Source organism: Cavia porcellus, unplaced genomic scaffold (genome assembly GCF_034190915.1).
Source record: "Cavia porcellus strain 051 isolate PalLab524CR breed Dunkin Hartley unplaced genomic scaffold, mCavPor4.1 scaffold_16, whole genome shotgun sequence".
Classification (NCBI taxonomy): Eukaryota; Metazoa; Chordata; class Mammalia; order Rodentia; family Caviidae; genus Cavia; species Cavia porcellus.
In genome coordinates, this window is record NW_026947499.1 from 62,837,957 (window position 1) to 63,126,314 (window position 288,358).

General features: G+C 34.8%; 2 protein-coding genes and 1 long non-coding RNA gene across 4 annotated transcripts; 1 reads left to right on the forward strand and 2 right to left on the reverse strand.

Annotated features, from left to right (window-relative positions):
* Positions 1–10,250: 10,250 nt before the first annotated feature.
* LOC134470761 (uncharacterized) lies at positions 10,251–42,395 on the reverse strand. Of its 2 annotated transcripts, XR_010039921.1 has the most exons (5): positions 42,221–42,395; positions 30,060–41,548; positions 28,567–28,628; positions 21,931–22,028; positions 10,251–18,562 (listed from the first exon to the last, which is right to left on the reverse strand). It is a non-coding gene; the product is annotated as an uncharacterized LOC134470761 (long non-coding RNA). The 2 variants fall into 2 exon arrangements; XR_010039920.1 differs by having other exon boundaries at positions 28,567–41,548.
* On the forward strand, positions 42,198–55,868 carry Irak1bp1 (interleukin 1 receptor associated kinase 1 binding protein 1). Its single transcript, XM_063226929.1, has 4 exons — positions 42,198–42,570; positions 47,859–47,924; positions 54,204–54,334; positions 54,440–55,868. The coding sequence occupies exons 1-4, from the start codon at positions 42,256–42,258 to the stop codon at positions 54,708–54,710; spliced, it is 783 nt and encodes a 260-aa protein (XP_063082999.1). The 5' UTR covers positions 42,198–42,255; the 3' UTR covers positions 54,711–55,868.
* Positions 55,869–110,129: 54,261 nt separating this feature from the next.
* Positions 110,130–217,901, reverse strand: Phip (pleckstrin homology domain interacting protein). Its single transcript, XM_063226930.1, has 40 exons — positions 217,447–217,901; positions 217,282–217,340; positions 217,139–217,168; positions 216,924–216,983; positions 201,390–201,540; positions 201,209–201,307; positions 183,117–183,277; positions 175,203–175,424; positions 174,851–174,951; positions 170,533–170,603; positions 169,075–169,175; positions 168,937–168,977; positions 168,383–168,481; positions 167,600–167,753; positions 167,199–167,333; positions 157,639–157,767; positions 156,563–156,788; positions 152,538–152,675; positions 152,065–152,248; positions 150,506–150,623; positions 147,678–147,818; positions 145,363–145,439; positions 140,727–140,958; positions 137,564–137,683; positions 136,853–136,960; positions 136,235–136,359; positions 136,022–136,104; positions 132,474–132,585; positions 132,224–132,285; positions 130,076–130,231; positions 128,515–128,635; positions 126,047–126,172; positions 123,228–123,297; positions 122,869–122,919; positions 122,242–122,391; positions 119,861–120,013; positions 118,897–119,060; positions 118,182–118,447; positions 117,271–117,471; positions 110,130–115,423 (listed from the first exon to the last, which is right to left on the reverse strand). The coding sequence occupies exons 1-40, from the start codon at positions 217,484–217,486 to the stop codon at positions 114,783–114,785; spliced, it is 5,478 nt and encodes a 1,825-aa protein (XP_063083000.1). The 5' UTR covers positions 217,487–217,901; the 3' UTR covers positions 110,130–114,782.
* Positions 217,902–288,358: the final 70,457 nt, after the last annotated feature.

Here is a 288,358-nt window from a genome sequence, read left to right on the forward strand (position 1 = left end):
GACTTCTCAGCAAAAAGAATAAAGTCAAGAAGAGCATGGAGTGAAGTATTCCAGATCCTAAAGGAAAATCATTTCCAACCTAGACAGATGTACCCTCCAAAACTCTCCTTCAAAATCGATGGAGAAATAAGATGCTTCCATGACAAAGAACAGCTGAAGAACTTCATGATCACCAAGCCAACTATGCAAATAATGAAAGACAGTTTAGATACACTTAGGAAAGAACTACTAAGCAAAGCAGACAATTAAACAGAACAGAAAGACAAACATGCAACAGCAGAAAGATAACATGTCAAAAATAAACCAACATATAACAGTTCTAACCATTAATGTAAATGGCCTCAATGCACCAATTAAAAGACACAGCATGGCAGAATGGATCAACAAACAAAATCCAACCATTTGCTGTCTACAAGAAACTCATCTAACCCAAAAGGATACTCAGAGACTGAAAGTCAAAGGATAGAAAAATTACTTCACGCAACAGGAAACCAAAAACAAAGTGGGAGTAGCCATTCAGTTTGCAGACAATGTGAACTTTAAACCAATAATGATCAGAAGAGATAAAGAAGGTCACTACATACTGGTTAGGGAAAACTTCAAGAGGAAGAGACAACTATCTTAAATACCAAATTCCAGAAAACCCAGTTATATAAAAGAAGTATTAACAGAAATGAAAAACCAAATTAGCAGTAACACAATTATAACAGGAGACCTTAACACACCATCGATACCAAGGGACAGATCAACCAGACAGAAAATCAGCAAAGAAATAACAGAACTGAATAACACCTGGGAACAAATGGGCTTGATAGACATATACAGAGTGTTCATCCAACAACATCAGAATAAACATTCTTCTCAGCAGCACATGGGTCATTCTCTAAAAGAGACTATATATTAGTTCATAGAACATATTTAAATAACTACAAAAGAGTTGCAATTATCCTTCGCCTGTTATCGGACCAAGCACTATGAAAGTAGAAATTGATGATAAAAAATACTGCAAAAATTCCATAAACACATGGAAAATGAACAACACACTGAAGTAGTCAGTGGGTCACAGGGGAAATTAAAGAAGAAATTAAAAAATACCTACAAGCAAACAAAAATACAACTACCAGAATATATGGGATGCAATGAAAGTCGTCCTCAGAGGAAAATTTATTGCACTGAGTTCCCACATCAGGAAAGCAGAACGAATACAAATAAATAACCTGATGCTACACCTCTAACAGATAGAAGAAGAAAAGCAAGTCAAGCCCAAAGCCAAAAGAAGAGAGGAAATTATAAAAATCAGAACAGAAATCAATGCAATAGAGATTAAGAAAACAATCCAAAGAATCAATGAATCAAAGTGTTGGTTCTTTGAAAGAATAAATAAAATTGATAAGCCCCTAGCCAACCTTATTTTTAAAAAAGGAATAAAAAGTTCAAATTCATGCAATAACAAATGAAAAAGGCAAAATCATACAGATCTATAAAAATACAGAAGATCATCAACACCTATTAGGAAAACCTTTACTCTCAAAGGTTTGATAACACAGAAGAAATAGACAGATTCCTAGAAACATATGAAGTACCAAATCTAGGTCAAGAAAATCTAAAACTACTGAATAACTAAATTTATATTAATGAAATTAAAAATGTAATTAACTCCTTACCTACAAAGAGTCCAGGCCCAGACAGATTCACTGCAGAATTCTACAAGAAGAACAAAGAAGACTTAATACCGGCACTCCTCAAACTCTTCAATGAAATTGAAAGGGAAGCAATCCTTCTTAAGTCATACCTGAAAGCAAAAATTATTCTAGTACAAAAACCTGAGAAAGACCCAACTGAAAAAGAGAACTATAGAACAATCTCCCTAAAGAACACAGATGCAAAAACCCTCAATAAAATATGGGGAAATAGGATGCAGCAAATCATCAAAAAAATTAAAACACCATGACCAAGTGGGATTCCTCCCAGGCATGCAGGGACGGTTCAACATAAGCAAATCAATAAATGTAATCCACCATGTCAATAAATCCAAAAGTAAGAATCACCCGAACATTTCTATAGATGCAGAAAAAGCTATTGATAAAGTCCAAAATTGATTGATAAGAACTTTACAGAAAATTGGAATAGGTGGTCTTTATCTCAATACAGTAAAGGCCATCTATGACAAACTAACAGCCAGTGTCATATTAAATGGCCAAAAAATTGAAGGCCTTTACTTTAAATTCAGGCGCACAACCAGAAAGTCCCTTATCACCACTCCTATTTAACATAGTACTGGAAGTACTAGCCAGAACAATTAGACAAGAGAGAGAAATAAAAGAGGTAAAGATAGGAAAAGAAGAAGTTAAATTATCATTGTTTGCAGATGACATGATACTATATATAGAAGACCCGGTAAACTCCATCGAAAGACTCTTAGATATAATAAATTAATTCAGTAATGTAGCTGAATACAAAATCAATACTCAAAAATCAACAGCATTCCTATACACTAACAACAAAATCACTGACAGAGAATCAAGAAAAGCCACACCCTTCACACTAGCAACCAAAAAAATGAAATATTTAGGAATTAATCTCACAAAAGAAGTGTAAGATCTATACAGGGAAAATTGTAATACACTGAAAAAAGAAATTGAAGATGATCTGAGAAAATGGAAAGACATTCCTTGCTCATGGTTAGGAAGGCCAAATATTGTGAAAATGGCCATTCTCCCAAAACTGTTATAGAGATTCAATGCATCCCAATAAAAATGCCATCAGCATACCTCATAGATCTAGAGAAATTACTCCTAAAATTCATCTGGAGTGAAAAGAGGCCTAGAATAGCGAAGACAGTTCTAAGCAGCAGAAACAAGGCAGGAGGCATCACAATCCCTGTCTTGAAGTTATATAAAGCAACTGTAGTAAAATCAACATGGTACTGGAATCAAAACAGAGCCAAAGATCAATGGAATAGATTAGAAGATGCAACCACAACTACAGATACACTCAATCACCTTATCTTTGATAAAGGAGTCAAACATGTCCACTGGAAGCATGACAGTCTTTTTAAAATGGTGTTGGAAGAACTGGCTCTCCATAGGCTGAAAACTAAAATTAGACCCATGCCTATCACCATGTACTAAATTAAAATCTAAATGGATCAAAAATCTGAATATTAAAACAGGAACACTAAATCTAATGGAAGACAAATTGGGTAGAAACATTGAAGACATGGGGGTAGGTAGAGAATTCATGAACAGAACTCAAAACATACGGGAAGTACCTCCCCGAATCAATAACTGGGATCACCTCTTATTACAAGTTTCTGAATGTCAAAAGAAATCTCCAGCATACTGAAAAGAATACCCACAAACTGGAAAAAAATCTTAGTGAACTCTCCCTCAGACAAAGGACTTCTGTCTAAATCACATAAAGAATTAAAAAATCAGGCCCCCAAAATTCAAAGATCCAATCCAAAAATGGGCATCTGAGATGAATACACAATTCTCAGATGAAGAAATACAATTGCAAATAGATACATGAAAAAATGTTCATCATCATTACTCATTAGAGAAATGCAAATTAAAGCCACATTGAGATTCCATCTCACTCCTGAAAGAATGGCCAGGATCAAGAAAACCAACAACAAATGCTAGAGAGGCTGTGGGGAAAAAGGAACTCTCCTGCACTGTTGGTGGGAGTGTAGACTGGTGCAACCATTGTGGAGGTCAGTCGAGATTTCTCAAAAAGCTGGGATTGGAAGTCCCATTTGTTCCAGCTATTCCACTTCTAAACATATTCCCAGAAGAACTGAAAATATCATACCACAGTGATGTATGTGTACTCATGTTTATAGCAGCACAATCTGTAATAGCCAGAACTTGGAAACAACCTAAATGTCCATCAACTGAAGAATGGATAAAAAAGTTGTGGTATTTTTACACAATGCAGTACTACTCAGCTTATAAAGAGGGATCACGTTGATACATTTATAAATAAATGGGTACAGCTCGAGACCATTCTCATAAGTGAAATAAATTAAACTCACATGTATAAATACTGAATAGTTCCCCTAGTATAAGAAATGTTAAGAATACATAAAAGTATGTGGTAATCATGGTTTCCCATTATATGGCTTTGTAGCCTTATAAAGTTTTCACTCATTAATTGAAATGGTTTTATTATGGGCTGTTTGATATTATTGTCTGTGATGATATGAACAGCTATTTTGAAGAAAATAAGACAATGTAATAGCTAGTGCTGATTTAAAATCATCTTGTTTTGAAGTCTCATCAAACTGTTGTTCTTCTGTCTCCATTGCTTTTATCATATATTTTTTATAATAAAATCTTAGTGGATTTTATTATATGTGATATTAAAAACAAAAATTTTTATAGGAAAAGAGATAATATAGAAACCATTGTTAATTTTCTGTTTGCTGGTTCTAAAGAACCTGTAATACTTTCATCCTCTTGATGGTTTCACACTGTCTTGATATGTTTGATGCTATAGTATACGAATTTATACTCAAATATTTCAAGGAAAGAGACACTGTGCTAACTATTATTAAGTCAGGTTATCTTGTGGTGAAACACTATGTTGTTAAATTGTTCTGTTTTGACATGTATTGTTATGTTGTTATGTACTCTTTTATCTCAATCTCTCCCCTTTTTTAAAATTTATTTATTTTTTATTATTTTTAATTCAGGGAAAAAATTTTTTAAAATTAGCAGGATATATTATACTAACTTTTTGGTTTCCTATTAACTTTATTTGAAGCCCTGTATTGCTCTCATCATCTTTTTTTGACTGATTTTACTCTATTCTGTTCTGTTTGATAGTATCAAGTATGAGGATATAGGCAACTAATTTGAAGGCAATAAGATTCACTACAATGCCCATTCTGGTTTGACAATTATCTTCTTTTGAAGTCCTGTAAGATCTCCAATGTTTAGGTTTTATTGGTTTTGTTCTGTACTATTTTGTTCAATTTCATTATACCTGATGATAAAGGCAATTTTTTAAGGTAGCAAGAGACATTATGGTAATCATTGTTGATTACCTTGTATTCTGTTTTTATATCATGTATTATGTTCATCCTTTGTTTTGACTGACTGCTTCATTTTGTCACATTTGGTTTTATTCTCTTCCAAAAAAAGTAATAAGAACTGTAGGAGTAATAAAACCCAAAATGTGTAAATATTATTGTAAAAAAGAGAGGAAAAGAGGAAAAGAAAGTGCTCTAAAGACACAACTGCAAGTGTGTTTAGGTGTGTAAGATAGATGACCATACTACTAAGTTTTTGTTGGATCATTCAACAGAACTGTTTGCAGTCTCACTGTTTGAATGTCCACTTTGTATGCTTAATTTTGTAACTTGAACAACTATTTCTAAGATGACAATATGTAATCTATTAACTAGTGATTTCTTACTGTTTATTTTTTTTTAAGTTCTGTATTACTTGTACCTTTTTACTGTTTGGTTTTGTTTTCTTTTTTTTTTTTTTTTTTTTTTTTGTGTGTGTGTGTGTGTGTGTGTGTGTGGTTTTCATTTTTATCGGTACCAGGGATCGAAGGTTTTGTTTTCTTTAAATAATTTTTTTTAATTTTAAAGAGAAATAATTAATGAAAACTTCCCAAGCATAGGAAAAGGAAGTGATATTCTGATATATAAGGCATACAGAACTCCAGCCACCTACAACAAAAACAGAGCTACACCCAGGCATATAATAATAAAGATCCCAGAAATTCAATATAAGAACAGAATATTAAAAGCTGTTAGAGACAAGGATCAGATAACCTGTAAAGGAAGGCCTATCAGAATAATGGCAGACCTCTGGACACAAACCATCAAGTCAAGAAGAGCTTGGAGCAAAATATTCCAATCCCTGAAAGAAAATAACCTCCAACCCAGATTGATATAGCCTGCTAAGCTGTCTGTACAAATTAATACAGAAACAAGATGCTTCCAAGACAAAGAGGAATTTGGGAAATTCGCAATCACCAATCCAACTCTACAGAGAATGCTTCAGGGCAGTTTACAGAGAGAAAAAAGTACTAGTATTCCAGGAACAGTGGCAGAGAAGCCTCAATGAATGGAGCAGAAAACCGAATGAAGAAGATAAGCAGACAACTGATGGCAAAAAAGAGAGCATAACAGAAATGACTCTACAATGCTTTCATCCACTTGAATGGTGTTACACAGTCTTGATATGTTTGATGCTATAGCATATGAAGTTATATTCAAATATTTCAAAGAAAAAGACACTACGGTAACTACTATTAAGTTGGGTTATTTGGTGGTGAAGCACTAGGTTGCTGAAAGTGTCATGCTTTAACCTATATTGTTATGTTGTTATGCCCCCTTTTATCTCATCCTCTCCCTTAATCATTAAAAAATTATTTAATTTTTTTAAAAAATAATATCAACCAATAAAAAATGCTGCTGGGTCTGTACGGAAAAAGAAACCTTTTACAACTGTTGGTTAGAGAGTAGACTAGTACAAACCCTGTGGAAATCAGTGTGGAAATTCCTCAAAAAATTAGGAGTAAGAGGTCCCATTCAACCCAGGTATTCCCCTTCTGTGTATCTTCCCAGAAGGACTGAAAAACATCACACCACAGTGACATATGTGCAACCATAGGTTCAAAATATACAATAGTCACTGTGAAATGGGAGGAAACTGTTCAATAAAAAGAAGAAACTAAGATAGGGGAAAAGAGAAAGGATAGAAGGAAAAGAAAAAAATGCAAGTTAGTTATACCATTAGTGTCACTTAGTTCACTGAATAGGAAAGGTTGTGCTAATATTGATTGAAGAAATTTTTATGCCCATATTTTGTACTTGAGTGATTAAAGATAATGATGTGTAATTTACCAACAATTGTTACTTTTTTATTATTTTGTTGTGAAAATGTGTTTTACCTTTTCTTCTTACTATTAACAAAGTAAAAAAAAAGAAATGAGGCAGCGAAAGTTGCTTATAATCTGTAATATAGATGGCCTTAAAACACTAGATTTAAAAAAAAAAGAACCACATGTGGAGTAGATCATGAGGCAGGGTCCACTGAGATGCTATTTATAGGAAATAAAATTAACATAAAAAGAGCACATGGACTGAAAATCAAATATGAGAAAACAATGCTCTATGTGACAGAAAACCAGAGAATAATAGGGGCAGCTAAACCAGTATTTGTGGATAGGCTGGAAAGACAGGTTTTATAGGTAAAGAAATACAATTAGAGATCAAGTCCAGGAGAGAGAAGGTTTGGAACCACTAAGGTAAATAGCAGGTTGCCCCCTCCCAATTTAAAACCAAGGGTCTTGGTCAGACCCAAAATTGCAGTGTACCCTGGGGAAGTGAAAGGGGAGGGAGAGACTTAAAAAAGATGGCAGAAGATATTGTTAATAGTGTATCAGGATTTAAAACCCACATTACTCCCACCACTCTGCTTAGGTAGATTTTATTCTTTTTTGATAGATTTTATTCTGTCCCTATTGTCTACTTGCATTAAATTTGAGGGCACAGACAGCCATCCCAAAAACATCAGGATATAGCACAATAATCATCTTTAATTTCCTATTATCTTAATCTAGAGCCCTGTATGACTTATACTGTTTTATCATGACTGATCTTAGTTAAATTTGGTTTGTTTGATTGCTGTTTGGTATCGACAGATTTTATTCAAAACTGATATGATTGATAGTATCATCATAGTATCAAGTCTGAGAGTATAGGCAACTACACTGAAGATGATAAGACTCACTAGATACACATTTTGGTTTGATTACTGCCTGCTTTTGAAATTTTATACTATATACAAAGTTGTGTAATACTGTTATGTACTGATATATTCAATTATACTATGTCTAATGACTTAGCCAACTGTATTGAAGATAACAAGAGACAACACAGGAACTATGGTAGAACTTCTTGTACAATGGTCTTATATGTCTTTTTCATTTCATGTGTTTATAGATATATGTTTTGTTTTGTCTTGCTTTGTTTTATTTCTCCCTCTAATATAAAAGGATAGAAATCCATGTTAAGACTCATGAATGTGTAGAATATATAAACAGTTTTTGAGAACTGATCTTATGACACATGATGAAATGAACAGATACTTTGAAAAAAGAGAGACACTAAAGTACCCAGTGCTGATCATGGAGGGTCATAATGTGAAACCCAGAAATAGTATTATTCTTTGTTCAGAATGATATTAGACTGCTTGAGTTTGTTCAATCTCAACATAATTGAAGATATGGATAACTGAATGTATATTTAAGTGTATAGGATTGATAACTATATTTGTAAGTTTTTGTTGGATAGTTAAACAGAATTGGTTGCAGTCTCAGTGTTTGAATTGCCACTTTATATGCTCCACTGTAGTATCTTGAATATCTATTTGTCAGAGGACAATCTGTAATCAACTAGTGATTTCTTACTGTTTATTTTTTTCTTTGAAAGTATATATTATTTCTACCCATTTTCTGTTTTGTTTAGTCCTTCTTTAAAGAAAATTAAAGAAAAAAAAGAAAGAACTTTGTCTCCAGTATAGTGAAAAGAAAACCCACAACCTGGGAAAAATCATAGTGAACTGTCCCCCAGACAAAGGACTTCTATCTAAAACATATAAAGAATTTTCTTAAAAAATCAAACCCCAGAAATTCAAAGACCCAATCCAAAAATGGGCATGTGAAATGAAATCACAGTTCTCAGATGAAGAAATACAAATGGCAAATAAATACATGAAAAAAATGTTCAGAATCATTGGTTATTAGAGAAATGCAAATTAAAACCACAATGAGAGTCCATCACATTCCAGAAAGAATGGTCTAGATCAACAAAACTGCCAACAACAAATGCTGGAAAGGCTGTGGGGAAAAAGGAACGCTCCTACACTGTTGGTGGGCATGTAACTGGTGCAACCATTGTGCAAGTCAGTCGGGAGATTCCTCAAAAAGTTGGGATTGGAGGTCCCATTTTACCCAGCTATTCTACTTCTAGGTGTATTCCCAGAATAACTGAAACATCATACCACAGTGATACGTGTGCACCCATGTTTATAGTAGCACAATCTGTAATAGCCAGATCTTGGAAACAACCTAAAAGTCCATCAACTGAGGAATGGATAAAAAACGATGTGGTATTTTTATACAGTGGAGTACTACTCTTCTATAAAGAATGATCACATTGAGATATTTATAAATAAATGGACACAACTTGAGATCATACTCATAAGTGAAATGAATCAAACTCACCTGTATAAATACTGCATAGTCTCCCTAGTATAAAAAATGGTAAAGGTACATAATATTTTATGGTAATCATGATTCCACATTACATTTCTTTAAGCTTTGTAATGTTTTCATTCATTAGTTGTAATGGTTTCATGCTGTTTTGTTTGATTTTATTATGTGTGATGATACGAATAGCTACTTTGAAGAAGATAAGACATTATGATAGCCATTGCTGATTTAATATCATCTTGCTTTGAAGTTCTACCATGCTTTTGTTCTTCTGTTTCCATTGGTTCCATCATGTTGTATCTTATTTGATTTTAATATGTGTGATGGTATAAATAAACTGTTTATGGAAAATGAGTTAGTATAGTAGCCATTGTTCATTTTTGGTTATTTAGTTCTGAATTCCCCGTAATACTTTCATTCTCTTCAATGGTTTTATACTACTTTATTATGTTTGATACTATTGTATTGGAAGGCTGTATATGCACACAGCAAAATACATATGAAGAACTTGGGATATAAATAGTCTGAGTGACTTGGCCAAGTTCATCGAGTTCATCAAGGGCAGAGCTAGGAAGAGAATGGACTCAGGAATTTCACTGTCCTCTCTCTCAACATCCTAGAATCATAATCATAAGCAACTTTTCAACTTAACTTCAGGAGTAATATGATTTGAAAAACAAATCTCCTAGTATCTTTTTGGACAGGCTCTCATTATATAGTTCAGACTCGCTTTGAGCTCACTATCTGGCCCATCGTGCTCCTGTTCCAGTCACTTTAGTACTGGGATTACAGGCATAGATCACCATTCCTGGATGAATCCTTTGCTGTTATTATATAAGATGAAATAAATATGTAAGTGGAAGAAAGAAATGTGAGGTAAGGTAATGGGGTGTGTGAGTATGATAAAATAGCTTTACATGTGTGTGTGAAAATGCCACATTAGAAACTAGTATGTCATAAATATGTGCTAATAAAAATACTATTTAAACTCCTGCTTGATATTGCCTAAAGTATTTTCAGTAAGAAAGGTCTTTATTAGAGCAGAGATGAAAAGCACAGCATACAAACAAATTATGAAATAGATGAAAACATGAACAAGAGATACATGAATAGAAACCAAAAAGAAGCACATTACAGGAATAAGACAGAGTTGTCTGAAGGAATAAAGACTGTTAAAATCTGACAATGTAGCTGGCTAATATCTGTATTATAGTTTATGTTTCGATGGCCACCCCAAGCCTCATGCAGTCATGGAGATGGCTGAATCTAGCATTTGTGATTGGTTTGTGGTATAGTGCTGGGATTGGCAGGGTGAGTAATGCATCTGCTGAGGAGTGGATAGCCAGCATACTACATAAGAGAAGGAAGCAGGCATGCTTTGCTCTTTTGCCTTTTGCGCTTGTCACTTGTAGCTACCATGATGTCTGCCCTTCAGCCACACCATTCCTGCCTTGGAGCTAGCTGAGTATAGACTGAAACCTCCAAAAACTCTAAGCTAAATAAACCTTTCCTTTCTTCATTTTGGGTATCAAGTACTTTGTCTCAGCAATGAGCGAAAAGTAATCAAGATAACCTGAAACTTCTCCATTTTGTCCAACATTTAAATCCATGTAGCAGGGGATTTGGGGGAAGATGGCAGATCAAAAGCAGCAAAGTAAAAAGCCTTTCTGAGAGAAACAGCACAGATGTTGGAATATAGCATCCTGGAGAAGACCAGACAGAAGGAGATAGATTCTCTCAACCAGGAAGAAACTAAGTAGAAAAAAGAAAGAAAAGAAAAGAAAAATGTGGACAGAAGGCTGTAACCAGATGCACTCTCACCAGAGCCAGTCTCACTATCTGTGAAACACCACTGGAATCTGAACACTCACAGTCATGGTGAAGTTGGGAGTTGGCAAACCCAAGGGCCTCAGTGTGAGGACGTGGTCACAGGGGATGTGGCAGACCAGAGAAGTGCACCAGTTTGCAGTGAGTGTGGAGAACTCAGTCCTCCCACAGGAGTGGGCAATTGGCCAGACAACATTTTGGAGTTGGGCAGAATAAGCCTGGAACCAGAACTGCAGCCAGCTTCAGTCAACCACTCTTAGCACAGAGCACATTGGTGAGAATTGCTTGGACTGAGTCCTACCCCTGTGCTCAATCCAGTAGCTAAGACCAAGATTTCCCTGATGCTATCCTCAACCAGTCCTGACTGCACAGCATACACTAATGTGGTGAAGACTCGCAGGGTTTGACCAGCTCAGAAGGGAGGAACCAGCCTACCCTACCCTGCTTGTGCTCCAGCAATCACCAGCAGACTGGGGAGGCAGCAATCCCTAGCCAGCATGCTACAGAGAAAATATAAGTGCCAGGGTCCCCCACTATACACTTGTCTGAAAGAAACCAGAAACATGACAAGAGGAAGAAACAAAAGGAAGTCTCTAGCCTCCAATCCAAACAGTATGTTCCAGGAGAGGTAAATACATAAGAGATTGGGGGTTTCACACCTGCAGTTTCTGAAGAAACATCATCTGACATAAAGAAATATCTTCATGAAATTATAAAAGAACTTACAACAGAAGTACTAATACAAGTAAAAGAAGATATAAGAAAAATAATAAAACAAATGATAAGCACCTCTCAAGAAGACACAGATGGAAGAATGGAGGAGCATAGAAAAAGGAGGGAAACCTTCAATGAAGAATATTTTACAAATCTAGAATACATGAAACAGATTAAAAGAGATTACCAGGAAATTAGAAACTTCATTGAAAGCTGGCAAAACTGCTTGAAAGAAACTAAAGAGAGACTATAAAACCTTGAATACAGGTTTGCAACTTGTGATCACAAAAGGAAAGATCTCCTTAAAAAGAACAAGGAACCAGGAAGTAACCATACAAAGGCTAGAACATGACAAGAAGGTCCATAACTTAAGAATAAAAGACTTCTGGGAGGACATGGTGGACAGATAACAGCAGCTATGGAGGCTCTCTGAGAAAGCCAGCTTAAAATACAGGAATGGTGTGGTGTGAGGAGTCCTAAGCAGGGGGACATATACCCTACCGACCTAGGAACAAACTAAGCTGAGAGAAACCAACTGGAAATGGAATCCTGATGCTATAACAGGAACAGATAAAATCTCAGTGCTGAAGCTGGAACCTGCACTTCTGGAAGCCATGATTTGAATTTCCTGCTGCCACTGCTGCATCCCAATTGGCACAGCAGGGAAAGAGGGCACACACAAAAGCTCTGAGAGCGGGAATCGGTGAACCAAACAGAGTTGAGAGTGGGACTGGCAGGGATCCCTGCATCAACCTGCAGTGAGTGAGAGGAACAGGGACCCTTTCATAGACTAGGGGACTCCAACAGAGGACATTCTGGGACTGGGAAGATTAGCCAGAACAGTATGCTGTAGTGACTTTAGTCGCATATTCCCCTCTCAAGTGAGATTGGTGAGGAGCGCTTGGCCTGGGTGATGCTGTGGACTAAGACCCAGTAGGCTAGCCCAAACCAGGTCCCAGCACCTGGTGGTGCATCCTAGCAGTGAAGCCTTCAGTAGGTAGACCTGGAAGGGTGGGCCCAGCAGAGACTGCCCAGGTCTGTGTCTCCCTAGTACACTGCAGTGGGCAGGAACACCTAGCCAGTGGATTCAAACAAACTGTAACTGACAAAGAAAAAAACTGGGCCTCCTATATATGCTTATATAGAAAGAACAAAAAGTATGGGAAGAGGGAGCAATAAGAAAGGTCCTCAGTCCCCAATCCTGAGAACACTGATCCAGGAAAGGTAAATACAAAGGAGAATGAAGACAGAAAACAAGCAATATCAGACACGGCACCAATAGACATAAAGCGATATCTCCAGAGCTTCATACACGAGTTCAAAAATGAAGTATTTAATGAAACAAAGCAAGAAATAAGTAGAATAGTTAGAGAAATACTAAACACCACCCAAGAAAAAAACAGATGGTGAAATGGAAGAACAGAAAAAAATGAGAGAATTGTTTGATGGAGAAAATAGAGAAAACAGAATACATGAAGCAGGTTCAAAGAGATTATCAGGAAACTAAAAACTCTATTGAAAGCTGGCATAACAGCTTGAAATAAACTAAGGATAGATTATCTGAACTGGAGGACAGATTTGTAAGGTGGGAGCATGAAATGAAAAATTTCTTAAAAATAACAAGGAAACAAACAGCAATAATACAAAGGCTAGAAGATGATAAGAGGATCCTATAACTTAAGAATTAAGAACATAAAAGAAGAAGTAGGGATACAAACAAATGAACTACAAAAGCTATTCACAGAAATAATCCAGGAGAATTTCCTTAATTTAGCAAAAGGTAAAGATACTCAGATGTATGAGGCATACAGGACCCCAGCCACCCAAACAGAGCTACACCCAGGCATATAATAATCAAAATTCCAGAAATTCAATATAAGAACAGAATATTAAAAGCTGTCAGAGACAAGAAACAGATCACTTACAAGGGAACACCCATCAGGAATTACAGCAGACTTCTCGGCACAAACCATCAAATCACAAAGAGTGTGGGGAGAAATAATTCAAGCTTTGAAAGATAATAACCTCCAGCCAAGGTTGATATATCCTGCACAACTGTCCCTAGAAATTGATGGAAAAACAAGGTGCTTCCAGGATAAAGAGGAACTAGGGGAATTTGCAACCACCAATTCAACTCTACAGAGAATACTGCAGGATATTCTAAAAAAGAAAAATACTAAGATTCCAGAAACAGTGGCAGAGAGGCCACAATGAATGGAACAGAAAGTGAAATGAAGAAGACAAACTGATAACTAATGACAGAAAAAGAGCACAACAGAAATGAGGCAGATGAGGTTAGATGGTAGGAACAGCTATTTTAGAGAAAACAAGACATCATAATAGCTAGTGCTGACTTAATATCATCTTGTTTTGAAGTCCCATCAAGATTTTGTTCTTCTGTCTCCATCGGTCTTAACATGTTGTATCTATTGGATTTTATTATATGTGACAATATAAACAAAAACTTTTATAGATAAGGAGATTATACAGAAAGCATTGTTCATTTTCTGTTAGTTGATTCTAAAATACCCTGTAGTACTGTCATTCTCTTGAATGTTTTGACATTGTCTTGATATGTTTGATGCTACAGTATATCAAGTTATACTCAAAGATTTTAAGGGAAGAGACACTATGGTAACTACTTTTATGTTGGGATTATCTTGTGGTGAAACACTATTTTGCTTAAATGGTTATGTTTTGACCTGTGCTGTTTTGTTGTTATGTCCTCTTTTATCTCAATCTCCTTTTTTTATTATTTACTTTTTCATTTTTATCCTTTTAATTAAGGAAAAAATAAATAAAAAATAACAGGATATATTATAGTAACCCACTTTGATTTCCTATTAACTTAATTTAAACCCTGTATTGCTCTCACCATCTTGTTTTGACTGATTTTCCTCTATTCTGTTTTGCTTGATAGTACCAAGTTTGAAAGTATAGGCAACAACTATGAAGACAATAAGATTCATTATGACACCCATTCTGGTTGACTACTATCTTCTTTTGAAGCCCTCTAATGTCTCCCATGTTTTGGTTTTATTGATTATGTTCTTTACTGTTTTGTTCAATTTTTTATAACTGATGATATAGGCAATTCTTTTTAAGATAGCAAGAGGCATTATGGTAACCATCATTGATCACCTTGTATTTTGTTTTTACATTATGTATTATGTCCATCCTTTTGATTTGACTGACTCTGTCCTATTATGTCAAATTTGGTTTTACTTTCTTCAAAAAAAAGTAATAAGAACAGTGAGAATAATAAAACCCAAAATGTGTAATTGTCATTGTAAAAAGAGAGGAAAAGAAAGTGCTGTAAAGGACATAAATGCATGTATATTTAAGTGTATAAGATAGGTAACCATATTGCTGAGTTTTATTGGATCACTGAACAGAACTGTTTGCAGTCTCACTGTTTGAATGTCCACTCTATATGCTTTAATTTTGTAACTTGAACAACTATTTCTAAGATGACAATATGTAATCTATTAACTAGTGATTTCCTACTGTTTATTTTTTCTGAAATTCTGTATAACTTGTACCCTTTTCTGTTTTTCTCTTTTTTCTCCTTAAATAAATTTTTTTAAAAATAAAATAAAATAAAAAATAAAGAATAAAAAATGTGAGTGAAGAAGCAGGGGTAAACACAAATGAAATACAAAGGTTATTCACAGAAATAATTAAAGAAAACTTTCCAAGCATAGGAAAAGTAAATGATATTCAGATATATGAGACATACAGAACTCTAGCCAGCTATATCCAAAATAGATCTATACCCAGACATATAATAATCAAGATCCCAGAAATTCAAACAAGAACAGAATATTAAAAGCTGTTAAAGAAACAGATACCCTATAAAGGAAAACCCATCAGAATCAGGACAGACTTCTCAACACAAACCATCAAATCAAGAAGAGCTTAGAGTGAAGTATTCCAAGCCCTGAAAGAAAATAACCTCTAACCCAGATTAATGTACCCTGAAAAACTCTCTCTCAAGATTAAAAGAGAAACGAGATGTTTCCATGACAAAGAGGAACTGGGGAGTTCATGACCACCAATTCAACCCTACAAAAAATATTGAAGGACATTCTGAAGAGAGAGAAAAAGGACCATGGCTTCAGGAATAGCGGCAGAGGGGGCTCACTGAATGGGGCAGACATTGGAATGAAGAGGGAAAAGCAGACAAAAATGGCAGAAAAATAACATGCCACAGATGAGGCAGAGAAGGTTGGCCATAATTGCTAACATGGATAGAGTCGATACACCAATAAAAACAAACACAAGCAGAGTGAATCAGGAGATGGGGTCCATCAAGATGCTCTATATAAGAAATATAATTAACCTGAAAGCAGGTTTATGGGCTGAAAGTCAAAGATGAGAAAATAATGCTCTATATGACAGGGAACAAGGAAAAAGTGGGCATACCTTGCCCTTCAGCTACGAATTGGTTCATAAGACATAATAATTTTATACAGTGGAGAACTACTCAGCTATAAGGAAAAAAATTTGAGGCTCTTGTAAGTAAATGGGTACAACTTAAGATCAAGCTCAGGGTAAAAAGGTTCAGAACCATGTAGGTAAATAGCAGGTTGCCTCTCTAATCTAAAAGCTAAAGGAGTTAGTGGGATACAAAATGTACAACGCACCCTGTGAAAGTGAAAGGGGAGGAACTGTCTAAAGAGGGAAAGCAGAAGACATTGTTAATCTTGTATCATGATTTGAAACCCATATTGTTTTCATCTCTCTCTTTAGTTTGGTTATATTCTGTTCCAGTTTGTCTACTTGTACTGGATTTGATGGCATGGGCAGTTATCCCAAAGATAGCAGAATATACTACGGTAACCATTTTTAATTTCCCATTAACTTAATCTGCATTGCTTTCACTTTCTTGTTTTGACTGATTTTATTTGAATCTGTTTTGTTTGATTACTCTTATCTTGACTGATTTTATTAGAATCTGTTATGTTTGAGAGTATCAAGTCTGAGAGTCTAGGCAATTACTCTAGAGACAATAAGATTCACTATAATCCCTATTCTGGTTTAACTAATATCTTTTTGAAGTCCTATAGTGTCTCCAATGTTTTGTTTTTATTGATTCTATTCTGATTGTGCCTGATAATATGGCCAATTCAATTGAAAATAATAAGATACATCATGGTAACCACTGTAGATCACCTTGCCCTTTGGGTTTAAGTCATGTACTATGTCCATTCTTTTGTTTTGACTAACCCCATTTTGTTTTTTCTCATTTGGTTTTATTCTCTTCAAAGTAAAAATTTAAAAAAGAAAAAATCCTTATGAAAAAAAAACCATGTACCACATCAATTAAAAACTAAAATTTGAGAGTGAAACTTTTACTCAACTGCTACTTATGCTTGTAAACATAGCATATCATTTAACCTTGCCAACCTTCACTCTTCTCATCTTTAAAAGAAGGATCTATCTCAGAAGATTATGTCAAGATTCAAAAATCTAATACTTTAATCTTAGCACTCTGGTCTGAGGCAAGAGGTTGACAAATTTGAAACTGGTCTTGGCAACTTAGCAAATTACTGAGATGTCTCAAAAATTTTTTAAAAAGGCTTGGGTTTGTAGCCAAGTAAAGGCCCTGAGTTCAATTCTCAGTACACACAAAAAAAACATAATATATGTAAATAATCTGACATAATATCTCTAAATTTCCTGTAGAATTCACCAGTGAATCTATCAGGATCTAGACTCTTCTTTGTTGGTAAGTTTTTAATTATACCTTCAATCTCATTAACTGATATTGTGTTATGCACAAGTTTTACATCTTCTTGATTCAACTTTGGCATTTAATGAGTATTTTGGAATCTGTCAATTTCTTCTATATTTTCCATTGGATGAGAGTAAAGCTTTTCAGAGTAGGTATTGATGATCTTCTGAAATTTTTTTGACAGAATTTGTAGTTATTTCACTCTTTTCAATCCTCAATGCATGAATTTGAATCATTTTTCCTTTTTTAAGAGGTTAGCTAAGGGTTTATCAATTTTATTTATTTTTCAAAAAAGCAATTCTTCAATTCATTAATTCTCTGTGTTGTTTTCTTAGGCTCCACTATGTTAATTTTTGCTTTGATCTTTATAACCTCTTCCCTTATGTGGGCTTTGGATTTGTCTTACTCTTCTTTTTGTAGAAGCTTGAGGTACAATATTAGGTCATTTATTTTTGCTTGCTCTGTTTTACTGATGTGAGAATTCACCCCTATTAATTTCTCTCTTAGAATTGCTTTCATTGTGTCCCTTAAGTTACAGTATGTTGTTTCTGCATTCTCATTTAGATGGAAGAAAAAGAGAATAAAAAAGAAGACAAGAAAAAAAAAGCCAGATTATATAAAGATAGAAAAAGACAACCAACTACAAAAATAACCACAAGTACAAAACAAAAAAAGATGACATCCAACCAGATAGGAATGGGATAGCAAATCAGACAGAAAAAAAGTACTAAAATACCTCTGTTGTTTAAAGTTTTGTGATAGTGTTCATGTTAGATCCCAGAAATGTGGTGGTTATGAAATGGATCTTGGCCTCTGGATGTGACTGGGGCTGGTCTTCTGTTGGCAGAGTTCTCCAGAGTTCAATTGCTGGCTTCTCACTGCTGCTTCAGAGGCATCCACATTGCTGGTCTCTCTGATTACTCTGCCTTCCAACGCTGTGTGTGCACACAGGCTCCTGGGGCCAATCATTGTCCTGGTCTTGCATTGCTAGTCAGTTTACTGAACAAAGGCATGTGTCCTTACACTCCCCTTGCAGACACCACCACCCTAGGAAAATGGAGGAAGCACAGAGCATGGACTTACACTCTTCTTACAGGCACCATCATCCAGCAGACAGTGGAGGAAGAGCAGAGTGCAAACTCACACCACAAATAACTTCTTAAAAGAACCATTATTTTTAAATAAATTGAAGAATTGGAGAAAACTATTTTTTCTGGTAGCATAATTTTTGTACTTAAATATATAATCTCTTCTGCTTTACTAAGGGGAAGTTGGAGAAACATGATTAAATTAGTTTTAAATATCAGTAACATCAATAGTGCTATAAAACTTTAGTAACAATAAGTCATAAGATGTTAGAATAGAACAGGGAGTCTGTCAACAATATTATGCAATGAAATCATTCTTTTTCAAATTGACAATAACACAATAGTCCAAAAATGTATAATTTTAGGTAACTGCAATTAGTAGCAAAAAGCATGATTATATACTTCAGGCTCCATGGAAAAAATTATTAATCTAGTGTACATTTTGAAGTTATGGCAAAAGATGAAAGTGAAGGAATCTAATTGGCCTCTACTCTGATGAGTCAATATGTCTCCAGTCAATGAAGAAAACAGAGTAGTCTTTTCAAAAATGGGATCTAATCCAGACTCTAAGGACTAAATAAAAACTGCCATACTTATGGAACTGATAGAATAGACTCATGGCAAGATATGGAACTCACCCTTCAGTTTTTCAATACTTTTAAAGGAGGGGGAAGTTTTCAGTAATGTTTCTAAGACAGATGAGCCCAGTAAAAAGAAGCAATCTACCAGTAATTTTAACATGCAGCTATGTTAAACATGACCCTGTTTCTTTCTGTTATCACTTAACAATCTGTATTTAGCCATAAGTTTTTATATTCTTTTTATGTGCTTCTTTTCCTATGAGTTTCCCCCAATTTGACAAATACATTCAGTTTCCTTTCTGTGATAGAAGAGAAAAATAGTAATTTTTTCCTAAAACTATATTTTCAAGCATCAAATATATCTCTAATTTCTCTAGTACAGTGTGCTACATTATCTTTTGGTGCTTTGAAAATCAAAAACACTATTTCCTTGTCATGATATGACACTTTGAATAACCCATTTTCTTTCAAATATGTAACATTCTATTTCCCACCTGGGAATGACTGCTTGTCATCTTTAAAGTAACCAGTCAAAGGTTGTTTACACTGGTAAATCCAGTTTCTTTAAACTCAACTGTTTCTCATTTTGTATAGTGGAAAGGGACTGATTTCAGTGATTTCACTGAAACAAGATAGACGTGTTATAATACACAATAATAGATTTCTGAAAGGGAGAGGAGAATGAGCCAATGTAAAACAATTAAGATGTATTACATAGATGTACCAACTATCCATGATGAGAATAATTATTATATTCTCAAAAGTGTACTAATAAAAGTAAAAATTTAAAAATAGATTTCTAAACTTTATATGATAAAGAAATTTTCTTTTGGAACTGCAAACAGTGCTAATTAGTTCTTCAAGCTAAATGTTTTACCAATTTCTTAGACTTTGAAGTCACTGAAATTCAGGCTTACAGGTATCCTTCAGGATATGCACTTAGGATGTCAGTTTTCCTGTAAGGGTTACAAATATTTTTACTACAAATGCATGAAAATTGGGCATATAACTGTAACATCAATCATCTCCACTAAATACTCAGTGAGAGCCTTCTACATGTAAAATACCACAGATGGTAGAGCTGCAAAGAAATTTCAGGATCTGTACCTTCAGAAAAATGACTTCATATGTACAGTACTCATCTCTTGGATGGAGAATTTGTCCTCCCATGCCTATTTCTCAGAATAATAATAAAAATAATGCTATTCCCCATTTTTTAAAATGTGACTAACCCAATATTAGTGTACATGATTTTGAAGGTTCTTTGTTTTTATCAAAGTACTTTTCTCTAAGCTATTTAATATGATAATCACTATATAAATGGTGCCACTGTTCAGTTGAAATTAGGTTAGTCCAATTGAGATGTGTGGTCAGGATGGAATCTACACTAATTTCAGAGATGAAGCAGACAGATCTACAAAAAAAAACCATAAATAATATCTTTATTACATTTTTAAGTGAAAATATTTTAAATATATTAAGCTAAAGGATATTAAAATTAATTTTACCTGGTTTATTTGGAGGGTTGGGGTTTTTTTGGTGGCATTGGGGGTTGAATTCATGACCTTATGCTTACCAGACAGGTGCTGACACCACTGAGCTAAATCCCCAGCCCTTTTTTTTTTATTTTTAAATATGACTACTGTTTTTATGCTAAAATTATTCATGTGGCTATTGACCAGCAGTAGACTAGTTTCTCACAAGATACAAAATGACACGCAATTATAGGTATAAGTTATAGAATTTAAGGGTATGATATGCTGGAATGATAAAGGACAAAATCAGAAATAATATCAAAGTCTTTCACTAAATGAACTATCAATACTACCAAGAAATCTGGGAAGGTAACAATGGATCTAATTATAATAGCAGCAAAAAGTCCACCCTGCTAGTTCAGGAAGTCTGGTCACTTTGAGAATCCCTAGCATCTATAATACCTGAATCCCTACAGGTTTATATGTGTAAAGAATCACCGTCATGGTAGCCACTTACTGAACAAACTATTCCTTTTGTTGTTGGGTCAAAATTATATGATTAGTAAAGGCACTAGTTACAGAATAACAAACTTATAGACATATTATAGCAAGTTAAAATCAAATAGTAACCTTTATCTATGTTCTTGGTGCTTATCATATAGCTAGCATGCTAACTTCTGTCAGCCCTGTCTGGGTCCAGCTACTTTTCTCCTGATAATGTACTGGGCCAATTTGACTATTCCCACTTATGTTTTCCTTAATTTAGAAAATACATTGCTTCTAACTGGCCTCAAGAACTTTGGTTAGGGTGAAGTAACACAGACAAAGATATTTTTAACTCTGCTTGCTCTGTTTGAACCCCCTACTCTTGTCTCCAGGATGTTCCTATGTCATTGTAAACAACTCCTTTTAAGCTGTGTATTTAAAGTTAGTTTACTTGACAATATATGACTAAATTCAATCCATATAACCAATCATGTAATGCCTTGTACTTCCTGCTTGTAAACTATACTTAAACTGAACCCAAAACAACCTCAGTCTTGATGATTTGGAACTGAGATTCCCATCATCCTGCTGGCATTACAATGAATAAACAGTTGCCTTCTAAATTCCTCACTGCAGAGTCTTCCATTTGATTTCCTATTTGTTTTTCTATAACTGTGTGGTATTCTTAATAATCTTTTGAGGTACATTAGTCAAATTTGGCTAAGTGCTGAACAGCATTTCCCCCAAGTTTCAGTGGCCCAATGAAATAAGTTTTACTTCTTTACCTTTATGCAGTCACAAGAACTGATGACAGGTTTTGATTCAGGTTTCTTTTGTCCATAGCTCTTATTTCTTAGAGATACCTGGAGTCTTTTCCCATCAGCTAGCAGGCAGAGAAGAGAGACAAAATGAGATATGGAAGATTGCCTGAACTGGTGAATCTAAGCCATTCCAAGATTCTGAAATTCTTTCTGAATTATCAAAGAGAGCTTTTCTGATAGTCTTATTATTAAGAGTTCTACATATGATAAAATAACCCATTTAAATTTTATATTGCAAATAGAGTATTTGTGTTAAATCAGTCACATTGTTAAAATATTTACCCTCATTTCATTCCCTGGTATTTCTGAACAAAAACTAATTGCACTTGGTAGAAGTACAATACATGGAGTCACTAATATAAAACTGCAGCATGTTCTTTATAGAAAAATGACTAGTGATCTGAGTGTGACATGTAGACAAAATTTCTAGGTGTGAGAATCACTAAGTGAGTCTGGCTATGAAATAGAAATCAAGGCCTACCCAAAGATTAAGTGAAAAGGCTGCAACAATGTATAAGATTTACAAATCTTAAATTTGACTTGATATCATGATCACTTTAAGCTTTAAATTTTTGGTGTCATTGGTCAAATTTATTTTAGTGGTCATTGAATGACACAACTAATTCCAGGGGGAAAGTCTAGAAACAAAGGAATAAAAAAATTTTGAAGCACCATAACTATGATGGTGACAAAGAGCAAATCCAAAGATGCCAGACATTCCCCATACTTTTTATTAATTTTATATTAATTATATCTCAGGAGTACTTTACTACCACCATGCCTTATTAGTCAGTAATCCTGATTCTACTGAGTTTATGAACATTTTTCTAAAAGAATACTTTTTCTTTTTATTTCTATTGTCATTCTCCAAATATTATTATCTAATCTTAATCCTCCTTGGGACAATCCTGAACTGGTCTCACAATATATGATACTTTTGGTCTGGGTGCAGTGGAACAGCTAGACGAATCTGGGGTTCCTGTATCCCCGTGTGTCTGGAGGACTGTAGAGTTCTAAGCAAGCAGGCGAGCACCACTGGTTCCAGAGGCCTGGCGTCCTGGGGTAAGTGCCCCGCACACTTTCCCCCAAGCCCAGCTTGTTTGGGACCCTCGAGCCTTCTGGGTGCAGTGGAACAGCTAGGCAGGTCTGAGGCACCTACATCTGCCTTCCCATTCCGGCTGTGCTTGGAGAACCGTGGAGTTCTAAGCAAGCAGGCAGGTGCCTACTTTCCGTGGAGCCCAGCTTGTTTGAGACTGTGGAGTTCTAAGCAAGCACAGGAGCACCAATAGTTCCAGAGGCCAGGCGGCCTGGGGGAACTGGGAATCCCAGGAGCTGTGGGCATAGAAGTGGATTTCCTACAGACCCTGAGGAAGCTTTCGAATACCACTTGAAACACAGAAATATAGGAAAATGACAAAAGGAAAGACTAAAATGCAATCTCAAACATCCAGCCCATACCAAGAAACCTTAGGAGTGATGTATATAGAAGAAAATATATGCCATACACCTCAAATATCGGACATAATAGCAACTGAAATAAACAAGCAACTCCCGGAAGCTTATAGGAATTCAAACTAGAAATTATCCCCAGGTAAAAGAAGAAATGATAAAAGAAATGAAAGAGATGCTAAACATATCTAAAGAAAACACAGTTTAAAAAATTGGAGGAACTAAACAAAAAGATAGAATCTCTAGATGAGCAACATAAAGAAACAGAATACATAAAGCAGATGCACAGAGATATACTGGAAATCAAAAATTCCACAGAAAGCTGTAAAAACCGCCTCAATGAAAGTGAAGAGAGAATTTCAGACCTTGAAGACAGGATTGCAGCTAGTGAACAGGAAAGCAAAAATCTTTTAAAAATAACAAAGAATCAGGTGATAAAAATTCAACAACTGTAAGATGATGCAAAGAAAAACAACATAAGATTGATAGGGATTAGTGAAAAAGAAGGGGATGACATAAAGGAGGTCAAGAGGATATTTAGAGAAGTAATAGCTGAAAATTTCCCAAGCATGAGATCGGAAACCAACATCAGGTTCAGTGAAGCATATAGAACTCCAAATAGTCATAACCAAAATAAAACTACACCCAGACATATAATAATCACCATTCCAGAAATCCAACACAAGAATAGATTATTAAAAGCTGTCAGAGAGAAAAGACAGATCACTTATAAAAGAAAACCTATCAGAATCACAGCAGACTTCTCAGCACAAACAATAAAGTCAAGAAGAGCATGGAGTGAAGTATTCCAGATCCTAAAGGAAAATAATTTCCAACCTAGGCTGATGTACCCTGCAAAACTATCATTCAAAATTGATGGTAAAATAAGATACTTCCATGACAAAGAACAGCTGAAGAACTTCATGATCACCAAGCCAACCCTACAAAAAATATTGAAACACAGTGTAGATACACAAAGGAAAAAAACACTAAGCAAAGCAGATAATTAAACAGAACAGAAAGATAAAAATGCAACAGCAGAAAGATAACATGTCAACAATAAATCAACATATAACAGTTATAACCATTAATGTAAATGGCCTCAATGCACCAATTAAAAGAAACAGACTGACAGAATGGATCAAGAAACAAAATCCAACCATATGCTGTTTACAGGAAACCCATCCTACCCAGAAGGATACTCACAGACTGACAATCAAAGGATGGAAAACAATACTTCATGCAACAGGAATCTAAAAAAAAAGCAGGAGTAGCCATTCTGTTTGCAGACAATGTGAACTTTAAACCAATAATGATCAGAAGAGACAAAAAAGGTCACTGTATACTCGTTAGGGGAAAAGTCCAAGAGGAAGAGATAATTATCTTAAATATATATGCACTAAATTCCAGAGCACCCAGATATATAAAACAAGTATTCACAGAAATGAAAAATCAAATTATCAGTAACACAATTGTAACAAGAGACCTTAACACACCATTGACACCAAGGGACAGATCAACCAGACAGAAAATCAGCAAAGAAATAACAGAACTGAATCACACCTGTGAACAAATGGACTTGATAGACGTATACAGAGTGTTCATCCAACAACATCAGAATACACATTCTTCTCAGCAATACATGGGTCATTTCTCTAAAATAGACCATATATTAGCTCACAGAATATATTTAAATAAATGCAAAAGAGTTGAATGTATCCCCTGCATGTTATCGGATCATAGCGCTTTGAAATTAGAAATTAATGATAAAAGATACTGCAAAAATCCCACAAACATATGCAAACTGAATAACACACTCTTGAGTATTATCAGTGGGTCACAGGGGAAATTAAAGAAGAAATTAAACAATACCTACAAGAAAATGAAAATACAGATACAACTTACCGGAATCTGTGGGGTACAATGAAAGCTGTCCTCAGAGGAAAATTTATTGCACTGAGTTCCCACATCAGGAAAACATATATGATTCTTTCTAAGCTTGATATAATCAATACAATTTCTACAGGTTTGAAAAACTTCCTCATGGTCATGAAGCTAGAGTTAAACCTTTCCGTCTAGTAGGTTCCCTCTCACTGGATATATGGCTTTTCACATCATTAGCTATCAGGCTTTGTTATACATCAGATAAGAATTTTCTTCCATCAGAACTTGCCTATTATCTCATTCTGAGACAATCCTCAAAGTCAAGGTTGTCTCAGTTCCACTGTGCTGCTGGGCTATGTCAAGCCATTCAGTGCTTACTAATGCTATACTATTACGTGTCAAGCACTGTCCTTCGTACCTTTGAAAGTCTGCACAACCACTCCACAAATCCAGTCATCTCATCTGTCACCTGGAGTTTCGTCCTTCTTTGAGATGGGCTTCTCTGAGAAATTCTATTGCTTTTATTCTTGTGAACTTTGTTGTCAATTGTGGCTCTTCTGCTAAACTCTTGATCTCATATATCTCACGTCTTGCAGCCTCTGCTTAACTTGTGTACAAAAGCATCTTTCCTTAGCGTCTCCTCAACAACACAGATTGTGCAATATAGTAGGTTATTGCACTGCCAAAATACCTGTCACTAAATATTATAACTTATATGTTTGTGGTATTTAAAATCCTTGGTTCTCTTGCCACTAGGCTATTTTCCTTTTTTGACTGGATCCAGTTTCCTATCTAGGTGGCCTGGTTTTATCTCTCCCTCATCCTGCCTTGTCTGATTTCCTGGCACTTGACTATCTCATGTGTATTATTGCAATGTACTGCTTAGTTCTTTAATTGCCTTGCAGTTGCCTTCTGGGCCTCACTCTCAAAGTTTCACTTGCTGAACTAAGAGTAACTTACAGAGGCATTTCCCTAAAGGAGGACACCCTTTAAGTAAAACTGTAGTACACTCATTTACAATATTTCATATTCCTTTAAAATATTTAGCAGAGAGATTCTTAATTTAAAAAATAAGACAACTGAGCCTCAATGGAGACACATTTCATAGTTCACATGCCTTAAAAATTCAGATCATTTTACTCTGCATAGCTTTGTCTTTTAAAGCACAATGCTGAAATTCTGAATATTTTAAATTAATAAATCTTATTTTAAGCAATTTTAAGTTTACAGCAAAACTGAAAAACTACTTTTGCAAGTACCTCCTGTAACTTCCCTACACAAGTAACCTTTGCCACTATTCATATCCTGCACTACAAGGCACATTTTAAAAACTTGGTGGATTTATATTGATACATTATCATTACCAAAAATCTACATATAGTGTTAGGGTTCATGTTTGGTACTCTACCAAGAAAGTCAGTGCTGGATCACATGCTAATAACTTTAGTTTCATGAGCAACTCCCAAACCGTCTTCAAATATAACTGTGCCATTTTGTGTTGTCAGCGGCAAACAAGCGTTCTTAATGTTCCTTGTCCTCACTGGTATTTGTCATTATCAGTGTTTTGAACTGTGGTCAATTTAGTTCCATCTCGTTGTTTCTATTTGCAATTCTTTAACAACATAAGATGTTAAACATCTTTTCAAATGCTTAGTTGTAATGTATATGTTATCCTTTACAAAGTCTGTTTGGACAATCCAGTTTTTTTAAACACAAACTTTTATAACATCCATGTTTTTGTATTGTCTTTGATTCCACCTTTAAAATTTAAATGAGACTATTCTATTTTACAAAGAAGGAAACTGATTCTATAGAGATGAAAACCAAACCCATGAGAGTAGCTAGAAATTTAGAAGCAGCAAACTTTAGTCCATGAGACATAGAAAGATGTGACTGTGGAAAGAAAGAAGTATCCAAGAGGAGAATATTTTAGGAGTCAAGGGAGGCCAGAGGTGAAGCAGATTTTTTTGGTTGTTCATTTGTTTTGAGAAAAAGCTTGATAACAACAATATGACTGTTATATAGCAAAATAATCATTGATCATTGGGCAGCAGCATGACAGACCAGAGACAGCATGACAAGCAATAGCCTGCCAGTACCACTAACCTGCGGTTCATCACTGAAACAACTCTCAGTTTTACTTTGTTCATCTGAAAAATGAAACTATGCTTCTTTGAAGTTCCCAACTTTGTGTTTTCTGCCTATGGTACATTATCTTTTACTTTATCAATGCTTTTATGTCATCTTTTATTATCTTGATGATTTTGTTAATTTATTTAGCATCTAACTTTTTTTTTTGCCTTGTTAGATCTTTAATGATTGACTATCTAACCAAGCTTTCATCAAACACATGCGAGCTTAGTTATATTTATAATAAAATTTTTAAAATAATCTAATATTTGCATGGAAACAAATTATATAAATGGTACTCTCTGCTACACTAGTTTCAAGAGTGGTATAGCATAAACTTGACCATTTATTTTGTATAGGTTACCTCTTTGTGTATTTTATGTATCTAAAATACTCTATTTAGCCTTGAAACTACTAGATTTTTAATTTAAGTTTTGGAGGTTGAAATAGCCATATGCAAATCTATCTCTAATCCACTGCCTTTAAAGAGAATTAATATCAAAAAGCAGTCTTTACCAAATGAGAGTTTCACAGCTTAAATTTGCAAACTGTCAACAGTTCTTACTTTCTTGGATAAAAAGACTGTAAACCAGTTAAACTGTAATTACAACTAATGATTGTTACTGTAGTGCCTTCATTTATAAAATACTCTGCTCCAATTAACAGGGCATTCAGTGTTTTGCATAAGCAATTAAAATGTAGCTAAGCACATCGAAAACAAAAAATAATGAGCCAAATAATATAAAAGAAATACAGGGATATGTATGAATTGAGGAGAAAATGAGCAAAGTAAGAAAATATTTAAATCCAAAGCTTATCTAAAAAATGGAAATGTTTAGGAGGCCAGTCAAACATACACACAAAATCAAGGAGTATTGAATCCAGCTGCAAAATATAGGGCTATATAAGTAGTCCTACCAAATATAGTAGGTACCAGACACATTTATTTTCCCTCAGAAAACAGAGTTATATTTGAGAGAACTTTTTCTGGATGAACTTTTTAACTTCACTTTTTTGTGAAGATATAAACATTAAATTCAGACTCTATGTATGGACATAGGAAACAAGTAAATAAACTTAAATAGCAGAAATCCCATGGTCTACACAGCCCACCCTATGTTCATGATGCTGTTTTACCTGTAGCATTTAAGGTTCTGGAGGATAAATATCTGCAGCCCAGAAGAAAGCAAGATCAAAACCTGGAAATAATGACAAAGGCAAGAACAAGAGCTATTTAGGGTGTCAAGAGAATTTGTGGGATAAGATTCAATGTTACTTCATTTATGGAAAATCTAGATCAAACTACTTTAAAAGAAAAAGCTCATTATAGACCATAGAATATAATACCAAATATCTCTTTCTCCTTTTTCCAGTCACTCACTCATCTCTTAACCCTTTATTTTCCAGTTCCCAGTGAAAAAATTTTCTTTGAAAAGTCACTAATGATCTTATCATCATGTTCACCAGGTCCATCCTCATTTTTTTATATCACTGTAATTTCACATTACAGATCAACATTTTCTGGAAATTTTACAAACTGTGTTTCTACAACATTGTGCTACTTTACTCTTCCTCTGACCTTTGGGAAACTTCTTTTCTGCTTCTTTTTAGTTTTTATTTACTAATATATTTTTCATAGTTAAGTACAAAGTATTATGACAAAGTTTAAGGTGACTCAGAACCTCTGGTATCTTTCTGAACAATTTAAGGATTTTCAAATGGTTTAACCAAATTCAATGAACATCATCCTCTTTTATTATAATTGTCTAAACTTAAATTTTACTTTTTATTTAATCACAAATACAAATGAGAAGTCATTTTTAGGGGCTGGGGATTTAGCTCAGCGGCATAAGCGCCTGCCTTGCAAGCAGGTAGTCATGAGTTTGATCCCCGGTACCGATAAAAAAAAAAAGACAAAAAGAAGTTATTTTTAGTAATTAATTCAACTAAATTGAATTTCTGAGTGAATTTTTGTCAATATCTAATAATACCATTGTTTATTCTATATCATGACTTCCTCTGGGGGTTACTAATACAAGAGAGGCATATACTGTAGTTATAATTTAGTGAAAATGTGTTGATGGGACACTCTCTTCACTCTTTATGTATCTTAAAACATATTTGGTTTGTCCTAATTCTTGAGGAATAACATAACTCATATACCCTTCTAGACTTTTTTTTTATCCCTCTCAGCATTTTGAATATTTAATTCCACTCCTTTCTGACATTTGGTTGGCTTGTTGTTTTCCGTTTTTTTTTTTTTTTTTTGAGATATTCAGAAATTCCATTCATAAGTTGGGTCCAATAAGACAATCCCAAATCACAGTCAAAATGCTCAGCAGAAATCTGCCCAAAGATAAAACAGTACATCTGGAATACTAAGGATGAGCAGAACTATAAGCATAAGCAAGCTATATGAGCAAGTATTCACACTTCCATGTCACCCACCACCCTAACAAATTTGTACCAAAATGCCTCTCTCAGCTCACAGCAATTGTTTTATTAGGGGTTGCCGTACAACCAACTGAGGGTTTGTTTTGTTTGGTTTTGTTTTGTTTCGTTTCATTTCATTTTTGAGAGTGTCAGTGAGTTTAGGTTGATCTTGAACTCATTATGTAGCCCAGGCTGACCTTGAGCTCATGGCAATCCTACTTCAGCCTCATGACAATCCTCCTTTAGGGATAGGTTATGGACAAGTTGGTTCAACACACAGATGCCAGTCAAAAGTGGAATGTAGCTGCATGATGACATTACTCAGCATGTCCCTGAAGAACAGTAGAGAGGAAAATATTCCCAAAGAACAATGTCTTGAGCTGTGCACAAGAGAGCTACTTCGTGTAGAGCACTACTACATTTCTTTAGGCCAAAAGATATGCAAGTCATAATGAAAAACCAAATATGTTTTTCATTACCCTTCTCCATTATCTGTTCTTATCTGTCAAACCTCTTGGTTTTAAGGTAACATAAAACTTAGTAAAGCTTCTTGTTCATGAAAGAGAGCATTTATGAAAAGCATACAGAAATATTTTTAAATCTCCAGGATAAGAATGAACCAGACCTAAGGAAAATTCTAAAAATAGAAATTAGAAATTCATCTGGATCCTTTCTCCACCTCATCTGTTCCTCTCTGAATGTTTGCATGTTTCTCTTTCTCCCCATCTTTCCTTTTTCCTCTCTTCCCCTTTTTATCTGTTTCCTATCTATGAAAGGAACTTGAATTTTTGAAACAGTGTAAATATAGAGAATTAATTTTTGAAATTTAGTATAAATATAGATTCTTATGTCAAAATATGCAGTGGTCCTGCTCCAATCAGGTACCTATTCTTGGTCCAATTATTACAGGCAACTGAGTTAGATAGAAATATTATAGGCAGTCAGACAGGGGTTGGTCCTCAAAGGAGCCAGTGCAGAAAGCCAGATACCTTGCAACTGTGAGAGAGACAGACACATCCACTGTGGGCCAGATCTCAAGACAAAAGGTAAAGCAAATGCACCCACATACTTCCTAAGGATAAGCATTAGGAATTTATATGATAAATAGGTCTTATCACCCTGAGGAAGCCCGGAGTCACCATCCCACCGCCCTACAGGAAGAGTCACTGCTCTTTATACATCCCCTCTTGCTACTTGACTCATTTCTCTGTTTGTTCCTGATTTAATCAATTTTACCTGAACAATTAATCTCATTGGTTGGCCATAGTTCTGTCCCACCTCATGCCCACTTTGTCAGTTCTCATGTTTCCCCTACCTTATACCTGCCTCATTTTGTGGTTTTGCTCTACAAAAGTCCCTAGAAAAGACAGAGTCTTTGGCAACCCACTCAGAATCTCCACCTGTCTCTTCCTAGGGCATATTTTCCACATCCTGAGATGTAGAACTACTAACACACTTGGTTATGCTTCTAAAACCTCTCAAGTTGACACAATGTATCAACCATTACAATCCACCCCTTGTCAACCAGACATGTTTCTTTAAACTGGTCTCCAGATAGAAAGACATGCTTCTTCTTATCATTTCATAAGTTGAACTTTGTAACACATGTTTAACAATCATTAAGAACAGATACTAACTCTATCAACATTATATTACATTAGAACTATAACATTCTGCCCCTGACCTCCCAAAGACTCATGCATATGTCTTTATATTAAAAAGTATTTAGGGCTGGGGATTTAGCTCAGTGGTATAAACACCTGGCTTGGCAAGCACAAGGTCATGAGTTCAATCCCTGGTACCCTCCAAAAAAATGTATTTAGCCTATCTCTAAGAGTTGCCAAAGTCCTAACAGTTTCAGTCCTGCTGAAAACTCCAAGACTGAAGTCTTCTCTGAGATGAAAGGCAAACTCTTAGCTGTGAGCCCCAATACAAATGAAAAGTTAAACACTTCTAACATTCAATTATACAAGAAAAACATTTTCATTCCAAAAGTTACAAGCAGGGGGAATACAAAGAATTGAGACCAAAGCAAGTCCAAAATCCAGCAGGGAAAACATTATGTCCTGTGGTTCCATATGCAGCATCTGAGGTAATCCGTAATGAGTAGTCAGCTCCAAAAGGCTTGGGTGACTCTACCCCTTTGGTACTTCCAGTGGTAGCAGCTCCCACGGCCCCTCACATAGATCCACTTTACTCCCTCCTTTTGTTAGATGAACCATGTTCTTGGATCCTCCAAAGTTCTGGGGACTACACTTTGCTTTTAGCTTTATACTCACAGCTTCACACATTGCCCTCCCAGCTACACACTACTTGGCCTCCCAGGTCTTCTGAAATCAGGACAGAAGCTTTCTTATCCCCACAACTCTTGCATTCTACATGTGCCTGAAATCAGCACCACATGGATACTGCTGCCAAGGTCTGCTGCCAACTGGAACAGTAGTGAGGCTTTTCTCTCGCTTGATAGAAGTTGAGTGCCTGGATTGCTGAGCACTAAGAATCCAATTCTGAAGAACAAATTCTCTATGCTGCTACCATTCTGGAATCTGGTGCTCTTCAGCTTTCTTCTTAAACCAGTCTTTCCTTTTGTTGTTTTAGAGCTGGAAAGAGTGGAAACTTGCTACTTCGTATGATGCCTTCAGGCCATCTTTTATATTCTCCTCCTCCTTCTCAGCAATCAAGATCACAGTTTCATCTTTGTAGTCCACAGTTGTACTAGAGTCTCTTTTCTGGCTAAACTCACAACATTTCAAATCATCTTGTTTGCACTTTGCTCTTTGCTCTTGATTCCAAACATAGATCTGACTGAAACATCTAAAAGAATCCATGCCACCACCTCAACATTTGACTACCTTGAAATTTCTTCTGCCAGATTTATTAGTCCACCACCCTTAGTCTCAGTCTCAGGCAAAGTCTCTAAACAGGAACAAAATGCAGACAAACTTTTTGCCAAGGCATAACACACATCATCTGGACTCCAACAACCATTGTAGTCCTTCCTCTCAGCAGAAACCTCCAAAGCCTAATCTTTACTGGCAGAATTTCTATCAACCTTCTAATCTTCTGAGTTCTACACAGTATCTCCAGTACAGAATGACCTAAAGCACTTCATCACTATGCTTTCAAACAACATCTACGAACTTTTCCAAACTCTTCCCACAAGCCATTCTTCAACCTCATTGTCAGGTGTAGTCCAACAACAACCCCACTCTCTGGTACCAAATTCTGTGTTGGTTACTTTTCTCTAGTTGCTGAGACAAAATACTCAATGCCCAAATTTAAGGAAAGAAATATTTATTTGACTCGCAGTTTGTGTAGGTTTTGTTGTTGGCATGAAAATCTCTTTAGTTAATTTCTGTTTTCCAGTGATGTGATTGAGCTTCGCTTTTGTTTTCAAAAGATATTGTCTACCACTTTGACATATTCAATTTAATTGAGTTGGACCAGTCACTGCCTTAGGAGGACAGAATTTATACTGGCAATAATAGCTAAATCAATAGATTCAAGCATATGTTGATCATAAACATTAAAACATAGTTTGATAATATAGCTCATTTATCAAGGAACCCTTACACATACTATAGGATCCTTTCTTAATAGCACTCAATAAAATGCAATACCTATGAATCAATCTAACAAAGGAAGTAAAAGATCTATACTGAAAACTGAACCACTCTGAAAAAGGAGTTTGAAGGGGATATCAGAAAATGAAAGACAGAACATGGATGGGCCACAGGGAGGACAACCAGATGCCAGCCCCTTCTTGTTAGTCAGTGCCATTCACAGGCACAGGGAGGAGAATAAGAAGCCAGCCACTTCCTGTGAGTCAGCCATGGGGAGCACAACCAGATGACAGTAGGCTGAGAGACAAGAAGAGCCATTTCCCCCCACCAATACACCATGAACAACCAGCTGATCTGGAGAAACAAAGGCTGATATAATAACTATTGAGGTTAAATACAACTTAATGGTTGTAGTGTTTAGTGTTTCATTGATTTGCAGGCCTAAAGTTGGAAATCTGATCATCTGTTTAAAGGATAACAATACACAGTATAGCATCTACTTGGGAGCACTTTCTGAAAGTGGTAACCATTATTAATTCCCTATTATCTTGTTTTAAAAGTCTTGTATCATCTTCATTGTTTTGTTTAGTTTGCACTTATTTTGTTTTGTCTTGTCTGATTTTTAACATATCTGATGACATGGGCAACAATTTCAAACATAGCAAGATATATGATGATAGTTATTTTGGATGTATTATTATCTTCTTTTCAAATCCTCATTGTGTTGTTTTTATTGGTTCTATTCTGTTCTGTTTAGTTTCATCTTTTAAATTTTATTTTAAGTGGGGTAAAATTAAACAGAGCAAAGCAGAGCAGAAGAAAACAATGTAACAGACACAGATTTCAAAGCAAGACAACAGGAGACCTTTACTGTCTATCGCATTGTTTCTTGTTTTCTTCTAAATAGTTGTCCATATCTTCACACACAATGAATTCATACAAAACAAAATAGTATTAAGCTGATCAGAACAAGATGATGAAAATATTTTAGGTTGTCAAAAACCAGACAATAGGGAAGTCAACATTGGCTGCCATAATGTCTCTCATTCCCTTCAAAATAGCTGTCCATACCTTCATTTATGTTGAAATTAAACAATACAAAACAGACTAAAATCACTCTGAACAAAGAATAATAGTATTGCTGGACTTCTCAGCATGACAATGTGGAATCAGCACTGGCTACTTTAGTGTCTCTTTTTTGTTCAAAGTAGCTGTTCATTTCATCATGCATTATATCATGAATTCTCATAAACAGTTTAGGAGAAGTTCGACACATGTATGAATCTCTACATGTATACTTATTCTTTCTGTATTACAGGGAAAGACAAAACAAAATGAATTCCTAGAAAAACACACAAAAAAATCACAAATAAATAACAATAGCAAAGAGCCCCAAACACTGACAAGGTAGGCCTTCAAAACAAGGTAGTATGAGCAAAATTAGGGTTATTATTTTACATAATGATGTTCAAGAGTTCCTCAGATCACCATACACTAATATGCACAATTGTTCTAATCTATGAATGTTAACTATTTTGTTCCAAGAACTTACAGAATTTGCAGCATAATCGTCTTAGCTATACTAAGTGTGTTTATATAATTTTAGATATTTTTCTTTACCCTTCCTTTTTCCTTTTCCTCATTTGCTCTGAGATATTATTTATTCCCCTTTTAGCAGATTCTTATCCTTTCACATTATTTATTAAGTTTTTTGTATTTTATGTATTCTTACCATTTCTTACACTAGGGAGACTATATGATACTTCACATGTGAGTTTGATTTATTTCACTTCTGAGTATGGTCTAGAGTTGCATCATTTACTTATAACCATCTCATGTGATCATTCCTCATAGCTGAGTAGTACTCCATTGTATAAAAATATCACATCTTTTTTATCCATTCCTCAGTTGATAGGCATTTAGGTTGTTTCCAAGATCTGGCTATTACAAATTGTGCTGCTATAAACATGGGTACACATACATCACTGTGGTATGATGTTTTCAGTTCTTCTGGGACTATGCCTAGAAGTGGGATAGCTGGGTCAAATGGGGCTTCCAATTCCAGATTGACCTCCACAGTGGTTGTACCAGTCTACACTCGCACCAACAGTGCAGGAGAGTTCCTTTTTCCTCCCAGCCTCTCTAGCATTTGTTGTTGGTAGTTTTCTTTATCCTTGCCATTGTTTCTGGAGTAAGATAAAATCTCCGTGTGGTTTTAATTTGCATTTCTCTAATGACCAATGATGCCGAAGTTTCTCATGTATCTATTTGCCATTTGTATTTCTTCATCTGGGAACTGTGTGTTCATCTTAGATGCCCATTTTTGGATTGGGTCTTTGAATTTTGGGAATCAGATTTTTTTAATTGTTTATATGTTCAGGACAGAAGTCCTTTGTCTGAAGGACTGTTAACTAAGACTTTTTCCCAATTTGTGTGTTTTCTTTTCACTATGCTGGAGATTTCTTTTGACATGCAAGAACTCTTTAATAGGAGGCTATGCCAGTTGTTGGTTCTGTGAAGTATTTTGAGTGCAGTTTGATTCTTGTTCATGAATTCTCTACCTATCTCTATGTCTTCAAGATTTCTACCTACTTGGTCTTCCAACAGATTTAGGTTAATGTTTTAATATTTAAATCTTTTATCCATTTAGACTTTAGTTTAATACATGGTGATAGACATGGGTCTAGTCTTAGTTTTTGGCATATGGAGAGCCAATTTTTCCAGCACCATTTATTGAAGAGACTATCTTTCTTCCAGTGGACATGTTTGGCCCCTTTATCAAAGATAAGGTGGCTGAGTGTGTTTGTAGTTGAAATTGTATCTTCTAATCTATTCCACTGATCTTCAGGTCTGTTTTTATTCCAGTACCTGCTGATTTTATTACAATACCTTTGTAATATAACTTCAAGTCAGGGATCATGATGCCTTCTGCCTTGCTTTTGTTGCTTAGAATTGCCTTTGCTATTCTAGGTGTCTTCTGGCTCCAGATGAATTTTAGGAGTGATTTCTCTGGATCTGTGAGGTATGCTAGTGGCATTTTGACTGGGATTGCATTAAATCTATATAAGAATTTTGGGAGAATGGCCATTTTCACAATGTTTGTTCTTCCTATCCATGAACAGGGATTTTTTCCATTTTCCAATGTCCTCTTCAATTCCTTTTTCAGGATATTATAATTTTCCCTGAATAGATCTTTTGCTTCTTTTGTTAGATTAATTCCTAAGTATTTCATTTTGTTGGATGCTATTGTGAAGGGTCTTCTCTTATTTCTCTCTCAGTGATTTTGTTGTTAGTATAGGAATACTATTGATTTTTGAGGGTTGACTTTGTATCCAGATACATTTCTGAATTTAGTTAATATACTTAGGAGTCTTTCAATGAAGTTTTGATGGTGTCCTATGTAGAGTGTCATGTCATCTGCAAATAATGATAATTTAACTTCCTCTTTTTCTATCCTTACTCCTTTTATTTCTCTCTCTTGTCTAATTTCTCTGGCTTGTATTTCCAGCACTTTATTGAATAGGAGTGGTGATAATGGACATCTTTGTCTTGTGCCTGATTTTAGGGTAAAAGCTTTCAGGTTTTGGTCATTTAATATGATTTCAGCTGTTGGTTTGTCATAGATGGACTTTCTCATATTGAGGTAAAGACCATCTATTCCAATTATCTGCAAGGTTCTTACCATGAATGAGTGTTTGACCTTATCAAAAGCTTTTTCTGTATCTATAGAAATGATCATGTGGTTCTTACTTTTGGCTCTACTGATATGGTGGATTACATTTATTGAGTTGTGTATGTTGAACCATCCCTGCATTCCTGGGATGAATTCCACTTAGTAATGGTGTATAATCTTCTTGATGATTTGTTGCATTCTATTTGCTAAAATTTTATGGAGAATTTTTGCATCTATGTTCATTAGGGATATTCCTCTGTAGTTCTCTTTTTGGTTGGTTCTTTCTCAGGCTTTTGTATTACAGTAATATTTGCTTCCAGGAATGAGTTTAGGAGTACTACTCAACCATAAAGAAGGATAAATTTGAGACAATTGTAGAAAAATGGATGCAACTTGGAATCATATTCATAAATGAAATAAATCATCACACGGTCTCCCTGGTGTGAGAAACTGGAAAAGTGAATATAGTCTAAAATGTACAATAGATATTTTGAGATGAGAAAAATTGTTCAAAGGGAAAAGGAAACTAGTATTGGAGATAGGGAAAAGGACTATTAGTGTTTCAATTCATTGAAAGGGAAGGTTTTTACTATTATTTATTGGAGAAATATATTTTAATATTCATATCTTGTACTCTGAATGTTTTTGTACTTTAAAAACAACAATATGCAATGTATTAACTATTATTCTTCTATTGTTTGGTTATGAAATTTGGTTTCACTTTTTTCCATCCAATGAAATTTTTAAAAATCCTATCACTGATTATTACTGTATGCATCTAGATGTTCCCTCTGAAAGCCTCATGTGGTCACAGATCTTTTTTTGGAGGTGGCCAGATCTGGATTGTATGATTCTAGGATCAAGTGTGCATGACTATACTAGTCTCCACTGCACCTTCAGCTTCACCCTTACATCTTCACAAATTGCCCTCTCAGGGGCACACTGCATGGCCAGCTGGGCCCTTTGCAATCGAGGTGGAAGCCTTCTTACCCTCAGAATTTGTGCATTTTCCCTTGCACCTAAAATCAGCACGTTGTGGATGCTGCCAAGGTTTGCTGCTAGCTGAAGCGGTAGCCAGGCTTTTCTCTCTCTTGGCTGTAGGGGTCAGTTGCCTGGATTGCAGGGCTCTGTTTACCTGATTGTGAGACAAAGCTTCTCTGTGTTGCCGCCATTCTGGAACCTCACTTGGCCTCTGTCGCCATTCTGGAGCATGGTACTCTGTAGTTTTTTCCTCTGAGCAAAATTTTTCATCTTTGTTGTGAGGCTGCACAGGGTGGGGACCTGCTTCCTGGGATGCCCTGGGGCCATCTATCTTATCTCTCTGTTTCTCCTCAGGAATCAAAATCTCAACTCTGTCTTTACAATTCACACCCTTCCTGGAATCTTCCTTCGGGCCAAACTCACAGGACTGTACATTATCCTGCTGGGCTCTTTGCTCCTGATTTGAAACATAAAGCTGGCTGAAAGGCCCCAACAATAGCCATGCCACAGCCTCAATGTTAAATTGCTTTTTAATTTCTTTTTCAAGATTAATCAGTCCATTGCCTTTTGTCTCAGTCTCAGGCAAAGTCTCTGGGCAGGAGCAAAATGCAGACAAACTTTCTGCCAAGCCATAACACACATCATGTGGAGTCCAACAACCAGTGCAGTCCTTCTTCCCAGCAGAAACCTCCCAAGCTTGGTCTTTACCATGAGGCTTTCTATCAGCCTTCTGGTCTCCATAGCTATGACCAGAATCTCTTCTACAGAACAGCCTAAGCTGCTCCAACTCTATGCATCCAGGGGACCTGTCCAAACCTTTCCAAACTCCGCCCACAAGCCACTTCCAAAGCCTCTAGAAAAACATGGTCAGGTATAGTCACAGCAAACAACCCCACTCTCAGTACCAAATTTCTGTCTTAGTTACTTTTTACTCGTCGCTGAGACAAAATACCTGAAGCCCAAAGTTGGGAAAGGAAAGGTTTATTTCTTACAATTTTTGGAGGTTTCAGTCCACACTCAGTTGGCTCCAAGACAGGCGGGCATGGCTGGACCACTGTTCATGGCGGCTGCAAACAGCAAGCTCAAACCAGCAAAGAGAAAGATATACCTTCTTCCTGCCATTACATCACATCCTGGCTCCACCCCTATGTGGGTGGAGCACTGACACCATCAATCCAAGCACTACACAATGAACCATCACAAATGAACAATGCAAACTCATAAGGCCTGGGGGACACATACTTAAACCATGACAATGCCCATTCTCCTGAAAAATATCAAACAAAAGTCAAGCATGGTTGCCTGTTATCAACACCAATAGATTCATCAGCCTGGGTTATGTAGCACAGTGACTCATTAACCCCCTCTAACAATTGTGCCACCATATCCTCTATTTCATCAAATCATCTAGTTATGGTACTGGGTAAAAGAGGAATCATCTGTTAAACTGCAGCCTCTCCTAAATGCACACAACAAATATCTTTAGCCGCAGGCAGGATCAACTTTTCACGAATAGTAAAGAGCTTCTTGGTTCCAAGATACAGTTGCCACCAAAAAACATGATCTCAGGGCACACACAGTTGATGATGGTGGCCTTCAATATTTCCTTCTGTTCTTCATGTTAGTTTTTTTAAATTTCACAGCCTTGTCTTTTAATGCCATGCACTTGGTCCCCATGTAGCAGTTTTAAAGGTTTCATGGCTTTGTTGGGTGCCTGATCCACACATATTTCATAATGAAGGCTTAGAGAATGTAAATCACCTGTTGCCATGAACCTATATTTTAAGTAAGACTTATGGTATTTCCTTTTAAATGTTAGCAGTCTTAGGGAGTCACTTCCTATCTCATTGCTCCCAGTGACATTTTCTCTATACTCATTCTGGCTACCGTTAGCTAGTGGGCTTACCAAAACTGTGACTGAGATAAGTATAAGTACATGGGTTAGAAAAGTAACTCAGACAGAAGTGATAAGTAGAATAACGAGTCGGTTACATACAGATTTAAACAGGTGTCATATTCTGACCTAAAGCCATTTTCCACTGATTTGCAATTTTTTATCCCAATTCTAGATACTACGAACTGAAATTCTCTAAGAAACTGCATATCTGTTAAAAATCCTCAGACTGAATAGACCCTGGATGGCTAGAATATGATGATAATTGAGAGAGACAATACTGTACTCTGAGAGCCAAAATTATTTTGGACCATCTTAGGCCCTTAAATAGCTAATTAGTTTTTTTGGCAACGGAACAACCATTCTAAGGGCTTTAAAACTTCTCAAAATATATCCATAAGCCTAGCAAATCTCTAGTGTTTACCAGTGCTAAAGTCAAGAATGCCATGAGATAACATTTAAACCTATAAAAGAGATTTCCACACTTCTGCAGCCCGTCTACCAAATGCTCCCAATTTCTTTTGTTCTGTGACTGTAAAAGTTCATGTAACTGCTTTTCATGGTGAAAGGTATCATTCAGGAAAGCCTAAATCCACGTTCCTAAGCCTTGGTCATTAACACCTGGCACATAAAAGTTATTTTTGTATGCCCTTTAAAGCACTGTTATTATTTTACATCAAAATACATCTAAAACTTCTGTTACTCTTTGCTTATAAAATTCACTAGCACACACTTGTAAACCAGCACTCTAGGAAGCTGAAGCAGGAGGATCACAGCCTAGGCAATTTAGTGAGAAACCCTCTCAAAATTAAAAAAAAAAAAAATTAAAAAGGGATTGGGTTTATAGCTCAGTGGGAAGGTCACAGATTAAATCCCCAGTACAGAAAAATAAAAAAGAGAAAAAAATACCTAATTCATTCAGGAACTCATTTTGGATACATTCTCCCACAATTATGATTGCAGAAAAAAAATAACAGTTTCAGAAACATTTTTAAATTGCTTTTTAAAATGAAAGAAAATTTTAAAATTACTTTCTAAATTAAAATACTATATACTTTTGCCTAACAATAAACATCAAATAAATATCCAGTATAAAAATTATGCTCACTTGGCAGTAATCTGCCTGAAAACGGAGTAGAGAGGAGGCACTGTCAATTATTTAATTATCAGACCAATAAAAAGGAAAACAATTGAGAAATTATAAAAACTATTAGTTGGCTTTTTCCAGTTCCTTTCAGGACAATGGTTCTTACATATTTTTTTTTAATGTTATTCAAGACTCTCCCCCCCTCCCCCATTACCACCAATTCTCTGATAAAATTCCAGTAGTCAGGAAAGCAGAGCCTAGAAAAAAGCTATTTTCATAAACATCATTGCCTAGTGGTAAAAAGAGGTCCACCCCCAGGTGGGCCGCGGATAAGAAGCTGAGGGATGTGTGGCAGAGGCTCTATCAAGAAAAGAATAGACAGTAAACAAGAACCAAGCTGTCTTAGGGACACTCTCCACGTTGAACTTGTTTTGCTTCTGCTGGGGTCTCTTCTGCCCAGATTCAAGACCACAGCCATCCCAAGGGTTCTGCAAAAAAAATTCGAAAGATTTGAAAATCATTCCAAAGTTTTAGCAGAGATTTACCAAAACTAGACATTATTTTTCTCTCCACTTTCCATATGCCAAACACTTCACATACAACGGGCAACTCATGATCTCATGGCGAATGTTAAAACTATTATCAGCATTGCTCTGCATAAACAGATTTGGGGAATCACAAACTGCCCAAGATCACACCTGTAAAATGTAGTTCATCTCCACAGAAACTTCTTGTGAACAAAATAAATAAATGAAAATTTAAAAATAAAAAAGTCGCTGACCTAAGCCCTAAGAGTGCCAGGATCGAGCTGACTTGAGAGAAGGGCAAGGCCGTGAGCTATTACAAACACTAGCCACCTAGTCATGCCGGCCTCTGTCCTGTCAGCTGTTTCCTGCAGGTGCAGCGGGTGAGGGGCACAAACCCTGGGCGTGTGTGGAAGGATGCAGCATACTGACACCGAGCCCAGAAACATAAGGCCATAAGGTAAAGGTGTTAAATATTAATCACACAAACACATTCAGTAGGCGCCTCATAAGAACGCGATAAGATGCTCCACAAGTCACAGCTGACGCCATTAAACAACACCAGCACCATCCCGACATCCTCTGCGCTCTCGCACAGGAAGTCGGAGCATAAACTGGACCCTCCGGCCACCGTACCCGGAGTTACTAATGGAAACCCAGCTACTGTAGTGATGTCGCTGCCGCAGGCCCCTCCATCACGGGTATTCGTGGAACTGGTTCCCTGGGCTGATCGTAGCCGGGAGAAGGATCTGGTCTCCAGCGGAGAAGCTCTGCCTGGTACCTGCCGGCCCTCCTCCTCCGCACAGGCGCAAATTGCGCCCCGCGAGGTGCACGTCAGCGGTACTGCAGCGGTGTCTGCGCGCCCCGACAGGGCGCAAGTGGTAGTGCGGGTGAGCAGCACAAAGGAGGCGGCAGCTGAGGCCAAGAAGAGCGTGAGCCGCCGCCTGGACTACGTTGCGCAGAGTCTGCGGCAGTGGGGTGTGCAGGTGGGCGCGGCGCAGGGGCCCGCTGAGGGCGCCTGTCGGGGTGCAAGCGTTCCGCTCCTTTCGCTGAGGGAGAGCAATTGTTGGCAGTAGGTCAGGATCTAAAGAATATGTATCGCGTAGGTTTTTAACTGGATATGGTTTTGCTTTTTAATGATGAAATGTTAAACTTATATCGTAAATTGTCAGGTAAAAACCTTGACCCGCCTCCTCCTGGCCAAGCCGGACTGGCGTGGAGTAATTGGAGGGAGACAGGTGGGATCCGTTTTCATTTTTAAAATACTCCATCCAAAAATCTTGAGCTTTTTTAGACTTAAAAAAAAAAAAAAAAAGGAGCCAGTGTATTGTAGCTGGCACATATATGAAAAACATGTAGTTATAAATGAGACAGATCACTAAATAAATCTCACTTCTAAGAAAATGAAAAAAAAAACACCTTTATTTACCCCACACAACAATGCAGGTAGACGTATTTTAATATACCCATTTTCCAAAATGAAGGAGGTTATATAATGTTCTAACTTCTAGCAAGACAGTATTTGAACTCACGTGTTTCCCATATCCAAAATCTGTGCTAGTATGTAGGTAATTAAGAATGATCCTAATAATGACCAGTTATTATTTATCTAGGAAAACATTAAGTTGGAAATGATGCGGAATTTTTGCTTTCACTCTATTCCTAGAAATACCATAACCCCTAAAGCAAGTCTTTATTTTAACAGAACATGTATTGCATTTACAAACATAAGCAGTTGTTAAAAAGTTATTTGGAAAAGTTTTCCCCATTTTAGAAAGATTCAAATGCTAATTTTAAGTAATGTGTATAAAATAGATTTAATCTATAGGAAAATGTTTAGTAAAAATCTTCCTGTTACAACTGAAGACCTATCTGAGAAATGTAACTAGCTCTTAAGTCATTTGCATAAATGTAAACTGAGCTCATGTAGCTCTAACCTCTATGTAAAACAAAATAAATTATTAACTCAATTTTATAGTAATTACATTGAAGATATTTAGGACGAGACAAAGAAAGAATTGTCATGTTCTAGTTATCTCTGTTAATGGAGAAAAGCAATCATCTAGGTAATTTATTTAGTTGAAGCAATCATCTAGGTAATTTATTCAGTTGATGTAAAATCATTTATGTTATTTTTCAGGATGAATTAATGGTCTTCACAAAATCCTTATTCATTTTAAACTTCAGAATTTGTTAGTAATGTTTGTAAACATCACTCCCCAGTTTAAAACATCATTCCCCAGTTTCCCTTATAATCTAAACTTTTATTCCCATTAGTCTCACTTTAAAAACCAGGCCAAGCTCACTTTCTTGGCATTCCTTTCTATCATAACACTAATCCCTGCCATATAACACTCCACTTTTCACTTGTAATAAAACTTTTCACCTTGTACTGTAATTCTTGATTTACTAGTTTCTACTCCATACTCTAAACCTCTCCAGAGAAGAAGCCATTTGTCTTATTTTTGCATTCAAGGGGTATGTTCATACTCATTACATAATTTATACCCCCCCAAAATATTTCTAATAATAAAATACATAAATAAGTTATAGTTCAACTGCATTATAGATCATAGATTTATGAGCTTCTGTAAAGATATAATCCTCATTTTTAGCCTTGCTTTACTGGAAAAATGTTTTATTCAACAATCTTTTTTGTATGAATCTAATATTTATATGTAACAAATGAATAACATACTTTAGACAGAAATTTGTTCAAAATGGAAAATAGATCTAAACATAAATGTTAAGCAAGGAGTATCTGTTACTTACTATCAGAATGAAAGACTGACCATTTTACCCATTGCTTCATGGTATCAGGATCACAAGAAAACTCAACTGGTCAAGACCTGGAGGGGGCAACCCATTAGTTACACAGAAAAGAAACCCAAAATCACCTGCAGTAATAGGTGTCAGTCTACCACAATCAGCTGATTTCTTGGCAGCCAATGCAGGGTAATTGGCCTACATACATCTCTTGTTCTGTTTCAAGGATGCTATCCCTTCCCCACAGGAACAACTATAGCAGTGGGGACTGGCCAGGTGTCATGTGATACACACCATTATGCAGAACAAAGGAATACACACTTGTGACTCAAGTGCCTAGGTAAGGATAATCTCATACAGGGCAGCAAAGCCAGTACAAACTGCAGGACACTTTATATGCTGGTAAGGAACTGTCCTATGGCCAAGGCCTGTTCTTAGGCACTGAATAGGTGTTGAAAACCTGTGTACAAGAACACCTTTTCTAACTAGATTTAGTAAAGCCTACAACTTCTAGAAGAAAGTAAATGAGAAAATCCATGTGACCTAGGATTTGAGGATGAGTTCTTAGACTCAAAGCACATCTATGAGCCAACTAGAAAGATAAATTACACTTTACCAAATTTTTAAAAATTTCTCTGTTTCTCTGTGATATACTAAGAAAATGAAAAAGATGTATAGACTAGGAGAAAATATGTATAAATTATGTAACTTGGATTTGTATGAAAAATAAATGAGGAATTTTCAACAATAAAAACAAGTTCTGCTCAGACACTTCATCCAGGAATATGTACAAATGGCAAATAAATATATGAAAAGATGTTTAATATCATTTATCATCAGGGAATTGGAAATTAAAACTATAATGAGATATTACTGTGTACCTATTAGACTGGCTAAACTCCAGTAGCATGGATGATGCCAAACAGTGACCAGGACACAGAACAACAGTAATTCTCACTCATGGTTGGTAAGGTTTCAAAATGACATCTACTTTGGAAAAAAGTCTTCTAGTTTCCTATAAACTTATATGTTAACTTGTCATAGAAATTAGCATTCCTGAGTAATTTACCCCAGTGAATTAAAAATGAAATTCATGTAAAATCTGAACTCAGACAATTTATGGCAGTTTTATTCATAATTGCTAAAACTGGAATGAACTAAGATATGTCTCAGCAGGGGAATGGATAAGCAGACTGTGCTACATGCATGGAAAAGATATTATTCAGCCATAAAGGGACAAAACTTGATTCACAGAAAAAGTTTGGTGAATCTTGAATGTGCCTTGATAAATAATGTTTTTACAGAAGGAAAAAGGCCAAAAAGGTTTATATTATATTCCTGTGACATGCCTGTGAAAAAGGCAAAACTATAGAGATAGAAACTAGATCAGTCAGCAGGGCTTGTTGAAGAAGAGAGCCGCTGAGTATAAAGGGAATGTCCAGACTCCTTACGGTCCAAGACCTGTTCTTCATGGTACTGACATGATGGATACATAACTCCATGCATTGTCAAAACCCATAGAGTTGGAAGTAACAAAGAGTTGTTAAAAATGCAAGCTAGCGGGAGGGGAGAGGCATTCAACAGGCCAGAGGATTCATCCCATGGTAAAATTCAGATTGTGACAGAGGAGCCCGACTCTACTACAAATGAATGGCATAACTGCACCGTAGGCAGTAGGGAAAGAGTGTCCCAAGTGATCTCACGAAGTGGTGTTTTGACTGGACACTGTAAAGATGAAGATGAAATGTACATAAACTCTATACTCTGGTTGTAAATTTATTTTCCAAGGGATACTAGTTAACTGTTCTGAAACTGTTTTATCCATAATGATATACTGGTATTGAACAAATAAGTAAATGGATAGTGGATAGGTGGTGGGAGCCAGGTTTCTTCCTGTTGGAGTAAGAAGTTATAGACAAGCAGGCAAAATTAGGGGCTGGGGATTTAGCTCAGTGGCATAAGCACCTGCCTGGCAAGTGCTAGGTCATGAGTTCAGTCCCCGATACACACACACATACCAAAAAAAGGCAAAATTAAAGTAGTCTGGGACTCTGAATTAGGATTGGAAGTATCAGCAGGAACTCATGTTTTCCATCCTGGTGAAAAGACACAAATAATCATAAATATGTGTGGATTATCTAATTTTTCTGAGAGGGCCTAGAAAGAATGGCAGTCAAGAAGCAATGAGCAGTCTGAGCATCCAATTTTTCTATAAATTCAATAGTATTCCAAAATAAAAACTCATTTAAAAAATTCAGAACCATATGTAGGATATAATCTATGAAAAAGTCTCTACATTGATCTAGATGTGTTTATATATATTGATATTTTTGTCTAAAAGGATTAGGTACCATTAATATTATTTTTCTAGAAACAAAGTGCAGTGTTTTAGAAAACTGCTTTCTAAAATATCAGCAACGATAAGTTTTGAGAATGTTATTTTTTTTCTTTACTCTAGTATTTGTATTTCTTTAATTAGTATGGATTGTTTATATATTTTTAAAATAACACTATTGAAAACAAATAAGGGATGCTTTTCCTTCTAATTCTCTTTTCTAAACTTATTTCTGTAATAATCTTCAGTCAGAAATTTCTATTTAAATTAAGTATAAAAAAAAGATGTCTAAATCTGAAACAAAAATATATTTACATATCATCAAAGAATATTAAATGACAAAAGTTACATGTTAAGAAAAAAGCTGGTTATGAGCTATATACTGTCTATAGTATTTTATATACTTACTGTACTCTTAACTTTTCTACAGTGAATAAGGTATAACCTTTCTAGCAAAAAATAATTGCAGTGAAATTTTCATAGAAGTGATAGATAACAGAGCTATAATTGGAACATGAGTTCACATACTCAAAACATTTTAGAATTTTTCTGGATAACATAAAATGCAGGTAATCAGTTTATGTCTTAGACCATAGGTGCAGCCATTTTCCTGACAAAATAGGGTACTAGATTATTAATTGGTAATATCGTTGTTGTTACTTAGCATTTATTTTGAAAGATACAAAAATATATAAATGTTTTGAATGTCCCCTAGGATAAAAGTAGCTAGAGTTTATTTCACCAAATGTGTTTTAAAAAGTAAATAAAAAGTTTAACTTTTCATCAGAATTATGTACCCCATTTACCCAGAGAGTCAAAAAACATTAATACTACTTTTCTAGAGACAAACTGATTGAAGTGGTGTTTCAGAAACATTTATCTCATAATAATAATAGCAGCAACTCTGAAACACTACACTATGTTAAGTACTTTATATATAGTTTCCCACTAAATCCTTAATTTCGTAATAATATACAATATATAAACCTGTTTTATAACTCAAAAAATTAAGTTACTCACCACAAATTATTTGGAAATTAGAAATTGTTTAAATTAACACTTCCTCTAACATTAAATATACTTTATATGTAATTTCTTATCTGTGTGCCATATCTAGGAACAACTGAAATTAGTAGCCAAACATGTAATAATCATAGTCTTGTTCTATTTCAGGCAGAAAATATAACTACAACAAAGGATTTTAGAAGAGTGGAAAATGCTTATCACATGGAAGCAGAGGTATGTACTTGTAAAATAATTGATAATAGCATAACTTTGTAGAAATAACTTGTCATTCAGTTTTATTCTTGAACTGTAATATATTAGAGAAGTTCTGATAGTATTGATAAAAGATTATTTTAAAATTATTTTTAATGTTATATTCTGATCATCTTTTAAAATAATTTTAATGAGATTTATTAAAGAGAAATTATTTTAAATGAATTAAAATTAACAATGATGAAATAGCACATAAGTATGGCCTGATTAAATTTTTAATAATAATATTGCCTATTAAGCAGGATATTATAGGACAGAAATTTCTGTTAGGTAAAAAATAAATTAATGGGACCAGGGGTTTAGCTCAACAGCGTTAAGTACCTGCTTGGCAAACACGAGGTTGTGAATTCGATTGGTACTAAAAAATAATGATAAATTAATGAAGTCATAACATAAAGGATTGAGACATTTTTAAACAGTTTTTTGTTTCATAGCGCATTTTTACTGTGTGGTGACAAGTATTATTTAAAAATAAAAATCTTTAACCTTTACACAAGTTAATCAACATGACTAATTGTCAGAGAAATACAAAACCACAATGAACTATGACTGCATGCCTGTTATAATGGCTATTACTGAAAAAACAAAGATAGTTATGGTGAGGATACAAAGACGAATATGTACTCTGTTGTTGGGAATGTGAAATGGTATAACCATGGCAGAAAACAACATGGAGTTTCAGTGAGACCATACTCATAAGTGAAATAAATCTAACTCACATTTGTAAATATCATATTGTTTCCCTAGTATAAGAAAAAAAAACTGAGTAATAAGATCCAAAATGTACAATAGATATTATAATAATGAAAGGGAAAGAAAGTGCTCAAAAGGAAAAACAGCTGGGGTAGGGAAAAGGAGAAAAGGAAGAAGGGAAAAGATTGTACGTATATAGGTATGCGTGTGTGTGTGTGTGTGTGTGTGTGTGTGTACAAAATAGATAACTATACTACTAATCTCTTTATAAAAAGAACAATTTGTGCTTTTATTGTTTGATTCAGCACCTTTTTTGTGCCTAAATCTTGTAACCTGACCAACTACTTCTAAAATAACAATATGCAATATATTAACTATTGTTAATTTCCTACTTTTTTTTCTTTTTTTGGAAATTCTGTATCATGTCCATCCTGTGTTTGTTTGGCTTTTTAAAATTAAAGAAAGAAAATAAAAATTTGAAACCTGAAAAAATGTAAATTAATGTGTTACCACCATATGATCCACAAATTCCACTTTTGGGTATATATCCAAAAGAATTGATATCAAGATCTCTGGAATGGATGCCTGTGGTCCCTCCTTGTCTGCACAGGGTTTAATCCAAGACTTACAGTGCATGCTGGAAACTGCACACAGTACCAAATCCTGTCTATACTATTTTTCCCCACATGCTCTATAGTGTTGCTACATAATACCAGAATTAATCCTCCCATGGTTTATGCCCTTGCACCCTCTTTACATCACTACTTTTTTTCCCTTTGTGGCCATAATTAAGTAAAATAATAATTACTTGAACCCAAGCACTCCTGTGCTATGCCAGCCAATTCGATAACCACAGAAGCCACCAAATGATTAGCAGTTGAATCATATATACATCATGGATACAGTGGATGAAGGGCTGCTTCCTGTCCTGAGTAAGATGGAGTCAAATGGTCTGATATTTCATCATACTACTCCTTGTGGCACACAGCTGAAAACTTTAGAACTGTATATTGTTTGTTTTACACTTTATATTTTTGAACCACAGTCGACTGCAGGTAACTGAAACCACAGAGAGCAGAATCACAAGCAAAGGAAATATTGTGCTCTCATATTCATTTCATGGTTATTTACAATAACATGATATGGAAACTAGATATGGGAACAACCCTAAGGTCCACAACAGAGACATAGATAAAAGAAACAGTATTACAAAAAGGCAAGGGACCATTTTTGAGCCTTGAAAAAGAAGACAGTCGTGTCATATGCTACAATATGGTTGTGCCTGGAAGACACTGTTCCAAATAAATCAATCAAAGAAGGATAAATACTGTGCTATGCCACTTAATGTATCTGAAATAAACTTATCAAAAAAGAAAACAGGCCAGTGGCTGCCAGGGAATATGGAAAGGATAGAGGGAGAGAAGAATGGGGAGTTCTTATTCAATGAGTGTAAAATTACCACCTTAATAAGTTATAGGCATCTTCTGTATAACATAGTACCTGAAGTTAGTATGGTGTTGTGCACTTAAAAATTTAAGAGGATACATCTTTTAAGTGTTCTAACCACAAACAGACAAAAATCAAGCAAATGGCACAAAGAAGCTTTTGGAAGTGATAAATAAATTTATTACTTTGATAATGGTATCATGAATATATATATATACATATGCCCAAACTTATAGAATTTTATACACATGCTCAATATGGCAGCTTTTTTGATTTATCACTTATACTTCATTAAAAAATTATTTTTAAAGATTAATAATAGAACATTACTTTTCAAATATCTGAAATTTTCCTTCTAAAAGGCAATGTAAATATTCTTTAATCCCTCACCCATCCTGTTACTTCCTCTTAAGATAAATACTGAAGGTTAGAAAGTGATTCTTTTAAAGGTAAATAAGTTTATGTGTGGGGAGAGAAGTTGAACTAAACCCTGGCTTTGTGATTCCTATATTGGTATCCTTGCTACTACTTGTGTTCTTTCTTATCATAATCTAGTATTAAGATTTGTAAAGCCTGGGATATAATAGGCATTCAATAATACGTATTAAATAGATCAAGTAGTATAGCATTCATGCAGTTTTTTTCCTTCTCTTTCTCGTTTCTTTTTCTTGCATGCCTGGCAAATGTTAGGTATTTATTTCTCTTTGGTACTTTTTTATTGTCTATTTTATTACACATAGATTAGCATACATAGATGTCCCCTCCCCTTTTCAGACATCTCATAGACACAATTTTCTAACACCAAAACTGAGTCACATTGATTATTAGTATATCTTTCCAAGTTGGAAAAAAAAAAAAAAAGATTAACACTGCTTCCTTGATGTATAGACATGAAGTTCATTGTCATTGATGCTACCATTTTTCTTCTCCAGGAATAAGAGCCCTCAGTTTCTTTGACTATTTCTTAAATGACAAACTCTTCCCTTAGTTAGCCAGTTTCCTCCTAATGGAACAATAGTCTTTATGATTTGACTAGTTCATCTTAGAGAAAAATGATTGTCAGACTTTACTCTGTAATATTTTTTCCTAATATAAGTCTGAATTACCTTTTTGACATTTTTATCACACTGTCCTTCTGTTCAGATTATAACTGTAGTCAGCAATTACAACCAAAAGAGGTATCTTTTCATATGCTGCTTTAAAATCACAATTCTAACATCTGATTCTTTGTTAATGCATTTTCAAAATTAACTGTGAGATTTTACATTTACCACCGTAAAATTTTATCGAACAGATTTGATTCATGTTTTGTTTTCAGCTTGCAAAATAGCACAATATGTCAAGTCATAATAGTAGAAAAATAAATTCACCCCCACTCCTGACCTGACACAAATGTTAGAGTTAAGAGACAAGATCTATAAAAGTTATTAAAACTGAATTTAGTATGCTCAGAATTAAATAGAGACAGGAAGCATTTAACTTCCAGAGATGAAAACTGCATTGTGTGAAATGAAAATTACACTTCATAGGATTAATAGCAAAGTAGGCATTACAAAGCTAATTAGGCATTACAAAACAAACGCAAAGAACTTGAAGACATAGCAATAATAGCTATTAGAAATAAGCACAATAAGAAAAGACGTGAAAAATAATAAATGACCTAATGTACAATCAATTGAAGTAATAGAAGGCAGAGTAGGGGACAAGGAAAATATTTGGAGGAAATAGAACCAAAAATTTTCCCAACTTGACGAGACTTATAAAACTACAGATTCAAAAGTTCAACCAATCCTATGCACAAGAAATACAAAAAGTAATGCAGGTATGATGATGTACACCTATATTCCCAGCACTTAGGAGGCTGAGGCAGGTGGATCCCAAGTTCAAGGCCAGTTTGGGCTACATAGTTCAGGTCAACTGAACTATATAAGATCAGGTACCAGAGAAAAATAGCTCCTCATATGACCTTTATTTACCATTGCACTTTAGATTCTAGCCAATATAGTTAGGCAAGGTTGTGAGGGCATCTAGACTGAGCAGAAAAGTAAAAACTATATTTATTCAGGGACACCATGACTATATAGCAAATCTAATAGAACCTACAAAGAAGCAATTAGAACTAGTAAGCCTCAAAAATTTTAAATATCTAGAGATAAGTTAGATATGAAAGCTTTGCATGCCGAAAAGTATAAAAACATTGCTGAAGAAATTTACAAAGACCTTAGTAGACACAAGATGATCTTATTATTTGGAGGATTCAAAATTATTAATCTTTAAAATGATTTTTATACAGAGGTTGATTAAGGTCCTAAACAAAATCCATGCTAGCTTTTTTTTTTAATTGAAATTTGACAAATTTGCTCTAAAATGCATTTGGAAATTCAGAGGAGCTAGAAATAAAAACCGGTATTCTTAATTACAATAGCCCCAAACTGGAAGTAACAATGTTTTTCAAACAAACTATGATTATATCAAAACCCTATTCATTCTGTTACATAACAAAATACTGCTTAATGTAAAATGAATAAACTGTAATATTAGAACCTGTATGAATCACACATGCATTATGACAAATTAAGGAAATGAGTCTCAAAAGACTACATATTGTACGTTTCTGAAAAAGGCAAGTCTATAACAAAGAACAACAGAAGAGTGGTTGCCAAGGCTTGAGAATTAGGGAAAGAACTGATAATAAAGGGCTTGAGAAAATTTGGGGAAGGTCCAAATACTTGTTACTGTAGTTATAAGACTATATATACATCTGTCACCAAGAATAGAACTTTACACCAAAACTTGTAGAACATATAGTATACTGTTCAGAAAGTGAAAAATTGTTTAAAAAAAATGTCATGAGATGGACGCTTGAGGCTTCTATATACTATTGACTTTATATGTATATGTTTGAAATTTTCTGTTATAAATTTTAAAAGGAAAAGTAAAGATGTCATGATTCATACAAATCTGAATACTGCTTGCTCAACAATAAAGGACAGGAGGATGAAGTAGAAACAGAAAATCAAGAGAAGCCTAGTCAAATGAATACCCTGAAAGTAAACTCTTGGAGTCAGGGAGCCAGGAATGTGAGATAGGGGACAGGTGGGAATGAACTGTTGGCAGTGAAAAAGAGCATATGTGAGATAGGATAAGATCATCGCTAACTTTGTAAACATTCTTGGAATAATAAATATAAAAGCAGGTAAGAGGTTAAGAGAGAAACAGTGATATTGAACAGAGACAGAATAGGCTGCTCATTTAGAAACCAATCAATCATTGAAGGAGGTCTGATAGATAAATAGAAGGTAGAAACTAGTTCACTGAAAAGAGAAAATCACATGCTTTGGAGTGTTCAAATCTTTTGCAGTTTAAATTCAGTTGGCTCTGTTTCCTGTGCATGTTGCTATGACCAGTACTTAATTTTGAAACTAAGGGAAGATGAGTCTTTAGTGGACAACGTTTACAATTAAAGTGCTGTTTTCCATTGTACAAGATGAAGTCATCCTACCTCTTTACTGCTACTATTATCCCTGTACGATTTTTCCTACATTATTGAGCTTTTTTAAGCACTCTTTAGAAGAAAAAGTTTAGACATCTTCCATAAAAAGTTTTAGAAGCTACAGTATGAAAGTATTGTTCCCATATATTTAAAGTCAGAGAACATAGTAAAATAGACAAGCTTCTATGTGTAGAGCTAAAATAACTATTGGAAGAAATATAGTGATAACATTAAGGTATGACATTATCACTGCCAATCAAAAATCTGATGGCAAAGATGAGACTGAGGAAGTCATGGAAAAGTTACTTTAAAATCTAGCCCAACAATAACACTGAAGGGGTACTCTGCAAATTTCATGAAAATTAAAAATGAATAAACTTTAAGGGGTTTTAAATTAATTTTAAAATACCCAAGTCAATACTCTCAAAATTTATAAACAAACACTAATTTCAATACGAAAATAATTTAGTTATAAGTATCAAATCAACTTATCAGTTGCTTATAAAAGGATCTTATAACTTGGCTTTACTTTTTTACTCACATTTAGAGAAAATTTTAAAACAATGCATCAGATATGAAAATAATAGCAAGCGTCATTTCATTTCTAGGTCAACATTACATTTACTGAATTTGGGAAAATGCAAGATATTTGTAACTTTCTTGTTGAAAAATTAGATAGCTCTGTTGTCATCAGCCCACCCGAGTTCTATCATACTCCAGGTTCCATTGAAAATCTTCGGTAAGTTAAGCACATCTTTAACTAAATTATTAATTTCTTAAACAAAACTATTCCATGCTGCTGTTCATTGGATGTCATTAATTATCTCTACCTTTAATTCCTTAGAAAGCAGGCCTGCCTTGTGGCTGTTGAGAATGCATGGCGCAAAGCTCAAGAAGTCTGTAACCTTGTTGGCCAAACCCTCGGAAAGCCTTTATTAATCAAAGAAGAAGAAACAAAAGACTGGGAAGGCCAAACAGATGATCACCAGTCATACAAACTCTTGGATTCACGAACTATACCAGAAAAAATCAAAAGTACAACAATACATGCTGCTTCAAAAGTATTTATAACTTTTGAGGTAAAGGGGAAAGAAAAGAAAAAAAAGTATCTCTGAAATTCCAGCCAAAATATGTTGTATTTGTGCCTTTGTATCTACTTTTATACTTTACATAATGCTTCCTTCTGTCCTGAAGGAACAGAGAATAATCCCTGAAAAATCTGTCGTCTCTTAAATATAGTCGTATAGAATTCTATGTTCACTTCATTTCTATATTCAGAATCTTACTCTTAAAAACCCTTTTAGGAAATAAATACATTATGTACACACTTTGCCTACTAGCATTTCATACAAGTGTGTTATATTTTCACTATGAAATATGAACCTTTTTGTACTAAATAAGAGGAATTCTTATATACCATCAAACCTAGTAATTTTCTGTAATTCATTTAAGTGAATGATTTTACGTATATCCTGTCAGGTCTAAGATTGTATTTTACCCTACTTACAAACTAATAAATTAATCTTTCATGGAGGCTAGCAAAACTCAGAAACTCTGAGACAGACACAAAGCACTGTTATTCATAGCATAGCAAAGAGTATGGGTGTCAGCCAATTGTCCTTGGTTTCCCTTGTCTCGAGTTCCAAGATGGCAATACAATATGGCCATGCACAGTGTGGCTATACATACAGGGAGTTTTCATTGTAACTAATGACTACTGAGCTGTAAACATTCATTGAGTTTTCCTTTTTCCAGTACTGAGTCTTGAACCTAGGACTTTCGTACTAAGCCACATCCCCAGCCGTTTTATTTTTTGAGACAGGGTCTTACTAAATCCCTCAGTTACCAGGCTGGGCTCATACTTGTGAATCTCTTGTCTCAACCTGTCAAAGTAAGAATGATTACTTTTTATTATAAACAGAAGCTGTTATGGTTTGCATCCAGATGTCACCCCAGAGGCTCTGGCAGTCAGGAGGTGGTTGAATCTAGAATGTGTGGTTGATTCCTAAGGCAATGCTTAGATTAAGGATGCTTGGGTTAAGGGTGGGGGATTGCTAGATCAGCCCACTGATTGAATTGGTACATCCTAACCCTGATAGACTGGACAGCATATGAGGGACAGAAAGAGGCTCCTTTCTCTCCTTTTTGTTGCTTTTGCTGTCTTCTGTTGCCATGAACTCTTTCCTCTCTGCCATACCACCCTGCCTTGGAACCAGCTGATTATGGACTGAAAGTTCTACAAACTGAGCTAAATACACTTTTTCCCCCTCTGACTTTGAGTGTTGGGTATTTTGTCTCAGCAATGAGCGAAATGTAAGGCAAAATTAAACCCTCTCTTTGTCCTGAAAGAGTACTGCCTCATCCTTCAAAGATGTTCACTACAAACTCATTCTTGCAAAGTGGCCCAGTTAAAGAGTAGTCATTTTTGCATATTTCCACACCTATCAAGAAGGGTTGGAAGATGAAAGGCATAGAGGACTATCTCTCCCAACAGATCCAGAAGTTTCCTGTGTCCAGGACCATTCTTTTTTAAGACGCAGACTAACAACTCTAGCTGTTAACAACTTTACAACATAAATAAAAAGAATGATAAACAATGCATAGCTTTGAATAAAAGGGCAATGAGATATACTAGGAAAACATTTTGATGCTGAAAATAAAGACATAATATAGGGACCAAACTGTCTTCTACAGGACTTGTCAAACTGAACAAGCACTACGCAGTATAAATACAATTCAAGTCACTTACATAATGTGAAATTTCCTAATACGTTTGCGAAAGTAAAGCAAAAAACAGTAGAAACTAATTTTAATAACATGTAACTGATTATATTCAAAATATTCCAGGATATAATATTTTTAAATCATTAATGACATATTCTTTTTTGTGTTTAGTCTTTTAAAATCCAGTATATATTTTACATTATAGGGCATCTCTCTTCAAATTTGAAATTTTCATCAGAAGCTCCTGATCAGTAGCTCATGAAGCTAATTCTTTCCAAAATTCTGGTTGCAAACCAAATTGGATAAGAACCAAATCAAATTCAATGGTTAGGTTCAGTGTTGAACTCACGGAGAAATTTGATTGGGTAGTTGTTCATTTTGGTTTGCTGAGAAAGAATTAAGTTCATGAATCAAGGAACCACTGTATTTAAATCCCTGGAAGGAACAGTCATATACCCAAAACATCCATATACCCAAATTGTTCTAAAAATGCTCAAAAGACCCAGAAAATGCATCATGTATCAGTTTTAAATTAATTTAAGATAGCTTTTTACTGATAATTACAGTACACACTGCCATATTTCAAGCTCTTGAAAGCCATGATTACCTTTTGTTCAGTGCATGATCACACACTGAGATAACGATCCTTAAGAATGGTTGAAATTGAACAAGTATGTGTCATTGCTATTATATTATGTATTACACACAAATGATCATAAGCCAAGTCTGCTATGCAACACAGGCTTTGCATTCTCCATACATATAGGACAAGGTTTTTCCTTTGGTAAATCTTGACAGTCATATTCTACCCTTTCTTTGCAATGTGTGATTTTTATTCCTGTCAATTTTTTAAGGTAACCCCAAAACGTATTTTGCTCCCCTCTCTTGGAGTGTCTTTGGAGAAGGACGTGTGGAAGCCGAGAAGGAAAGTTTGATTCTAGCATCACTGTGTTCAAGTCCCAACCTCACTGTTGGAATGGAAGCTGCCTGAGAGACCCCTCCCCCAACCCATCCCCAATGTCAGGGCTGACACCAAGTGTCCCATGTTCTGCAAAAATTTAATCATGTAGATAGATTTTTCTTAGCCTTGACTTCATAATGTATTTGGTTCCATCATACTTGACAGAAGGCTTTCAATCTAATATGAAATACTTAGAGACAAAAAAAAGTTAACAAGCACTTTTTAAATTTTGTGAAAATTTTTAAGCATGTTTCTTTACTTTAAAATCCTGAAACATGTACAGTCCTATACTTGTATAGACTAGCAAAGGGAAGAAATTCTTCAGAAATTGAGCTGATTTATCTGTGATATCCTATATCTCTAAGATCAAAGTTACCAAGTTTAGTTGTCAGTTGATGGCAGTTTAATTTTTGACACATAGCATCCATTGCAATCTTACAATTCGTTAGGGAGCATTCCTCAAAAGACTGCTATAATAAGCCTTTTCTAAACTTAATCCCGACAGAATTTCTTATGAGCCTCCTTTTAAAAAAAATTCCCCAAAATAAAATTATAATTGCTATTTTCGGACATCTTTTTCCATAAAAAACTTGTTTATACTATCACTCATATTAAAGTCCAATAAGATACAACAGGATAGAACCAATGGAAACAGAAGAACAAAAGCATGGTAGAACTTCAAAGCAAGATGATATTAAATCAGCAATGACTATCATAATGTCTTGTTTTCTTCAAAATTGCAAAATAATAAAACCATTCCAACCAGTGAATGCAATCATTATAAGGCTTCAAAGCAATGTAATGGGAGATCATCATTACCATAAAATCTTATGTACTCTTACCATTTCTTACACTAGGGAGACTATACAGTATTTATACATGTGAGTTTGATTTATTTCACTTATGCATATGGTCTCAAGTTGTGCCCATTTATTCATAAATATCTCAATGTGATCATTCTTTATAGCTGAGTAGTACTGCATTGTATAAAAATACCACATCTTTTTTATCCATTCCTCAGTTGATGGACATTTGGGTTGTTTCCAAGATCTATTACAAATAGTGCTGCTATAAACATGGCTGCACATATATCACTGTAGTACGATGTTTTCAGTTCTTCTGGGAATATGCCAAGAAGTGGGACAGCTGGGTCAAATAGGACTTCCAATCCTAGATTTTTGAGGAATCTCCACACTGACCTCCAAATTGGTTGCACCAGTCTACACTCCCACCAACAGTGTAGGAGAGTTCCTTTTCCCCCAAGCCTCCCCCCACATTTGTTGTTGGTAGTTTTCTTGACCCTGGCCATTCTTTCTGGAGGGAGATGGAATCTCAGTGTGTTTTTAATTTGCATTTCTCTAATGAGTAATGATGATGAACATCTTTTCATGTGTTCATTTGCCATTTGTATTTCTTCATCTGAGAACTGTGTATGCATCTCAGATGCCCGTTTTTGGATTGGGTCTTTGAATTTTGGAGGTCTGATTTTTTTTTTAATTCTTTACATGTTTTAGACAGAGGTCCTTTGTCTGAGGGACAGTTCACTAAGATTTTTTTCCCAGTTTGTGAGTTTTCTTTTCACTATACTGGAGATTTCTTTTGACATGAAGAAACTTTTTAATAACATGTGATCCTAGCTATTGATTCTGGGAAGTAGTTCCCATGCAGTTTGATTCCTGTTCATGAATTCCCTACCTACCCCATGTCTTCAAAATTTTAACCTAATTTGTCTTCCAACAGATTTAATGTTTCTGTTTTAATATTCAGATCTTTGATCCATTTAGATTTTAGTTTAGTACATGGTGATAGGCATGGGTCTAGTTTTAGTGTTTGGCATATGGAGAGCCAGTTTTTCCAGCACCATTTATTAAAGAGACTGTCATTCTTCCAGTAAACATGTTTGGCCCCTTTATCCAAGTTAAGGTGGTTGAGTGTGTTTGTAGTTGTGGTTATATCTTCTAATCTTTTCCATTGATCTTCAGATCTGTTTTTGTTCCAGTACCATGTTGATTTTATTAAAGTAGCTTTGTAGTATAACTTCAAGTCAGAGATTGTAATACCTTCTGCCTTGACTTTGCTGCTTAGAATTGCCTTTGCTATTTTGTCTCTTCTGATTCCAGATGAATTTTATGAGTGATTTCTCTAGATCTAGGAGTTATGTTGATGGTATTTTCATTGGGATTGCATTGAATCTGTATAAGAGTTTTGGGAGAATGGTCATTTTCACAATATTTATTCTTCTTATCCATGAACAACTGATGTCTTTCCATTTTCTGAGATCTCTTTGATTTCCTTTTTCAGGGTATTATAATTTTCCCTGATAAGATCTTTTACTTCTTTCGTGAGATTAATTCCTAAGTATTTCATTTTTTTGGATGCTATTGTGAAGGGTGTATCTTCTCTTGTTTCTCTGTCAGTGACTTTGTTGTAGGTGTATAGGAATGCTATTGATTTTTCAGTATTGACTTTGTATCCAGCTACATTGCTGAAATTGTTTATTATATCTAGGAGTCTTTCAATGGAGTTTTGGTGGTCTTCTATTTAGAGTATCATGTCATCTGCAAATAATAATAATTTAACTTCCTCTTTTAATATCTTTATCCCTTTTATTTCTCTCTGTTGCCTAAATCCTCTGGATAGTATTTCAGTACTGTGTTGAATAGGAGCAGTGATAAGGGACATCCTTGTCTTGTGCCTGATTTTAAGGCACAAGAGTGCCTTTCAGTTTTTGGCCATTTAATATGATGCTGGCTGTTGGTTTGTCATAAATGGGCTTTATCATATTGAGGTAAAGACCATCTATTCCAATGTTCTTTAAATTTCTTATCATGAATGAATGTTGGACCTTATCAAAAGTTTTTTCTGCATCTATAGAAATAATCATGTGATTATTATTTTTTGCTTTATTGATACGGTGGATTACATTTATTGATTTACATATGTTGAACCATCCCTGCATGCCTGGTATGAACCCCACTTGGTCGTGGTGTATAATCTTCTTGATGAGTTGCTGCATCCTATTTGCCAATATTTTATTGAGAATTTTGCATCTGTGTTCATTAGGGAGATTGGTCTGTAGTTCTCCTTTTTAGGTGGGTTTTTCTCAGGTTTTGTTACTAGAGTAATATTTGCTTCCAGGAATCACTTAGGAAGAATTGCTTCTCTTTTGATTTCATTGAAGAGTTTGAGGAGTGTCGGCATTAAGTCTTCTTTGTATTTCTTACAGAATCCCACAGTGAATCTGTCTGGGCTTGGGCTCTTCTTTGTAAGTTAAGGACTTAATTACGTTTTCAATTTCATTAATAGAAATTGGGTTATTCAGCAGTGTTGCATCTCCTTGACCCAGCTTTGGTACTTCATATGTTTTTAGGAATCTGTCCATTTCTTCTGTGTTATCGAACCTATGAGAGTAGAGGTTTTTGAAATAGGTGCTGATGATCTTCTGTATTTCCACAGAATCTGTAGTGATTTTTTTTCATTCCTTATTGCATGAATTTGAACTTTTTCTTTCTTTTTTGTTATAAGGTAGGCTAGGGGCTTATCAATTTTATTTATTCTTTCAAAGAACCAACTCTTTTTTTATTTAAAGAGAAAAAAGTTAGGAAATAAAAAAACAAAGCAGTAAAAGGGTACAAATAATACAGGAAGAAATCACTAGTTAATAGGCCACACACCATCATCCTAGAAACAGTTGTCAAAATTACAAAATTAAAGCATATAAAGTGGACATTCATACAGTGAGATTGCAGAGAGTTCTGTTCAATGATCCAACAAAAGCTCAGTAGTATAGTTTTCCATCCGACACACTCAAATATACATGCAATTATATCCCTTAGACCACCTTCCTTTCCTCTCTTTTTTACAATAACAGCTACACTTTTTGGGTTTTTTTTTTTTACTCCCATAGTTCTGATTACTTTTTTTTTCTTTTGAAGAAAATAAAACCTAATGAAACAAAACAGAGTAGGTTAGAACAGAAGGACGGGCATAGTACATGATGCAAAAATAGAATATCAGGTGATCAAAAATGGTTACCATTATGCCTCTTGCTATTTTTTTTTAAAACTTGCCTATATCATCAGGTATAATAGAATTGATCAAAACAGTACAGAACAGAACCAATAAACCTACACTGGAGACTTTACAGGACTTCAAAAGAAGATAATACTCAAACCATAATGGGCTTCATAGTAAATCTGATTGCCTTCAAAGTGGTTGCCTATACCCTCAAGCTTGATACTATCAAATAAATAAAATATTGTATAACCAGACAGAACGAGATGGGGAGAGCAATACTGGAGTTCAAATCAGGTTAATAGGAAAACAAAAAAGTTACTATAGTATATCCCGCTATTTTTTAATTTAGTTTTCCCTTAATTAGAAAAAATAGATTAATTAAAAAGGGGGGGAGATTGAGATAAAAGAGGACATTGTAACAGAACAATGCAGGTCAGAACTGAACAATTTAAGCATCATTGTGTTTCACCACCAGATAATCTAACATAATAGTAGTTACCATAGTGTCTCTTTTCTTGAAATATTTGAGTATAACTTCAGATACTATAGCATCAAGCATATCAAAACAGTGTGAAGCCATTCAAGAGAATGACAGAATTACAGGGTATTTAGAACCAGTTAACAGAAAATGAACAACGGTTTCTGTATTATCTCTTTGCCTATAAAAAATTTTGTTTATACTACCACATATAATAAAGTATAGTAAGATGCAACATGTTAAAATCATTGGAAATCGATGTACTACAGCTTGATGGGACTTCAAAACAGGATGATATAAAATCAGCACTAGCTTTTATGACATGCTGTTTTCTTCAGAATAGCTATTTGTACCATCACAGATACTAAAATCGAACAACCCAGGTTAAAACCATTGCAGTTAATGAGTGAAAACATTATATGGCTTCAAATCAATATGATTGGGAATCATGATTACCACATACTTTTATGTATTCTTATCATTTCTTACACTAGGGAAACTATTCGGTATTTATACATGTGAGTTTGGTTTATTTCACTTATGAGTATGGTCACTTATGAGTATGGTCTCAAGCTGCATCCATTTATTTATAAATGTCTCAATGTGATCATTCTTTATAGTTGAGTAGTACTCCATTGCATAAAAATACCACAACTTTTTTATCCATTCTTCAGTTGATGGACACTTAGGTTATTTCCAAGATCTGGCTATTACAAATTGTACTGCTATAAACATGGGTGCACATATATCACTGTGGTATGATGCTTTCAGTTCTTCTGGGAATATGCCTAGAAGTGGAATAGCTGAGTCAAATGGGGCTTCCAGTCCCAGCTTCCTGAGACATCTCCAGACTGACCTCCACAATGGTCTACTCTCCCACCAACAGTGCAGGAGAGTTCCTTTTCCCCCACAGTCTCTCCAGCATTTGTTGTTGGTGGCTTTCTTGATCTTGGCCGTTCTTTCAGGAGTTAGATGAAATCTCAGTGTGGTTTTAATTTGCATTTCTCTAATGACTAATGATGCTGAACATTTTTTCATATATTTATTTGCTGTTTGTATTTCTTCATCTGAAAATTGTTTATTCATCTCAGATGCCCATTTTTGCTTTGGGTCTTTGATTTTTGGGGGGTCTGATTTTTTTTTAATTCTTTATATGTTTTAGACAGAAGTCCTTTGTCTGAGGGGTAGTTAACTAAGATTTTTTTCCCAGTTTATGGGTTTTCTTTTCACTATGCTGGAGATTTCTTTTGATGTGCAGAAACTTTTTAATAAGAGGCGATCTCAGTTATTGACTCTGGGAAGTACTTCCCATGTGGTTTGAGTCCTGTTCATGAATTCTCTACCTATGTCTTCAAGGTTTTTACCCAATTTGTCTTCCCATAGATTTAGTGTTTCCATTTTAATATTTAGATCTTTGGTCCATTTAGATTTTATTTTAGTACATGGTGATAGGCATGGGTCTAGTTTTAGTTTTTGGCATATGGAGAGCCACTTTTTCCAACACCATTTATTAAAGAGACTGTCGTTCTTCCAGTGAACCTGGTTGGCTCCTTTATCAAAGATAAGGTGGTTGAGTGTGTTTGTAGTTGTGGTTGTATCTTCTAATCTATTCCATTGATCTTTGGCTTCATTTTGGTTGCAGTGCCATGTTGATTTTATTAAAGTAGCTTTGTAGTATAACTTCAAGTCAGGGATTGTGATACCTCCTGCCTTGCCTTTGCTGCTTAGAACTTCTTGCTATTCTAGTTCTCTTCTTGCTCCAGATGAATGGTAGGAGTCATTTCTCGAGTTATATGAGGTATGTTGATAGTATTTTTATCAGGATTGCATTGAATCTGTATAAAAGTTTTGGGAGAATGGCCATTTTCACAATATTTATTCTTCCTATCCATGAGCAAGGGATGTCTTTCCATTTTCTGAGATCATCTTCAATTTCATTTTTCATTATATTATAATTTTCCCTGTATACGTCTTTCACTTCTTCATGAGAGTAATTCCTAAATATTTCATTTTGTTGATTGCTAGTGTGAAGGGTGTGGCTTTTCTTATTTCTCTCTCTGACTTTGTTGTTAGTGTATAGGAATGCTATTGATTTTTGAGTATTGATTCTGTATCCAGCTACATTACTCAATTTATTTATTATATGTAGGAGTCTTTCAATGGAGTTTTGGGATCTTCTTTATAGAGTATCATGTCATCTGCAAATAATGATAATTTAACTTCTTCTTTTCCTATCTTTATGCCTTTTATTTCTCTCTCTTGTCTAATTGCTCTGGCCAATATTTCTAGTACTGTATTAAATAGGAGCAGTGATAAAGGACATTCTTGTCTTGTGCCTGATTTTAAAGTAAAAATCTTCAATTTTTGGTCATTTAGTATGATATTGGCTGTTGGTTTGTCATTAGACAGCCTTGATTATATTGAGTAAAGACCATCTATTCCAATTTTCTGCAGGGTTCTTATCAGAAATGAATGTTGGACCTTATCAAAAGCTTTTTCTGCATCTATAGAAATGATCATATGGTTCTTACTTTTGGTTCTATTGATATGGTGTATTACATTTATTGATTTATGTTTATTGAACCATCCCTGCATGCCTGGAATGAATCCCACTTGGTCATGGTGTATGATCTTCTTGATGATTTGTTGCATCAAATTTGCCAATATTTTATTGAGGATTTTTGCATCTGTGTTCATTAGGGAGATTAGTCTGTAGTTCTGTTTCAGTTGGGTCCTTCTCTGGTTTTGGTGTTAGAGTACTATTTGTTTCTAGGAAGGATTTAGGAATAATTGCTTCCCTTTCAATTTCATTGAAGATTTTGAGGAGTGTTGACATTAGGTCTTCTTTGTATTTCTTGTAGAATTCTCCAGTGAATCCACCTGGGCCTGGGCTTCTCTTTGTAGGTAAAGATTTAATTACATTTTCAATTTCATTAATAGACAATTGGGTTATTCAGTACTTTTACATCTTCATGACTTAGCTTTTGTACTTTGTATGCTTCTAGGAATCTATTTCCTCTGTGTTATCAAACCTTTGAGAGTAGAGGTTTTTGAAATAGGTGTTGATGATCTTCTGTATTTCTGTAGGGTCTGTAGTAATTTCACCTCTTTCATTTCTTATTGCATGAATTTGAGCTTTTTCTTCCCTTTTTTAAATAAGGTTGGCTAGGGGCTTGTCGATTTTATTTATTCTCTCAAAGAACCAACTCTTTGATTCGTTGATTTTTTGGATTTCTTTTTAGTCTCTATTGCATTGATTTCTGCTCTGATTTTTATAATTTCTTCTCTTCTTTTGGCTTTGGGCTTGACTTGCTCTTCTTTTTCTAGCTGTTTGAGCTGTAGCATCAGGTTATTTATTTATATTCGTTCTGTTTTCCTAATGTGAGAACTCAGTGCAATAAATTTTCCTCTGGGGACAGCTTTCATTGCATCCCAGATTCCAGTAAGGTGTATTTGTGTTTTCATTTGTTTGTAGGTATTGTTTAATTTCTTCTTTAATTTCCTCTATGACCCACTGATTACTCAAGAGTGTGTTATTCAGTTTCCATGTGTTTGTGGGATTTTTGCAGTGTCTTTTATCATTAATTACTAATTTCATAGCGCTATGGTCCAATATCATGCAAGGGATGATTTCAACCCCTTTGCATTTATTTAAATATGTTCTGTGAATTAATATATGGTCTATTTTAGAGAATGACCCATGTACTACTGAGAAGAATGTGTATTCTGTTATTGTTGGCTGGAATACTCTGTATATGTCTATTAAGTCCATTTGTTCACAGGTGCGATTCAGTTCTTTTATTTCTTTGCTGATTTTTTGTCTGGTTGTTTTGTCCGTTAGTATCAATGGTGTGTTAAGATCTCTGGTTAGAATTGTGTTATTGTTAATTGGCTTTTCATTTCTGTTAGTACTTGTTTTATATAAGTGGGTGCTCTGGAGTTTGGTGCATATATATTTAAGATAGTTATCTCTTCCTCTTGGAGTTTTCCCCTAACCAGTATATAGTGACCTTCTTTATCCCTTCTGATCATTATTGGCTTGAAGTTCACTTTGTCTTCAAATAGAATAGCCACCCCCGCTTTTTTTTGGGGGGGAGGTTCCTGTTGCATAAAGTATTGTTTTCCATCCTTTGACTTTCAGTCTGTGGGTATCCTTTTGGTTTAGATGGGTTTCTTGTAGACAACATATGGTTGGATTTTGTTTCTTGATCCATTCTGCCAGTCTGTTTCTTTTAATTTGTGCATTGAGACCAATTACATTAATGGTTAGAACTGTTATATATTGATTTATTGTTGACATGTTATCTTTCTGCTATTGCATCTTTATCTTTCTGCTCTGTTTAATTGTCTGCTTTGTTTAGTGGTTTTTTCCTAAATGTATCTAGGCTGTCTTTCAGTATTCTTTGCAGGGTTGGCTTGGTGATCATGTAGTTTTTCAGCTGATCTTTGTCATGCAAGTATCTTTTTTCTCTATCATTTTAGAAGGACAGTTTTGCAGGGTACATCAGTCTAGGTTGGAAATCATTTTCCTTTAGGATCTGAAATACTTCACTCCATGCTCTTCTTGATTTTGTTTGTGCTGAGAAGTCTGCTGTGATTCTGATAGATTTTCCTTTATAGATGATCTGTCTTTTCTCTCTGATAGCTTTTAAGATTCTATTCTTTTGTTCGATTTCTGGGATGGTCATTATTATATGTCTGAGTGTAGATTTATTTTGGTTATGCCTATTTGGAGTTCTATATGCTTCATTGATCTTGATATCAGTTTCCAATCTTGTGTTTGGGAAATTTTCAGCTATTACTTCTCTAAATATCCTCTTGACATCCTTTATGTTGTCTCCTTTTTCATTTATCCCTATCAGCATTATGTTGTTCCTCTTTGTGTCATCTTGCAGGTGTTGAATTGTTATTTCCTGATTTCTTGTTATTTTTAAAAGATCTTTCCTTTCCTGCTCACTGGCTGCAATCTTGTCTTGAGGTCTGAGATTCTATATCTTCACATTCATTGAGGCAGTTTTTACAACTTTCAATGGAGTTTTTGATTTCCTGTATATCTCTTTGTATCTGCTTTATGTATTCTCTTTGTTTCTTATATTGTTCATCCAGGGATTCTATCTTTTTATTTAGTCCTCCAATTTTTTAACTGTGTCTCCTTTAGATATGTTCAGCATCTCCTTCATTTCTCTTATCATTTCTTCTTTTACCTGAGAGATTATTTCTAGTTTGAATTCCGTTAGGGCTTCCTAGAGTTTCCTCTTTATTTCAGTTACTATTATTTCAGGTATTTCAGTTATATGGCATGTGTTTTCTTCTATGAACATGGTTCCTAGGCTTTCTTGGGATGGGCTGGATGTTTGAGATTGCATTTTGGTCTTTTGTTTTGTCATTTTCCTATATTTTCGAGCTTCAAGTGTTGTTCCAAGTGTGGGGGAGAGTTCTGTCAGCCTGGGATGGTGTTCCCTGTGGCGGCCCCACTCACTGGACCTGGCAGTGAACTGTGGCCTGGCCCCCAGGTGAGGAAGAGAGTTCCCCCAGACTGGGATGGGATTCTGCACTTCAGCCCCACTCACTGAGCGGGTCCTGGAAAGGAACTGGAAAGGAACTGCGCCTGGTCCCCAGGCGAGGATGGGAGTTTCCCCAGGCTGAGACAGGATTCTGTCAGAACCAACTCTTTGATTCTTTGGATTTTTTTAAGCCTCTATTACATTAATTTCTGCTCTGACTTTTATAATTTCCTCCCTTCTTTTAGCTTTGGGTTTGACTTGCTGTTTTTCTAAATGTTTGAGATGTAACATCAGGTTGTTTATTTGTGTTTGTTCTGTTTTCCTGATGTGGGAACTCAGTGTAATAAATTTTCCTATGAGGACCACTTTCATTGCATCCCACAGATTCTGGTAAGTTGTATTTGTAGTTTGTTTGTAGGTATTGTTTAATTTCTTCTTTAATTTCCCCTGTGACCTACTGATCGCTCGAGTATATTATTCAATTTCCATGTGTTTATGGGGTTTTTGCAGTTTCTTTTGTCATTATTTTCTAGTTTCATGACACTGTGATCTAATAACATGCATCGGATAATTTCAGTTCTTTTGCATTTAGTTAAATATGTTCTCTGGGGTAGTATATGGTCTATTTTAGAGAATGTCCCATGTACTGCTGAGAAAAATGTATATTCTGATGTTGTTGGATGGAACACTGTATACGTCTATCAAGTCCATTTGTTCACAGGTGTGACTCAATTCTGTTATTTCTTTATTGATTTTCCATCATTTGATCTGTCACTTGGGTCAATGGTGTGTTAAGGCCTCCTGTTATATTTGTGTTATTGCTTAATTGATTTTTCATTTCTGTTAATACTTACTTTGTAGAGCTGGGTGCTCTAGAATTTGGTGCATATGTATTTAAAATTATTATCTCTTCCTCTTGAAGTTTTCCCCTAACTAGTATGTAGGGACCTTCTTTATCTCTTTGAATCATTCCTAGTTTGAAGTTCACATTGTCTGCAAACAGAATACATACCCCCACTTTTTGGGGGGTTTCTGTTGCATGAAGTATTGTTTTCCATCCTTTGACTTTCAGTCTATGAGTTTCCTTTTGGATTAGATGGGTTTCTTGTAGATAGTATATGGTTGGATGTTGTTTCTTGATCCATTTTATCAGTTTGTTTCTTTTAATTAGTGAATTGAGACCATTTACATTAATGCTTTTAAATTTTATATATTCATTTATTGTTGACATGTTATCTCTTTGCTGTTGAATCTTTATCTTTCCATTCTGTTTAATTGTCTGCCTTGCTTAGTGGTTTTTTTTTTTTCTATGTGTATCTTGACTGTCTTTCAGTATTCTTTGAAGGGCTAGTTTGGTGATCATAAAGTTCTTCAGCTGTTCTTCATCATAGAAACATCTTATATCTCCATCCTTTTTGAAGGACAGTTTTGCAGGATGCATCAGTCTAGGTTGGAAGTCATTTTCCTTTAGGATCTGAAATGCTTGGTTAAATGCTCTTCTTTGACTTCACTGTTTGTATTGAGAAGTCTGCTCTGATTCTTATAGGTTTTGCTTTACAGGTGGTCTGTCTTTTCTCTCTAACAGCTTTCAATATTCTGTTCTTATGTTGGATTTCTGGGATGGTGATTATTATTTGTCTGGGTATAGTTTTATTTTTGTTATGGCTATTTGGAGTTCTATATGCTTCACTAATGTGAATGTCAGTCTCCATTTTCATGTTTGGGAAATTTTCAGCTTTTACTTCTGTAAATAGCCTCTTGATATCATTTGTATTATCCTTCTATTCATTTATCCCAACAATCTTATGTTGTTTTTCTTTGAATCATCTTGCAGCTATTGAATTATTTCCTGATTTCTTCATATTTTCAAAAGATCGTTCCTTTCCTGTTCACTAGCTACAATCGTGTCTTTGAAATCTGAAATTTATCTTCACTTTTGTTGAGGCAGTTTTGACAATTTTCAATGAAATTTTTGATTTCCTGTTTGATTCCTCTTTGAATCTGCTTCATGTATTCTGTTTGTTTCTTATATTGTTCATCAATGGATTCTATCTTTTTGCTTTGTTCCTCTAACTTTCTAACTGTCTTCTTTAGATGTGTTCAGCATCTCTTTCATTACTTTTATCATTTCTTTTACCTAGGAGATTATTTCTAATTTGAATTCCTTTAAAGCTTCCCAGATTTGCTTCTTTATTTCAGTTGCTATGATTTCAGGTATTTCAGGTGTATGGCATATATTTTCTTCTGTCTACATGTCTCATAGGCATTCTTGGGATAAGTTGGATGTTTGAGATTGCATTTTGGTCTTTCATCTTGTCATTTTCCTGTGTTTCTGTGTTTCAAGTGATGTTCCAAAGCTTCCCCTGGGCGTGTTGGAAATCGTCTCCTATGTCCTCAGCTCCTGGGACTGAATGGAGGTTACTGAGTGTGGTCCAGTCAGGCCCACAGGACCTCCCATGCCACCTCTGGTGTTTCAGGAAGTTGGGTGGGCTCCTAACCACTGTGGGTGATGGTCCAAACCTCTCCCCGGGCAAGCACTGATGCACTGGACTCACTTCACATGCCCGCAGCTCCCCTGATTGAAGAAGGTCCCTGGGTGTGGTCTAGTCAGCCTGCAAAACCTCCCAAACCTAGTCCTTTTGGCTAGAAGGTGGGCAGGTACTTAACTGCTGGGAGGGATGATCTTAAACTCTCCTGGGGCCATGCTGGTGTGCTGGGAGTCTAGTTCCCCAGATTAAAAAAGGGTCACTTGGTGTGGCCCAGATATTCCCACAAAACCTGCAGACCCCAGTCTAGTGTGGCTGGAAGCTGGATGGGTCCTTAACCACTGGGAGGGATGATCTTAAACTCTCCCCCAGTGGGCACTGGTGTGTTAGAACTCACCTCTGGCAGCCCAGTTCCCCAGATTGGAATTAGCTCTGACATTTTTTTCTAATTAGGATATTTGAAACAGACGCACTATATTCTAAACTTTTTTAAAATGAAATGCTATTAAAATAAAGTTTTCAATGTTACTATTAAAATTTAGGATTCCATTCAGTTCCAACTAAAAACTACTCTCTTTTTAGTAGCAATTATCTTATTTTTATCAGTATTCTTATTTGACTATTTGAGTTCAATGTAAATAAATAGCAGTTGAAAAGTTCATTTGCAACTCAATACTCAACAATTATTGCTGTGTCTTCAGGAATATCACATTTCTGTCAAGTTTTGATGAGGATTTGTTAATAAGGAGTCCTTCCAATAGCCTATAAAAATAAAAATAAATTGTGAAGTAAAAATAATATATGGACATATTTACATTACAAGTTATAGTGGATGCTTTATATAGAAAATGCTCTATTATTTGTTCCAGAAAAATAAGATTACATAAGTTATTTTGATGCAAAAATAACATGGACACTTACTGTTATGCATTTTGCAACCAATAACTTTTACCAAGGTAGCCAAAATGTCTTCAGAACATTTAGTATCTTAAAAAACTGGGATTGATAGTGGTTAACCCTTATCCCAGGGACCACTCTCGGGGAGAACAAATAGAAGTCTTTAAGAAGAATTATGCTTACCATTTTATTAGAAAAGGGGACACACATTATTAAACCTGTTCATTCAAAGGGATTTCCTGTTTTAGGCTCACTTCTTAAGCTCTCCCTTGAGTACCACCCAGCAGTGACTTCAATAGCTGCTCACAGCCTTTATACACAGTCCCAGTTTCACAGCAAAACAAGCAAAGGCTGGTACTGCACTCTCAAATGCAAGTTGATTCTATAGTAGCAGTTGGAGGTGAGGGTAGAAGTAAGCAAAAACATATTATTAGCCTTACAAGTTTAAAATTTATTAGTGTTTCCAGACATGGTGACACACACCTGCAATCCCTGCACTCAGGAGGCTGAGGCAGGAGGGTCACTTCAAGTTTGAGGCCAGCATGAGATATAAATGAGTTCAAGGTCAGGCTGAACTGCACAGCATGACCCTGTCTCAAAACAACCAAGAAAAAAGTATCATTAAGTTTTCATTTGATCAGTGTAAATGACAAAAGCCAGTATTAGTGAACTGTAAGCTGAAAAATAAATTTCAAGTGGAAAGCCCAGATGGCAAGAGAAATTGCTAATCTAGAATGCCCTTGAAAAAGATTACTGATCCCTGAGTAAAAGAAACCTTCCTCATGTTATGTTACCTACCATCTGGTTTGAGGGACAGGGTGTGGTATATGTCTCTTTCAAAAATAAATTCTATTACCTATTCCTATTCTATCTCCTCACTGAAAAAAATCTTAGAATCAAAAATAAGTACATAATTCCAGCAATCCACATGTACCTCAATTTTATACTGACTATATTAAGTATACCTGAATTATTTTTTATCTCTTCCTTCGCTTGAGTATGCATTCCTGAAGAAAAGGGATGTGTTGGAAATGCTTACCCTCCCAGTGTCTGGCTAGTAAAAGTAAAGGAAACGCTGGCTGTCAGACATTCTACCATATTCCCAAATAGAAGAGAGCCTGGCTGCCATGCACATGGAAATGGGCAGGAATGCAGGACGCAGATTCCAGATATGCATTTAAGCTGATTGTTCATTTTCTTCAGTAGACATGCTTTACCTCTCCAATGCTTAGCTGTGCCAAAAAGGAGTTTGGGCACCGGGATGTAGCTCAGTGGTAGAGCACTTTGCTAGTATGCATGAGGTTTTGATGCATGAAGGTTTGATCCTCACCACTATAAAATAAAGGTCTGTAGCTATGTGACAACATGCATTTTTGTTGCATTGAGTAGTTGGTTAAACTTGCTCTAGAACCTGTATTCTTTTCCAGATTCTGCGTTGGCTATGCATTTCTTTGCCCTTTACCTCCTGTTGCCTCTGAGGGTAATTAGCACCAAGTCATTGTTATTAGGATTATGTTGTGAGGTATGCCACATGGGCCATAACCAGCATCCACAGAAATGTGCTTTTGAAGTTTTGACTGATGCTACTATAAAGTTACATCTAATAAATTCAGTCAACTTTTAATAAACAGATGTTTAAATTGAATTTGTTTCCATTGGTGTTAATTTTACTTCCAACACTTATTTTAAAAAAATTGTATTTGTATGGGATAGCAATAGTGAATGTGTCACAATATAAAAGTAATATTTTCCTTCTAACTAATCAGTCACACACATTATAATTCCATTTTTAAAAATTAGTATAATCATTCAGATAAATCAGCTCTAGCCCAAGGAGGTAAATAGCATCAAAACAATTTTAAATAAATAGCATCAAAACAATTTATATTTTTAGTTAATGCTAGATTGATCATGAAAATTTAAAGTATTACATTCTGTATGGAATATGGAGTTAAGTGTCATTCATACTTGAATATCAACCAAGTAAAACTCAAAACTTTGTATAAGATATCAAATATCACATTAGCTCAATACCTACAAAATAGGTAGATTTCTTCTTCATCTTTATTGTGCCAATTCCTAAAAAAAAATTTAGTGATACAGATTTGAGGCCAGCCTGAGCAATTTAGCAAAAACCCCATCTCAAACTTTTTAAAAGGCATGAAAATGTAGCTCAGTGGTAAAGTTTGACATGAGCAAGGTCCTGTATTCAGTCCCCACTAACACACAGATATACACCACACACACATGCATGCACATCATTTTATCCATCCTTGATGATAATCATGGAAAATAAAGTATATTTTGTTGCTCATGTCATGTAGTTCATGTTTGTTTTTTGTTTTATTTTGTTTTTGAGACAAAATCTCATTATATAGACTGACCTGGAAGTCACAGGCTGACTTTGAGTTTGCAAGAATCCTTTTTCCTCAGCCTCCCAAGTGCTAGGATTACAGGCATAGGTCACCCCACCCAGCACAGTTTATGTTTTGTTTTGTTTTGTTTTGTTTTGTTTTGTTTTGTTTTCAACAGTGAGGATTAAACCCAGGATCTTCCATTTCCCATCAATGGGCCTTTTTTATTCTTTGAGGCAGGGTCTTACAAACAGCAAGTTATATGCATGTATTTCAACATATCAACAGGTGACTTTTACCCACCTTACATTGTGTTACATTTTTTGTGCATTTATAATTTATTTTATTAAATGTTTTCTTTTGATTTTTCTTATGGAATTAACCCAGTTCAGTACAATGCCACATGAAAATCTGCACTAACAACTTTGAGAGAGGGTGAAAAATGAGTCATTCAGTGATTCAGCTACCAATAATGACTTGGATCATGTAAGTCAAAGAAGTTGCAATAATGAAACAGAGCAAGAAATGACAGAGAATTAGGAAATGAAGAGTTTGATTCAGATGAGAAAGAAAACAGTAATGTTAATAAATATTTGACTAGTCAAAACGCTACAAAACGGTCATGTATACCTGAACAAGCAATTGAGTGTTAGAGTTAGGTTAGAAAATCCTTCTGGGTTTTTTCAGGGATGAAGATTACTGGACCCAATGAATATGCTGTGATTCAGTGTTGGAAGTTGTGTTCTATAAGACGTGAAATATACTAATAATGAAATGCAAGTAAAACATTCTATGTGCATCAATAGTAATACTAAAAAATGTAGTTATAATACCTCACTATCTGAAATAAAAACCTTCATTTCGGGACTTTATCATCAGAATCTAAAGCATCAGAATCTAAAGAATTTAAGGGGGAGAGGTAGGTGTAGAGATTTTTAAAACAACAATGGCACTTCAGAGGTGCAGTTTCCTTCAAAACTGCCCACATTTTGATGACAAAAAGACCCATCAAGAAAGAAAAAATCTGACAATTTGCTGCTATTTACTCATTTGCTTTGGAAAGCTTTGTTTCAAACTGTCAAGCAACTTATACACCATCCAAACACATGACAAGCAATGAACAACTTGCATCATTTTATGGCCATTGTAGCTTTCAGTAATATATGATAAATAAACCTTCCAAATATATTACAAAATATATGCTGTGGTAGATGCAAAGACATTTTACACCCTGAATTTAGAAATTTATCATGGAACTCAGCCACCACATCTTTATTCATGCAGTAATTAACTAAATGATATGAACAAACTTGTTAAACCTATTTCAAAAAGTAGCTGAAATGTCACTGTTATGGGTTTGTTTCTGGGCTGCCCCCCACGCTTCATGCAGTCATGAAAGCAACTGAATCTAGCATTTGTAATTGGCTTGTCTTCTAGCGCTGGAATTTATAGTGTAGTGCTGCACCCGCCCAAGGACAAGGAGCAGACATCAGTATAAGGGATGAAAGGAGGAGTGCCTTTTGTCTCTTTTCCCTTTCACTCATGTCCTTTGTGGCCACCGTGAAGGCTTTCCCATTAACCATGCCACCCTGCCTTGGAGCCAGCGGAGTATGGACTGAAACCTCCAAAACTGTAAGCTAAATAAACCTTTCCTTGCTTCACTTTGGGCATCAGGTATTTTATCTCAACTACAAGAGAAGAGTAACCAAGACAATTGCATTTAACAGTTGGTTCACTACTTAACAAATGATGTTACATTTGCTAAAAGAACAAATGATGAGCACAGAAACTATTTACAACAACAAACTGAAAATTCCTGAAAAAAATTTGCAAGTTCACCATAGAGAAATGTATAGTACATTTCAGAAAGACATAACATTAGCCTTATACATGGTGAAGAAAAACAAAGTAGTATTGATACTGTCAATATTACACTGTGATGGTAATATTGATAGTAAATGCTCAACACAAATGAAGCCAGAAATTGTCACATTTTGCAACAAAACGAAAGGTGAGTATTTGTTCCAGATGAATTAAGCAGCAACTATGTTATCTTTCAAAACAGGAAGCATTGGTCAAGAGTTGTGGGGGTTTTTTTATTCTAAAAATATCAGAAATAAATAGTATCATAACTTACAAAGAAAATAACAGATATTTTGGAGAGATTTTCTGAGATAATTTGGACTGGAATGGGTATCACGGAATCTAGAAGAGCAATATGTATCTGCCCAAAGAACTCTACAAAAGAATTCTGGAGCAAACCAGTGAACAGAGAGGTGAAAGATCACAAGAACTTCCTAACAAAGCAGCAAGGTCAGTGAGATATCAAGTGTGTAACAACAACAACAAAAAGACAGGAAAGCAAAACACATGTGCTACCACTGTAAACAATGCTTGTGTATGGGACATGCTGTTCTCACATGTGAAGACTACCTTGGGTGTCATAATTGAAGTAAAGATTATTTGTGTTGTATAGTTTTATTATTTTCATTCTAGCTCATATAGGAATTTACTTGTTATTTTTTAATTTTAAAAACAAAAATATAGTTGATGTTGAAAATGTTTTATTATAAACAGTAAATATTGAAATGTCTACATTTTATTAATATTTTATTTTCTTAAGTACACATTATATAATCCAATTCATAAAATTCATAAAATTAAAATAAATGATTAATTAATATAAATAATCTTAAAATATAAATATGGGTGTTGGACTCCCACCTTATGCTCCTTTCCAATTATCTCTGGAAATGAAATATCATTTGTGTAACCATGTGGAGTTTATGTAAATAGAAGAGAAAATAGATTTCATGAAACAATAGTATTAAAATAAAGAGATATGCACTTCATTTCTATCCCAGTAAAATTCCAATTGTCCTTGGAATAAGATATCACAATTTTGGTTTTCTTCATTACAAGAATAAGATCTTTTATCCTGTCTACATAATATTTTCTTTTTAATAATATTATTGTCCTTATGAAAAATTTCTTTGTCCCAGAAATAACTCTTCTAATTTTTCTCATTTAAAAGAAATATAAATTGAAAAAACTGATGACTGGGTAAATTATGGTAACACTGTCTTTACGTAGTTAAATATACTTTACAAGTTAATCATCCACCTTTGGAACAGTTTGGAATTTTCTTCCTATCTAGTTAAAATTGGTCTTTTCTGATAGTTCAAAGAATTCTAAAGCTTTATATCATTATTCAGCATTTAAATGGGATTTAATACTTTAATAGTTTTCTGATGGCTCATGAGATAATAAGTTTCAAATGAAATTATAAAGTAGGGAAGGGCTGCATTCCATGTTTCCCAAGTATGTACATTTTTTTGGTTCAGAGTCCTAGTATACTGCATATTCTTATTTTTATTCTTATCAATGTGGCTGATCACTCAATTCCATATATATCAGACTCTCCCTAGCTAGCTGCTGATTCATAAGCTAACTAAATGTTTTATGTAATGTACTAATTTATCTAATAACATTCCCTCCCCCAAGATGATTCATTACAGAGCATCCTCCACGAAATGAGAAGGCATACTAGTCTCTGACTAGTTTTTTTTGCTTGTAAATATTTTGTAAGTGATGATTTTATCACTGTTTTAAGTGATTCCTATTCCAAGACTCCACTTTTCAGGGCTGGAGATTTAGCTCAGTGACACAAGCACTTGCCTAGAAAGTTGGGAGGTTATGAGTTTGATCCCCGGTACTACAAAAAAAAAAATTTAGAAACACTTCACATTTCAACACAAATGGTAAAGTGTGCACTTGTCATGTTATGTTTTGTCAAAACCCACTATACTGACCAGCCATAATACTTTCAGACTTCCTGAAATCTTAAAATATCATAAATAATGAGTAAAGATCACCTCTGAAAGATGGCAGCTATTTTTGTAAAGATGAAAGAAATAAAATAAGAAAAAATTATAATATAATAAAATCTTTTTATTCTTTGAAGAGTCTAACAAGAATCAATGTCATACCACTAATAGAGGAAACGTTGTGTGATAGAGCTGCTCGCAGAATATGGAGTGAAAATCTCCCAGCATGCACTCTGCAAAGCTCACCATGGCAGAAGACCTCCAAGGTGTACCTCTGGGTAGTGTGTCAGAAAACAAGAACAAGTTTGCTGACCCTGATGTGAAAATTCCTTTAGAAAAATTTACCCATACTCCCCTCCCTTCCCCAAAATACTTTTGTTCTTTCCACATACCCTTGCTATGTGACTAGTTTCCCTAATAGGTCAATATTAGCTAAGTGACTATACTTGTAATCCTGTAGGTTCATCAGCCCAGTGATGGCAAACATTTTAGAGACCAAGTGCCCAAACTGTCTTGTTTTATAATATGGCATCTTCCATTTTTTCCTTTCTCCGCCTTCTGTTTTTATAATTTCCTTATTGTTAATACTTTACCCTTTCCTTTAGTTTTTCTGTATTTTATTGCCACACTCTTTTCTATTATTATTATTGGTGGCACAGTTCCTTCTAATTGCCTTTTACTCCATTTCAATATCTGATTTATCTTTGTCACTTTTACTGTGAACTGTTTTCACCTCTGGGTGGTACTGGGGATCAAGTCCTCAAAGGAATGTTGCTTAATAAGAAGACCCTCTCATAACAGCAGAAGAGATGATCATCCCAACAGATGAGTAAATCTCAACAGAAATACGAGAAATGTGAAAAAGAGACAGCATGATGTCAGGTGATTAACTCTTCAGTGTCTAAGTACAAAGGCATTGAAATGCTAAAGAACTTAAAAATTTGATTTTTTTAAATGATCAGTGACTCCAAGAAGATAAATTAAGGAAGATAATGTAGGATATAAAAGAGCAATTCAACAAAGCAATTCTGATGAAGAACCAAATACAAGGCACTAGGGATTTAGCTCAACAGCATAAGTGCCTGCCTTGCAAGCATGCTGAGTTCAAACCCCGGTACCGATAAAAAAAAAAAGAACCAACAACAAAAAAGCTCAGTGAGTAAATCACATAGCCAATGGAAGGTCTCACCAATATCCTGGATCAAGAACTTCCACTCTAGGAGTTTAAGGCAGAAGGACTGCAAATTTCAACCAAGTCTGTACAATTTAACAAGATCCTTTCTCAAAATTAAAAATCCTTTCTCAACTTCAAAAGAAAGTTTTTAAAGTTGAGAATATATGTAGTGTAAAGGGCCTAGGTTCAATCTCCTGCAAAAGAACAGAATTTTAGGGCTTGAAAACAGTTGATTAATTATCACAGTAATAAGGATAAGTAATTTAAAAATCCAAGAAGTCTGGGTCATGATTAAAGGGAAAAAGTTAATAAATTTTTAGTATAGAACAATATAAATCAAGAATACAAACCAAAAGATAAGTTGATTCAGTAAAATGACAGCAGAAATTTCCAAAATCGTGGGAAAGACAACAACATCCACAGAGGCATTTAGAATCTCAGATAGGCATGACTGAAAAAGAACATACTGATACCATATTATAGTTAAAATGCCAACAAAAAATATTGAAAGCTATAATAAGGAAACATCACATCATTGAGAAAGGCATCTCCATAAAAGTAACAGCAAATTTCTCTACAGTAAATTGAGTTGATAGAAGGACATGGAATGATTATTTTAAGCCTTGAAAAAAAATTCCACTAGTTTATTATGCCAACAAAGTTGTCCTTTACAATTGAAGTAATAAAGAACTTCCAAGATAAGCAGAAACTAAAGAAGCTCAAGCCAACACTGCAGAAGGTACTTAAACCCTACAGAGAGAAGAAAAAAGTATAGAAGAAAATGAGAGTGAGTAAAGAAAACATTAAGAAACGATGTTTTCTAATGAATGATACTAATGAATTAGTCAATAAGAACCATGAATCTTAGTTCTCTAAATCAGTGGACACAGCCTGGCAGGTTGGATTGAATACCAAAACCCACTTTTTGGCTGTCTGCAAGAAGTGCACATAAGCAGCAAAGACAAAGACAGTGAAAGTGACAAGATGAAAAATGACATTGCATCAAAATAGAATCCAAAATAAAGCAAGACTAGCAATACTTATATCTGACAAAACATATTTCAAACCAAAAGTAAAAAAGACAGAGAAGTCACTACATATTGATAAGTAAACAATCCACCAAGTTGTAATAATTATAAATATATATGACTGAACATTGGTGCACCTAATTTTATAAGACAAACACTACTCAATATAAAAGATCAGGTAGGTCCCAATACAATATTAAGTGACTTCAAAATCCAACAGATAGGTCATAAAGACAAAAATTCAATATACATAAATTGAGTTATATACATATACTATATTCATATAGTTATAAACTAAAACATAGGTCAAGAAGACTTGACAGTCATTTATAGAATATTTGATCCAATGACTGCAGAAAATACAACTTTTTTTAGCATCTCATGGAACCTTCTTTAAAATAAATTCTATTTTAGGCCACAAAAAACAGACACCAAAAAGTTGAAGCAGTTTCTTGCATCTTATCAGATAATGAAATGAAACTAAAAATCAACAGCAAGAGAAACTCCACAAACTACATAAACACATGAATTGAAAAATTTACTTTTCAATGATCAGTAGGTAATTAAAGAAATCAAAGTGAAAATTTTAAAATTCCTAGAATCAATTTAAAATGGAAGCACAACATACTAGAATCTCTGGGGTATTGAAAAAATAGTTCTAAGAAGAAAGTTTACAATGATGAGTTCCTACATAAAAGTACCAGAGAGCTGTCAAATTAATACCTAATGATACATCTCAAGGTTTTAGAAAACAAGAACAAATCAAAACCAAACCCAACAGAAGGAGAGAAATAATAAAGATCAGTTGAAACCAATGAAAAAGAGACTAAGAGAATATAGAAGTTAAATAAAACAAAATATTTCTCAAAATGACAAGATTGTGAAACTTTTAGCTAAACTAAGCAAAATGTAGATGCAATTCAGTGAAATTAGAGGTTAAAAGAGAGATGTTGCTACAGACACCACTGCAATCTCAAGGCCCAGTAAGTATTATTTTGAAACCTATTTTTCAATAAGATGGAGAATTTAGGAAAAATGGAAATATTTCTAGACATATATGATCTAACAAAATTGAACCAAAAAGGCATAAAAACAAATATCAACATCAAGCAATGAGACTGAAATAATAAAAAAACATCTCTCAACAAAGAAAATTCTAGGAACAGAATGATTCACTGCTGCCTTTGGTTTTGGTTTGGTTTGGTTTGGTTTTTGCTTTTTTATTTTGTTTTTGTTTTTGTTTTTGTTTTTGTTTTTGTTTTGTACCGGGGATCAAACTCATGACCTAGCACCTGCTAGGCAAGCACTTATGCCACTGAGCTAAATCCCTGGCCCTAGACCTTTAAGTAACTAATACAAATAGTCCTCAAACTGCTCCATCATTAATAGGGAAGGAATGTTTCCAACCGAAGTGGTGCACATAGCCAATATCACCCTATATCAACATGAGATAAAGACATAATAATAAAACTACACCAATATCTTTGATGAACATAGCCACCAAAAATTTTTTTGAGACAGGGTCTCACTATGTAGTACAGGCTGGTCTTGAACTCACTATGTAGCCCAAGCTGGCCTCAAATTAGCATTTCTCCTGAGTATGAGGGTTTCAGGTGAGTACCCCCACGCCTAGCTGCAAAATTCTTCATAAAAATACTTGCAAACAAAGCTTAACTACACATCAAACAAATCATACACCAATTAGTTCAGGAGTGTAAGGAAAAAATGAAATTATCATTACTTTCAGATAATGTGATCCTATACTTAAATGAACATACCTTGTTCAGCTTTTACATTAAAAAAAAAACCTTGGTTCTGATAAATAAATTCAGTGAAGTGGCAATGTGCAAAATAAACACATAAAAACCAATAACTTTTCTATATGCCAATAATTGATCTAACAAGAAATAAATTTACAATATTTCCATTTACAGTATCTTTAAAGGAAAAGAATTATACATGTGCCTAATCAATGAGATGAGTGACTTCTTCAAGAAAAATTAGAGAACATGAAGAAAAATTGAAAAGCACATTAGAAGATGAAAGGTATCTCGGGGCTGGGGGTTTAGCTCAGCGGCATAAGCACCTGCCTTGCAAGCAAGCGGTCGTGAGTTCGATCCCCAGTACTGATAAAAATGAAAAAGACCAAAAAAAAGAAGAAGAAGAAGAAAAAAAAAAGAAGATGAGAAGATATCTCATGTTCATGGATTATCAGAATCAATAGTATTAAAAATGCCATATTACCAAAAGCAATCTAAAAATTCAGGCTCCATCAAAACAAAAATGACATTTACTGTCATGTTGCTCTCTTGAAATAAAGGCAAGAATCAGTTCATGGAGGGATGGAGATTTAGCTCAGTGACACAAGTGCCTGCCTGGTCAACATGAGGTCATAAGTTCAATTCCCAGTACAAAAAAAAATCAATTAATGGATAAGCATCTGCTTTAAAATATTCTGCACAGCAAAGGAAACAACAGAGAGAAGAGGTAGCCTACAGAATGGGAAAAAAATTCTTTACAGCTGCTCTTTCAACAGAGAATTTAATATCCAGGACATATAAGGAAATCAACAAATGAAATGTTAAACTAAAAAGTTTTGTACATCAAAAGAATTGATAGAGTGAAGAGACAACTTACAGAATGGGAAATTTTTTTCCAGCAATTTCTCAGACAAAGGACTAATATGTAAGGTATATAAATAATGCAATAAACTAGACCACCTAAAATTAAAGACCCAGCCAGATGTGGGAGCACTTAGGAGGCTGAGGAAGGAGGATTGTCATGAATTTGAGACCAGGCTGGGCTACATAGTCAGTCACGACAAACCTGAATTACAGAATGAGATCCTGCCTCAAAAAAAATCACAAAACAAAATGAATATTTTAAATAATAAAGACCCAGTTAAGAGATGGGCAAATGAAATGAACAGATGCTTCACAAAAGAAGAAGTACAAATGGCCAAAAATATATGAAAAAATGTTCAACACCTCTGGCCATTACAGATGCCAATTAAAACAATTCTAAGATTCCATCTTACTGCAGATATGCAAACCTGAATACCATACGTAGCTCTCATCAGAGTAAGGCAAAGTACAAACAAGAGAAAAGTAAAGGAAGAATAGAATGAGACAAGGGAATGGATATCTTACATATAAGAAAGAGTCCAGGGGACCAAGGGTAAGGGTTGAATGGGAGAGGATAGGGAAACAGATACACTGAGGATATGCCAGTAACCTCAATTAATGTGGACATTATATGCCATAAAACATGAACTAAGATTAACAATGTCAATAAGAATTTTTAATAAGAGGAAAACAGAGGAGGGGGGAGGAAATCAATTTCTTAAAAAGAAATAAGCTACATTATGTACTTGAATGAATTCCCTGAGATCACTATAAAATGCATGCACTGCAAATATCTACTGAGATAAAATAAAATAATAAAATAAAGAACTCGAAAACCTTACCTGCACAAAAACAAATTACCCAATCAAAAATAGGCAAATTGTCAAATACTTCTCTATAGAAGAAATAGAAATCGTCAATAATTATATGAAAAATATTAAACATCATTAATAATTAGTGAAATGCAAATCAATACTGTATTGAGATTTCATTTCACCCCAGTCAAAATAGCTATCATCAAAAGAACAGAAAACAATAAATGCTGGTGAAGATGTGGGGAGAAAGAAACTCTTTTACATTGCTGTTAAGAATGTCAATAAGAGTAGTCACTATAGAACTTAGTACAAAGGATCCTCAAAAAACTAAAAAATAGCACAGCAACTCCAAGCAGCTGTCAGGGGACTGAATTGAGTCCCCAGCCCAGAGCATGCACAGGTTGAAACCCAGCACACAGGGAAGCCTGGGAACATTGCTCCCAGGTGGTAAGACCACACTTCACATCTGAAATTACAGGAGGTCAAACAGGAGTCGCTGTAGGTGTAACTGGCCCATGTCCAATGAACTCCATGAAGCTAATTGTTGCCTGCTGTCTGCCCCGGGAGCCAAAAGAGGGCCACATAATTCTTAGTACATAGAGAAACCGTGAAACATCACTAGAAACCTGGAAATATAGGAAAATGACAAAATGAAAGAGAAAAATGCAATTTCAAACTTCCAGCCAAACCTAAGCAAGCCTAGGAGACATGGACACAAAAGAAAATATAAGCATTACACCTGAAATTCCTGAAATGATATCAACTGAAGTAAAGAAATCACTCCAGGAAGCTATAAAAGAACTCAAATCAGAAATAATCTCCCAAGTAAAAGAAGAAATGATAAATGTAATGAAAGAAATGCTGAACACATCTAAAGAAGACATAGTTCAAAAATTAGAGGAACAATGCAAAAAGGTGGAAACTCTGAATGAAGAATATAAGAAATGAACAGAATACATAAAGAAGATTCAGAGAGATAGACAGGAAATCAAAAATTCCATTGAAAGTTGGCAAAACTGCCTCAATGAAAGTGAAGACAGAATTTCAGATCTCGAAGACATGATTGCAGCTAATGAACAGGAAAGGAAAGATCTTTTAAAAATAACAAGGAACCAGTAAATAACAATTCAACAACTGCAAGATGATGCAAAGAAAAACAGCATCAGATTGATAGGGATGAATGAAAAGAAAGGTGACAATATAAATGATATCAGAGATTATTTACAGAAGTAATGGCTGAAAATTTGCCAAACATGAGAATGGAGACTGACACACAGATCAGTGAAGCATATAGAACTCCAAATAACCATAAATAAAACTACACCCAGACATATAATAATCAACATCCCATAAATCCAACATAAGAGCAGAATATTAAAAGATGCTAGAGAGGAGCACACCGCAGCTGCCCGCCAGAAGGAGAGAGCATAGCCAAGGAGCGGGAACCTGCTCCAGCCTTGCCTGTGACCTTCTTTTGACCTGGAGAGCACCAGCACTACTGCCACTGCCTGGAGGAGGGAGCAGCCCTGCTGAGGAGGTTTGAGGCTTACCCAGGCCATAGGGGACCCTCTATCAGCCTGGGGAGCTTTGCCATCCAAGGAGCTGGATGACTACACAACATCCAATCCCTGGGAGACTATGAGATCCTTACTTTAGAGGATTGGGGGTCCGCTGGGCTTGCAGCCACACTAGATTGGGCTTAGCAGGATTTGGGATTGCCTGGACCACACCAGGTGGCCTTCTTTCCCTCAGGAGAGCTTTGTTACCAGAGGGGGAAACTATGCAGCTTTAGGAGGCTTTAGGTCTACCTTAGAGGAGCTTGGCAACCCTCTTTTAATCCAGAGGCTCCACTACCCAAGGAGGGAGCTATACTACCAGAGGAGTCCCAGGAGCCCATGACATAAGAGACAATTTCCAACACACCCAGGGGAAACTCTGGAACAATATTTGAAACACATAAATATAGGAAAGTGACAAAACGAAAAACCAAAATGCAAACTCAAACATCCAGCCCATCCCAAGAAAGCCTAGGAGTCATGTACATAGAAGAAAATACATGCCATATACCTGAAATACCTGAAACAATAGTAATTGAAATAAAGAAGCAACTCCGGGAAGCTTTAAAGCAGTTCAAACTAGAAATAATCTCTCACGTAAAAAAAGAAATGATAAAAGAAATGAAGGAGATGCTGAACATATCTAAAGAAGACACAGTTAAAAAACTGGAGGAACTAAACAAAAAGGTAGAATGACAGATGCAAAAAGATATACAGGAAATCAAAAATTCCACTAAAAGTTGTAAAAACCGCCTCAATGAATGTGAAGATAGAATTTTGGACCTTGAAGACAAGATTGCAGCCAGTGAACAGGAAAGGAAAGATCTTTTAAAAATAACAAGAAATCAGGAAATAACAATTCAACACCTGCAAGATGATGCAAAGAAACACAACATAAGGTTGATAGGGATAAATGAAAAACAAGGAGACAACATAAAGGATGTCAAGAGGATATTTAGAGAAGTAATAGCTGAAAATTTCCCAAGCATGAGATCGGAAACCAACATCAGGTTCAGTGAAGCATATAGAACTCCAAATAGCCATAAGCAAAATAAAACTACACCCAGACATATAATAATCACCATCCCAGAAATCCAACACAAGTATAGATTATTAAAAGCTGTCAGAGAGAAAAGACAGATCACTTATAAAGGAAAACGTATCAGAATCACAGCAGCCTCCTCAGCACAAACAATAAAGTCAAGAAGAGCATGGAGTGAAGTATTTCAGATACTAAAGGAAAATGATTTCCAACCTAGACTGATGTACCCTGAAAAACTTTCCTTCAAAATCAATGAAGAAATAAAATACTCCTACAACAAAGAACAGCTGACACACTTCATGACCACCAAACCAACCCTGCAAAGGATACTGAAAGACATTCTAGACAGACATAGGAAAAAACCACTAAGCAAGGCAAACAATTAAGCAGAGTGGAAAGTTAAAAACTCAACAGCATAAAGATAACATGTCAAAAGTAAACCAATATATATCAGTTATAACCATTAATGTAAATGGTCTAAATTCACCAATTAAAAGAAACAGACTGGCAGAATGGATTAAGAAACAACATCCAGAGAGGAGGAGCTGGGCGGATCCGGAGTCCCTGCAGAAGCCCGTTACTTTGTCTGAAGGACTGAATACTTCTGCAAGCAGAGAGGCATCGCAGCTTCCTGAGGCACCTCAGCCTGTGGTGAGTGCCCAGCACAGTCTGCCCAAATCTCAGACTGTTCCGGACCCCCCAGGCTTCTGGGTGCAGAGAAGTGGAACAGTGGGTTAGAGGCCACTACAGCTGCCTCCCCATCCCCCCCCCCCGCTACACTTGGAAGTCTGCTGAGCTCCTGACGGATGGGCGGGCCTACACTAACCCCCGAGCCCAGCCGCGCCTAGCCATCTGCCTGCAGAGGAGGAGCTGGGCGGATCTGGAGTGCCTGCAGAAGTCCCTTCCTTTGCCTAGAGGACTGTGGATATCTCTGCAAGCAGGGAGGGATCACAGGCTCCTGAGGCACTGTGGCCTGTGGAGAGCACCCTAACCCGGCTGCAATTGAAGAGCTGTGGATCTTCCAAGGGGCAGGTGGGCGCACAGTGTCCCTGAGGCCCAGCTTGTCTGGAACTGCGGAGTTCTGAGCAGGCAGAGGAGGGACACTGGTTCTGCAGGCCCAATGGCTTGGGGTAGTGCGGTGTCAGAGGCTCAGTAGCTCCAAGCATAGAAGGGGATTTTCAACAGATCCTGAGGAAGCTTTCAAATAACACTTGAAACACAGAAATATACAAAATGACAAAACGAAAGACCAAATTACAACCTCAAACCTCCAGCCCATCTCAGGAAACCCTAGGAGCAATGTATATAGAAGAAAATATATCCCATCCACCTCATATATCGGACATAATAGCTACTGAAGTTGACAAACAACTCCAGGAAGCTTTAAAGAAATTCAAACTCGAAATAATCTCCCAGATAAAAGAAGAAATGATAAAAGAAATGAAAGAGATTCTAAATATATCTAAAGAAAACACAGATAAAAAATTGGAGGAACTAAACAAAAAGATAGAATCCCTAGACGAGCAATATAAGAAACAAACAGAATACATAATGCAGATGCACAGAGATATACAGGAAATAAAAAACTCCACTGAAAGTTGTAAAAACCGCCTTAATGAAAGTGAAGATAGAATTTCAGACCTTGAAGACATGATTGCAGCTAGTGAACAGGAAAGGAAAGATCTTTTGAAAATAACAAGGAATCAGGAAACAACAATTCAACAACTGCAAGACGATGCAAAGAAGAATAACATAAGAATGATAGGGATTAATGAAAGAGAGGGAGACAACATAAAGGATGTCAAGCGGATATTTAGAGAAGTAATAGCTGAAAATTTCCCAAGCATGAGATCAGAAACTGACATCAAGATCAGTGAAGCATATAGAACTCCAAACACTCATAACCAAAATAAAACTACACCCAGACATATAATAATCACCATCCCAGAAATCCAACACAAGAATAGATTACTAAAAGCTGTCAGAGAGAAAAGACAGATCACTTATAAAGGAAAACCTATCAGAATCACAGCAGACTTCTCAGCACAAACGATAAAGTCAAGAAGAGCATGGAGTGAAATATTCCAGATCCTAAAGCAAAATGATTTCCAACCAAGACTGATATATCCTGCAAAACTATCATTCAAAATAGATAGTGCAATACGATACTTCCATGACAAAGAACAGCTGAAGAACTTCATGAACACCAAACCGACCCTGCAAAAAATATTGAAAGACAGTTTAGATACACAAAGGAAAAAACCACTAAGCAAAGCAAATAATTAAACAGAACCGAAAGATAAAGATGCAACAGCAGAGAGATAACATTCCTACAATTAACCAGCATTTAACAGTAATAACCATTAATGTAAATGGTCTCAATGCACCAATCAAAAGAAACAGACTAGCAGAATGGATCAAGAAACAAAATCCAACCATATGCTGTTTACAGGAAACCCATCTAACCCAGAAGGATACTCACAGACTGAAAGTCAAAGGATGGAAAACAATTCTTCATGCAGCAGGAATCCAGAAAAAGGCAGGAGTAGCCATTCTGTTTGCAGACAACGTGAACTTTAAACCAACAATGACCATAAAGGACAAAGAAGGTCACTACCTACTTGTAAGGGGAAAACTCCAAGAGGAAGAGATAACTATCTTAAATATATACGCACCAAACTCCAGAGCACCAAGTTATATAAAACAATTATTAACAGAAATGAAAACTCAAATTATCAGTAACACAATTGTAACAGGAGACCTTAATACGCCATTGACACCAAGGGACAGATCAACCAGACAGAAAATGAGCAAAGAAATAACAGAACTGAATCATACCTGTGAACAAATGGGTTTGATAGACATATACAGGATGTTCCACCCAACAACATCAGAATACACATTCTTCTCAGCAGTACATGGATCATTTTCTAAAATAGACCATATATTAGCTCACAGAACATATTTAAACAAGTGCAAAAGAGCTGAAATCATCCCTTGCATGTTATCGGATCATAGCGCTCTGAAATTAGAAATTAATGATAAAAGATACTGCAAAAATCCCACAAACACATGGAAACTGAATAACACACTCTTGAGTAATCAGTGGGTCACAGAGGAAATTAAGGAAGAAATCAAACAATACCTAAAAGAAAATGAAAATACAGATACAACTTACCGGAACCTGTGGGATGCAATGAAAGCCGTCCTGAGAGGAAAATTTATTGCACTGAGTTCCCACATCAGGAAAACAGAACGAATACAAATAAATAACTTGATGCTACACCTCAAACAGCTAGAAAAAGAAGAGCAAGTCAAGCCCAAAGCCAAAAGAAGAGAGGAAATTATAAAAATCAGAGCAGAAATCAATGCAATAGAGACTAAGAAAACAATCCAAAGAATCAACAAATCAAAGAGTTGGTTCTTTGAAAGAATAAATAAAATCGATAAGCCCCTAGCCAACCTTATTTAAAAAAGGGAAGAAAAAGCTCAAATTCATGCAATAAGAAATGAAAAAGGAGAAATCACTACAGACCCAATAGAAATACAGAAGATCATCAACACCTACTTCGAAAACCTCTACTCTCAAAAGTTTGATAACACAGAAGAAATAGACAGATTCTTAGAAGCATATGAATTGCCAAAGCTAGATCAAGAGGATGTAAAACTGTTGAATAACCCAATCTCTGTTACTGAAATTGAAAATGTAATTAAGTCCTTACCCACCAAGAAGAGCCCAGGCCCAGATGGATTCACTGCAGAATTCTACAAGAAATACAAAGAAGACCTAATGCCGACACTCTTCAAACTGTTCAATGAAATTGAAAGGGAAGCAATCCTTCCTAAGTCGTTCCTGGAAGCAAATATTACTCTAGTACCAAAACCTGAGAAAGACCCAACTAAAAAAGAGAACTATAGACCGATCTCCCTAATGAACACAGATGCAAAAATCCTCAATAAAATATTGGCAAATAGGATCCAGCAAATCATCAAGAAGATTATACACCATGACCAAGTGGGATTCATCCCAGGAATGCAAGGATGGTTCAACATATGCAAATCAATAAATGTAATCCACCATATCAATAAAGCCAAAAATAAGAATCACATGATCATTTCTATAGATGCAGAAAAAGCCTTCGATAAGGTCCAACATTTATTCATGATAAAAACTCTACAGAAAATTGGAATAGATGGTCTTTACCTCAATATAATAAAGGCCATTTATGACAAACCAACAGCCAGCATCATTCTAAATGGCCAAAAATTGAAAGCCTTTACTTTAAAATCAGGCACAAGACAAGGATGTCCTTTATCACCACTCCTATTTAATATAGTACTGGAAGTACTAGCCAGAGCAATTAGGCAAGAAAGAGAAATAAAAGGGGTAAAGATAGGAAAAGAAGAAGTTAAGTTATCATTGTTTGCAGATGACATGATACTCTACATAGAAGACCCCCTAAACTCCATTGAAATACTCTTAGATACAATAAATAAATTCAGTAATGTGGCTGGATACAAAATCAATACTCAGAAATCAATAGCATTCCTATACACGAACAACAAAATTACAGAGAGGGAAATAAGAGAAACTGGACTATTCACATTAGCAAGCAAAAAAATGAAATATTTAGGAATTACTCTTACGAAAGAAGTGAAAGACTTATACAGTGAAAACTATAATACACTGAAAAAGGAAATTGAAGATGATCTCAGAAAATGGAAAGACATCCCTTGCTCATGGATAGGAAGAACAAACATTGTGAAGATGGCCATTCTCCCAAAACTCTTATACAGATTCAATGCAATCCCAATAGAAATACCATCAACATACCTTATAGATCTAGAGAAATCACTCCTAAATTTCATCTGGAACCAGAAGAGACCTAGAATCGCAAAGGCAATTCTAAGCAGCAAAGGCAAAGCAGGAGGCATCACAATCCCTGACTTGAAATTATACTACAAAGCAACAGTAGTAAAATCAACATGGTATTGGAATCAAAATAGAGGCGAAGATCAATGGAATAGATTAGAAGATACAACCACAACTACAAACACACTCAACCACCTTATCTTTGATAAAGGAGCCAAGCAGGTTCACTGGAAGAACGATAGTCTCTTTAATAAATGGTGCTGGAAAAACTGGCTCTCCATTTGCCGAAAACTAAAGCTAGACCCATGTCTATCACCATGTACTAAATTAAAATCTAAATGGGTCAAAGATCTGAATATTAAAACAGAAACACTAAATCTATTGGAAGACAAAGTGGGTAGAAACCTTGGAGACATAGGAGTAGGTAGAGAATTCATGAACAGGACTCAAACCGCACGGGAAACACTTCCCAGAATCAATAACTGGGACCACATCTTATTAAAAAGTTTCTGCATGTCAAAAGAAATCTCCAGCATAGTGAAAAGAAAACCCACAAACTGGGAAAAGATTTTAGTGAACTCTCTCTCAGACAAGGGACTCTTGTCTAAAACATATAAAGAATTAAAAAAACTCAGACCTCCAAAATTCAAAGATCCAATCCAAAAATGGGCATCTGAGATGAATACGCAATTCTCAGATGAAGAAATGCAAATGGCAAATAAATATATGAAAACATGCTCATCATCATTGGTCATCAGAGAAATGCAAATTAAAACCACACTGAGATTCCATCTCACTCCTGAAAGAATGGCCAGGATCAAGAAAACCAACAACAACAAATGCTGGAGAGGATGTGGGGAAAAAGGAACTCTCCTGCACTGTTGGTGGGAGTGTAGACTGGTACAGCCTTTGTGGAGGTCTGTCTGGAGGTTTCTCAAAAAGTTGGGATTGGAAATCCCATTTATTCCAGCTATTCCACTTCTAGGCATATTCCCAGAAGAACTGAAAGCATCATACCACAGTGATTTATGTGCACCTATGTTTATAGCAGCACAATTTGTAATCGCCAGATCTTGGAAACAACCCAAGTGTCCATCAACTGAGGAATGGATAAAAAAGTTGTGGTATTTCTATACAATGGAATATTATTCAGCTATAAAGAAGGATCGCATTGAGATATTTATCAATAAATGGGCGCAGCTTGAGACCATACTCATAAGTGAAATAAATCAATCTCGCATGTATGAATACCGAATAGTTTCCCTAATGTAAGTAATGATTCAAATATATGAAAATATGTGGCAATCATGATTCCCCATTATGTGGCCTTGAAGCCTTATAAAATTTTCACTTATTAATTAGAAAGGCTTTATTCCGGGCTTCTTGATATGGAAATATTTGAAGCTATAGTATATGAAGTTTTATCCAAATATCTCAAGGAAAAAGACAGACACTATGGTAACTATTATTCTTTAAAAAAATTATTTAGTTATTTCTTATGTTTATTTTAATTAAGGGAAAAATTTAAAAAATTAGGATATATAATAGTAACTCTTTTCGATTTCCTATTAACTTGTTTTGAAGTCCTGTAATGCTCCCACGATCTTGTTTTGACTGATTAGACTCTGTTCCATTCTGTGGGATAGTATCAGGTCCGAGGGTATAGGCAACTACTTTGAAGGCAGTAAGATTCACTAAGATGCCCATTCTGGTTTGACTATTGTCTCCTTTGGAAGTCCTGTAATGTTTACAATGTCTAAGTTTTATTGGTCTTGTTCTCTACTGTTTTGTCCAACTTTATAATATCTAATGAGATAGACAAATCTTTTTAAGGAAACAAGAGACAACGTTGATAACTATTGTTAATAACCGTATACTCTGTTCTACATCATGTGCTAAGTCTATCCTTGGTTTTCACTGACAGCTTTGTTCTGCCATATTTGACTTTATTCTCCCCGCCCAAAAAAGTAATAAGAACTAAGGAGTAATAAAATCTAAAATGTGTAAATTTTGTTGTAAAAAGAGAGGAAGGGGAAAAAAGAGCTCTAACGGATATAACAGCAAGTGTGTATAGGGATGTTGAATAGCTGACTATATTAATGTTTTTGGATCATTGAACACAGCTGTTTGTAGTCTCTCTGTTTGAATGTCTACTTTGTATTCTTTGATACTGTGATTTGAGCAACTATTTCCAAGATGATAATATGTAATCTATTAACAGGTGATTTCTTACTGTTATGCTTTTTTTTGTAGTTCTGTATTATATGTAACCTTACACTGCTTTGTTTTGTTTTGTGTTTTTCTCTTTTTCCTCTTAAATAAAAAAAAAAAAAAAAAAAAAAAAGAAACAACATCCAACCATATGCTGCATACAGAAAACTGATCTAACCCAAAAGAAATCCCATAAACTAAAAGTCAAAAGATGGAAAACAATACTCCATGCAACAGAATCCCCAAAAAAAGCAGGGGTAATGGTTTGCAGACAATGTGAACTTCAAACCAAGAATGATCCAAAGAGATAAAGAAGACCACTACATACTAGTTAGGGGAAAATTTCAAGAGGAAGAGATAACAATCTTAAATACATATGCACAAAATTCGGGAGCACTCAACTACACAAAACAAATATTAACAGAAATGAAAAATCAAATGAACAATAACACAATTATAACAGGAGACCTTAACATACTAGTGATCCAAATGGATTTAGCAGATGCATAAAGAGTGTTCCACCCAAAACATCAGAACACACATTCTTCTCAGCAGCAAATGGAACATTCTGTAAAACAGACTATATACTAGCCCACAGAACATGCTTAAGTAAATGCAAAAGAGTTGAAATTATCCCATGTATGTTATCAGATCATAGCTCCATGAAACTAATTAATGACAAAAGAAACCACAAAACCCCACAAACACATGGAAAATGAATAATACACTCCTGAGCAATTAGTGGGTCACAGAGGAAATTAAAGAAGAAATTAATATTTACAGACAAAAATACAAATACATCTTACTGGAACCTGTGGGACACAATGAAATCAGTCCTCAGAGGAAAATTTATTGCGGTGAATTCCTACATCAGGAAAACAGAATAAACACAAATAAACAACCTGATGCTATACCTCAAACATCTAGAAAAAGAAGAGAAAGCCAGACCCAAAGCCAAAAGAAGGGAAGAAATTATAAAGATCAGAGTAGAAATCAATGCAATAGAGACTCAGAAAACAATACAAAGAATCAATGAATCAAAGAGTTGGTTCTTTGAAAGAATAAATAAAATTGGCAAGCCTCTATCCAACCTTATTTTAAAAAGGAAAAAAAACTCCAATTCATGCAATAAGTAATAAAAATACTGAAATCACTATAGATCCTGTAGATCCTGTTGAAATACAGAAGATCATCAATACCTATTTCAAAAACCTCTACTCTCATAGCCTTGATAACAAAGAAGAAATGGACAGATTCTTAGAAACATGAATCAACAAAGCTGGGTCAAGATGATGTAAAACTGCCTAGTAACCCAATTTCAAATAATGGAATTAAAAATGTAATTAAATCCCTATCAACAAAGAAAAGCCCAGGTCCCAATGAATTCACTGTAGAATTCTACCAGAAATACAAAGAAGATTTAATGTTGACACTCCTCAAACTCCGCAATGAAATTGAAAGGGAAAAATTCTCCCTAATTCATTCCAGGAAGCAAGTATTACTCTAGTACCAAAACCTGAGAAAGACTCAACCAAAAAGGAGAACTACAGGCCAATCTCCCTAATGAACACAGATGCAAAAATTCTCAATATAATTTTGGCAAACAAGATGCAGTAAATCATCAAAAAGATTATATTCCATGACCGAGTGGAATTCATCCCAGGCATGCAGGGATGGTTCAACATACGCATATCAATTAATGTAATCCACCATATCAACAGAGCCAAAAATAAAAAAAAACACATGATCGTTTCTATACATGCAGAAAAAGCTTTTGATAAGGTCCAACACATGTTCATGATAAAAACCTTACAGAAAATTGGAATAGATAGTCTTTACCTCAATATGATAAAAGCCAGCGTCATATTAAATGGCAAAAAATGGAAAGCCTTTACCCTGAAATGAGGAACAACACAAGAATGTCCATTGTCACCTCTCCTATTCAATACAGTGCTGGAAATACTAACCAGATCAATTAGACAAGAGAGAGAATTAAACCGAGTAAGGATAGGAAAAAGAAGAAGTTAAATTATCATTATTTGCAGGTGACATGGTAGTCTACATAGAAGACCCCAAAACTCCATTGAAAGACTCCTAGGAGTGATAAATAAATTCAGTAATGAAGCTGGGCACAAAGTCAACACTCAAAAATCAATAACATTCCTATACACTAACAACAAAATCACTGCGAGAGAAACAAGAGAAGACACACCCTTCACAATAGCATCCAACAAAATGAAATACTTAGGAATTAATCTAACAAAAGAAGCAAAAGATCTATTCTGGGAAAATTATAATATCCTGAAAAAAAGAAATCAAAGCAGATCTCAGAAAATGGAAAGACATCCCTTGTTCCTGGATAGGAAGCACAAGCGTTGTGAAAATGGCCATTTTCCCAAAATTGTTATACAGATTTAACACAACACAAAATCAAAATACTACTAGCATACCTCACAGATCTAGAGAAGTCACTCCTAATATTCATCTGGAACCAAAAGAGACCCAGAATAGAAAAGGCAATTCTAAGCAACAAAAGCAAGGCAGGAGGCATCACAATCCCTAACCTAAAGTTATACTACAAAGCTATTGTAATAAAATCAGCATGGTACTGGAATAAAAACAAACCTGAAGATCAATGGAATAGATTAGAAGATACAACTTCAACTACAAACCCACTCAGCCACCTTATCTTTGATAAAGGGGCCAAAAATGTCCACTGGAAGACAGATAGTCACTTCAATAAATGGTGCTGGAAAAACTGGCTTTACATATGCCGAAAACTAACACTAGACCCATGTTTGAAGATCTCAATATTAAAACATTAACCTAAATCTCTTGGAAGACAAAGTAGATAGAAATCTTGAAGACATGAGGGTAGGTAAAGGATTCATGAACAGGGGCTGGGGATTTAGCTCAGCGGCATAAGCACCTGCCTTGCAAGCAGGCAGTTGTGAGTTCGATCCCCAGTACCGATAAAAAGGAAAAAGGCAAAAAAGAAAAAAAAAAGAATTCATGAACAAGAAACAAACCGCATTTGAAATACTTCACAGAGTCAATAACTGGGATAGCACCCTATTAAAGAGTTTTTGCATATTGAAAGAAATCCAGCATAGCCAAAAGAAAATTCACAAATTGGGAAAAATCTTAGTGAACAGTCCCTCAGACAAAGGACTTCTGTCTAGAATATATAAATATTTTTTAAAAATCAGATTCCCAAAATTCAAAAATCCATTCCAAAAATGAGCATCTGAGATAAATACACAGTTTTCAAATACGAAATACAAATGGCAAATAAATACATGAAAATGAAAATGGAAAATAAATACATGAAAATGTTCAACATTATTGGTATTAGAGAAATGCAAATTAAAACAACACTGAGGTTCCATGTCACTCAAGGAAGAATGGCCAGGATAAACAAAACCACCCACAACAAATGGTAGAGAGGCTTTGGAGAAAAAGGAACTCTTCTGCACTTGGTGGGAGTGTAGACTGGTGCAACCCCTGTGGAGATCAGTCTGGAGACTTCTCAAAAAGCTGGGATTGGAAGTCCCATTTGATCCAGCTATTCCACTCCTAGGCATATTCCCAGAAGAACTGAAAGCATCATACCACAGTGATATATGTGCACCCATGTTTTAGCAGCACAATTTGTAATCTCCAGATCTTGGAAACAACCTAAGTGTCCATCAACTAAGGAATAATAAAAAAGATGGGGTATTTTTATACATTGGAGTATTACTCTGTCATAAAGAATGATCACATTGAGATGTTTATAAGTAAATGCATGCAACTTGAGACCATACTGATAAGTGAAATAAATTAAACTCACAAGTGTAAATACCATATAGTCTTCCTAGTGTAAGAAATGGTAATAGTATATGAGATACAAAAAGCTCAATAATTACAGTGAAATGACAAAAATCTGCTTAAAGGGGAATAAATAATATCTCAAGAAAAACGAGGAAAAAGAAAAAATGTCAAAAATTATATAAACACACTTAGGATAGCTAAGATGATTGCTCTACAAACTATAAGTTCTTGGAAGAAAATAGTTAACATTCATAGGATTGGAACAATTTTGCATACTATTGTATAGTGATCTGAGAAACTCTTGAAGATCATTATGTAAAATAACAACCCTAGTTATTCTCGTACCATCTTGTTTGAAGGCCTGTACTGTCAGTGTTCTGGGGTCTTTGCTATTGCTGTTTATATGTCTTTCTCCTTTTGTGTTTTTCTAGGAATTTGTTTTATTTTGTCTTGGTTTGTTTTGTTTTTCTGCCAATACAGAGAGGATAGGAATACATGTAGAGATTCATGCATGTGTAAAACTTCTAAAAAGTTTATGAGAATTGATAATACAATGCACAATGAAATAAACAGCCACTCTGAAGAAAAAGAGACACTTAGGTACCCAGTGCTGATTCCGCAGTGTCATTATGTGAAATCTAGCAATTCTTTGTTCAGAGTGATTTTAGTCTGTTTTGTGTTGTTTAATTTCAACATACCTGAAGGTATAGATAGCTATTTTGAAAAGAATGAGAAACATTATGGCACTCATTGTTGACTTCCATAAAGTCTGGTCTTGAAGACCTAAAATGCCTTCATCATCCTGTTCTGATCAGTTCTATACTATTTTGTTTGTATGAATTCATTGTATGTGAAGACATGGACAACTATTTGGAAGAAAACAAGAGATAATATGATAGGCAGTGAAGATCTCTGGTTGTCTTGCTTTGAAATCTGTGTCTCTTACATTGTTATCTTATGATCCGTTATGTTTAATTTTACCCTCTTTGAAAATAAAATAAATTTTAAAACTAAAAAATAGAGCTACTCTACAATGTAGCTATATCATTCCTTGGTTTATACTAAAGGAATTAAAGCCTTTAATATATAGAAATATTTTTAATAATGTATAGAAATAAGTATAGGAATAGACCCATATTTATTGTAGTACAATTCACAACCACCAAGATATGAAATCAGCCTAGGTACCAATCAGTGGATGAAGTGATAAAGAAAATGTGACATATATTTTATATATATTATATATATAACATACATATAGTATATATTTTACTGTGCCATAAATAAGAACAAAATAATGTCATATGCAAAAAAAATGAATAGAACTGGAGATCATCATGTAAGTGAAATAAGCCAGATTCAGGAAGATAAATGTCTCATGTTTTCCATAATATGTAGAATGTAGGGAATGAAAAAAAAAGAAGATGACACAAAAGTAGAAGGGAAACTCTTAGGAAAGAGGGAGGAGATGTGGGAGGAGCGTAAGTTGGGTAATAGGAAGAAAATATGGCCAAAGGGGAAGCTGAGGGAGTATTAAGAGACAGGAATCAGTTACCATGTGTGCAGATTCAACAGCACCAAAGCATCAAAAATGTTTGTAACCAGAGACGTTTGGAAAGTTGAACAGCAATAAATGTTGGATGGCGTGTCTGTGTGTTGCTACTTTTTAAAGGCATAGATCTCTAAACAGTATATTTTCATTAGAATATGCTGTTTCTGAAAAGAGCATAGGAAAAGGTAAAAGAATGAAAACACTCAGGTAGATCACAAAAAACAAGAGTCTGCCCAGGCTTTAGAATTTAGAATTTTACCAGGGACATTGGAGCTAGTTGCTAGTTAGAATAACACTGCAAATGGGTGTGGTGGGACACATCTGTAATCCTATTTGTCAAGGAGGCTGAGGCAGGAGAATTTTGAGTTTGAACTCAGCCCAGGCAATTAGTGACTTTAGCAAGACCCCCCCCCATAAAAATGAGAATAAAATTTAACAAGGGACTGAGATGAAGCTCAGTGTGAAGGCCCTGGGTTCAGTTCCCAGTTAGGTTACCAGCGCACTGTCCACTGAATGGACAGAAGCATGATTGCCATCTACTACATGTTCAGGACAGACCAGAAGAGAGGTATATTCCAGAGCACAAAAACTTCACAAATCAGCTTCAGAACACAATCACCTAGTACACTGTCTGTAGAAAGTAATAGCTTGGGAGTAGCATTTGACAGACATGTTCACTGGCTATAGAGCAGAGGTTCCTGTTTGAAGAACTATACACACAGGTCACAGTCAACCTAACTATTCTCCTTCTAGGTATCTTCCCAGAAAAATTAAAAACATAATACCACAGCAATATATGTGCACTCTTGTTTATAGCAGCACAATTTGCAATAGCTAAATCTTGGAAACAGCAAAAATGCCCATCAACAGAGGAATGGATGAAAAAAAAGATGTCTTTTTGTACAATGGAGTACTACTCAGCTACAAAGAATGATAAACTCGAGACTTTTATAGGGTAAGGATTCAACTAGAGACCATACTCACAAAAATAAATCAGAGTCACATGTGCAAACACTGTACTGTCTTGCTAGTGTGAGGAACTGAAAGAGTGAATAAGGTTTAAAATGCACAATAGATATTGCAAAAGCAGAAGAAATTGTTCAAAGAAAAAGGAACTAGGATGGGGGAATGGGAAAGGAAAAGGAAAAAAGCAAAACACAGGTTATACTACTAATTTCTCTTAGTTCATTGAAAAGAAAGATTTGTGCTAATATTGTTTGGAGATATTTTAATGGCCATATCATGTATTCTGATCACCTTTAATATAACAATACTTATTGTATTAACTGTATAATGCATTAATACTTAATGTATTAATTTTAAGATAACAATACTTTATGTATTAATGTTATTCTATTATTTTGTTGTGTAATTTTTAGTTATATCCATAAAATAAATTTTTTAAAAACTGTACACAAATGTAGAGCAAGGCTTACAATAGCTAAGAGATACCTAAGGAACTAGACTGGCCGCCACCAGGGGCAGCTGTGGATGTCAACGTTCTGTCACTGCCTGCTGGGTGTTCCCTCCCCCCCTGAGGGCCCGGCCTTGGACTGCCTGAGGGCGGTGGGTCAGCTCAGGCTGGAGTCTCAGCTTGCCTGCGCGCCCTCCTGTGGCGGAGCTGCAGACCTGCGCTGTCCCGCCCCACAGACTCCGCCACCTTTTGCAGACTTGCAAGACCAGACACTAGGAGGCCACCACAGTTGCTAAGAGGCCCAAGGCCAGGGATCACCGACTCCTCGCGTGCTCCTTTCGCCATTGCAGTTTTTTCTGCGACAACCTCCCACAGGAGGATTTCCCTTTGTTTCTTTGCCTGGAAACGCTCTAGTGGTAAGAGATTAGCGTTTAGATCTAACCTGCCAGAATTGAGAGCGCGGCAGGACAGGGGCAGGCTGTGACGACAGGACACAGCTGCAAACCGTCTTCTTTCACAGTATTCTGTACTTATAATGATGCATACTCTCAAAAGGAACTTTGTCAGTTACTGAAGCAATTGCAACAGGTCTGAAGTAATATCTCTGAAAGTCATTCCAGACCACGTAGAGTCCTAGTCCAGGAAGTTATTCTAAGGCAGCAGGTGGGAGGATTTTAGTAAAACATGATCAGCCTGGACCTACGGGACGCGTAGGGACAGATGCACACAAGCCCATCACCACCAGCACTGGCATCATCTCAGAGGGCGCAAGCCAGGCTCCAGCGGAACTGAAGCGAAGCCCGAAAGATCGTGCACCGCCAGGCTGTGCAGCACAGCAAACGTGGAATCAACCGCCAGGCCTTCCGGCCTTAGAGCAGGCCACGGTGTGTCCTCCCCATAAATACGGCTGTGAAGGCCAGTGACTCATACCTTGCGTAAAAGAACATTGAAAAGTCTTAAAAATATTACAAAGGTATTGTATGACAACACAAAGAACATGCCACCAAAAATGTGGAAAAAAGACTAGCAAACATTCGGGCTCCTGATTTGTTTGAGAAATGCCCTTTTCACTTGAAAACTACATTTGCAATTTATGACGTAAATATTTGAATATTTGTAATTCATAAGGCACCTGTAATCACATTCATACATCTACAAGCATTGTCTAAAATGGGTTTTGAAAGTATGAGTGATTGTATAAAAGTCATTAAGATGACTCTAGACCAGAAAATGATGAGAATGAATGGAAAAAATACATCTATAAGTGAACTCTATTTTCTTTGGCAATACTTCAACTGTTTTTGTCGAAGAAATATAAAATGGGTATTTGTTATATTTCTTGGAAAAATATTTATACTGGGTAAAGTAAAACAGGAAATGAGCAGATAGTCCTTTGTAACCACAAGAATTAAGTCTATATTTGTGATCAACACAATATTTTACTTAGCCAAAATGTTTCAGTCATACACATTCCAAAGTAAAATGTCATGTATAAGCTTAAGTAGTCCTCTAAATTAAAAGAATTTATTTAAAAATAGAAATTAAAAATTAATATGTTTATTAATTTACTCCCAGCTAATTATAATAACTTAAAAAGACACTGAAAACTTTTCTCAAAACCCAAGGAAAAATATTTATACTGGGTAAAGTAAAACAGGAAATGAGCAGATAGTCCTTTGTAACCACAAGAATTAAGTCTATATTTGTGATCAACACAATATTTTACTTAGCCAAAATGTTTCAGTCATACACATTCCAAAGTAAAATGTCATGTATAAGCTTAAGTAGTCCTCTAAATTAAAAGAATTTATTTAAAAATAGAAATTAAAAATTAATATGTTTATTAATTTACTCCCAGCTAATTATAATAACTTAAAAAGACACTGAAAACTTTTCTCAAAACCCAAGGAAATTTTTTAATTTGCCTTTCAATTGACAAGAATTATGCAGAGGTGAACCCAAAGCATAAAGTCTATTAAAATTTTGTCTGAAAATGAATCTTAATTTTGAAGAATAACTATCATCTCTATTTTAATAATATCCAGTGCATTAAAATTATTTATATATTACTTTCAAATTTTAAAAATAAAATGCTTTGCTTTTATTGGTAGGCAAACATTCAGAAAACCGTATAAGAAAAAACCAGGCTAAAACGGTGTTTTAGCCAGGCTAAAACCAGGCTACCAGTGTTGCATAGAATCCAACATTTCTTCAGTATGTGCAGGGGAGCTAGTTGGCCTAGATCCCATTTCTACCATGTTAGTTGATAACCTCTTTTATACAAAAAAAGCAATTCAAAGCAATATTCTTAAACAATGTTGAAGCTTTCTGTTGAATATGGAGTACAAATATAGAATTGCTTGCAAAAATTCAATGAATTGTCCATTCGCTCAATGTAACGATGGAACAATTCCCTTCTTTGATGATTTTGACATTTGACTTAATAAGATGATACATTGTATAGGAAGCAATTAACGCTAACAATTATAGTTTTTGATAACCTATGCATGATAAGCACTATTTCCATCATGCCTCAAATACGAACTTTTATCTACATTATGGGAATCACTGAATATACTAGGTTGCATATTATGCATTAAGGTATGCATTAAAAATTGGTGGGAAAAATAATTCAAAACCATGAGTCAATATTTCTAACATATAATTCATCAAAGGTTGGAAATAATGGTAATAATGTAAGCAAAAATATGATTCATGATTAAAATAAAGCCAAAAACTTTTAAAATGCTAAAGCATGTTGTGTTGACCATGAAAATGTGCCTTGCAGAACTCTGTTGGCACGGAGCTTAACAGACAGAGGGCCCAGGAAGCAGTATTCTGATTCCCACTGGCCAAGACTGCTCCCAGCCAACACTGAACATAATTAATGTGATACCTCGAAGACAGAGAATGCCTGTGATGGTCAATTTTGTCCCAACAACCTTGCAAACATTCTTCAGGTTATGTAATAGTTGAAGATAATCCATCCAGCTTTCCTTCCCTCTATCCTTTGCTTACAGATCAGACTTTATAGTATAAACCAGGTGATCTAGCCTTTCCTGGCTCTCTCCCTATTTTCTCTCCCAGGGATTTCCTTTATTAAAATGCTTATACGTTTAATCTTGTCTTGACACATGCTTTTCAAAAGTCATGGATCATTGTTTTAATTACTTTTCTCTTTGCTGAGACAAAATATCCAGTACCCAAAGTTAAAAGAGGAAATGTTTATTTCAGCCCACAGTTAGTAGAGGTTTTGGTCCATAGTCAGCGGGCATGGCAAAAAGGAATCGCAGAAGAGAAGCAGTTCATGATATGGCAAGCAGCAGCAGCAGCAGCAGCCTCCCTTTCCCTTTTGTTCCTTGCAGGCTACCTCTGTTTTAGGTGGCTTTCTCATTATCCACATCCAGAATTATGCTAAATCAGTCAGTGGACTAATTTAGTAATCATGCACCCTTGATTCCAGCATCACACACCTTAGGTCCACCCATTTCTGAAAAGCTCCACCTATGACAACTTGAGGCTTTGCAGGATGTCTAGATATAAGCCATCACGTGGATACAAACCATGAACCTACATATAGTTTTAGGATTAAACTAAAAGTAATCTGATCCATGCCAGATTGATGAAATTTTATTAAATCCTAGATACCAGAAAATAACAATGGATAGTTGGTACAAGAAAATCGTCTTGGAAATCTATTGGCCTTGTACAGTAAGATCCAATAGTAGGATTGCCTTTAGACTATTATAATCCATAAGTAGAAATTACTCCTTGATCTAGCAATACATTTGGCAGTGGAAAATGTTGATCATTTCTGTTTAAGTTTTCATAATGTAATATGGGAATAATAATTGTACCAACCCTCACCAAGTTGTGAAAACTAAATGAACTACTCTATTTGAAGACTGTAGAACAGGGACTGAGGATTTAGCTCGGCGGCATAAGCGCCTGCCTTGCAAAGCACGCAGTCGTGAGTTGATCCCTGGTACCAATAAAAAAAAATACTGTAGAGCAGTGGCTGACACATAGTGTTTAATTAGTACTATACTTTATTATCAATATGAGTTTGGCATTTGCAAAGATGTAGCTTGTAAAGACAACTGAAATAGAAAATCTAAGTGAAAAAAAAGCCAGAGAAGAAATGGAATAATTAGTGAAAAGTCCAAATTTGTTTCCTATCTTACAAGGAAAAAAAGCTACCATCATTCGCTCCAATTTTAGCACTGTTTTGGTATTGGAAACTTGCTTATTAATTATAGTTTGTCACCTAGTGATGTAATAATCACTATTTTTTAAAATATGACTGCCCTCCCCACTATGAAAACTTAATTAATATGCAGTTGGCTTCCTAATGATAATGATGAGGAAATGCATTCCAAACAATCTTTCAAATGACTTTATTAAGGGAGCATGACTGGCTAAGGCTAGTAAGGAAATGGATTGCCAAGGGATTAGCAAATTTATGGCTCATGTAAGAAACAAAATTGAGATCTTCAGAGTCTTTAGGACACATCCTAGATCCATTATTTTTTCTGGAATAAATGTGGCCTGCATAGTGATTTTTTTTTTATCAGTACCAGAGATCCAACTCATGACCACCTGCTTGCAAGGCAGTTGCTTATGCCACTGAGCTAAATCCCCAGCCCCTGATTAGTGATTTAATAGATTGTAAGAACAGCAATAAGCATAATGAAATTCTCTGTTTAATGCATTTTGAGATGCTAAATAATTGAACCCATTTTCCATCACTTATTAAAATTTAGGTTAGAGGTCCCAGATTAAGGAAAGATACACAGTGATTTATAAGTTTTTTGTCCAGTAGTTAAAAATCTTAGAAATGACAATCCCAAAGTTACAGAATTTTTTTTTTTGTCTTTTCCTTTTTATCGGTACTGGGGATCAAACTCACAACTGCCTGCTTGCAAGGCAGGTGCTTATGCCGCTGAGCTAAATTCCCAGCCCCCAGTTACAGATTATTTTATATAACATTAACCAGTTTTATATCTGTTCTAGAAATCTTATCTCTCTATGAATGGGCCAACATTGTTTGCATGGCTCATAACTTATTGCTGAAAATTAGACACTTTGGATATGGTATTTTATAAGTGGAAATCAAATTTTTCTCCCTTACACTATGTTGTTGCTGCTTGTTGCATGTTATTGTTTAGTGCATTTTCTAAATTATTTTGTAATGATTCCTTGTCTTGTTTGGCCATTGAATTCGCACTGCAAGTAGCTGAGAGGCCAGCTAGTAATTTGACAAACATTTTCTTAAATGGTCAGAACCAAAATAAATACATATAAACAAAACTGCAGAAGACCAGATCTACACTATATGCAGGTTGGCTGTGTGTGGGAGCCCCATACTTCAGTGCTCCCAAAGGTTGCTTAGATCTTTGCCTACATTTTACTTCCTGTCTGCATGGGCCTAAAGGTCAGACAGAGGTGAAAGCTTGGGGTCTTCTCAAGACTCTTCTTCTTAGCAATTTTCCAGCTTTGTGTGTTTACGTGGCTTTTTGGGCTTCACAACACGCATGGTTTTTCACAGCCTTCATTCCCCCATGTCCATCTGTCCCAGGCTTTTCCTTCTGAGCTTTTCAGTCTGTGTGCCGCTTACACTCACTTTTTGTTCCTTACCACAGAGCAATGCTTTTGATAAGTATTGTCTGAGGTTCATTTTAGCCATGAGAAAATCCCGAAGGGGTGAAACCTAGGCAAGCCCCTGAGCCTCGCTAAGCCTCTGAGCCAGACAAATCAAAACACAAAGGACACCTCTTTGAGAGGTTTGAGAGGTGTCTGTCTCTGGTGTGGGCAAGCTGACCACGAATGCAAGCTGCCTTGGCCACGGCCACAGTGGAGGGCCAAGAGAGTAGGGTTAATTTAAAGTACCCTAACATTCTCTCAAAACTTGGCAGTTTTTTTACTTCAGTAGGTCCCCAGTTGTTTTTCACTGAATTTCAAGTTGTAAAAAAGTTGATTCTGGCAAAATTTTTTCCAGCTTAATCGTTGCTTTTGTAGAGTTCTGATGTTCTCTACTATTTTTTGAGATACAGTATCTCCAGCAATCTTAGTACTATCTATAAACATCTACTCCCAGCAAATGCTTTTTGAACTGGACTTATTTTAATAGTGCTCTCATTAACTAATGAGTTGAATAAAATCTGTGATGTGAGTTCCTTTAATATTTGCTGTCCTGTTTTGTTTTTGCCTTTGGTTTTGCATAATTGTTAAGCTATTCTTCATTAGTGATAGTAATGATTTGGAATTTTGTTTATGCTCTAAAATCTAATCAAGAGCTTATCTCTGTTGGGGGAAGATGGTTTAAAAAGCCTAGTCACATTTTTTTTTCTGTTTTTCTCATTGTAAGCTCAAATTGATTAAGAAAGGAGAAAGACTTTAAAATCTAAACTGGCCAGGTTGTACTTGTGTTTACTTGTGGCTAAAACTTTAGAAATGAAGCTCTAAGCATGTTTTATTTTTGTCTGTGAGAAATCTTGTAAATACCAATATGAGATGATTTAAGGTTCATAATTTGTGTTTAATACCTCTTAAAAGACATTAAAGAAATTTTTGATTGAAAAAAATGTTTCCTTATATGCTTTAACAAATCTAAATTTCTCAAAGTTACAGAAAATAAGGACACTAATTTATAATACTTCTAAGTGAGAGACATTAAAAATAATCTTTATTTGTAGTGGGGGGATGTAGCTTAGTGGAAAGAGTGTTCTTAACATGTGTAATGTCCTGAGGCCTGGAATCTCAGCACTTTGAGATGCTGAGATAGGAGAATTACAACCCTGAGCCCAACCCTGAGTATCTTTGCTTAGAACTTACCAAGGCTCTGTCTCAAAACCAAAAACCAAACCAAACGAAACAAACAAACAAGGAAAAACCAAGAGGCTAGGGATACAGATTAATGTGAAGGCCCTGGGTCTAATCCCTAGTACTATTCCCCACCCCAACATACGTGTACACACACGCACACACACACAAACAAAAAACACCAAAAAAATAAGCAGAGAGGAAATACAAGACATTGCATAGGCAATAATTCTTTCATAGGAGACAAGATTGTGAGACAACCTACAGAATGGGAGACAATATTTGCAAATAGTACATTCAGCAAGGAATTGACACTCACTCAGAATGTATAAGGAACGAAAAAGTCCTGAACAGCAAAAATCAACCTACTTGAAAAGTGGGATAAAAATAACTACAGAGACACTTACATTGATCAGCTTTCTGCCACTGTAACCAAACATGTAAGAAAAACAATTTGAAAGGAGGAAATACTTATTTTGGCTGATGGTATCAGAAATTTCCTCCCATGGTTGGCTGGTTCCAAGGGCAGAAGCATGGTAGAAAGGCACGTGGAGGAAAGCTGCTTGACTCCTGTCTACCCTTCAAAGCCACCGACCCCGTGACCTACTTCTTGCAGCTGGGTCCCACAGCACACTGATGCATTGATGAATTAAGCACTCTTATTACCCAATTGCCTTCTGAAAGACCCATCTCTGATCAGAGACTTTGGGAGACATTTTATATCTAAACCATAATATGTCTCAGAAAGACAAAAAAATGGCCAACAGGTATGTGGAAAAATGTTAAATTTCACTAATCAGAGAAATGCAAATCAAAATTTCAGTGAGCTTTCATCTCACCCCACTTAGAATAGTTACTCTAAAAGAGATAAGAAATAGCCAGGTACAACTGTAGACACCTGTAATTCCAGCTACTCAGGAAACTGAGGGAGGATTGTAGATTTGAGAAGAAACTGGGTAATTTAGTGAGACTCTATCTCAAAGAATTTTTTTAAAAAGGACTCGAGGTGTAGCTAAGTGGTAGAGGACACCTGGGTTCAATTCCCAGCACCAATAAAACTAACTAACTAAACAAATGCTGGCCAGGACATGGATAAAAGGGGACTCAAACACTTTTAATGGGAATGAAAATTAATATGGTTGTTATGGAAATAGTACGGAAATTCCTCAAAAATTAAAACTAGAACTATCATATGACCCAGAAATTGTACTACTGGGAGCATAATAAGATCATTATACCTAAAATGTACCTGAGCTCCAATGCTTACCGCAACACTGTTCACAACAGACACATTATAAAATCAATCCAGATGCACATCAGTGAATGAAAAAATGTACATTTACACAATGGAATACTACCTAAGAACGAAATTCTGTAATTTGCAGAAAAATGGACAGACTTGGAGATCTTTACATTGAGTGAAATAAACCAGACAGAGAAAATTACTACATTCTTACTTTTGGAAAGCAGTATGATAACCTTATAGAAGTACAGATGGAATAGTATCCACTAGAAATGGGGAAGGGTCTGGGGTGCAAAGAAATTAAAAGTTTCAGGGACTGGGCATGGTGTTGGGGGATAGAGGGGGAAAGATGAAAGAAGAGTGAGAGATATGATGAACATGATATAAATATGGGAATATCACAGTGAAATCCATTCATTTCTACAATAATTATAAAAATGATGGCTATATATCTTTTTTCTGTATTAACAATAGAGTAAAAAACCGAAGTATTTAAACGTTTTTAAAATGAAGTTTGCAATTGATTTCTCAATAAAAGATTATTTGGAAACTCCTAAACTTCTTACACTGGTGCCCTCGGTAGATAAGTTAACATTACTCTCACAACTCTTACATTACATGAGGGATAGGTGGAAACATAAATTGTGTTCAAATAAATAATTTTGACAAATATTTTACAACAGTGATTATGCTTTGTATGTCAGTATGAATGTAACTGCCTAGTAACTTAAAACTTTGGATTCAAATTTAGTTAATTAATGGATAATCATTGAACATCTGCTGTTTGTTTTCTCCGTGAAACAAGCTGGTTACTCTGGATTAAAATGTGTAATTAACATAGGTAGCTGAGATACACCAACAATAGCTGACAAGAGAAAAACACTATTCAGGGTAATATATAAATAATACTGGGTGGGTGGGCAATACATGCCTGTACTCCCAGCTCTTTGAAGGCTGAGGCAGGAGAAACAGAGTTAATTAATTTTCATTCCCAGGCGTCTTGGCTTCCTAGTGTATATACACAAGGCCACCTAGAGCGACATGTTAAAAAAAAATTCAGGAGCAGTTTCATCTTTATGTGTGAATGTTAGAAAGCACGCACACACACACACACATACACACATTTAATATCTTTAAGTAGAATTAGAATTGAAAAGAAACGTTATAGTGAGAGAAAAATTTGGCAGAGCATCTGTGCTTTGATGATGCTCTTATTCACAAGAACTGTGTGAAAGGGGCAGGCACAGAAGACTGGTGAAACCCTTACTGGCAAGAACTATACCAGCACAAATCTAGAATTTAGATGTTAAAAGAATAAATTGCAGGCTAGGAATGTAGCCTAAGGAGAGAAAAGAAGGGAGACTGACTTGCTTTTTGACTTCTATATACTTTACTCAGGTGGACTCTATCGCATTAATTTTCTTTTCTTTTTACTTAGGTCTTTGACTATTCAAACAAACCCAAGACAAGAAAAAAGTGCAGCATATTTTACACTACAGTTGAATTTGTGATTTCCCAGAGTGTCCCTGGAAAATAACGACTTTGACTACTGTTCTACTGAATATTTCACATCTACTCACAGAGCAATATACACCTTACAATCAAATCATAGCCATAAGTCACAGCTTGCCTAGAAGCTCCACAGTAAATGGCACATTGTATTTCTGGACTAAATAGTAAATCCAAGGTTGACCTCTGACTACTGGGACAATACACAAATGAGAAAAAATTACAGGCTATCTGAATCAAGTTCTATCTTAATGATAATCTAGTCAACCATTTTTAAAAGTTCTTTCCACCATTCTTTCCTAACAAATAGTAATCATTATATGATCAATGTGTCAAATGCAGAGTTACAAAGTAATATACTGAAAGTTCTTTAATTTTACTGTTCTTAAATACTGGGGAAAAATCATAAAAGTTGTAACAAAAACTAGTAAAAAGTTGGTTGTCAAAACAGGGCATTCGGAATCTTTCTTGGTTGGTTGTTCAAAGTATATGCTAGTATTATTAAGAGTGCATTTCACAAAGATACTCGAGAACTCTCATCTGCTTTCAACTTAAAAATGTTTTATACAAAACCACTTAAAAGTTTTCAGGGAGGAATGAGTATTAATAGCACGAAATTACTATTCCCTATGTGCTTATTTTGAATGTTAGTTTTACATTTTTATGTAGTATGAACTCAACTAAAATGGGATATTCCTTAGTAAAAATAATGTTGATTTGAGCAAATATCTAGGAAAATACGGTTTTATAGAGCTTGGTATCTGTGCATCTACTCAACAAGTAGAAATTTTTCATCTGCCATTTAACTTTTCCCAGAAATTTCACTAACTTTTGAAGTGTTATCTTTCACAAAAGTATCTGAACGATGAAGTATTTATCACCTAGCTACCTATGTTAAGTTACACATATGAAGAAGTCAATAGAATTGTTCTAAGCAGACACCTTTTTTAGAAAATATGAGTTATTTTTAACCTTCAATTTTATAATTGACATTAGGGCATTAGAAAATCTCTTTTATAGTTAACGTCTTGTCACTATCATTGCTGGAACTTACTGATACCAACAAATAAGGGGCTTGACTCAATTTTAGAAGTTTCAGACTATTTTTGGAAGGCTTAAACATACATACTACAGGGGCTGGGGATTTAGTTCAGCGGCATAAGCGCCTGCCTTGCAAGCAGGCAGTCGTGAGTTCGATCCCTGGTACTGATAAAAATGAAATAGACAAAAAAAAAACAAAAAAAAAAAAACATACTACATGAAAAAGATGCTGATATGGCAGCCAAACAGGAAAGGTGAAAGAAACAAGGTAGGGAGCTATACATACCCTTCTAGGCCACCACCAGTAATCTGACTAGGTTTCACCTAACGCAACTCTCCAATAACAGCTCAGAATCCAATCACCTTTCAAAAAGTCATCCCCACCCTGCGAGCTCATGAGGAGGTGTGTGTGAGTGTCCATAAAAAGACAGGCAATGAAAACTTGATGAATTTGTATTTACCTGACTTGTGCCACACAACTACTTTGGTGAACTGTCCGTTGAAATTATACATCAAGTGTTTGTGTTTTTTAAAAAGTGAATAAAGAAATGAGCCTTTACAAAACAACGTAGAAAAACAAGTTTTCTATTTATTTAAAAATAAGTTTATAGTTACTACATTGCAGGGACAGAAATTCTTACACATACATTCTAGTTTGTATAAAAGGATCCAAAGAATTATGCATCAAAACTAACATAGAAAGTGTCCACGTAACAGTAAAGAAAGGTCCAATCAGTATGTACAAAAAGAAAGGGCACTGCTATTGTGGTGTGAGACCGCTGTTCATAACTTGATACTCCAGGTCTGGAAGGAGAAATCAAAAACTTTTAAAGCTAAGTCATTAATTTGCTTTTAACTCTTGTGTTATCACATACAACAGATTTGCTTGTGTTTAACATTTTCTGTACAAAATAAACAATTTTAATTTGAAAATGTGTCAGTTTCAACTTCAACCCTCTAGGTCAGTTACTTAAAAATTGAGCTACATTCTACACGTCTAAATATCCTGTGACAGGATTTAAGTTTTCTAAAAGATCTCTTAGAAGACCTGTCTTCTTGCAGTTTTAATATGGTCCAAAAATGTAACTTTTGTTTTGTCTCATTTTATAATAGTGTATCATTGTGAAAATTCAACACACTCAAAAGTAACCAGTATGTGTACCATATACCATCTTCAAGCTATTTTGTTAGCTCCTTCAATGTAGAAACTCAGCCACACACTGTTGTTTTTGGTTTGTGCCATATACGGTTAATTTCCTGATTATCTTATCTGCATTAGGAAAGTTTTAAAAACAGCTATCATAACTAAAAATATATATTGCTATATATAGCTCAGATTTCTTTTCTAGTCACTTTTACTGCCGTGTGTACATGATTTATCATTGGAGCACTCTAAAGTAGTACTTCAGCACTGACTCAGCCACCTCCTCATGGGTGCTGCACAGTTCAAAATGACTTCATTTGGAGTGCTTTGCTAATTACAATTAACCAAGTTTCTTAGTAAGTGTATATTAATTTTAGATCAAATCATTCAGAAATTGAGGTGCTAAGGGGAAGTGTAACAATGTAAATAAACATACTTTCCCAATATTAATAGTTAGGCAAAATCTTACCTACATATAATCAAAAAAACCACTGCTCAACTTGTTTAGAAATATTGTCTAGAGAAGTTAGAGAGTAAACCACAGAAAATAAAAGTTAATTCCCCTATTATGACTTTTAAACATGTACCTCCTCCATACAAGGTATACACAGATAGCCCTTTTAATCACTCATCTATCTTGGTCCTGTCAACTTACTCAAACAAATTTCAGGTGAACCAAAACATTCAGAATAAAGTTGTTTTCTTTATATAGAAAACAGAAAATCAAAACTGCTTCCAATTACATCTGAAAAATATACAGGCAGCTATGTGTGCATAAAATGGAATGTCAAAATTAAACACTGCTAAGTACAGGGACTGATTTGTAACAATCATTTTATGACATGTAAATGCTGATAACATCACCCAAAATGGTCTCTCAATAGATCTGTTCAAATATTTGATTAATCTAGTATACTCCAGTCAAGGGACAGTTCTAGATGGTACATGAAGATTTTTTCTCTACTGTCTTATTTAATTCACTTCCAAATGATAGTCAATCCCATGTAATCTGAAATCTAATAAAGCTCACAAACTTAATTTGTAATGCCCCCCATCTTTTTGTAGTGAAGCTGTGCATTAGAAACAAAACAATAAACCTTAAAATCATAAATATATACAGAACACAGTCCAACACTGTAAGAGCAGACTGTAAAGGGTAAAATTTTAAGAACCTAGGTATCTATTGCCAAAGGCTGTAAGACTGTTAAAACAGACTGTGTATTTAAACTACCCAGTGGCAAAGTTTAAATCTTGTAAGATTCATCTGGGGCTTGTTGGGGTAAGATAGAACATTAGGGTTGAGGACTTCAGAAACATGTAAAGTGTTTCTACATTCCATGCAAGTAACAAGTATTTCTGAAACTCTGAATAAACTTGAGTTTTTTTTTATTGCTCACCTAAGACAAGTGCCAATATTTCCCCTGCCCTTACATACATGATGTTATTGTTTCAAAGAAGATAGTTTGCAAAACGGTAAAACAAAACAAAAACATGGTGATGAATTAAATTTCTTGATTCAACTTTTGTAATATATAGAAGCTAAATTATAAAAATATAAAATCTAAATATATCTGGTATTACTACATTTTTAAGTGTTTCAGATACAAATAATCTGATCAAAGTCACTTTGCTTTACTAAGAAACCAGTGTCAGAAAATGTCCAAATATGGTCATAAATATACAGTGTCTTCAGAACAGAAATAACACATTTATGTGTGATAGGAAAGCTGGCAAATCCTCATTTTCCGTGCTCCAGAGTTGGAAGGAACTAATCCACACACCACACTAGAGGCTCTCTGCCTTAAGACTGTATGTACTTCCTTCTGTACACACCTTAAAAACTATACATTTTTTTTTACAAAAATGGGTTTTAGTCTATTATTTTCCTAACACAATGCAGATAACATCAGGAAATTACACATTTCGAATAGATTGCCTTCAAAAGCAACTAATTATTTTGATTTAAATTTCAAACATACACACTATTATTTTCAATAATGGTGTAACTGAGACTCATTTTTCTATACAACCAAGCCATCCATTTCTGCATTATGAAGTTTAACTACTGAATTTTAATTATATAGTTAAATATATTTGTTAGAAAAAAATAAATATACAAAAAACCTGAAAAATTTGAAATTATTTTTTTCAACTGCAAAATCACAGCAATTCAGTCAAGATCTGGAAAAATGGTTTACTTAATTTCACAGGAGGATTTCTGTACAAATTTAGTTACAAATGATCTAAAAAGCCCAAATGCATCACTTTTCATTCTTCTTCAAGACAGTTAAATGACCATTAACATTTATCCTATCTGAAATAAGAAAAGAATTATGTAATATATTTTGTCATGGTTCAATTAAAGACTTTATTTTTCTACATTAGTCATGCTGATACATATTTTCTCCATTCTTGCTTTTTAAAAATGTAGTATCTGAAAATTTTGGTTACATTTTTGTACCATATCAGTCCTCAGAAAATACTACATTGTTTAAACTTCTTAAAAAAAATTGGACAATAATTTTTAAACAATAGAAATGGTATTCATGTTGGGTTTTAAGGTATAACTAACTGTACCATAAACAAATAAATAACTGCTTTCCTTTTCCATAGCAGTACATATAGCAATACATTCTCCTAAGTCATATAGTTATCATTTACAATAGACAACTTAAATTTTACTAATGATGCAAAAAATAATAGAATACAAGGCACAATCATTAAATGGAGTTTTCTTTAGGGTGTATACTGACATACCAGCGTGATAAAAGATACGGTAAAAAGTGCAGAAAAACACAATGTGCAATGAGACCACTGTATAAAACATGATTGCATAAAAAGTGATTTGGCCTATTTTAACCTTTAATAATTGAAAATAACCAATCTTTCCCTTAAAATTAAAACTATAAAGTATGACATTTTAAAATTATTTTTATTCTACCACTATCTAAAAAATCCTGAAAAAAGAATTTATACCTGGGTATATATAAGTATGTGTTTGTATATATATTTAATTATACCCATTTATCAATATATACACACACACACAGACACATTTCTTTGTAAGCCATTTAAGCCTATCAGATATGTCTAAAGTTTAGAAATGACATCAATCCAGATCAAGTAAACATCAAATCTCATACTTTTTTTCCTGTATTTTCCTTGAATCCTTTAACCACTTAAACATTTTTTCTAAGACATCTCTGTCAAAGGACCCACCAGTGCATTATTTTCTACTCAGTACCCCCAAAAAAAGATATATCTCAGCATAACTCTTTAATAACTTGCTCTTTAGAATAAATAGCCTTTCTAATATTGAAAAGTGTATGCTGTCCTGACAGTTAAAAACAGGCTTTCCACTGCACTGATTTTCAGTCTTTGGCACAATAAACAGAGATTGAGTGATTGATATAAGAATCAAGGTCTGAAAAATTAGACAGTCAAATGTTTTCCAATGTGGATATGTTTGCTTTTCATCAGTATATTTTCTCGTTTGGCAGAAATGGAATAAAGCAAAATTATTTTCTAGGTAACTTCATAGATGAGCGTTCTATAACTAAAAATTTTTAGGATAATAAATGGTGAGAATTTTCTATTTACCTTTAGAGGAAACACATTTCTTAATTTACTGCTACTCTGTGTAACATGTCTTCCTAAGGGCATGACTTCTGTATTAATAAAATTGTACCTTGCTTGGTCAAAAATAATTCTTTGTAACGTGAAATGCTCTATTACTAGGAATACTATGCTCCTTAACAGTGTAGCAGAACTGTCTCTTCCATCAATAAATCAGGAATTCAATAGGTCCTCAATTTCTTTTCTTTCAAACACTGAATGAAATGTGGAAATGCATAACCTATCTAAGGGCAATAAATAGCAAACATTTAAAATATATATGTATATATTTATATATATTCATTTAAAGAAGTGAAGTGTCTTCTAAGTTTTTTTCTTTTTGCAAGTCAAATCATAACATTCCCTAATCCATCATAGCAGCAAGGAAGTAGAAGCCTTAGTTCTACTTATTCCTTAACTGTACCTGCTTTATAGATTTTTGAAGTAAATATTTTGGTTCAAGTTACCAACCAATTAAATTAGCTTTTGCTTTTTCAGTCAACTTTCGGACTCGTCCTCTACTAGAGGTTCCAAAAGTTAAAGAAGTGTCTTCAAACAACAACTGCCTTTGCTCCTCTTCAGAGTCATCCTCATTATAGAAAGCTGTCCTTCGGCCTTGGTTTCGAGTTCTCATGTGAGTTTCAGAGCCTTTGAGTGCTTCAAACTCTTCTTCCTCATCTATAATAGGATCATCTGTCTTTTTACGGTTACTTCTCCTTAGTACTTTAACATTGGCAGGAACTAAGAGATCTGAATCCAGTTTTTGTGTTTTTATCTTCCTTTTGGGTTTTCTTCCTCCCCGATTCTTTTTCTGTAGCAAATCCTCCTTAACAATATTTGTTTCAGGCAGAAAATTGCATGTTGAAGAAGGAACCACTTCATCTCTGCTGGGATGCAAGTTATTCTGCTCTGTGTTTTCTGACTTTGCATACTGTAGTTTTTTAGGCTTTCTTCCCCTTTTCTTGTGTGTCACTTCACTGCTATGGGTATTCATATCTCCCTTGGGTTTCCTTCCAGGCCCCCTCTTTACAAGTTTTGATGGCTGTCCTCCATGGCCATTTACTTGAATGGTTCCAGGTATAAGAGCATTGTTCTTATAATCTCCTAAAATAGAAAAAATAACATTTACTATGCAGAATTTTTTTGTTTCACCCTTAATCTAATCAGTACAGGGCTACTAGTATATGTAATGACATAATTCAAATTTTTTACTGAAGTAAGAAAAAGAACTGACCAAAGGTCAACAGAGAAAGATAGCTGAGATTAACAAAGTTATCTTTCTCCTATATACCAATGCATGTTTTGTTTGAACTACACAAAACAATGTTTGTTTGCATTGCTAAATCAAACAAAATGTTCATTTGCATTGTATTTTGTTTAACTCATTAAAAATTTTTCTGTAGTCGTTCATTTATGGAAAATAATCTTAATGTCAAATTTATTTGATTCATAAATTTGTATAAATAAGCACATTACCTTTTGCTTTCTTCTAATAATCTGATCAATGTAAGAAAGAATAAGATAATGAAGACAAAGTAATTCTAACTCTTACTTGATATTCTTTTGAATGTGGTAACTTCTACAATATGAGACAAGAGTAAACAGTATCAAATAATTTATATCAAAAGATGGTATTTCAAAAGTTGAAAGGTAACAAGATAGTATTAAACTAGGAAGAAAAAGACATTCCAAAGAAAGAAGGGCAGGACAAGACATCTAGGGATTTCAGATGGAATAAAAAAGGAAGAGAGAAGATAAGGAAATCTGGGATTCTAGAAAAGAATGAAGTAAGGAAGAATCTTGTTTAATAAGCAAACTAAAACTTAAAACTAAAAATTAAAATCAGATTCCGTAAAGGATTCTCTTGAGGAAAGAAGGATTTTAATTTTGTAAGTATGTCTGTGCACAGATATACAAATACACTACAGAGAAATGATCAGAAATACCAATTGGGCTTCAATGGATAACGTGAACTAGAGCTGAGATGTTAAACAAACAAACAAAAAAAAATCAGTCAAGGAACTAAGAAAATAGTCCAAGCAAGAAATGATGTCATCGGAGTTAAGGCCATGAAAGTAAAATTAGACTTAAGGACTGGGGGTATAGCTCAAGGTCCTGAGTTCGAGTCCCAATTACTCCCCCATCCCCAGATTTAACAGGTATTACAGGAGTGAGACTACTGAACAGATCTGGGCACTAAACAGAAGGGTAGGACTCTTCAATTTTAAGCTCATGTAGCTGGATACATGTCAATGACAATAGCTGAAACAACATTTCAGCAAATACATTAGATTAATGCTATTAATGTTAGGAAATGCTTCAGACATATTTTGGAAGTCATGATACAAAAATGTTTATTATTGGACTGTCTCTGGCCCTGAAGCCACACAACATTCTGTCTGATAGATTTTACTGGTGATTCTCCTCATGTTTCATATGTAACAGACTTTCTAAAAAACTCTGCATTTGAAAGAACTCTTGGGAGGTAATTGTAAGGAACCAGAAGTTGCAGACTAAAACTGAATCCTAACTACAGATAACTCTGATGTATTATCATTTAATGCATTATATTTTCTGGCCTAACAACAATTTGAAAGAAACAATTTGAAAATGCTACTCTAGGCTAACTGAATCAAATTTTATTTAAACTTTAAAGATGTGTTTATTAAGGTGTTGTAACAACTCAAAAACTAAACTATAACATTAAAAGCCTCTATCTGTAAAAACATTCTATTTCTATATAGCAAGCTCTCCTTGTTTCTTTAAATTTAGTAACAATAGTCTACTATTGCTACAAAACTGCAAACTAAAAGGATTTCATTACATTTGTCAATTAATACAGACTGTGTGACTTTTAAATATACAACCAAAAAGGGGAGACAAATGCTAACTCCAACAAAAGTAACATTTATAATAAAAATGCTGCATCATGAATACCAATAGCATTTTACCTTGTTGTTCAATGACAGCTGATGACTTTGACAAAGTGGATGCCTTTGAGAGTACAGGTGACTTCATTTTACGTTTAACTGGCTTCTCCTTTTCCATATTTTCTTTTGCAGAATTATTTTTAGCGCCATGAGTAAAAGTGGACTGACCAGGACTTGAAAGAGTATTCAAAGCTTTGGAATGTTTCACAGAATTCTCTAGTACTAAAACACATACACAAAAGATTAAAAGCTGAGACCTGCTGAATCTAAACAGAAGTAGTATAATATTGCTTCTAACCTGAACTGCTTGAAGTAGCCAAGAAGACAAAACCTATGGGATGCTTAAAGCTTTCTCTAGAAATGTACTTTCCTTTTTTAAAGTGTTGGTGAATGAACTTCATGCACATGAAGCACTGGTAAATACTCTTACCAGTGCGCTGTACCTGCAGCTCAGAATACACTTTTTAGTAAGAAAAAAATGACAAACCCAACTAGAGACTCTAACAACTGCAGCACTTTCACAAGCTACTGAATTAGTTCAAGATTATGAAAGTTAAGCCTTGGCAAACTACTAGCAAGTTGAGAAACTACGATAAATTCAGTTTGATATTTTTAAAGTATCATTCCGTTCCTACATTTGAATTTTCTAATCTAAAACAGGAAGGAAGGAAAAGAAGAAAGGAAGGAAGGAGAGAAGGAAAGAAAAAAAAGAAAGAAAGGAAGGAAGGAAGGAAGGAAGGAAGGAAGGAACGAAGGAAGAAAGAAAGAGAAAGGAAGGAAGGAAGGAAGGAAGGAAGGAAGACAGACAGACAGACAGACAGACAGACAGGGCAGAAAACGACTGAAACTTACGGCAAAGTGAAAACCTAAAAAGCAGCAGCAACAACTACCACCCACCAAACATACTTCAATTGAGAAACTGTAAGTCTTACTTGTTTTCCCTGGCATTGCAGATATATTAGCTTTTGAAATAAAAGTCTTTGCTGCGGCTGATGAAGTAGATGGTTGCTCAGTAGTGACAACGGGATCTACAATCACCCGGTTGCTTCTGGTTCGAACCACAGAACTAGATTCTGTTTTACCATTTATCTGAGCAGCATTATGCCTTGGTGGTACTGATCGTGTAGGTGTGGAGAGTGAAGAGGTAGAGATTTCTGACTTCAGCTGGGGTTTTATGATCCTTTTTTTCCTTTCAGGGCTGTAAGTAAGATCACAGTGTTGGTCATTCTTACACGTCTTAAGTAATTACAACAATTTAATAATACTGCCGTATTCAATATTTCTATTATGAAGTATGTTAAAATATGAGATTTTTGGTGGATTTTCATATGGTTGTGAGCCTTTGAAAAGTGAATTATTTAGTGAAGGATTGCCATAAATGCTATAGTTATATGACAGAAAGCATGATGCCATCACTACCCTAAAAATGTTTTTATTTTGTAGATTTAGCAGTTTGAATTTAAGCACTTACACTAGTAAAGCTTTAGTTTAAAAGATTAAAAATCCTCCACATCATAGGAACTTGCAAGTCAAATATATCATTCTGCAATATAGGGAATAGTAAAGGAAGTATTAAAAAACACCAAATTCTATCACTTAGATGGATAAAGTTATATAGCTGTTATATAAATAAAAAGAATTACATACCTAGATGTAGCACTACTGGACATAGAGCTGCTTCTGTTTCTTTTCTTCCTCCTTTTGGTTAAGGTATTTCTCTTATGAAAACGAAGAGCAGACTTATAATCTGATAAAACTGAACTAATGTGTTCCTCAAAGAAAGCAGACAGGCGCAAACTCATGCTGTAAATCTATGGAAGGAAAACACACCAAACTGTGATATAGTCTTCAATGAAATGCCTACTCAGCGAATATTGAAATTTATTTTTCTAAAAAAAATGTTTGGAGAATTTAAACATGGCTTTTGATATTCTTTCTTCGCAATCTCTTCTGACAAGAACTAAAACATTTTTTACAATTTGAGTTTAGATTAGATATCCTTCAAATTTTCAAATTTTTAAAAGAATGAAGTTTTACTTTGAATTCAGATGGCTCAGGTAGACCAAACTCCTTGCTATAATTCTATTTTATGGAAACTATCTCTGAAGGTTTGCCTCCAGAGATTACTACCTATTTTTTCACTGGCATACATCACACCCTTGTAATACTGTGTTTAACCAAAGAGAAGTAACTACTTATTTATATTTTTACGTATTTCTGAACATCACAAATTTCCCCCATTTATTAATGTACAAAATGGCTAAAACTTTAGGCACACATGTGTACAAAGACAGTTTGTACATAGTATCTGTTGAATCACAGTACTTCAAGAAAAGTAAATACTCCTAAACATCAAAGAATGACAGCAGTTGGGGCTGGGGATTTAGCTCAGCGGCATAAGCACCTGCCTTACAAGCAGGCGGTCGTGAGTTCGATCCCTGGTACCGATAAAAATGAAAAAAGACAAAAAAAAAAAAAAAAAGACAGCAGTAATATTTCATAGATGAAACTGAGAAGGGGTAGCAGGACATTAATTAGAAAGTTAACTTTACTCTAGATTTTCAATAAACAACATGTGGCAATTTAGCATGAAAGAAAGCTAATTATATACCCTTGATCTTTTGCTTGGTGTATATGCTTTGGAATTACTAAAAATAAGTCTGACATCTTTACATAACTCCATCGGTGATTCATAATTTCCAGCCTCTAAAGTTTCTCTAACAGTAGCAAAATCCATTGGTGTGTCAATAATGTCTCTGTAGTCCTAGAGGGGAGGAAAACAAGTGGCATTATTATTACTAATTCTCAGCACCAGATTCACAAAGGGCAAGTTCTAGGACTATTAATAAACTCTTGTAAAACACAAAAAGCCCAAAACTTTATACTATGTATAAATTCGAAAGGCTACTGACTCATTGAAACACAGTTCTATAATATGAGGAAATAAAGGCAAGCAAGTATGGTAACATCCTATTTATGTGGGGGCTTAAGTTTTATTAATTTCAATTTGCAGTGATCAAGGATCACATATAGCTGTCACAAGTTCGTCAAACTTCACTTAAGCTGGACAGTAAATTGCTTAAGGTCTCTCTCGTCACCTTGTTTGCAGGAAGGGTAGGTTCTTACTATTTGCTAAACACTGTCCACATTATCTGAATATAGAAGAGGTGATTGCATCCTTAAACGTATTTTTGTAAGTTAGAAAAATTAAGTTATTTTCTTTACAGAAATTTATTTCCCAAGAATATTATGTTTAACTATAGTACTCTGGAAAGGGATGTAGATTTTTGTCTTGGTCTTGTCAGTAAATAGCTGTACATCTTCAAGAACTGAAACCAAATTCAACATTAGTAAAATGAATGCGTTGGACCACAATTCTAAGTCGCTTCCATTTTTTTCTATTTCACTATCATTTGTCTTTGAAATTTTAAACTTCTACTATTCTAGGGAAAGATTCCCCATTACACTGCTTATAATGTTTGCATTCATTAGTTGGAATGGTTTTATCTTGGTTTGTTTGCTTTTATGATCTGTGCTGGTATGAACAGCTATTTTGAAGAAAACAAGACATTACAATAGCTAGTGCAGATTTAATATCATCTTACTCTGAAGTCCTACCATGCTTTTGTTCTTCTGTTTCCACTGGTTCTATCATATTGTATCTTAGTGGATTTTATTATGTGTGACAGTATAAACAAATTTTCTATGGAAAATGAGATAATATAGTAGCCATTGTGCATTCTCTGTTTTGGTTCTGCATGCCCTGTAATACTTTCATTCTCTTGAATGGTTTTATACTTTTTGTTATGTTTGATACTATTGTGTATGAAGTTATACTCAACTATTTCAAAGAAAGAGATATTATGGTAGTTACTGTTAATTACGGGTTGTCTTGTGAAGTACTGTGTTGCTTACATTGTTCTGATCTGCTTTGCTATGTCCTGTTTTGTCTTAATCTCTTTAAAATAAAAAAATTTTTAAAAAAAATCAAGAAAACTGTCAGTCATCAGTACACAGAACTCTGTACATAGAACAGCTCTGTTCTATGTATTCTCCCACTGAAATTTGTTACATATAATTTTAATAGGCTCATTCTACCCACCATTATCAATCTTTTAGACTTTTCATTTCTTTATTTCTTTGTGTAACCAAACTCTATGCAATTTCTTCAGATCTAGCATTAAATATTTCTTTTACACATTTAATTCTACATTTCCATTTTTTAAATGACATTTTATAATACTTACCAACTCCTGATACTTCTGTATTTTCATCAAGTTAGAAAAACAGATATTGAAGTCAGAGGGTATCACGTCTAGGTTATATCCTTTTTAAATTTTCATTTGAAACCAAGAATGTTATTTGGATGTCTATTAAACTTTTTACAATGCATTCCATAAATACACGTAATGCCACCTTACATTTGTATACAGTAGACCATCATTTAAAACTATTATTATTATTATTATTTTTAATCGGTACTGGGGATCGAACTCATGACTGCCTGCTTGAAAGGCAGGTGCTTATGCCGCTGAGCTAAATCTCCAGCCCCCAAAACTATTATTTATATATGCACATCTCCACAATTCTGTAAAGCAGTAGGTATTACTGTTTTCTAGATAACTGTGTGTGCGTCTGTGTGTGTAGAAAACTATATCAACATGGGAAAACAAAGTGAGCAGCTCAAAATCACAAAACTGTTAAAGAGTAGAGCTATAATACTTAATTCTTTGAATACTTAATTCAGGTTTTTTGGCATTTTAATATACTATTCAGCTTAGATTAACTACATAACCAAACAGATAGTGAGAACATGTATAAAACAATGAAAATGAAATATAGTGTGGGGGGGGCAGCAGGTCTAGGGATATAGTTCTGTGGCACAGTGCCTACTTGGCAAGAGTTGAGTGCCAAGTTTGATTCTATATCTACCATCACCACCCGCAAAGTAGTAAACTAACAGGTAAGGAAATTATTTTGAAAAACACCTACTGGATATTCAAGGAGATCTACCGGCTGGCGGAAAGGCTCTGAATCTTCACACTGAAATATGAGATTTAACAATTCTTGACATTGTTTCTTCCATGCTTGAATATCATAAGACTGAGCTCTGTTACGTAATCTCCTTCTAGGTTGATGATCCTGAAATAAAATGTTTAAATATAGTAATAAAACAGCACATACATAATACAAATTATAATTTTACTGCAGTCTTGGTACAAGTTCAATACTCCTTAAATACTTATGACCAGAAGTATTTTGAAGTGTGTGCCTCCCCGTCCCCCCAACTCAATTTTCAGTATTTGCCTACACTTTACTGGCTAAATATTACTTAATTCGAAAATCTGCAAATAGACACTCTAAAATCCAAAGATTTTTGAAAGTCAGTGCTTAAAAAATTTTTAGTATATATTTTCAGATTAGGGATATTCAAGCAGTAACACAGTCATTTGAATAAAAGAAATATTCATGTGCTTCTGAAAAACATGCATTTTATGATTCAAACCCATTTGAAAGTAACAGTCTGCCTTTAAAATCACTGAGTGGTTTTTTAAAACAAGCTCTTAATATATCTTGATTCATACAAAATACCTCTGGCACATGCAAAATCCGTATTACCTTCCTTTTTCGGGTAGAAGTTCCTGGTACATCAGCATCCTTCTCTTCTTCCTTTGAGGAAAGAATATATCCAACTTACAAGACATTCTATATCTCATTACACTCAACATTATATTTAAACCCATAATATACACAATACACATATATACTGAAGTTCTTCACCTGCTAGTTAAAAAGTCTCCCCTTGTTTGAAAGAATTTTTTGTGTTTATTAAGAAAATTCTGAACACTGTTTTATAAAAAAAGTAAGGTATTTTACTGAGTGAAAAATTATGTTAAGAGCTTTTATCTAAAAACTAGTATGTAAATTTTACACACAACATAATGCCAATATAGTAATCATAGTGAAACATTACATACCTCGGAGTCAGACAATACTTTCTTCTTCATTGAATTGTAAAGTGGAATTATGTTATAACAAGTCTGATCTCTAAATAAAAATTAAATGGTAAAACATAGTAAGACCAAAGCCATGTGATTTGTTGCCTTTAAAATCTACTCCTAAAACTAAATTTTAAGATAAAAGTGAAAGATTTTCTCAATTTGTTGTTTAGGTATACATCTTTACCTTGTTCTGCTCCTCCCTTCAGGCATACTGTAGAATAAAGAGACCCGTCACTCCGGTCTATTTTGTTACACTGAACTCAAGCTTAACCTCCCCAAGCATTGCTCAGTCAATGCTATTATACCTGGGATGTCTTCTTTTTACTCCTTCATCCTTAAGGTAAAGCTATTATACCTACACTGCAAGTCTTTCTTTTCATTCTTAAATGCAATTCCATAATATTTTGTCCTTAGTCATTTTCTCTCAAAATCGTCACCTAAAATTGTAGCTCTAACTTTTACTGTCTCTCCTTACTCTCTCACTTTTTTCTTTAAATAGTACATAGTCTTCATAGTACTTGGTAAATTTTCAGTATTTTATCTCTTGATTTCTTCTTAAAACCCAGTTAGTGGTCACTCTTTGAGTTCTATCCTCTAAAATCTCTTGACATCTATGTTTCCCATTTCCATAAATTATGCCTCATCACTTTTTTACCTTGTCAGCTATAAACAGCCAATCTACCATTTATGCCTTTTGTCTCCGCTCTATACTCATATTAGATATTTCAGTCAAAATTGGTTTGTTTGTTTGTTTGTTTTGTACCAGGGATTGAATTTGACCTCGTGCTTGCCAGGCAGGAGCTTATGCCACTGAGCTAAATCCCCAACCCAAATTAGTATTTTTAAGACATAGTGCACAACATATTACTTTCAGGCTATAACACTTTTAATATCCCTTCATTCCTAGAGATCGTATTTTAAAAGTCGAGTGTCTTACTCAAAACCCTCCATTACCAGATCTCAAATTTAGAGTACTATATTCCTAGGATTTATACTCACACATTTTCTAATTCACCAATTTAAACTGCAAGGTACTAAATAACTATTTTTCTACTTCACATGACTCCTTATGACTAGAATGGCTTTCTTTTCACCTAATTTCTCCTGAATCCATCAGTATCCATCTTAACATACTTCTTTCTTGCAACCAAATCTCCATTGTGACATGTGACTATCCCCACCTAAACCTTCAATTCTCTAGTTATCAGTTTTCTTTACATTGTAGTAGCTTCATGTTTACCCATCCCATGAAATTGTACTAAAAAGGTTAAAAACAGTTCTCTATTTGCAAATATTTATCATTTTGTATCTACTGTCTGAAATTTTGCCAAGTAACTACAAAAAGTACAATGATATAAATTTCAAACTATGTACATCTCACCTTGAAAAACATGCATTTAAGTAGTCCTGGAGATTTATTTTTAGAAATATGTAATATAAACTCTTTAAGAATCTGCACTTCATAAGTACTTCAAAATACTTATTTGAAAGAAATGGACTTATGTATACTACTCCAAATATAAAAAATTTTCATCTGTTTTACTGAAATGAGTATTTTATAGTGTGATTCGACAGATTCAAATATCTAAAAAACAGATGTACACACACACACATTTCTCACACTTAAAAATTAAGGGCAGAAGAGGTTTATGAGGATAATTCATGTGTAACTCTTAACCTCCATGAGGAAAGACAAAGGGCAGTACACTGTTAACCCATTTAACTATTTGGAAACTAAGATTTCATAGAGAATAAACTAGAAGATTGAGTAAGCTGTTATTCTTTTGATTTCCTAAAAACTATGTTTTTAATGTATTTTTTAAAATTTAAGTTTACTGGTACAATTTAAATACATATAATAATCATACTCATCTGTATACACATCCAAGTTCACATGAGCAGTTTATCCACCAACCAATGACTGGATGAAAAAGACGTGGATTTTATACAATGGAGTACTACTCAGCCATAAAAAGATAAACAAGACTTTTCTAGGTAAATGGTTGTACCTTGAGACCATACTATTGAGTGAAATAAACTGGATACACGTGTTTAAATTTCACATTGTCAACTCTGGTGTGAGAAAGTGAAAGTGTATATAAGGCCCAAAATGTGTAATAGGTATTGTGCAATAGGAGGAAATTATTGAAAAAGAAAGGGGAACAAGGGTAGCAGAGGCAAGGAAAGGAACAGAAAGGAACAGAAAAGGGAAAGGAAAGGAAAAAGGAAAAGGAAAGGAAATATTCAAATAATTCTATGGCTACATAAAATCTACAAGATAAAGGAAAGGTGCTTTGGTCTTAAACTTTAGTAATCATTCCTGACATGGGATCAGAGAATGAGGAAATGAACTTGACTCTGGGGAAGAATTTTCAAAGTTAAAATTCAGAATTTTGCTGGATTACTTAAATATGCATAAACTTGACAGGAACAATATATAGCTAAAATAAAAAAAACTCTCAAATTAAATGGCAGACATTTATTACACAATCTCAGACAAGTTAACTTCTAAGTATTTCATTTCTAAGTAAATATGCAGATAGTACATATGTAATGAACTTTCTTACCCATAAGATTATTTGGCTTAGAACTAATAAAGGTAAAATGTCACATGTTCAATAAATCTGTAGCTGGTTTAGTGTTTTTTCTTTAGACTAGGGCTTTCTATTTTGAAGCAAGCTATGTTATTGCAAATGTAAAAAAATTCTTTTATATTTTAGCATTCTAAATTATTTTACATTGAAAATAGTGTCAATAACTGTTACAACTATTTTAAGTAAGCGTAAGTAACTCACTTTATGAAATGTAGAAGAAGATCAGTCACAAATTTAGCAGATTTCACAATTGGGCTTCCCGGCTCATTAAATGTTCGTGTATTATGCTCTATATATCGAATTTCCCACATTAGTGATGAAACTCGCCTTTAAAAAACAAAGTGTTAATAAAGTTTTATCATCATCACATATGTGTACTTAACTTGAACTTGAGACATTGACTTTTCAACTTCAGTCCTAAACCAATCATATTACTCATATTACTCTTAAATCACATTACTCTAAAAAGTCATTTTCAAAAAAAAAAAGCTTAACCCAATTAGGGGAAAAATGAAGAGCATCACTGTTTACTTGTACATAAAGTATTTGGAAGAAGACATACTATACTACTAGCAGTGCTGCTTTCTCGGGAGGCGGAAGAAGGTCTAAAGGGATGTGGCAGAAGAAAACAAGAGATGTATGTTTGTCATGTATGGTATCATTTTTGATAATAAGCACCTTTGGTTTCTATACATAAAACAATTTGAACGTAACTGTAGTGCTACTAATCAAATGGCATTTAGAAGTGAAAAGGTAATTGCCAGCCTGATTATGAGATATAAAAATATGTTTATAAGAAAACTAAACAATGTTCAAAAAATGTTTTATAATTCCTTAAAGAAAAAAATTCCAAAGTGACACCTAAGAATATCATCCAGTTGTAGCCAAACTTAGAAAAAGAAAACACTTAAAAAATCTTAAGAGGATTTGTGGACAGAAATAACTTTATACAGATATACAAGAATACAAAACTGTTCTATTTGAAATAGATTCACAAGGCTCTATTCCAATAAAAGTCATACACATCTTTAGTGCATCACATAGAAAACTGTCTACAGTAAGGTTTCAAGAGTAATACACACTAGCAAAGCACAATGAAGATAGCAGTTTAAGAAGCAACTGAACTAAAAAAAAACCACAACTGTAAAGAGAGGGTACAAAACAAGCTTTAAAATGGTGAAATACTACATGAAAGCATCACTGTATTAAGGACCTAACTCAGGCTTGTAACTAAATTATGTTAGAAAACGATGATACACATGTCTATATGTATTGAACTTCTCCCTTAAATTGGTTATAAAGGCTAATGCCAAAAAAGCATACGTTAAAATGAAGTACATTTTAGCAATTATCATGTTCAGCAGAATGCCTCTGAAACACTACACTTGAAACAATAGCACGAAGGGGCTGGGGATTTAGCTCAGCAGCATAAGCGCCTGCCTTGCAAGCAGGCAGTCGTGAGTTTGATCCCTGTTCCGATAAAAAGGAAAAAGACAAAAAAAAAACCAGTAGCACGAGATACTAGCAATTTATCTCTCTAGTGGTTTTCCAACAACTAGCATACAGGAAATAAATCACTGACTGTCTCATCGTCTCATGTCTTGTCCACCTTGTAAGCCCTAGATGAAAATCGTAAGCTTTAAATTTAGGATCTAGAAATTTAAGAATTTCTGCTCCAGTTTTTCCTTTCAACTTCCAACATGTGATACTGGAAAACATTTAAAAGCAGTACCCTTGAGGGTAGGATGGTTAGCAGAAACACATATAGGCTCTATAACATACAGCAGCAGTGATTTGCGAATCTATGGCATGTGTGCTGCAGAAGGTTGTCTGTATTGCTGAAAGCTTTAGAAAGTTAACCATCACTGACATAGGGAATTTTCCTCATCTCAATGCTTTGATATATTAACACTGATGCAATGGCAAGCTCACTTAAGACGAAAAATCTTTAAAACCTGATGTATAATAGCTTAGATTCTTTCTTACAGTGGTTCTCAATCTTTCAAAGCCTGTACCAGTGTTTGCTGAAATAATAAAAATAATAATTATTATCTCGAATTCACAATGGTCTTTCTGCCTCGGCTTCCTCAGTGCTGGGATTACAGGCGTGAGCCACCATGCCCAGCTGCTGAAATTATTAACTAGGACACATAAAGCAACTGAAACTAAATCTAGGTTTTAAGCTCTTAAATTCTATATCATGCTAGACTCAATCATGAAAAACTGAATCTTTCCTAATGCTGTTTTTCATGAGTACATGTGAAATAGCAAATTCACACTCAATTTCTGCTATTTTAAGAAAAAAAAAAAAAAGTATGAACTAAGAGTCTAACAAGTTATCTAGGAGAAAATATTTTGGCTGGCTATAATATATTGTATGAAGAAAGTTGAACATCAACATTATTTCACACCTAGAAAAACTTAAACCCAGAAAAGGTTTCCAAAATCTATTCTACAGACATTATCAGGAACTTATCTGAAATGTAAAATGTCAGATTGTTCTCTAACCCACCGAACCAGATTCTACTTGTAATATGATCCCCAGGTGATTCATGTGTGCAGTATTTATATACATATAAAGCTGAGAAACTTTGTTTGCAAGATCAATAAGCAGATGAAAGATTCATTTAAGGCTTTCTCTTTGGTAGTAGCAAAATAATGGTTCTAACCTGTAAAATCGGTTTTCCAGTCTTTGTTTAATTGTACTTAGATCTGTTGGATATGCCACTACAGTGCAGTACATGGGATAAGCTTGCAGATCCACAGGAGCTACAAATGCTGAAGCAATATCTAAAATAAATAAGTAACAATTTTATGTTTAAAGTAATTGAAGAATGCTACTTGAATTAAACTTGGTAAATACTAATCTATAAACAGTCTGCTACTTTTATTAAAAAATTCATAGAACTTAATGAAGGATCTCACTTTTTATGTACACATTTGTAATGCAAAATTTTGATTTTTTTCAGAGCCTTAAAGAAATGACATAACATATAAAAGCAACCTATTAACATACACATATATTTCCATAATATATTGAACATGCCTGCATGCACATATTTTTAAAAAGCTATTTATCATTAATGCTGTACGTATTTCAGTAAAATATAACCTTTGACATTTAGCAAAACCTACCACTTTACCACATCATTATTCTGTGAAATATCAAACAATCCAGACGTTTTTAACTCAACTATCAATAAATGGCACAACAGACCAACGAAGCCAAAACAAGATCACAACTAATTAAAATCGCACCCCAATTTTTTGCTCATTCACATGTACAACTACTTAGTGTTTATAAAGTGATTAAATTATTTAAGATTTTATTTACAATTTTTTATAAAGTAGTACCATTTCATAACACATCAAGGGCTGGACTTAGCTCAGTGATACAATGCTTACCTAACCTGAACAAAGCCCTGAGTTTAACCCCCAGCATGGCACAGAGTTGAAGGGTGGTGTGTGTCCTTCACGTGTGAATACACTACACAGTCTTATAACTTCAGTCAGTGTCATCATTTCTTACTTATATTAATTTATTTCTCCCAGATTTTTTGACGCTGATTCCCTATCACCCACTACACTAAGTCTGCAGTTACTTTTAAAAAGTCCAGAATTCAGAACAATCAATGTTCATGGTCACTGCTTTCATTCTTTCCTTCTACTAAGCAGTACCTCCTCTTCTCTACCCTTAACTAGTTCACCTATCCAGGTAACTTAAAATTAACTTTCAACAGACCTTCAGTTCACAACATGTCACCTTGACAATGTCAAAGCTTTTCAAACTGAGTTGTAAAGAATCCAGATTTTTCAGATACTTAGCACATTTATGAGAGGCAGTTAACTCTGATATTCAGCTATAAGAATTCTATTTGTTACCATTTTAGATACGTAAGTCTTGTTTAAAGACTTCATTCAGAAGATGCCAAATAAAAATTTTTGAACTTGTGCATGCCTATAATGCCAGAATTCTGGGAGGCTCTGGCCGAAGGAGTACAAATTTGAGACTTGCATAGGCCACTTAGCAAGATCCTGTATAAAAATGAAAAAAATAAAACAGCGTTGGGGGCGTGGTCTACTTCAAAGGCTTCAGATCAACACCCATTACTAGGAAGAATAGTTTGAAGACTGCTGACATGGTATTGTGGAAAGAACTGTTAAAATAGTAGCAGTTTTCCTGCAGTTAGCTTTTTGCCTGTTCTGTCCTCATGTGTTGTTCTCATTTACCTAGTGTCATCAACTGATTTATTCCTGCAACAATTCTTTCACATTCGTCGTCTCTGGGATTGGTACCCCATTCTCCATCAAGTGGTTTATAGATCAATGATCTGCATTCAACATCAGTTAGGGGAACACTGGTACCTAGTTCTTCAGGAAATACAGCTGAAATATAGACAAGAAAGCAGATTAGTGAGAATATTTGGTGACAGTATTTAGGTTATCTACAAAAAGTAGAACTGATCAGACAAGACTGGATGTGTTCAGGGTGCTACAGCCACAGACCAAAGTAAAACTGATGTCACAAAATTAAAGTATAATTTTTAAAAAGATTTGTAAATATATCATTTTCTTAAAGGAAAATATTTTTAAGAGAAGAAATATTTATTGACAGATAACTTCTGAGAAAAATAATTGTTTTAAGGGTCAATAAACTTTAAATTTTTAAATTTTTTAGGGGTATAAGTCTTGCTTTACATGCATAAGACCCTAGTTTTGATCCCCGGAACGAACGGAAGGAAGGAAGGAAGGAAGGAAGGAAGGAAGGAAGGAAGGAAGGAAGGAAGGAAAGAAGGAAGAAAGAAAGCAAGAAAGCAAGCAAGCAAGCAAGCAAGCAAGCAAGCAAGAAAGAAAGACAGACAGAAAGAGACAGACAGAGACAGACAGAGACAGACAAAGACAGAGAGACAAAGCAAGCAAACAAACAATTTAAGTTCCGAGTTTTCTAAGTTTCCTTATAATAGCCATATTTTCTGTGAACTAAAAAAACTTTTTTCAAGAATCAAAGTCTCATTTTCTAATATATGAACAGAATGATCCAATTCTTATACTTTTTGTTCTAAAGTGATAAAAGGTATGCTTTATGCCTGTCTAAATTTTAAATTCTAGCTAAGAGAAACATAGAGGATAATGATAGCACAAACTCTGCAAATAGCAGGTAACAGTTCCTATGGTGGGAGTTCATCACAGAAATACCAGGAAATATGCCATCATTTGAGTACAACCAAAATTATTCTACTTCACATTGTAATTAAGATTCTACATGTGCACACAGATTATATCTAAGTAGAAAAAAACTCCACAATATGCACAGTTTTATGAGCCCAATCAATGAACTCACAAACTCACAATATTTCAATAATTTTAATTTCAGCCTTCAGAGACAAAACTAGTGGTTATAAACTGATTTAAGATATTTTATAGTTTTCATCATCTCTACTTTAGCTGTGAGATGACATATACATAGTGATGAATTTTCAGAGTTATAATTTTTGCAAAGAAATAACCTTAAAAGAATATCAACATAATCCTTTCTCATTTCAAAGGTTTCCCAGGCTGGGTTTATTTGACCCAACAATTTTCTCTTCTCTGAAATTTTAAAGAACATAAACTGCTTAAGCAATTTCATTTATAAACGATGACTTCTATGATACAAATCAGAACTTTATTTTTAAAAGATCTTAAGTTTTACCTAATAACAAAAGTATTACACTGCTTTTTAAAAGTCCAACAATAAGGCATGAAGCCCTCCCTCATTATTCCAATCCCATACAAATTAATTTGAATTTTATTTTCAATTCCATACAAATGAAAGCATTTTTTGAAAACTGAAACAAATTACTATCAAGTTAGGGGGAAAAAAAAGCTGTCTCCATGCTTAGATACATGTATCTTTTCTCTCAATAAGGATGCCATGCTTACTACCTAGGGCTAATGCACACATCCTGAGTGTGTCTGGCATTGTACAATGATGATGTTACTGTTTACTACCACAAGCAGCTATGTAAGAAAAGCATCTGTTTAGGTAATCAAAGGCCAAGTACTAAGAAGCTGAGGATCTAATAATAGGAACTTGCCAAGATCATATAGAAAATGGCAGAGCAAGAATAATAATCTATGTTTGAAGCCACAATTGATTCCTATTATCTTATACTTTACATATTCTGCTGTAGTTACAAGTCCATCTTGTTCATTGTTGAGCTGCACCTATCTCTAGCGTCAGTAACAGCTGCACACTAAACACTTTCTTAGCAAATATCTTGTATTTCTATTTGATCTTCGCAATAACCTTTGGGATACTGTAATAAGTTAGCCAGTTTTCTCGTTTAAGAAATTAACTCCATATAAAGTTCTGCAAAAAATGTAACACATACTTACCATTATTAGGTATAAGCTCCATATCCCAAGGGCTCATCTTTTCTGTGTCGCCATTGTCCCAGCTAATTTAGGAAAGGAAAAATTCTTATATTTAAAAAATCTGGAGATTGTGTTGCCATTTTTATAAAATTCACTAAATATAAATGTTTCACTGTTTAAAAAGAAGCAACCTTCACCCCTTTATTAATGTGAGAATAATAAATTGAAAGCAAGCCTAGCCTAACTAAAATCATAGCATACATCTCCTTACCAGACATTGTAGCACTGAAACAAACTATCAGGGTATTCGGGCTGAAGAGGTTCTTGACTTTCAATAGTTCCAAACCACCAAGCATCATCTATGACTGATCTGAAACGGTCACCTGGACAAGAACAAAAGCCATCTCATTACTTTGAAATTTATTTTTACTGTTAATTACTTCTTTCTAAAATATAACTCTAGAGGTTCTTAAATTGCTTATTATGAATTCACGAAACATAGTGACCTACATATTCCAGGGTTAGTAGGTAAAATCATCTGGGGAAAAGGTATTATGAACCAATATTAAGTCAATTTTGGGTGACTCACCCATTTCAAATCCTGTTTATTGGATTTCATTAGTTATGGAGAAATTCAGATTTGTCTTCAGTATTTTTACCAATCCAGTATTTTAAATTCACAATTAGGACTATGTCTAAATTTTTCTCAAGACTTAAAACCCAATCTGCCCTTCTTTACCACAACCACTTGTAAGTAATAACAACATGTATACATACCCTCTTCATATTAAATCAAACAATAATAAAAACTAACCCTTGTAAAACAGAGAACATACCTTCTATTTTCTTTTCCTATTACATTTAGGCGTTATCATTATTAAACTGCTTTTCACAAAGACCTACTAAGATCAGCCTGTTCTTTAAATCTCAGCTCCCTCTCTGTCATCCTGAAACCAAGGCACTCTCTTCCTCCACAGTTTTCTTTTCTTGATTTTATATTATGACTTCCTGAATTTTCTCCTGGCTAGTATAGACAAGAGTCTACTTGGGTTTGAATAAAGGGTCTGTGTGACTTTAAATACATTAGTTATTTTCAAGTTTCATTTTACTTATCTAAGAAATGTGATGTCTAACACAGGGTAGGTTTTGAGTAATGCCTTTTATTAAAGTATTTTTTCATTTTAACACACAGTTAAAGAAAAATGAATCAATAACCTGAAACAGCTGCATTTTAAAACCCATGAGAAGTATATGCTTCATTTTTTAATTAAAAATGATTTTAAAAATAAAAGCATGTAGCATTAATTAAAATATTAAAAGCAGCAGAATAAATACGTTGATAAAAAGGAAAAGTGGACCCAGGAATAAGTTAACAGACTACTTTTACACATTCTGAGTAGATAAACATTTGGATCTCACAAGCATGTTAAAAAAAAAAATGACCTATTACTAAAGGCTCAAATTGTTCTTTAGATAAATATTGGTAGCTGCACATGGTGGCACACGTCTGTAATCCCAGGACTCAGGATACTGATGCAAGAGGACCACTATGAGTTCGAGGCCAGCCTGAGCTACAAAGTGAGTTCAAGGCCAGCCTACCTAGATAGTGAAAATGTCTCAAAAGCAGGAAAAATTGGTGAACTTTGAACTTAAAGATTATTATTTAATAAACATTATCTTAACAGACAATGATATTTGAATCCAGGTCCTAATACATGCTGTAAGATAAGTGTGTCACTTCTGAGTTACATTCCCAGCCCTTTATTTGTTTCATTTTGACACACGGTGTCACTGAGTTGCTCGGGTTGGCCTTGGTTTTGCAATTCTCCTGCCTCTCAACTCCAGACTAGCTGGGAATACAAGCACGCCCTAAAGAACATCCTTGACATGCCATGTCAAGGCTGGGGATTTACTGTAAATATGGAGTATTTCTTATGATCCTTCACATAGACTGATAGCATTATGCTAAAGAAGATGAATTTGATAATGAATGCTTAACAATGATCAACAATATTTACACTAATAATGAAGACAAGCAAAGAAAAGTGCAAGCTCTAAATCACTTTTGAAAAGTCTAAATTACTAACTAGTACAATTCTAAAAGGTAATGTGTAGATGGCTGCATCTCTTCAGATATAAAATTCATCATATTAACTTTAAAGGAAATACTGATCTATACATACAGAAAAAGTTCGTAAGATCTAAATGAAAAAATTGATATTTATTCATTTGAAATACCTTGATTCAATCTATTAAAAAGGAATGTGTTATATTTAACATATTTAGTATTATGACAATGTAAATACAGTTTCTTACAAAGTAAAGTAGCATATAATTCCTTTTTTATATATAATTTTGGTTCTCTCAATAATTTCTTACAGTTTTGGTTTTCTATGAATTTACAATTATACCTCCCCACATTTTCTTAACAGTTTAAGCTATAAAAGATTATTCAATACAATTTCCAAATAACTCAAACTTGTTTGATATGTTAGGAACCTGTTTTATTTTTCCTCTGAAGACTTCTTAGAATACAAGGTCCTCTGGAACTGATTATTTCCTAGACTTGATAAGACAACTGGTATCCTGAGACTTCTCTTGACTATTACCTTAAAATTCCTTTTGGTTTTTCCTACTTTGTATTTTCTATTTCCTAAGTAATAGGTTTCAACAGTTTTTCTTCCTGGTTTACTCTCTGCCCCTCCCCAACCATGCTAGCATCATCCAATGGCACTGAAGAGACAGGAATGATACATCAATTACTGTATTTTGCCATACTGTGTGCTATACTTACATTAATACATACATACACACACACACAGTGTATGTGTGTTTTATATATATGTATCACAATGTACTGCAAGATGACAGTGGTCTTGTTTGAAATTTAACAGAACTATTTAAAAAACAGCACATCCATTTGTATATAAGTTCATGCATCATTTAAATACCTGGAATATTTTGTAATTTTAAAGTTTACAGTATTAATTTTAAGAGTTCAACGTCACCAACAGATTAGTTTTAGTCCCAGTCCAAATTAACATACATTTTGTTAAGGGTTCTTTAGGTTCTGAATATAAATTGTTATTCTTAAATTAATCCAGCATATAAAAAGATCTAAAAGAAAACAGTTTCATAGGGGCTGGGGATTTAGCTCAGCGACATAAGCACCACCTGCCTTGCAAGCAGGCAGTCGTGAGTTCGATCACCGGTACCGATTAAAAAAAAAAAAGTTTCATAATAATTTTGTAGCCTTTAAGGAAGCAAGAGGCATTATGGTAACCATTGTTGATAACCTTGTACTCTGTTTTTACATCACGTGCTATGTCTATCCTTGGTTCTGACTGACAGCTTTGTTTTATCATGATTGATTTTATTCTCTTACAAAAAAAAAGTAGTAAGATCTAAGGGAGCAATAAAACCCAAAATGTGTAATTTTGTTGTAATAAAGAGAGGGGAAATAAAAGTGCCCTGAAGGATACAACAGCAAGGGTGTTTAGGTGTGTTAAATAGAAGACCATATTAGTATTTTTGATTGGATTACTGAACACAACTGTTTGCAGTCTCACTGTTGAATGTTCGCTTTATGTGCTTTGATCCTGTGACCTGAAACACCATTTCTAAGATGATAGCGAGTAATCTATTAACTGGTGATAGCTTACTGTTTGTTTTTTTTTGTAGTTCTGAATTACTTGTACCCTTACACTGTTTTGTTTTGCTTTTTTTCTTTTTCCGTTAAAAAAAATAATAATAATTTTGTGGCTTTATAACAAATAGTTATCAACTGTGAGAGAAATAGTTTAAAGTATTTTCACTCACCTATATTCCACCGCCTGTATTTTGCATCATCAAATTGTTGTCTCAGGACTAGGAAATCTATAACATCAGGCATATCATGGTACCTAGTTACAAACAGAAACTAATTAGGGCACACACTTAAAAAGTACCTAAAATGCAAACAAATTTCTCTGAATCTTAAACCAATCTTCAATATAAAGAAATATGTCTATTTCAATGTTCAATGGTCCTTACTTCATAGTAAATGATCCACCAGTCAGTTTACCAGTATCAGGATCTAAAAAAGCAAGTTTAAGGCAACAAAGGGTAGGTAATCCCACTTCATATTTTATGCCAACTATTTTCATCAGTTCTTGTTCCTAAAATAGAGAAATTGAGAAATCAGCTTACAAAATAACCAAAACATAACCCAGAAAACATTTCTTGGTTTTAATTTTGAACTGAGTGATTATTCTGTATGTACATATAAAAATTACTAGACTGTGTCTTAAGATCTGTGTACTTTATAATCTGAAACTGTTAAAAGTTTTCTACTGTTCCAAAGAGCACTAGATGATTCTGAACTACTGCTGTTTAGTCTAAAGATAATCAGATTTATAAATATCCAATTTATTTAAGTGTTGTCTAATTTTCACTATAACTAAATTTTGTAACCCAAAAGCCCCCACTAATGGGGAATATAAATTGTCACTTTTATGTAAATTTGGTTAAGAAACATCTATGCTCCAGGACTACCTCCAGCAGAAGTACTTTCCTTAAGAGTTTCTTACGGTGAATACAGTAACACTTGATAGAATTTGCTTGATAATCTGTAAGTTTCTCTTTTGTTTTAGTAATAAAGCAATACTATACCCGTAATTCCATTTTATGCCATGGTTGTTTTTTAGGATTAATACTATAAATTTTATTTTTCCGGGCCATTTCAACATATGCTTCATGTCCTTGTCGGAAATAATAAACCTAAAAAATAAGCAGAAGTCACAATTTAAAATGTGGATGTATCTGTAAGACACAGGTTATCAGCTAAACTTTGAGAGAAAAGCTGATTAACCCTTCAAGCAACAGAAATTCTAACATTAACTTTTATTCTTACTCTTTTTAAGCAAGTGGTTTATACATACAGGAAAACTGTTTTAAAAATCAAACGCTGTATGTGCCGTGACTATAGTTCAATCATAAAAGTGCTTGGTTAGCATATGTGAAGTTTAGGGTTTGTTTCCTGGTTCCTTATCCCATCCCCACCCATAATTCCTATTCCAACATTACAGACCTTAAGGAGAAAGTAATTATAACTATATAAATAATTTAACATTTTCTTGAAATACAGTTAAATGAAAATATTTATTCTTTGAGATTTTTAATCCAATACAAAAATATAAAAGTTAGAAAAAGCAGTAAAATCTTATTAAATACCAGTTTCAACAGAATTTCTTTTCGTTTATGAAATTTTTACTACTACAATTATCACTGAGAATAAGATACTTTTGTGAACTTGCTTTAATCTTCTAGAGTTGAGTTTCAAAGCTATTAATTGAAAAACTAAAAAGTGGAAAGTATAAGTACCTCATCCCCCATCTGGGGCACAAATGGACATCTTCGGGGAAGAGTGTCTGTGATCCATGTTGAAGGTAGCCATTCTTCTAATGTTAGACCATTTCCAGTGAGTTCTCCAACAGCCAATCTCTAAGAAAGTTTGGAATATTATAAAGCAATATTACCATAAAAGCACAAAACAGAAAAAAGATTTGCAAACAGGATCTCTGAGAAAATTTTATTCTTTAGCATCAAATCTTTTATTGGGGAGGGGGGAAGCAGTGGCAACAGCAGAGACATTACAATTTCTTCAAATCAATGATAAAAAGAGAACTAGAAAGACCAAAATCAACAAAACATTCACAAAAGTCTGTAAGACACTGTCACAAAACCCAAAGTGCTAAAGAGTTGTGTAATATCCTCTACTTTCAAAATACTGATCTAATAAAAAGATTCCATATAACAAATCAAGACATACCTGAATTTTTAATCACATTCTTAATGGGTTGGTAAGAATGAAGATGTTCTCATACAGGTTAGTTAAGTAGTACTACAGGAAACAATACTAATGCTTCTGAACAGTCTGACTATGCTCCTCGGTCCTAAGGCCCATTTCACTACTCCTGGCTTACTTTACTCTTTCAAAAAAACCAATTTCACGTTTTTGTTTGAAACAAAATTTTGTAAATCCAGGTCCCTTGTTAACTCTCATATGCAAAAACAAAGCTCAAAAAAACTTTGCTATTCACTCACTGATACTACCTCAAAATCAGAAATAAACTAAGAGATTTTTTAATGTCTAATATTAACTTGTAATAGGTGAAATTTTATACTATTGATTAAAAATGTAGTTTAATGTTTGTATACGTTACTTCTAAATTTTATTCTGTTGCATTTTTAAAAATAACAATGTTTATTAAAAAATAATGGCATAATATGATTATTAGCGAACACTCCTTACAGCCAGACTTTTCTGTTTTGTTAAACGAGGTCTTACTGTATTGCCCAGTCTAATCTTGAACCTGCAATACTCACTCCAGGCCTCAGCATTACAAGTAGCTGGGCTAGGTGCATAGCATTGCAGCAGTAACTTCTATAGTTTCATCCCAATATACACACTCCTCTTATTCTTATTAATCCACACTAGGAGCATTAGGACCATTGCCTCCTTGGAGAACAAGGGAAAAAGTAAAAATTTTAGTGCCCCCTATATGAGAGATGGGTTTACTGGACAATTTTCTGAAAAGAGTAATACGATCTTTTGTGTTAGGAGGATTACTCTGAACGTACCAGAATAGAAATTGGCAAACATGGTCCAAAAGTTCAGCTTGCTGACTGGTATTTATAAATCATTTTTATCAAAACATAACCATACCCATCCATTTTTATATGGTCTATGGCTGCTTTATCTTTCAACAGTAGGGTAGCTGGCACCGTACATAAAAGGGTCATGAACTTTAGTTTTAAGGACCAGATACTAGAAATGAATGGGAAGCAGAACAAATTAGAAGTGACAACAGTATTACAAGTGAGACCTTCACGGTGTCCACATCATGAGTCAGCAGCAGAAGCAAAGAGACAACTATCAAATGTACTTAAAATATGGGGCCACATAATATTTTAATCGATTTAATGTTGAATATAACAGAAAACAAGAAACTAATAATAACTTCAGGTAGTTTGGTATAAACAAAGGATAGAGCTACCAGGCAATGAGAAGAGATAGGATGCTGTATTTGAGGCACAGAAGCATCATCTTATACTTTTTTTACTGTATTACCTCATAAATTGTAAGCACCTTATATTTATTGACTTCACTTCCAGAGCTCCTCTGACATGGTATACACAAAGATCACCTGAGATTTCCCTGAGTATCTGAAGAATTCTGTTTTTAATTAGTCTTTAGAAAAGAGTCATATGGAAAAGATACTCATTTTTTCCCATGTTATTAACCATTAATGATCTTTCAGCTGCTTTCCAACTCAGGAAGGCAATACTATGTTATTTGATACACCTTGAAGATTAAACAATAAGAACAGTACTACCTGTTATATCTACATATTGGCATGTAAACATAATTTAAATGAAAGAGTACAGCTGATAGTACCTAAACCTTATAAAGTCAGTTGCACAGTGAAATAAATTTAAGTATGCTGAACTCTTAATAACAGCCTGAAACATAACACTGCATGAAGGAACCCATGGTACAGTATTAGTTTCTGATACCATCAAACAGGGACCAGGTAAAGCAACCTACACGCTTAGGATCAAAGAATTATATTCTCAAAATGACTTACTGGCAAATCTCAAAAATTTATCAGCACTTCCTTGAGATAAAAAAGATTATTCTGGCTTAATCAGTTTTAATTTGTTCACTACATAAAAACGGCTGACTACCTTTATCATCACTAACAAAACAGAAGACAAAAACCAAACTGTGGACAAATGTGACATTCTAAAATAAATTTTTTAAACCTTTAAAAAAAAAAAAAAAAACAGAGTTTCCATTAGTGTTTCAGAGAGAGAAAAAAAAAATGTATTATTCATACTGCATGTGCTTCACAGTAAAAATTAAACATCTTGTATTTTAATACCTGCTTAAAGAATTTCAGCTCCGTAATGCTGGTAAGATCTTTCTGCAATTTGCTTTACTTCTCTGCTCTCAAATTATCCAGAAACTTAACATGGTGTAATCAATACTATTATGAACCAAAAAACTGAAATATTTTGTTCACAAGCTATACAAATTTATGAAGACTTGTTATAACAAACTTATGTTACCCAATTTAGACTCATACTTGCTTTGTTATGAATATGACAAGTTTTATCGTTTATATTATTTCTGATAGACTTAACATTTTCTCTTTATATTTAGCAATAGCAATTAGGAGAGTTAAATATAAAATAACAACTAGCAAACAATCTATGTCCTTGCAAAAATAAATAAATCTCATTAAGGAAAATCTGATCATGTTTTAAGATGAAATGTTCAGTACTTAGATTTGGTTATATTGTAAGAAAATACCCTTAACATATTAAAAAATTTGTATAAATTATACCACTACTATTTTCTGAGATTTTTGTACTTCTACTTAATACAACTCAACGATGTTTACGTTTAACCACAGTTTTTAAATACATGCTTTAATTCATTTTTATAAAAGAAAACAACTTGTAATTTTTAAAAACCAACCTTTTGTTTTCTTTCTTTGGGCTTCTTTTTCTTTGGTGATACTGGTCCGTCTTTTTCTTCATTAACTTTTTTCCTTTCCTTTTTAATATGTTTTTGCTTCTGTTTCTCAGATTCTTCTTCTTCATCTGAACTACTTTCTGCTTTCTTGGTTTTATGCTTAGGAACTTTCTTTGGTGGCTGCAAATTAATTCCTGCATCTGCTGTCCAGTCAGAGTAATCACTGGAGTAGTCACTAGAAAGAGATGGGATTTAAAAACAGGATTGTACACATAGGATATAGTTTAAGACTTAGTTTTATTAAAAAGGAAAGATTATAGGCAATAAAGGGGAATAACAATACATAAATTAAAAAATATTTTCCACTCACTTTGAAAAGTTTCTTAAAATCCTGTAAATTTTCAGGATCTCAAAACAAAAATTGTAAGTAAGGTCATAGAGCTTTGAGTGAAAAAACTTTCAGTGATTTGTAAGAAAAAAATACTGACTTCTAAGTTTTGTTTCAAAAATATTTTTGGACATAAGGAACAGTGGTGTCACGTCCTTCATATCTGACAATAGAAAAATATCTTGAACAAGGTAGGTATCAAATTGAGGAGACACAGATTTCTTTTTTTGCGGGAAGCTAAGAGTTCTTAGCCAATGATACATCACTGGTACTCTTAGAAGCCACATTCTGAACTGATTCGGTCAGAAGTCTGTCTCCTTATTGGAAAAGTTGGTGCTTATAAACTTTACTTAGCATGTAAAGAGAAATCTTGGGTAACATTATCCCACTTATCTGTATCTTAGATACATGATTTAAAACATGTCATGATTCAGAAAACGTCCTTAACTATCTTACGTGCCTACCTTTGCCACTTCTTTTCAGTTCACCTTCACAGATACGTGTACCTCACTTAGCTGATGTGCTAATAAAAAAACCAGTTGTATTATTTACTTTGCACAGTTTCATAAATATAAATGCCTTAAAGGAATCTAAGTTATACTACGTTAAAAATCAATAGTTTATCAAGATTTAGTGATATATAACCTCTAAAATAGTGTTAACAATAACAACGAAAAAACCAGAGCTTTTGTTTCTAGAGTTTTATTACATCACTACTACTCCTCCACCAATCCAACTGTTCCTTACAGGCATTTTCCTAACTCTATCCAAGAATAATCACTATAGATCAGAACCAATTAAGTAAAATGGTTTCTAGGACTGAAAATAATCTTTAAAATAATTTTTTAAATCCTTCTAGGTGTTCTAACTACAACGGTTCTCTTCAACTTTTGAGAAAATTTTATTTACACTAACCCCAGTCCGTATCACTGTAAATGGCACCTGCCAAACCATTGCTACTTCTCTCAGGAGTATTTAGTTCTTTTAAAAAAATCTGCTACAGTAGAGTAATAAGCTCCAGGACTCAATTTCTTTATAACAAATATTTTCAACTGCTAAGGCTAACACTGGTCTCTCAATTTAGGGACAGCTGCACTGTCTTCCGCTCTATTTCCACTGCTGAGCCAGAAGCAAGTGATGTTTTTCATTTTCATTGCCATGCCTGCCTTAAACATAGAAAGCACTACTAGGTATAACCACAGACTCTTGCATACTACTACCAAGAATTACTACCATGGGAGAAAAGATCTTGATTCTAGAAAATAAGGAATTCTGATGGCCTGCAATGCACACTTAAATCTTTTTTTTGATAGTACCTCTGCCATAAAAGCCACAGAAGCACAGAATAATTAAGTGTAAAAAAAAAAACACCTAACAATAATTACTATCCTCATAGTATAGCCGGCCACAACTCCCAACACGCCTGCCACTTGGGGACCGACCTACCAGTAGCCAACATGGGCTGGGAAAAGCAGCAGCTTGGACTGCACACACCCAGGGCCATCAGTGAAACCTTGGTATAGCCATGAGAGTCTGGAGAAGCCAGTCCTACAACCCAACACCTGGGAAATTAGGTTCAGAAAAACCCAGAGGCTTGACCCATTCCCCTACAACTTGGATAGGCAGCCACGGTGGGAGGTGCTTGGAATTCCACAATTGGTTCGTTTGGAGGAATCCAGGAAACTTCAAGACGAAGGAGCAAAACGCAATCTCAGACCTCTAGCCCACACAAAACAAGTCCAGGAGACAGAGAAATAAAACAAACTGCAAGTTGTATACCTGAATTTCTAAAACAATAGCAACTGAAGTCAAGAAACAACTTCAAAAGGCTGTAAAAGAAATGAGATCAGAAATACTATCTCAGGTAAAAGAAATGACAAGCATAATGAAAAAATTGCTGAGTATATATAGATTCAAACAGATATCCAAGAAATTAAAAATTCCACTGAGAGCTGGTAAAACCACTTGAATGCAATCAAAGATATATTTTTAGACCTTGAAGACAGAATAGCACTAGCCACCATGAAAGGAAAGATTACTTAAAAATAACAAGGAACCAGGAAATAACAATTCAACGGCTGCAAGGCGATGCAAAGAAAAAACAATTTAAGAATGATGGGTGTCAGTGAAAAAGCAGGAGTCAACACAAATGACATAACAGCAGGAAACTTCCCAAGCATGGGAAAAGGACTTTACAGATAGATGCCTCAATCAGGCATACTGAGTTCCAATCAATCATAACCAAAATACATCTACACCCAGACATGTAATAATCAAGATTTCAGAAATTCAGCATAAGAACAGAATATTAAAAGCTGTTAGAGAAAAATAGAGCACCTATAAAGTAAAACCCATCAGAATGACAGCAGACTTCTTATCACAAACCATCAACTCAAGAAGAGCTTGGAGTGAAATATTTCAAGTCCTGGAAGAAAGTAACTTCCAACCCAGACTTTTGAGGTTTACTGCAAAACTATCTTTCAAAATAAATGGACAAAAAACTTCCACAACAAAGAACAACTGAAAAAAATAATTCATGACCACCAAACCAACCCTACAAACAGTACCAAAAGACACTCTCTAGAAGTGGTAAAAATGACCACCGTTCCAAAAACAACAACAGAAAGAAATCGCCAAGCAGGGCAAGCAATTAAACAGAAGGGAAAAGGAGGGAACCAATAGCAGAAAAATAACAAAGACAAGCCAATATTATCAGTCATTAATGTAAATTGCCTCAATTCACCAACAGAAAGGGCAGAGTGGATCAAGAAACAAGATTCATTAATGTGCTATGTACAAAAAACACATTAAAACAAAAAGCAAAAAGAAATTCACAGACTGAAAATTCAAAGGAGAGGAAACAATGTTTCATGCGACACAGAACCAGAGAACAGTAGGGGTATATTGCCTACTGACTGTGGAATGGATAAGAAAGATATGGTATTTTTATACAATGTAAAGTTACTCTACTATAAAGAAGGATAATCTCGAGGCTCTGGTAGGCACCTGGATGCAACTTGAGATCATACTCATGGGTGAAATGGTTCAGATTCACAAGGGTAAACATAGGAGATAGTGGGATCCAAAATGTATGTGAAAGTTAAAGGGGAGGAAATGGCTAAAAAGGGAAGGAACAACACGGATGAGGGAAAGGGAAAAAAGGAGAAAGATTGTGGATAAACACACACACAAATATACACACACTAATTAAACTGCTAGTCTCTGTTAACAGTTTGTGTTTTCATTGTTTGATCATTTTTTCACACATGTAATTCTATCTACATTGAAAACAATAGAGAACACATGAATCATAGTTAATTCCCTAATATTCCGTTTTGAAATTCTCCTTGTTTTTACTTTATCTTTTTCATTTAGAAAAAAAAAAGGTCAAACCAAACTTAGGTAATATAAGAAGACTCCATCTCCAAATAAAATTTAAAAAGTCCCAGGGAAGTAGCTCAGGACAAAAGCCCTGGGTTCGATTTGTCCCCAACTTTAAAAAAATCAGTAGGCTTCTTTCTTTTAAATCACTTCCCCCCATCCCACTCCATAAAATGGGTAGAGTGTAAACTAAAGTTTGGTCTGTTGATAATATGATTTTCTACTCTAGCCTGGATCATTCTTCAATGTTATGCACTGGCATAATCTTGGGACACTAAGATTTAATCAAAATCTGTATTAAAGATCAGACCCCATGTGAACAACAAAATCATCCCCTAAGTGCTATATTCCTTTTGACTACAAAGACCATGGAAGGCCAGCAAAGGTCCATCATCCCTGTAACAATGTGAATCATTTAATATAAGGAGTTAAGAAATCTTCATTTGCAATGGTTAAATAGATGGAAAAAATAGAGAAAAATAAAAGCTTATTCCCATTGTTGGAAAAGAACCTTTTCAATAATACTCTATAAATTGCATTTTATAGGAGTTAATTCTACAAGATTTCATTAATCTCATTATTTAATACTTAAACATTTCTCAAACAGTAATGAAACTGGTTTATAGTATAGTATTAAGTAACAGCATTTAGAAGATACAATTCCAAGTAGGTAAAGCCAAAATTATTTTCCTATGGAGACAGTGGGATAGAAAATGCTCTAAATTATGGACAACTAAATCTTTGAAGAGCTTTAAACGCAGATACTCTGAAATGTGCTGCCAGTAAAAATCAAGAAACCAAAAAGTACAATGTTCAGTTTTCTAAAGAATAAAGATAGCACCCAAAAAAAAGAAAAACTCATCCATTTACCTGGAGCTGCCATCACTGTGCCATGCTCTCTCCTCCTCTTCAGATGTCCCACCACTGACAGCAACTGCTTCGCCTTCCTAAAGGACAGGACATATTTTGTGAGATCTTACAACTGTAGGACATATTAATGACATCAGTCATGTAGGGATACTTAAAATATAATTTAAATTAATTGTAAAGTATGGCTTTAAGTTCTTAATTAAAAAGTGAGAAACGTATGCATATAAAAGCATAAATACTAATAGTACACTAATACTTCACAATCTCTCTCAGATTTTTTTTTGCCCTTATATTCAGGGGCTTTGCACTTTATATACATTACTATCCCATTTGGTTTCTATAAAACTTGATAAGGAAAAGTTTTTACCACAACAACAACAACAAAAACCTAAAATGGTTATGAAAGTTGTCTGAGGTATCCCAGCAACAGGGTTTAACATGAATCCAGGTCAATTCCGTGCAAAGCCTTGATAACTTTCCACTATGGTTCATTCAGATGCTTCTTTAACAGAAAAAGGAAATAAATTCCTTTTAAAACTTATAATACAGTTTGGGAGAAAAGTCTTCTCATTTTGATGTCTTAAAGAAGGATGTGAATTGTTTAACTATTCCAAAGAATTCTGAAAACTAAGCAAATATGAGAAGATCAGAATTCAATATACACAACACGTTAGCAAATTTAATCTTTACTCAAAACAACTGAAACCATAACGAATTATGACTGACTTCCTATTTTATGTTACCTTTTTAAAGGGAAGTAAACAGTCACTCCAATGTTCTAAATACAAAATACTAAAGTAAAAGATAACTGAATCAAAAAAGCCAACATATTTTCTAGTTAGTATGCTGTACTTAACATATTCTAATTTTATTCTCAATGTATTTCTATAGAAATGTATTAAACTACTCTAAAAACATATTAAAGCACAAGCTAAAAAATTTGTAGACAAAGAATTTCGTGAACTTTTCTTTAATAATGCTATCTTGGAAATATGTGTAAGTTCCTAATAAACAACATAATTAAATACTAAGTTTTCAGTAAGTATTGTACTTTAAACCTTTCAAAAATAAAGATTTTAGGGGCTAGGGATTTAGCTCAGCAGCATAAGCACCTGCCCTGCAAGCAGGCAGTTGTGAGTTTGATCTCTGGTACCGATAAAAATGAAAAAGACAAAAAAAAAAAAAAAAGATTTTGTAAGGAAAAAAGTAATTCCATGTATCTGTTCTGTATGCCAAGCCATTACTGGCAGAAAATGGAGTCGTGTACCTTAAAGTCCTATTTATTTCGGAGGCTGAAGCAGGATTTTGAAACCCTGTCTCAAAAAACATAAACACTGAACTGTCACCTGTGAGTCTCACTGTAATTAGTGTATTTGATCTTTTTCTCTCCCAAGCCCTGCAGATTAATCTCACAGCCTTCATGCTAAGTTATATTCCAAGCCTATTTTTTGAAAAAATATTCTGAGACAAGAGTTTCACTCAACTGATAAGACTAGGCTCAATACTTGTAATCCTCTTGCATCAGCTCCTAAAACACTGGGAGTATAGCTATGTGCCACTGTTAACAGCTTTAGTTTCTCTTTCACCAGAATGAACATATCATTCTAGGAGAGACTACATTTTATTTTTCTAGTTTAAAAAAAAAAAGATTTTTTTTGAGATAGTCCCTGTTACTTTGCAGAAGCTGATCTTGAATTCCTAAGCACAAATGGTATTTCCACCACAGCATCCTGATTGGTGAACTATGGAGAAGTGATAAGAAAAGAAAAAGAGAGGAAAGCAGATGATTTTAATGGCTGAATAGGAGTGATCTGTGACTGTAAACTGATTATCTTTAGTATTTTACTAGGGATTAGGGAAGTACAGAAATAATTATGTGTGAAGAATATTAAAGCATTACACTGAAAAATGCTACAAATTGTTAATAAGATAAAAATATAACCAAAATTTCAAATGCCTATTGACTCTAATAGGTATAGTATGCCAGGGAATCATGGAACCATTTTAAAAGCTTGACTTTAAAAAATAAAAAGAATCTGCACTTAATCTTTGCTCCTTCATTTAATAGTTAGATGGATATGTATTATTCTAAACATATTTGAACCCCAGAACCCTTATGTGTAAAATGAAAGCAATTAATTCATGTATGTTTTTATAGATTGATAATGAACGTATTTTGTCATGCCTAGAAAGATTCTTAATAAATGTAAACTATCAACATCATTGTAAGATAAAAATATCATGAGTCACATTTAGATCAAGAATGGAAGTTGTATTTTAAAAAATAAGACAAATGTAATGGGCTCAAATCTTACATCTGAAGAACTAGTGCCATTTTCTATCTCCTCCAAGGGTCTAGGAGTCTCTTCCAGTGCAGATCTTGTACGATAGCTGTGTTGATTTGCTTGTTGCTTTTTAGATTCCCCAAGATCCAGTAAATGTTCATGAGCATGATTCTGGAAAATATTAAATTTAAGCATAGCTAGCTTTTACTCTTTTATGCGAACAAGAAATCTATGATACAAGAAGAAGCTTTTACTCTTCTATATGAACAAGAAATCTGTGATACAAGAATGAGCTATAATTGGTAGAGGCAAAGTGGCAACTATTCTGCCACACCAAGTAGCTATCTTTCTTCTGTTGGAGATAAATCTGAGACATCTTCTGCAGCAGATAGGAACATAACCAATAATCATCAAAACAGTAATAAAAATCCAACAAGAGTCACAGGTAAATTTAACAACACAAGAATACACATCTGAAAAATTAAAACAACGGCAAAAGCAGGAAAGAGAGAATATATTCATAAAGTTTGGGGTCCTTTCATAGAAAAACCATGTAGTTTTAAAAAAAATAATTAGAGATGCTTAAATAAAAAATGACTATTAAATTTGGAGAAAAGACAGCAGGTTGGCCATATAAACTGAAATGTTTATTACTGAGCTAAAAGATGAAATGACCAACTTTATGATATAGGCAATTCTTTTTAAAGAAGCAAGAGGCATTATGGTAACCATTGTTGATAACCTTGTACTCTGTTTTTACATTGTATGCTATGTCTATCCTTGGTTTTGACTGACAGTTTTGCTTTGTCATATTGTATGCTATGTCTATCTTTGGTTTTGACTGACAGTTTTGCTTTGTCATATTTGGTTTTATTCTCTTCCAAAATAAAGTGTTAAGAACTATGGGAGTAATAAAACCCAAAATGTGTAAATATTATTGTAAAAAAGAGGAAAAGAAAGTGCTCTAAAGGATACAACTGCAAGTGTGTTTAGATGTGTTAAGATAGATGACCATATTAATGTTTTTGATTAGATCATTGAACACAATTGTTTGCAGTCTCACTGTTTGAATGTCCACTTTGTATGCTTTGATCCTGTGACTTGAGCAACTATCTCTAAGATGATAATGTGTAATCTATTAACTGGTGATTTCTTACTGTTTTTTTTTTTTTTTTTTTGTAGTTCTGTATTACTTGTACCGTTACACTGTTTTGTTTTGTTTTTAAAATTAAAAAAAAAAAAGATGAAATGACCCCAAATATTAAACAAAAACAAAAGTGAAAAAGAAACTAAGAGCTAAAAAGAAACCTACATTTGGAAAAATCATAGTTACAGTCACGAATACAAGCAAAAAAATAGGGCTAATGATTAGGATCAAAGAAACGGTAACGCTGTTTCTTTGCTTTCCACAGATTCATTTATCACACAATAAGAAAAATGAACACTACTTTTTAGGTTGATAGAAAACAACTTGAAGCCTGTAATTACATCCACAGTGCTAAAAGTGAAAGAAATGTTTACAAATAAGAACATGACTTGCTCCATAGATACTTTCTAAAAGAATTACCAAAGAGTTTCATAATTTGTATAATAATTAGTAAATGTGTAAAGTATAAAAACAGGAAACAATGTTCAACTATGTCATGAACTTTGGAAAAATAGGTATCTTGCAAAACACGCTGGAAAAATATTTATCTTCTCTCTTGCACTTAACATTCAACATTTCTACCAATTCAAATCGGTAGCATTAAAAATTACTATTTGCTGCACTTTATAAACCATTGACAATACTTTCATTAGATAAATTCCAAAACTAAGGAATATAAACATTTAAAGTGTTTATTCATGAAGAACAAAATCAGTTGTCAGCCAACATCTGTTCTCCCTTTCTACAAAAAAATAAAAATTGTGTTGAGTTTCATAGGACCACATTTTGGTCAATGGAAAATCTGGGACAATGTTTCTGAGCCACATCCAAGAGTCTTCTTCAGGAAAGTGTGTGTGTCCTTTGCACCTTCCTCTTTGATTCGCTATTCTTACATGAGAATGCTGCTCTTAAATAGATATGAGGCTGAGTTCAGTAGAATGGGAAAAGTGAGAAAGTTTTAGTTTTTAGGACTGAAGATATACTAGCCCTAAACTACCTACCAAAGTCTTTACATGGGAAACAAATCTATTTGTTTAAGCCAAGTGAGATCTGAAATCCTATCATTTTGTTGTTGTTGTTTCAATCATTGAATAGGAACTTAGAAGAATAATATGGTTTCCCTCAACTTCAGTCTCTTCAGACTCTGAAGTATCAAGGGGAAAAGAAAAACATGGATGGACAGGTATTTGTGGCTCCCTGACAATTGGAAAAGTCAATACATCTCTCTCTGACTAGGGTATTTAGTTCTGTCAGATTAAGATGGCATAAAAACCAATAGGGTAAAACTAATAGGGTATTCTACATTATTAATCGAGAAAACAAGAACCATTATGTACAGGTGCGCTCTGACTTGATTAGCTATAACAGTGCAAAACAGCAAAAAAAAAAAAAAAAAGAAAAAAACATTAAAGTGTAAAACAAAGCACAAAACTAAAGAACGCTCATTTAAATGAATTATACTTTACTGTGTTTAATGAATATATAAGAATTAGCATTTGGGGAAGATATGCTATATGATGGAAGCCAGGAAATGAACTAAAATTTTTAAATTATAACAAAACCTAAGGGAATAATCAAGAGTTACACTGAACTTTATTTCATTAATTATCCCATTTAAAGTAAAAACATTTTCAATTCAAAAGCAAGGGTCTTAAAAGGGCCATTATGCTTTAACATGACAATATTAAATATCACAGTAATTAACATTTACCTTTGAGACATTAAGTACTTTATTCTCTTTTGCAACCGTTAAATGTTTTCTTTTCTCTTCCGACCTGTAAGTCTTTACTTCTTCTTCTCCTTTTGCAGTTCTCCATTCTTCTTGCCTACTAAAAGATTAAAAGCCATACATTTTAATCTAATTTTTGTAGCTGATCTCTGCTCTACCCAACAGAAACATCAAGTTTCAAAGAAAGAATGTTTTTCCTTGTGGTTTCTTTCCAGATGTAAGCATGTCATTCAGGTATCTGTGTTTAAATTCTTAGATCTTGAACTCAGACTATCAAGCATTAATTGACCACAGCACTGACAAGATAAAATTTTTGAACTCCTCCTCCTAAAAATATTCTGTGAAAAACTTTTATACGCGAGGCATGGTGGCACACGCTTATAACCCCAACATGCAGGAGGCTGAAGCAAAGGGATTGTTCTAAGTTTGAGCACAATCTGGGCAACACAGTTAATTCAAAGCAAGCCTGAACTACATAGTGAGATCCCACCTCAAAAAACAAATGAATAAACAAGATATGCTTATCATGAAATAAAAGTCATTGCACAAATTTATACCTTAGGTTTGTATTCAAAGTTAAATCAAAACATATATTCTAAATATTGCCTAATTAAACAGCATAATCTACTCAAACATCTGATTTTAAAATGTTTAAAAGAGCCAGGCGTGGTGGTACTTGCTTATAATTCTAGCACGCAGGAGGATTGTTGTGAGTTTGAGACCAGCCTGGGTTACAAACTTAGCTCAAGGCCAGCCTGCTAAGACTCTGTCTCAAAAATACCAAACAGAAGTTTAAAAGCCAAATGTGGCAGGTTATGCCTGTAATCTCAAAACTCAGTGGACTGAGGGAAGACAATTACCAGCCCTCTACGAGTAACTTAGTAAGACCCCATCTCAAAATAAAAAAGGGCTGGGAGTGTAATTCAGTGAAGAGCGCCCTTGGTTTCAATCCCCAGTACAACCAAAAAAAGGTTAACTACAAAATTACTACTAATAATTGGGATCATATGGACCTCACTGTTGAGTATTTCATGATTATACAATGAAAAGAAACTAAAGATAATGTTCGCTTCATAGTGTGGACTACAGAAATTGACTTCCAACAAATCACTTAATTCATGTATGTATATTTTTAAATATTAAAGGTAATATCTATATATGTCAGTAATTCACTTATTCTCAGTAATATAGTGGGAATGCTTAGTAAAACTTATTAAAAGACCTAAATAATGACAACTTTATGAAATGTCTTTTAAGAAACATATAGGACAAACTAAGATTTAATTTTCTACTTAATATCATCTCTTATTTGGTTGATTCAAATTTATGATTTTTCCCCATTCATCTTAATATATCCTATCTCATCACATGAATCATTCCAGAAAAAGATGTATTTACAAACTTAATTTGTCAGCAGAGCCATGAACAATTTAAAGTATTAATTTTTCAAATAAAAATCAAATATGGACCAGAAAATGGGTTTTGAAGACTCATTCAAAACAGACCTAAGCAACTATAGCATATATAGGTAATTCTTTTACCTGGCCACACCAGCTGACAGTTCAGGTACTACCACCCTTCGACTCCAAGCTACAAGATCACGCTCTGTGGCGATTTCACTTCTTGGTGCATTACTATGCATTTGCCGTACACCTTCTATTTGTCCACTACGCCTTAGTCCTACATTTGGTGGTGAATGAACCTCTGAGGTAGAACTTACAGAACCTAAGGGGAAAAAAATTAGTATGACAAATTTTATTTAGACACTTTTTATTAGTTGTTAATAGGAAAAAGAATCACTACAAGGAAGGGTAAGAGGAAGAAAAGCAAAGGAAGTATTTTTTAATTTCTAATGTTTACTAATGAGAATATGGAAGAATATTACATATTTTAAAATTTAGGTCACTATTCAGAACACAATCATTTTGGCATACTAACATTTCATCACTCCTCTACTGTTGGAAGGTTATTCAAACTTTTAAATATTTCACTTAAAAAACCAATTTCTACTTACCTCTACTTAAATGACTGGTATTACCAAGTGTAACTTCACCAGACCGTCTCAGGTCTTGCTCTTGCTGTAGTCTCTGAATCATGCTGTCCAGTGGACTAATTTCCTGGTTTGCTTGTTGACTTAAAACTTGGTTCAACCCTGTGTAATACCATACAAAATGTTAAAATTATTTAACATTTTGTTCATAAAGTTATTTAACATTTTGTTCATCAGGAGTCTTACTCATGAAGCCATAATTAAATATAAAATTTGCTTGGATAAAAATGAATACATACATACATACTATAAATAATGGAAGAAAACCCTATCAATCACCATTAGTTCATTAAAAATAATAAGCATGATTAAAGTATTATGACTGAGATATTCATAAATCCTTATGGTTAGTTGGTTAGGTATGCGTATATTATTTCTACTTAACAAATGAAAACCAAAATAACTGTACAAAAGGATACATTTGGAAATGTCAAAGTTACAATTTTTCACCTAGATCACTATTTCTTTAAAAAGAGAAATGTTACTATTTTCTAAGAAAAAAATCTTTACTAGTTCACTTATGTCAACAAATTCTTGACTACTATGTGCTAAGAACTATGCCAAGTACTAGGAATGCAATGGCAAATAAAAAGGTATCAAGATCATTGCCCCAGAGGGAGCACACATCCTGACAGGGCAAGTAAACAATAAACATGTCAATAAAAGCAGATTATGAAAGATGTTAAAACAAGGGCAGTGGTGAGAAAGGGAGAAAGAAGAAAAATGGGAAATACTGATGGTGCTTCTGAAGTCTGAGAAACCCACCTTGGAAAGGGTCTGATTTGAAACTTGATTAGCTATGTGAAACGCCAGAAAAAGGACACTCCAGAGAAATGGCAAGATGTTAAAAGGCTGACACACGGGAAGAACTTGGTATATTTTAATACACCCACCTTTTACTACATCATCTCACCCATCAAAATCATAGAGGCCCACTTGACTATTGTGCCCTCTTAACAGGAAGATACAGTACTTTTATGTTTTCAAACATCTAACCCAGTATTTCCACTGTAAGCATAACCATGAGAAATTCTGATTTTTGAGGTAACAACTAAAATGACACCTCTCTATTTCCTATGAAATCTTACCAAACAAGAACTACCTGCTATCCTCTTACAGTTCCTCACCAATCTATACATTTATCAGTATCCAGCCCAACATATAAAACAAAGCCCAAAAGTTATCCAAGAGCATGGATTACCTCATTTATCTTAGTAGTATCTAAACCTGGTACAATCCAAAAAATTAAGAAATATAAACTATATAAAGATCATGAACAGCATTGTCAAGAGACTAGAAAAAGGAGTAAATACTGGGTGTGCAGGTATGTAAAAGAAGACCTGAAGGCCAGGGATATATAGCTCAGGGGCACAGCACCTGCCTGGCAAGCATGAGGCCCTCAGTTCAATTCCCATTTATACTCCCCTACCCCAAGACCTAATTAGGTCAAAATTTCAAAGGGGCTTAGTCTAGGACAAGAAGACACAAAGAATATTCTAGAAAGAAGCAGTGGTAGGGAAAGTATAAGAGAAAGAAAATTACATTTATTAAGTATATAATGGCATCTCATTTTTTGAAACAAAACCTTGAAGAGAGAAAATAACCTCTCCCACATCAGAGAAGTTACAAAGTCATGTAAACAGACTGCAGTAAAGTCTTGCTTTTACATGCTTCCCTAATCTGCTACTGGGAAAACATTGTTTCACTACCGATGTTTAATCTGATATAACCCAAGTTTACAATTGAAGAAGTAAATTTAAAGTGTATTGTCCAGTTTCAATGTAATGAAAATGCATTCAAATCATTTACTGTAATATACAAAATCTAGGGGCTGGGGATTTAGCTCAGCGGTATAAGCACCTGCCTTGCAAGTAGGCAGTCATGAGTTTGATCCCTGGTACCGGTAAAAACGAAAAGACCAAAAAAAAAAAAATCAAAAAAAATATATACAGTATCTACTTTTAGTTAAGTTTATGGGATTTCTCAATAAGAATTTATTATAAATCTATAAATGCAAACAAATGTAGCTTGTAATGATTTTTTCAAAAACCATTTTCCCTTGTTTCTGTTTATGTATTAATTTCTTTTGTGCTTGACATGTCTAAAATGACAGAAAAGGTTTTTACTCTGAATTCTGTTCATTAGACCAATAAAAAAAACTTTGTGATTCACTATGAAGGCATAAGTTCTTCTGCAGTCCAACACTAGTAAATGACATCTGTGTCATTTTTGAGATCATGACCACTTTATACTCTTAATAAGAAGTGTGTTGTATGGAAGAACAATAAATTTAAAGCCATAGATAGGGTTAGACTGTGACACAACTCTGATTAAATTTTTTTCAACTTTTAGGATTAAATAGGATAGATACAAAGATTGGATATCACTATGAAATCTCCTTATAAACTGTTAAACAATAAGCAGTGGTAATGATAATAATTACATAATAACCCTTTCCTTATTTCACTGTGCCTGAAATCCCAGCTTGGACACCTATTTTACGATCTGAGTATAATCTGATTTGTTCCAATTATGCTTCAAGGAATAAAGGAATTACTCCTAATCTCAGTCTTCTCTATCTCCTCTGACATCTCCAATACTGGTTGTTCATAAGTTAAGTTCATGCAATGTTCATGTGCTAAGACACATTAATTTCACATACTCTGAATATTTAAGTCTGCACTATTCTCTACAAGTGGCAGCAGGGGCAGGTCCTTTAATGGTTTCCCTTTCTCTCCATTCTAAGCGGACATATATAATTTCATATTCAATCTTTTTAAGCAAAGATGGGTCTACTATACTGCAGTAAGAGTGATTTTATTGTGTTGCTTATGAATGCTTAATTCATAGTTTGCTCATGCAAAATCTGGAAATTCTGTTAATAACATTAGAACCTAAAGCCTAAAATACTTCAGTAAACATTTTTCTAGATAAAATGTACAATTCAGAAAGACAAAACTGGTTTGATCTTTTGGGGAGAGGAAGGGCAGGCACTTGAGACAGGGTCTTGCTATGTGGTTCAGACTGGCCTTTAAACTTACTGTGCAACCCAGGCTGGCCTCAAACTGGCAGAAATCCTCCTACCTCTACAGCATCCTAAGTGCTGGGATTACAGGCATGTTCCATCACCTCTGACTGGTTTAATCTTTATAAAGCTTATCTATTATTTTTATTAAACAAATCAAGACTGTATTTGACAAATAAGGCAAAGAAGAGACTACAGGCCTCATCTTCACTTTGATTCTCATTCAATTTCTCAACTAATTTTTGACTTTCATACATTACCAAACAGTGTAACACTTTTTAGCTGTGTTCACATAAAATGTTAATAAAAGTTGATCATTCCTTAAAATAGTCCTTAATGTAAGTAATTTCTTTCATATATTTTCCTTTTAATAACATCACAATTTTAACTAAGTATTTTGCCATAACCCCTTATTAATCTATGTAACACAATCCATAAGAAAGTACAGACCAAGCCGGGCGTGGGGGCTCAAGCCTGTAACCCCAGCACTCACGAGGCTGAGGCAGGAGGATTGTTGCAAGTTCAAGACCAGCCTGGGCTACAAAGTGAGCTCAAGGCCAGCCTGAATTCCATAGAAAGACCCTGTCTCAAAAAGACAAAAAGAAAGAAAGAAAGAAAGTAAGTAAGTAAGTTAAGTACAGACCATGTCTGTTTAATTTTCTACCCATAGTTTATAGCAGATCAGGTACAGATACTATTCTCAATAAATGTTGTTCACTAATAGATAAACTGACATACCACATGAGGCTGGCTCTTTTAGTGTGGTCGAAGGCTATAAACAAACATAAACAAGAATTACTGCTTTAAATCTCTAACCTTATTAATTCTTAAGCACTATTCTAGGGGTAAGTCTAAAGAAATACTTTTTCTCGAACAACCGAAAACAAACCTTTACAAAATTAGAGATTTTTAAGGATTCCAGTAAGAAAGTAAACTCTGGTTGTCTATGAAAATGAGTACCTACCTGAGGAAGTTACTCCCATCTGAGGGATGAGTTGCTCTTCCCTACAGTTTTCACGCCCAGGAACTAATCTCTGGTATCTGGATGGATGAGGGTTACCATCAACATCAACCAAAAAGGGGGGAGGCATAAGATGAGGTGCCTGCTGGGTCTGTTCATCTAATACAAAATTGTTGGCATCACGGATAAGGGGCCGATAATCACTATGAAAGAACATCTGATCTGCTATCTGTAAGAAAGATTAATAGAAGAAAAAATAAAACTTTATCATAAAAATCTACATTTCTAATCAAAACATTTTAATGGAATTATGATATTAAGCAACAACTTTAAAAAAAAGTATTCTGGGGCTTCTCAGTGGTGATGTAGCTCAGTGGTACAATACTCGCTTGATCAGTATCCATGAAGACCTAGATTCAACCCCTAGGACTACAAAACAAAAACAAAAAATTCTCTATTTTCTACATTGAATTTTTAGATCAAACAAGCTACTGCTTTCAATTTTCTCGGGCATACAGAACATATATACATATATGTATATATATGCAACCATTAAAAATAAGCTATTCCATTTTAGATGAAAGGGTAAAAACAAATCTAGGCACAAATCAAAGGAATTTTTACTTTCACTAAGCTACACACATCTTTAAGCCTTAGGCATATACTAAGTATACTCTGTAATCTAAGTATACTCTGTAATTTTTATTGGCAATTAAACTCAGGGTCTTGTGCAAGTTAAAACACTTACTCTACCACTGAACTATAACGCTAGTGCCATAGCTGATGTAGCTGATGTAACAAAAAACATGAGAAATGTTCAAGAACTCAAATTTAGGCTGTTTTAAAGGGTTAAGTTATTCCTTCTGATTTCTAATAATTGTTATCTAGTTACAGAAAAGTTAATCTGCTATATTTACCCTCCTTTTCTAAGCTATGCCTCCAGATCATTTAAAATATCATTCTTGAAACTTTGATTTAAAAAATGTTGATTCTCACCCACTCCTTGGAAATCTAACACTGAAATATGCATCAACTTACAATTAGTAACAATGACATGATGTGAATTTATCATACTCTACCTTGTCGTATTTGCTACTGGACCCAAAGCCAAAAATTAAAAGATGTCCATGAGAGTCTGTGCATGCAAAATGCTGGCCATCAGGAGAGCATTTGCAGTCAAATACTGCACCATGTCCTTGGCCTTCAATCTGAAATATATTTAACCAATAATGAGAATATTGCCATTAAAATATTAAGAACTGGTTACTACTGTTACTAAAATTTTATAATAAAAGATGTATAACCCAATGAAGTGAAAGATTAGGTATAACAAGTACAGTACAATAATAAAATCTGCAGATATTCAAGGAAAGTGCCAGATTAACAGCTTTGAAAAACAAAGAACTCTATCCACAGACCAGACACAATTCAGGAAATAAAAACAACAACAATCCCCCCCACCCATAGAATTCAGCTTCACATTTTTAACCCAGATTTAAAATGTAATTGAGCCATACAGTCCATCTATTTTCATTCATTCCTGTCCTTTTGGCAAAGGCTGATAACAAGAAACAACTGTAGCAATTTTTTGATAACTCTTTGAAGTAGTAGCCAGAAATCACTGCTTATAAGACACTAAACTTTTTTTTTTTTTTTTTTTGGTAATAAATTCCCTAGTGGTCTGACTCATCTTTTAAATGGTGAATTTCAAAGGTTAAAGAAAAGGGTTTTTTTACCTGATAATTGCTTTCTGTTTTCCAGTTCCATTAATCCAGAACGAATGGGTTTCTCCCTGCAACCTGTCAATCAAACAGAGGTGGCCAATCACCACTCTGAATTTTTTGCTCTCAGTGCTTCTTCACACTATGTTCCAGTAGAAAACTTCTTTAGCAGTGTTCTGAAAGAGGTAAAAATTCTACCCTATCTAAAGCACATCTAGGGACTGAATTTCAGAAACAACTAAAATAGGGAGTTGACTCCCTAAACAAATAACAACTAAGGATGATTTTCAACAAATGCGATTGGATTTCTGGATTAGCAGAATCGGAACACACACACATTATCAGGTAAGAAATACTTCCTTTCTGTTCCGGTATCCACTGATCTAGAACAAACTGAGTTCTCTAGTAATAGTCCAGGAATGTTTGGAAAGAGATACGATAGTTTTCCTTCTACAGAATTAATCTGGCATAAGGATGGATGTACAGTTCACTGAATACAAAAAGTTGAGTTATTTAAAATTTAGAAGAACAGTTGGTTTTTCAAGTAAGATTGATTAAAAGAGAAAATACCACAGTTAGAGGAAAGATGCACCTAAGAGGAAGTTAACATTGCCAACAAGATTGTCTCAAAAGGTAACTTTTCCCCTTCTGCTCATTGGAGAAGAAATGCACATAAGTACTATTATGTGCATTGATACTGTTTTGGATAAAGATGACAGATAATCATTTTCCTCAAAATGTAAGCATTTTGAAAATAAGTAAACTTGTTTAGTGTCGAATGAACACAAAAATGTATCCCACAGACAAGAAAATGGATAAGTAAAACAATTATTTTGTGGGTGTGAGAAAAAGTTAAGACAACAAAAGAACAGAACCAGGTGGGTAACTGATTCTTAATCTACATTACAACTTCAAAAATAAGAAAGAACTATTGTGTCAGATTACCGTAAGGGCATTAGGAACCACACAGCTTGGCCTTGGCCAAAAATGAGAGAAAAACTACAAGCAGAAATGTCAGGATTCAAGTTTTTAATTTTCAGTGGTTTATAGACAAACATTTACAAGAACTATTATAAATAATCATAAGAACAAAGCTTACCTTTACAGTTTTAAGTAAAAAATCAAATGTAAAAAATCTGGAATTGTCACAGCTATGTGTTGCTGAATGATTATCTGTTTACTCAAGCTTTCAATGAGAAAAAGTGACAACTTTGAAAATCCATTTCCAAGGCTAATAAATGTTTTCAAAATTGTATTACAAAACCTAGGTTTGTAATTTTAAGTTTATAGAATATAAGAGAAAGAGATATGAAAGCTGTACAACTCAGCACTGCCAAGAAAATCTAATAGATGTTCCCAAGCAGAGTATCCTTCCTGTGACATTTGAATCACCTTGCTATATATTTTTCTTAGGGTGTGTGCGTGTGGGGAACACTATACTGAGTGCTATCTATCAATGTTGGCACATTTACAGTATTAGGATCTCTAAAGGAATATTGTGGGAAAGCTGGAATGTATAAAGTTTGCCCAAAAAACCAAAACTAGCAACTATACTGAAAGTTCTATGTTCTGTAAAACACATTCCGTTGTGAATAGTATGTGAGAATAATATTAATTTTCTTAGTGTAAGGAATCTGTTAACTTCAGTGATTAATGAAAATACAGCTAGGCATGCTAACACATGCACATAATGTCAGCACTTGGGAGGCTGAGGTAGGAGGATTGCTGCGCGTTCAAGGCCTGCCAGGGCTACAAAGTGAGTTTAAGGTCAGCCTGCATTTACAGAGTGAGACCCTGACTCAAAAAAAAAAAAAAAAAAAAAAAATCAATCATATCAGAAAACAGAGAAAAGTACCTAACGAATTATTTGTTGTTCATTAATGAAGGCATCACAGATACCATTTACTCATCAAATAATCAGAAAAAGTACCGTTAGCCTTATTAAAAACTCATTTACCTGGCTCCTCAGTAATAAATGACTATATTTATAAAATATAAAATAGGCTTTCCAAATAGTTGATGATACAAAGTAGAAAATTTTAATTTTCCCTCCATGTAACTACAAGTATCCTACAATATTTTTTATGATATATGCTGAGCAAAAACCAATGAGAAAATAAAAGTTAAATATTTTCCTCTGCAAAGTATTCCATCTTTTAAAAATCAGAGTTGAAGTATTAAGAATTCTCAAAGTAAAAATTTAGTAATAAAGACACTTTTTAAAAATGCTATGTGTATAACTAAAGACAGTAAGGTTGAGCTTTCCTATCCATGTGAAAAATATATGGGCCTGTCATTAAAATTTAAATGTACTGCCTAACAGGAGAGTAAGTATTTAATTCTGTATATAGCATACACTAGCTTAACTTAACAAGGCTATCTTGAAATAATTACAAAACAAATTAATAAAAATGAATTTTGAAAACAGCAAACTCTTCCATTAATAAAAAAATCAGTTTGTTTATTATATATTGCTTGGGACATATGTAAGTAAAGACCAGATAATAAACGTCATATACATGACATTAAGGAACAGCTACTTCAACTCATAAGACAGTATCAAGTACATTTTGTTTTTGTTTTAAATCAGGAAATGAGAGGATCACATGTTAAATAATAATGATTGCCTTACTGGAAAATTCTTGTATTGACTAATGAATTCTAGAAATATTAACAAGAAATAGGAGTTTAATTTGTGAGAATTTGGAGATTTACACTGAATTTTAAAAAATTAAATATAAAGCTTGAGTTAAGAGATTTGGTGATGATATTATATTTGGTGATATTATATTTAAGGAAAAATATATAGCAATATTTGTGAAGCAGAAAGATGAAAAAGGAGACATAAGAATGAGGTTTAAGAACAAAGAAATCTTCAACAGTAATAGGAAATTATCTAATCACTCTGTGGAAAGACAGAACAATGAGATGACCATTACAGTCCGATTCAATTCTAAAATTCTTCTACAGTATGTGATGGTCAGGAAAGCTTGTTGGAAGAAGTGGACAAATGTGGAAATGAAACATTAAAAGTAATAAAATGCAGGTTAAGATTACAGGCTTTAATTTGTTTCAATTGTGAGAAACATACACGGGTATGCATGTATGTATATGTCTATATATGAAGCAGAATATGAAAACATATTATACTTCTGGAGGATCTTAGAAGAAAATTAAAAACTTTGCTATGCTAGGCAGAATCACCTTACAAATTTGTAATTTTCATTTTTTTTTTAAATCGGTACTGGGGACCAAACTCACGATTGCACACTTGCAAGGCAGGCGCTTATGCTTCTGAGCTAAATCCCCAGCGCTTCTTTTATCAATTAAAGTTTTCCTACACTACTCAATTTCATAGATGAAACACTAATAACAGAAATCAAAGTAGTGCTTTTAGCTTCTTGTTTATCCTATAATTTATAACATCACAAAGTTTATTATGATTACAAGAAGATTTGAAGCCACTGATAATCTCAATTTACATTTTTCATCTTATTGCTATTTCCAAAATAATATTTGAAGTGAATTTCCTAAATTATGAACATGTTCTATAAAACTTTTGTTTATAATGTTCCTCTTAAAAAATTTATTCTCTACTAACTCACTACCTATTTACATTTTGATATGTAATTCTTGTTCTTCAATAAAGCTTTGATTCTTCACCATAAACTGAACTTTACATCTTTAAGGAAATGGCAATTGAGTGTTCTCATCTGGCATAGTGCCATTCCACTCTATCAAGATCAATCTTTCTAGGTATTTTCTCAATTTAACCATAAACAGCTTAAAACCAGCCATTTTTCTCTTTGTGATCCTAATTTTTGTGCTTTGCACAAGTGCTGTAACAACTGCTAATCAAAATGTCTTCACCTGCATGTTCTATACAATTTTACACTTTCTCTTCTATCAAACTTAAAATACTCTTGCATAGCAGGTGATTTAGTATATAAAGAATTTCTACATAAAAGTATTGCACCAAATAAGATACAGTATGAAAAGTTGCAGGGACAGATTTATGGCAAAAAGTCTTAACATGTTTTTGAGTACCAAGCTATAGACTAAAAGCAGAGAATCTAAAATTCTCCAGAAACTAGAAACAAAGAGTAATTAAGCTTCATGATCGGAAGATTAAAGAAAAGTTCTTATCCAGAGAAAATGAAAAAAGGAAAAAAAGCATTCAGAATTTTTTTTAATACAGAATATGTAGACATAAGACATTTTTATCTTATTAGCATCTCTAATGGATGGATGGAAGGAAAGGAAAGTAGCTTGGTTCACAAGAGATAACACAGTACAAGGTACTATCTATTTTGAACTTCGTTTTCTTTGATACACGCAGCTACAGCTGTCTAAAAACTAAAGTACACGTCACACTGAGAACATGTTGATGTCAGAAGAAATATATGCATGTGCAAAAATTCTGAGTGGTAGATTGGCAGCCTCTGCTCACTTGGAACGTTGCAAGGAGAAATATATTATTCTGGATTAGTGGACACTGGAACATTTTTTTTAAAAATCTCAAGTAAAAGAAACATTAAGAGAACAATTATAAAAATGAGAAAAACTTTAAATAAAAACTGTTATTCAGAATTTACCCATGAAACAACAAAAGTAAAGCAAAAATTGAATTTAGTAAAACCACTTTCTAACAAGACATTGCAGTCCTCAATTAAAATCATAACCATCATAACCAGATAGCCAACAAACTACAGCACTGAATAACATGACAGAAACAGAAAGACATGAAGAGAGCCATATACAACTAGGACTACAGAGAAAAGAGAGCAAGAGCTCCAGAGATATCTGTGAGAACAGCTACTAACATGAGGTCTAAAATCCCCACTCCAAACATCTTTTACTTACTATCTAATATTCAAATAGTCTCAGAAATGTGGAAATCTCTTATCTCTTCGAATTAAAATTCATTTAAATTTTAAATCTCAGATATACAATACTGTGTAATAATGGAGAAAAAAGGCCAAGAAAACAACTTTATTTTGGGGACATTTAAGGTTTTTAGGAAACTTCTAAACCTGCTTACCTCTTTCAGAAAGTAAGAATAATACAAGGCCACTGACTTTGGTACAGAGTTTATGCACAATTTCAAGTTATTTAAGGGAATGATTTATCTGCATTTTAGTATTTAATTGGAGCTTAGAGCCAGTTTTTAAACAATTCTCATTAAAATGAATGTATGTAATTGCTACTGTCACCGTAATTCCACCTTAGCACCAACTATCTGGAAGGCTAATGCAAGAGAATCACAAGTTTCAGGCCACCTTGGGCAACTCTGTGAAAGTGTCTTAAAAGAAAAAAAAAAGTAAAGAAAACGAGGGCTGGGATGTAGCTCAGTGGTAGAGCTTCAGCCTAACATTTGGCAATGCCTAATACTAAAAAACAAAAAGAAAGCTATATGAAGGCTTATCCATTACCAATGCCACACAAAAACATGGACTTGCTAAACTATTTACAACTTGTTTGGAAATATTCTTAATATACACTGTGTCCTCCAACTACTTATGTAATAATGACTATTCAGCTGAAACATCAATAGATAATTGATAACTGTTTTTAAAAGAACGTAGATAAGGAAAAAATCTTAGAATTTAGGATCCCCCCCAAAAATGAATAGCCTTACTAATCATAACTTTCTCTACAACACTTTCATCTTCTTTCCTTTAGTCCATTAAAAAAAATGGAGACAGTAGAAAGGATTTTCAACAAATGTCTTTTAAAGTTTTTGATTATTTTTTACTTTTAGTTAAAGATGATACAACAGAGGGAAGAAATATAAGCAACATGTACTATTTATTAAATTTCAGGTTTTGTGTTAGCAAACTTTCAAATATCAGTTTTCATATACTTATGTCATATAAATAAAAATACCAGAGCCTGTATCCCACTGCTTTTATCATTTAGACATTCTTAGCAAGAAAAGCTAGCTGTAAAAACATTTACCCAAATGATAACTGTCAGTGCAATTTAATGTCTTAAACCATCTATTTAAAACAATTATCTCATAGGCATTTAAAATTCAACTTTTCATTTGAAAGTCTTTTTAATGATGCAAGATTTACAATTTCTTTTTTTTGTCTGTTTCGTTTTTTTATCGGTACCAGGGATCGAACTCACGACTGCACACTTCCAAGGCTTATGCCGCTGAGCTAAATCCCCAGCCCCAAGATTTACAATTTCTAAATTTCAAGTTTTATTTTTCCAAAAAGATAAAATGTGTAAAATGTAGATTAATCTAGCACATTTATCTGTTATACAAATCCCATACTTCTTGCAAAGATAGTATAAATTTCAAACTGCAAATTCAATTATTTAAAAAACAAGAAACATCAAAACAGTATTCTCAAAATGTATTCAATTAAAATGTTTATTTTTAAAAACTCATACATAATGTTTTTATTCTTTTAAGTTATAGTATGTTTGATTACATTCTTTAGCTGTAAGCCTCATGGTAAATTACTTAATTTAAAAGCTTCACTTTTAAATATTTCAAGAAATAGTTAATTTAGTTTCAACTCATCTAAACTTTCACCATTTATAGAATGACTAGGACCATCATGTAATAATCAAAACCTACTGAGTTTGTTACTACAGTACATCTTAAGATCAGATATTTAATTTGGATTCAGTCAAGTTCTATACTATTCCAGTATCGAAGACAATAGTAACACAAATTTCTAGTCCTCCCTCAAATTGTATTTATTATTAGTAAGACTACATGATTTATATTACATCTTTTCACAGATAAACCAAGCAATAAAACGGACTAAAGAGTAAAGAACAAAAAGAAGTAGGCCATTTAGATAACATAAATTTAGAAAAAGAAAAAAATCACTAAGCAAAAGATTAAGACCTCAGTAGATTCACTCAGAGTTAATATTATAAAATCTTTCTCTCTTGGACTAGGCATTAAGCAGAGGTTACCTATGCAATGACACTATAAAAAGATTTAAGAAGTGAAATGGCTAGATTTACAGCTAAGAATACATTAGTCACAGACAGAAAAAAAGGATTAAGCTTCAAGCTTTGATCTAGGTAAACCCGGGCAAAGCAATTCATCTCTATAATGTACACATTCTCTATATATAAAACTAGGTTTAATAAAATCCACCCTACTTATGTAACACTTTCATGAGACTCAAATTAGTAAAATATATAAAAGCAGTTTGATAATCATTAAAAATCATTCAAAAACCTGTGGTTTCATTTTAATAAAACAAAATGTAGCTCATTTTCTGCTTTTCAAATGTAAGATAGTCTTTACGCTCTTTTATGTTTTGCTTCTCATACAATTTGAAAAGACAATGAATAATATCCAGTTCCACTTATTACATAAATTTATTTCTAATGTTTTCTTTCTCTTACCCATGGAAAGAACAGGAAAATTTCACCATCTAGAACACTTATTAAAGGCAGTAAAGTAGCTAATCTCTTTATCTATTTCAAAGAATACACTATATGACTGATTTATGGTTACATCACAAATGTGTAATGGTCTAAGAGCAAATCACTGAAATCTCAAAGAACTCCAATTTTTATATCCTGAAAAGGGACACTGTTAGTGTGACCAATTTACCCGATGATGAAAAATTCACCTTTAAGGTGAAAGTAGTAAGTTACAACAAAACTTGCCCTTAATACTACCAGTACAGTAATACCTCTGAAAACATAAAAATTACCAAATGAGGCCACTAATACATGGATAGCCTACATCTTTTTTCCCTTTACCCTCTAAAGACAAATTGAAAAATAATTAATTTCTCTGTTTAACAGATGTATCAGAAAGGAACAAAGCAAAAACAAAGGAGAAAAAATTCTTTATATAAAGAATATAAATATTCTTTATATTTATAGGTTTGCTTAAAAACAAAACAAAAAAAAAAAACTGAACCAAAATCAAAAACCCTTTTGTGCAACTTACAAAGGAAATCCATCCATCACTGACAATGGCACACCAAATTATCAACGATGTTTACTTTTAGAAAACTGAGCATTATAATCTGTGTTACCTACCATATGTAAACGAAGGCACAGCAATAATGGTAGCCAAAGTTAGTTCCTTCACTTATCTTCTGCCTACTTATTATGCAGAAGTTCATCAATCAAACGTAGCATTATTTTTAAGGACCCTGTTAACAATCTGTTATATTTCACAAAGAATTGCTTTCTGTGAATTAGTGTGTATTGCAAAATAACACTGACCACAAATTATTAGCTGTACTTTTAGGAATTTTTAAAATAAAATAAAATTAAAATTGTTTTAAAAATAAGTATCAAAATAGTGGAAAACACATTTCCTTTCTTTACTGAAATGTGCCTTAACACACAGGGAAAAAATTTTAAATATAAAATAAATTATAGTATTTAAGAAATGTGACAACTGCTTTATAAGCTCTAAAATTAAATTGCTACTATTCAAATAGCAATGCTGAAAGCTATGTAAGAAATGATCAGTTGCGTAGGGTGTGAAACCCATGTAACTAATATTCTACACTTGTTCAAAGGAAAAAATTGCCTGATTTTTTTATTTTAATTTTAAAATCAATATATTTGAACCAAATTCTATTGCTCTAAGTAACTATTAAAGAAATACAATATATGTTATTTTTAAAAATAATTTCCAAATACTTTTCTTCCTATACTACATACTTGTGAATTTCTAACCAAGGTTTCACTGCTAAAATGAATAAAACTAAGACAGTTATTACAATTCAGACACTATACAATTTATATTTTAGTTTAGCGTCTCAAAGTGTGGAAAAACAATTCTTTATTGGTGGAAAATTTATGGTCAACAATGTCTGAACCAATTTTTAAGTGGATTTCCTTTGTTACATACAGAGCATCCTCTCAGAAAGTCCCCAAACTCTTTAACAGGTATAAAACAAGAGACTGATAATTACCATATTGAAATATGATCGAATTTTGACTCCTCTTGCTAGATCCCACACTATCACATTTCCATCATGACCGGCGGAGAAGAGAACTCTAGGATCGAATGGATGTGGCTCAAGAACAAATACCTCATCTTCATGACCCTAAAATATATTAGAAATGTCAAGAATCTTAAAATATTTTAAAAATAAAAGAAGCGTCATAAAACATGGACATAGCCACATTTCTAGAAATCGAATTTTATGTATTAAACTCAATTCAGTAAAACCAAAAAATTGTTTCATACTAGCAAGCAAAAGTTCTCAGGTAATATAAAAGACTATTCTTCAAAAAACATTTACGTAGCATAGTCAACTCAACTTTGGTCACACCAAAAAACACAGTAACAACATGAAGTCTTTTTACTTACCATCAAGACATGAATAAGCTGACCTGTGTAGGAATTCCAAACTTTCAGAGTCATGTTATTAACTGCAGTTATAACATTATTGTCATGTCGATCCCAAGCTACCATTGTTACTTTCATTTTCGTGATTTTATCTTCTATTCCTTGAAGAGTTTGGCTGAAAGGAAGGTATGTTGGTTTACAATGACTTAATTAAAACTCATTTATTAATCTGGGCCAACACAGAACAGTGGCAAAAGTAACAATCAGGAAATCTAGGAATTCCAAGATTCTCACATTTACAAGGCAGTAGGAACACACAGCCCTACTATAAATCTTATCTAGATCCAGAACCTCCGTGTCATGCTACTGACTCAACATTTATTACTGCTCTCACACCCTCCATTCAACACAACTAAATACAAATACAAGTAGAGAAAAACAGTAATATATTAAAACCAAACTAACAGTTACAACATGTAATTTATCTTGGCTGGAGAAAACCACTGTCCCTGCAGGACAGATATATTTATTTCTGAATAAAATGTCTAAAAAAATCGTAACTATTTCTATAGTACTATTATCATTTCCCTAACATTACTAAATTAAAAAAAGATTTTAACTCCGCAGGTCTTTTCATATATGGCAATGAAATATAAACACCTACAATGTTCATCTCTAACACAGGCTCTAGTTATTGCAGAAAATCAATCACCTTAACATGATTTAAGCTATTACAGGAAGAGCCACTCCACCTTGCAATATAATTTAAATAATGTATATAGAAATCGACATTTGGTCTCTTACCCGGCTGGACGAGTAGCCATATCCAACAAAATGCTCTTCCACTCTCTTCGTTTAAATTGCCAAATGCGTGCTGTCCCATCTCGACTGCCGCTTACGAACCTGTATTAAAATATTCAAAAGTGATTCCAGGCTATCCTAGAAATACAATTGATTATATTTTTGAAGAATCTGTTAGTTCTATAGTTCTACTCAATGTAACAAGAAGCAGCTTTATTTCCTTTTAAAAAACCTAATGTGGAAAAATTTACACATCATCTTCTGTCATCAAAAAAAAATAGTCTTTTCAATCTCTACCAAAAGCTTCTCTATACTTGGTATATAGAGGAAACATAGGAAATTTAAACATGCAGGAAATGAGCTCCTACTATTAAAAAGCATGTGAATAAACCAAAATTATAAATAAGACATACACACCTGCTTACGTGCATATGAAAGCCTTTTAGTTTACTGTTCAAGATGTTTTAGGAAATTCATTCCTATACAACTAAAATCTGACTACTAAAATTATTTTCATTTCGTTAAAATTGGAATTAAATTAGTCAAAAGTATTTTACCTGTTACTAGTGTTAGAAAACTGGATACTGTCAACTTTATCCTATAAAGACAAAAAAAGAAAAGCTGAATATAAGCTGTTAAATTTAAATTAAATTAGTCATTAAAAATTATTCTTATCTAATTTCATCTATACTTACAGTATGAAATTCCAATTCAGATATTTTTTCTGGCTGACCTGATCCAAAAAAATAAACTCTAATAATATGATCTGTGCTACCTGTGGCCAGAAACATTCCACCTATGAAGAACAACAAACTTCCGTAAGTAAAACGTAAGTTTGAAATTTCTAAACATTAAGTAAAATGGAAGCAATATTGTAATATATACCAAGTAATTAAATTTTACTCTAAAACCACTCATTTATCCTGAATATATAATGAATCTTACAAAATTTTTTTAAAAAGTCTATTAATACATCTTTGACTATGATGGACTTCTTGATATTTACTAAAGATTTGTTCTAAAATTAATTTCAACGAAGTGATTATATAATTTCATCATGTTAAAATTAGGTCAGTCATCTTCACTAGAAAATCAGACAGGTATAACTGCTGATATATCCTTCTCTTGACTCACTTACCATTTGTCAAATGTTATCAAATTTTTGGGTCCAACTCCCTCTGTAACTTATCTTTACAAACTCTGCAATCAAGTAAGTTCTCCAAATTCTAAGACTGTCTTGTAGAGCATAAATCCTACACAGTGTTACTTATTGGATATGGAAACTATCCCCTTCTTAAAATAATATTTTCTCATAGCATCAAGTTCATGTATATAACAAAACAAGTATTTTTGCTAACATACCCCCTTCTTTAAAGAAAATAAAGTTATCTTTGAAAAGCATTAATTCAGAGTACTATGAATATAAATATAGTGTCTGTATTTATCGTTATTACCAGAAGGAAAACTGTTTATGTCAACAGCACTGGAAATCTAAGAATTTAGAAACTGATGATATCTCTACAGTAAAGGCAAAACCAGATTCACTTCAGTGTTCTATCCCTTATCTCAGGTAATAACTACTATCCATAATTATAACATAAATCAAGTAAAATAGAGGTGGAAGGAACAGTTACCAGAAATATTATGTACAACGTTTATTCATGTTTCATTTTCTTGTCAATTCGTTTAAATATTCAGGCAATTTTTAAAAAAAGCTTTCATTCAAAATACAGCTACAGAAATCAAATACTATTATTGCTCTACAGTTACTTTTTAAAGAGTAAATATGAAGGGCTGAGGAGATAGCTCAATGTGTAAAGTACTAGAAGCCCTAGCCTTGTATACAGAGACCCTAAATTCAATCCCCAATACCAGTCTCCCCACACAAAAAAAGCAAATATAAATAATCTGGAGCAAAAGAGGAATATATATTTGAAAAATATTCACATTATATTCATATGATTTATTATTATATAAACTTAATTCTATCAAAATTGAAATATTTCTAAGTCAACTTATCATTCTTCCTTATCAGCTCTGGCATGTGTATGAAGCATGATGAGGTATTTACAGTAAATATTTTTCAAAATTTAATGTATTCTACAAGTCTTGTAATGTGCAATGTTAAGTGAGAAATTACAGGGGAAACATACCAGCACTAAAGGAAGAACAGATCATTTGTACACCAGGTCGAGGGCGCTCTGTAAATTTTGCAGGTCTTGGGCTGCAAATAAACAATTAAAAAATATCCTGAATTGACTAGAAACACCAGAAACAAGTTGTTTGAAACAATAACCAAATAAAGACAAAATTAAACAAGCAACAAACAGAAGGCCCCATTCCTACAAGGAACTTCAAAAATCATTGTCATAGTCAGATCTTGCAGAAACTTACATTTCATACACAATAGTCTGCACAGGGAAAAATCCAAGGCACTGTCAGACCACACATGTGATATTAATCACATATTAATTACATTCATTTTTAATCAGATTTTAACAAGCCCAGTTTTTCATAAAGTATAGTAATATACCAGTGTGTAAGCATATAACTTATTTTTTAAACATGAACACATTAGCTAAGTAGGTGCTACCTCTGTGGCTTATGCATATAATCAAGAAATAAATTTTCAGTATTAGATATTAAGATTTTTCACCCTTCTCTATATTGCAATGTGATAAAATGTTCTTCTGAAATGTTCTTCTCATTTTCACAATGAAAATCCTGAAGGTAGGGTGTCATGGCTGCCCTGACCACAACGTAGTGCTGAGAATTTCTGTCCCGGCTAGACTGCTTACTGAGACTTCTACGGCCTACAGGCCTCATGGAAGGACTCTTACAGATCGGAAAGACACACAGTGATCTTTTAATATATTATGGAGGATGTCAAAGATGTAAGATCTAGCCAATTGCTCAGTACACACAATTAAGTTGCCATTTGACTCTTCCGGGAGAACATGGCGGACAGATAACAGCAACTACCGGCGGCTCTCTGAAAGACTCGGCTCAGAAGCCAGGAATGGTGCGGACTAAGGAGACATAAGCAGGTGGAGATATGCTCTGCTGACTCAGGAACGAACTGGGCTGAGAGAAGCCAACTTGGAATGCAGTCCTGGTGCTAAAACAGGAACAGAAAAGACTCGGTGTGGAGGCTGGAACCGCGCCATTGTAAGCCGCGATTTGGGTTTCCCGCCGCGCAGCGGCTGGCTGCCTCTACAGCGGCTCGGCAAGGGGAGAGACGTGCAGAAGCTCTGAGAACGGCAATCTGCGAACGGCAGGGAGGCGTGCACTGACTTATGGTGAGGTGAGTGAGAGAAACTGACACTCTACCACCGTTTGACTCCAGCAGAGGACTTTCTGGGCCCGAGCAGTCCTGCGGGAGCAGGGCGCGGTGGCGACTCCAGCCACACATCCCCCTCTCGGGCGGGATTGGTGAAAAGTGCCTGGCCTGCGTGACGCTGCCGGCGGACCTGGTAGACTGTCCCAACCCAGATCCCAGAGCCTGACGGTGGCCGGGAGGGGAGACGCGTAGGCTGCCTGGTCCATAACTCCCTGGTGCGCAGCGGTGAGCAGGAACACCTAACTGGCGCAATTCGATCAGGCTGTGGCTGACTGGGAGAGAAGCTGGGCCTCTTATATAAGCTTGCATATATAAGGAACAGAGAAGAAGAGGCAGCAACAAGAAAGTCTCCTCGGCCCCCAATTCTGAGAAACAGGCAATAGCAGACACCGCACCAATACACATAAGGCACCATATAGAGAGCCTCATAGACCAATTCAGGAATGAAGTTATCAACGACCTGAAGCTAGAAGTATGCAGAATAGTTAGAGAAATGCTAAGCACCACCCAAGAAAAAACAGGTGATGGAATGGAAGAACAGAAAAAAAGGGGAGAATTGTTTGATGGAGAAAACAGAGAAAGCATAGAATACGTGAAGCAGGTTCAAAGGGACTACCAAGATACTAAGAAGTCTATCGAAGACTGGCATAACAGCTTGAAAGAAACTAAGGACAGACTATCTGAACTGGAGGGCAGACTTGTAATATGGGAGAATGAAATGAAAAACTTCTTAAAAATAACAAAGAAACAAACAGCAATAATACAAAGACAAGAAGATGATAAGAGGATCCATAACTTAAGGATTAAGAACATAAAAGAAGAAGTAGGGATGCAAACAAGTGAACTACAAAAGCTACTCACAGAAATAATCCAGGAGAATTTTCCTAATTTAGCAAAAGGTAAAGATACTCAGATGTGTGAGGCATACAGGACCCCAGCTACCTACAACCCAAACAGAGCAACACCCAGGCATATAATAATAAAAATTCCAGAAATTCAATACAAGAACAGAATATTAAAAGCTAAGAAACAGACCACTTACAAGGGAACACCCATCAGAATTACAGCAGATTTCTCTGCACAAACCATCAAATCACGAAGAGCGTGGGGGGAAATAATTCAAGCATTGAAAGATAATAATCTCCAGCCAAGATTGAGATATCCTGCACAACTGTCCCTGGAAATTGATGGAAAAACGAGGTGCTTCTAAAAAGTATTAGTTTTAATATTACTTTGATCTATACATTCTATCAATGAGTTCTATACATTCTATCAATGAATAATCACTAATATGGTACAACAGTTAAGAGGGAGTTCAGATGGTATTTACAGCCTGGCTCTAGCACTCCTGTCTAACGGGGTGAACTGATGATATACCACTTTTTCTCTTATTTACACAAAAGAAAGAACTATATTTTAACCCAAAGGTTAAGATATAGGGCCCATACAATAACAAAATGCAAAATACTATTAGCTCAATAGTCTAAATGCTTTAAAAAGATTTATAAATCATTACTTATATATTTTAGGATTTCTATTCTCTTTACACCCACAATAAATATCCTCAGACAGTTTCCTATTATCCAAAAATCTACTGGACTAGTTTGTGAATCAAACTATTCAGATTACCCATCTTAGAAGCCCTACCTTTACTGAGAAGATATATGCATATATTATATAAAACTGAATTTATGATAGATTTGAGTTTCAAAGTTAAATTCTTTCCATTAATGCAGGTAGTTGGGCTTCTTAAGCCATGTTCCCAGCAGATTATATAAAATTCCTATAGTACAATCTAATTTTTGCCTTTTGACAACTGAAACATATTTAACATAAATATAGTAACAAGTTATATACTACCAATGTTTTTGGACAGTTATTATGATATGTAAACACACAAAAAAGGTATTCTAATGCCTGTATCTAAGGATCTGATTCTAGCTTAAAAATTTCAATAAGTAATTATAATAGCAAAGAGGAAAGTATACTATCTACAAGTAACTAGAAAAAAACTAACAAGAACAAAAAAAAACCTCTATAGCAAAGTACAGAACTAAATATAATGCAGCAATTAAAAATAGAAATGCCTGATAAAAACATAAAAGAAAGAAAATTATATACATTTCTCTTCATATTTGTATACACAAACACTAAGAATGTAAGGTGAAATCAACTTGCTTTTTGTCCAAAGAACAGTGTTGATCACAGTTATTTCCTTCAAATGAAATATACTCATGACTTGCCATAAATGACTTACGGGTGATTTATGGGGAATTTTTACATGCATTAAGGTTAAGACATACATCTTGCAATGGCAACAGTTATCTAAACACTACTGTTTATTAAATAGATGATTTATAAACAGATAATTACTAACATATAACTTATATCTGTATGTATGATAAGTGTCAGAAATGGCCATTTAAAATTCTGTGGAGTCACTAGATGCAGTCATTAGGTCCAAAGACCTACCTATGGGGCATACTGCCGCATAGGTAAATTACAGCACATCATCTTCCCCCTCCCCATTTCTTCCACTTAAGCATTATGGTATGGTATATAAAGCACAGGACCAAAGAGCAAAAAATTGTTACAATCAGGGCCTTGCCAGTTTTAACTTCCTAGGCAACTTACTGAGATACAGAAAGATTTTAATGCAAGTGAAAACACAGTTGCAAAAAATACTATTATGGGGTACATATATGCATCTATCAATCTTGGTATAGTTCAATGAAATTCTTTTCCTAAATTTCCTCAGATATACAATACAATCTAATGTCTAACGATTCATTAAACACAAATAAAATTATTCTGAAGAGTAACATCCATAACTCTGGAATTACACTGTCAACACAAAAAGGAGTTACAGGAGATAAAACTAGTATATAGATAAGAATAGTACTATGAGGGGGTACGTCCTAAAGGAAAGAACTATAGGGCTAGGACAAAGATTACAGAAATAAACACAGCATTAAGAACCTTCTCTTTGAAGCATAAGAAAGGAGTATAAAAATGACAGTGAAATATCAAAAGAATTACTGCATTACTTGAGAAAGTAAATGTATTCTTGTTAATTCTGTAATTTCAACAAATTAAACACACTTATTTTATGAAATAAAATAGCAACTGACTTTATTTTAAGGGTTCCAGCATCCCACAGCCAAAAACAAATAGTGCCATCTGCCCCAGTAGAAGATAGATATCTCTTTGAGCCACTGCACAATGGTGAGAACTGAAAAACAATGACAGGAAAAAAATATTTACGGAAAAAGTGATACAATACAAAAACCCCACTTTTTACTATCCTAATAACTAACAACAGTAAACACCCAGAACAGATCACACTACCATGATATTCAAAGTTTGTGTAATGTTTTAAAAAAACAGAAATGTTTCTTTCCTTGCTTTAGTGAACGTGATACAATTATTAACGTCACTTAAATTATTAACCAGAAAGTTCTTAGTAAGGATTAAAGTAATTACCTGTAGAGATGTAATAGATGCACTGTGGCCCTGAAGAACAGCCAAAGGTGCACAAGTTCGAAGACACCAGACTCGAATCATTTTATCACAACTTCCAGCTGCAATCATGGTATTCTCAAAGTTTACAGCCATATCTGATATTTCAGCAGCATGTCCTCTTAAAGTTGCTAACAATCTCCCATCATCTGTTGCCCAGATCTTTACAAGGCAGTCATCAGAACCCTTGAGGAAAGAATGAATATAAATAGAATTAACCCTATGACTTATAATTCAAATTTTAATAGTAATTTTAAAGAAATCATAGTATGTCCACTTCTTGACATTATATTGTTAAACAATGAAAAGTGGTATCTTTATAGAATTTTCTTCTTCATAAAGTTCTTGATTTTATATATTAAATTAAATCATTCACTTATAAAGAAGACCTGGATAACCACCAGCAAACATGGGAATGATGGTGCTGGCAATAATTAACATTTAACAGTGGTCTCCTACCTACCATTCAAGGTAATCTCTACCAGGAATATTTTAGAGTTTAAACCTCTGTAAATAACATAAAATATAATTGCAGAACAAATGTAACATACTCTGATAACTAAATATATGTTACTTTATTATACAAAACTAAAAATGCATTTAATTTGGTGCAACTTTTCCTAAAAAACTAAACACATGTCACAGGGTTAAGTTTCCAATCACTGCTCTCTGGCATAAAATATTAATAAAATCTATCTATTAACTATCTACTACAATCAATGTCAGCAGTACTATCTACTACTATCAATGTTAGCAGTACTATCAATATTAGTTCTATCAATGGTGGTAGTTATAGGATCAATGAAGGACACCCACTACACAAGTATTAGGATAGACCTGTTTGCCAAAGGGCATCCTGTTACCAGTGTAAATTAGGCTAGAAGAGGACATTATTTTAAAGTTGTTAAAACTGTGTAGGCAGCAGACAATGAGTGATAAAATTTAACTTACTATAGCCAAAGAAAAATCAAAAGGGATGGTTAGAAAGGATAAAATAAATAAAGACTGCAACACTGATAATCCGTAAGAAGTGAAGAAGAACTGCAGCAGACTACTACTTCCATCCAAAAAGATGGCCTACAGCACCATTTGGCATGTGGGAAAAACACTAGATATTTGTTAAAGAACAGAACAGCTGCATGAGCACTTGGTTCAACAACCAAGTTCTTTCTTCTTACCATTATTTCCAGAGCAGTAAGTATACTACTTACACTCCATTAGATATAATAATGTACATATGACTTAAAGTATATGGAAGACACATATAAATCATGAGAAAATGATATATTTTAAATAAGAAACACACACAAACATCTAAGTATCCTGATATCTACAGAGGCAAGACAACTGTATCTGATTCTGATTTGTATTCAGGACAAAGAGGAGATTTTCAGTACACTAACATTACCTAACTATATATCAAAAGTAAAATCATGACATCTGATTATGCATTGTAACACTGATGCAACTAATTTTGTTCTTATGAAACTGGATAAGGGTTTGCTTTACACCCCTGCTAGAGTGTTTTCACATATTATCCACATTAAACAAACAAACAAAAAAAAAACCATCCGAACTTTTACCAAAATATAAGCTTAATGTAAGGATCAGTGGCAACTTGTGATACCTCAGCAACTTTTCACCTATTAAAATCCATTAGTCATTATATTTTCTTAATTTTAGAATGAAACCAGAATAAAAATACAGAATCTCAAAACAAAATAATTAACAATGGTAATACATTTCATATTGTTATCTTCAAAGTAATTGCTCAGATTACAATACATAAGTATGAACAAATGATCAAACAATGGAAGCACAAACTGCTCTTTTTCATGAAGAGATTAGTATAATTATCTATCTCATGTATATATTTTATGTGTGTTATCTATCTGGCTATTTAATATAAAATCCCTTTTTTCCTTTCTCCTTTTTTCATCCTACTTGTTGGTAAATGGATCCAACTTGAGACCATACTCTTAAGTAAAATACATTATACTCAAATGTGTAAACATCAGTTTCTCTAGTATAAAAAACTGAAAGAGTAAATAATATCCAAAATGTACAATAGATATTGTGAAAGGGGACGAAACTGCTCACTATATTTCTACTGCATTTATTACTTAGTAGTCTTACAAATTTAATATATTGTAATTCTGCTGTAAAAAAAGCAATAAAAACAAAAAAGCAACATGTTCTCCACTGAGTTTGTATTATCACAACTAACCTTTTATCCATCAAATTGTAGCAAATTTTTCATTGTTTAAAGGAAGTATCTTTCTACTAATCTTTTTCATAATTCACAGAAGAGTGTGTTGTCCCATCCTCATCTTGAATCTTAAGGACTTCTGGTAGAATTCCAAACAGAATTCTTCAGCATCACTTAGCAATTTCTGTCTAATGCATTTGTGATTACTTACTTATTTTTAAGGAAATTTTAGTCTACTGTATAATGATCTGATCACAAATTCACCTAAATTCTTTCAAAATGAGCATAAAAATACAAATGCAAAAAATAAAAAGGACTATAAAAGGAAAAAAAACATTGGAAAAACTTTTTAAAGTGTTATATAATGAGTTTAAGTGAATAAAGATGAATTAAAAATTGGCTTAAAAATATTTTTTAAAAAGACTGAAATGCGGAGAGTATTTCAGTGAACTTTTTGTCAACTTAATTCTAGCTCCAAAAATTACTCAAGTCAATAGTTAGATAAAAAACAGAACACTAGAATTTTTTAGTCAAGAGAAATCAAAATGGTAAAGCAGTTGTAGTAGGGAGATAAAATCAGTGTTTAAGGTATTACAACAACACAGGCTAAAGCAAATCAGAAACAACTGTGACCTTAGCAAAAACAAACTAAAGTATCTGATTATTTCCTGAAAGAAGACTGGGGTCTGGGAAGGAATCAAAGTATAAATCCAGTAAGTGAAGAACATTTAGAAACACTGGAATAAAAACAGTACGAAAGGAGGAAAAATTCTGAAACCACAGTGGAAAACCTGCTACATATGGCTGAGACAGCATGATTTTAGACACACCTCAAATGGCATTTTTCTTCAGCAAAGCCACAATGCCCCAGTTTTTTTTTTTTTAAATTCCTTTTCTAGAATCTCTAATAAGGAGACAAAAATTTGGAGTATAAAGTACAAGTGAAAGCAACAACAAATTAAGTTGAAAAGGTTTTATCTGAGGAAGACAACAGAAGGTTTTAAATGCCTGCTGAACATGGATTTAACCTAGGTACCTACTACAGGACTGTAACTAGGCAAGACAAGACCACAGTAATATTTAGCTAAACCCTTCCAGTTGAGTACAGAATAGATCTCAAGCTACAAGAAAAGGTATGGGGGTGGCGGGGAGAAAGAAGATATAGCAGAGTCAGCTGAGTGTAGTTAAAATGGTAGTAGATGAGAGTGCGAAGAGACAGCATTAAGAATATATTCTGATCTGGAAAACCATGAATGGGTTTTTAAAAAATCCAGCTGAGTATAAAATTGGGGAAAAAAATCATGGAAAATTTGTTTTTAAATAAAAATGTAGTATTAAGCTAGTGTTTAATTCCAACTAAACACAAGAAAACAGCGCATCAATAGTTTCATCTTTCAATAATGTAAAATTGTTATAATTACTATGAAAGAGTATGCAACAAATAAGTTTATCAAAGCTAGCATAGGTTAAAAAAAAATCACAATAAAAAGTTTATGTAGTTTTTAATACTTTTTTATTACTTAACCTACCCCAAAAGAAGTATTTTATCAAGTAACGACAAAGACAAAGAAGTTGAAAGAATACATCTTTGTCCTGAAAACACAGCAGTGTAGATGTAACAAGGAAAGATGATAAAAAGTGGTACTTAAAATAGACTTACTCAAACCCCAAATTTTGAAGTATCCTATATATTTACTAATGTCACTGCTATGCCTGAAGAAGCCACACACATTATGATAAGAAAAACGTGCCTTTAACAAAATCAATAGTCTACAGTTTACAACAGCAGTTTCAACCCATGGTTACTTGGCCTCATTACTTACAGGCCTGTGTAAGATGGAACATCATGATGCGAAGAGCACAGTGAAGCAAAGTTGTTCAACCCATTTGAGACTAGGAGTAGGGAAAAAAAGAGAGGAGGGGGCCCAAGACAAGATACATATATATTCAAGGACCCACCCTCAGTGACTTACTCCCTCCAACTAGGCCCCACCTATTCAATTTTCCATCATTTCCCAATACTCCATTAAGTTCTATTAAAGGCTTAAACCACTGAGAAGACCAGAGCCTGTATGATCCACTCACTTCTCAAAGGTGCATCTCTGTTATGTTGCTGCATTGGGAATAGAGCCTTCAACATGAGAATCTTTGCAGGACATTCAGAACCAAATTATAACATGCCTTTCCCAATATTCAGCTCAAATCAGCTAACATGTCACCTCTCTAGGCAATTAACCCTTACTATCTCATCCCATCACATTTTTCCTATACCTCAATACTTTGGGTACCCTGTTATCAAGGTTGTTGTGATATAGTATCAATGTTGTCTTTACCACTTGTAATCTCAATTTTGTCTTTCAATTCTATACCCAATGATTAAGTCCTGGCTCATAAAAGCCTTTGAAGTTCATCAAGTGAATACATAAATCTCTACTCCCTACTATAACTTACACTGATAAAAATAATTTATATTGTCACCCTACTCTAAATAGAAAGAGTTCTAGAATAGTTCTAAACAAGAGAAGTGGAAATTGCAGCCTTTTGTATGGCATTCAACAGATTTTTATATTATTATTTAGTCCTGAGAATTTGGTAAACATAACTTGGTAGCTTTCTTTGCTAAACATAACTTCAGGTAACAATTCTAAAGTAAAAACTTTAAAAGGCTCAGACAGAAATGAATAAAATCTGAGTTGGTAATTATGCTATCTCCTTACATTATTCTCTTTATTCAATGGGAAGATGTTTATTACTGAAATATACTAAGACAAGAAAAATTTTTCTAACACAGAATTTTACTTATCAATTGCAATGATTTCATTTTACTTTTGTATTTCTAAGTGTATAGTTCAGTAAAAACATGAAACATGTAAGATTTAACCTATCTATAAAGTTTACAGTAGCATTAGGTAAAACTTAGTGGCTGCTTTCTGTATACCTTGAATTAGTACTAATTCTATGTGTTGATTTCATGTATTTCCACAAACATTCTATTAGGCTGACACTATACAATCTACTTCCCTGCTAAGACAGAAAAATTAAGAGATTAAAGGTGTAATCTACCAAAAAGAGATAAAGTTGTGACTAATAGCCCACTCATGTTTTTAATGACTATCTGTACTATTCTGCCCCTAACTGTACTTATTCAAAAACTGTGCTTATTCAAGAGAAATAATTCTTTGTAAAGATTTTAAATATATCTGTAGGTATCTCAGAAACAAGTTTCAAAATACCACTATTTTTTAAAAAAGATATATTGTATATTGGTTAACCTATATCAAATATTCCAATAAATAATAATTCAGTCCTCTCATATGAAATTGTTACTAGTTAAACAGAATCTATTATCCTAAAGCTTTATCCTATCGACCTTCAAGCTTAATTTTCAAAGCAGTACTCAGTATCTAGTGTTTCTACTTGAATGAGAAACACCCAGCGTCCATTCTACTTTACAAGGTAATACAAATATTGAGCACAAGTATCCCACCACTTTAAGTGATAATCATAAAAAGAGAAGTTTTGTTTTTTTTTTTTAAATGCTATCTTCACATTTTCTCTTACTATAAGGTAGCATTTTAAAATATGCAACTTTAAATTACTGGCAGGAAATTAAAATTCAGTCCAATTAGCAAAATTCTATCACATACTTAAAAGCAACTTTTAGACTACTGCTAAGATCATACACAGTTTTTGTACTTCTTTCTTATATATTTATATGCCTCCAACTGAAGAAAATACCTAGAGAGCAGTTTCTTCTTTATGTATCATTCCTGTTTCCCAAATCAAACTCCCTTAAGGAGCAGGCATTAAATATTTAGAAAAGGATGGCAAATGTTCTTTGTACAGGTCCAGCAGGCCATAAGGTCTCATCTCCACTGTATCTACTCAACTCTGGCACCATAGTGCAAAAGCAACCATACATAATAAACCATGACCTGAGTACGTCCATGTTTCAATAAAATTTTATAAATAAGAACAGGTAATGGATTGGACTGACCCACAGGCAGCAGTATGCTAATCTCTGGTTCAAAGTACTCATTCCTCTCTGTACCTACCATCCAATTAAACTCATGAGGTAACGCAAACACATCTCTTCCTCATGTTTTGCTTCAGAGAATTCTAGATTATGAATTCAAATCATACCAAAATGTACACAATGCAATACAAAGTATGATCTTACAATCCTTATCATTTTAGAGAAACAATTCCTATACGAAACTTTTATTAACATAAAAAATGATATATGTTTTGTGATTTGAGTGGCAACAGCTACAGTCAGCTACATAATGTACGAATAAAACAGATGCTCCTTTCTCACTTGAATTTATTACTGCTTTTAAGAGAATTCTTCCAAATAATAAATGTGCCAAATTTGCTTTAGGTTTTAAGAGTTGAATTTGAACATAATTACAGCAAACTAAAATGGCTAAGTTAATGCTATTTTAGAATAATTACTACTATGTATCTTTTAAGCACTTTAACAGAAACAGATTTGCCTGTTTCCCACAATGGAAATAAGAATCTGTCAGAAAGTTTAAGAAATTTTACTTGTGTTTCATAGAGAACGTAAGAAAAAAAAAAGAGAAGGCAAAAAAAAAAAAAGAAGGCAACCAACTGACTGAAGAAATCATCTGTGAATGCCTGATGGGTTAAGGGCAATATAAAAATTCTCTCTCACATTCTGCTTCTTAGCTAATTTAACAGATGGTCAGGTACATAAGAAGAGGAGAATAAGGTATAAGTAGGTCTCCGTTTATAAGTATATTTACTAAAAGCAAGAATTCTCTTCAAAAACAAAAAATGAGAATTTCCATTTTAACTTCTACTTATTTTTATTTATTTATTTTAATTCTAAGACAAGAAACTTGTGAAAAATTTATACCTTCAGCCCCACAGGACAGTGTTTAATAAGAAACATAACCACAGTAGTATATTAAGTTATTACCTTTAATGGATGTGATTAGTTGTGGCACCTAAAAATAAAATGAATTGTTTCATTCTAAAAGTAATTTTCTGAAAGCTGAAAATGTTACGTTTCTCCATTTGACAAATTAAAAGAAAGAGGGGGGTGTTAGCTCAGAAGTAGAACCCTAGTATGTATGAGGTTCGTGGCTTATTTCCCAGTACCAAGAAACCAAAACCAAACCAAACAAGTGAAAAACAACAATAGCAACCAAACTCAAATATTTTCTTTAAATCATTACCAGGTATTTCAAATAATGAAATCATGAGCAAAAAGTGACAGATACCCTCACACTTTGTATCTTTTGTCTATTACTATTCAAAGAGAATTTTCCCACATTAACAAGTGGTGTTTTCTTTTGTTTTTTTCACATGTAACAGAAACTAGTACATTTAATAATTTTCTATAATCTGCTTAACTCACTTGAAAAATGCCCTTGGTTTACTTAAAACTATTGTGTGACATTTTATAAAATGTCAAACTGCACACTTGGTACAATATTATGAACTAAATTTATTCATGTTGTAGATCCATTATGTAGTGTGACTGTGCTAAACTTTGCAAACTTGGATAAAGTACGAACTTAAGTAAAATCTTCCATTTAAAGTGTTAAATTAACTTAATTTCCATTAACCAAAAAACACTTTTTTGTTTACCTATAAACAATGTTCATTCAATTTCATATAACACTTTAAAAATTACTTACAGTAAATATCCGTCTGCCAGTTCGATCAAAAGTTACACAATACACAGATGACAAGTGTCCAAGAATTCGTTTATGCATCTTCATGTGCTGATACACTGCAGTTGGAACAAGCCGCTCAAGTCTGTACTTCCCATTCAGCTTCCTTGAAAACAGAGTATCCGCTACCAAGAAAATAGAAAATAACCCTGAAATAAACTTAATTATTAGATTTTAAGAATTCACACATTTCAGTTTGTCTTAAAATAGCAAAAATAAAATGGCTCCAGTTAAAATCCATCGAAGTAGTAAATAGAAACTTACTACTTCACCAGAAAAAAAACTAAGGTCAGGCAGTATTCTCAATAAGCAAATACAGTTAATTGACCTGTCCAAAGTCAAAATAAGGCACAAAGCTAGGAAGAAACACAACACACACTTCTCTAATTTTTGCTGGAACCATTTTTAAAAGAGGGGGGGGCAGTCTGGGCTCTTTAATTTTTGGTCTTTTTTTTTTTTTTAATATTTTCTTTTTTGGCACAGGGAACCAAACTCAGGGTCTCACACTTGCCAGGCAGGCACTGAGACACTGAGCTACATACCCGGCCCTATACATTATTTCTTCAGGAACCTATAAGAGGTTTTCTTACAAACAGTGAAAACTAGAATCCACCAGTGATTTTGATTTTCCATCAACCAGTTAATACTTGAACACTCTAAATATAGCACACAGAATGATTAAGAACCTTTGCAACAAATGAATATGGGAAAGTCACTTGCATTATTAAAATAATTCAAGTGGGAGTCTATACCAAAACCTATTCCATGACCCCTTCTGCAGAACCCATTAAGCTTGCACTTTTCAACTCATTCAACCCACCCATTAATATATAATTGAAGCTTTTGTGACTCAAATCTTGATATACACTGACTCCAACCTAAACGCTCTCATCTCTATTACTACTGTTTCTTTTCTATACTGGTAACTTATGGACAAAGAAAGTGCTCAATAAAGATATACTGACTGATCTGCAGATACATTAACCTATATATTATCTTTAAAGTACTTCTCTTCAGAAGCATTGTGACCTGCATTGAACAGTTAGCACTAAAATTTCTTCTTTGGATTTTGTACCAAAGAAAATTAAATATATAGAGAGAAATTATTATTTAACTCAGGTTTAGTAATTATGCCCTAAAGTTGATAAAACTAAGAATCTCATTTGTATGGAGAAGAATCTCAGTATTTTTCTCCCACATCTAGTGTTTGCCTTACACTATGTGTGCAAAACGGGGGGGGGGGGGGGGGGAGGTCCCTCACAAGAAGGTGTGAAATTTCTGAAATGATAGCAACTGAAGAGATAATTTTGTATTCATATATCTCACCCAGAACAAGTCCAGGAGGCAGACATTGAGGAAATTAGAAGCCACACACCTGAAATTTCTGACATGATGGCAACTGAAGTAAAGAAACAATTTAGTGCTTGTGCTGTTTGACTGACTTTGCATGCCTGTATTTGGCGGTCTGAGCATCTATTTGGAGGATAACATGCATTATAGTAACTATGGTCGATATGCTACTGTCTTGTCTTTGAAATCTAGTGTCATTCCCCATTGTTCTGTTTTGTTTTTTTCTTCAAAATAAAAAGAAAAATCATCTTATTCGAATCTCAAGGACCACTGACACTTTAGACTCACATGTTTATTTGTTAAGAAAGTGAGGACATATGAGGTAATGATGACTATGTTACTAAGATGTATTTTAATTTTTTGATCAAAATTTTATAAAATTCTCAGAATGCTGAATTTTATGAAAATATTTAACATCAATCAGCTATAAAAATATGATTGCTGGGTTGGGGAAGTAGATCAGTGGCATAGCACCTGCCTGGCAACTACAAGATCCTGAGTTCAAGTCCCATTAAAAAAAAAAAAAAAAGACTGTTGGAGATAATAAAATATCAAATCTATTACTTCACAATGATGATCAACACTGAGAATTAGTTTATGTGTATGTATAAATCTCAAAACGATTTAGATGAATTTTACAAAAATCTTTAAAAACCAGAGACAATAAACACTGCCTCAGCAAAACCATACTGTCTTTTCACATAAGGAAATGTAACTGCTGTCTTAAGCATAATGGTTTTTTTTAACTCTTTAAGCTAAGCTACAATTATGTTTTGATTTTCATTTTGGGAATCAACAGGAAAAAAATTCTTTCAAAAATCACTTTAGTCAACTTTTCAAGTAAAACTTTCAGAAACACATTAAAAGTGAAATATTATAAAACTATAACACACATCACTTTTGACATGCTTAACTACCGATTAACAAACTACTACATACCTATATTATGACTGTATCCTAAAAGAGAAGGACCTTAGAAGAATCCTTGCCTTCAACCAATTTATAAACACATGCAACATCACTAAACGATATAATATACTGCAAGAGTGAGATCTAGAGTTCCTAGGTACTAGATTTGTGGATCCAACCTTATAACTTCAGTAGTTAAAGAAAAAAATGTTGTATACGTTTCAGCAGTTGAAGTACAAGTGAGGCTGAATTTTAGGACAGCAAGATCAGATCAAATAGATAAATAATTTTACAAAACTAGAAAGCAGAATAATTACTCTAGGTATCACATTCAGTGAACTTGTATTTCCTATTGTATCACTGCCTTAACATATATCTCCCCTATTGGATTTTTTTTTTGGTAGCGAGAATCAAACTCGCAACACTGAGCTTGCCAGGCAGACGTTTGTGCCCCTGAGCTAAATCCCTAACCCCCCCCCATTGGATTTTAACTAACATTAATAACAGAAATTCTCTTGTACAGTATTTCTTACAACTTAAGTGCAAAGCTTTTAAAACAAAACAGTGTATCAAACATCTTAATAAGATTTGTAATTTATAGTTCTGTGTCAAAAAACAAACGGCAATTATTCTTTGTATTAATAATAATTGTACTTCTGAGAAAAAAGAAAATGTGTCAAGTCATAGCAATTCTTAAATTTTATTAAGCGAAAATATTGATTTTTAAAATGAACATGCAAAAAGAAAGTTCATTGACATTATCTTAAATAAGCATACACAACAGATTTCAAAGTATATTACTCATTTTTCTAAGAATGACAGAAAATATCCTCAGAGTCTACTAAAGGCACTCAATCTTTTGTACTTAGCAATTTTTCTTATCCTGCAGATTTAGAAAGTTACCTGTTCTAAAAGACTGGTGAATTTCAAATACATTCTAACTTGTTGCCCTTTAACATGCTTCATCTGTTTAAGACTCCAATGTTCCTCATTTCATTCAAAATAAACCCCAACTTCCTCAGACATCAGGTCCTTCATAAAAATTTCCCATTCCCTCTCTGACACTGCTACTTCTCTTTGGTCCGTACCAGCTAGTCTTTAATTTCCTTCATGTTTTCAACTCAAGCTGTAACTTGATGTCTTTGCATTAATGCCTAGACTGCTGCTTTTTAGGGGTACCCTCCCAAAGAACCAATTCATTACTCCACCAAAATTTTAGTCCATTCCCTATTAGCACTTGCAACTCCTGATGTTCTTTATGTAACTATATGTGATCTTTTTTAAATTTTTGTTTTTATTAGCAGGTTTGTACTACATAATGATTAAATTCATTACAGAATGGGTACATGTACACAACACATCTTTATTCTTTTTATGTCCCTTTCCTCTCATTCCCTCAATTCCTTTCTTGGTCCCTTTCCCATGTGCCAAAGATCTATTTCCCCATTTCCGAATGCCAACATTTTATTTTGCTCTTTGTTTTTATGTTAGGCTTCCCATATAAGAAAAACCTTGTGTTTTATTTAAGCTTGTGTGTCTGATTTATTTCATTATGGTCTTAAGGTACACCCATTTTCCTAAAACTAATTCAAATTTATGCCACTTTACAATATAGTAGTACTACACTGTATATAAGTATTTTCTTTATCCATTCATGTGTTGATGCACATGTCCAGTATCACTTACACCTAATACTACATTTATTATGTACTCCTTGATTATTTACAGCCTCTTTTCACTATAATACACTTTGTATAGCAAAATCTTTCATCTGTTTTGTACTTAAATTAGCCTAACAGTGAAAACTATGACTAATGCCTAGCAGATAACCAATACGTATTTAAGGGTATTACTAATAAATTACAGTGTATGGTCTAGATCAAAACTCCCCCAATAAAGCTCACGTTCAGATGCTGGAGCTTTGGGAAAGGGATTAGACAAACAATGGGGGTGCTAACTCAACCCACTGATTAACCAAGGGTTGAGTTCACCGCTAAGTATGTTAGGGGGTGCAGTCGAGTTGGGAGAAGTAGGTTACTGGAGGGACATAGCCGTCCAGCCCCTTCTTCTTAGCTCTTCCCCCTTTCTGTGATTCCTGGCTGCCATAAGGTATATATATACCCTCATCATATTCTTCCTCCACCACATCCTTCAGAAATGAAGTTTCCACCTTGGAACCAGCTGATCATGGCCTGATACCTCTAAAACATGAGTCAAAATAAATTTTTTCTCCTTTAAAATGTTTCAGTATTTGCTTACAGTGACAGAAACTTGACTAATGCAGGATAAGGAAACAATTAGGTTTAGGAATAAAATGAAAATGAAGGATTTTTTAAAATCTAAATTTAACTTTCAGAGAACAGAAGTAAATATAGCTATCAATTTTCTGGAAATAGATCAGTAAATGAAACAGAGATTCCAGAAATCACTGTTTCCCATTTGAAGTATCAGTCCCTTAGCATCTGAAGTTGAAAGAAAGAAAATAATGAAAACTATTATTTGTAGCACACTATTCATAAACAAAACATTTTGAAACAAAATCTATATACATGAGTCTACAATTGTTAAAAAGACCCACACTTTCTCAAATCATCTCTTAAATGTTAGCTGTAACTACACACCTTACTAGTTTACATGAATCACTTTTCAAGAATTTATCTTTCTTATCAAATACTAGTACACTCAATTTAGAAAATAAGACCTCAACTGAAAGAACAATTCATAATTCTACCATTCAAAGCAACTACCTTATATATTTTGCAAGTTTTCCTCATAAACAACGTTTTAACAACTTTGTTTTTAAAAACAAGGCTTAAAGTTTGACAGACTTGTGTTCAAATATACAGCAGACTTTAAGTGCTGCATTTATTTTTTTAAAAAATGGAGGCTTTAAGTTTGACAATTTGTGTTCAAATATACTAGATTTTAAGCAAGCTATTCTACATAAACTTCAATTTCTCCAAATTATTATAGAATCTTTCCATCTTCCACAATTTACTTACTTCCATATTATGCCTCCAATTCAAAAATTTTACACACATGTTCGTCTGTATTTCTCTTCTTTCACTACTTCTGCTTCAATCTAAAGTTTTCTTCTACTCAAACAACAGCATAATAAATGTCCAGGTAGAATTTTCTTTACATTGGTATCTTTCTCTTTGAGACAGAACCTCACTATGCAGTTGTGCTGGCCTTGAACTCACTATAGCACACATTGGTCTCAAACTCTGTGATCCCTGTGTTACGACTTCCAAGTGCTGGGACTGTAAGAGTGTGCTACCACAACCAACTCAAGATTTTCTTTGTGGCCTATATTTCTCAATTAACTTTTTAATGTATCCATAATTTTAAAACACATCATTTAAGTCTCCAAAGATATTTTTTTCTTCTCCCAGATAATCATTTACTCCTGCCTTTCCATCTATTAATCTTTCTTATGTTAAACAATGATTACATTACTCTATATACATTCATGTACAAGGCCGATGACCTGTCCTCCAGTTTATTTATATGCCATTATCACGAACCATAATTTTGTAATGCTTTAATATTTATCTGAGTACTGTTCTTCATTATGAGAGATTCTGTAATGTCTTTATTCTTCATTATCCTTAAAGGTAAGCGAAAAGTTAAATGGTCAGAAATGGCAGTATCATTTGCTGACAAAGATTTATGCAGGAATATGGTTCTTTCTTCATGTAACTGGACCCATTTTTACTAGATTTCAGAAAAAAAAAAATGCACACACATCAGTAGTACAAACACCTGCCTGGAAAGCACAAGGTCGTAAGTTTGATCCCCGGGACAAAAAAGAAAAACATGAACATAATAAAAATTATCCCAGTTCCTCTCATTGTACAAAAACTATTCATATATCATGAAAACTAAGACCATAAAAACCCATGGCTACCCCCATAAACTGCAAGCTTCAATATACTTAGTAACTAATTTTTGAGGGTAGTAGAAAAATTCCAAATAAAGAATGAACAAGTTTAAGAGTAGATCTTTTCTCCTTTTGCAGAGTACTTCATATGGATAAATACACAGACAAAACGCAACAGATTATCCAAGATCAAAAATCAACTAGAATTTTAAAATTTTAAAATTCTATTTTTTTGTAAAAAAATAAAATTACTATGAATTTTTAAACTTTTAAAATGCAGAAGTTAGTGTTTCATTAGTGTTTTTTGACTGTCAAAAGCAATGTAACAGGCAATACACCTACTCCAATGAAGGAAAGTTATTACCCAATCAATCAGACCTGGAGGACTCCAGGACTAATGCCTACAACTTCTAACAACTCAGGAAACTAGAGTGCTACTGGCAACCTAACAAATGCAAGGAGAAGCATGTGTCCTAATTTCTAAATCTGGACAATTTTTGTGACGTGAGTAGAATAAGACAACAAGAATATGTAACTCACCAAGAAAGCATCTCAGTATAACTTTGGTCCTTTTCTGGGCAGAAATACTCAAATAAGAAACATTACAGTATTTTCTCAGGTTTAAAATAATTTCTATTAAACTCTTTGTGGGGGGTTGATGGGACACTGGAAACTGAATTCAGGGCCAAGTACTTATTGAGCAATATTCCTACCCCTTTACATTTAGGCAGGATCTGGCTGAGGTTGGTCTCAAGTTTGAGATCCCTCCTGCCTCAGCCTCCCCAAGAGCTGATATTACAAGCGTATACCACCAAATCCAGCTTAAATTCATTTTTTAACACTTTCTGACCAATTCTATAACCATGATTATCATTGAAGAAAATAACTGAAGGAGGGCATCCAAATTTCACGTGAGTAAAATGCAAAAGTGACTATAATTATTAGATATAGATAATAAACATAGAAAAGTTTCCTAAAATACAGAAGAATTCTGAGTAGGCAGTACCAATGCTTCATGTAATCTCCACAATTCATGTTAATGTTTGTAAATATAAAACTAATGTTACTGTAAAGTGAAAAGTAAAAAAATCTATGAGATCAGTAAACTACAAAAGTAGTGATAAAACCAAGTACAAGAGAAAACATAAACTCAATTTATTTCTCATACATGCCATAGCCAATTTTAGACAGCAAATAAGACTCCCTAATATAATGCTGTGTTTATTACCAGATACTCAACAGAACAATTTCTATAGAAATGTTACGAGTTCATTGCAAATAAAGCTGTTTATAAGATGCTGATAAAATCAGAATTTCTACCAAACAAATGTACTGTGTGACATATAGCATGTAAGGCATACATGTTTTTGTTTACTGAAAAAAGTTCTAATTAAAAACAGATGTGATTGTGTTGACAACACCACCACCCAGCCCAAGCCCTCAAAACTGCAACGGTACAACACACAATTACAATTCTGTAACACCTGTTATCCTAAAAGCCTGATATGAATAAAGAGGAAAGCTACTATGACTTGAGCTATAAGAGGGTTTTTTTGTTTTTTTTTTTAACCAAGGATCGAACTCACGACCTCACGCTTGCCAGTCAGGAGCTTATGCCACTGAGCTAAATCTCCAGCCCACATAGTTGATTTCTAAAGCACCATCTAGTTTCCAATAACTAGTAACTGACCAATGAAAGAGCAAGACAAATACAGCTCCAAAACAATAAGCTACGAAAACCATCCCCAACTTCAGTTAAAGAATAGGTTGCACATTAGAAAGATAATCCTGTGATCAGTTTCTTATCCATTTAAAAAAAAAAAAAAAAGGCAGTAAGTGATAGAGAACAGAGGAGTAAAAAAAAAAATCATCTGGGCATACATTACCCAAAACAGCTTCCCTATTTTACTACCATAACTCATTAGTATGCACAGTAGCTACTCTCCAAATCTGCCCAATTTGGGTGTTTAGTTGTACTTCTTGTTTGAAAACACTGTATTTTTAAGACTTAGCATGTACCATAACAGAAAAGTATGTCTGAATGGGAGATCCCAAACGCTAACTAAAACGAAACAAAGAAAGTAAATAGCTAATGATCAATCCCAAGAGCTAAGAAAAAAACTTCACGAACTGAGTGCAATATAGAACAAGACTAAAAACAAGAATACTGTAATTACTAGTAGTTATTATTCATCCCCCTCGTTTTATTTCCTGAAAACAAGTATGATGACAGTCAAATACAAAATAGTACAGTGGTATAGTATTTTCAATTTTGTAGCTCTTACATTTATCTTAATGAAAATTTGTTTTTAAAAAGATCTGGCAGGTAGCACTGTAGATATCAAAGCCAGTGGCCCATGTGCATGCTAAACATGTGTTCAACCTTCTTGGGCTCTACTTTTCTGTTTTATATCAAACATTTTAGTCATTCAATTTTGATACAATAAACACAGAGCACCTATGAGTTAAGTATGGAATAGGAGATGTAATGGAAAAAGAAAAGATACTGGTACTTACCCACTTGAAGATTGCAGTCTAGCAGGGAAGAAACAAATGAACAAGGACTTACAATAATAGTAACTGTTAACAAAAGGTCTAAGAAAGTCTTGAATTATAGCAAAGGGTTCTAAACATATATGGGGGAAGTTTATCAGGAAGTCTGGGCCTATTCTGAAAAACTGACATTTAAACTAAGACCTGAAAAATAAGCAACCAAACAATGTTGACAAGAGAGCGGTATATTCTAAGTTGAAGCAACAGCAGGTACAATGGCCTGAGATGGGGAAAGCGTGGCATTAGCATCAGAAAAATGCAAGGTAGTACTAATACATGAGTATAATACATGACAAATGTAAAGAAAAAAACACAGAGGAGAAAGGGACAAACTATTTTCTAAGCTACACTAGGCACCATGACTAAGTTCCAATAGTAATATCTGAAGGCTTTTAGACAGAACAGGATGGATTCATATGAGTTGATTTGAGACAATGTATTAGTTTTCTCCCTTAACCACAATGAGAAGGGAATAAAAAAAAAAGACCTACAGAAAAACAAAAGTCTGAAACCCAAAATTTAGAAAAAATGTAATCAATCTGACACCAAGATTCCTACCATTTTTTTCCAGGAATCAAGATCTACTCTCCAATTCAAGTATGTATCTGAGATACATTCAAAATATACATACTATTTCTTTCATGGGGGATTTCGGGTTCTTTGTTTTGTTTTTTGGGGGTAGGATCTCCCCATACGGTTTAGGCTGACCTTGAATTCAGTGATCTTCTTGCGTCAGCCTCCAAGTGCTTAATATACCATGTTTCATTGTTCCTAGAGTTCACATACAGTGGCATAATTCAAAAGGCTGTTATACACAAGTAATAAATGGATAGAGCTGGTAAAACATAAATGCATAAAGAATTTCACAGAAAAGGCAAAAAGGTGCTATTTAAATGTGACATAAAGTTAAACATGTAATATATGAGGCAAAATAACCCAAGTTCTAGCTACACTAAGTCATTATCTCTTTAAGATTTGGTTTCCACATTTAATAAAGTTGGGGTATTTTCCACAGCTGTGATACACAGCAAGTGAAACAAAACATTTTTGCAAGCTCAAAGGCATTTTACATAACATCTATATGGACTGTCCCTAAACAATAAAATCCTCATGTATTATAAAAGTTAATTTGATCAGTTTTGTTTTTACTTTCAAAGGGTTTTGGACCAATTTTTCCCTGCAGTCATAAGGGGCTAAACAAATTATACAAAAACCTACTTAGCCTGACTATAAACTTTCTAGTTTTAGAGATCTTTTAGTAAAATGTTCAAATCTCTAAATCCAAAAAAAGCCTGAAGAAATTCAAAATATAAAAGTCTCTACCTTGTGAGAAAATATGATAATCTGTGTCATTTATAAAGACAGGCATTAACGTTGGGAAAATGCATGATGTAAACTAAAAAAAGCAATGCTAAGTGCTTCCTAATCACTGCTTGTCAGCTACATTACACAAAGGGTGGGAGGGATATCCTTCATTGTGACTAACCTAAAAAATAAACCAATTCTATTATTCATGACAGACTTTAAAACAAGCTACGAGAGCACTAATTTAAACTTACCTAAGAAAACCTCTCATTCTTCAGTTTCACTTTTGGTCAATACGAATTGGAAAGAAAATTAAACAAAAAAAAAAATTAAATGTCTACCTCATGTATTTCAAACTATGGTATAAACAGTAATGATTTCCCTAAATTAAAAAAAAAAAAAAAAAAAAAAACCCTACAAGTGAAAATAAATCTTGGAAATCCCTGATAGCTAACTTGTTTCTAAGTGTCAAGAATGAAAGGCACAGGGGAGGGGGTGGGTGTCTAAGGCGGTAAGAACAAGAAAAGTAATGCAATTCAGGGAGGAGATTAAAAAACAAGCCAAAAAAGAAACAGCTAAGTCAGAAATGATTAAACATAAAACACAAATTTTGACTCTAACTCTAGGATTATTAACAGAAGAATGAGTTCTAAAAAAACGATTCTTGAGAAAACAATGAACTAATTAAGAGTATATCAAACTATGAATGAAGTATGAATTGAAAAGGAAAGAAAACAAGACTAAACCGAAAATATTTGAAAAGTTAAGAGGAAAAACTTACAATTATCAGTTTACTGAATAATATGGTAATCTAAATTATGTTAAAATTATATTAAATATTTTACAATAAAAGTAACATTTACCAGGAAGAAAACAAACATTTGAGACTAGGGGGGTAAATTCCTGATTGAATAAATCTTAATTATTAACTACCAATAATTTCAAGACAATACTGAAAATACTGGCAAACTGTAACACTGAAAAGTGAGATTTTCATCTAGTTTTAAGGGTCAACAACACTGATTTATTTCAAATCAGTTCTCTCAGAAAACCCTGAAATTACAAATAAACATAAAATCTCAGATTTAACATTAATTGGATGTTTGGGTAGTAAAATATTTTAAGCCTAAGGTACTTTACTTCCTTATAGTCAAACGTTTCTTGAGCAACAGTTCCTCCAAAATTCATTATCCTCACCCATCAAGATTATAGACCAGTAACCTTCCTTTAAAGCAGTAAGTGCAATTACTGATAGAAGTAGCTAAGTATCCAGGTAAAATACTAAAAAAAGATAAGAAATGGAAGAGGGATAAAAGTTTACTTTGCTAATATGTTAAATGTAAAGAAAAAGCAATGCACTCATGAAACTCCACTTTATTATAATCTTCTTCAAAGGATAAACATGCCTTTTAAATTTCTTTAGATATTCACACTTAATGAAGATTCTTAAAAAACCAAAAAACAGGAGATTCCTGACCTTACCCTATCTATGTCCATGTATTATTGAAGTAGGATTTTAAATTAGGCAAACATTGAGTAAACATTATCTTAAAATAAGCACAATGTGAGTAAGGAGGTAAGAGAAAGGACAGCATCAGAGATTCAGTATTATCTAATGAAAGTAAATGTTACTATGACAGGCCACACTTACTATCTTCATAGTAAATGAACAACAAAAGAACACACTGACGAGATCAACTGCTTTTGTTTTGGTATTACTGTTTAGTTTTGAAAAAAATATTGAATGAAAGAAGTTGCAAAATACTAGAAAATAGCTGACCACTGTGAGACTCCTACACTTAAGACTGACTTCCAGTGCTCACTTTGGCAGCACATATTCTAAGAGAGACTGAATTCCAGTCCAGTTTTCGTAACTTAAATCACAGACTAGAGGCATAAAACAAGTAAAGATTTACAAACAAATAAACAAGATTTAAAAAGATACTAAGACATGCTCAAGTGATTTTTTGGGGGGAGGAGGTACTGGAGATGGAACTCACAAGCTTGCGCTTGCCAGTCAAGTGATTCTTAAATTGTATAGGTATGGGTTTTAATAGTCTTACAAACTGATAAGCTTGTTCATTCGTAACCTTAATATCATAAAAGCCAAGGTTTTTTTTCTTACTGTAAAGTTATTCTTGGACTAAGTCTCTATTCCTCCAAATTTCATATTCAATTTCTTTACTCCACATTCATATTTAAACTTTGCTTGTACCACCTTAGAATATCAATTACATCAATTACTTACTGCTTTTAAATTTAGTATTTCTAATGCTAAGGAGTTGTGCCTGTAAGAGCAAGAAAACAGTTCCTGTTGTGTGGAACCTAATAGTACAACAGAAGAAAGAAATGTAATTAGCCTCTACCATGTGACAAAAGCAAAAGTAGAAAATTAACTTAATTCTGCCTAGTGACATCTAAGCTGACTTCCAATGTACAGGTGAAGAAATAGGATAGGATGAAAAGAAATAGCATGAAAAGTTTCATGTGCCACATTAAAACAGTGAAGACTATCCCAAGTCACTTGGAAAAAAAAGATATGATATGATCATATTTGTATTTCAAAAAATTTAGACTAGTAATAATGGGCCCTCGGATATTGGCAATGACTGGAACACTTTTTTGATTGCCAAAATGGGAATGTAGGTGCTACCAACATTTAGTGGGCAGAAGCCAGAGATACTGACTACTATCCTACAAAGCAGATATCTAACAATCTATAATAACAACCTATAATAAAGTCAATAGTGTGAAAGTTACAAAAAATTGGTTAGAGCTAAGTCTTAGAAGAATAAATTTAGGGACAGATTATCATCTAGTAGCATTTTAAGTTCTAGAACAGGAACTATGTTCTGTTGATTCAGAAACCCCAGGTTATACTCCAGTGCCAAATATGAACTCAGCAACTCAATAATTACTTAATGAGTAAGTGAATTAGGTAGAACTCCAGAGAAGTACCAAAATGATCTCGAAGTGGCTCTGGCAATGGTTCTAAAGAACAAAATTCTAAAGAATAGAAGAAAATAAACAGTTCTCATTTACTACATAGAGTTAAAAAATAAAACAAAATTACTTCAGATTTCAATCTTAAAATAACAAGTAGCCATTGTTGTTTTCCTGTTATCCTGCTTTGAAGTTCTGTACCAATTTCACCACTTTGTTTTGACTGGATTTATTTTGTTTTGTTACCATTAAAATGAAATCTTAAAAGAATGAAAAAATAATTTTCAGAGAGCTGATTTCTATTTTGAGGCTAATGTGAGATATTCAAAAAGGCAACCAGGGGCTGGGAATTTAGCTCAGTGGCATAAGTGCCTGCCTTGCAAGCAGGCAGTCGTGAGTTCGATCCCTGGTACCGATAAAAATGAAAAAGACCAAAAAAAAAAAAAAAAAAAAAAAAAAAAAAAAAAAAAAAGGCAACCCAATGGTTCGCATATCCAACAAATTCTAATCCAGCCCTTCATCAATCATTAAATAAATAAATAAGCAAGTAAGCAAATCTAAAGTGTAAAATGCACCAGCCTGGACCTTGGATCAAGAAAATATAGTTAGTGGAAAAACTTGATGATGTATGAATAAGGTTTGCTGTTTAGGCAATGGTAACAGTCCAATGCTGGTTTACTAGTTTTGAGAAATGTACCAGCATACATTAAAATTACATTAGGAGTGAGGTTTGGTGGTACATGCCTGTAATCCCAGCATCTGGGAGGCTGAAGCAAGGGATCATAGTGAGTTCAAGGCCAGCCTGGGCCACACAGTGAGCTCAAGGCCAGCCTGAACTACGTAGCGAGACCCTGTCTCAAAAAGACAAGAAAACAAAACAAAAAAAACAACAACAACAACAACAACAAAAAAAAACATTAGAAGAACCTTGAGAGGAAGATATAAGAGCTCTCTGAATTATTTGTGTAACTTTTCAATAAATTTCTTATTAAAAAATTGTAAATTTACTTAACAAAACTATCTCAAATGTGTCAAAACTTCAGGATCTGGGATCCATGACATAAACCTGTATTGTAAATTAAAATGTTAATTTTTTTCTTACATCTATTCCTACTTGATAATAGCACTTGATAGTAACTTGGTATGACCACAAAAAGAGCAAAGAAAACTTTTAAAGGTAGTTAGGTGAGAAACAGCAAAGAGAAATCAACAAAAGGAGCAAGTCAATACAACACACATTGATAATTCAAGGAAAGCCTTCTAACCTGTAACACCTTAAAATGACATACTGCATCAAAACCATATTTAAAAATCAATAGTCATCCTGTCTGTGTACTAGAAACAAACTTACGAAGAGAAATTACAAAAACAACACCTTCACAATAGCATCAAGAGAGGCCCAGGATTTAGCTCAGTGATGTAAGTGCCTGCCTTACAAGCGTGAAGTCATGAATTCAATCCCCAGCAAAAAAAAAAAAAAATTAAGTACTCTAGAATTACTAATAAGTAAAGAAATGAAAGACTGCTATACTGACAAACTACAGCAGTCTGAGAAAGAAGATGGAGGAGGATATCAGAAAATGGAGAGTTCTTAGGTAGAACTAATACAGTGAAAATGATACTTCCAAAACTGTTATTCAGATTTAATGCAATCCCTATCAAAATATACATAACATTCCTCACAGACCTAAAGAAAATAATCCTAAAAGTCTTATGGAACCAGAAAAAACCTAGAACAAAAGTAATTCGAAGTTACAAGAGCAAGCCAGGGGACATCACAATCCCCGATTTGAAATTACATGGGGGAGAGGGGATGACAGACCTGAGGATCAATGAAACACAACAGAAAATGCAGAAATAACTCCAAACATACTCAGTTATCTTATCTTTGAAAAAGGGACAAACAACTTCACTGAAAGATAGTATCTTTAATAAATGATGGTGGAAAAAAAAGATCAAACCTAAACTCTCATCTGTAACCACGCACTAAACTAAAATGGAAATGAATCTAAGATTGAAATATTACAACAGAAACAATCTGCTGGAAGATAGAAGAAGCAAAACTGTTAAAGACAATGGTGTAGGCAAAGACCTTATAAACAAAAACCTTGATGGAACAGAAAATACTACAAAGAATCAACAACTAAGATCACGTCAAATTAAAAAGCTCTAATGCACAGCAAAAGAAACTACCAGGTGAAGAGACAACCTTGAGATGGGAAAAATCAGACACCCACCAAGACCCAGTACAAATAATAGGCATCTGAAAAAGATACTTTTCAAATGAAAAGTACAAAAAGCAAATAAATACATGAAAAAGTATTCAACATCACTGACCATTGGAGAAATGTAAATTAAACAACACTGAGATTCTATCTGACTCCAGAAAGAAAAAAATGGAAACTGTGCTTTTGTAAGTCAGAAGGGGAAAAAGGCTAGAGGGAGGAAAGGGAAAGGGGGGGGGGAATGCATTACATACCATGATGAAAAACACATAAAAAAGGAGACCAATGAGCATCTTTTCCCTATCACGTACTGTATTCGTAACTTGACAGAGGAAACTGTACAATAACTATACCATGTGAATGCTGATGACATGACACTTAGAACAAATGTTATTTTGATCAGATCAACTCTTTCACAACTTCAGAAAATATTACGTAAATACAATTTTAAAAGAAACTGGCATTTTTAGTATAGGTTATTTCTCAATATAAAAATTTTCTTGAAACTCAATGAAAGGAGAAAAAAAATTAACTTCTAACAAGAAAGTCTTCTAGAAAGGTATAAACAATGACCAGCTTAGTAATTTTTATTACCTGAGTGATTCAGTCACATTTATATTGACACAAAAGCTTGTGTCCATATTGATAGATTCCTCTACATCCACATAAGCAGTATCTACTCATCTGATTACCAATGACCTTAGTTAACATACTTTATCTGATTTTATTGATACTTGGTTACCTTTTTTCAAACATAACTAATATAAATTCTGTGGTATATGTCACCTACTAGGAAGTTTAGTTGGGAATAAAACATAGCGCAAGTGGAGTCAAACAGTTCAAACTGAATCCTAGCTCCTTATTTCACTGACCAAACACTTCCATGCTTTAGTTTCCTTGCCTGAAAAGTAAGAGTAGCTTCTTCCGACAGACTATTTAAGGTTTTAAAAGAGAACATGGAAAATACCTTAATATAGTGCCTGGCACACAGTAATTACTTACACAGTCAATGTAAGAAACACATTATTTATCATCAATTACTTACACTTTCATTTTCTATCCCAAGGCTGCCTAATAATGTGAAGAACAAGCACAACATATTCACCTTATTACATGGATCTGCAGTTTTTCAAAGACGGGATAAACTTTCCCCTACAACATAAAGTGCCTATAAAATCCTGCCTTCCTTTTCTTTGAGGAAAACTACTGTAACTCTCCGTATAATTTGCAAAGTGCAAATATACCCTTGTGTCTCAATCCTTTGTTTAAAAGGGTGCTTACTATATTAAAAATTACATACTAAAATTACTAATTAGGACAACCTATATTTAAAAGTGTTCTTGACTACTTGAAAATGCAAATATCAATAGAATCTTCTGTGCAGTGGGTCAGAACAAGTGACACAGAACATATTTCAGAAAGTAAAAAGGATGTAAAACATCTGAGGGTAACTGAAGATAAAATGAGAAAGTCTTGCATTTGTTTAACTCAAGTTCTACAGAAGAGAATGGAGCAGGTAAGTGATTTTAAAAGATAATTACCAAGAATTGAAAGTTTCAATGAAAGATTTTAGTTAAGATTCAAAAAGCCTAATAAAGCTCAAACGAGAATAAGCTCACTGACACCATAGTCAAACTGCAGAATATCAAAGAGAATGAAAAATCTTAAAAGCAATCACAGAAAAGGGTAACTTCAAAGCAGTAACAGGTAGACAATAGAATAATATAAGTTCTTTCCTGAAATTCTTGGTCCTTGAATTTTTGTAAGTATCATATATGAATTTTATGCAAAAATTAAAAACTGTAACCTTTGGAACAAATGGGTTAAAATCGACTTCTCTATGCTATTTTTAACATATGCTAAATAAAAGTGTACAAAGAAGGTGAAAATAAAACCATACACTATTTTTAACATATGCTAAATAAAAGTGTACAAAGAAGGTGAAAATAAAACCATACACAAGTAAACAAAACAAAAGTTACACAAAATTATAATGACTATCCGTGCAATAAGTACCCAAAAAAGGAAAAAAGATTCAGAGTTAAGAATAAAGACAGAGTAACAGCCCTGGCTGGCCAGGATGGCAGAAGCAGGGCAGCAAAGAGACCACATTTAAAACACGAAGGTCTCCAAAATTCAGGAGCTGTCTTCATGGTAAATATAAGTTCAGCACCATTAAAATATTATGATCTTTTATGTTCCTTTGAGCAGAGGAGTAACACAACAATGACACAATTAAGTAAAACTAGAGCTACACAGTATATTAAAAAGGAGAAAGGTACGGAAAAACAAACCAAGAGATCTGGTTTAGAGGATGCCTTTAAGTCTAGTAATAGCAATGGATCTGCAAAGCATTTCAAGAGGAGTATTTATCTGGAACAGTTTTCTTCTTTCAAACTTTCTAAACATATGCACAGTGTCTCTTAAAAGATAACTGAACTACTTTTATTTTCTATCAGAACTATGATACTACCACCCACTAACTCAACCTAGTATTATACATTTTTATTAACAAATTTTTTTTTTTTTTTTTTGAGAGCGTCTCATGTAGTTCAGGCTGGCCTTGAATTCACTACATAGCCCAGGCTGACCTTGAATTTTTGGTGATCCTCTTGCTTCAACCTCCAGAGTGCTGGGATTACAAGTGTGCACATCACATGCAGCTTATAAACAAATCTTTATAAAAATAAATGCACTAATGAACTAGTTAGTCTACATAAGGAATAATGTACATAATACATAATTACACATTATGACTTGTTATTAAAGCTATTAAGAAAAAAACTGATAGTTCTTTTCCAATATTAATGTATGTATTATAAAGTTATCTGATCTCACAGTAACAAAAAATCCTTTTTTATTTCTCAAGTGCATCATGAACAACTCACCAATGCTGGGAGGACTACCATAGTTAACTGGTGACTCGGGTGGTCTTCCACAGTGCAATGCAGCCAGAGCAGATCCTTTCCACACAACATGCTTGCAGCCTATTAAACATACATAATTTTATGCATACAAACACAGAATGTTAAAAACAAAGTATGTATCTATCCTATTAGATTTCCTTACTTTTATTTGTGCGTAGCAAGGACTGTCTTCCAGCTCCTAATAAAGTCTGTACTCCAGGAACACTTTGAGGAATTTCTTGTTCAAGAAGAGGTCCTAGTCGATGACATATTTGCAGTAAGTGATCAGGTGCTAGATGTCTATAATACTTCACCTATTACATGAAAGACAGAAGTATTTCCCATGAAACATGACATAATTCTTTATGTTAAATAAAACATACTCTAAACATATAATGTTTTGCCTATGCAAATTTTTTACTTTACAGTATAGTTCACATTTTTTGAAATCACTTGACTCACTTGACTCAAGGATGAGGTAAGCTACCCTAACCATTATGTAGCCCACTGAGAAGAAAAAAAAATATTAAACATGAATATAACATAAGAAATTGTAAATTAAAAATGCTTGTCAATGTCAAGTAAACAATTAAAACTGTATAACATTATTTGGTATATACCAATTTATCATTTTCAAATTTTTAAGCAAAGATCCATCCAACTAAATTTTAATTCGTTGAGATTTTGACATTATCTTTTTTTTTAAAAAACCTCAGAATTAAGAATTAACACAAGTGTCAAAAATATATTCTCATTACAAAATTTAAGAAAATAAGGGGCTGAGGATTTAGCTCAGCAGCGTAAACATCTGCCTGTCAAGCAGGCAGTCATGAATTCTATCCCCGGGACCAAAAAAATTAAAAACACGTCTACACTAAATTTTCTAATTTACCAAAACCCTTCTAGAAAGCAAGACAAATTTCAACTGTTAATTTAAACAAGTTTTAACAAGAAAATAAACCTACATTTTAAGGACTCCAAAGTATCTAATTTATGCTAGCATTGGAAACCATGATGTGAAATATTTTTTATTATCATTTAGTAAATAGACAATATTCACAAGAAATATACTACTATCTCACTTTATATTGGCTGTCACATTCATTTCTCATCATAGTACTCTATTACTCTCATTTAACTGTTCTCACACTACACTCTAGGAATCCCTAGAGATTCTACAAGAATAACATTTGAAAAACACTGAAACATCATTTGCTTTTCACTATTTCCTCATGAGAATATGATGAAAGTTGTCAGAGGCCATGTAGATCTCAACAGACTGAACATATGGGATCCTCACAATCTTTATTAAGCAAACATTAAACATTTAAAAATGTAAGACAATGTTAATGTGTTTTGGAAAATAATTACATTACCTGTATTAACATGAAATAAATCTGTTAGTATTTGATAGGTTCCCAAATGTTATATTTCTAATATGTAATGCTAACATATACTCACATAAGCAAAATAATCCTCAGTATTTTTTATTAGCATAAAGAGGCTCTGAGAACAAGAAGTCTGCAAACTGCTCTCACATTCACCACATACTGGCAATTTTATCATGAATTCCTAGTATAAGAGCAGGTAAGGAGATGAATCAATTCATTCCATCTCACATTATCTGTCATACTGTAACTGCAGACTCATTATTTTTTTTAGTTGGTAAACACTAATTTCCAAGCTAGTACCTGTAAAAGAAATCCACCTCACTCTGTCATAATATACTCCTGTAACGAATACAACATGGAGCCATACTATAACTTGCTAAGGTAATTTGAAACAGTAGTCTGGTAATGCAACAGGTGGCCATTAAGTCATGGTAGAATAAATACCGCATCTTTAAAAAGTATGCATAACACAAATTATGCATATGACATCCCTGCTTAGAAGATTCACAACACACACTGACATTAAAATCTTTGAGATGACCTCAGATAAATCTACACACACTTTCCCATCCTTTTTAGGTACAACATCCCATTTCCATTAATAGTATCATACTCAGAATAGACTTTAGGAAATAAGGATGATTATATAAACTGATAGAAAAAATATTTAGAACAGAATATGGGTCTTAAAAATTGTACTTAAAACTTTTCTCTGATCTTCCCCAGTAAGTTCTACAATCCTACTGTACAAGGTTAACTAGTAAGCAAAGCATTTCAGAATAGCTAGATAATTCTGAATGTGCTCATCCTAAGGAAATGATCAATGTACCATAGGATGGTTATGCTTAATATCTTGATTTGATTATCACACAATGTAAAGTTACAAACAGCAAACATCTCATGAAATATGTATAATTTTTATGTATCAATTAAAAACAATTTTAAAAATTTTAAGTGATAATTTAAACAAGAATGTCTAGAATGTTCAGTGTTCATTTGTTTTAAATGTATATATTTTAATGTAATTTCTTAAAACTGCTCAAAACTTAACAAAATAAAGTACATTACTTGCTAACTTCAGTTTTGTGAAGATACTAGTTCAGCGTCCGCTGACAAAATACCATTTAAGGTGGTTCGCCTAAGAATTCTTTTGCTAAACGTTTTTAACAAAATATGAATTCACTTTTTCTGACTCATTTCCTTTGATGATATAAATACTTTAACCAACTTTCACTTTAAAATTAGAAGAAATCTTTCAATTTACAAGCTCATGTTTTCTCGACTTCTGAGACTATAAAAAAGCTGATCCCCCTCTGCTGGTAATTGCTTTACCCAACCATTTCCACTGTTCAGTCTCCTCTGCGTCTCAAGCTATGCCTCACTGCCTTCCATGATCCATTCGCATTACTCCTGCCCTTTCTTTCTGTACATTCTTTGTGTTCCCACACAACATTACACTTCATTTGAAATGTGCATTCATCCCCCAGCATTCTATAGTACTTACTCTACCCCACCGTTCTTAATATATTTTGTTACACTTGAGGGGAAGCTAGTAATTCTGATCTTTATCCCCAAAGAAACACTTATTAGGAACTACCCTTTTCTAAGGGTAAAGACCCTTACACAAAGGTCAAGTGCTGGCTAACCTGTCTTATGCAATAAGACAAAAGATTAGATCTTATTTTGGTAGACTGTTGTTACCTATAGTGTGGTACTTACAGTTTAAGTGCTTAATATAAATTATTAAATCAACACATAAGAATATGTAAAACTGACTTTTCCAGTCTTAAAACATTTTACTACCAATCAGTACAGAAAAGCAATGTAACAACTTTGTATTTACAGTCTGTATTTTATCCTCATGGTTTTAATCTTTTCACAGTCACAGAACTTACTCCAAACGAAACTGTAGACAAAAAACGTATTTGGAAGTATTTTCTTAAGCTGCATCAGGGAACATATCTCACACTACAGTACTTGACTGCGTGCTTCCTCTTAGCAGTTACTAAAATAATGGCAAAAAAAAGTCTTTGGCAGTAATGAGAATAAGCTAATTATTATTCTTTTTCCCAAGAGACCAACTTTTGAGTCTTCTTCCTCTCATTCTATTAGCGTATCTTACAGATTGGAAGAAAGCTGAAGCTTCTTTTCTCCCCTTCAAATGTACAAAAGTACACCAGTACCTGTCCTGTTTACCATAATTATACCTCTTAGTATAAAGATCTAATCCTTTAACCTATGTTTTGAATCTTCTTTTCTTTTTTTTTGGTCTTTTCGTTTTTATCAGTACCAGGGATCGAACTCACGAATGCCTGCTTGCAAGGCAGGCGCTTATGCCGCTGAGCTAAATCCCCAGCCCCTTGAATCCTAATTTCATAAAAATTTTAAAAGATTAGCCCACTACATTCCCTTATGTTCACTAACTCTTCTCAAGTAGCTCCTATCTATACCTATATTTAAACATGCTCAAATTGCTCCCATTTTATTAACAAGAAAAAAAATTCCGACTGGCTCCCTATTAGCTATCCCCATCCAATTTTAACACCCCAGCTGCCACCCTTTCCTTAGTTTCCTTCTTCACAAACATCCTTTTTAAAGAATGGTACACTGTCACTTTCATTTTGTCTGTCATCTGTTCACCTCAGTCTAGATTAGCATTTGCCCTCTTCATTTCACACACATAAAAGCTTGTATCAAAACTTCATCTTAACTGCTGCTACAACCAATAAACATTTTAAAATCTACACCTTAAGCGTCTCAATAATCCCTAACCCTGTCATTCAATTTCCTCCTTTATAAAGCCTTCCCTACTATATAGTCCTTTGTTCCTAGCTGTAACTTTTCCTCCTTTATTTTTTGATACTGGGAACTCAGGACCTTGAGCTTGCCAGGTAGGCTATAACACAGGCCTGATTCCTTCTTTTACAGGCTTATACTGTACTCTTCTATCTGGCCTAGAAGTTCCTTAAAATCCTGCATCCCAGACCCTGGGTTCCTCACACTATATATTCTCTCCATGGACAAGTCTTAGGCCAATAATTCCCAAGTTTACATCTACTATTAGGTTTGCCAAACATAAAAGACAGCTACAGTCTTACAGCCTCTTAAAGGCTCAACATATTTAAGAGTGAACTAATAGATTATGTTAACTCTACCCCCAAAATGCCTGCTATCCAGATGAACAGTAACACTACCTATCCAACCTTAAAAGCCAAAAATCAGTCACATTTTTTACACTTTCCTCTCCCATCTGTTTGCCTAATACCCAGTCACCAACTCCAACTGTTTTTTCCTCCTACCCTTAAATCCATCTAGCTTTACCTCCACAATTACAGCAGATCATGTTCAAATGGATTTCGAAGGGAACTATCTTCCCTATATTTGCTCTTTCCTTTCAACTCATCCAAACCTATTCTCAATTTAGCAGTTAGAATGCTCATTGCAAAACACATATGTAATCAGGTCACCCCTACTTAAGACACTTCAGAAGCTTTGCTTGGTTTTTGGATAAAGATCCAATTTCTTACAGCAGTCTACAAGTTTACTTCTAGTTTGATTTGATACATTTCCAGCCCCTACACCAGCTCTCTCGACACAACTGAGAAATAACTGGCCTTAAACTACTCTTATACACTCTTTCTTCTGTCAGGCTTTTCCTATTTTCCCCACATTCCTCTTACCCAAAGAACTCTTTTATGTTGTCTTAGTTACTTGTCTCTCATTGCTGAAACAAAATACTCAACACCCAAAGTTAAGAGAGGGTAGAGGGTAAGTTTATTTAGTTCACAATGTGTAGAGGTTTCAGTCCATAATTGGCGGGCTCCAAGCCAAGGGCACATGACAGAGGCAACAGTTCAAGGCACCGGAAAACAAGAGTAAAAGAGAAGACAGAGAGAGCAAGCCTCCTTTCCTCCCTTATATTGAATGCGGGTTACTCACCCCATAAAGGTGTGGCACTCACATCCATAAAACCAGCATTGGACCGTTAACAACTCTAGAAGCCTCCCTCCATGACTGCATGAGGCTTTGGGAGGCACGACATATATGCTTCAGAGTGTTAATCCAAAGTAAATTCTTTTGTTCTCATTTTTATACTCAATTTCTTTTGTTGCTTGTATACATTCTGGAACTTTTTTTAATGAGTAAGTTTGTGATTATACATTTAATAGTACAATGACTTAAAACCCTTTCTTCTCTATTTCAATATAAACTACTAAAGAACAAGGTCCATGAATCTTTCTGCTCTCCCCCTCTGTCTCACACACAAATAAAACAGCATTTTTGCCTTTTTCTAAACATTCTTTATAAACATATTATACATACTGACATCACTCATAAATATTACTCATTTGAAAAGTAAACATTTTAAAAATTGAAAGTTCATTTAATATTGTGCATGATTTTGATTTTCAAATTGGTAATAATCTCATATCCTTAATTTTAACTTACACTTTTTGTTTTGTTTTGTATTTTTGTATTTTTTACCAGTACCAGGGATTGAACTCACAACCACACGCTTGCAAGGCAGACGCTTATGCCGCTGAGCTAAATCCCCAGCCCCTAACTTACACTTTTTAACTTTACCAATATTAAAAAGACCGCTTTGATATTACAATAAAATCTCTTATGCATAACCATACATGGATTCTCAGTAATCTGTTGTACACTATTTTTCTGAGACAGGGTCTCACTGTGCAGTTCTTTATTTATTCATTTATTTTGGTTCCAGGGATTGAACTCTGCTGTACACTGTTAGTAGAAAAACTCAACATTCTCAATTTCTAATACTCATTACTTTCTGTGACCACAGATGCTTTCGAATTCTCAAGAATTTCAACACATAAAAGATAACCAACTCATAAAGTTAAGTGTGATAACATATTGATTATAAACTAAATGCCAGGCCCTATATTACATAAATATATAAAAATTCAGTTTAATTATTTTAACAATGCTAAGATGTATATACAACAGTATTTTTATTCTCATTCCATACAGCAACCTTTTGGCAAATAACACATAAAGAATCAAGGCATTCTAGAGCCTACATTTAGACTGCTTCACTAATTTAACTACTGCTTCAAATATATTCATATATAAATGTATAAGAGTACCGAATTACCAAAGGTAGACAGTTTGAATATTGTCAACATATTCAGGTAAACCTGAGAAAGAAACATTTTACCTTTCACTTTCACTACTAAGAAAATGCATAAAAGCACAAATTCAAATAGGCAAAAGGTAAAACTATGAAAAATCTAAGAATTAAAGTACATTTAACTATAATGATACAGTGACAATCCCAAACACTAACCCCACCAAATGGGTACAGGAAATCAATGTGATCAACTCTATACCTAAGATTATTAATTCTAAACTCTTAATGTTAATTTTGTGAGGTATAAACATTAGAATTAACAGGAGTTGCTATTATAAAGTTTTAAATCCCCATTTATCACTAGTACTTGACTTGTAAAAAGCACACTCCTTTTGATGAACACGTTTTTTTAAATCTCATTTTGCTTAGACTCCAGAACCTGCCACCCCACTGAGATTCACTACTCTGCTGGCTAGACCAGAAGGTTACAGAGATTCCCTCAAACTTCCTATATCCCCTTTACCACTCTTACCTAGAATCACTTGCTAAGGTGTCATAAAGTTAACATTCCATAATTAATGGTAAAATCTGAGCCAAATGAATATTGCTGTAAAACGTGTGCATTCAGAGTCAAATTGTGTTTTAGGCTTTGGGAGCTACCTACTAACTTTAAGTCACAAAAATTTAATAACCTTTGCATAGTTCAGAGGCCTTACAGAAACAGGTTTCTTAAATGATTTACTCACAAAAGTCACAGTTTACCAACCATTCCTCTAAAGAATAATCCATAGTTTTTAAGTGTTTCCAACAGCAAGTACTATAAGATTCTGTGAAACACAGGCCAACTCTGCTCATTCCTTGTCAACCTTGGCCCAAATCACTGACTTGTACTATTCCATTCTCAAGACTACATATAAAAATACTTCCAAAGTTTTCAATTGCAGTTTGGATAAGATCATCTGAGAATGTGAATTTGGGCAGAAAGAAATAGGAAGAACATGAGCTGAGTGGTTTACTCCACACCTTTCACTAACTCAACTTTTTCTGGTCAGTACACTACTTGGAAATAGCCATCCTTCCTACCTAACAAACTTTGCTGTCATCGAAGGTATTGTTCAAAGAGGCTATGAAGTATTACCATTAAGAGTCTCAAATTCAAATTTATGAAGAGGCCAGACACAGTGGCACATACCTGCAATCCTGGCACTCTAAAGCTGAAGGAGAATCTACAGTTTCAGGCCAGCCTGAATTATATAGCCTATCTTAAAAAGAACAAAAAATACCTTAAAAGCCAGGCATCAGTGTTCACATCCATATAACTGGAATTGTAAAACGTCCCAATCTCAGAAGGTAGCCATAACTTAATTTATTTAAATTATACAACACTGTACCTGGTCTGAGTTGGCTGTTACTTTATACTCCATATTAAATACTGTATGCTGGCATTTTTTAAAATCTTTACTCAACTATGGAAAAATGTTTTGGCTATCTTTTCAACAAACTTTAAAAAATAAGGTTAGGTACTTGGTTTGTCTGTACTGGCCGAGAAACTGCGATTCTTTCCTCTAGCATACAACTCAGTCTTTGTGAGTTATTTGTGAAAATAAAAGCTTCACCTAGAGTTTAGGACTAGACTAGTACAATCGGTCTTGTCAAGGCTATTTTCTTCATCCTTTTGTCTTCAAACACGACTGATGCTGTAAATGTCAGTTTTTCAGACTTCCTCACATCTAGAGTAGGTATATGAGAATGTTTTAAGTATGTGTATGTGGTGCTGGGTACCAAACCTATGCACGGGGTGAGCAAGTACTCTACCACTAAGCCATGTCCTAATCAGCTTCTCACATCTTACAATTCTGTCAGACCTATAAGGATAGCTATTTTGCTATTTTGAGTACTGAAGGATCACTTTAATGGAATATAGATCTCATTTTTATGATTATCCTAGTGTGTAAATGAGAAAATCTATTTGCTGTTTAATTACTTTATAAGGCCTATTTTTAAAATCCCAGCCTCTAAAATTCAAGCTTATAATTATAAATCTGTTACCATTAAAACAAAGTGTGGATAAATTTTGTTTATAAGCTTTATAGCCAGTATCATACTCTGATTTTATTGTAATAGCTTCTCTACAGAAAAAAATATCTTATGCTGTTTTCAAAATTTACATAATCTTTGTAAGCAAATTAAATCTAAGGACTCATAAGGTAAAAAAAAGTCACGACTTCCAAATTTTACTCATCACAATCTGATTATATTCTGGCTGAAAACAACTACTCCCTTTGAGAATTAAAGTTATCATAAACCAAAGTAGGTACGCCATATCAAAATTAAACCAATAAAACTGCAAAATTTAACTTAAGATAACGTTTTCTCTTTCAATCAAGTCATTTGTACATCAAATCTGTGCAATGAGAAATCCTCTAAAATATTATTTACTTGCATAATTAACACTCAAATCTACAAACATGGTGGATGCTACGATGTACTACTTTAAAACTAGAACATTAAACTGTATATTCTTAAAATGTCAGTGTAAATAACCTTGAGCACATTTCATTTTTTAGTACTGTTTATTTCAAATACAGTACTCAAAATACTCACATACAATGGAAGTTGTTCCAGACAATACATTTCATCAATGTCCATAGACTTTTTTTTTTTTTTTTAAATCGGTACTGGGGATCGAACTCATGACTGCCTGCTTTCAAGGAAGGCGCTTATGCCGCTGAGCTAAATCCCCAGCCCCTGTCTATAGACTTTAAACATACCTCAAACTAAACCAGAGAAAAGACACAGCAGGACAGTTATTCTTACACTTATGCTATAAACTCTACAAACTTATTACTTACTACATGTGACAGAGACCAAATAGCTCCTCTTCCAACACGACCACAGGCCAGACCATTTGGAATCCAAAATCATGAACTCCTCAGTGATCCCTTTGTGGCAGGCTACCATCATGTGTACTGCCATGGATAAACCTAACACTACATATCCCACTATAATTTAGCTGTGACGTAACCACAAGTTGAACCAGACTTTACAGCCACCTTAAAATTCCTAACGCCAAAAACATTTAATTCAATCATTTTTCTTCTTGTCTTTCATACTCAAGCACAAATAAGACATTCATGTGTTTATAGTGAAGTAATTCATGGTGGACTTGCTTCACAATTAATGGACTACCTGATTTCTAGTAATTAAAGGCCCTCAAACATGTACTGTTCCAGTATTAAAATTATGTTTGATTTTTCAGTAACCTGCATTCTCAAATTTTACACACAAAAAAATTCATTATCCCAATTTTACAGAATATTTACATTTCTTTTTTGTTTGTTTGTTTGTTTTGTTTTGTTCGTTTTTATCAGTACCGGGGATCCAACTCACGACTGCCTGCTTGCAAGGCAGGCGCTTATGCCACTGAGCTAAATCTCCAGCCCCCAATATTTACATTTCTTATATTTAACATGCTCAGTAATGAATTTCAAACTTAACATTCACAAATTACTCATAAGTTCATAAAAATAGTTTCTCACGAAATAACAGACTAAAACTTCAGCTATACAATATTCCTGAAATTATAAATCTATTTTTAAAATTATGTTTAGTTATTATAAAGAGCAACTCAGTAATTACTAGCTATTTACTTTTATTCTAATATACTCACATAATGCCTGATTTCCCTGAAGTCAATCAAAAGCACAAAAAATCATTTAACTAGACATTTCCAATACTCTGCTAACTAAAAAACAGCTGGCTTAATATTATACTTTTCTATGAATCCTGATATTTATATAAGGAAGCCACTAGCAACAGTGAAATTAACCTGTTCCCTATTACCCAGAATAAGATATGTTAAATACATTTTTATTTGCTGTAATTCCATAGTGACAATGTATATAACCACAAAATTTGGGAAAGGGATAAATGGCCAAAGTTAAGAAAAGAGTTTCCAGTTAAAAACGACAAAAACAAAAATTGTCTGCCTCACAAAGTAAAAAATTGCTATTGACATATTTTATTTAAGCTAAAACTAACTTAATACTTAGAATTCTAAGCATTAAATTACACACTACCTTTAAAGTGACTGACAAAATATCTTCTCTATAAATGATAATTTCCAAAAGAACACAAGCTATGTAATGGTTAAATTCCACTGACTTCTGTATATAGAGCCAGATATAATACCCAAACTCCTTCACACACTCCTAGTGCCACATGAGCATTACCAAAAGCAAGTAAGCTTCAGTCTCTAATCAATTCAGGATATTTCAACTATCAAAATATTGCTGAATGCTCATTGTTTCACAAAAGAGGGCAGTTAGAATTAACCCTAAAATTTGCAGGGGGTCTATCCATAATGCCTAAATGCAGTCTTTTGTATATTTACTACTTTATTATTTCTCAGGGTTACCTATTCTTGAGTCTATAAAATGTAGTAATAGTACTTTCTGAAGTCTTTAACAGTCTTTTTTATTTTACAGCTGTTGAGAAAGTTAATCATAGTTATTTCTAAAATAAAAACATTTCTGTAAATAAAACTAATACAACATTATCAAACTACAACTAAAAAAACCTTTACTGATACTATTAAAAGTTCTAATAATAAAACTATAACTAGAAAATCCTTTCCCAGCCTACTAAAGTTCTAATAATGGTAAAATCCAAATCCTTAAACAGCATGTAACTGTTTCAAGTTATTACTTATAGAATCTTACAAAAGTAGACTACTAACCATTACACAGATTTGGAAATGGATCCCTTCTACACTATTGTAGAAGGCCTCACAATCATCTAAAATACTACCATGTGGGTTGGGAAGGAATGATTCAACTAACCCTTTAAGTTCATGCAACTAAGCATTTTGAGTCAAATACTAAGAATTCATTTAGAAATTTTTGTGAATGTCTCAGCATTTCAAAGATTGTTTTAAGTACCAAAAAAAGTTTAAAACGGTTGTTTTGTCCCTTTAGCCCCTTAGCATATACTATTTGTTTCAAGTCTTTATTCATAATGACCATCATACTGAATAAACATAAAAACCCATACTTTATAGACAACTACAATAAACTGATACTCGTTTTAAAAAATGTTAACTCTACCACACATTTACTTCATCTTAACCCCCTTTATAACAGCCCCCACAAAAAGAGGTCAAAAAATTCTAACAATCAAGTCTTAAAGGTACCCTAAAATAGAATAGCAATTTCTGATTTAAAAAATTTAATATGCTTTCTCTTAAAACTTAGCTCCTGGGGCTGGGGATTTAGCTCAACGGCATAAGTGCCTGCCTTGCGAGGAGGCGGTCATGAGTTTGATCTCTGGTACCGATAAAAAGGAAAAAAAGACAAAAAAAGAAAACTTAGCTCCTAAGTTTTTTGGGTTTGATGTGTGTGTGTGTGTGTGTGTGTGTGTGTGTGTGTGTGTGTGTTTGAGACAGGGTCTCATTATGTAGTTCAGGCTGGCCTTGAGCTCACTTTGTAGCCCAGACTCACAACAATCCACCTGCCTCAGTCTTCTGAGTGCTGTGATTACAGACATGCACCCTTAGGTTTTATATTTTAACTTTCATGTTAATCAGCATATACTAAGTAATTGCTTACCCAATTATTTAAACCCTATTCATCTGAAACTATCAACAATCTATGAAAACTAGTGATAGAAAACATTGTGATTATACAGCAATGAGGAAATATTCAACAAGAAATTGTCTCAACAATCTTCACCTTTACAGGACAAAATGATAAAAACCAAAAAAATGACACTATGAAAAACATTGACTGAATTTTCTAACCAGTACAATTTCTCCAAATGCACTGTTCTGTTTTTGGGCAATTAAACTCTAAGAATGAAATAAAGTTGAATGCTTAAAAACAATGTACTGCTATTTACAAAGTCACAGAGATATCAATCCACTCTTAACAAATTAGATAACTAGGGCAAAGAGAAATTCCATGATTTTCCCAAAATACCCTGCAGGCTGTCACAACCTACATCTCTCAAAGTTCGATCTTTTGGGGGAGGGGGGGGCATTCTGACAAAGTAAAGTAATTTTTGGAAAAGCAAATACTACTTAAAAAAATTTACAACATTTCAACTAGCAAATAAATGAACACAGCTCTAAAAAAATGTACGCAAAAATGTAATAAAAGGTCTCTTATCTGCTCTCAGGCACATGCAGTCATCAATAAATAAGGTGCCAACTAGAAAGTACACTCACTAAACCAAGTAAGTTGTTCAACTACTCAAACCAAGAAATAACTGACAACTTGTTAAAATAAATAATTGGAGTTTTTATTTTATAAAATATGCCTATAAATGGTTCCATTTAAAAATAACTCATAAATACATACTTCAAACATGTCCTTGTATTTATAATATCCCGTTATTTTATAACATGAAATCAGTAAATTTGTATCATGATGCTAGAACAATTATCAAATTTCATACACTTTAAGTGTTTTAAACCTTCACAAATGTAAATAGTCAAGTCTTTTATTAACATGAAAAGCAAAAATAATGTTCCCATTTATGTTTCCTTTTTCAAAAACATGCACAGCATCTTATTTAACCTATAAACCGATCAAGCAGGAGTCCATATTTCTCTTAAATGTAGTCACCGAGTATCTGTAAGCTAATTGCAGACACTGATCAATGACCATTTTAAACTTTTAGAAGTACAAATATACATTATGCATCCTGAACAGACATAATTTGAGACTTTCTAGAAATTGCTGTTTGATGTATGAATTTTCCTGTTTAAGATATTTAGTTAATATGTAAACAAATCATTTTCAGATAGAAGTAGAAAACTACTGAAACTATGGCTGCACTCAACAAATAATCTTCAAACCAATGTTAAATAAAAACCAATATAGCACATTATAAAGCAACACTTTAAAGTCTTGGGACCAAATTAAGAAAACAGAAACACTGCACACGAGACTATCTGCTCACCTAAACATAAAATTTAAGATGATTCTCTTAAGCCAAATAATGCCAGAAACCCAGTGGTCCAAAATGCTTTTTCCAGCTAACTAAATCTCACTAAAAAAAGCCAATTAATATTAAACCACATAACAAGATGCAGTTTGATGAATCTGAAAGCTCCTCAAACAGTGCATTTGCATCCACGACATAGAGTGAGCAATATAATGACTGAATAAAAACTAAGTAACTTCCAAGTTTTTCTAAGAATTCTTAACTCTCATGAGTACGTCAATATGACTGTTCTGGCACTCTGAAAACTGCAAGGAAGAAAAACCACACCAACACAAGCAATGGGTCTTGACAATTAAATGATGAAAACAATTTTTACTGTCAAACCTAAGAAAGACTAGAGCTAAAAATTGGTTTCAATAATATTTAAGAGATAACAAATCCTTCTTATCCTCCCTCAAATTAAATCAAAATTGATACTACTGTTTGTACTGTAGAAAACTGTTTTTGCAAACATCCCTGCAATTTGGCCAAAAAACGTAAGCGTTTCATTCAAACAACGTTAACATTAACTAAGTCTCCAAGAAAAGACCAACATTCTCAGTGAGTTGGGGTTTGTGAATTTCTAGAAGGGATGTAAAAATGCATTTTGTATGAGATGTAAAGATGAATTTTGTGAAACTTGCCCATCTTTAGTTTATATAATCTTTGATCATTTTCTCATATTGTGAGAAAGGTATGACAATCTGTCAAACATTTATACACTAAAAATTGATTTCAAATATTAGTAAATCTTAAGACTTTACTTCAAACTCCATTTATTTTAATCAAGTATGGATGAAACTAGGTAGCCTCGATCAAAACCTAAAAATAAAAATACTTATGGAAATGAATATGCTGTTACGTTTCCAATAAATGTATGCGTAGGTATCCTTGCTTATTTCAACAGCAGGCAGCCAGCATTAACAACTTATACTAAATCATGAGGCTCACACACCAAAAAAAAAAAAAAAAAAGATGTACTATGCATATTGAAAATGTAACATAAGCTATCAAAACCAAGCCATTCCTTCACTCACAGAATACACTCATTCTAAAATAGGTCAAACATCCATCTTTTCAGAAACACCTGTGAAGTAACAATAGTAACCATCACCCAACAGATAAATCTCACGAAACACGCACTGCCCAAGTTTCAAAAACATGGTGTGCTTTGGTGTAACTGCTTTAATTGTCCGAACACAATTTCACACAAAATGAAACAGTTTAGGCAAAGATATGCTATGCTATGAAAACGCAGCTCCTTTAAAGTAAACTTGGCGGTAACGACACGTGTACTCACAATGCTAACAGCGATTAGATCCACTTTTCCAAAGCAATATTTAAGTAGTACTGAAATGTTCAGTTACATACACTCGAAATTAAGACACATTCCCAAGCTATTAAGTACATTCTAACAAACAGAAAAACTTTTATTGGCTAAGTTCCACTCCACAGTAAATATGATGAAGTCGAAACTCCCCAGTGCTCTCCAACAAGTTTTCAATTAAAAATGGAGCATTCCGTGAAAATTAACAAAATTAGAAATGGCCTGTTAAAACTTTTGGTTGCACACTTGTCCAGATAACGTTTGGCACACGCGGAAAGTGCCGCTATCGAACCCTAATCAGACATCTGATCTCCAACCGAAAAACGTAGGTCTGAACTAAATGCAACTGAAGCCAAATAAAAGGGAAAGCAAAAGAAAACTTTAAAAACAACACAAAGCAGAACAAAAAAACTGGACAAGAAAAAATTAACTTGCCAAGGTTTCCTGGAGGCTCGGGAGCCAGCCTGTGCAATGCTAATGCCCCAGCCATTGTGTGGGGCGGGACCAGCGGAGCCGGCCGCGCGTACATAGCGAACGAGCGCGTCCCCGCCTCCCCGCCGCGCCGCGCCCGCTGCCGCGCGCGCCGCCGCGATCGCACGGACGCGCGCGCCGGCCCCTCCTCCTCAGGCCTTGCACTGCACAACACTCATGACGTATCTTTATTTCTAGCACATTAACAAAATATCCTAAATAAACTACCCGCAGCCCCCGCAGACCCAGAGTGAGGGTCTCCCGGCTGCCGTCCCCCGAGACCCACGCCGCCCCCAAGCCATGCCGTGGCCCTGGCGAGGTTTGCGTGCTGGGGCCAAGTTTTTGTCTCGGTTAAAAATTGCGGGAAATTCAATTTTTATTCGACTCCGAGAAAAGTTTCTGAGCTGGGTGACGAGAACGGCTCACCAGGTTCTGGTAGGTCCTGGGGTGCTCCTTCCCGGTCCAGTCGGTGCGCCGCGGCAGCAGCTGCGGGAAGACACGCCGTGAGCGCGGCCGCCGCCCCTCCCCCGCCGCGCAGACCCGGGACCCGGGACCCCCGCCCGCCGCCGCCGCCCCCGCCCCAGCCCGAGCCCGGGCCCGCCACCGCCGAGCCACGCGCCAGGCGGGCCGCGCCAGCTCACCTCCTTCTCGGCCACCTCGCGGATCAGCACCTGCAACAACAAAGCGGGGCGCTGAGCCCCGTCCTCCCGCTCGGCCTCCCACCCGGCCCGCGCCCCCCGACGCCCCCCGCCCGCGCCTGCGGCCCCCAACGCCGCCTGTGTACCTGGGCCGCCTGCTGGCACGGGCCGTCCTCCAGGAAGCGGGCGATGAGGAAGTAGAGCTCTGCGGAGACAGGGACGGGGGGACAGGGCTGAGCGGCGGGCCAGGGCCGGGGCCGGGGCCGGGGGCCGGGCGCTCTCCGGGGCCAGCGGCCCGCATCCCGACTTACCCGACCGCAGCTCCGAAAGGCCCTTCCGCTCCCGAGACATGTTTGGGGGTCGTTCCGGGGCCGCCGGCGGGACACCCCGCCGCCGCGGGGAAGCGGGCACGGGGCCGCCGCCCGCCCGGGAGCTGTCAGCGAGCGCTCACGAGCCGAGCCTGAGTTCCACCATTCAAGCTCCGGCGGCGGAGGCGGAGGCGGAGGAGGAAACAACAACTCTCCGCCACCGCGCCGCGCCGCGCGGGCCGGCCGGCCCGACACCCGCGGATCCCTCCGCCGCGGAAAAGGAGTCCACCGCCGCGGCCCAGAGCCCTCACCCCCGCCCTCGGTCCCAACCCCAGATTCGCGCCCGACCCGCGCACCCCTGCCCCTCCTCTGGCCGGCCCGCACGCGCCTTATTTATTTATTTTTCGTCTGAAACGATGGCGGAGGCGAGCCACGGGATGACCAGCGGGCCCTTCTCTGAGGAGGCCGCGCGCAGCAGGGCGGGAGGGGCGGTGCGACGCGGAGGGATCTGACGCACGCCGCAGCGCCGGCGTTTGCCGCGGCGCAGGCTGCGCGGAGATGGAAGTTAGTTTCTGTGAGGCCGGAATGGGAGACAAATGAAGCGAGCTGCTGTGAGGGACAGGCCCTGCGCGGGGGCTCGGGCGCGCACGCTGACACGCGCAGGGAGGGGAGCGCTCGCGACTGGCGAGCTCCGGCTGCCGCTGGCCGAGTTGAACGCTAGTGTTTGCTTTCTGCCCCTCGCCATGTGCGTGTGTGGACGCGGCGGGCGGCGTCGCCGAGACCTGCCCTGCGTTGTTTCTGCAGCCGGTGCAACGCTGTGCGATTTATTGAAGTGCCGTGTATTGCATTTGAGGTTCGGGTGATCTCAGTTAAACACTTGCATTTTGCAAACCCGTTATTTGCGAAAACCACCTCGACATATTTCTTTTATTACTACAATTGCTTTTAGCGTACGGTTTTGAAAAAAATGTTGTTCATTGTTAAACGGGCAAAGCGAACTCCTGATTCGTACTTCGGATACTCTTTTTTTTTTCTTCTGATTACAGAAAGGCTAGTGATGGCTAATGAGGGATTTGAGATTAAAGAACCTTAAAGCTCTTTTTAAGTGTTTACAAGAAGGGATAATGTAAATCTGAAGAAAAGGAGAGGATGCTGATATGTATGTCTAACTGATCTAGAGGTGATTTAGTGACAGATCGATAACCAACCGAAGGATATCGAAAGAATATACTACAATTTAACCAAGGTGATTAGTGATTAAAATAATTTAGATTACTGGTGTATCCTGCAATTGACTTCGTCACGCTAATTAATGGCTTCTAAATTGAGGTATAAACCATCCCTGTTTACAGTTAATCACGGGAAGACATCGAAAACTGACGAAAAGAGAAAAAAATTAATCCTTCGTAAATCTGTGCAATTACCGGTTTTATATGCTAAATCATACATTCATACATCTGTGTTTTGCCGATGAGAACGGCCTTTTTTTTTAACGAATATGGATGAAATTAATGGAAACAATGGAAAAAGCCATTCGTTAGAAAACAAGGACACGAAGTGATATTTATCTCCAGATGATTTAAGCGCTTTCCAGAAAGGCTTGAGAGTTCGTTATTTTTTTTTTAAGGTTTGCATTTTAAAGGGCATTAGGATAGTCTTTCTTTTGTTAATATTTAACAAAAGAGACTCCTTAAAATTTTTAGGTAACAAACTGCACTTCATGGGTCTGGTTTTAAAAGGTTATCTGTGAGGACAGAACCTACAAGCTGTCCTATGGTTTTCTAGCTTGTTTCTTCAAGCCTTGTACCCTCCTGGCTCCTTCCATACCTAGTAGGAAATACTTGCTGCAAGTGCCTTGGGCCGCACTGCAAGACTTCACCGTGTGATGCTGTCTACTGAAACATGCAGAAAGCATCACACAAGGGAGGAAGAAGGGGGGAAAAAAGCTTCAGTCCTGCAGTCATCGGATGTGAAATCGCCTTTTGTAACTCAGTAAAATAAAAATGGACGTTACCATGATTTGTCCTGCTGTAACCTATTTATCAGAATAACTGATATTTACTGACGTAGCTGCTCTCAAATTGTGAAAATATTTGCATCTTTAAAAGCATTTACTTCTGACTTTTAGGTAAAGTAGCCTACTTCTAGGGGGTTAAACCTGAAAAGATAAGTATTTATATGCCTTTTTTTCAGTACTTCTGTGGTCGATGCTATTTTAACTTTTTAAAGTCTTTATGTTCTTCATATAATTGTGATAGCTTACATTATTGTAATGTTCTTCAAATAAGCAGATTTTGGAACTAAAAATTCTAGTTGGGATTCTCTGGTTTTGAAATACTTATATTAGTATGATTTCTATCTGATGTTTTATCTCTTAAAAATCAAACTGTAACATGGAATATAAAATTCCTCTGGGTAAAGTTTTCCTTATATGTCTTGTGGGTATTATGTAAACATGGAAAGGTAGTATTATCCTATAGATGCTTTTTAAGGAAAAAAAGATCTACCTTTTGAATATTCCTGTCATTTTAACTAGTCTGTGACAATATTTTTATTTTCTTTTTATAAAATATTTAACTTGAAAATAGTAGTAACCTTGCCTTTAATCACTATCATTTTGTTGTGAGAAAATACAGATTACCTGAAAAAAAATCAAAACTTTCCTTTAGCCAAACAAACTTTAGTTTTTAACAATGAAGGTTAAATTGAATCTTACTAAGTCCTTTAAATATAAAAAAGAAAAAACACTGTTAGTTCCCAAAGCAAGGACTCCTGGAATTCTTGTCAGCTAACTCTTTGGCACACAAAGGTAGTTCCAGGAATATCCCCTTCTGTTTGATTATTTTAACTTTTTTCACGCACATCAAAAATAAGACATCACTTTAATAGAATTCTGCCTTTTAAATGAGCATTACACAAAAATAGCAAAACTTTGGAAATCCAACAACTAATATTTTTATATGATATAGTCCCTATACTATAATATAGGGACTTTATAGTATAAACTTTTTGAAATGTTGAAGTGTCTGTGAAATTCACTTTAGAGTTGTATCACATGAAACAAGATAAAACAACAAAAAATGTTTTAATAAACTTTTAATCTAATAAAAACGTGATCAAACTCTACCATTTAAGTCCCTTCTTTTTAACCCCATAAAATACAGAAATGGAAAAGAAGGGACACCATTTTCCGAAATGGTGCCTTTTTAAAAGTCCTCATCTGCCCCTGGAATAGAATAGAACTGTTAGATGGGTCTTGAAGAATAAACCATACTCCTTGTGCTTTCTCCCTAACACTGTACATCTCTGCCAATACCTGTCTTTCAATATGTACATCCTTCATCCTTCATAAAACATGAATATTTATCAAATTTGAATCGTATAAATGGATATATTATTTGGTTCCTACAGAAAGAAAAGGAATAATCAACTTTAGTTGCTCAATTATTAAACAATTTTTGTATTATTTAGCACTATTCAACAATTCTTCCTCATACCTTACTGAGAATCCATTTTGTTTAAATTGGAGCACATTTTCTTTTCATCTGTAACAAAGATGAGCTGGTCCCCAACAGTTGTATAATCCTTCTGAGTTTAAATTTAAGTGTTGTTAGTAATTTACTCAATCTTTTTTTCCCTCTGTCTTAAATCACTTTACTTAGATTTTTTTATGTCTTTATTTGCTAAAGAACTACATATACATCTTCATGGATTAACTAGTATGCCTTTTTAAATCACTTCATGAGTTTAACAGTACAATTAGAAAGATTAAAGGAGAAAAACAATTTTAAATATATTCCCCCAAGATTTGGAGCAACACAGTGGATGAAATAGAAAGAGCTGTTACAGATGGCAGGAAATAAATATAAAGGAAAAGTCTGCAGCATGTTCTATGATAGGACGATGTTTACTGGACCTGGAGTGGGCTAGGCTTAACGGGACAGTAGAAGAAAAGGTAGACCTGGACAGAGGTGCTAGAAAACTGCTGGGATGGCATTTCAAACAAAATACTTTTGTCAGTGTGATCTTAAGATAGGTTTCCAGAAAGAAGCTATGTAGTAGCCTTTGTATGTCCTTGAATGCCTAAACTTCAGGAGCCCCAAAGAAGAAAAATCATCTTAGTTATGGAAAAGGAAGGAAGAGGTTTCTCTGACCAGTACTAAAGTATCTTTATGCAATAGAAATACTAGGAGCCAAGAACAGCAACATAGACACTTTTGATGAGAAAGGAAAATGGTTTGAAAAAATAAGATCTAAACTCTGAGAGTGTCTATAAGTTTGACTTTGAGACTCATATAAATAAGATCCAACTCAAAATTGAGAATGAAGTTAGATTTAAATGAACTTTAAATGAGTAAAGTTGGAGTTTAAACTACTTTGTAATCAAATATATTCTTTCCATTTTCAGAATTCCTGTAACAGGCCTGCCTAACTACACAACCTTATTTGCAAACTGCTTTTGTTTTTCTTCATATATATCTATATAGTTGGATAAGTTCCCTTATCTGTGATGCTTTATTCTCTTTGATGGATATAATGATTATCTAACTAGCACTAGGAATGCATTCTATCTTTGATAGCAAGGAGATCTTTCAATTGAGCTATGTGTGACAAAATTTAAGAAAGGCTTATAATTTGAGTTTGAGATTACACGTGTAAGTCCCACTGCATTCATAATTTTCACGCTTACATGTGAGTACACTAATACATGGGTGCAAATGAAATGATTACAAATCATTTTAAAACTTACAAAACTTAAAACTTACCGACTGATTTTAAACTTACAAAACTTACAAAACTTACCAGCTGATTTGTAAACAATCTAAGATTGTCTTTAAATGAGATATTGTGGTAGAGAAAGAATGTATGTGCTATTTCCTTTCAGCAGTCATCAGAAGTAATATCATTGGACCCCATATCTTTGTTAAGAATTTCAAGGATGAGGAAAAACTGTGTTATACTTTTGTTCTGTCATCCTCATTCTCTGATTTTCATGTTATACCTTATACTTTTTTTTTCATATAGTGTTTAGGGTTTTTTGGTAATGCACAGCTAAGATTTGCATCTGATTACCTATATTCTTGCATTTGCAGTTTTTTCAGAGTATCTGTGAAATTTAGTTCTATCACTGAAACTTTAGTTTTTAATGATAAATACGGGAAATATGTGTAATTAACTCAATAATTCCCATTTTGTACTGTCAGTTTAGATATATCAACTCTAAAAACAAAGATGAAAATATTCTTTCTTGTATTTTGGACAATCATATTAAAATCTTTCACATTGCTTATTTTCAGCTATTCTGCTTATAGAAAAGATGAGAAACAAGCTCTTTCAATTAAAGTCAAAAGGAGGGAGGAAACTCTGCCTTCCTTCCTTTGCTTTTCATAAGGGAAAGCAAATAAAGTACTAAGCTGCTAGCAATTTTTATAATTTTTATATAATATGTGTTTAGCATATTTGTAATATGCTAAGGTAAATTTGTAATACGCTAAGGTAAATTTGACTTTTCAGCTGTTATGTTTCACTGAAAGTAATAACTCAATTTTTAAAAACTATTTTTGTACTTCTTGGATTCTAATTTTTGAAGTTTCTGGAACTTCTGTTGACTCAAACTTCTGTATGATTTATATTACTTAACTTCACGTCTTTAAAATTTTTGGATTGGGAAACTCATCTTATTTCATGTCCAGATCCTATCATACCTTAAAAAAATATTTTTTAAGTAATTTGTGTTATATACTAGATAGCAAATTTCCATGGCTCAATAGCAAAGATATTTTCCCATGATATCTAGTTAACAAATGTTCTCTTATGAGAACAACAATTACATAGGTCACTTCCTCTTTGAATCTTCCAATTTATTTTTGTTTGTATTATTTTATCTTTTTTTCCTTTTCCCCACTTACACCATTGAGAATATTTTAACAGAAATTTATTTTTTTGATGCTAAAAAATAAATGAGAACATGTCCCAAGTTCTGGTGACCTGAACTACTTCTGTGAAGCTGTGTAAATTTGTTTGTGTTTAAACCCAGTTGACATAGAAACCCCAAGTCAATCTCTAACATCAACTCCCTACCCTCATACAAATCTTAATATTATGGTATCTATCTTTATTGTGACATTCTCTCTGGCAGTCAGTTGAACAACCATAACTTAAATGTGGGCAGTTTTTCTGTGGCTGTAGATATTATTCCCACTATGGACATGCACAGTTCAGCAGAGACTGTTCCAAGCTATGAGAGCTAATCTGAGCAAGCAGTGTTCCCCTTTAATGATAATGCCCAGAAAGCAAAGGTGTCAGGGGTAGTCTGGCCAGTCTCCAGAAATCAGTTTTTAAAACCTGACTATTTAGCAGCAGTAACTCATTGTACAAACTTTGCTGGGTAATCCAGAAGCAAATTCTTAACTAATTTAGTTCTTTTATTGCTTGATAGACTCATATAACTGAGACTCATATAATTAATTATTACCTCATAGTAAACATTTGGTGAGCAATACCATAATCTAAACACTGCATTAAGCATTGGAAGTTGATGAGGTTTAAACTCAGGGCCTTCACACTGACCTACATTCCCAGGCCTGCCCCTCTTTTATATTTAGAGACTGAGTCTCACTGAGTCACCTGGGCTATTTTCCTCCTACCACAGCCTCTCAGAGGGCAATCGAACACTTTTTTAAAAGTCTTCTCATGACAGGAAGTGTAAACTGCTAACAAGTGGAATCATATTACTCACCTGCTTAAACCCCATCTATGATGCTTCATGATTCTTGAACACCCTTCTTTATGACCTGCTTCATCAAAACTCTGCGCTCTTCAGTTCTTCACTGGATCACAATCACTTTACAACCCTCATATATGGAAATAGTTCATTTTCCAAATATGCCCACCTTTATTTTTTATGCATGTTGGTTTCTTTCTGAGTTCTTCACCTTCATCTAGCTTTCAAGACAAGTCTAACCATTGCCTCTCTGGGAAACATTACTTTATGCCTCTCCTCTAAACAACTAAGTGTTCATTCATATGCTCCCAGAGAACCATTTGTATGTCTATACAGTAGGATAGTCTTCAGGCATATTGTAATTTTATATTTTCTCACTAAGAATTTTTTTGAGATAGTTCCCGAGTTTTGGATTTCTGTATCCTTATTACACGCAACAATTTAGAATATACAGCAATCACTTAATAAATTCAGTGACATTTTTCTTGGAAAGTGTGTGACAAATAAACCATGGTTATTGCTAGAGGTATAATAGGATGGTCCTTGACAATGCCTCCAGTTTGCAATAATTTCACAAGACTAATGGCCACTCATGGAATCGTTGATAGCTTTTGAAGGAAAAACAAAATATGTGGTATTTAAAATAAACACCAAAAATCATATGACATTTGGATATCAGCTCTTCCCTTTCAAAATCTCCATAACATGATTGTTTGAATAAAAAAAGTGAAAGGATGATATGATCAATAAAAGGAGGTCACAGAATACAAAATAATGGCAAAATGAAGTGAAATCTAATGTATCATATCCACACCTCCTCAAATTCTCTATTTCATGACACTTAAAGTCTTTTTAGTATATTTTTATAATATATTTTACATCTACTTTATACATTGTTCCCCCTATAGAAAGTAGAAAAGAAAGTCTATACCTATAATTGGGATAGTTTCACATATAGTGTCACAGAATAGAACTAGAAAAGACCCTAAGAAATTAAGTGGTTCATCCAAACTCGTACCATCCTTTTCAAATTTCAAGTAGCTCTGTAGTCTTTTCTGAGATTATTGTTTAAAAGGTAGGATGGCCATAGACTTTCTGAGATGGTTGTTCAAAGCATAAGACTGGCCAACTCATCAAAAATGAATAATTTATCATGAAGAACTCAAGATGATTTCTGTGAGAAATGATGCTTTTTGATTTCACTGGAGTTATTGCAGAAGGTAAATAAGCTTGACTAGAGAAATCTGCAGAGAAAGTTTATATTTTAACCTTCAGAAAGCCTTTTGACAGGTTTTCATATCAGAAACTATTTAAACAATCTCTTTTGGAGAAAAGAAATAGGGAGAAATTTGAGTAGTTAATAACAGATAAGAATCAAATCTTAATTCTATCCCTCACTGAGTGGCCTTGGGGAAATTATTTCACATTTCTTGCATCATATTCCCACAAATAGTGTAAGAAGAGTGATTTTTTTTTTTTACCTATTAGGGCTGGTGTGATGATTGAATGAGATAATGTTATTTGTAATAAAAGCTAACATATACTGAGTTCTTGGTATATGTCAGACACTGCTCTAAGTGTTCAATATTATCTCATTTACTCTTCACGAGGTCCTCGGAAGGTGCTGTTATTATCTCTGTACTTTACTTTAAAGATGAGAGAATTGAGATAGAGAAATGATAAACAAACTTGTCATTCATCATGAAAATAATGGTCTCTAAAGTTCCAAATGAAGCCTAGGAGGGCTGGCCCTACAGCCTTTACTTAGCCAGTCAAGCTTCTGATTTTTGTGCTAATAATCTGCACAAACTTTTTGCCATGTGCACATCTAGATACACAATAAGGGTTTAATACCTGTTAGCTCTTACTATTTTTGGAGTTTTCCTAAGAAAGGAGAAGGAAATGCCTGATGCTGACTGAAAACCAAACACTGCATTTATTTCTTATAACTCTGCTTTCCCTTACTCTGTATCACTCTTTCTCACCTTTCACCACATTAATAGGTATTTAAAAGTTCAATAAAAGTATTTTACAGAATATTTCTCAGCTTGAAGTTAAAGATTTTTGGCAATACCTCACAGGTGTTGTATCTTGTAAGGACTTCTGAAAGCGTGAATCAAGGAGGGATTTAAAAACTTGGAAACATACTATATCCCAATGTGTATTTGTTATTTCCAAGAGCAGACAAAATGTGTGGAATTATTAGTTCAAAAGATTTAAATGGGAATTTAATCCATAAAATTTAAAACTGTTAAGAGATCAGGACTGTTTCAGAATACTTTTTACTGCACTTTTTGCAGATGACATTATAGGAGTGAGTAGGCCTTTCTACAGAAATCTTGACATTACTTCTCTCTCAAGAACAGAATGCTGACTTTGCTATAGTAGCTTGACTAAAAATGGCATTTTTAATGTTGCTTATCACAAAATCAAGTCCCAGTCTGGTAGACATTAGAAACATTGATTCTACTTTCAAGATGCATTTTGCACTGAATATAATTGCAATATGCAATTATAAAATATTTTAGAGAATTAAATTTATATTTCAATACTATATAATGACAAGATATCTGAATTCATAGTGTATATTTATGTCACATAAATCTAAAATGCTCAAGGCACAGGCAGCTATAAAGTGCACAAAATACACACAGAATTCCTAATTTTTTCAAAAATCCAAACTGAAATTTGCTTATTTTAGTGTTTCATGACAATATGGCCTAACAAAATAATGTAAATTTTGGATGCAGAAAGAATTTAAAACTTATGGCTACTGCCTAGCTATTTGCATATTTTAAGGTAACTTTTTAAGTTACATTTTCTACAACGGTAAGTTGGAAATGATAGCTTCTAAATTTTATTGTTGATAGTATTGATAAATTTTTACAGTGTTGATTTCATATAATTATGGGTTATAATTACTGACAACAACAAAAAGATCTTTGATTTGTCACAAGAAAAAATAATTCATTTGGATAATGAAGGCATGTTTTCTGTATAAATTAACCAGTTGCTTGACCATGGTTACCACTTATTAAATTTCCTCCAAGTGAAAAGTGCCAGACGGAACATTCTGTCTTTTGTTCTGTTTGCTACCAAGTTCCCAACCTTGAATTAAGTGAGAAAACCCAGTATCTATATAATAAATTCACTTGCTTGAGATAGGTCATATTGGTTGCCTGTCACCTGTAAGCAAAAATACTATAACTTTATCATGTAATAGCAGATTATATGTGCCACATTAATTAACACCAGGAATGGTAAATTTGTGCTAGTAATTTCCACAATCACTTTACTTTGTATTATTATTTTTCACTCCAGATGGTAGGATACTCTTAAAACTCTACAAAATCTAATAAAGTTTTCCAGCCTTGTTTCATACTGTCCATTTTGATTTCTGGTCTCTAGTCTTCCTGAAATTTTCTCTATTTTTATATAAAAAAATAATATATGTAAAGTAAGACACACAAACCTTAAGGATATAATTTGCTGAAAATTTATTAATGTATGCACTTAGAAAACCACCACCCAAATCATAAAGCAAATTCACACCACCCATAGAGTTCCCTCAGGACTCTTTCCAAGAAACCTACTCTTCTACACTAAGTCTTGCCTGCTCTTGACTTTTATGAGTGAATCATACAGTGTGTTTTTCTTTCATGCCTGGATTCTTCCCTCAGGATTCATTCATTATTGCATGTATACATCCTTTATACTTTGATATTGCTGTGTAGTTATTTCATTGTGTGAATATCCCCTAATTTATTTGGAGAGACATTGCTTTGTTTCTATTTGGTGGCTACTATGAATAAGATGGTTACCATGAAGGGCCAAATCTGTATGAATGATTATGCTATACAAATCTGTCCTGGAAATAGACACTCTTTTCTCTTGGGTTAAAGCATAGACATGGAATTGGTGAATTAGAGGGTAGATTTTTTTTTTATTTTGACATTGGTAGATGACCTCAAATATTTTCCAAGTGGTTGTAACATTTCAGCCTGCTGGTGGTAATTTTTATAAGAGTTCCAATTGTTTCACTTCTTTTCCAATATTAAATATTTTCAGTCTTTAATTTTAGCAATATTGATGGATGGGTGGTAGAATTTCATTTGGATTCTAACTTGCGTCTCCCTAATGAGAAATTCATAAGCCAGTTCTAAATTTATATAGTAGTAAAAAAGACCCAGAACAGTCATGGTAGTATCTCAAGATTCAGATATTCAATATTTCAGAGTTCAAATCACCAACATAAAAACAATGTGGAACAAAGTCCAGACAATATAACTACACCTACACAGTCATTGGTTTTCAACAATGGAGTTAATGATTCTATACAATGGAAAAAATTAAGTTCTCCACAATAAATAGTGCTAGTATTTTGTTTCTTCATATTAAAAATTAATTTAAGTGTTTCTCCTAAAATGAGAAAGCTAAACCCATGAAGTTATATGTCTAGCAGTTGGAATACCACTTTTTGTCTATGGCTAACAAGTCCAGATGAGTGAAGTGCTTCCATGAGGAAGCTCTGGGGCAACAGATGCTCAGGTTTGGCAAAATCAGCCTTAAGAAATAAATAGCTAATCTCCCACTCATATATAAGCAGAAGCTAGGCAGGATTTTCATCAATTAATTTTTTACTTCTTACTGTACCTATTATTTTATTTTGTTTTACTTATTTATTTGTTGTTGTTTTTGTTGATACCGGGGATAGAACTCACGACCTTGCACTTGCCAGGCAGGCTTGCTGCTGAACTGAATCTCCAGCCCTCTGTACCCACTTTTTAAACAAACAGCTTATTTGTTGTTCTTTATGCCAGGTTGTATTTCCAAAGAGAGCTAACAAAACACTTACTTTCCCCTTTCCTGCAATGTGACCTTGCCATTTGCTAAAGGGAAATCTGAACCTCTATCATTTAAGTAGGCTGTAACTGCCCCAAAGGATAGAGAATAGCAGAAGTGGCAGCACATAATTTTGAGCCTAGGTTGTGTAATGCCATGCAACATCCCTGTTGTTCTCTTGAAAAGCTTGTTCTTGGGATGCTCCCTTTTCAAAACTCAGTCACCTCACTCAACAGTCCCAGCTGAGCAAGCTCCATGTCATCCCTGCACAAGCACCAGACATGTGAGGGAGCGATGCTGTGTGTAATTCTACTTCCCAAGCTTCTGAATCACTCCTAACAATTTGAATCTTCATGAGTATTTTATATTAATCTCATATACTCTAGACATATGGGATTTGTAAGCAAAAATGGTTATTATGTTCTGTTTGGGATGATTTTTTTCAGCAACAATAGTAAATGGTATCTGGTTATTTTAAAATAAGTACTATACTTAAATACATCAATATTGTTTGGAGTAGAATACCCTTAGAAGAAATATATTTTTAAAATACTGTGACAACCTGTCTCTGGCTCAGTGATTCTTTTTTAATTAAAAAAATTTTTAAGTTTATTTTGAAAGTAGTAAAAATACAACAGAACAAAGCCAATCGAGACAATGCAGTGAAATTGGTACAGAACTTCACAGCAGGATACTGGGAAGGTAGCAATAGATACTATGGTATATCTCATTATCTTCACAATAGTTGTCCAGTCATTTGAGTATAGCGAAATCAAACCAAAAACAACATTATAAAACCAATTGAGAGTATTGAATAGAGCAAAAGAAAGATAACAAAACAAAACTAGCTCAGTGATTCTTAAACTCACTCAAGTAACAGCGCTTCGGAGAAGCCAATGAAAGTTTTATCCCTCTTAGAAAAAAAAATGATCTTGCACAGACTTTTTACAATTTCAAGAATTCCATGGGCCTCCTACACCCATTATCAGTCTCTTGGAAAGAGAACTTTGACCTAAATGACAATTTGACTATAATAGATTGACCAATTGTTTTGATTAACAAGCATGAAGAACAATTAAATATTTGCTAAGAATGGCTAATATTTTACTCAATCATTAATTCAGACATTTTCTGTCTACATTTATATAAAAGTTCAATATTCTTATCAGGATTAAACAATATTAGTGTGATTGAACTGACTAATTTCCTTTAAATTAGAATTTATAGAAATAGGAAAAATGACTTTAAGTTTATGGTGCCAGTCATGGCAACTAATTTCAAATCATTGTAGATTTTATATATATTAGTATTGAATGCAAAAGAAAAAAGTCATTTTGTGAGTTTTATAGGATGACCTGTTTTATTAGTTATCAAGAGTCAGAGAGGCTGGGGTTTTAGCTCAGCAATGTAAGCATTTGCCTGACAAATGCAAGGTTGTGAGTTCGATCCCTGGTACAAAAAAAAAAAAAAACAGAAATAATAGTTCTAAATTTGTGGGGCAATTTAATTTTTGGAATTTTTAATCTATTATGTTACTTTTTTTTTCTGTGTTTTTGAGACATGGTCTCACTATGCAGGTCAGATGGCCTTGAGTTCACTTTGTAGGCTGATCTCAAACTCACAATGATCCTCCTGCCTGAGCCTCTAAAGTACAGGGATTACAGCCATGCACCACCATGACTGGCTTCATATTATTTAATATGAACTTTTCTTTTCTTTTCTGTAGAAATGCTTGTGATACATGATCTCTATGGTCTTATCCATTCTCACACCACCACCAAATTGCTTTTGTTTCTTTCTAAAATAAATAAATTTCCACTTGTTAATTGCTAGTACATAGAAAAACAATGGAATTTTGTATACTGATCTTGTATGCTTCAAACTTGCTAAACTATAGTAGTTCCAATAGCTTTTTTTTTTTTTTTTTTGATACCCAATCTAGAACTCATGACTTTGTACATGCCAGGCAGGTGTTTGTGCCGGGAGCTTTTTTTGATTTTTTTTTGTGATGCCACAAAATGTTCCACATAGGATAAACATGTTTACAAAAGCAAGATTATTTTTTCTTTCTGATCTATGTGATTTTTATTTCTTTTTCTTACTTTAAGCTCCAATGACATATTGAATAAAAAACAATGAGAGCAGACATACTTGCCTTTTTGTTGACATTAGGAAAGATATATTCCATCTTTCACCATTGAATCTGATGTGTATTGTGGGATTGTGTAAATGTTCTTTATCAAATCAAGGATGTTTTCTTTACTTTCTAATTTGATCAGAGTGTTATCAGGAAGCATTTTATTGAATGCTTTTTTATACCTTGTAAGGTGATCACATGGTTTCCTTTTAGTCTATTAATGAGGTGAATTACATTGATAGGTTTTTGCGTATTAAACCAACCTTGCATTTCTGGAAAAATCCATTTAAAATCTACTTTTTAGTTGAAATTGCTAAAAACTTGTTAAGAAAAATTCCAAATTTGTTTCTTAAAAATATATCATTCTGTAGTTTTCTTCCTGTAAAACCTTAGATTAGCTTTTGCATCTGAGTTGAAACTGGTCTCACTGAAGGAGTTGGAAGGTTTTGTTCGTGAGTGGGCATTGTCAGTGTGTGTGTGGGAACCCCTTTCATTCAGTTCCATGCTCTAGGAACCCGGCAGCCCTAGCTGCCCATTCAGTTCATTCTAAACTCAGAGAGTATGCCAGTCTCAATTTGAATTCCTCTGTTCTGCAGCAGCCTGGAAACTGTCTCTTATATCTCTTGGCAATAAGTTAGAACAATTTTGGTACTTCTCTCTTTTTTTCTGGTTTATTAGAATCACTGTCATTCATTGCCTGATGTCTACTTTCTTGAAAACCAATGCTTCATATGTTTGACTTGGCTTTTATTTATTTCAGACAGAAGAGTAAATGCAATCCCTGTTATTTTGTCTTGGCTGGAAGCACAAGTCTGTTCTTCAGCATTTATCTTACCAAAATCTGACCAGCTCATGACTCTTATGTTGTACATATTTTTTCTTAGTAATACTTTAAAACTTTGACATTAGAATGTGAATTTCTTCAAGGAAGAGTAGAAAGATTTCTACTGTTTTATTTAGCTCAGCGCTTGACTCATAATTTTCACTCATCAGCTTCATAAAAGATCTTCAGTGTAAGCTAGTGGGATCAATTTGACAGTAAGACTGTGTGATGAATGCGTTCTCTAATTGTTAAGAATCTAAGCAAGAGACTTAACTGCGGTGCCTAATTCTTCTTCACCACTATACTATTCTCTGCAGAAAAGCTTGGAAACTAGCCATATTCTCTTTTGTGTCTTCTTTTTCTGCCACCAGAGTGAGTTGGAATGTCATAAAGACATGTATTTTTTAAACATTTAAAAGAAGAAAAATAGAATTTTTCTATATTTTATTGTGTAAAGCATATGCTTATGTATCAAAAGTACTATAAAATCAAGTTCTAAAATTTGAACGTTACGTAAATCTTGATTTGGCTTTTTTGTAGGCTTTCAGTTCAATATACTATCTAGTAGCTTGGGCTTGTTCATTCCTTTTGTGAGCTGGTATGTATCCTTCTGGGTTTTGCTATAGGGTGACAAAGTTCCTCTCTGCTATTCTAACCTACTTCTAGGTAAGAATATCATATCATAGAAGCTATACAGGCTTCAGTGACAGGGAAAGGTTGGGCTGAGGTCAGCTCCATAGCACACACAATGCTTACTTTGCACAGTACAAACATTTAAAGGTGTTTACAACTATTTCTACATGTGTTCTTTTTTCTGTACTTGTGACCTATAGCTTTTATTTGGTAATTACATTAATCAGCTTCACATTGTTTTTCTGCAATATCTGAGATAATGAACTTGTGTAATTAAAGATATTAATATTAACTGTTTTGAAGGTACTCTGATGTTTTTGAACCCATGACAAGGCATCACATCATGGTGGTAGTGAATAACAGAGCAAAATATCATCTCAACAGCTGGGAGGCAAAAAAGAAAAGAGAAGGCCAAGGTCCCACAGTTAACATCAAGGGAACATGCCTAATGACCCAAGGACGTTTCACAAGCCCCATTTATGAAAGTTCTCCCTTCTCTCAAATGCCACCTTAAGGATCAAGCATTTAGCACATGGACCTTACAAGGACATTTAAGATCCGAATATAGTGATAACTTGAAGAGGGGTTCTAAGTCCCTAAAGTGCTAATCCTGCTCCATGTAGTTTTCTTGCAGTGTACAGAAGCACAATAACCAGACAAATCGTCAAAGTATTGCATGATGGAATCCACATAAAGTTAATATTTAAAGCTAACTTAGGACTTCAGATATGCACTTCAGGCTTCAGACTGGACTTTTGGCTCAATAATATCTTGCCATATTTCAAATTATAGCTGATGTTGTGTTATGAGGCTAATCACTTCTTTGGGTAGCTTATAATACATAGCTATCTTGTGCCTGGTTTTTACTTTTTCTTGTATGAGAAAGTAAAAGTCCACTTAAAGACTTTGTTTAAGACTGAAATATTTCTAAGGAGTTGACAATGAAAACAAATAAGACAAAGTTGTCCATTCACACAGTCAGCTTTTCAAGAGGAAGCATGAAAACATCAGGCATTAGTTTACTAGCTGTTTATGCTAAATAATGAAGCCCAAATTGATAAGATTAATTATACTGTATATCAGGATTTGAATGCTTTTTGAAAGAATTGCATTACTCTTTCTCACAGTAGACCATTTCTTGGCTATCTTTCTTTTTCTAGACCAACATCAGACTTCAAATATAGACTTACCGTATTAATCATTCTATAACAATTTACTCTGTCATGACTCATATGAGGGGAGAATTTCTGTCATTTGTAACAGATAAGAATCTCTAAAACATGTTCATGATGGAGTCTACTTTCTTATCTTTGAACAGTTCTTATTAAGCACTATCTTTTCTCAGCTCTATTAAGGTATAATTTATGAAGTTTATATGTTATTCAAGGCATACAGTGGGATGGTTTGATATATGTATATATCATCTCAACAGTTGATATTTTATATATATATATATATATATATATATATATATATACTGGGAACCAGGGTTGGGAATCAAATTCAGTATCTTGCATATTTGCCAGGTGGATGCTTGGGCTGCTGAGCTATGTTCCCAGCCCTGAATTAGTATATCTATTAATCTCACACATTTACTCTTTGTATCTATTCTGTGGGATCTATTCTCTAAGCAAATTTCAGGTATACCGTACATTGTTATTACCATAGTCACCATGTTATACATCAGCCCTCTAGAACTAATTCTTTGTGTGTATGTGTGTGTGTGTGTGCATGCGTGTGTGTCTGTGTGTGTGTGTGTGTGTGTGTGTGTGTGTATCTTTTTGTGACAGGGTCTTGCTATGCAATTCATGAGCTCACTTTGTATACTAGGCTGGTCTCAAACTTGCAACAATCGTCATGCCTCAGCTTCTCAAGTTCTGGGATTACAGGTGTACACCAGGACACCCAGCTTAATTCATTTTATAAATGCAAATTTATATCCTTTGACCAACATCTTTCTACTCATTTCCCCACTTTTTATCTCTAGATAACAACCCTTTTACTCTGTTTCTATGAGTTCAATTTTTTAGATAAGTAAGACCATTTAATATTTGTCTGTGTCTGGCTTATTTCATTCAACATAATATCTTCCAGATTCATCCCTATGGTTGCACATGGCATAATTCTGTCTCTCTCCCTCTCTCTCCGTCTCTCCCTCTGTCCTTCTGTCCCTCCGTCTCTCCTTCTCTCATTCTCTGCCTCTCTCCCTCTCCTGTGTGTGTGCGTGCGTCTGTGTATATTTACCTTTTCTTTATCCATTCATCTATTGACAAACTCACGGGTTGTTTCCATATCTTCTCTGTTGTGAATAATACCGCAGTGAATATGAGAATCAGATAGCTCTTTGAAAGTGATTTTATTTCCTTTGGCTATGTACCCAGAAACAGGATTGCTGGGCCACATAGAAGTTCTATTTTTAATGTTTTGAGGAACCTCTATACTGTTTCCACAATGGCTATGTTAATTTTACATTTCCACAAATAACATAAAAGGAAAATGCTTCCTTTTTCTTCATATCTTTGCCGATGCTTCCTGTCTTCTGACTTTTTTATTGTAGCCATCCTAACAGAAATAAGGTTTTGATTTACATTTTCCTAGAGATTAGTGATATTTTCACATGTCTCTTGACTATTTGTATGTCTTCTTTGGAAAAATGTCTTTTCTGGTAGTTCGCCCATTTACGCATTGGGTTATATAAATTGCTGCATGAATCATATGAGTTCTTTATACATTTTGAATACTAACTCTTATTGGGCATGTGATTTACTACTATTTTCTCCAATTCTGTGAGCTTTTTCAGTTTAAAAATTGTTTCATTTATTTCACATAAACTTTCTAGTTTGATGTAATTTCACTTTTATTTTTGTTTTTGTTGCCTGTGCTTTCAGTGTCATATCCAAAAACATCATTGCAAAAAGCTTTCTACTACTAAAGGTGCACTCTTACCTTTGAGCTAGTTATTCCTCCAGACTCTTATGTTTTCTTTTGTGAGTTTTACAACATCAGATCTTATATTTAAATCATTAATCATTTTGAGTTGATTTTTGTGTATGGTGTAAGACAAGTTCTAATTCATTTCTTTTTTGCATTCAGATAGTTTTTCCAGCATTGCTTATTGAAAAGACTCTGCCTTTTCAATTGTGTAGTCTTCGTGTCTTAATGAAAATCACTTCTCTGTCGATGCATGGATTTGTCTGGTAAATACTATCTTTTTATCTAAAGTTTTCTTACACTTAATTTTTGATAGTTGTGAGTACTTCTTTGGAGAAGAATAGTAACAATAAACTCATTCTTTCAAAAAGCTTTCATCACTGTTTCATAATTTTTATTTTTCATGCCATGACCAAGGTTCCAGTTATACTTAGTTTTCACTTCAATAGTTTCCCATTTTGATTTCTTCAATGCAAAAATTAAATAATGTATACATAACAAAGTATTGTTTTAAAAGCAGCAGTCAGTAAAATGCCAAAAAAATTCAATAAGAAGATAACTGTCTTAGTTTGCTGAGGCACTTAATGCATTAATAATATGTGGACATGTGTTTGACATGACAATTATGAAATACAATAAATATAGCTGACAGTTCTAAATGTTTCTACTAAGTGTTTTTGATAAAACATCATCCTTTATATACATTTTCTAAATGTATTAACTTAAATCACTATTTACATTTGTCCATTATATCCATGGGTTGGGTAAAATATTTTTCTCCATGAAAATAAATTATCAGTGTAATTAATATTGATACACAGTGTCAAGATTCCAAAATAAACAAATTTAATGACAGTAACTATAATCTTAAAAGTAGTATATGATTGTAGAGAGTGATTTTAATGGGTTCTATTAATTTATGGACCACAATAACAATAATAACAAAGATGTCACATCAGGGTTATGTTTGCATGTGGCTTCCTTTAAACAATGGTGGGTAGTTGGTGACATAGGTGGCAATAACAAGCTGCAATATCTTAGCATGATGTAACTATTTTAAGATCCATCTCTGAAATTTAAGCTCAAAGAATCTGACCTGTTAGTGTCATACTACAATACTCGGTGCTGCTTTTTTACTAGAGTCCTGATAAGACAAAGTATTCAATTACTATTTAAAAATTAAATATCTTTATGTAATGAAACTTTGCTTACCATAAGGTAGCATATCATGACACAATTATTATAAAACCAAAAACATGGCAGAAGAAGATAAATATGTATTTTTGACATAGAACACCTATTTTAGATGGACTATGGAATTCAACTGAATGATAGATTCTAGAATAATCTCTCAATCCTGCGGTAACTCTGAACAAGAGATCACGTAAAGATTCTTAATCAGATTAATTGATACAGGAAGAAAAGCAAGGGTACACAAACACCAGGTACATGGCTAGTTAAAATCACTATTGGTTTATTAATGACCCTGCCATCTCAATTATCAGTATCCTCAGAGTACATAGTTTTAATTTTTATAGAACTGTGTCATTCGGATGTTTTAAACTTGGAAATTTATGCTCATTTCAAACTCAGTCAATTCTGTCTCTTTGAAAGTCCTGAAAGTGGCAATAAAATGCATTTTATATTGTCAATTGCTTTGCATAGACTTCCTGCTAGAAACCTCAGATAGCGGGGGCTGGGGATTTAGCTCAGCAGCATAAATGCCTGCCTTGCAAGCAGGCAGTCATGAGTTTGATCCCTGGTACCGATAAAAACGAAAAACACAAAAAAGAAAGAAAGAAAGAAAGAAAGAAAGAAAGAAAGAAAGAAAGAAAGAAACCTCTGATAGCAACTTTTAAGGCTTTTTCACAAAAACATAGTTTTTTAAAATTTGGTAGCAGAAATTTACAGAATCTCCAACCATATATATAAACTACTCATATCCTGGAGATTTTTGAAAATGAAGTGAATAATATTATCTTGTAAACAAATCAATTGATCCTAGATGTATTTAACCAAGATATTTTTAGACACACATATTCATTTTTTTTTAAGAAAAAGCTTTAAATTTAATTGATCTAGTTTGTTTCTCATGGTATTATTTTCATCATTCTTCATTGCTTATCAAGAAAATTTTTTTCCCTTTTAAAAGCTACTGTAAAATGGATGAGGTATGTTAAAATTACCAGCAACTTATAATGAGGGAAACAGAAGTATACACAAAAATATACAAATCCCTTAGTTATAAGTTGCTAGAATTTTGACATACCTCATCCATTTTACAGTAGCTTTTGAAAGGAAAAACATCTTAAATGAAGATAATTTATTTAAACTGCTAATAATATTATTCTTTTATGCACATGATTATGTATTTTTAGCAGCATATTAAAATGTGAGACTCAATGCTCTATGCGTCTAATTAAGCATTTTTCAGAATTATGTTAGGCTTGCTCAATTATAGATAATGGTGATCCATTGCATTTCACAGTCCAGGCTCAGACCTTGACTGCTTTGGCATCCCTAGGCCTGACAGGAGGACTTCTAGGCATATGGAAGAATATCAGTGTTTTCCTTCTGTATTCTATTTGGTTAAAGCACAAGTGTTTTTCATAAATTAAAAACTGCTTTTCTAAAAAAGCCACCTGGAATCACTGATGGATAGATGTACAGTACGTTAGTGAAAGGCTTTCAGTTCCCATAAATAAGATCCCATTTTAACATAAAATTCAAACAGCAAATAACTATGTTGAGCAGATTCCTTTTAAATAAAGGTTTGCACATGCATAAACAGTGACAACACTCATTTTTCTTACTGGCTGGTAAACTTTTAAGAAATAGTTTTGTAAAATATAATCCAACTCTGTACACAATAACTATGAACAGCAACAACCTAGAATTGAGAAAACACCATACATTTCCACTTTTGTTCTCTATTTTGAGTATCAGTTGGAGTCCTCGAATCTTTTATAATTCCTGTCATATTTTAGAATGTTTCAGCTGAGACAGCACATTTAAAGGGTCAAAGACATGAAGCAACACTAAAGGACTACAATATAATCAATAACAGCTTCATAGTGATATTGCAGATTATCTACAAAAGCAAAGCCTGCTATTGAACTTGGACGCTTTCAACACTGCGTTTCTGATGCCTCAATTCCACACTGTAAAATTCGCTAGCAAAAGTTCTTACGTCTTTCAATGGAGCATGGTTTGATTTGATTTGCTTTGGTTTGGTTTGGTACCAGTTTAGTCTTATTTTTACCAGTTCACTTACTCTGCCTTCCTTCTGGCAGGTGTTGCCTAACCCAGGTAAACCTCAGTTCTCACAGGCATTAGCTGGGCAGTGAGAGAGGTATTTCAACTTTACCACATTTGAGCAAGAAGAGAATTAAATTGGCTCATGTAATCCAACAAATTACTGAACAACCAAATCAGAGGTAGCCAGGGATACAGCTAAGCCTCTGTAAACATGGAGAGACCCTGTCTCAATATTAATTGTGTGCATGGATTGAGGGCATTTTCTGGAAGTGTTAGGCAGACGTCTTCCACCTAACAAGTTATAAAATCCAGACATGTATGCTTATCATTGGTGAAGACTTTGTTACACTCCAGGTAAGAAAATCTGAGGTTTTAGTACAGTGATCATGTTCATTGAGTGAAGGTTATACAATACTGGGCCACCGACATATTCTAAAAATTTTGCCCACAATAGTAACATTTAAATATTTTTAAGAAATCAATCGACTTACAAAACTTACATCTATATTAAAATATTTTTTCCTTGACTTTATGGTTATTTGGTGCATTGCCCACTGCTTCAAAACCATAAATTTAAGACAGGACAAATATTTAAAGCTTCTCATAGTTTGTTCATTATTTATAAATATTTTGAAATTAGACAGATTCTACTGTCAAAAGAAGGATGATGGTGTACTTTTGTTAATATGAACATCTAATGTCAGAGCAGGATAAAGCAAGGAAAATTACCTTGGCATAAAAATTTGAAGTCAGATGTATTCAACTCATTGAAATAAGAAAAATAAATAATAAAAACTTTAGAGTTCATTACACCTTTACTATAATGTTTATGTCAACCCTTTTGTTATCTCCTGGTTGCAGAGCTGGTGACTGAATCAAAGTTGTTTGGTCATATGTTATGGTCTTTCTCTTACTATATACTGTCTCCCATGTAAGCTGTTGACATGGATCCTATGTGCTTTATATGAAAAGTCCAATCACTAGCACTTATTAGCTCAGGGACAATAGTCTTTGACTTTCACTTTACTCATCCATGCAGGGAGAATCACGACATCTTCTGTCTTTATTGAGTTGTTGAACAATTAGAAAGTGATTTTTTTTTTTTGGTACCAGGAACTGAACTCACTAGCTTGTGCCTGCCAGGCAGGTGCTGTGCTGCATGAGCTATATCCCAGCCAGAAAGTGATTTTAAATAGTAACATTTATGTATATAAATATAACATATTATGTATTAAAATTGATACAGAAGATGGTCAATGAGATAACTTCACTACCGTTTAGTACCTTTGAGAACTTACAGAAGAAAGAAATGTAAATAATTTCTCTCTTGCTTAGACATATATTGGGCCATTATGGAGTTATTGTGGCATCTAGTCTATGTCTCCTCACCCTGATGAGGCTGCCATGAAGTGGAGAAATTAAGAGTATATTCATTATCTGATTAAGGTGTTGAATACATAGAGATGAGAAGAGATGGAAGGAGTTGGAATTAATTAGCGTGGAAACTAATTGCCTCTTAATACTTGAGGCATTACAATAAGGAAGATGTAGACTAACTCGAGCATATTTTCTGAGAAATGACTTGAAAGTAGCTATGCAAATACTGTATGGGCACAAGAAAGAATTTACCGACAGTTGTTTAATATTAAAACAAGCTATTAAATGAAAATATAGATTCTCCTTTATAGATGACTTTCCCATAGAAAAAAATACACACATCAATTTAGTATGGACAAAAGCAGATATACTTGCAATCAGGGAACTAGCGAAACTTAATTATTGAAACTTTCATTCAGCTCTCAAAAACTATAGTTTTCTGCCTAATGCTCCTGATTAATCATAAAAGAGGTAGATATCAAATTTTTCTAATTATCTTTTTCTAAATATGCAGATTATATGACTCAGTTACCATTCTACAACATATGTAACCTTTCTTCTTCCCTCTCTCTCTCCTTCCTTTCCTTTAGGGTAGATGGGATAGATATAGACTCTTTGTTTCATGGCATAGTTCCATCAGCATTGAGTTATCAAGGCAAAAAAGCAATTCTAATTTGATTTTTTTCCTATTAATGCCCTCTCCCCCAAAAGTAACTACTCTAATGTGTTTGATGTCTATTCCTCAATTTATATCTACCTTTGGAAATACGTCGTGACATTTCATATGCACACGTAAATAGAACTTTTCTGGGGCGGTTTTCTGTTGCCTTGACAAAATACCTGACAGAATCAATCTAAATGGTAAATATTTATTTTGGCTTATGGTTTTAGATTTTCAGTCCATGATGATCTGTTTCAATTGCCCTTAGATCTGAGATGAGGCAGGACATGGTAGAAGGGTGTGCTCATCTCATCCTGCCAGGAGCAGGTGGGGAGAGGATGGACCCTACTTCCTAAGGTTTCCATACTTCTTGATCGTCTCACCAGGTGGGGTTCAAGCCTCAGCACGAGACTTCGAGGCACAGCATTCTAGATACAGACTATGACAAAACTCGTTTTTTCTTCCCTTTTCCACAAAGCAGGATGTTGTTTATAAGTATCTGTGTCATTTGTAACTGTTGTGTAGTAACCAGTAGTTTGCTCCAGTCTCCTGTTTCCTCAAATGATGAATCATCAGGTTGTTTCCTATTCCCTGAATCCATAAATTATATTGTGAACAATATATTATCATTTATACTTCCTAATTTCTCTCACTCTTCCTCATTGGGAGTGAGGTCACATAATTACACAGAACATGGAGATTACTTTGTTAGATTGTTTTCCAAAATGTTACACATCAAGTAAGAAGGGGGTAGTAATTCCCCATCAACACTTAGTGTCATCAAATTGGGTGACACCTATTTAATTGGTATAACGTGATATTTCACTGAGGATTTTCTTCTCTGCTTACTGAGATAATAAACTTGTTATTTAATTATATATTTTGACATCATCCATCTTTGTAGAGTTTTCAGTCTTGTTCAGTTCAGGAATTCCTTCTCCAGTATAGTATTTATTTCATTGAACCTTCCTTCTACCTATTCCATTCATCCATTTGTCTACTACAACGGACATTTAGGTTTGTATTGTAGTGAATTTATGGAATAATTTAAGGATTGTCAGTGTTTCTGCATTGTTAAATCATTCTATCTAAATGTAGCTCTTCACTTATTTAAATCTTTTAAAATAACATTCAGTAAGGTTTTAGGTTTTCTTCCAAGAGGATGTTCACCTTAATAATATGTTGTCTAATATTGATTAGTCCTCTATACATTAGTTTTATTTTTAAGTAATTTAATGCACATGTTCAATATTAGCCCTGCTTATTACCCTTAAATCTATAGTACTTACCGGTAGATTTTGATAGGTACTTTTGCTTAAATGCTTCCTGACTTTTCTTTTGTGAAACACTTCTAACAAAATGATAAATTCTAAGAGTTCACTGCTTTTAAAAGAAGACATTGCCTGATCAATAATAATAAATGTAAGAAATAGTATAATCCAACTGGGCATGGTGGCACATGCCTGTAATCCCAGCACTCAGAAGGCTGAGGCAGGAGGATTTCCATGAGTTTGAGGCCAGCCTGGGCTACATAATGAGATCCTGTCTCAAGAAGAAAGAAGAGGAGGAGGAGGAGGAGGAGGAGGAGGAGGAGGAGGAGGAGGAGGAGGAGGAGGAGGAGGAGGGAGATATAATCAGTCCCTTATGTATATTGCAAACGTCTTAATGACTTCCTAACACATATTCGAGTGTCATCTGGGATTGTCTAGGATCATGAGATCTTTTTAGGGCATCTGAGAGAACTACATTAGAGCAATCTGCAGTGATAGTGTAAAATCAATACTGTATCACCACTGGCACATTAAGCATGAATCAAGACGATTTTTAGCACCTAACTGTACCAGTGATCATTGCATCCTTCACTGACTTGCACACACAGTAAAAAGCAACACCAGTTGTACTCATCAAATAGTGTCCTCGATGAGGCATTGAGAGTATTAATTTTATTACATCTCAACATTTGACTGTATAGTTGTTAACATTTTATAAATAAACTAGAAAGAATGATTGATGAAGCATAAAATGGTTATCTTTACAAAAAAAAACTTTTATTATTTGAAAGCCAAATTAGTCATTTGTCCTCATAGAACAGCATTATTTCTTGAAAGAACAACTGACTGACAAATTATTCAGATGGGGATATTTTGCAAATATTTTCTCAAAAGTGAAAAAAAGTGAGTCTAATTTTAAGGAAAACTGACAATATTTGGTACCAAAAAAATAAATAAAGCCTTCAAATGAAAATTAGAATTTGGGGAAACTTTTATTATTTCTATAAACCTGACAGCTTCCCAAGACTTTTTTGATGAAACAAAAACATATGTGATATTTTCATATTTTATAATAAAATGTATCAACATTCAAAAACTCTTTAGAAAACCAGTAAATCACTATTTTCCAAATGACCAATACATGAAGTTACAAAATCACACATTACTTACTCTTTACATGCTCCTATTTAAGAGACTGGTGCAAATCTCCAAATAGAATTTATGCCTAGTGAAAAAGTTAATTGATTTAGTTTCACATTCCACATTGCAACTGTTCATTAAAGAGCTAGAACTTGTTCAACTTTAATATCAAATAAAGCATACAAATTTTAAAAACTTTTTTAAAGGAAAAAATGCACAATTATCTGATAAGTCTACCAAATATTCCTCCCTTTCCAATTACGTGTCTATGTGAAGACAGATGTATTTTATATATTACAACCCAAGCAACTTACCGTGGCAGACTGAATGTGGAAATAGGTATGACACTCCAGATATCTACTGAGCTACACAATTGAAGAGATTTGCAAAATGATGAGTAATACCATTTTTTTAACTTTTGTTTTAGAGAATAAAATTATTCTCCATAAAAATGTTGGTTGATTATTTGAAATGAAGAAATATATAAATACAAATATTTAAAATATTAAAATGTTAAAATATTTCAGTTTCTACTAGAAAATAATACTACATGTAAACATAGAGAGAAAAATTCCTTGGGTCCTGAGTGATTTTTCAAGTGTGAGAGCTTCTTGAGATGAGTAAGAACCACTGTTCTGGGAATAGAAATAAGAATGAATAAAAAGCCCCTGCCTTCTTTCTAGTTGATGAGTCCAGATAAATAAATACATACAGATACCATCAGGCTAAGGGTTTTAAAAGAAATGAGGTGATATGATACAGAGTATGTGGCTAGAGGTTCTGTAATTACAATATTCAAGGAAGTCTTGTCTGAGAACTTCTTTACAGTTTGGGACTTGAAGAATGATTAAGAGTGGTCACTTAAAGAGCCAGGAGAAGAGCAGTCCACATAGAGAGAAAATTTCATCAGTGCAAGACAAAAAGTGTTCACATATTCGAGAACCAGAGAAGATGCCAGTGTGTCTATGAATGAACAGTAAGAAGGGAAAGTACCACTTAAGGAGGCTGGAGAAGCAGACCTTTGTGTCTACCATTTGGATTTAAAACACATGTTGTAAAGGAACATGCATTAAGAATAGTTTAAGATGGCTCGCATTGCCGTGTGAAGTGTGGTTGCTAGGTGGAGAGTGTGGAGACAGAACCAACACACCCAAGACTCTAGGCACCAAGAGGAGGCTGACTAGGCCAAATGCAGGCTATGCAGATTGGGAAAATGTAGGACAGTCCAGATAGATTTCGGAGCTAGAAATAAGACCTACTGATGAAATGATTGAGGGGAATGAAGGAAAAGAGGAAAAGTTGCTGTCCCTTGAACACATCAAGTGGATCCTAATCTGGGGTATTTCCCATTTACAGCTCCCTCAATCTGGAATACCCTTCAAATATGTATGTGACATATCCTTACAATTTTCAGGCTTCTGATGGAATATTATCTTATCATGAGGAAATCCTTAAATGTTAAATTCTTAACACATGTGTTTCCCTCAGTACGCTCCTCAAACGCTACTAAGTCATAGTTACTGAAAGTATTTTATCTCATAAAGTCACAAAGGGGATAAAAGAGACACTACTGACAAAATTTTAGAAGGTGAAAAGACAACACAATAGAAAACATGCATGCAGCACCCCATTACTATTTATTCCTCTTCCAAGCTTTATTTTTCTCAATAGCGCTTGACCTATGTCAATGTAAACAAATATAAACATAAGCTACTTATTTTTCAGCTTATTGTCTCTTCCTCTTCCCCTCGAGAATATGAGTTCTGTGACAACAGTCTTTTCAGTTTTGTTTAGTGTCGTATTCCCAGCTTGGAATCATGATGGAATCAAGTTCAACACAAAATTTTGCCTGGATAATTGCAGCATGGATGAAACACAATTTGTCAGGGAGGTAGAGGTAAGAGAATTGAGACTTCCACTTGGGATGTTAACTTGAGGTATCTTTTAGATACCCCAGTGATGATATCAAGGGAGAAGCTGGGTATCCAGAGTTAGATTAAGAGCCCAGAACTAGAAGTATGAACCTCAAAGTCATTGAAATTTTAACTAAATGAAATAACAATGAGTAAGAATGAGCACAAAAAAGAGAAATGAAGCTTTAAGTCCTGAAAAACACCACCATTTAGAGGTCAGGCACAGCAATGGTTCTTGACCCTGTATAATCACATAACTATTATCTGTGAGAAGTAGAAAAATAATTTAAATGAAGAATGCAATATGTAGATATTTACTTACTCATAAATTATATATGTCACTGTACAAATATATTATGTACTTATTATATACACAGATATAGATATTAAAAAAGAATGAGCTATAGATTTCCAGTTAAAGAAGAACTATAGTGAACACATGCATTTTTCAGCTCTCTCCTGAAGACCCAATAGTGATAGTAAGTGAATTAAAAATATAAAGAAGATATAAACCCTCAAGGACAATAGGAACAACATCTGAAGAATACCACCAGAATAAAGAAAGCTGGAAAAAAGAGTGATGAATGGTGGCTGGCTAACTAAACCGAGGAAAGCTGGACCTCCAGTAGGGAAAAGCAGAGACAAAACCTGATTTACAATGCAGAATAGCACACCCCTTCCCCGAATTGGTTTGGGGCATCTCTGCTGGTAAAGGTAAATGCTGGATACTAATATATGTTCAGCTAGATGTTTGAGAAGTATTCACACACACACACACACACACACACACACACACACACACACACACACACATTACCTACACCACTCTGCACTGCCTGGTGACTCAGTCTCTACCACACAGCACTAGACAGGATCGTTAAAGGGGTGGGGGGGGGGTTCTTGATGAGAGGATGGCAGACACGCTGAAGGATAGACATTCCAACTGGAAAACAAGTAGATTAAGTCAAAATCGATACCAGATGGTTTAAAATTGAAGTATCAAAGGGCTCTATATGTTACTAAGGGTTAAGGAGGTAAATAACAAAAGGAACTTTAACAAAATAACAAAACTTTAACAAAATAACAAAAGGAACTTTTGATGTGTAGCAAAGATTGCCAGTGGAATGCATGCACATAAAGGGAATTTTAAACTAATGCATGCTGTGTAACGTTTTCTTTATTTCTTGTAGTTATGTCAAATATTTGTTTCTATTTCTTTTAAGGTACATAAATTGTCTGAACATTATCTTGGTACATGAATGCAGACATTTTAAAGTAATTGCATTTATTGTAACCTGGCTTGAAAGTAGGCATAAATCTTGATTTCCTCTGTGCCGTGCAATTGAAGATGTAGAGTTGACTTTGAGTAATATAGCATCACTGAAACTGAGTTCCAGATGTCTCATAAGACATAACCCTGTAGAGACAACTCTTAGAGATGTAACCATAATATCTTGCCTTTGTGATCAAGCTACTATATTTACATATCTTGACTACACAACATATTCTATCCTTCACTCATACTTCATTAAACTGTATTTCTCTTGGAAATTTTACTATGCTTGCATTATTCTCCTTCTCCAAGGTGTTTTTCTTCCTTATCTGCCTGAAAAGCTTCCCATTATCCTTGAAGAACTATTTAAATATAACTTGCTCTTTAAGGGCTTCCTTGACTCCCCTCAACTGTTACTAAACCACTTTTTGTATAATATAACAGCGTATTTATACTGTCATTAGGAACGTCCCTGCACTGATTTATAATTCTGTTTATAACTTTGCTATCTTAGCCCACTACTGTGTTTTATTTATATTTGTAGTTCACTAACTTACCAGATGACACACACAGTAGTTATTCAATGAGTGCTTAAATGGATGTTTGAAAATGGTTGTGTGTTGATTTCTCATCTGATCTTCCCAAATTCAATCATCCAACATGAAATTAATGAGCATAGGACAGTCTCAAAGCATAATCTGTACTTAACCGTACAATCAGAAAGGAAGAGCAAAATAGGAAAAATATTTTAGAAAACAATGGCCACAACTTCTCCAAACTTGCCAAAAATTAAACACCCTCAAAACCAAAATGTTAATGAACCTCAAGCAATTTAAGTATGACATATCAAGTCACATCACAATCAAATTACTAAAACTCAGCGAAAAAACGAATACCTCAGGAGCATCCAGAGCAGAAAGATTTGTGTTCAGAGAAACAACTATAAAAACAGCAGCAGATTTTTCATCAGAAATCATGCAAACCGGAAAATAACAAAGGAACTTCATTATAGCACCACAAGAAAATGAAATGTTTAACCTAGATTAACATCTCTGGAAAAAATATCTTTAGAAAGCAGAATTCCACCTTGTCTTAGGACATGAGCATCTGAGGAAAGTTGGTTTTACCATAATAATGAAAAGAGTTTGTAACAATATGTTACATAGGGCTGGGGATTTAGCTCAGCGGCATAAGTACCTGCCTTGCAAGCAGGTGGTCGTGAGTTCAATCCCCGGTACCGATAAAAATGAAAAAGACAAAAAAAAAAAAAAAAAAAAAAAAAACCAATATGTTACATAAATTTTATCCAAACTCATTAGAGATTACAGGACAAAGGAAATATATGAAAGCCAAAAATGGAATGGCCCATCGAAAGAGAAACGGTAGCACAGCATGGGAAAAATATATGTACTCCTTACAATTTTAAGAAATTTTTAAAAATTTTACAATGTGGAAAGATAGATCTTTGGGAGCCACAAACAAGGCAAATGTGTGTCTTTTTGCGACTCTTCCCTATCTTTCCATTGGAGGGAAGACAAGAGACCTGAAAGAATTTAATGTCAGTGGTGCAAGCTCACTGAAGAAGATTGGGTGCTACTGTGGAAAAGGCATGAAACACATTTTGGCTTCTTAATCCCCATAAATTAAAAGCCTTGAGCCACAGGAGAGAAGCAGCAATACTGATTTTCTCAGGACTCTGGTAAGTACAGCTGTGGTCATTACATGGATAAAAGATAAATACCTTTGCTTAGAAAAGAGCCAGGAAATTCCTAAACAGGTCTCATTAAGAATACAAGGCTGAGCTTGGCTGTCATGAGAGGAGAAGCAAGATTATGTGAGAATCTTATACTAAAGATGTGGACACACAAGGTGACTAAGCCCGAGCTATACTGGGACAAAAAAGAAACTTTCAGCATGCTCTAAATAACAAGCAATTGGGGGCCACCACTGGAAAAGAGAATAAGTGATGGAGAATGTTCTCCAAAGAAGCATAGTAGCACAGGGAAAGCTTAAAGCTGGGAATAGAGCAGGAGTATTGAAAAACAATACAAAACAAAGCAATCATTCAACACGACATCCTCTACCCTAACGTAAAGTAAGTCCAGAGGAAGTTAAAACTGGGAGAGATTGTAATCACAGTGATGCTCAACCCAAAATCCAGTTCAAGTTCTGACTAGATTAACTACAACACTCATGGCCCCGTGGAAAAAGAGGTATCTCTAGCTACATAAAAAGAATTTATCTCATTTTTTACTGCTTATACACAGTATCTAATATTCAATAAAGTTATTGGACAAATACAAATATAAGAAAAAGTAGACCACTGCAAAAAGACAACACAACTTAACAAAATCAGACCTAGAGATGGTTTAGAGTTTGAAAATCAGGCAGATAATTTAAAATAACTATTATGAAAGGGATAAAGGCCCTACTTTTAAAGGTGAGCAACACACTTGGCCACATGAGGAATTTCTACACTAAGATGCTAATAACGTACTAGGCAAAATGTATATAGAAGTAGAAATACAGAAGGTCTTCAGTGCACTCCTCAGTTGTCTTGATATAGAAAATAATGAGCTTGAAAGTAAGGAATAGAATTTATATAGACTAAAGCATAAACAGGAAAGAAGGGTGATACAGTCACAACAGAATAGCAGGAGCTGTAAGACAGTTTAAAAGTGGTCTACCACACATGTCACTGGAATTTCAGAAGAAGAAAAAGAAAGGGACAAGAAAATTCTGATATAGAAATTACTAAAATTAATGAAGCAAAAAAATAGGTGTAAAAGTTCACAATATACCAAAAAAAGTAAAATATTTAAAAATAGAATCCCCACACACATATAATATTCAAAATATATGAAAACTAAAAGAAACAATTTTGAGAGCCCTAAGGGAAAAAATATAGCACTTATGTAAGACTTGAGATGATCATTAAAGCTGACTCTATCAGAAATTACCCAAGTAATAATACAATGGAGTTACTTGTTTAAAATATTGAAAGAGAAAACTTTCAAGTGGGGTTTTTACTCTTAGAAAAAATATCGCAAAAGTAGAGGCAGAATAAAATTGTTTTATTCCCCCTCAGGAAAATAAAAGCCAAACAAAAGTATTGCTAGCAGACGTACACTATCAGAAATGTTAAAGGAGGGGCTGGAGATTTAGCTCAGCGGCATAAGCGCCTGCCTTGAAAGCAGGCAGTCGTGAGTTCGATCCCTGGTGCCGATAAAAACGAAAAAGACAAAAAAAAAAAAAAAAAAAAAAAAAAAAGAAAAGAAAAAAAAAGAAATGTTAAAGGAAGTTCTTCATATAGCAGGAAAATAATACATGGAGAAAACTTGATCTCTGAAAAGAAATGAGGAGCTTCACCATAGTTAAAATGGAGGTAAATATAAAGGCGTTTCTGGCCAGAGGGGTGTGGTTCAATGCTAGAGCACATGCTTAGCAACAGGGGCACTGGCTTCTGTCCCCAGCACCAAAACAGCAGTAACTATGGCAGAGACATTTCTTTCATTTAAATTATTGTAACAAACAACTAACTATTTAAACTGAAAATAGAAGCAATGAATTATGAGTTCATAGAGCATGTAAGGGCATAATGTATGACAAAGATAACAAATGAATCTGGAGAAGCTGTTATAAAAAATTCTTAAAAGTAGAATATTATTTGAAGATAACCTAAAGTTAATTAAAAATTCACATCATAAATTCTAGAGATTATTATCCTTCCAGATTTAACAACATTCTCTTATAGCACCTATTATCTCTTTTTAAAGACATGTAACCTACTTGGAACCATGTGATTATTGAAAGGTTCTTGCCCTAGGATAAATTACTGTACAGTCGTGGCAGTGGTCTAACATGGTGGAAGGCCAAAGCAGAAACACCATTTCCTGCTTCTTCCTCAGCCTTAATTGCAACTCCCCTTCCTGTTTACCTACGAAGAAAATTCCAATCAGATTCTCACGCTTCATCAATGCCTGCCCTATGCACCACCCCCAGTCTGAGGTTTATATATATATGTATATATATATATATATATATATATATATATATATATATATATCCCATACCCCACATTCCGGTAGAGAAAGCCTGGCTGCTGGTGGTCATAGACTTCTCTCCACACCCTTGGAATAAAGGCTATTTTTACTTGATATTCTCTCTTTCATCATGCCAAAAACTCTTTCACAATGGTTCCGTAACTCAGATGGCAGAGTGAGTGGCTCCTGGGGCCCCTCCAAGTTTGAGCCCCCTGCCTAAGAACCACCTTTTTCTTCCTCTGGGACTGTTTACTTGCCACCGCTAATCCACATGCAACAGCGACCTTCCTCACTGAACACAGGTGAGCTGCCATCCGGGGGTTTTCTGTTAACATTCCTTAGCAAGCTTGCAGCAGAAAACCCGTCCTGCCATCCCAAAACAGGAATATCAGTTTTCATGCCAAGGCTGTACAGCTTGAGGCAAAACTGCTATTTTTGTTCCCTGGGACCCCACCACACGCTCTTTGGTGACCCAGCTGAGAAGAATGGGTGTTAGGACTTTCCCTGTCACACTTTCAAAATAAGTGACAATCTCTTTTGTTAGGTGTGACCCAGGATAGCTTCCCCATTCCTTGGGCGGAACTAAAGCTCTTATGTCCTGAGGCAAAGTTGTTCTCTCAGCTCACTTATAATTCGGTCATGGGGACCACTTCCTTTCCCCCAAAAAACACATCTCTGGGGTGCCTGGTTCATAACCTTGGTGCTCTTGGCCTCTAGAGAGCTGTAAAACCAAAAAGCTGATCTTTTATTTATGTTTTTGTCACAATGGCAGAAGTTGGTAGAAATCCTTCATTTTTAGGCCTTTTTCATTTTAAGGATGTGTCCTTCTCTCACTGTCTTCTGTGATGGCCCAAATACTTCTGGGTCACTCTGCTCCACCAGGATCTCTCCCTCTCTCCCCACTGGACCCCTGCAGATGATGTGGTTCCTGTCTTTATGGTTCCTCCCCTGTATCTCTCATACCAAACCCTGCAGTTTTCTCAGTCAGAGAAACTCAAGAGATATCTTTGCCCCCTGTGCCATCCTCTCCTCCTCCCTCACCCACAGCAGCCTCTAATCCTTCCCTTAGCATCTCTCCCCAGTCTCCAACTTCTCAATCCCCCCAACCCAAGCCATCTGTTCCATCTGAGGGTTCTTTGTCCCCTTCCCCTGTGTTGACATTTTCTTCAACTGTCTTGTGTGTTCCAGCCTTCTGGCAGGCCACATGGTTGTCAGCAGCCACCCTGCTGCAGCTTTTATGGAGGACAGCTGCCATCTTGTGGTCTTCTGTCATGTGACAGGATGCCGCCATCTTGCGACAGATCTTAGGGTCAATGGCCACCACCTTGTCCCCTCATGTGATCAGCAGCAGCCATCCTGCTGTGGATCACACGATAACCCACCAACAGCCTGTGTTTCCTTGTCACATGGTGATGAGGGTCCATTTTATAGACAATAATTGGATAATTGCCCAAATATGCCTGCCGGACGGTTGTCCGCTTGGTGACCATCTACTCCACAGCCTTCTCAGCCTTGGTCTCTACTCCCACTTCTAAAACAGGCTGGTCCCAACAGATTAACTAATATTCATGTTCCTTTTTTCCTCTCTGAGCTATCTCAGATTAGCCATAAATTAGGTTCCTTTTCTGGTATTCTTATTTCAAGATATCTCTATTAATTGATCTACAAAAAGGTTCACACTAGTTTATTTATTATAGTTCAAATTGGCCAAATATATTTGAGTGTACTCTGATGTTTTTTTTTTTTTTTTCTTTTTTGAGACAGGGTCTCTCTATGCAGTTCAGGTTGGCCTTGAGCTCACTTTGTAGGCCAGGCTGGTCTCGAACTCGTAGTAATCCTCACACCTCAGCCTCCTGAGTGTTGGGATTACAGGTGAGTGTACTCTGATTTTATAAGATGATTGTCAGTCTATGTATCTGTGGTCTGTTTGTCCATTTGCCTGCTCTGTAAATAGCTGTTTCTTTTTATTTGAGCTCAACAATTTTTCCTCCTCTTTTACATTTTCAGATCACTGAACCAAGGTTTATTTGGGTTATAGATTTAAAAAACATGCTTCTACCTAGGTTGCCAGCTGATCAAAATGATGCTAAAATTGGTTAAACAAAATCCCTTAGGGTGAGGAGACATTGGACAGGACTTCAATTGATAAACAAGAAAGTGGTCAAATCTGGTAACTTTAACCAGCTCTTGTTCATTAATTGGAGGCCCCAATAATCTCCATAGCCTTATGGGAGACACTTCAATTAAAGTTCATATGACTAAGATAATTCATTGTTACTGATCTGATGGTATATTCATGCCTTCAAATATAAAATTGGGATTGTTTATGACAACAAGTGTTTTCTTTCAGATCCAGATGTATCCTACCTTTTTCTTGTGCTCCAGCTAGGAGATTCAGGTCAGACCAACATGAGATCACCAGTCAAATGATAATCTTTAAAAAAAAATTTATATAATGTTTATGTTACACTTAGAGATGCTTAAAAAGTGAGCAATCCAAACCATGTCACAAATTTCTTCAGTGCTCAAATGTTAAAACACCCAAGGTTAATAGAAAATAATAGTTCCATTTAATGATCTATGTTAAGCTTACTGCCTCTACTACTCTATACTGTTATCCATCTTCTAGATGTTCAACAACTAAAATAAGAGATGATTATAAATTCCTTTTGGATTCCTTTTGCTGGCATCCACCAAATTTTTTCCAGGAAAAGGTTGTATGATGCATATTGGGGCCATAATTAACTATACTCAACTGGCATTAAATGAGACCACAGCTTGTCTTTCTCCTAAATAAAAAGGTAAAATTAATAAAACAGGCCATCCTCCAAAAATCAAATGGCATTAGACATTCTAACAGCACAAGAGATACTTATACAATTGTAAAACCTAAATGTGTGTACTGACAAATGAATGACATGTCAGTTTCTAAAATTCCCTGGACCTTATTCTTATCCTCCTTATGGGAAGCCATTACTAAATTTATAATCATAAATATCCTGTTGATTGTATTATTTGACTCCTGCATAGTTGAGTCTTTGCTTTTGTCTCCTTTAGACTTAAAGCTGTATACCTCCCCAAGATAAAACCAGAGGTCTTGTGACTGTGGAGGAGACAGATACCTTCCACTGTGGGCCAGATTCCAAGACAAAAGGCTAACCTTGGCCCTCAAACCCCACAGGGAGACCTTCTTAATATGGCTTTTCATGTTTTCAACAACAGAGAAAAAATAAAATAACAATCTGATCTTTTAGCAGTGACACTTGGAGCTCTGAGACAGGTAATCCAAGACAAGGTGGAGCTGTCTGAGCCCCTCCTGGACCATGCTTCAAATGCAATGAAGGACATTGGGCAAGAGAGTGCCCCAACCCTGGCATTCTTCTGGGGCCTTGCCCCTCCTGCAGTCTCAAGGGCCATTAGAAGAGTGACTATCTTAGCCACTAGAGAGCAAGTAAGCCATCCTCTAACTCCTTGCCCTCATAGGAGATCTCATCACCACCAGATTCATCGCTGACTGAACTACTCAGACTTGCTGCTAAAGATTGATGGGGCTCAGGGCCCACAGCCCTCCGTTAAAGTGTCCTTCTCAGAGCCCCAAGTCCCACTGGAGGTCTATTGAGTCCCCAGTCTCTATTGTTGGTGACAGCCAACCTAGGCAGCCTTTGCAGACAGGGCCTTTTCCATGAAGGTTCCAGACTCCCTTCTTCTCTGGTCGATCCCATAGTTTGAGATACCTCCAATCCACCTGCGCTACCCATACCATGCCTATTTTAATTAGTCTCAGAGATCCTTCAATTTTTCCTTGCATTCCCCAATATCCCATAACACCTATACATTTACAGGGACTTAAACCTATAATTAAGCACCTTTTAGACAATGGTTTTCTTAAATCTACCTATTCACCCTATAATACTCCCATTCTCCCAGTATTCAAGCCTGATAGGTCTTATCGGCTAGTACAGCTCTTTGGGTGATCAATAATGCCACCACCCCAATCCACCCAGAGGTGCCAAACCCTTATACCATGCTCTCTCATATCCCTCCCTCCACCACTCACTTTACAGTCATAGATCTTTAAAATGCCTTTTGTATTCCTTTGTGTTTATGCAGACTGACTCAGACACTCTGAGGTCTTGCAACTTACACCTTTCATCTCTATAGTAAAACCTCTCCTCAGGGACACTTACCACCCTCTTCCTTTCCTATTCATCAATTTCATGGACACCACCCTGGTCAGGACTGGCAGGTAGATTTTACACTCCTGCCCTGCCACAAATCTCTCAAATAGATTTTCACCTTTGTCCTTTTTCAGGATAGATAAAAGCCTTTCCCTCAACCAGGGAGACTGCTGATACACTTACTAATGTCCTATTACAGGAAATCATCCCAAGGACTACAACCAAGGTGGAGTGGCCCCCACCTGGTCTTCTTGGCAACCCCAACAGCAGTCAAAGTTGCTGGACTGCCATCCTGGTTCTACATCACTCAACCTAAGCGGTGCCCTCCCAGCCCTAAATCTATATCACCCACCCATCTCCGTCATAGTCTCACCAAGGCCTCACAGCCGCATTTCTCAGGCTAAGTCATGTTTTGTTATGCAATTTGGTTCCTAATTCCTTACATTCTATTAATTATCTTTTTTACAGCAGGACTCTTGGCATCTTTCCTAAAGATTCCCACATCATGCATAAGATCGTCTTCATGTTGTTCTACGTGACAACTGTCTTAGTTCTCTCTGTCCTCAGCTGTTTAGTTAAATATGAGAGCCCTGTAGGGTTAGGTTCTTAGCTCCCTTATAGTGACACAGCCATGGCCCTCTCCTCACCTAGTCTGTAATTTCCCAAATATGATTCAGTCAGGCCTTATATTTCTCATACCTCTTATTCTTTCCAGCTCAACTCCTGGACCAGAGACAAGCCCTATCTACCTACACTTTTAACTGTTACCCTTTCAGATGGGGAAATAATCACTTCTCATAACTTCACTCCTCCTAACCCCACTTATTTTTCAGAATTCTACCTCACCGTGCTCCTGATGGAATGGCATATTTAAATCAGAGACACCTTTCCTTCTACCTTTCCTGGGTCCTTAAATATGATAGTGGCCTACCTCCTTGTTGTACCTTGTCTCTTCGTTTTTCCAGTCTAGGATGCTGGCATTCACCAATGATAAATTTTTCCTGGCTGAACCACCTGGTACCAGCTTCTACATGGGCATCAACCATCATCCTGTCAACCTTCCTGAACCCCAATATGGTGCCCCCTTTAAGCAGGAAATAGTAAAAAAAAAAAAAAAAAAAAAAGACTTCACTCTTTTCCTAACAATAAAAAGATAAGAATGAAAGGTTCTTGGCCTAGAATAAACTACTGTACAGTTATGGTGGTGGTCTAATGTGGTGGAAGGCCAAAGCAGAAACACCTACCACTTCCTGCTTCTTCCTAAGCCTTAATTGCAACCCCCCTTCCTGTTTGTGTGCCAAGAAAATTCCAATCAGCTCCTCATGCCTCATCAATGCCTGCTGTAAGTGCCACCCCTAGTCAGAAGTTATATATATATCCCATACCCACATTCCGGTAGAGAAAGTCAGGCCACTGGTGGTCATGGAGTTCTCTCCCTGTCCTTGGAATAAAGAATGTGTTTACTTTATATTCTCTTTCATCATGCTGAAAACTCTTTCAATTATTATCTGTCATCTGGGGTTACCTGTAATCTCTTTGAGGATTTCTTCACTTCTGGAATGTTTAAAACTAAGCAGGATGCTTGTCTCTTTGTAATCTCTCAATAAATATTTGTTGCCTAACTAGCTGTTGTAAGTGGTTCACCCAGGCTGAGCAATATACAGTTTACTGTTTCATGCCCCCAAACAGAGAATGTACTCCTTCTTCTGCCTAAAATGCCAATCCTCCTATTTCTTCCTGTCCAATCTCCACCCCTGCTCCACTGGGAAAATTTTTACTTTGACTTCCAACATTCTAGAATGTTGTCTAACCTCTTGCATTTTGCACCCTTTTCTTTTTTTCTTTCTTTTTTTTAATACCAGGTGTCAAACTCACAACCTCACTATTACCAGGCAGACACTGTGCCACTGAGCTACATCCCTGGCCGTGCACTTTTTTTATACCTAACTCTCATGAAAATGATGTTTCCATTTCTTTTTTCTTTCTCAGTTCATTTTGGCCCCTTCCACACCTGAAATACTATTTGGCACACAGCAAACCTTTAATCCATGTTTGTTAGATGATTTCTTCTCATACTAATGACATGACTTGTACAGTGACATTGTGGCTGAATAATAGGTTTGTGAACAGAATGAGCCCCAAATCCTATACATGGAAACTAGTTGGAAAGTAAATTCTCACCTACAAAGGTGGATGCCAAACCTCAAATCCTCTGAGAGGGTGATTACTGGAACTTCCAATGACTGCTAAACAAACTTAAATAGATAGTAAACCAGTACAATATTTATCAAGAAGTGCGCCAAAGAGAAACTAATAAATTCATGTCTAAAATTTCTTTAATATTAGGGGTTAGCTTGGAAATTCAATGCAAAGTCATGAAACGATTATGTAAAGTAAATTTTCATATGGCCTAATTCTACCTTGTGTGAAGCGAGTACTTTAGTTAATTCAACTGATTTTCTTTTAAACTATTATAATTCTGTTATCTACTTCTAGGAATTAGAATTCAAATGTGATTACCAGAAATCTTTTAACTATGACAAACAAAAAAGAATTTTGTTGGCAAGTAAGACAAATAATATGTGACTTGGGGTAGAAATTTAAGGACATGATAAGTACATAAGCCCTTCCTCTTCCATAACTATTACCAACATGCTAGAAAGAGAAATTTATAGCTCGGAGTTAGGTCTGAGATCAGCGTGTTTAGTTCTTGACAATAGCAAGTTTTTAAAATAGATGATCTCACTAACGGAAATGAATATTGTTCCAATTGTGTAAAAAGGGCATGAAAAATTTAAAAGCAAAAATTTCATCTCTTTCCTGGTAATGTAATAAGCTGTCCTGTTAGATTCCTAAAAATAATTTGCACTGAAATAATAACACACACTAAGCAAGAAAGGTTCATATGCAGATGCCAATGAACTGTCCATGCTTTGCCAGCCGTGGGATTTGTAGCAAGAGTGAGTCAGGAAGGACCTGGAAGGAGACCTGAGTTTTAGGCTCACCTACAATACCTGAGTCATGGAAAATGTGAATTTTCTGTTATAAAATAAGCCATGTCCACCAGAAGCAACTCATACAGAGACAAAACCAGCTCGTGCACATTCAGAGGAGATAGAATAGTAGCCTCAAAGATCCTTTGTATTTACTTTATTTCACTGAATTAAGTGAGGAAAATTCTCCTACATGACCTGCCAAACTGGATTCATTTCACATCTCTTGGATGGTCTATCTTCATCAAGCCTTTCTTAGAATTAGCACTCATTAATGTATGTTTGTATAAATGCTACCTTGCAGTTATTTCCTTATTGTCTTATCAATTTAATATTGAATTAATATTAGCATCTATTCAATTAATTATCGAGCATGTACTAGGACAAGTATTGTGCTGCTTATTGTTCCTGCCCTCGTGGAATGCTTTCAAATTTTCTCCAAGTATGATGAAGAAAGTAATGAGGGATAAGAAAAGGCACGTGAAGTGACTTACTCTACATATGAGTTTCATGGAATGAAACTCTCTCTCTGGGAGGTGATATGTAAATTGAAACCTGATGCATGTGAAGGATGTGTATGTGTGTGTGTGTGTGTGTGTGTGTGTGTGTGTGTGTGTGTGTATTCTGATGAGAGAAGTGTAAAGTCCTAAAGTGAGGAGAATTTGAGTAGATACGAGAATACGAAAGAACAGTGTATGATATTGGCAAGAGTTGAAACTGAGGAGGTAGAGGTACAATCACACAGGGCTGTATCAAATGAAGAAATGAGTCTGAAGTGTACCGCAAACACTTGAAGAATTTCAGCACTTACTTCATGTGATCCTCTAATTGGTTCGTACACAAGACAGCAAGATTTAAAGTAAAGGCAGGTTGCGGGTCTCCTCTCTTGAAACCGGATTACAATTGTGAACAGTCCTGTGCTCACTTAGGGCCCATCCCTGGGCCCAGGGCTAGTGTTCAAGATGGGCTTACTGAATAGATGGATGTAATGTTTACATTTGATGATACAATGTACCCTTCTCTATTTAACAATATTTAAAATAACTAAGCAAAAGATGAGGGTATTAAAAAGCCTTGTATTTCTAATAATATCTATTTCTACTTTTAGATCTAGGATTCATATAAAAACTACTCAGCCAGGCAAAGAAGATGAAGAGCAAAGGGAAGAGAGATGAATATTTTTTTCCCTCTTGCCTATGAAAGCTATTTCCTCCAACTCATCTCTGTGAATGTATTTGGCTGATGTAAGGAACCTGTCCTTGACTACATCTACCATATGTTGTTTTTAAATGCTATGCCCTTGGAAACAGCTTACATTTTTAGGTTTTTTTAGGTTATTCATACTTGATTTGTATAAAAGGCATCATCGTCATAATATGCAATCAGTGTGGGAGTATGATTTTTTGAATGTTTGATGGAGATAGTAATGTATTTCACTTTCTCTTATTCATTAAATCATGAAGTTCCACTATTAACTGTATGTTCAACATGATCTGGACTTTCACTCCAATATCACACAACCCTGAGTAACTGATCATTTATTTCAGCAGTTAGTTGGTTCACATGCACAGGTCCACAACACTGGCAATATCCAAAATACATGTCATGCTACATTTTTCATTTTTAAATTGGGTATTAACCTAACTAAAATTATCTAAACAAAGCCTACATTGCTTCTTAGCATATTAAAGCCAAATTGTTTGTTTATTGTTTCTTCTTAACTTGTTTTAATTAAAAATCATTCATTAAATGAATTGGAATTGAGATTCTTTAAAAGGACTTATTAGAGAAAATGTCATGTGGTCCAAATTATGCATAGATCAAAGATGAGTTCTCTTGGACTCTGTGACATGAATAATTTGATAAGTGGGAGCCAGCTAGGGCATCCCCGGTGCTTGTGTCCAATATTGAGAGATCTCTATTCTTTTAAACAAACACATGATGCTCCACGAGCTATCCAGTCATGTTTTCAGAAACAAGACTCCTGGGCACAAGTTTGTGAGACTCACCACCCACCTGGTGCAGCCTCCACATAAAAAGGTGGAAACCACAAAGTAAATTCTCCAGACAATTGGGCATATGCATAGTGTTATTTTTAAAGAGTAACTCACAATTACTTAGGCAGTTTCTATAAAAATCTATTTTTGTGCCAATTGTGTCATTTAAACTGCACAACCCTTTATGGCTAAAATGAATATTTCTTTTTCATCTGACAAACTTAGACTTATGGAGGTTTCCAAGAGTGATTAAAAATGAAATTAACAGGATATCTGAATATCTTGGTTCTTAACTATCATTATTTCTACAATAATATTATTGACTCTCCTCCTTATACAATAACTCTCTTCCTTTCTACAATAATATTATTGACTCTCCTCCATCCAGGATTGATGTACAAGTTTTTCGTGATAATGGTGATGTTGATAATGTTTAACTTTGAGCTGAACACTTCTTCTGTTTTATCTCCTGTGCTCCTCAGAACAACACTTGGAGCCCAGATACTGCCATTCTGACTTTACTGAGGAGAAAATGAGGCATTTGTGTTCTTAACTAGTACTTCTTAATACTTCTTGGATATGTCGTGTCACTGTCTGAAAATTGGTGGGAGTACACTACTCTTCCTCCTCTTAAAAGAGGTAATATGAGCTCAGTGTTGTGGTGCATGCCTATGATTCAAGCACTCAGAAGGCTGAGGCAGGAGGATCATGAGTTTGAGACCTGCTTGGACTACATAGTGAATTCAAAGCCTGACTAAACTATATAGTGAGACCCTAGCTCAAAAAACCAAAATAAACAACAACACAAAAAGGTAATCTGATATTTTTGTTGTCATCACACTTACTTTGAAGATCTTATTTCTAGACAATCTGTGTAGGTGTACTAGAAACAGTATTGGATTGTTAACAAGATAATTCTATTAATTAACTGTTGAAACGGAAGCTTAGTGTAAATATATAACTTGCCCAAGATGAGAGTCAAGATTTTAGAGCCAGAGCTTAGCTTAACTTCTGATTGTACTGCTCATTAACATTGATGCCTTTGTTAAGCTTTTCTAAAAATATGAATTTTATGTATTTGTCCCTGCTATTATTAGTGTCCCCTAGCAGACTGGCCCATTTGTCACAACTGAAAAACCTACAATGATATATCATCTTCATCCAAAGTCCATAATTTACATTAGGATTCATTCTTGATGTTATGCATTCTAGAGTTTAGACAAATGTATTATGACATGCACTCATTAATGTAAAACTCATAGAGAATAATTTCCCTGTCCTAGAAGTTTTGTTCATCCCTCTCTTCCTCCTAATCCCTGGTAGCCACTGCTATGTTTACTATCCACATAGTATTTACCTTTTCCAGTATGTTATATAGGTGGTTATCGTACAGTGTATAGCCCTTTCAAATAGCTTCTTTCCCTTATTAATAAGCATTTACATTTCTTCCATGTCTCTTCAATGGCTTCAAAGTCCACTTCTTTTTAATGTTAAACAATATTTCATTTTTATGACACATTAAAGTTGATTTATCCATTCATCTAATGAAGGACATCTTGGTTGCACCCAAATTTTGTCAATTATGAGTAAAGTTGTTTTAAATACTGCATGCAGGTCTTTGAGTACACATATTTTCAAATCTTTTGGTAAATACCAAAACTCATGATAGCTGAATTACAAGGTAAGAGTATACTTAATTTTAAAAAAAGGTGTGCTTAATTTTGTCAGAAACACCTAACCTGGCCTTTGACCTGTGTGTATCATTTTGCATTTGTACTAGTAATGAATGAGAGTTACTGGTGGTCCACATCCTTACCAGAACTTGATGTCAGGATCTGGATTTGGGTCATTCTAATGGGAGTAGTGCTATTGCATTGTATTTTAGTTTGTATTTCCCTGATTACTTACAATGCTGACATCTTTTCATGTGCTTCTTTGCTGTGTATATTTCTTCATGAAATAAATACCTGTTAAAGTTTTTAACTCATTTTTAAATCATGTTACTTTCTTGTTGAATTTTAGGAGTTCTTTACGTAGCATAGAAAGCAGTCCTTTGTCAGATATATCCTTTGTAAACATTTTCTCCCAATCAGTGGCTTGTCTTTTTATTCTGTTGACAATGACCTTTCTAGAGACAAAAGCTTCAGTGAATTCCAGTTCATTTCTTTGTGCTTTTGTGTTACATTTAAACTCGTTATGAAATCCAAGTATATTTAGACATTTTTGTGTGTTGTATTCTAAGAGTTTTAGAGTTTTGTGTTTTATATATAGTTCTAAAATCTATTTTAAGTTAGTGTTTGTGAAAAACATAAAGTCTTTGTCAGGATTATCATTATTTTTTCCATTAGGTATTCACGTGACCCAGCACCAATTGTTGAAGAGATTCTGTTTTCTCCATTATACTGATTTTCTTTCCTTATTAAAGATAACATTTATGCAAGTCCACTTCTGTGCTCTGTATTCTGGTTTACTGATCTATTTGTCCGTTCTTTCACCACTACCATCATGTCTTGATTATTACAGTTTCATAATAAGTTTTTAGGTCAAATAGTATCACTCTTCCAATTTTATTCTTCTACTTCATATCATGTTGTCTTTCTGGGTCATTTGCTTCTTTCTATAAATTTTGGAACTGGTTTCTTAATACTCACAAGGTGACTTTCTAGAAATTTGATTAGGATCAAGTTGAATATATACATTGAATGGGAAAAGCCAGCATCTTGACAAAACTGGGATCTTGTCCAAGAACATGGAATATATGTCTATTATTTAGGTCTTCTTTGATTTTTTTCATTAGAGCTTTGTAGTTTTCTTCATATAGGTTCTGTATATGTTCCATTACCTTTAACCTAATATTTGATTTGGGGCAGTACTAATGTTAGTGGTATTGAATTTTATTCACTGCTAGTGTATAGGAAAGCAATTAGCTTTTGTGTATTAACCTTGTATTCTGTCACCTTAGTATGGCCACGTAACAGTTTCATCAATTTTTCTTTTATCAAACTTAAAATTCCCTGAGCTGTTTTCACTTGAATAATGCTAGTAGTAGGACTGGTGGTAGGATTCTAGTTGTCGGCTCTTACTCTGAAGATAAAAACAAGAACAGAAATACAGCACCTGCTATAGAATAGATGCCCCATGAAAGTGGCTATCATTGCAACTTTAACTTGTCAGTGTTATACAGAACAACTGATGTCCACTTTTCCACAGGCATTTAGAGTGGTCACCTCGAATTTTCTTTCCTTGATATCTAAGGAGGAAATGTACCATGAAACTTATCTCTACCATGGAAAAATCCTTGGCTCTAGTTTTCCTGAAAACAACTCTGAATTTTCAATTGGGCAGAATGAGAGCGACTTCAGGTTATGACCATTAGTTATGTAGATTTATATGTGCTTTTTCTTAAGTAAACAAAACGGCAAAAGTTGACTTGAATACTTCCCACTTACTCCTACTAGGAGCTGAGTTAATCAGTGAGATGTAACAAAACTTTCACGACTGACAAGATATTGTCCTTCTGTCTTCTAGAGCTGAGTGTTGTTCAGGAAGGAATTTGAAAAAACATGCGAGAAAAAAAGTCTTCTGTGAATATTAAAACCTCTTTGATTATTAAAAATGTCCTCAGTTGTATGATAGCACTTTTGGATTTTGAAATGTCATGATCTCTGTTCCTTTTCTTGGAGAAAAAGAAAATGTTTGTAAGAATTAAAATGCCAGAAACCATTCTTCATGCCATCAATGCAGGGGACCAAAACACCTACATGGAGAAATCAAGAAACAGCAAAAGTAGGCGTATAAACTGGCAGCCTTGTGTTCTAAATCTTTGAATACTAACTCACTTCCAGTGAACTGCTCTGGCCCTTCCTTGGTTTTCTTATTTTGCTCACCAACTTTGACTATCTGGACACTTCTTGCTTGTTCTTTGCTGTTCTAATATTTTATCAGGGTTCAACTGGCCTGTCATTCTTCACCCTGGTTTTTGATTATCTCTGCAGCTATGCTCACCTAAGCTTACCGTGACTCCTTTTGGGTTCCGATTCTCATTTCAGGACACACCCTTGCTAAGTGCTTGTATGCAAACTGATCCTTTGAACAGATTCCTGGTTTCTCCCCAACTACCTACAAATGGCTCCAGGGTATGGACCAGATTCTTGGAGTTACCAAGAAAATCCATTTTGAGGACTGGTGATGAGTTTGCTATAGGAAAGAAACCTCGTTTTTTTAAAAAAGTGTATTCTAAGGATGGGTTCCGTGGTACACACCTATGATTCTAGCTGTTTGGGAGGCTAAAGCAGGAACATAGCAACTTCAAATGCAAACTGTGTAACAGCATGACCTCATCTCAAAGCAAACATAAAGTAAACAAACCAAAAGTTTTTTTCCTAACAAAAACAAAGTTACAGATCACTGTCTAAATTCTATGTGGTATGACTTAGGAACACTTGGTGAGTAAATAAATAAAACACTTTTATTTGGCCAAGTTCCTCTTCTGTTTATATCTTAGAATAAAAGGTAATATTTGTCTTGTAATATGACACAAATGATAGACTGTGAAAAGTAGGTGGAAAAGTATTAATAGAAACACCCAAAATCAGTGGTTGAAATAATGCCTTAATATTTTAGCTTTCTGCATAGTCCAGCCCTTTTCATCTCTGTCAACTTTGAATTAAAAGAACTTCCTCAGAATATTTAAAATGAGCTTTTAAAAACATTTGGTTGGGCCTGGGGATTTAGCTCAGAGGCATAAGCACCTGCCTTGCAAGCAGGCGGTCCTGGGTTTGATCCCTGGTACCGATAAAAACAAAAACATTTGATTATCTTTATTATTATTATTAGTCAAGTCTTTTTTAGCATTAATATTATATATTGGAAGAACATGTTCATTTATAACATCTTGGCCACGCATATTAAAATTCACTTTTGTATTACTGATGCTATAATTTTCAGTAATCACTTGATGCATGCCAGAGGACTCTGGCCCTTATTGTAAGATATTACATCATAAATATTGAGGCATATTTTAACTCCTTGAAATGGATAGTGTGTTTAATATGCATTGTGTGCCATTATATGTTTATTTAATGTTGCATAAATAATTTAGTAAGATTAGTAATTCTTTGTTTCACGCTACTTATGCTACCAACTAATTTATAAATGTAAATATATGTAGTTTTCTTGTTGAGAAAACCAGAGCTGAACCATAAATAATATTTCAAAAATTGTAACACATACCTTCCACTATCATTTCTTAGAATTTTTATTATTCTTTGATTTATTTCTCCATTCATTCAACAGACATTTTCTGAAAGCCCTCTATGTGCTAGGCACTATTATGCAAGGTGCTGAACGGATGGATAAATGAAATTTTCTTTCAATGATCTCATATTTTAGGTGGGAAGTCAAGTAAATAATCATGAAAATAATTACAATACACTATAGTAAATGTTAAAATAGTGATCTATAAATAGTGGATGTGAGAGCCTCTTGCTGTCTGTGAACTTCTGGACAACTGTAGAAAAAAGATGAAATTTGCACTGGATTTGAGGGATGAGTAGGGATGCTGCAGAGCACCCCAGAAAGGAGCTTCTGTATTGCAGGAAGCTGGAGTCACATAGGAGATATGTGGCTGGAATGTGGGAGTGTGTGGGGAGGCACATAGGAAAGTACAATGATGGAGAAGAAAAAGAAATGACTAATTCACTTTTGCAAGGGTCTAAGAAAAGTTAAAATTAGATTGCAGTGATTTGACAAACATGAGGTATGAAAGGTACTTTTAAAAATGTTTTAGATTCAGCAGTTTTTGTGGTAGAGACAAAAGGTTGAGGAGAAAAAGGAGAGAGAGAGAGAGAGAGAGAAAGAGAGAGAAAGAGAGAGAGAGAGAAAAGCAAATTCACATATTCCTCAAATTTGTTTCATAGTTTTCCTTCCCAAGTATCAGGAAAACTCCCTGGCTATTAGGTAAGGCCATGTGAATGAACAGTTCAAGCTAATAAATTGTGAGAAAAAGTTTAATGTGTTACCTCTGGGCTTAAGCAGTGAAGAGCTCCCGTGGGATTTCCCAGTGTCTCTTTCCCTCTCATGGGAATCAAAATGGCTTCGAGCAGCTACCTGGAACCACAAAGCAGCTACCTGGAACAACGGGATCGAGGCTGCCTGCATTCAGGAGTCACAGCAACAAAGATAGCTGCCCTGCAGAGTAGGCCAGATCTATAATGGACTTGGTTGTGATGATGGGGAATAAAGTTTAAAATTTATCCTGATAAGCATTGGATTTAGCATAGCATAGCTGATCTGAAACAGAGCACAACTTTAAAAGTCAATAATTAATTAATGAGCATATAAAACAAAAGAAGAAGGAGACGCATTCAAGGTCAGAAGTTTAGAGGCCTGAGGAAACACTGAGCCATTTCTTCTGCTGAAATGTGCAAGATAGTTTAGAGAGGGACAAATACAGGAAAATCTGGAGGAAGGAAAAGGAGAAAGTTGAAGGAGTTTATTCACGATGGTTACCACATTCCTGTGATATTGAACATTAAGACCCCTTAATGAATGATGGAAGTGGCAAGATTGAAGAAAGTAAAATCATAGAGCGGTTGATGCCTACCCACCTGGGTCTGTAATACACTTCATGTTACATCAGAGCTAGGTGACACGGTTTTGTCATTTTCTATAACAAAGATTCCCATCCTGAAACAAGCAGGGGAGAGAGAGAGAGAGAGAGACAGAGAGACAGAGAGACACAGAGAGAGAGAAGAGCTGTGTATATGGTAGTGCATGAACAGTAAGTTGTGTGATGAGGTGATCTCTGCGTAATCCAGGAAGTTGAGGGACGTATGACTGAAGTGACTAACTATCCAAGTAGAAGTAAAGTGAATCAGGGGATGATAATATAGCAAAAGACTTAAAAAGCTGGGCTTTTTAATGGGACTAAAGGACAAATTTAGCAGGATGGTGGTGTAGAGATGGTTAAAAATAGGTTATTCTCATAGAGTAATACAATTTAGTGGTTAAAAAGACATTGTCCAAGTTTCACTAGCAGCTTTACACTATATCAGATGCATGGCATCATGCAAGCTAGTCTTTTGATCGATCAATCTCAGTCTCCTCAGAGGAAATTAACCTATAACAAAAAGGTCTATGTGATGACTAAAGGAGTTAAAACCTATAAATATTTTTGAATAGTGCCGCACATAAAGTCCGCAAGTGTAATCCTTACAACGACAGCAGCCATGGCGGGGCTGCTGGAAATGGACAGAAGGCATTGTGAGGTGGGACTGGGGGAGCAAGCTGATTTGGGTACTGCTTGTTCTCAAGATTCTACGGGGAAGCAGAGAAAACAATTGTGAGCTAGTGTGATCTATTCAGTAAAGGACAGAGATATTCTAATACCACGAGGAGGGGAGGAGAGTCTGGAATGGCTGTGCTGTGAGCTTCGAGTGGTTCTAGAACGTTTCTCCATCCCTACAGCTTGCCACCAAGACCTGGAATGCATGTGACAAGGAACAACCCCTCCCTTTAAAGGTCTTCAGGAATTTTTCATCAAGAAAAAGCCGAGTTAGTCAATGCAGGGATGAGGAGAGCAACTACTATGCAGTGACACAAAACCTCTGGGTAAATGTGGACGTGGAAAGTCACAGGTACTTCAGCTAAGCTTTTGTTTTAATCAAGAATTGAAATTTTACTTTATTTTTTTATTTAGAGAAAAAAGAAAAACAAAAAGGGTAGAAATAATACAGAATTTCAAAAAATAACAGTAAGAAATCATGTATGTGTGTGTGTGTGTGTGTGTGTGTGTGTGTGTGTGTGTGTGTGTGTGTAAAAAGCTGAACCTGTAAGGGCAGGAAATAGAAGAAGGTAACATTTCCAAAAAAGTAATGGGAGAGTATACATCCTGAGCCATCACTGAAAGATAAAGACACAAAGAAATGATTTGCTTTTAACCTTTGTTTATTTTAGCTTTCCATATTCATTTCAACATTGATGACTCACAATATGTTTGGAGATTGTACCATTGGGTGGGGGAGTAACTGACATTCTACCATTGGGTGGGGGAGTAATTGAGAATTGTGCTTGCCAGGCAGGTGCTGTACCACTGAGCTATATCTGTAGTCCTTGTTTGGAGATTCTAAATTGCAATCAAGAATGTCAGCTCTAGTGAGGATTTTTAAAAATTGTGTAAACAAAATATAAGTACACTTAAAATTACTGAAAAGTAAATAACTTCAATGTTATTTAAGCTATTCTAGATCATTAGGCTCATTAGTACATTTTATGAAGTTACATAATACTAATAAGAAACGAAAACAATGCCATATAGATACAAAATTCTCAATAAAGAGAAATCAGACCTGTAATGACAGCCCTCTGGGAGGTGAGGCAGGAAGATCGCATGTTCAAGCTCAATGTGGGCAATTTAGTGCCTCAGTGAAACCCTGTCTCAAAATAAAAAATGGGAAAAAAAATCTGGGCATGTAGCTCAGTGTAAAGGCCCTGGATACAGTCCCTAGTCCCACACACACGCACACACACACACACACACACACACACACAAGTTAGAAAATAAAACCCATTAGTGCTCCTTCATGGAGTGTGGGGAGAGAGAACAAGCACACACCAGCAAACAAGCCCAGTCCAGAAACCAGCACCCTGAGCAGGCTGCCACCAGCCTGGGAACAACCAGACCCTAGCCTCTTCAGGCATGTGGGCTGGCAAAGAAGAAGTATCCCCCACCTAGCCCCTCTAAGTAAGCGGCCAGCTTCTGCGGAGTAACACAGAAGTGATGGTAGCTATCAAGGTGAAATGCAATTGGATGCCTGTGGTGCTTTGGTGTTTCACTGACATTGCAGGTCTACGGCCAGTGGTCTGATCATAGGTTCAGAGGATAGTAGTACACAGTGTGGCGTCTAGGGGGGATCTCCTTATAGTCTTGCAGCCATTGTTGATTCCCTATGGTCTTGTTTTGAGGTTTTATATAATTTCCATTGTTTTGTTGGGTTGGGTATTATTCTCTTTTGTTTAGTTTGATTCTGTTAAATCCAATAGCAGAAGCAGCTATTTCAAAGACAACAAGATATATTATGGTAGCAATTTTGGATTTACTATTGGCTTGTTTTAAAATCCTCTATTGCATTCATTGTTTTGTTTTGTTTTATTTATTTATTTTTTATTTATTTTGGGTACCGGGGATTGAACTCACAGCCTAGTGCTTGCCAGGTAGGCACTTATGCTGCTGAGCTAAATTCCTGGCCCTTGTTTTTATTGTTTTTATTCTACTCTGTTCTGTTTGATTTTCACTATGTTTGAAGGTATCTGCAGTTATTTTGAAGACATCAAAAGGCATTATGATAACTATTGTTAATTTCATAATGTCTTGAAGTCCTGTTTTCCTTATATTAGTTTGTTTTGATTGGTTTTATTCTGTTTTATCCTCTTGATTTATTGATTTTTTTATTTATTTTGGTACTGGGGATTGAACTCACAACCTCAGGTTTCCAGGCAGGTGCTTATGCCACTGAACTAAATCCCCAACCCCTTATCCTCTTTAAAATAAAATAAAAATTAAAAATAAAACCCATTCGTGTATCAGCAACAACCTATTAGAATCTGCCATGATGTCTTCATGTCAGGAACTCTTTCAACAATGTAATTTATGACAACATTGTATTAATGGCTTAAAATCATATATTAAATTGTTGAAAAGACATTTGATTAAATTCAGCAGCCTTTTCTACTAAGCCCCAAATAAATAATAGCAATAGAAGGAAACAACTTAAATGATAAATACTACTTATGCAAAACCAAGAGCAAACATCCCAGGAGACTCCATCTTAAAACTATTATATGGAGATTTGATAACATGCCTGTGTGTGTAATATCACTCAGAAAAACAGTGTAGTTTTATCCTAGAAATAATCAGATAGAAATAGAAAAAAAATCCCCTTATAGTAGTACAAAAACCTTATGATATTTGGAATACAATTCAATAAGAAGTGTATAGGATGCACAGGAAAAGAATCATAAAATCTTACTAGAGGGCAACATCATGAGCCAAACAAGTAGAAAAATATATCCAGTTTGGGGATATGGGAAGATTTATTATTTTAAACCTATCAATTTTGCCCTAACGGCTGCACATATTTAATGAAATTCCAATTAGAATCTGTATGGCTTTAGAAAATTGGATTATTCCACATTTCCTGTAAATGAATAAATGAAGGGATGGGAAGCAATACATGAACATGAAAAATAATGACAAGAATCCTTCACTGATTTTAAAATATGTTATAAAGAGAGCATAATCGAAATATTTAGGCCCTATCTTAGAGATAGACTAATTGGTAGTCTAAATAAGTTTATATAGTAATTGGGAATTTATATAGGTTAAGGGCAGCAATTCATGTCAAAAAAGAAAGTTGTTTCTTAAGAAATTAGCACTTTTATATACATATTAAGTAGCATGGTTAACTATTTATTAAAAAATTAGTTGGACCACTACCTCATGTGATACATGCAAATATTGAATCAGTATTTCCTTTTGGTTTTTTTGAGAGAGATTCTTGCTATGTAGTCTGGGCTAGCCTTCAACTCCCTATGTAGACTAGGCTGGCCTTGAACTCACAGTGATCCTCCCGCCTCAGCCTCCCGAGGGCTAGGGTTGCAGACATGAGCCATCACGCCTGGCTTCCTTAAAGGTTAAAAATAAAACAATTAAATTCCCAAAAGATAAATTTTAGAAGAATAAACATATAAACTTGTATTGAAAATATTTAGAATTTTAAAAATTAAATTAATTTTAATTGATATGATAAAAACTGATATATAAAATTGTACATGTTTGGGGGTCCAATGTGATATTTCAATACTTGTTTATATTGTGTAATCTTTAAATCAGAGTAAACATATCTATCTCCTCAAACATTTATTATTTCTGATTGTATTTTTACTGAGTATATTTACTGTATTATTACTGAGAGTATTTTTATAAACGGGCCAAAGGGCCAGTGATGTAGCAAGTGGCACAGTGTGTGGCAACAAGCACAAGTTCCCGAGTTCAATTCAAAGCACACATAAAAAAAAGTAAAAATAAGATTATTTTCTAATAACAGATTATTTTCTAAAATGTACGACAGATCTTACACAGTTTTTAAATGGCTGAAAATATCCGTACTAGTTAGGATTCATTCAACTGTAAGAACCAAGACATTTACATTCTACAGGCTGACGTAAGGAGGGAAGGTGCCCGCTCGTGGGCCTGCAAGTCCACAAGCAGAGTGTCTGGAATACGTTCATTTCCTCGGATTCCGCCTTCGCTGGGTTTTAGAATTGGCTTCCTCCCACGGCTGGCATCATGATGACTACAGCAACTTTTTGGAAAATGCCACCTGTACTTGACAATAACCAGGAGGGAATCAGCTACTTCAGTGGCCCTCTTGAAGACTGAGGAAACTTTTAGCAAATTTCTTCTCATATGCTACTGGCCTTAGTCCTAGGTGTTTGCATAAAAGGACTGACACACATTTGGTTGTCTCAGTGTAGATGATTTTGTGTAATTTTCAATTTATTCTTTACGTCAAATCAAAATTTTGAATATCAAATGTGATATTACCCGAATAAGAAACACATAGTTTTTTAATGAAAAAGTTATTTCATAATAATAGTGAGGTGGGGAAAGCATAGACATATATAGCTCATTACAGCTGCACTCTTATTTATATCCTGGCAAGAAATTAAATACATATATATATATATGTAGTACCAGGGATCGAACTCATGACCTGGCACTCACCAGGCAGGTGCTTACAGCGCTGAGCTAAATCCCCAGTCCCTAATGTAATCTTTTTTTAGATGGCCTCCAAACTATCACATGTGAGAGCCAACATTTCTCCAACAATTTGCAGTAAGTTTAATTCTATTTTAAACATGTATTTATAATTATAAAGTAAGTAATTATAAATAAAGGGTTGTGTTTATTTAGGCATCTTTTTAAAACATAGCAAGCAGTTTGATTAACATTTAGTTCTTACCAAGTATCTTCGCTTACTTGGAACAAAGAAATGGTTGGCAGCAGGCTACCGTGACATTTCTACCTCAAGGACTGCACTTGCTGAATGCCCTTGAAGGAGCACGACATGCGGCTCTCTCTGGGAAGGGGCGGCCACAGTCCCTTTGATCTGCTGGTAGGAGAGACCGTGAGCACATTCCTGGGAGTCTCCGCAGCGGGAGGGGCACAGGCTGCCCCACGCGCACTTCCAGAACGTGGTCTGCGCCTCGTGCCAGCTGCACTTGCCCAGATCCTCATACTTCAGGAAATGCCACCCAGTGCCACCACATGGAGGGAGCCGTTTTTAGCACCGGGCCTGGCTGGGGAAATGAGATTTTGAGGACTCACTGACTGGGAAGCTGAAGAGAGCAAAGGCTTAGGAGGGAAAGCCGAGATGCTTTGTCTTGGCCTCCTGTGATTTCACTTGGCAGCTCCCCACCCTGCCAGGCAGGTCTCAGAGCCAGCACATAGGTTGGGGGTGGGGGAGACAGTTGGTCCTGGGAGGGTGCGAAGCGCGTTGATGGGGGAGGACAAGAAGCTGGCCAATCGGGTTATACGCGAGGAGAGCTGAAAACATGGCTAAAAATAATTGGAAATTACCTCTAACCTTCCAGCCATGTGAATTTAAGCAAATCACTTAAATTTCTCCGAGCTTCAGTTTTCTTATTTCTAAAAAGTGGGTATTTAATGCCTATCTCACAGGGTTATGGGCTTAAATGAGTCGAATGAATGTAAAACACTCTGCATGGTGCCTGGAGCATAGGAACCACTTATCTTTATAAGTGTGGCCATTATTACTTTAATTTCTATGTTTTGAATAAAATTGCTTTATTTTGTTCATAAAAATGCAAAAAAAGAAAGACAAAATTATATGGCAGAGGAGACATTCTAGCTATTACTCCAATGCAAACATACACACACACACACACACACACTTATACACACAAGGAAGCACATAAATGCAGCAGGCATTGCTGAAGAGAGGAATCATCACACTATATTACTCAGACACTGTCACTGCAGCTTTGTAGTTATTTGGCAAAGAGGGGAGTCCGTGTTGACTATCATGAACATGATAGAGTTCGAGGGTAGACCAGAGTAGGTCAATGCATCTACTTCAGACACTGTGTCCTAACTAAATATAATAGATCCAAGTGGTAGAATTAAATTAAAGATAGATAAATGCATCTATGTTAACACAAAGAATGAGCAAAGGCCATAGAGCATGTGGGGCCACAAGTTGGTATTTAGGAAGGATTATTAATTAACTTTCAAGACAAGGGAAATGCGAAATTGACGTTAGAAACAGAATTGTGTGTTCTAAGCAAAAGCAAACTAACTCACAGGAGATATTCCTGCACTGGCCATAACTTTACAATCTGTGGCTTCTAAAATCCTTTCGCCTCTCAGTAATAATGTCACTCTGCCCCTGCTAACTCCAAATGTAACAGAAATAAACATTCATTGTTTTCCTGTACAACTTCTCAAGGAAAGCCCCCAATTAACCTAAAATTTCCTCCCGATTTTTAAATATCTGGAAACAAAGAACTAGAGGGATAAATAAATAGAAGTAGATAGATTCAAATATTACCATAGGTAAATGCAGTTTAAGTGTGGTCTTTACAGCACAGAGCCACCTAGAGATCGGTGTGCAGAAAGTTTACTGGGGACTATTCCCAGATGAGCACTTACAGAGGAAGAGAAGGAGGTAGAACGGAACTAAGGGAAAATGGCCAGGACTTCAGCCAACACCTGGGATTGAGTTAGGCAAGGGGCCGACCTTTGCTCTGGATTTGAGATGCCTAAGATTAGGCAAAGCAGCTGTCTTCCTTGAGGGGAAATTCCTAGGGAAAATTCCTAAGCCTTGGGAGAATAAAACCTTTAGCAACAGAGCAGGCATCCGGGTAGCACCACACAGCACACAGCACAGAAGTCCTGGGGAGCAGATGTGGCCCCTGGTCAGGGATGCTGTGAAGGGGAGGTGGATTGACAGTTGGGCTTCTTTGATTTCTCCCACCCCATCCCTATACCTTTGGTTTTTTCTACCATTCCATCTGCCATTGCGTTGGTAGAGGGATTGAAACAGCTGAATATAGAGAACAAAGCGATTGATTCTTTGCTTTTGAATTTCAAAAACTTGGGCTCAGTAAAGGAAATATTTGGAAAAAGCAGGGAGTGTAATGAGAGAATTTTTTTTCTCAACTTCTACCAGACGACATAAAGAGTCTCTGGTTTTGGTGAGGAATAAAGGCAGAAAGAAATTCAAGAGAATTTAGTCTTATGGCTTCTTGCGGTGAGACATTTTCCTGCCTCAAGTTGGAATGTACAGTCTGTGGGGAGGACAGACTTAACCGTTAATACAATACCGTGAGCTGATTCTTCTGATGGAACATATAGGAACGGCAATCAGCCTAGAAACCTGAAAATGGGTCACGTAAGAAGGATTATTTAGCTGAGAAGCTGTAGCATAGATACTGTAGTGCCTAAATGGGGAGTAGAGTAAAAAAAGTGTTTCCAGGAAAGGAAGACAGAGAAAAACATGAAGGAAGAGAATACAGTCTGCATTAGAAGTTGAGAGGAGCCCAAGATGATTACTAGAATGCAGAAAGAAGAATGCTAGCAAAGGTAGGCAACCCCATCAGGAGTTTGGTGCTATCACTGAGAAGGGGCGGGATGGTTGTTAGGATTCAGGAGGCGTACTGGGAATATATGAAAACAAATGGACTGGAGAGGAGGTAGCATTTGAGATCTGGTGATTGATTTCTGCGGGAATGAGAAAGAGTTTGTGGCAAATTGAAAAAAAATGTAGCAAAATTGCCAGGAAATACTGAGGTTCCAATTTGGGATGATGACTGGGAAGTGTACAGTTGCACAGTTATCCGGGAACATGTGTGCAATGTCTATGTATTCATATAGACCTGTAGTACAGGTTATCTGCGGAGACCTCCCTGCCTGGGGTCTTCTGACATCTGTGGAGTTATTTTATGCATTGTCATAGACCTGGAGATGAACTACCTGTAGGAGTCATGGGTAGTGATTTCCTAGAGGAAAGGGATTTCCTTAGGGAGGGGAAAATGGGAGGGAAGAGAGGAACTTGTTTTGCATCCTAAGGAAGTTCATTTTTTTGGCACTCAAAATTACCGTCTCTAGTGAGCTGCATTTACTGTTACTCATTCACACTCTTTCATTGATTATCCTGTTCTGCTAAACACACCATGCAGTCCTTTATGAGTACCTAAGCATGAATAGCAGTTGAGGGCAGCTATTCCATTGCCAGCTCCTTTGGAGCTGTGTTGCGATCAGTGATCCAAAAGAGTCTCCCCAAAAGACCTCATTGTCTTTATTGGCGTTACAGAAGGGTTGAAAACGTGTTGCTTCTTAAACTGGGTTGAACTTCCCCACAGACATTTTTTCCCTGTATGTCTTTTGGGAGAGCCCTGCTGTTTCCCAAGAGCACGTTTCCCTGCTTCCTGTCCATGCAGTCACTATGTCAGCTACTCCCACTCTGTTTTGCTCCAAGGCCCCCCACCACACTATTTTGGGGGCTTTATTCCTCTTCTGATTCTTGGCCTGAGAATGATAGTTGTTTAGATAACACAGTCATCACCCACTTTGTCCTCCCTGGTAAGGCCTTATGGTTGTGTCTCAAGTGGGAACCACCCTGTTGCTTCTCATGCCTCGGCTTGTGTCTTTTCTAAGGGACCCTCAGGACACTGGCATACTTCAAGTAATGCGCTCATGGGTTTCTAAACCCTCCTTCTCTCTGGTTCTTCTTGTGCACTTCTTCATTCTTCCATCCTTTCCTCCAAATCTCCCATTGCTCCTTTGTGCCTCTTACTGAAGCAAGTAATGCAAGGTAGTAGAGATTCATAATAATCACATTCCAGAAAGAGATGGACTGTCTGTCCATCTAACTCATCACTAAAAATGCTCCAGGTCATAGATCAGTGAGATCCAGAAAATTCTCTTAGAATAACCAAATATCGCAGTTAGCTTGCTTGGCTATTACTGTGTGGCTGGTTTTGGCTGTTATCTTTCTAGGCACAGGTTGTTTTGTTTTGTTTGGCAGGGTACTGAGAATTGAGCCACAGTACCCTTGCACTGAGCTACCTCCCTAACCCTTTTTTTAATCTGTTATTTTGGGACAGCATTTCACTAAGTTGCCCAAGCTGGGCTCAAACTTGTGGTCTTCCTACCTGCACTTCACAAAGAACACCACAGTGCTCGGCAGATTTCAGCTTTTTGCATGTACACTCAAACTGCTACATGGTTGATGAGTAGATATGGATTCATTAGAAAACCAGGAAGCATAGGATTCAAGGCCCTTTATCTGTCTGAACCCTTTGCTGAGCCCCTGCAAGGTGCCATAACATTTTGTGTCATTTTCTTGAAAGCCTGACCTCTATTAAATCATGTATAATTCAAGCCTTGATAAACTTAGCTCTGCCTCTACCAATAGGGTTTTGTGAGAGAGAGGTGAACAGTATTTGTAAAGCCCTTAACATAAGCTTTGGCTGTCATCATTATCACTATTAGCATCACTAAATTATTCATCTATAGAAAGAATAGTAAAGGGCTTATTCAAATTTTGAAAAGCTATATAAATGAATGGTAAATAAGCATTTTCTGGTTTGTATAGGTTTTTGCATTAGCAACAATATTTTCAAATCAATATTTAATTAAAAAATAGTTCAAGTATGTTATAAAAATTCAAACAATGTAAGAATGTTTTGAGTTAAGAATAAAAATCTCCGGCCTAGGATTTAGCTCAGTGGCATAAGCGCCTGCCTGGCAAGCGTGTGAGGAATCACAAAAGAGAAAAGTAATAAAAAAACTCCTTTCTTCTTCTTCCTTCTGTTGCCATTGCCTCTCCCAAATCCTTTCTCTGCCTTTCTCTGCATAGACTAATAGTTTGCTGCATGTTTTGCCAACTCTCAATATGTATTTGCATTTAAAAATATCTTGAAAACAATATAGAAGCAATTTTTTAAAGAGTTCCCCAATTGAAAATAGGGACAGAAGAAAAATACTGAATGGAACACACACATGCACGCGTGCATGCACACAGATGCGCATGTGTCTAGTTTCTACAAATCCAGAAACCCACAGTTTAAAGAAGACTTAAATACAAACTTTAAGAAACAAAAGACCAATTTTTCAAGTTTATGAAGCATCATTTAAAAAGTATCGTCAAAAAATGTATGCTAAATGAAAACTACACATGACACAATGTCCACCCTTGCTGGAGATGAGTATTTCAGTCTGTTCTACATGAGTCAGTTACAGAAGACCACAGAAAACAACTTTGAATCAGGGAAACCAAGTGTTTCTTTTATCTTTTATGTGTAAATATTTAGTGCAAGCAGCTCCTCTATTAAGGCTGCTGCATGTACAAGAGCACCCACCATGCCTGTGATCCCAGCACTCTGAGAGGCTGAGGCAGGACTGCAAGTTTGAACCTAGGCTGGGGCTCTTAGTGTCTTACTGAGACCCTGTCTCAAAATAAAAAATAAATAAAGGGCCAGGATGTAGCTTGGTGTAAAGACCCTGGGTTCAGCTCCAATGCCAGAAAAATAATTCAATAGTACACCAAGCATAGAGGAAAGCAAACATATTAAAATATATGTTTGTAATATATTAGAAAAATTTGTGGAATATTAACACATATTTTCCAAAATGTGTATTACAAGTATCATAAAGTCTTCTTTTAATAAGTTTTAAAGTAATTTTTTGCTATTTTTCTCTCATGTGTAATATAGCATGTCATTTTTTTTTTACTTGCAGCTCTATACTTAGTAGGTAACACACACAAACATACATGTGCAAAAGATTTTTCACATATATTTTTTGCTCTGCAACACAAAATCCAACTAGGGCTTGTCCCATAGACTATAACTAAAGTAGAACTTGCAAGTCCAACCACTATTTGACTGCAGGCAAAGAAAACCAGCTCTCTCCAATGAATACTAATTTATTGGGAGTATATGAATTAGTGCACAGAATCAGGGGGCAAGATGATGAGCAACCAACTCTGGGAAGGGCAGATCCTCAAATAATTCTAGTGATCTAGGTGGGAAAAATCCATGGGTGGTGTCTGCAGAAAGCTCCTTGGAATTAATTGGTTTAGGCCATTTTGTCTCAGTTCCATTCTGCTTAGGATTCAATTTCTAAAAGAAAGTATCAGTACAGTCAGGTTCATAGGGCCATACTTTGCCCGGGCAGGACTGGACATCTTCACTGTAATTACCATGAGAAAGGCTAGCAGTTGGGAATAGATTTAGTAATGTTTATTTGTAATTGCTACACACTACGTTAGTAATTACTAGTTAAGTCATTCCTATGTGTGTGTGTGTGGGGGGGAGGTATTATAACCAACACAGTTTTCATTAAAAATAATAAATAAGAAAAACAAGACATTTCTTTTTCCTTTCTTTCTTTCTTTTTTTTTTTTTTTTTTTTTCTTTTTTGGTCCCGGGGATTGAACTCACCACCCTACACTTGCCAAGCAGGTGCTTGTGCTGCTGAGCTAAAGCCCCAAGGACATTTCTTATTTATCCTATTTCCTTCTTCCATCCACTTATTATGGCTAAGCTTTCAGTAGAAATAAAATTAAATCCTTGGGCAGATTATCTCTGCACTTGAGTAAGTTCAGACTACATGCCAAGACACAGTTACATGCTAGTCGTTTCTCTAAACAGTAGGAGATCTTGGCTTATTCATTTATAAAGAGAAGTTCAATGAGTTCCAGTGTAGTCCTCATTCTATGGTGTGAAGACAGTTGGCAGAATTATCCCAGGGTCAGGCTACTCTGGAGAGTGTTGTTGATAAGTGGCAAGAGAATATGGAAGGAGCCCATTTATTTAGTTCTTATTCAATCACTCTGTCACTCATTTCTCGGCATTTGGGGCTGCAGGTGACAGCCACTATCCTTAAGAAGCTCACTGATTACAGCTGGTAGTAATTCCTATTTAACAAATGAGATCCTGTGAATTTGAAGAAGCCTGTGGGAAAAAGAGTTCTATACAGATCAGCTCCTCTTGATGTGCTAATTGTACACAGAAGTTATTTATAAGGGGTTATGGGAGCAATGAAGAGGGGATACTTTCCACTGCAGGCGAGGGTCAGAGAGACAAAGATGGTTCTGGGGCATACAAGAGTTTGATACATCCATTCATTCAACAGTCACTGAAACCTTTGTGAGATCCCATGTTGGGCAACAGAGAGTGACACTGGAAATGAGACAGAGAGAGTGGAGGGAGGAGAGGAACGGGAAATTGTTTTAAATACGAAAGCCAAGAAGCACCAAACTTCAGTTTCACTTATAAGCCAGCAGCACACTAGTGGCTAATCTTTCATGCTTGTATTTTGCTAAGAATGATTCTGCTTTCCAAGTACCCGTTTATCTGGGGGGCAGGCAATGTAACTACTCCTATTTTACAATTGAGAAAATAATGGGAATTTTAAGTGATCTGCCCAGAGTAATGTAGCAAGTATGCAGCAGGTTTGGAATGATGTCATACAAGTCAGATTTCAGGGCCTGGGTGTTTAACCACCTGTTACCCCATCTCTCTGCACATTTGTCTGGGGAGAGGCTGAAGCCGGAGGTCAACTGCACTTGTGGATTTAAAGGAAGGCCAGCCCTGAGAACATGGAGTAGGAGGCAAGCCAAGTAAACAAGCTGTTCCTTCCGCAAGTAAACAAGCTCTTCCAGCTCCAGAACTACAGGTGCTCAGGCAGAGCTGCAGTGTAGCAGAGTTGCAGAACAGAGTTGACATAGACATCAATCTCCCCAGTGTATAAATAGGCTGCAGTGGTTCAGCAGTTCCTTTCCTCCCATCAGGAGAAAGGGCTCCCCCTGATCCCCGCTTTCTGTGTCTGGACTTTGTTTCTTCACCTTCTCAAGACTCCATGTCTTCACTCTGGGAAGTTTGAGAGCCATGTGGGTCATAGCACATCTGTAGTAGCTAAACAAGTAATCATCCAAATACTGAGCCAATTTGAAAGAATACATTAATACAACTATAAACATTCTTTTTAAAATTATGCTATCACTTCCTTTTTATAACTTTTCCTATTCACTCCCCAGACCCACTCCAAGGCCCCCAAATTTAGTTTTATGATAGACTATTCCCCACAGTTGCCACAATATACACTGCTATCTTCCAAATAGTTTCCCAGACCACCAGCCCCAGGCCCACAAAGTCAGTCAAACAATACAAGCACCAAGCTATTCCCTTCACCTTCGTTGCTGTCATCTCACTCTGAGTTCCTCTGAGTCAGTTAGTTGCTTACCCAGGGGAGTGGGGGGGGGATGCTCTTTTGGTTTCCCAGCCCACCCTGCCAGCAGGCTCACAGGGAAGGTGCGGTTTGTGTTCATGTTGAGTCTCTTCCCATTCCCCATGGTAGACCGTGGCTCATGGGAATGCATGGTTTGTCTCTTCCCGTTCCCCATGGCAGACCCTGGCTCTCATGGGAAAGGGTACTTTATAGCTTGGAAAGGAAGATATCCATCCCCATCAATATTTCTGACAGGGTTGCAAATTTAATAACTCCTTCTCACAACTGATTTTCTCTTTCTCACCTACTAGATAGTATGTTTTAAATTTAAAGATTTACAATAAAGAAGTCTCTTTGGGGAGCCTCAATTTCTTTGGAGAACATGCTAATTTTTTATGATTTTCTGTAGTTGAATGTGGTACTGCATTCCTATAATCCCAGCTAGCCAGGAGACTGGGACAGGAGGTTCAAAAATCTGAGGCTAGCTTGGACAGCTCAGCAAGGCTCTGTCTTGAAAATAAAAGAAGATAAAATTAATAAAATAAAGGGCATGGTGATGTAACTCAGTGGTTGAACACTTGGCTAGCATGTGCCTAGTGTTGGTTAATCCAACACTAGGAGAATTTAATATTCTCAGGTATATATATTTCTTTACTCAACTGCAATATACTGTCATGATATCACGCATCATATCAGGGGTGTAGGGATAGGGAGTAACAGGAGCTTTGCATTCAAATGGAGACATTAGAAGACCTCACTAGTCTCTGGGGTCTCTGGGCTTGTGACTGACTGCTGCTTGCTGGTGGCCCATCTGCAATGCCTCTGGTCCGTGCCTGCTTGCTTCACCTGTAGGCCGGGCAATGCCCTGGGCCTTTCTTCCCCATCAGTGCACATGGACATCCCAGGCAGGACAGCCAGGGGCACAGGTTGTGATCTAGACAATTATTTCTACCACATGGCATTGTTTTTTTCCCCTTAAGTTTCCATGGGGGAGCAAAGCAGAGGTCTTCTGCTTTCAGGATTCCTAGTGTATTGAACATATTACCCACCTGGCCTGGTTTCTACTGAGAAGGATAGTCAGGAATAGGGCTAATTTCCTATCTCTTTGCTTGTAAATCTTCCCTAGGCCGAAAGAGATAGGCTGACCTCTCCCATACACTCCATGTTTTTCACAAGTTATGAAGTCTCCTTCTTATTTATGCTGAGTTTTCTCTCTCCCTGGCATCTGGTTAACTACCATGAGAATAAGTCAACACAAAGCTAAAAAGAACTTGGGAAAATTGTTGAGTCTTTTCACAAAGCCTACATTTCAGGATTATTTTTTGCTTGCCTCAAACTGCCTGCCTTGGGTATTAAAAGCTAAATATTGAATCCCTCTTTATTTTTGTATTCCAGCTATAATATAATCCTAATGCCTTGGGCAGAATGAGTGAAGGTCACATACTAGGAAATGTAAAAGAGAAAAACTCATTAATATATAACAAAATATTCCCATTACAGTATTGATTTGAAAAGAAACATATTAACCACAGTAAATTTTACTAATTTGCACTGAATGTTCTGAACTAACAAAATGTTTTAGTTATTAACTAAAGAAAAACAATATTTAAATAAATAAAACAAACAAGTACAGTATTTGCAAGGGTTGAGCTGTACATGTTTCGTAGAGATCAATGTATGTTATTCCTAAGTTGATACGCTACAGATGCATTACACATATGTTAAATGCTTTACATATATAAGACAATTGAATTTAACAACTGATTTTGCTCAGGAGGAATCAACAAAGAAATGTTATAACTTATCCAGTGTTGGATACTTGATAAATTGTTTTCCTAAATTTGTCTGACGATGGAAGCCAAACTATAACTTCCAAAAATCCATCTTTGTAAAATTAATTTTATGAAGACATCTTTAACCAGTAAGTGAAAAAGTATAATTGAAAGGTTCTTGCCCTTGTACTTTATAGTGGTGGTCTAACATGGCAGAAGTCTAAAGCAGGAACACTCACCTATATGACCACTCTCTTCTTCTTTCCCTTTGGCCCTAACTACAACTTCCTTTTTGTTTGTGCATGAAGAAAATTCCAATAAGTTCTTTGCACATCATCAATGCCCGCCGCATGCGCCACTTCTGATCAGAGATCTGGTTGGAGGAGAAAGCCAAATCCCAGAGGTCGCAGGCTCTTCTTCCTCAGAAAAGGCCACTTTCACTTTCTCTTTCCTCTGTCTCTCTATTGCACCAGAAAACTCTAACAGTAATTATCATATTTTATGTAGAAATGATAATTCTTGACAATATTTTATTTAATTCTTCTAGTAGTCTATAAACATTTCCCATTGTTTATTTTCTCAATTAGCACTTCATAAGTTTTATTTTAAAAAAGGTTAACTGTTGATTTACCTAGCTATTCAGAAGGTCCACTTTTGAAGAATTTGTTTAGTGTATTTTACTGTATGATTTCCATAGAACAAAACAATATCATTTCTTACTACATTTGCCATTTAATTTACTTGCCATTTAATCTACTACATTTGCCACTTAATCTACTTTCTAAAGTACTCCAAGCATTTTATGATTACAAGATTTCAAAATATTTAGTCTACTCACTGAAAATTTTTTAAAAAGTCAAAGGTTACAGACACTTAGAATTATTTAACTGAATAACCACTTGAAATGATAGAAATAGTACCATGTAGAAAAATCAAAAATTTCAGGCACTGATTTAATAGTAACATATATAGATATAAAGCATATGTATAAACTACTTGCCTTGAAATGAAAGGCTTAATATAACATAAAAAAACTTATTTTTTTTTAAAAAGTTACATGTAGACATGTGGACAAGACAGTTCAGTTTCAACTACTGACATAATATTACACCAAAAATATTCTCAGTAGAATCAGGGCTATGGATAAGGCATGGGACAAAAGACACAGTCTTCAACATATGAAAAGAAAGTGGCTGGAGCAAGCGGCAGGTGAGCCATAGAGAGAACCAGCCAGCATCTCCTGAGATCTGTGCCACGTTGGTGTGTGCCCCTCCCCCCCACACCACCAGTTAGCAACTGGGAGCTAGAGATCTGAGCTTCTCTTGGGAGGATGACCATATGCAATATAGCAAATATAGGGGATTTTCTTCCCCTATATAGGGATCATCTCTTTGAAGGCAAATATTGTTTTCACTATTTTTGCTTTGTTCTGATCAATTGTTCTGCTCTACTCAATGTTCTGTTTTGATAGGTTTTATAATGTTTTGTTTTTGGTTTGATTTTGCTATACCAAATTGAATGGACAACTATTGTGAAAATAACGAGATATACTATGGTACCTATGACTATTATCCTGGTATCCTGCTGTGAAGTTCTGTACCAATTTCACTGCATTGTCTCAATTGGCTTTGTTCTGTCTTGTTCTGTTGTATTTTACTACCTTCAAAACAAAAAATTAAAATAAAAACATATGAAAAGAAGAAAAGAAAAAGTTGAAGATTAAAATAGTATTGAGGCTATGAATGAATCATAATATAATATTAGTCACAATATAAAGATCTTATTTGGATATTTATTGAAATACACTACAAAAACTATAAAACAGTTTTAAATGATTGCATACATAAATATTTGATGATATGAAGAAGTTGTTAATTTTATTTTGGGTGTCATGAAGCTATTGTGGCTATTTTTAAAAATATCTTTGTTCAATAGTTTCTTGGCCTTTTGGCTATGATCAAGTGTAAAAATATCTTTGTCTGTTAGAGATACATATTGAAATGCTGAAAGATTAAATATAGGTTATGGGATATTAACTCCCAAATAATATGGGATAGGAGAGAGATGTGGAGGAACACAAACACAAGTGAAGCAAGACTGGTCATGAGTTGTTAAATATGAAATCTGGGTTAGGTGCATAGAGATTCATTTAATTGTTCAAAATGCCGATGCTCATAAAATTTTCCATAATACAAAACAAAATGAAATAAACTACAAAGTGAAAATGCCTGCTTAATAGGCTTAAGTGTAGAGTACTTTATTTCTGAATGGCAAAATGTTTTCCACCTGGTACACATGACCACTTATCAAAATAGCAACTTGAAGATAGAAAGTGACATTTAAGTGGAGTCTACTGGAAGCCAAAACCTAGTGGTTGATTTGATTAATTCAGATAAAGAGCAAGCCAGTCTAGAAGAGGAAAAACAAAATTAATCTACTCATTTTTCTGAACTCACTGAATAGTACTTTGTCTAGCAAGATGTACACAATAAACAGTGATACATATTTGCTGATCAGTGTGTTTGCTTTTTGTTCCCACACCTGAATGAAGACACAATTTGTCAAAAGGAATCAAAGAAGAGAACTCAGAAACAGAGGCAAAGGTCAGTAGGATTAGCTCTGGGCAAAACAGAGTGAGGGGAAGCAAATTATTTTCCAAATATTCATGTACAATGGACAATACTGTAAACACATGATCTAGGGGGATGACAAGAATCAGCTCATGAAACTAGCATTAGACTGAGTTTCAGTAAAATTTCTACCCAAAAGTCTAACAACATATATTGGAACAAAATTAGTATTTTAATACTATCTATTTTTGTTGTTTATTTATTTATTTTTATTTTGAAGGTAGTAAAATACAACAGAATAAGACAGAACAAAGCCAATCGAGACAATACAGTGAAATTGGTTCAGAACTTCACAGCAGGATACTAGAATAACAGTCATATTGAATAGAGCAAAACAATTAATCAGAACAAAACCAAACAGCGAAAACAATATTTGCCTTCAAAGAGATGACGGGAGGAAATCCCCCATATTTGCTATATTGCACAAGGTTATCCTCTCAAGAGATGCTCAGACTTCTGGCTCCCAGTTCTAACAGCGGGGTGTGTGTGGGGGTGTTTGACTCTCAGCCCACGCACCTACCTCGCCTGGCCTTTGCTTGCCACAGCTACTTACCATGAAGGTGGGCATGTTGCTTTCTTGCTCAGCGCCCTAAGTTCCAATATGGCTGGATCTTGAGAGACGCTGAGTGGTTCTTTTTCTGGTTCACCCACAGACCACTTGCATCACAGCCGGTTACCAGGAAGGTCAACACTATCTTTTTTTAAAAAGCCTAACAAGGCTTCTATCGTACAGAGCTCTTAAGATTCACAGAGCAGTTTCCTACTGTTACCTCATTTTGGGAATCAAACAATAACAAGTAATATTGGGCTGGAGACAGCTCAGCGGCACAGCACCAACCTGGCAAGCATGAGATTATGAGTTCAATTCCAGGTCCAAAAAAATAAAGTAACATGATGTGCTTTTTGGGTACAGAATAGGCTTTGGGAGGCCTCTTGTGTTCCCACTTCCAGAAGTGGGGATACGGGACCTGAAACCAGGTATTCTTGATGCACTTAGCTGTTCTCCAAGGGAAATTTGTTAAGACACTCTTGGTGCTTTGACTTAGGTTATAGTGGAAAGAAAGTTGACATGAATAAATACCTCTAGGATCACAGATAATCTTTTCTTTTGCAAATCTGTATTACTGACGTCACGTCAATAAGCTTCCTATTAATGACTCTATATTATAGTCAGTATTTGGGGCAAAATAATGCTCTAATAGTATAACATCTGTTTGTTCAGAGATGCACAACTGAGGTCCTGATATTATATTCCATGAAGATGTCACTAAGCATTCTTCTCAACATTACTGATTCCTCTGATGTTGAAAAAACAATATGAATGAAAGCATTCAAAAATTATTTAATTTTATAATGTCAGTTAATCCATATCTGATCATTTTCCCCATTATTTGGCAAATGGCTTTATTCTTTCACAGTGTCTTTTTCAGAACTTCTGTTTCTCCTCAGTAGATTTAGTCTATTTATTGTTTATGCCTTCACTGTTGCTTGAATCCATTTTTCGGTCAATTTTACATGCAAACAAAGCCATTTTCAATAGTTGATGTGACCATTTCTCACTTCCAGTCAATGACTATTTGCATTCAAATTCTTTCAAACAAGTTTTTGGAATCAACCCATCTCTTCCTTTGCAAATATTCTATATCCTTTTGTAACTTTTCCCAAATGACTCACTTTTGCTTTTGCTTTTAATTAAAAGTTCTTTCTATGGCTTCTTCCTGAGTATCCCCTTTGGAGTTAGACAGGTACATGTTTTGTACAATAGTCTGCCGAGCCAAGAACAAAAATACAGACATACGTTGCAATGGGGTTTAAGTGGATTTAATGAGAATGTATCCTAACAATTAAAATAAGTCTGTACTTCAGAGACAAAGAATTTAACATTATATGCTCTCCATTTCAGTAATATAAACAAACCAAATTGCCAAACACTGTACTAGTGAAAAAATGTTATTTCCAAATCATTCCCCTAATCTACCACAAATAGCTTTATCACATTGAAGAATGTGACCCATGGGACAGCTAGTGTTTTTTTGCCACTTTACCTCATGAATAATAATCAAACTCAGAGGGTCTGAAACGTCACTTCACAAACAGAAATTGAGGAAACTGGAAGAGATAAAATAGATTTTTGGGGTTAGAAAGTACTGGAGCCCAATGGCATGTACCTGGGGTAGCCCCAGAAATTTAGGTGAGATTCCAAGACAGGGATTTGGTACTGATTTGGCTAGTAAGTTGGAACTTCAGGGAATAGTTACACCAGGGAGGTAAGGGTGCTCTGAGTTAACATTTCACTGCTTTACAAAGTGTAGTACTTTTCTATTGCTACAGCAACAAATTAACACAAACGTGGTAGTTCCAGCAACACGAATTATCGTAGTCTGTAGGCCAGAAGTCCAAGAAGAATTGTGCCTCACTCTTGTGTTCTTTCTTAAACATCATCAGCTCAAAGGTCTCTGGGAAAGAGTACTGAATCCTAGCCATATCTTTCTCTGACCACAGTCCAGAAGTGACCCCCGGTTTCAGGGATTTCTGCAATTAAGTTAGGCCCACTTGGATATTCCAGGATAATTTCCATCTCAACATTCATAACCTTAGTGGAGTACTTTTGCCATGTAGAAACATATTCACAAGTTCTAGACATTCAGATGTGGGTTTTGGTGGAGAGAAGGGCAGGAAAGGGAACGATTATACCTACCGTACCATGTAGAGACTAGAATAATAGAGGCTCTTTTTTGCCTCCACTTTTAATTTTTCCTCAGCCTTAACCTATTGCTTGAATCTGTGCTTACCACCATTCATCCTAACTACTTAACCCTGTATTTGTCTTATTGTTTATTTTTAGCTCACCTGGTCAAATCATATCACATGTAATTTCTCCCATTATTCTCAAAAATAATATCTGAGTGTGGAAAATTTATAAGAAGTAAATTACTTTTCATAACTGAACATAAGGGCTAATTCTTAGTAAAAAGCTTGCATCAACACATCTTTTGTCTTCTGTGTGTGTGTGTGTGTGTGTGTGTGTGTGTGGAATATCTTTTTCAAAATTAAACACACTCATTATAATAGCAGCACCATGAATTAGGTCATCACATATTTAACATATGAAGCCAAGTTGGATTCTTTGAATAAATAAAAATGCAAATAGATGAGTTTCTTCAGAGAAGGACTTCTCTCTTATCTGTGACTTAAGAGAAGTCAAGAGGCCAGATTATCTTATCATGTTCTTTTGTCCAAATGAATAAACGATATTTATTAAATATTACAGTATTTTATTTTCAAAGAACAGTTCAAATGCAAGATTCGAAACCTGGTAAATAATTTTATTACAATTTTATGATCGATAGAGTTAGACTTTTAATATCATATAAACTAGAAGCAAAATTGAATTTGTTTTAAATCAAATCAAATTTTTTCAAAGGCCCTAATTTTTCATTTGTAATATTTAATCATATTTTCCTAAAACTGTGTATTTTTTGAGTCTATAAAATTTGGGTCTACCTATTACTAGCTGGAGAATTTTCTGTCTGAATTGCCTCATTATTTAATAATTGTAATTATTATATGTACATATTAATAAATATATACGGGATACATATGTATTTATATTGTTCCACTTTTTTATATCTTAGGTTTGATGTACTATTTTATTGGCTCACAGTTTTATTCCTTTCCAGCTTTGCTGTGCTTCCTTGTACTGCAATGTACTTCCCTGTCCCAACTTTGGGCTCCTTTTGCAAATGGAATGTAAGCTCAGGAGAGTATGGTGTGTCCCAGAAGAAAACCGCAATGCCCTTGTGTGGTTCGGCTTTGTCCTCCTCAATATCCGTCCTCAACTAAGACTACTACATGTTCCAAATAGTGGTTGCTGCCTCAGCCTGAGTCCCAGAAGGGAAGACACACAGAGTTTGTGCAAGCTGGGCATAAGCCTTGTCAGTTTACAACTCTGATGTTATGTGAACAAGAGATAAATGTGATTGTACTGAGATTTTGCCTTGT

Coding starts and splice junctions, on each gene's coding strand:
- Phip (XM_063226930.1), bottom strand. CDS start 217,486: ATGTCTCGGGAGCGGAAGGGCCTTTCGGAGCTGCGGTCGG. Junction 136,360..136,852: donor GGCATAAAATGGAATTACGG/GTATAGTATTGC, acceptor TCTCTATTTTAG/GAACAAGAACTGATGAAAAT. Junction 119,061..119,860: donor CACCAAGCAAAAGATCAAGG/GTATATAATTAG, acceptor TTCCTTCCATAG/ATTTACAGCATGAGTTTGCG.
- Irak1bp1 (XM_063226929.1), top strand. CDS start 42,256: ATGTCGCTGCCGCAGGCCCCTCCATCACGGGTATTCGTGGAACTGGTT. Junction 47,925..54,203: donor CTTATCACATGGAAGCAGAG/GTATGTACTTGT, acceptor TTTCATTTCTAG/GTCAACATTACATTTACTGA. Junction 54,335..54,439: donor GGTTCCATTGAAAATCTTCG/GTAAGTTAAGCA, acceptor TTAATTCCTTAG/AAAGCAGGCCTGCCTTGTGG.